Genomic DNA, 288,358 nt, shown 5'->3' with positions numbered 1-288,358 from the left:
AGAAGGTGGTCAAAAAGTACAAATTTCCAGCTATAGGATAAACAAGTCCTGGTGACGTAATGTTACAGCATGGCGACTATAGCTAATAATACCGTATTGGGGCTTCCCTGGTGGCGCAGTGGTTAAGAATACTCCTGCCAATGCAGGGGGACACGGGTTCGAGCCCTGTTCCGGGAAGATCCCACGTGCCGCAGAGCAACTAAGCCCGTGCGCCACAACTACTGAGCCTGCGCTCTAGAGGCCGCGAGCCACAACTACTGAGCCCACGCGCCACAATGACTGAAGCCTGCGCACCTACAGCCCGTGCTCCGCAACAAGAGAAGCCACTGTGATGAGAAGCCCACACACCACATCGAAGAGTAGTCCCTGCTCGCCGCAACTAGAGAAAGCCCACGTGCAGCAACGAAGACCCAATGCAGCCAAAAATAAAGAAATAAATATTTTAAAAAAATAATAATACTGTATTGCATATTTGAAAGTTGCTGAGAGAGTAAATCTTAAAAGATCTCATCACAAGAAAAGAATTTTTGAGACTATGTATGGTGATGAATGTTAACTAAACTTACTGTGATACTTTGCAATGTATACATATATCAGATCATTATGTTGTACACTTAAAACTAATACAATGTTATATGTCAATTATATCTCAATAAAATAAATCAAATCAAGTCAATTACATCATTCCTAGGCTCAAAACCTCTAAGGTTCCTTAATTCATTCAGGGCAAAAAATCAAAGTCCCACGGGCTTCCCTGGTGGCGCAGTGGTTGAGAGTCCGCCTGCCAATGCAGGGGACACGGGTTCATGCTCCGGTCTGGGAAGATCCCACATGCCGCAGAGCAGCTGGGCCCGTGAGCCATGGCCGCTGAGCCTGCACGTCCGGAGCCTGTGCTCCGCAACGGGAGAGGCCACAACAGTGAGAAGCCTGCGAACCGCAAAAAAAAAAAAAAAAAAAAAAAAAAAAAAATCAAAGTCCTTACAATGATCTCTTAAGGCCTGGTAAACAGGCCCAGTAACTGCCCCGCCCTCATGCTCCTGTTTCCCTTCTTCACCCCAGCTAGCCAGGCAGGCCCCGCCTTAGGGCCTTTGCCCAGACTGTTCCCCTGGCCAGGAACACACCCCCCATAGATTCATCTGTACGGCCAACTCCCTCACCTCCTTCAATCCTTGGTTCAAAGGTCCTCTTCTAAGGAGCCCTATACCAACCACCCTGTTTAAAATTGTAACCCACTCCCCTCCTCGCACCCCACACGCCCCCTTGCACTGCTCTGTTTGTATCCATAGTGCCTGTCACCTCCTGGCGCTCACTGTGCTTGCTGTTTGTCATCTGCTCCCTCTGCTAGAAGGCAAGCTCCACAAGGACAGGATATGCGACTTCTGTTCACTGATGTTACTTAGCGCTGTTTGCAGAACCTGCCACACCGTAGACGCCTACTACTTGTTGATGCTCAGAGAATGCTCCCCACGTTGCCCGGCATATAGTAAGTGCTCAGAGAGTGTAGCTCTATCTTGGGATGGTCAGGGGCGGGGCCACTTCCTAGGCATGTATTGCATTGGGTCAGGCCCTGCACTGGGCGCTGGGGATGGGGATAACCCTGTCCTCAAGGACTTCCCATTCTGATGGGGAACACAGGCCAATAACATAAGGGGGATACCAAGACAAATGTTTTAAGGTGTCAAGATGAGGTGGAGTTCATGTGTCAAAAATCACCCCCGACACTTCCATATGGGTTTTCTCACTAAATGCTCATAAGACCTACAGCTAGGTATGAATAGCCCTACTTTACACCCAAGTAAACTGAGGCCCTGTGTGTCAGGTAACCTGCCCAAAGTCAGGTTAGTGAGTGAGTCATTTGGACTCAGGGAGATCTTGGGGGCTTGCAGCAGAGCTGGGAGTTGAAGAGTGAGCAGGATAGTAACAGAAAGAGAAGGCTGAACTGCACATCCCAAGTGGCAAGGACAGCAAGATGTGGTGGCCTGGGGTGTGTTCAAGGGCAGCTAGAATCAGGTAGGGGCTGATCTGTCTGGCTTGCCACTCTGGTCCATGCTCAGGTGGGGAGGGGGCCCAGGGACCCACCTGGGGATAGGATGTGCCAGGCTTACTAGCAAGATGGGGTGAAGCGTGTAGTCATGGAAACAGCCTCACCCTTGGCCTCAGCCCTCGTTGGCAGGACTGGCTCCCTGACCCTGGCCCCCTTGGGTCTGCTTTACGCTTGCAGGCTCCCTGACCCTGGCCACTTGGTCAAGAGCCTGTAGCAACAACTTCCAGGCCCCTCCACTCAATCTGCTGTGAGCCTGAGGACCAGTAAGAAGCAAGCCAGACGCTTTGCCCACGCTCCGCAGCAGTGTAGGCTTAAACAGAGCAACTGGTCCCGTATATAAGGATAAAGATGGATCCTTCTATATTGAACGTTTTTTCTTTTAATTCTTGTGCTAAGATTATTATCATTTATATAAGAGCTAAGATTTATTGACCACTAACTATGCACTTTCACATTCCTTATTTAATTGGATTCTTGTAAAAACCTTACAAGACAGGAATTACCTCTCCCTTTTATTGAGGACCCTTGATTTACGCAAAGCCGCTTCTGATCAGTGACTGAGATTCGATCATTCATCCCCTCATCTTTTCATTTATTTACTCTTCAACCCTTTTTGAGCAGCTGCCCCAACCTGCTCCCACCCCATGCCAGTCTGAGAAAGTACCGGTGGCATGTGACTCAGGTCTGACTCTTTATCAGCATTCAGATTCCATCTCAAGTAACATTTATTGTGAGCCTTCACTGTTGAGTGTATTTTCCATGGCTTAACATTTAACATTAACACTCCACATTAACATTTAACATTCTCATAGCGGTGCACCAGAAGGGAATCTGCTGTCCCCTTTTACAAGAAAGAAAACAGAGGCTCAGAAAAGGGAAGTGATTTGTGTCAGACTAGCCCACTGGTGAGGGGCAGAGCCCAGAATCCAACAGGGGAGAATCTTACGTATTCAATTCCCACCTCAGGTTTCACATTCCAGCCTCATATTTGTTCTCAGGTTCTTACATCCCTCTAGCTGGGTCCTGCAGTCTAATTCCTCTCAACTGAAGCAGCCCTGAGATCTAATAGCCCAGCTCCCGGCAGGCTCTGCAGGAGGAAGCTAGCAGAGGAAAACAGTCTCTGCAGGCTCACACAGGGTTGGGGTGAGGTACCTCCAGGCTGGAAAAGGCCCAGGCAGCCCTGGCCATGGGTCACGGTCTCCACCCCCTCCCCCTCAGGAAGGCCATGCTAGGACGCTGTGAGTCCAACATGCTCCCCTGATTGTGTTGGGGCGCCTGCCTGACAGAGGGACAGCGTGGGAATTCAGACTGGCCAGGGCTTTGGGAAAAACCGAGACTATCCCTCAGCCGGGTTAAGGAGGCTAAGGCCTGTGGAAGGGAAGGGGGCCTCTAGGATGGGAAAGGGGTCCGGAGAGAGGAAACGGGAGAGAAGAACACAGAAAAAACAAGGAGAGAGGGACAGAGAGGGAAACACAGATGCAAAGAGCAAGCAGAGGGAGAAAGGCAGAGGGAGGAAAAAGACAAAGCCAGAGGCAGAGAAACCAAAAAACAGCCACACAGAGAGAAAGGAGAGAGGGACATGGCGATAGAGGCGAGAATGGCATACAGAGAGAGAGAGGAGGGAAGAAGGATTCTTCCCACCCCCGGGCTATGGAGGCAGGGAGAGACCTTGGGCAGCTCCTCAGCTAGGGCTCAGCCCGCTGGACTTCCGGAAAGAGGCAGGGACGGCCCCCATCCGGAAGCAGTCAGGGTCCCTCCAGGAGGAGGGCGTGGGGACGGAGCCAGACATGAGCCACGTCTGGAAAGAGGAAGCAGCAGAATTTTGCAAAAGCTGAGCTGGCAGTGGGCAGGGAGGTTGCACAGACCGGGTTCTCTGGTCTGGGATTTCTCAGCGGGCAGAGAGGACAGAGGTCCCGCCCCATCCGTCCCGTCCGTCTTGGGCTCTGCAGGACTGGGTGGGTGGGAATCTCAGAGGGAAGCCCACCCCTGCCTCTTTGCAGGTGGAAAACAGAGGTACCAGGTGGGAAATGTGTAACCCAAGGTCGCAGGGTTGCCAGGTCTTCTATAAAGGCAGCTCCTCTCCCTCATTCATTCATTTAGTCCCTCATTTATTCAGCAAGCATTAACCTAGCACCTGCCATGCGCTAAGAAGTACCGTGCTAGGTCCTAGGGGTACGTTGATGATTAGCAGAGGCCTCTGCTCCCCAGAGCTCACAGTCTGACAACACGGTGCGCTAAATGCTGTGGTAAAGGGAAACCCTGGGGTGTGGAAGCCGGTGGGGGCGTCCAAGGGCAGCTCCCCGAGGAGGGCTATCAGGGCAAATGGAGAGGTGAGTAGGAGCCATCCAGGAGGAGAGGGGAGGGAGAGCGCGCCCGGCAGAAGAAACTGAGAAGAAAAAAGTCCAGACGCATCAAGGTCACAAAATTCAGCTCGCTCTGCACTTTCACAAGGAAGCTATAATTATTTTGTTTGTTACTAATCTGACTTTCCTCCCTAACCACTCCTGCCTGGGTCAGCAGGAAAAACTTGCATAATGTCGTCTAACGCGGTTTCAAGCTCGGTCTGATCTGATCATTTAAACAGTCTCTTTTGGTAATATTCGGTCTGCCTTGTATGAAAACGTTCCATTCCTCAGGTAGCTTCCACCTCCACCTGCCTCTCAGCTATGAGTGTGTAAAGGGGACCTTAATGTGAGCAACCAGGCAAGTACAGGATTACCTGGAAGAGGCAGCTGCTGTCAGCACCACCTGCTTCTCCAGGACGAGGCTGGGTTCCTCAAGGGAGGTCTCTAGCCGGGGCCACGCCCCCACTGGTGTAGCTGGCTCATCTGGCTCCACCCTGGCTTGTGGTGCTCGTAGAATCGCAGCCTCTGCCTTGTTCCCCGTCTAGCCCCCTGCCCAGTTCTCTACCCTCCCGGGCCTCTTAGCTCACTGGCTCTTAATTTAGTCTCCTGGTCACTTGGAATTCAGGACAGCCCAGGGGAGCACATGCTCAGGCCTCCCTCTCTTGGACCACACTGTAAGTCCAAGTTTACAGGGTGGTGTGCCCCTGTTGCTGCATGGTGTTGCATAGAATGAATGTAGCATCTCCTATTCTTGTACACTTTCCTCCAATTTTTCACTGTTATTAACAATCCTGTAATGAATAGCTTCGTGCCGTCCTCTTTGTGCACATGTGCTGGTGTTTCTCTGGGGTACATTCCAAGAGGTGAGTCGCTGGGTCAACTACACCAAGATAGTGTATTTTATAGTCTGATAGAGTCTGTCAGTCTGTCAGTTGGGCTCCTGAAAGGCTACGCCAGCTTACATTGCCAGCAACTCTCATCAACATTGGATAGCATCAATATTTTTCAAAATTTGTCAACCTTATAGGTGAAAACTAATTTCCAGATCAATGTTCATTTTGAACTGGGGGAGATTGCCACTGCAGGTGGAGAGGGAGATCTGGGAGGAGTCAGAGAAGGGAAGGTGGACAGCATGTAGAGTGGGAAGGGCTTGGACCTGTCTCCGGACACGGTCACGGCAGGGGAGCCTTGAAAGGAGAGCCCTCAGAAGCAACTGAGAAGGCAGAGCCTAGAGAAGAGGGAAGCAGCAGCTAGGGGAGGGGAGCCAATCATTGGCATCAAGTGGGTATCTGAAGAAGGAGGGCGTGTCTAGAGCACCCAAGACACTAAGAGGGCCAGCCAGTCAAGACCAAGTGAGAGGTGTCCACTGAATCTGACAAGGAGTTTGCAAGGGACTTGGTGGAGAGCATGGTCAGTGGCGTGGTGTGTGCACTAGACTGCACCAGGACGAAGCAGGAAAAAGATAAGGGGCAGTGAAGCATGCACCAGTGCCTCTGTAAGCACGAGATTGGTCCTACTGAAGTTCACCCGCCTGGAGGCTGGGCCCCACCTCCTGCGAGAAGCAGATGCAATCCTGCTTCTCCCTCCGTCCTCCCCTCTCCCCAGCACCCTCCCAATCCCCAGGTTCAGTAGGAGCCGTCCTGCTGCTCCAACTAATAAGATCTCTCATGGCCAGCGTTGTGGAGGAGGGGTATGGATTAGAACGTGATGATTCAAGATGAAAAATCTGAAGGGCCAGGCAATTATCCCAACAATTCCACTGTTTATCTGAAGCTGAAAGGTTATTAGAGGTGTAGAAGTGGGAATAGCCTTCATGGGGAAAGAATGAGAACAAAGAATTCCCCATGTGTTGTTCCTGACATAGAGTAATTTTGGTCACTGCCCTCTCTTCCCTGGGGACATCCTCCCCTTTGCTCTCCCCAGATGTGACACCCTCATGCCAACCCTAGGGGACCTGCATCCCAACACCAGTGATGACAGTCACAGATGAGTATTGGTCAGGCCTAAATTCTTCCCTCACTCTATCTCTTTTAACCCTCACAACAACCTGATGAAGAAAGTAGAGGGTATCATTACCCCCATTTTAAAGGTGAGAAAACTGAGACTCGGGGAAGTGAAATGACCAGCCCAAGATTACCAGCCAGGAGGATGCAGACACTGACTCCAAAGCCTCTGTGTGCTTCCAACTCCCACCTAGTCAGGCTCCCCTAAACCAGGCCCTTCAAAGCTCGAAGTCATGTTGACCACCTGCTCCATCCTTGGGGAAAGCCCAGGCCTGCCCCTTTCCTCTCCACTTCCCCAGGTAGAAGTTCTGTTGTGCTTGAGGGAACAACGGGGCCAACATGATTGAGCGGAGATTTTTACTGGCTGCGTGACCTTGGGCAAGTCATTCCCCCTCTCAGGGCAATTGTTTTCTCCTCTATAAAGTGGGGATAATAATCTAACCTGCTAGCATGATGGCGAAGAGGAACTGAGTTGTACATGAAGGACCAAGTGACTTGTCTCATCCCAGAGAGTTTCGTTCATTCTTTCCTCCAGTTTCCATTACCTGAACCTCCCCTAACCGTTTCCTGCCAGAGGCCTGGTCCTCTGCATGGAACTACCCAGTGATGGTCTTTCTGTGAGGTCTGAGCAAGGGCTCATGTTTGCTTTGGGTGACCCAGAATATCTCCATGGTTCCTGACATTAGCCTCCCCCTAACCTTTCAGCCTAAGGGGCCCCTGGCCCCAAGATGCTGATGGACCCTGAAAAAAAATAGGGCTGGGTTCTCTTGGCTAACTCCAGTGTAAACACTGGGTCCTCATCTGAAACACACACCTCGACTCGGAGGCTGACGGGCCAGCGGTACTTGATGAGTCTTCTTTCAATGTTCTCTGACTTGTTCGCTTGGAGGAAGTTTCTCATGTGGGCACACATTCTCACACACAAGCCTCGCTCACACTCTTACGCTCACAGTCAAGCCCACAGTCTCACATACTCATTGCCAAGAATATATACTCCAAGGAGTCGCCTACTACCAGTTTAGCGGCTGTGGGAGGGGGCAGAGGGGGAAGGGGGAGGTTGCCGTCAGCAGCCAGTGGGCAGATTACAGAACTCTGGGTTGTGGGAGGTGTCATGCACAACTGGGGTTCTATTTCAGCCCCCACTCCAAAAAGGGCATAATGCTTTTAGCTGGAAAGGGCGTTGAGCTCCTCCCATTTCAGAGAAGAAAACCTGTGCGATACAGGCTCGGGCTGGAGAGAGGGATGGGCTACATCAGCCTTGCTCACGGGTGCAGAAATGTAGCCTTCATGGGTAACTTCTGCTGCAGGTGGACACGACTTGCGTCAGTTCTGGGTTCCCTCAGACAACTGAGGGCTTTCCCCCTCCCCTCCTACCTGGGGCGATGGAGTTCTGGAGGTGGGTAAGGGTGCATAGTGACAAGGTGATGACAAGGGCCACCTGTCCTTGGTCAATTTCGTTCCACAATGGCAGCCCCCACTGCTCTCTCATTTCCACTGGTGGGTCTGGTCACCAGCATCTCTCCCCACTGGCATCCACTGAAGGGCCCACATTCCCATCTGATCTAAGACCCATCTTGGATCTGGGCAAAAGGGGCACCTGCCTGGGGCTTGCACTCTAGAGGTTCGTGCATATCACAGAGACTTAAATGCAGATACATAGATATAGTCCGGTAAGAAATTATTTTGGAAGTCCACTAACTGATTGAGTGAACAAAAAGACCAGAAATGGAAGTAAGAAACAAATTACCCCCATCCCTGCTGGGCCAGAGGCCCCAGGGCTGAGAATACATCACTGTGTGAGCATCAGGCATTCCTGTGTCAGACAAACTGAGGTGTCAGGAGGCAGCCAGGCATTGGAGCGGTGGACCCCTCCTCACGCTCTCACATACCCGAGTGGGCTCTCAGCTTGCCCCCAGAATGCCTGGACCCCTTAGCTCAGCACTACCGGCACCATGAACTTCACAGCAAGTCTGAGCACCCCTTGGAGGGGCTTTGATGCAATAAAGTCACGGCCAACAGGAGGGATGGTAATTGAGTGCAGGGAAGTGAGGTAGCAACTTCAAGGTCCTGAAGAAAAACAGAAGCACAGAGGCATTCATGCGGGGCCTGGCCAGAGCTCTGGGGTTGGCAGGGGGAAGGCGAAAGAAGGCCCAGCTGTGGCCTCTTCCCAGACTCACCGATCCTCAGAGCTGGAGGTCCCAGCAGCCTCTGTATAGCTGAGCAGGCAGCCCAGAGGGAAGCAGGGACTCCTTCAAGAGCACACAGCTGAGCTGGAGCAGCAGCCAGGTCTTTGGTAAGTGGGCTCTGCCCACCTGTCCAAGTACCGCAAGAGCCCTAGAAGTTCTAGGGCTGCGTCTTGCTCCCATGTGGCAGCACTTGGTTTCTTCATCATAACATAGTGATGTTAATGAGACCAAGGCACTGAGCCTCCCCTCAGCCCTAAGCTGGGCCTGTCATTTCCTGACTACAGCTCCCATCCCCAAAGACAAGTATAATCTTAAGAATACTTGGTCGAACTAGTAGATTCAGCAAAGAGATTTCCTGCCGGTAAAACTACTTCCATCTCACCTGACCCATCCCCCCAAACCCCCAGACCCACACAAGGGAGCAGGCGGCCCAGGTCACATCTCAGGACGATCTATCAGCAGCTTGTGAGCAATTCAAGGGCAGGATCTGGGTCGCACTCCTCCCTGGGTCCCAGCACCCAGCAGGGAGCTTCTCACAGAGGCCTCAAGGGCACTTGGTGAATGAATGAATGAGTGAATCACATCTCTTTTGCCCGGAATAATAGCCTCATACCTGACATGGCACAGTGCCAGGAGAGACGTGTAGGATGGATGGATAGATGATGTGCAGAGTGTCCTCCCTTTGTCCCTCCAGCTCTGTTCTCCACCTTTCCACACCCTGCTCTGGGCCCCAGAGGCCGACCTGAAGGGACTGCATCACTGGCTCAAGTGTCCTATGGCCTCTGGTTGGGTCAGCTGATGGGGAGCCCAGAAGGAGGGGGAGGGAGAGGAAGGGAGGAAGCCGCTGGGGACCTTACTGCTCAGGCTTCTCTCTGTGTGGTGCCTCAGATGGGCAGGCACATCTCTTGACAAAGGGCAGAGCTCTTGTCAGGTCCTCTCTCCCCAGGTTCCATTAACATCTCCTCCCTCACCCCTCAGGGTCCAGGAACTATCCACCTGGCTGTTCCTAACGCTCAGGCACTGCGGGGTCCTGTGTGCTTTCCCTTCACACACACACCCATCTTTATAAACTGTCTCTTTATTAAGCCCACCTTGAATTAGCCTGAATGAAGTGTGAATCTCTGTTCTACTGGGACTCTGTCTGATACACATGGGTAACTGGTTAGATGATTGGATGGATGGATGGAAGGATGGAACTAGTATAATGCAGTCGTTAAGAGCCCAAGTCTTGTAGCCTGGATTTGTATCCTAGCTCTACCACTTACTAGATATCTGAACTTGGACAAGTTATATAATATCTCTAAGATTTTTGTTTTCTCGGCTGTAAAATGGGAATAAAAATAGCAACTTACAGGGCTGTTGTGAGGATCGAATGTGATAATAAAGCAAAGAGTTGAGTATCTTGCTTGGCACAGTTAGTGCTCCGTAAATGGTCACCCTTGCCACCATGGCTGGAGGGTCATCTGGTAAGACGAGGGCTCGCATGCTGTCCTTGGCTGGAGCCACCTGAAGTTCATGAACGAGGAGGTCAAGCCAGGTCTGGGTGTAAAACATCTGTGAGTTCTTTCCCTGGGGGCCACCAGATTCCCTCTCTTCCCCCAGCCTGGCTATGGACAGCGCTAGCGCCGTTCTCCCTCCTGCCCTCGGAGCTGGGTGGGCAGACAGCTCTCTCTGCTGGGCATGCCCGTGGCTTGGTCCTCTTCCTCTGGAGTTAGGGGAGGAGAGCATGGCTGAGTCCTCGGTGACATAAGTGACTATGACAGTTCAAGGGAAGCCTCTAGACACTGCAGCCCCTAGCAAGCTTCCCACTCCCACCTGTAGGAGGTCCAATTAAGGTCAAGAGCCACAGGGCTTTCTCTCAAGGGGCATCCCAGAATATGAGCCCCCTGGTGAGGCTGAGAGGGGCCCCCAGAATCTCCCCCTTTAGAGGCCTGCCTGAGGCCTCTCCCTGGTCACCAGGAGGGCAGCCTCCTACCCGAGAAGAGCAGCCCTGGACCCCCTGCCCCCTCACTTGGAGCCTGCAATGCCCACGCACGGTGCACCCACGCACGCTCCCTCCCACCCCTACAGTCAGTGGAAGTTCACTGAGGCCCCCTCTGAGCCAAGGGCCGCCCCAGGCACGGGGAACGCAGATGAGGCAGACGTGGTACCAGCCTTCTGTGCACACAGCACACAGCCAGAGGCGGTCACAGCAGGAAACAGGTGTGTTCAAGCCCCCCCCCCCACTTTATGGTTGTGAACAGTGAGTCCCAGAGAGTGGAGGGACATGCCCAAGGCCACCCAGCACTTGGGGGCAGAGCCTCTGCCAGCCCGGGATTCCCAAGCACCAGGCCAGTGTCTTTCCACCTCCTGAGTCCCTATGAGTTGCAGGGAAGGAGACAAAATGGGTTGTGGCTTGAGGTCAGGAAACTGAAGGGCTTTGGAAACTGACCTGAGTTCAAGGCCCCGCCCTACTGCTGACTTGCTGGGAGGAGTTGGCGGGTCACCTGATCTCTCTCTCGGTCTCGATTTCCTCAGCTTTGAAATGAGAATAATTCCTTCATTGCAGAGGATTCCCACGAGGCTACAGCAAGAACATCCTAAGATGTGCCTGAATAACATGTATTCGGTTGAACTGTAAGAAATTGTCATTTTTTCGAATAATAATTTCACCTAATAATTATCATACTATCAAATGACAATAAATTATCGTTTATTAATTAGCATAATCATCATCAACCACATGCCTCTCGTACATATTACTTTATCTCTCAGCCTCCTTACCCCCATCCCCACACAAAAAAACAGATAATATGCAGAGCGCTCTCTGTGAGAACTGGCACATAGTAGGTGCTCACTAAAGTTTCCTCCTGCTCCTTCCCCTCCTCATGCAGGCACTTCTTCCGTGGAAGGCTACAAGAGAAGCCGTCCTCTTTTCTGAGTATCACAGCCCCATGGAGATGAAGATGAAACTGTGATTGAGACATGGGAGAAGAGTAAATAAAGATGTAAAATCATCTTCTCAGAAAAGTTTAAAAAGTTAAAAGAAAAAGAAACACACACACACACACACACACACACACACACACACACACACACGGTCATGTTTTTAAAAACATGCACAGTGCAAAACCTGCACAGTGAAAACCTATCAAGTCACGATGGGCTCAGGGACAGGAGACCAGAACACTGTGGATGGCGCCTCTCCCCGCTCCACTCCCTCTGTCAACCCTCTCCCAGACTCCCGGAGGAGGATTTAGCAAGAAAGTCAGTTCATTGTGTTCTAGGTCACAGCTGAGCAAACAACCAAAGTGTCCTTTTGGCAGTTGGATGCCACGTGGAGCCACAGCAGAACTGAAGATTCCAGATCTGGGAGGACCCCAGCGTCTCTAAGTCCAGCCTCCTGCCTCTAGATGGGTAGCTCTCACACGCTGAGGGCAGAGGCTGGTGCTCTCCCAAGATGGCGATGCTACCCCACCTCTAATGCTGCCTGCAGGGCTTTCTCTCAGGCCAGTCAGGAAGTCCTTCCTTTTGTCCCACCACAGCCTTTCCTTCCTTTATCCATTAATCAATAGCCCCTGACAACATCTCTATGGTGGCCTCATGTGTGCTGGTAAAGGGGACCCGAGGACCAACAGAATGGCCCGTACACTCCCCATCTGTCTCACTGGATTGTCGTTGCCTGTTTAGCATCAATCTCCCCACCACCTTGATCCCAGGTGAGGCTAGACCCAGGTGAAGGCAGGACCCAGGTGTCACAGGGTGCATGGAAAGTACTCCCTAAATAGCTGTTCAATGTTAAATGAATGGGGGCTTCCCTGGTGGCACAGTGGTTGAGAGCCCGCCTGCCGATGCAGGGGACACGGGTTCGGGCCCTGATCTGGGAAGATCCCACATGCCACGGAGTGGCTGGGCCTGTGAGCCATGGCCGCTGAGCCTGCGCATCCAGAGCCTGTGCTCCGCAACGGGAGAGGCCACAACAGTGAGAGGCCCACGTACTGCAAAAATAAATAATAATAATAAATATTAAATGAATGGGTAAATGAATGAATGAATAGCCATGCTCCAGAGGAACAAGATGCTCCCTGCTTCACAGGGAGCCCACGTCTCTGGAAGGAACAGGTTGGAGGTGGTGAGCAGCTGGCCCCCTAGGTCTCCTTCTGCCACTGGGGAGGCGCTATCCATTGGAGAGGCCGTGAGCCTTCCCACACACGCCTGGGCTCCAAACCAGGTGCTGGGGGATCCCCAGGTCTGGAAATTCCCCTGTGCATGGCACTGGGCTTTCCTGTTCCACCCCACAACTCCCACGGGTCTGGACGTTCTCAGCACCATTTCTTAGAAGGAGATATTGCCTTGTGAAAACAAGTTCTGGAATTCACTACGGGAAGTGGCCGTGTAAACAAGGGGGAAAGACCCTGACTGAAGAGCCAAGATCTCCAGGTCTGATCCCACTGCAGCAATTACAGGCACGGGCTGCAGGGTCGGACAGACCTGTTTTCAACTCCAGCTCTACTGCTTAGGAGCTGTCAGACTTTTGGCAAGTCATTCACCTCACTGAGCCCCGGTTTCCTCTTTTTAAGAAGGGATTATAGTATCTGCCTCAGCAGATTCCTATGAGGATTATACGAGGAGCCAGTAGGGCTGATATTCAGCTGACCTACAAAGATTCTAACTCACTGCTTGGTAAATAGCTGCTCCTCAGACCCCCCTGAGTGCCCCTCCCACCCAGCACATCACCCACTGTCCCCATGATTCAGCAACTAAAGGGTTAACATCTGGCCCAGTAGAGGGTCTCCGGGGCCCTGGTGACCCTTCTGACTGGTTGGTGTCCATATTAAACTAATGGGTGTGAGTAAATGCTTTGTAAACTGCCAGGTGCTGGTTAATCCCCAGATGTCTTACCGGCAAGGCATGCTCTCCACTCCCAAACTGAACTGAGTTCCGTTAAATCCGTCCCAGGAATTGGCTCCCAGATGATCTGACCAGATGATCTGACCTCTGCCCAGATGATCCAGGCAGCTTCCACACCCAGTCTGTCCCCTGTCTGGCAATTCTCTAACTCCCCCAATCCATCCCTCTCACTCCTCTGCTAAGCTGGCATAAGCTCCCCACTGGCTTCTGGACTCCCGTGGTTCCCTCCATTTCATTCTCACATTGGACAGAGCCACTTCCAAAAGCAGGGGTCTCTCTTTGACCCCTTGATGAGATGTCCACCTTCACTGACATCCCTCAGTGACGGCTGTCACAGCTGGGGTTCCTGGGGAAGGAGATTTTTTTTTTTTTTGCAGTACGCGGGCCTCTTACTGTTGTGGCCTCTCCCGTCACGGAGCACAGGCTCCGGACGCGCAGGCTCAGCGGCCATGGCTCACGGGCCCAGCCGCTCCGCGGCATGTGGGATCTTCCCGGACCGGGGCACGAACCCACGTCCCCTGCATCAGCAGGCGGACTCTCAACCACTGCGCCACCAGGGAAGCCCCGGAAGGAGATTTTGAGATGCATATTTGCTAGCAGGAGGTTTATTGGGGATTGATCTCAAGATGAATACCTGTGTTGGGGGGTAAATGAAGCAGGGCTGGGCAGAGGGACAAGTTAGTCTGTTATGCAGACCCCATGCAGGTCTCAGCCCACCTCTAGGGAGCTCTGGAGCTGGAATGACCTTTCACGGTTGTGCTGAGTTGAGGCGAAGAGCCCTTTACCCTGCATACGGAGCAGTCATCGGATGCAGGCTGGGCCAGGGAAGGGGAGTGACATTAGATGAGGAGGGTCTCCTAAGGCAATGGCAGGAAGGGGAGTCTCAGCGGCCAGCTGTCAACCATCAGAGGGGTGAGTGAATGCTCCAGGCTGAGGGGGGAGGCGCCAGCGTCTGGGGAGGGCGCCGTAGCACCCTCTACAAAGGTGCTTTGGGTCAAGCAGATCCTCAGGAAGGTTTTTGTACAGGATGAAAAGAATCAGCCTCCACTGCCTTCAGGACACACTGTGAATGTCTCTCTAGCACATGAGGCGCTGCATGGTCTGCTCCTAACATCCTCTACTCTCCGCTCTCTTCTCTCACCCCTCCCCACTTGCTCCCAACTTTCTAACCATATTGTGCTGCTTGCAGTGTGCCAAGCTCAACATGCTATTTCACACCTCTCTGCTTCTGCACATGTTATTTCATCTGCCTGGAATGCCTTGAAATGGAAAAAAGAAATCCTTTTCTCTTCTTCCAGCCCCTTCCTACTCCTCCATCAAGACTCTGGCTGAATTCTGCCTCCCCTGGGAAACCTTCTACCACCGACAGGCTGGTACTTTTCTTTTCCCTCTTCCAGGCTTTGCCCTTACTGGCTGCCGTTCCCTGAGACTCTCCTACTCAGGTGCCACAAATGCATCCTGAGTGACCGAGGGCCCTCGTGGCACCTGGCCCTGTGGCTCTGAGCCTGGATGAAGATATCATGCAGATCCGCACCCAGCACCTGTACCCTGGGCATGGTGGGGGCACGAGGTTTGGGGGCAGTAGTAGAAGGCACCGAGGCGAGCCCTGAAGTCCAACCCCCTCAGCATAGAGATGGGGAGACTGAGGCCCCGAAAGGGGACAGACTTGTCCAAGGTGAGCCCATGCCAAATCGAGGACGAGGAGCAGGTAGGTCTCCAGGCTCTGCAGAAGGAGGGCAGGCACTGTTGTATCTGTCTCACAAAAGAAGAGACCAAGGTCCAAGAAGAGGCAGAAACTTGCTAGGATCACCAAGAGAGTCTGTGACAGACCATCTCTCTGGCTTGGGCTCCCCCGTGGCTGCCTGGGCCTAGAGGCTTCTCTGGAGGAGTAGCAGCCGGGACCCTGATCCCCGCCCCTAGCGACACTGGGATGAGTCACACTTCCTGAGGCCACTGGGCAGTGTCTCCTGACTGGAGAAGCTGCCACATTCTTCCTGACCCTGTTTCATCTGTCAAAACCCAAAACTTCCAGGAAGGGAGGCCTGCAAGGCACTTATTATCCACCCACTGTGAGTCTGAGGAAGAAATTGGGCTCAGAAAGGGGGAGTGGTTGCTCCACGACCCCACCACAACCCCTGCCTGGCCTGGCTGGGCGGACCTTGACCCCCAGCCCGTTCTCTCTCAGGAGAGACAGAGAGGCAGAAACAGACACCAGCTCAGAGGGGAGACCGCACTCACCTGGGAAAGTCGGGCAGTAGGGAGGAGACAGCCACAACCACCTGGCAGACAGTGGCAGCCTTACCTCTCAACAGGTCGGAAGGAAACCTTTGACAACTGGGAGAAGAAAGAGCTTGGATTTGCACACCCGCCAGCTGTGCTCCCATCCGACCCCGCTGTTCCCTCAGGCACCCCCTCCCAGACCCCAGCGTCCATCATCCCAGTTGCTGCACCCACTGGCCCTACCCTGTGGCTCAGGGCACAGCATCAGACACCTCTAACTCGACGCCATCTCTCCTGCATTTGTGCCTTTGCACCTGCTGTTGTCTGCCCGGAATGCTGTCCCCTCCTTGTCTCTCTAACTCTAACTCACCTTTTATTTCTTCAGCTGAGGCTTCTCTGAGAGGCTTCCTGGGTCCTCCCATGTGGCCCTTCCTGCTCCTTGAAGCCAATCAGATGCCACCTGCTCCAGCTTCTCCCAGCCCAGGTGCCTCCTTCCCTCCGTCATAGTGCAGGTCACACTCTGGTCACTGCCTGTGTCTGCTTCCCCCCAAAGGCCAGAAGCCTCTAGAAAACAGGGTTGGGCTCTGACTTAAGCAACATCCACAAATGCAGCAAAGAGCTGACCACAAATGATCGACTCATTCATTCATTCCACAAATAATGACCGAACACTACGTGCCAGGGACTGTTCTAGGTGCAGGAGATAGAGCAGGGAACAACACAGACAAAATTCCTGCTGCATGACTATCATTCTATGAGAATGGGGAGAGGGAAGGGGGGCAGGTGAGAGTGAAAATATAATAGTCCAAATAAGTTTGGATGGTGACGGGTGTTATGAAGAAAGTAGAAGTGTTTATTGGATGGGAACTGCAGACAGGGAGACAGGGGTTCCAGACAGGTATGGTGAGCTGGGGGAGGTAAATTCCAGACCCACCCAGCTGTAGGTCCCTCCATTACACGCCCTCTCCAGTTCCACCAGGCGCTGGGGGGAGGAGGCGTGTAGGAAGGAAGGCTTGGGCCCCCCCTGGAAGTGCCAGACGTCTCTCCCACCCACAGACACGCTTCCTGGCTCTCCAGGAATGCGATTCAGCAACAGTTACTGAGCAGTTAGTTCTGAAAAAGTCACAGTAGCTGCCATTTATGGTCGGCCTAGAGAGTCCCAGGGGCAGAGCTGGCTGCCCTCTCTCAAGGAGCCTCTCAACAGCCTGGTGAGGTGGGCACTTGTCCAGGGTCACACAGCTGGTCCCAGACCCGGCCGGGATCTGAGCCCAGGGCTGGTGACCCATGTGCTTCCCACACCCCTACAGACCCCCAGAGGCTTGGAGGGCAAGCGAGTGGTCCCAGTGGTGAAAGGAGCCAGGACATGAGTCTGGATTCGGAGGTCCTAATCCCAGCATGGGTTTTTTGAGTTGGGAGGGGCCCCTTAACTCCTCTGGGCCTCCGTTGCTCTTTGTGTCGAGAGGAGCCATTAGCCCAGCCCACCTGCAGGGGGTGCTGTGAACAGCAGGTGAAATATAGTGGGCAAGCATCTGGGGAAATACCACACGACAGACCAGCCAGTCCCTCCGCCCCGAGAACCCCCAGGCTACCCTCCCTACCCCTCCAACCCTGCCCTGGTGTTGGCTGGGGCCAAGCAGGCTGGCCACACACGGCAGGGCTGCTGCTGAACCTGGGCAGGGGCGAAGACCTCTGTGAACTCTGACCACCTCGTAGCCTGGCAGGTAGAAAGCCAGTGTCAAGGCCAGGGGTGGGGCTGAGAGCCGGATTGCTAGTCTGGGGAAAGGTGAAGGCCAAGTCAAGGGTCAGGTGTCCTGCAGGTTCACGCTGAAGCAGGATGACTCAGGGACATCCCCGCCCCCTCCCCTGAGAGAGCCAGCTGCCGTTCCCATGCATGGAGGGGAGGCAAAGCTAGCATTTGCTAAGGGCCTACTATGTGCTGGGGCTTTCTCAGGCATTACTTAATTTAATCTACTATTAAAGTGCAGAAATGTTAAGTAACTAGCTCGATGTTGCGTAATGAGCGTATTCATTTCCTGTGGCTGCTATAATCAACTACACACACTGGCTGGCTTAAACAACGGAATTTACTTTCTCATGGTTCTGCAGGCTAGAAGTCTGAGGTCAAGGTGTTGGCAGGGTTGGTTCTTCGGGGACTCCTCCTCTTGGTTTGCCGGTGACCATCTTCATGTTCACGTGGCGCTCTCCCTCTATATGTGTCTGTGTCCAAATTTCCTCTTCTAAGAAGGGCACCAGACATGTTGGAATTGAATCCACCCTAGTGATCTTATTTTAATTTAATTACCTCTCTAAAGACTGTATTTCCAAAAACAGGCATTCTGAAGTACTGGGGATTAGGACTTGAACATATGGACTTAGGGGGAACTCAGTTCAGCCTATAACAATGGATAAGTGGCAGAACCAGACTGAATTTGGATCTTCCTGGCTCAAAAACCTATCCTCTTTCTATCATACCACACATTATACTTCCTCTCCCCTGAATCCAAGGCTGATTTCTCATCAGCCTGCCACAAGGGGAGCTAGCATGTCCTGAGCATCTACTGAATACTAGGTGCTTTGCCCCCATGATTGCATTTAATACAACTTAAGAGGTGGGCACCTTGAAGAAGCTGAAGCTAAGAGAAGGGAAGTGGGGCTTCCCTGGTGGCGCAGTGGTTAAGAATCCGCCTGCCAATGCAGGGGACACGGATTCGAGCCCTGGTCTGGGAAGATCCCACATGCCGCAGAACAACTGAGTCCGTGCACCACAACTACTGACCCTGTGCTCTAGAGCCCACCAGCCATAACTACTGAGCCCATGTGCCACAACTACTGAAGTACGTGCGCCTAGAGCCTGTGCTCCGCAACAAAGAGAAGCCACCGCAATGAGAAGCCCGTGCACCGCAACGAAGAGTAGCCCCCGCTCGCCACAACTAGAGAAAGCCCGCACACGGCAACGAAGACCCAATGCAGCCAAAAATAAATAATAAATTAACTAAATAAATAAAAATTAAAAATAAATAAATAAAATAATAATAAAAAATACCATACACTTAAATAAAATAAATTTAAAAAATAAAAAAGAGAGAGAGGGGAAGTGGCCCAAGGGCACACAGGGGAGTTAGTAGCTGAGGCAGGGCATGAACTCTTGCGTCTGACCTGCTCCACTCTGCCACACTGCTGCCCCGCCTGGGGCAATAATCACACTGCTTGACCACGGCCACACAGCAGTATGGTGGCATGGCCAAATGGAGGTTGGCACTCCTGGCTAGGGCACTTGCCGTTGAATTGCTGGAGTGCCCCACGGAATAGGGAGCACTAGAGGAAATTAAGGGAAATGACCATTTACAAACCAAAACAGAAGTACATCTATCTTTTTATACTCAGTGAAGCAGTCCCGATGCATACAGTCTGAACACCAGTCCTATTCTCTACCATCAGTCATTCTTTTGGGAGTTAGGACCATCACTAAAAGTCAGAGTGGAAAACTGTCAGGAACTCCTCCTGACCTAGAAGGTGCTTGACAAGAAGGAGTTTCCTTCCTTTGAAAATAAAAGCCGCGTCTAAGGAGTTACAGCTAAGAGAAGAGGGTACAGGGCTGGAAGGGCCTGAGAAATCCCTCTGTCCAAGCCCCTCACTGTACAGATGGGAGACTGATGCCAGGGACAAGGATCTGCCTGGCTTGTGCATGGTGCTGGGCCAGAGCCAAGGCTGGCACTCCAGACTGCCTGACCACTTCTGCCCAAGTGCCCTGGCCCCACTAGAACCAGCTTTCCAGGCCCACCCATTGCCTCACCCCATGGTAACTGCATGTGAATTCAACAGCCTCTTGGTCTGCTGATTTCCCCTGGAGAGAAGAAGCCCAGAACAGGGCACAGTCGCAACCTTCCCTGACCCGGGCTGGCAGCGATCCCTGGAGGAGACGCTTCATCCACCTGCCTGTCCAGGACCAGGCCAGCTGACCATGCTGTTGACCACAGTGTCTGGATGGGCCCCTATCCATGAGTGAGAGGGCAGAGGCCTCGTGGCATAATTGGAACTCCCTCCACCCTGAGCCCCTGTGTCAATGAAGAGGTTAAGAGCACGGACTCTGAAACCAGAGGGCCTGAATTCAAGTCGTGGCTCCACCACTTACTCAGTCCATGAACCAAACAAGTTATTTAACTTTTCTGTGCCTCAGTTTCCCTTTCTGTAAAATAGGGATGATAAGGGTAATGCCTTCCTCATAGAGTTGTGAGGATTCAATGAGTTAAGGACTGTATCTTGCCCATTGTAAGTTTCGGTAAGTTGTTAACTTTAAGTTTTATTTACTGGAGCCACCGTTACAGGTGCCAACAGCGCAAAAACTAAGTTTAAGTCCCAGCTCTGCCTCTTTCTCACTGGGAGGCCCTGGACAACCTCTCTAAGCCCCAGTCTGTAAAATGAGGGCTTGAGCCACACCTCCCAGGGTCCCCGGGAGCATCAAAGGTAACCATGGCATGAACCCTGGGAAACAGTCTACAAATGTTTAATTCCCGTGACTACCACCAGAAATTAAAATGAAAGCACGTTGATAGACAAGTATCCTTTTTTCTTTTAGGTATGGGGCCTGCCCTGCAGCTCCAAACAGTAGGACTTGGAGCTGGCTGGGGTGGGAGGGAGGCCCCCAGCTCTGCCACGGACAAATCACTGACCCTGGCTGCTCATCAGGGCTGAAGCATCCCTCTCTTGCGCAGTCATTCCCCGGATATTGGCTCTGGAAGCACAGAGCCCATGGCTGATGAACGTTCTTCACCTGCCTGGGAAGGCACCTGAGTTCAGTCATGCATTTGCCCTGGGCATGCTCCCTTATATAAGAGCACACTGGGTCCTGCCCTGTTCTTTCACCCTCTCCTCTCCCTACCTCCCTCCTCCACCTCTTCTCTGCTTCCTGCCTCCCCACGCTCAGACCATCTCACTTCCCCCGCTCAGGCTCTGGTTTTGAGGACAGACCTTGACCTCACAGCTCCTAGACCTTTGACTAGAGACACTCAGGGTTTCAGTCTTTGGGGTTAAAGGGAGAGGTTACTAAGACTAGTGGAAAAGAGCAGGGGTTTGCAGGCTTTCCACACTGAAGTGTCTGGGGGCCTGTCGCCTGGTGCGGGTGACCATCGTTTGTGCATGGGGGTGGGCAGACGAGTTGTGAGAAAGGAGGCTGGATGGGCAGACGGAGCCCCCCTCATGATCCCTCAAGAACTTTAAGAAGCTAAGACAGGCAGAGGCTAGGGGGCAAAGCCCTAATGTGCTGCTCCCTGGGACCAGAGCCCCCTCAGAAGGTCCACTGTGGCCCAGCATGGGGCGTGCACAGGGCACTTCTTAGCAGGTGAGCTAGAGCTGCATCAGCGGCTCTGAGGGATGTTACGGCAGCTGTGAGCCTGGAGGGGCATGGCCAAATGCTCCACGTCTCTCAGGTCCTCAGCCCTTGGTTTAAATCTCCCTCTAGCCACTCGCAAGCCATCCAACCGCTCCCTCTTTCTGAGCCTCAGTTTCTCCAAGTCTAACATCGGACTAACAATAACAGCTACTTTGTTGGAGCGTTCACAGACGCGATGCTGGCAATCGTGACATTTAGCACAGTGCCTGGCACACAGCAGGAGCTCCATTAATATCACTCCTCTTCCTTGCCCTCTGCTCCATTATCCTCTGCTCTCGGGACAGGTGTGTGAACTGAGCACCCCAATTATTCAACAAGGCTTTACGGACCATCTCCTTCTAAAATGTTTATTTAAGAGATGATGATGATGATTATTGATCATAATAAACACTGAACAATTACTACATGTCCAGAATCATGTGAACCGCTTTGCATAAGTGAATCCATTGAATTCCCTCCACTGCCTTGCAAGGTAATAATTTCCTTATTTTACAGAAAAGGAAATGGAGTCTTTAAGGAGATCAGAGGAAGCACAGAGCCAAAATGCCATCCCCTTCTTCTGGCTGTTCCCACCGTATTTTGGGGTCGGTCGTTTTCCTGGCAGCATCCCTGCTCGGTCCACCTCCCAGGGCACGAGGCAGTGATTAGCTAAGGGACACAGCCTGAAAGAGCATGGGCCTCAGAATCAGAGAGTAGGGATGGAGTCCTGGCTCCCCCATCTGTGAGCTGAGTGACTTTGGGCAAGTTGTTTTACCTCTCCGAGCCCCAGTTTCCTCATCTAAACAACAGAGATAAGATGCTATAATGGATGTGTGCACTCAGCCCAGAGCCTGACCTAACTGCCTCTTTCCTTCTCTTCATCTCACACAGGGGTACGAGAATGCTTTGTTCACATGACCTTGCTTTGGTCATGTAAGGAAGAATTAACCAGAACTCTCCGCTCAGCTGATGGACCCAGAATGTAACGATCTGGCACCCTCTGAAGAATGAACCCTGAACATCGCCATCTTCAGAACCCCAAGCATGGTTCCTGTCGTTCTAGACCAAAGCAAATGCCTCTTGGTAGTCTAGAACTAGGGAGATTGGGAATTTACGAAGGAGACTCCCTGATGACTCAGAGCCCAAAGGAGTAGATTCTAGCTGTGGCTCTGCCCCAACATGCTGTGTGACCCTGGACAAGACCCTACCCTCTTTGAGCCTCAGTTTCCCCATCTGTAAAATCCGGGCTTCAAAGGCAGTTCAGCGCACCCTGATTATAGACAGTTGCTCCTGAAGGGTGTTTGTTCCCTCCCCCAGGGCCTAACCCTGAGTACTGATGCATGCCAGGCCAGGGCAGAGGCTCTGTCCTCTGGGCCCCCAGGAAAATAAGCCCCAAAGCCCGGATAGTTTAAGTAAAATAACCCAACCAGGTCTCCCCATGAGAACCCCAGGACAGCTGCTTGGTTGCAAAGAGACTTACTCAGGTCAGAGGGAGCAACATGTGCACGTTCACAGTCACGTTCACGGTCTCATTGCTTCCAACCCGCAGACGGGTCAGGCAGGGCCTCTTATCAACACTTTATAAAAAATCCACCCAAAAGTCAGAGAAAGGGCTTCATCAGCTTGCTTGAGGTCACAGCTGGGAAGTGGTGGAACTGAATATTCTCTCTTGTCGCACGAATCTGCATCCTGTAAATCAAATCACTATATTTTCATGATTCCAACATCCTTTGACTCTGATGGTAACAGTCTCTGTTCCAAACACCGGTTACTGTCCCTAACACCACGGTGGTTCTGTTATGCTTCCAACATTCGCTGAGTCGAAAAGCGCATCCTTCTACAAATACTCATCGAGTGCCTATGATGTGCTAGGTCCTGAGCTGGATGCCAGGACACAACAACCAGCACAGGAGAGTCCCTAGACTCACAGGGCCTACAGTCCAGAGTCAGAGAGGACAAGCACTAGCCCATCATGACACTGCGAGGTGAAGACCATGATGGAAGAGGCAGAGGATACTGCAGACCCACGTGTAGCCGGTCAGAGAAGGCCTCCCAGAGCTGCCAGCTAAGAGGCACCTGGAGGCAGAGGTGGACGTTAGGCAGAGTTCTAGTTCAAGAGAACAGCATGTGCGAAGTCTGGGACAGGGGTGGGAGCACCGTGTCCAAGGAAGTGGAGGGAGTTGCTGTGTCTGCAAAGTGGAGACACAGGACACAGGAGAGGTAGCATGGGGTCAGATTACACAGCGTTCTTTATGTCATGCTAAACGATTACAACTTTGTCTTAGAAGCAAATAGTCATGGGAAGATTTTAAAGCAGGTAGAGATAAGATCAGTATTGCATTTTAAAAGAAACCCTCTTACTGCTCTAAAGAGCTTGGTCTGGAGGTGATGATATGCAGGCGGGGAGACCTCAAGGTATTTCCATGGTCAAGACAAGAAATGCCATCACCTGGACCAGGGTCAGGTGATGCAAACAGAGAGAAGAGGTTAGATTTGAGAAGCTTGGGGATGCACCGACTGTGGAGATGAGGGAGAGAGAGGAGAGTCTTGGACGAGTCCCAGCTTCCTGGTTTATACAGCTGGGTGGGTGGTGGCACCTTTCCCTAAGATGAGGACTCAGGAGGGGCAGGTTAGAGTGAAAACTAAATCTTTGATTCAGGCAAATGGAGTGCAAGGCCTGTGGGACTCCCAAGTGGAGCCGATAAGCAGGCAGGTGGCCAGAGAGGTCTGACAAAGGCTGACGTGAGAGGTGCCAGCAAGAGGTACAGGTGCACATTCCTCAGCATCGGGGAGCAGCTGAAGGCGTGGGGCAGGGGTGGGGTGAGCAGCCCCAGGAACCGAGTGCAGAGTGAGAGGAGTAGGGGCTGCAGAGCACAGCCTGGGAAACAGTCACCTGTGGACTGGGGACCAAGGAAGAGCCAGCAAAGGGGACCAGGAGGGAAGCCAAGGAGAGAGTCAGCTGTGACAAATGTCATTCGGCGAGGGTTGGTGAGCCATTGTCAGCAGCTTAGCAGTAGCAAAAGGCAGTTTATGGTTTTCTAGAAGGGATGAATGGGAGGTGGGAAAGTGAAAACAATAGATCCAGACTATCATTTAAGAAGCTTAACTGATGCACAGGAAGGAACTCAGTAAATATTTCTAAGTGAATGTATTAGAGAAAGAGTTGTGGAAACGAAGAGCAGTGACTATGGAACAACTAAGCTGCAGGAGGTATTCTTTTGCACTTTTGGCTTGTTTTGTTTGAACATGGGAGATACGAAAACAGAGGTTCTCTAATTTCCCATTGTAACCCATTAGTGGGATGTGAAATCAGTTTACAGGGTTGTGACTACCATCATTATTCCTAATGGAACAGAATAGGAGGGAAAAGAAAATATCATAGTGTACCACCCTGGTAAGGGTAAGTACTGTTCTGTCAAACTTTGGTTTTAAATATATAGAGAGGAAGGAAGGGAGGGAGGGAAGGAGAAAGGGAGAAAGAAAGAAAAGAGAAGGAAGGAAAGGAAAAGAAAAGAAAGAAAGAGGGAGGGAGGGAAGGAAGGAAGGGAGAAAGGGAGAAAGAAAGAAAAAAGAAAGAAAGAAAGAGAGGAAGAAAGGAAGACAGAAAGAAAGAAAGAAAGAGAAAAGAAATCTGAAAATCCCTTGATAGAATTTCTTTCCTTATGGATCAGATTCTAATGTTTTGTTGGGGTTTTCTTGACTATTTGACTTTTATTTATTTTTTTATACAGCAGGTTCTTATTAGTTATCTATTTTATAAATAACAGTGTATACATGTCAATCGCAATCTCCCAATTCATCACACCACCACCACCATCACCACCCCACCTTCCCCCCTTGGTGTCCATACGTTTGTTCTTTACATCAGTGTCTCAATTTGTGCCCTGCAAACCGGTTCATCTATATGATTTTTCTAGGTTCCACATATATGCATTAATATATGATATTTGTTTTTCTCTTTCTGACTTACTTCACTCTGTATGACAGTCTCTAGCTTCATCCACGTCTCTACAAATGACCCAATTTCATTCTTTTTATGGCTGAGTAATACTCCATTGTATATACGTACCACATCTTCTTTATCCAGTCGTCTGTCGATGGGCATTTAGGTTGCTCCCCTGACCTGGTTATTGTAAATAGTGCTGCAATGAACATTGGGGTGCATGTGTCTTTTTGTATTATGGTTTTCTCTGGATATATGCCCAGTAGTGGGATTGCTGGATCATATGGTAATTCTATTTTTAGTTTTTTAAGGAACCTCCATACTGTTCTTCATAGTGGCTGTATCAATTTACATTCCCACCAACAGTGCAAGAGGGTTCCCCTTTCTCCACACCCTCTCCAGCATTTGTTGTTTGCAGATTTTCTGATGATGCCCATTCTAACTGGTGTGAGGTGATACCTCATTGTAGTTTTGATTTGTATTTCTCTAATAATTAGTGATGTTGAGCAGCTTTTCATGAGCTTCTTGGCCATCTGTATGTCTTCTTTGGAGAAATGTCTATTTAGGTCCTCTGTCCACTTTTGGATTGGGTTGTTTGTTTTTTTTAATACTGAGCTGCATGAGCTGTTTATATATTTTGGAGATTAGGCCTTTGTCCATTGATTCGTTTGCAAATATTTTCTCCCGTTCTGACGGTTGTGTTTTCATCTTCTTTGTAGTTTCCTTTGCTTTGCAAAAGCTTTTAAGTTTCATTAGGTTCCATTTGTTTATTTTTGTTTTTATTTCCATTACTCTAGGAGGTGGATCAAAAAGATCTTGCTGTGATTTCTGTCAAAGAGTGTTCTTCCTATGTTTTCCTCTAAGAGTTTTATAGTGTCTGGTCTTACATTTAGATCTCTAATCCATTTTGAGTTTATTTTTGTGTATGGTGTTAGGGAGTGTTCTAATTTCATTCTTTTACGTGTAGCTGTCCAGTTTTCCCAGCACCACTTATTGAAGAGTCTGTCTTTTCTCCATTGTATATCCTTGCCTCCTTTTTCATAGATTAGTTGACCATAGGTGTGTGGGTTTATCTCTGGGCTTTCTATCCTGTTCCATTGATCTATATTTCTGTTTTTGTGCCAGTACCATATTGTCTTAATGACTGTAGCTTTGTAGTATAGTCTGAAGTCAGGGAGTCTGATTCCTCCAGCTCCGTTTTTTCCCCTCAAGTCTGCTTTGGCTATTCAGGGTCTTTTGTGTCTCTATACAAATTTTAAGATCTCTTTGTTCTAGTTCTGTAAAAAATGCCATTGGTAATTTGATAGGGATTGCATTGAACGTGTAGATTGCTTTGGGTAGTATAGTCATTTTCGCAATATTGATTCTTCCAATCCAAGAATATGGTATATCTCTCCATCTGTTTGTATCATCTTTAATTTCTTTCATCAATGTCTTATAGTTTTCTGCATACAGGTCTTTTGTCTCCCTAGATAAGTTTATTCCTAGGTATTTTATTCTTTGTGTTGCAGTGGTAAATGGGAGTCTTTCCTTAATTTCTCTTTCAGATTTTTCATCATTAGTGTATAGGAATGTAAGAGATTTCTATGCATTAATTTTGTATCCTGCAACTTTACCAAATACATTGATTAGCTCTAGTAGTTTTCTGGTGGCATCTTTAGGATTCTCTATGTATACTATCATGTCATCTGCAAACAGTGACAGTTTTACTTCTTCTTTTCCAATTTGTATTCCTTTTATTTCTTTTTCTTCTCTGATTGCCATGGCTAGGACTTCCAAAACTATGTTGAATAATAGTGGCGAGAGTGGACATCCTTGTCTTGTTCCTGATCTTAGAAGAAATGTTTTCAGTTTTTCACCATTGGGAATGATGTTTGAGGTGGGTTTGTCATATATGGCCTTTATTATGTTGAGGTAGGTTCCCTCTATGCCCACTTTCTGGAGAGTTTTTATCATAACTAGGTGTTGGATTTTGTCAAAAGCTTTTCCTGCATCTATTGAGATGATCATATGGTTTTTCTTCTTCAATTTGTTAATATGGTGTATCACGTTGGTTGATTTGAAGAATCCTTGCATCCCTGGGATAAATCCCACTTGATCATGGTGAATGATCCTTTTAATGTGTTGTTGGATTCTGTTTGTTAGTATTTTGTTGAGGATTTTCGCATCTATATTCATCAGTGATATTGGTCTATAATTTTTTTTTCTAGTATCTTTGTCTGGTTTTGGTATCAGGGTGATGGTGGCCTCATAGAATGAGTTTGGTAGTGTTCCTTCCTCTGCAATTTTTTGGAAGAGTTTGAGAAGGATGGGTGTTAGCTCTCCTCTAAATGTTTGATAGAATTCACCTGTGAAGCCATCTGGTCCTGGACTTCTGTTTGTTGGAAGATTTTTAATCACAGTTTCAATTTCATTACTTGTGATTGGTCTGTTCATATTTTCTACTTCTTCCTGATTCAGTCTTGGAAGGTTATACCTTTCTACGAATTTGTCCATTTTACTGGCACAGAGTTGCTTGTAGTAGTCTCTTATGATGCTTTGTATTTCTGCGGTGTCCATTGTAACTCTTCCTTTTTCATTTCTAATTTTATTCATTTGAGTCCTCTCCCTCTTTTTCTTGATGAGTCTGGCTAAAGTTTTATCAATTTTGTTTATCTTCTCAAAGAACCAGCTTTAGTTTTATTGATCTTTGTTATTGTTGTCTTTGTTTCTATTTCATTTATTTCTGCTCTGATTTTATGATTTCTTTCCTTCTACTAACTTTGGGTTTTGTTAATTCTTCTTTTTCTAGGTCCTTTAGGTGTAAAGTTAGATTGTTTATTTGAGATTTTTCTTGTTTCTTGAGGTAAGCTTGTATTGCTATAAACTTCCCTCTTAGAACTGCTTTTGCTGCATCCCAAGGTTTTGGATCGTCATGTTTTTGTTGTAATTTGTCTCTAGGTATTTTTTGATTTCCTCTTTAATTTATCAGTGATCTCTTTGTTATTTAATAACATATTGTTTAGCTTCCATGTGTTTGTAGTTTTTACGTTTTTTTCCCTGTAATTGATTTCTAATTTCATAGTGTTGTGGTCAGAAAAGATGCTTGATATGATTTCAATTTTCTTAAATTTACTGAGGCTTGATATGTGACCCAAGATGTGATCTGTCCTGGAGAATATTCTGTAGTGCACAGAAAGATTCTAATGTTTTCTGAGAGTCAACTTCTGTGGGGGTAGTGTTCTGCAGTTCTGTTTGTCTTGGGACAGATGTAATAAATTGAGCACACAGCCCTTTGCACGCAATAACATTATCATGCAACCCAAGCTTGATAACAAAGTCCCCGAGTTCATTGGCCCTCAAGGACTAGACTAGCCAGGAAGACTTCTGCACCGGGGTGTAGATGAGCCCTCTTCCCCTACAGAGGGCGCTGTAGCCAGGGGTCAAGGAGACAATAGTCCCATGGACTTTATCATCAGGGAAACAGCCCCGCAAATATGTTGTTATTCATAAGCTGTTCTCACCCAGGTCAGTTGGCGACAAAGCCAGGCCTGGAATCCCATGTCCTGACCTCCAGTCAGGGGCTCTTTGCCTGCAGAGTGTGGTGGTAGGATACAATCTGTTTCTTGTCAGGAAGACAGAACAAAGAGGAAAGTGGGGAGGGTCCAGGTAATTGATAAGGACTGACAGGCTAAAATGAGAGAGAGACAAGAAAGAGGAGGGAACAGGGAAAGAGGGAATGAGTAGTGGGGGAGGGGGAGGGGCGTAAGGTCTCTGGAAGGAGACTGACAGGCCCTGCAGAGCCTTCCCTCCTCTCTGGGCACCTTCACTGGGGCTCTCTCAGATGAGCACCTGACCACGTAAGAGATCACCTGAGGTTCCCATGCATTTGGCACCACGGACTGTCACCTCAGCCAGCCCATAGGGCCCCACGCCCTGCAACTTGCTCTCCTTCTCTAGGAACTGTCCCTGGCTGGGTCCCCTCATGTCCTGTACCCCACCCGTACTGAGCCATTTATTGCTCTGTACTCTTCCCTCTGGGCTTTGCTGCTTCTGGGTGGAATGCCCTTAACTTTCTCTCTGATCCCATATTTCCGATCCCTCTATGTCCAGCAGGGCTCTTTCAGGCATCACCACCCTGATGACACTTTTCCTCATTGCTCCAGCTAGAACCTGACCCCTCTCTGTTCTGAATGCTCTGCACAGATTTCTATCAGAGCACCCAAAATTCTTTAGGACCTAAGACATGTCTTTAGGACCCACCCCAACTATGAGCTCTTGAAGCCCAGCATCAGACATGTGTCAGAGGTTTGATAGGCAAACATTTGTTGAATGGATGTTGTATCGATGAATGGATGGAGAGTAAAGACAGTAGGGGACTTCCCTGGTGGCGCAGTGGTTAAGAATCTGCCAGCCAGTGCAGGGGCCACGAGTTCAAGCCCTGGTCTAGGAAGATATCACATACCATGGAGCAACTAAGCCCGTGTGCCACAACTGCTGAGCCTGTGCTCTACAGCCCACGAGCCACAACTACTGAGCCCATGCACTGCAACTACTGAAGCCTGCGCACCTAGAGCCCGTGCTCCACAAGAGAAGCCACCACAATGAGAAGCCCGCACACAGCAAGAAAGAGTAGCCCCCTCTTGCTGCAACTAGAGAAAGCCCGCGTGCAGCAAGGAAGACCTGATGCAACCAAAAAAAAAAAAAAAGACAGTAGGACAGATGGATGGAAGAATGGCCTGGGAGAAGGGGAAACATGTACTTGTAGTGGCAACACAGAGAGGTTAAAAGAGCTCTTGACTGGGAGTCTAGAAGCTTTCCTGTTCATTAGCTCTGTGACCTGGGACAAGTCACTCCCCCTCACTGGACCTCAGTCTCCCACCTGTACAGTGAGGGACATGATAAGGTAAGATGCTTGATGTCTGATCCCCAAAGGCCCTTCAGCTGCCATGCTGGCTCCATGGCGCCAGATGCATCACATTCGGTCTGAACACCCAGGTCGGCTTAGCTCTTGGATGCAGGGATGAGGGCAGAGGTTCTGGAGTCAGAGGAAGCCTGGAAACCAAGGTAGGGAAGGGCAGAGCCTGAGGTGTGGACCTGGCCTCTTGGCAGGAGACAAGCTCTGGCAGCAGCTCAGGAAACAATTTGTTCCTGACCTGCTACCATCACCACCAAACTGAGAAACTTGGAGGCTGAGGCCTTGGCAGATTCGACCAACAGCTTTCCGCCTCTTTGCAAAAGTCTCCTTTCCCAGGGGGTCAAGCAGAGACCCATGGCTCCAGCTGAGGGAGCCTCCTTCTCTACTGTGTCCCCTCTCCCCACTCAAGGTCAAAGCTACCTTCCATTTTTTTCTCTGCAGTGGGAGAAAAAAAACCTTTGTGTCTGCTAAGCTTCCCACACCTCACACTGTGTTCTCCTAGACCATACAATCAGGCTCCTGCCTCAGTTTCCTTGTCCAGTTTTACAAATGTTTTTCCTATGCTGTAGAATGAATTAATAAATCATAATAGTAGTGGCCAACAGCCATCCAATGCTCACTACATTTAGGCACTACTCTACACATTCTGCACGAATTGATTCACTTAATCTTTGCAACAACCTTTGAGCTAGGGACTATTTTACAGATAAGAAAAGTAAGGCAGGGACTTCCCTGGAGGAGCAGTGGTTGGGAGCCTGCCTGCCAGTGCAGGGGACACGGGTTTGAGCCCTAGTCCGGGAAGATCCCACATGCCACGGAGCAACTAAGCCCGTGCACCACAACTATTGAGCCCTCATGCCACAACTACTGAAGCCCACGCGCCTAGAGCCCATGCTCCACAAGAAAAGCCACCGCAACGAGAAGCCCGCACACTGCAACGAAGAGTAGCCCCGACTTGCCGCAACTAGAGAAAGCCCACGCGCGGCAACAAAGACCCAACACAGCCAAAAATAAATAAAATAATAATTAAAAAAAAGAAAAGTAAGGCAGAGGACTAGGCAAGTTTAAGAACTTGCCTACTCTGAAGCTGGGATTCATACCTGAGCAGTTTGGCTCCAAAATCTGTGCCTTGCCAGAATGAATGAACCATCTTGTTCATGACAGAGATATCCTCACTGTACCATGGAAGCACAGAGGAGGGGCCTCCAATGGTAGAGTTAAGGATTGGGAAGATCAGGGGAGGCTTCTTGGAGGAAGTGATAACCTGAGCTGAATTTTGAATGACAAGTAAGAGATGGGGTAGGGCAAGGGGCACTTGGGGGTGCACAGCAGGAGCAAAGATGTGGAGGCAGCAAGGAACTGCCAGAATGCAGGGAACCCCAATAGCTGAAGATGTTGGAGTATTGAGTCTCAGCAGGAGGCAGGGCTGGAGAGGGGGCTGCGCCGAAGCACACACCAAGTGCTTCCAGGCTTGGGGAACTGTGGGAACTGGAAAAGTCTTTGTGGAGGAGGTATCAGGGCTTGGAAGACAGCAAGGACTGCAGCTGGTATATTGGGCTGAGAAAGTCATTCCAGGCAGGGGAAAAAGCATGGAGGTGGGAGAGTGGGAGAGAAATATTTAGGGAAGCATTTGATTTGGCAGGAGGGGAGGAATGTTCATTGTACAGTGACTGCTGAGACACCAGCAAGGCCTATGCATGGAATCTGGCCCTGCAGAGGAATGGCTGGAGTTGTCTCAAAGAGCCAGTTTTACATTCTATCTGTGTGACCCTGGATGAGTCGCCTCTGAGTCTCGGTTTCCACATTTTTAAAATGGAGGTGATAAGAGCCTACCTAAAAAGTTTGCTTAGAGGTTTAAAAATGGGAATACGTGTGAAAAGACTTTGCAAGCCCTGAGGCATTCTGCCATGTCCGCCAATCCCTGTACTGACATCAGAACCACCATAGGTGCTTTTAAAAATACAACGTATCACAGGTCAACCCAGATCTATAGAATCAGAAGGAGGTTGAACTGGCATTATTTTTCTTGTGGTCTTTTTTTCCATTATTTCCTCACATGGTCCTGATGCTCTATTAACTTTCAATCTGCCGGCTTCTGACAACTGGAAAGAAGAAAATGCAGCGAGAAGAATAGAGATCCTGCAGCTTCATGGAAATACTTTGAATTTGGAGGGTTTTCCGGTCAGGGCTTGACAGCTATGATAAGAGAGAGAAAAGAAGGACCTTTTAGCTTTCTCAAAACGTGGGAAAAGAGCAAGGTAGCCAAAGGGACTAATGATGACTTTGACCTCCAATCTGGAGAGTTCTGAGAGAAAAGAGGTCCTCAACCAACACCGCCAATTGAAGTATGGCTGGTCAAGGAAAAGTACACAACACCCTACAACTTACAACATATTGATATATGTATTAATTCATGTGATCCTCTCTATATTCCTGTGAGGTAGCGTTTCTTATTTATTCTCATTTTACAGGTAAGGAAACTGAGGCTCAGGGGGAGGGACTGACTAGCCCAAAGTCCATAGGTAGCCAGGGGCAAGAGCAATGATTTGCACCTGGGACCCTTACCAAGGCCTCTCTACTACACCACATTCTGCTTCTTGTGTTGATTGTAAGGTAGTAAAAAGAGCACTAGAGCCCTAACTATTGTTCCAGCTCTGCAGAGAACATGCTGTGTAACCCCAGACATATCTCTTGCCCTCTCTGGGCCTCACCACTATCAATCTAGGGTGGTTGTTATAGGGATTAAATGATGTGATGACCTTAAAGGTATCCAACACAGTCCCTGGCATGAGATAACAGCCAAGATGACCACAAGAAGGGTGAAGAGAATGGAAAGTGATAGTGCATATGTACAAAAGGTGTGGCAACATAATAGAAGGAGGGACCAGCTTCACCAGGCATTGGGCTTCCTGGGGGAAGGGAATTTGGACAGAGATTTCAAGAATGCAGAGGTTTTCCAGTTCCCACAGTTCCCCAAGCCTTCCCTCCCTCACCTCCCTCCTTCTGGTTTTATGTGACTAGAGGACTAGAGCTTGGGATGTATAAGAGGGGAGTGTCCAGAAATGAGGCTGAAGAGGTAGGGGTGAGGGGAGCATATCACATGGGCCTTGAATGCCAAGCTAAGGATTTGGCTTTTGCCATTGAAAGGTTTTAAGCAGGTGTCATGATACATTTTGCAGCTTTGCAGTTTAGAAAGGTCATTTTTGCTGCAGTGTGGACAGCAGACAGGAGGGGGAGACTGGAGGCCAAGGGACCCTTGTGGGGGAGGGGAAGATGGCTGATGGAGATTCCCAATCCAAAATCCCTGGAGGCCACCTCCCACTTAGGGAAGATCAAGGGAAATGATGAATGTAGAAGTACTCTGAAACTATAGCCAGCCACCAGCCAAGGTGTGAAGGGTTGTTTGTCACGCTTCTGTTACATGACAGGCCCTTTGGAGGGACCTGGGGCCTCCAGCCCTGCTGGCTAGCGCCTGCAGACAAAAGGCAGTGGGAGTTAGCATCCCTGAGTTCCCTGGGAGTTGAGTATTTACCTCCATTGCTCAGATGCTGAGCCTGACCGTCGCTCCACAACTCCACAACAAGGGAGGGGAGGACCACATTCTCCAGGCCAGGGCAAAGGAGGGGGGCAGGGTTTCCTTTGAAAGACAGCCCCCTCCCCCTCCGACATAGCCGGCAGGTGGACCAGCCCAGCAGAGGGTCAGGTGACCATTCCTCTGTCTCCTCCCCTCCCAAGCCTGCTCAGCTTTCCGGACTCTACCCCATCCCTGACCGGAGACAACTTGGTATAATAAAAATGGCAATAACAGCCCACAATGGTGCTTCCTGTGAGCCAGACTAATGCTTTACTAAGTTACTGTTTACTCCTCCCTCACAACAGCTCTTTTACAGTTGCAGAAACTCAGAGAGGTTAAGTAACCTCCCTAAGATTACCCAGAGCTGGTAAGTGGCAGGGCTGGAACCTGAACCCTGTCCAAGCTTGGGGCCCTCACCAAGCACTGATTTTCGGGTCTTTCTCCCCTCTGGGCTGGTAGGTAAGAGCAGGAAGGGCTCTAACCCCTCCCGAGGGCCCCAGGATGCACAGAGAACCACTAGGGGATGCAGAGTTGAATCTCAACGGCCCCTTTATTGAGCATGACTGTGAGGAGGTGACAGGGTGCAAAGGGGCCTATGGTGCAATTTCAAAGATGGTTGGATGAGACATCTGAGCTGGTGGCCTCCCAGTTCTAGAAGCTGAGATTCTAATTAGGGGAGGACAATGGTAGACAGAAAGGAGAGAGGGGAGCTTTCCCTGTCCTAAACTGATAAGACGGGGCTCCCAGCCTTCTTCCTGCACCTCCCTAACTGGCAGGGCTCCCAGGTTTCGGCCCAGGTGAGCAGAGTCACCACAATCACACAACCACACAGACTAGGACCTGCAAGAGCACTTTGTTCTCTGGGAGGCAGATTTGTTTTTGCTGCCCTGAGGCCTAGGGTAGTGGCCTCTACTCCTACCTCCCCTCCTCCCTACTTGCCTCTCCTTCCCCAGGCAGACGAGCAGACACATACGCACACGGCCAAGCAACTTTTTTTAATTAAAAAAAAAAGTAATAAGGAAAGAAGGAGCAAAAAGACTGGGTGTGCAAGTCTGGGCCACTGCAAGGGGAACACTGCCCAATCTCTGCACAGCACGAAAGCTCTTGGGAGGTCCAGGGTTCAAGGCCAAAACCTCCCTCAGCCCCCAGGCCACATACCTGAGAACTGTCCCCTCCCTCACCCCACACTATCTCGGTGTGTGGACAAGGAGACTCAAACTCACCACCCTCCCAAGCCCCTTCTAGGGAATGCATTCACCAGGCAATTTCTCCCCGCAACCCCCATGTAAAAAAGGTTTTTTCGATGCTTTCCTGCACTTTTTACCATAAAGAGGGGTGAGAGAGGATGGGCTGCGGGGGGAGGAATCGACTTAAAAACTGCTGCCTAGTCAGTCACACTCCCAGTTTCCCTTCTTAGAAATCCAACCAGAAGTCGATGGTTCCCTCCACACACACACAAAAAAGTCTGTTGCTTTCTCTCTCCTCTCTTGCCAGCTCTTCTGCCCAAGCCTGGCTCTCTCCTCTCTGTCGGTTCGTCTTTCAGCCAGTCTTTCCCTGCTTCAGATTCTTGGACTCCCTCTCACTAACGTCTCTGGACCTCTGTCACCCGTTTTAAAAAACGGGGGGATGAACTCGAGAAGAGGGAAGCCTCACCACCCAATCTCTTTCTCTCTCTGCCTCTCTCTCTCTCTCTCTGAACACAAACACACACACACACACACACACACACACACACACACACACACACACACACACACACACACACACACACACACACACACACACACACACTCCAGCGACCTCCAGATGTTCCCGACCGTGCGGCCATCTGCTGAGATGGCTCAGGCGCTCCGCGGAAGGGGGCAGGGACCCGGGATGCAAGAAGCTGGGAGCAAGGCCGACTGAAGTGGGCGGGAGCTGCGTGCGCACTTTTGAGACGCTCCCTATGGTGGAACCCGGGCTGGGCAAGGGCTCCGCCGGCGGGCGGGGGGCGGAGCGGGGAACGCGCCGGGAAAGGCCGGCACTTTGGCGACACTCCCTAAATCGCCCAGCGGCTGGCCAGAGCCGCCACTGGGCGCGGGGCGGGCCGGGGAGCGCCCAGCGGCGGGCGGGGGCCGGAGGGCCGGGGGGCGGGCCGCGCCGCTCTGAGAAAAGCGCCGGCCAGAGGGCCCGCGACCGGGCCGCCTGGGTGAGCGTGCCGAGGCGGCTGCGGCGCAGGCTTCCAGGTGGGTGCGGGTCCCCGGGAGGAGTGGGAGTCCGCGCAGCGAGCGAAGGACAGGAGCCCCCCCACCCCAACCTCACAGCTCCATCCCGCGAGCGGACGGCGCTGGACCCAGGGGCGGGGCCGGGGCCCCTCAACTTTTCCTGGACCCAGGGCGTCGGCAGCGGCGGCCTGACGCCCGGGACTCGGCCAGAGTGAGGAACCCGGACCTAGAAGGGGGCTTCCAGGAGACAAAGGCTGTGACCGGGGGCCGTGGGCGTGGGCCGGCGCCTCTGTGGGCTTTGTGCGGACACGTGCATCTCGCGTTTGTGGGTCTTTGTGAATTTGGTCCGGGGACATGCATCTGCCTGTGCCTTTGAATGTCCGTGATTTGAGGAGGCTGTTTTGCGCCTGTGTCCACGTTTCGTGGGCCCGCGTTTGGTTGTGAGTGCTGGTGGGCGCATCGTTGTGTCCGCGTACGTGGTCTGTGCCTGTCGACGTGTCTGGGTTGGGTGTCCGTGGAGTATGTGCGAGCCGAGAGCCAGACACCGCCCCAACTCCTCGCTCCCCTGCTGTCCACCCGGGCCCAGACTTGGCTTCAAACTTTTCTCCGGGTTCCTCGGCAACAGCGCCCGTCCTCCTCCCCCCTGCAGTCCGGGCGGGGGGCTCTGGCAGCCCTCCCCTCATTCACCTCCAGGGGTCCTTAGAGCCGCGAGGGGATGGGACAGGATTGGTGGGTGGGGCAATCGGCAGCGCCTGAGGACTGACCCGAGCCGAGGCTGGGCAGAGCGCGCCGCACACGCCAGCCGAACCTGCTGGGAGGAGAGAGGTAAGCAGCCGGTCCTGGCCCCCGATCGGGGGCTGAAGAGAGGAGAGGGGCGGGCAGCTGGTGGTGCCCGCCCCACGCTCCTCGGAGAGAGTGTATGTGACCGAGAGAGATGTGTCTGCTTGGCGGAGAGGCCAGCCACTAACCCCCGGCTCCGCTTTGAGATCCGCTCTCCGTTTGTATCCTGCCCCGGGCGGGGGGCGGGGGCGAGGGGTGTCGAGCCCTCCAATCCCGTAGGTGAGAAAGCAACGACGGCTGCCCGCGGCGCCGGCTCCCGGGACCTCCAGCTGGGCTGCTGGGAGGAGGAACCTTGCACACACTATAGTTTCGAATGGGATGTCCACTGGCCCACAATATGGCACTGGTCAAGTTGCTCAGCCTCTCTGAGCCGCAGTCACCTTGTAATGGAAGTGGGTGAGAACTCCCTCGCGGGGCAGAGCGTGCGGTGGCGATAACCAACGCAGGCAGAGACGGCCTGAGGTGCAGTGCCCGCCCACACTTGGCCTGGGTGAGGGGGTGACTCAGGAGCTTCTGATCCTCCCTGCCTGCTCTACCCTTCGGATAAGTCCAGACTTGCAGAGCTCAGGTCTGACCTGAGAAGGAGGGCTCAGGCTGCCGGGAGCCTCCTTTTGATCCTGGGTGGCAAAGATAACCCTTTAACACCTTCCCTCCCCTGCCCCTACCCCCAACCACCCCAGTCTTTAACCTAGAATTTTGCTTGATGCTGCAGACGTGAAGGATGGGCGCAAGCCACTCGCCTCACCGTGGACACTTTCCTTTCCCTCTTTGGGCCTCAGTTTCCCTTCTAGAAAGGCAGGTGCTGACAGCCTCTCTCCTCCCTTCCTGTTCCGGCTGACTGGTTGAGATCCTAGAACCTGGAAACACTTTGATATTTAACACCTCCATTCTGACTTGACCAATTCCCAGGCACTAATTTTCTCTTTTGAAGAGGGAGAGGGAAGGTGGCTTTGAAGTTAGGTAGGGATGAAGTAAGGTGGGCTGGAGCCCCTGCAGCCCAGGAAGGGAAGGCTGGAAAGCAGCAGGCTGGGGAAGCCAGGTGAATACACCTGGGAGGGAGGCAGGAGGTATCTCCCACAGAGGGAACTGCCCTGCCCAGCTCTGTATGTTCTGAAACAGCGCAGGGGTGTTCAGCATTGTGGACTGTCAGATGCAAGGTTGGAGAGGGAGGGTTGGAATTCAATTTGAGGCTGGGAAGGAAGGCAGGGGCCAAATATGAAGGCCTTGAATGCCAGACCTAGGAGCTGGGATTTAGGCAGTGGAGAGCTGCTAGAGGGTTTTTTAAGCTGGCATGACAGGGTGGGGTTGGTAATTCTAGGAAACCTTCCTCTGGCTTGTGGGTGGTGCTGGAGCCTGGGAGACCAATCTGGAGGCTAAGTGCTCCAGCCTCTTAGAGTCGGAAGGAGATTTTCACTTATTTTCACTTACTTCATTGCTTCCTAGCTCTGTGGCCTTAGGCAAGTAACTCTACCTCTCTGATTCTCAGTCTCCTCATCCTTCAAATGAGGTTAGTAATTCCGGTCTGACTGATCTGTTGTGAATGTTCAATAGGATAATGAATTACATGTGCTAATGAAATGAGAAGAGATTTGTAGTCTGTATTACATCATGCAGACATTTGTTGGATTGCCCTGACAATAGAAGGCAGAGCCAGCATCTACTATGGTTCGAAACTTGATATCGCCCCCGCCTCCCCGGGAAAGCCCTAAGTATCCTGCCAGCTTGGACCACTGGTACCCTCTCCTAAGCAGAGGGAAGCTTTTTGCCTAGGACATTTCACTCATCTGGCTTATCCCGTTCGCATGGCCAGGCCCCACATAGGAGAGGAGATGGACGGTCAGATTTGGAGATGGCCACACAGCACAGTGTGTCGTATCTTGACGGGGCCACTGGAGCCCAGGGAGAGGGTGACCTTTTACTGGATGACGGGCAGGTTAGACTGGGAAGACCTCACAGAGGAGGTGACTTTTTTTTTTTTCTTAACATCCTTATTAGAGTATAGTTGCTTTACAGTGTTGTGTTAGTTTCTGCTGTATAACAAAGTGAATCAGCTATGTGGTTGCCCACTCTCACCACTGTTATTCAACATAGTTTTGGAAGTTTTAGCCACAGCAATCAGAGAAGAAAAAGAAATAAAAGGAATCCAAATCAGAAAAGAAGTAAAACTGTCACTGTTTGAAGATGACATGATACTTATACATGGAGGTGACTTTTGAATCGAATGAGTGAGAGTTTGCATGGAAAACAAAGAAAAGTAGGGTGTCTCTGTCATCTTCATCCGAGGGAACAGCCTGTGCAGAGATGTGGGGCCCGATGAGCAAGACGGGCCTCTAGACTGGCAAGCTGTCTTTGCAGGATAGGTTTTAAACCAGGAGCAGTGATGGGGTCCCGGTCTTCTGTCGGGATTGTACTCTGGTGCCCAGCATGGCCGGCAGTTGGAAGCAGAGGACCAGGAACAAGGCTGTTGGAGCAATCCAGGCCAGGAGGTCTCCTGAACCTGACCAGTGCAAGGTGCGGGGGGTGGGGGAAGACAGTGAGCCACCCACCCAGGGGGTCTCATTCTGTCACAGGTGACACAACTCTTTCAGCCTGCTTTGGCCTCTGCGACCTTTCCAAACTCCCTTACCAACTTCCTTGGTAGAGCCTGGTCAGTGCTTGTAGCCCAAGCGGGACCCTGGGTGGTGCACTGGGAGACAATCCAAGGAAGAATCCATTTTGTAGTCTTCTCTGTCCTCTGCCCGTGCCTTGCTTTCAGGTCTGCTGGTGTCACGGCTCCTTTTTCTTTCCTGGCCCCTGAAATCACCCATTAGGGGGCAGGAACCCACATGCAGTGAGCACCAGTGTGTGCCAGGCCCAGGGCTGAGTCTTCACTTTACCTTGTGTAATCATCCCAGTGGCCTGCTGGGAGCAGTACTAGGTTTCTCACCATGTTACAGATGAAGACTCAGACTCAGAGGGGAGAGGGCCTCCTGGCAGGTGAGGTATGGTGGGGCTGGAACCTGGTGTGCCTGACCATAAAACCCATTTCCTCTGCCCCACACTGCCTGCCCATGTGTCCACACGTGCCTCAGACCGAAGGGAACTTGCGAAGCTCCAGAATGGAGAAAATAGTATTGGGAGCCTTGTCTATTTCCCTGTAGATTATCCTCCAGGGATGATGTCATGGAGGAGGCTAGGCACTTGGTGTCAGAACGCCTGGATTCTGAGTCCAGCCTCTGACCTCACTGGCTGTGTGACTCTGGGCAGATCACCGAACCTCTCTGGGTCTCTACGCAGATGTAAAATAGATACAATGCCATGTAACCTGCTGATCTTGCAGGGTGACTGAACAGATAAGAGTTGAGGAGGCACTGGGAAGGTTGAGAGCTATCCTTTGGCGAGGTGGTAGTATTCTAAATGCCGGGCATATCTTCATATAGTACCTGCTCTGTGCCAGACCCGGCAGCCAGGCCCAAGGACATAAAAGGGAACCTAACCCCATTCCTGCCCACAGGAGGACAGACAGGTAAGTGTAATTATAGTCCAGCACGATCCACACGTGCCCACTTGTAAGCTGGGGCACAGCCATACAAGGAGCATTGGATTTGGAGCTCAGACACGTAGGTTTGAGACCTGGTTCCTCTCCTCCTCAGCTGAATGTCAGTCTGCAAAACAGGGACAGTAATCCCCGTGGTCAAGGGTTGTGGTGAGGCCGAAACGAGATGGTGCTGTAGAAGTGCGTGGCGAGCTGACGTGTTTGTACAGATGTGCGGCGTTAGAGCTGCTGTTGGGGGAGCCGACCCACAAGGCTCCGGGAGTTTGGCCCTGACATTCTTTTTGCCTTGCGTTTCCAGAACTGACTAAGCCACTGGGGGCCAGGACGTTAATGGAATTTCCACCTGGGGATTTCGTTGGCGTCAGCTTGAGGGAGCTCACGATGAACATAAGTAGGGTTGGAGGCATCTCAGCATGGAGCAGCCGGTGGAGACAGAGCCCGTCTCAGGTGGGAGCTCGGCCCCCTGCCCACCTCGCCCCTTGGCCAGGGACTCCCCCTTGAAGTTGTGGTGAGGAGCTGGCAAATCTAGGGGCCAGAGATGCTGGGATGCAGCACCACGGGCAGGCAGCTGGAGCCAGGAGGACCCGAGCTGGGATCCCTAACCCCAGGGAGCCCTCCTCAGAGGAGGAGGGAGGTTGGGGCCTTGTCAGCAGACACCAGCATGGTGACCAGAGGATGTTAGCACAGGTAGTCACAGACCCGCCGGGTGCTGACACCTCTTTGGGTAGCTGGGTAGGGAGGAACAGAGCAAAGAATAACACAGTCATTGCCTTCAGGAAGCTTAATAAATCATCACCATCACTGTCTACTATGCATTCAGCACTCAAGGTGTGGCAGTCGAGCTGACTGTTTCACACGCTGTCCCCTAATGCTTTCACCAACCCTGTGTTGTCGCCCCTGTCGAGGACACGGAGCCTCATCAAGGTTGAGACGTGCCCAAGGCTAGTAGGTACAGAGCTGAATTCACAGCCGGGTCTGAGTCCCGTGGTTGACTCTAAATTCTGGGCTCTTCATTCATCCAGCGTGTTTGCCGGGCCTGCCAGGCCTGGCTGTGGCCCCAGGTAGGGGAAGGGATGAACAGATGAAGAAGGCAGGATCACTGCCCCAAGCTGCTCGCACTTCAAGTCAGGAAACGGGCGGGTAAATAACGGCAGAGGCAGAGAATTTACCGAGTGTGTGTCTGAAGGAGGTGTGTTGATAGTGTGGTGTGAGAGGCCCGGCCCAAGGAAAGGAGGGGGGCGTGGCCCAGGAGCCTGAGTGGACAGAACAGGCTTTGTTCCACTGGCAGGGCCAGGGCAGGCCTGGGGATGCGGCAGTCCTGGCAATAGTGTGAGGCATCAGAACCCAGGTCCTGGGTCCTGCTCTGCCGTTTACTTGCGATCACTGACCGTCTCTGGGCCTCAGTTACTCGTGATCTCTGAGGGACCTTCCAGTTCTCCAGCCCTGGAATTCTCTGAGTTTGGAAAAGTATGAGAAGAGGCTGAGAGTTGTCCAAAGGCCGCCACCATAGGTTCGAATCAAGAGGGGAGTTCAGCCGAAGGAGGGAGGAAGGTGGGGACAACTTGCAGATACCTCTGTGCCAGAGGGAACTTGATTTCTGTGGTAAAGTAGAAGTCAGGTGGTTTTTGAGAGGGGGGAGGATGTAGCCAAAGCTGTTTTAGAGGTTCTCATAGCACCGTCTGGAGTGTCGCAGTGGGGAGACCTGCCTGGGGCCTGTTAGGGCCACACCACTGACTCTTTTGACCTCACGGGCCATCTGTAAACTTTCCTTAGAGTCACAGTGGGCCCAACAAGGAATAGCTCATGGCCCTTGCCCAGAGGACCTTATGCTATACCCCGCTAACCAGGGGGGGGTACAGTTACTAAGCCTTTGTCCTGCTGCCCTTGTGTTCTATAACCTGGCTGATCAGCAGATGCCTTTTATCTGCAGGTCAGGGTTTGAAAAGTAAGTGATGTATCCTGGGCCAGAGATCCTCCCTGGCCTTCCATGGTGAATACCTGTCTGCCTTTCCCTTTCTCCCGAGGGTAGATCACAGGGTCCCAGAGGGAGGGAGGGAGGCAGAGTCACTACTACACAGAAAAGAAAACTGAGGCTCCAGGAAAGAAAGAAAACTGTGAAGGTCACACAGTTAGTAGCAGATCCGGAACTGGAGTCCTGATCTCCTGGGTCTATGGCAGGTGCTAGTGATCTTGATATGAATTGTTCTCCTGTCCCCGTTGCAGATTTGTAAGCCCCATGAGGACAGGGGCCCTGGGATCTCCCACCCTGACCCCAACATACACCTCACAGGGCCTAGCACACTGCCTTGCACTTAGCGATTTAGTGCTGTGGTTGATTAATTCTGTCTGCAGGGGCTGTGGGTATTATAGGTAGAATGAAAAGGTACAGTGTTTCCATTATGTGGCTTCTACCACTTGGGGCCTCATTTCTCTACTGGGGCATTGGTCTTCTCAGTCTAATCTTCACAGCCATCCTCTCTGAGCCTGATAGGACCATCATTAGCATCCCAGGTTCACAGCTGAAGGAACTGGTCCAGGTAAAGTGACTTGCCCTGTTCACACTGCAAGTGGGTGTCCAAGGCTTTCTCACTCTCTAAGAAGGCCTTCCTCTCCGTGGAGCTGAGGCTAGTGGTTTTTGTGAAGAGGAACTCACGTTACTCATCCCTTCCCAGACCCAGCAGCCGTGTTGAGAAACAATATAGTCATAGTGTGGCTTCCTAGGAAAGAACTGCTTTCCAGCAGGGCAGTGGTAAGAGCTTTGTCATGTTTGATACATATTTGCTGGAGGAAGGAGCAAGAGAGATGGGGTCAGGCCCACCCACTTATCCCCACCCCACCCGCTCCCATCTGTGAAGGGAGGCAGGGGGTCCACACTGCACCCTTCGCCTGTGCTGGGAACCCTGCCTTACTCCCACCACTATGTTTCATCCTCGTGACAGGCCTGTGAGACAGCTCTTAACATCTCTATTTTACAGATGAGGAGACTGAGGCTCAAATTGTGGCTAGCCAAGATCAGAGAAAGCAGAGATGGCCGCGAGGCGGTCCTCTTAGGAAGCTTCATCACTCAGTGTGTTTTATAGATATTTTTTACTATAAGAGAGGAAATAAGAGGAGAAAAGGAGATTAAGACATGGTTAAACCACTCAGAGTTCTACCATCTAAAGAAAGACCACGACTGGGTTGACATATTTTCTTCTAGACTTTCTAAAATTACGATTTACATTGGTTTTTTTTAATGCATAGTTATACTTTTCTTAGCATGCAATTTCTCCTTATGATCATCTCTAGAATTATGGCATCAGCCCCCTCCTCCATGAGGTTGCAGACGCTTCTGAGCATTATTTTTATTGACTCCATAAGATCCCTGGGAGATTCCACAGGCGTCTTGAGCGGGCTGGAAAGCTTGGTCCTGGAGTCAGGAGTCAGAGCCTGAGCATCGGCTGCCATCACCTCACTGAGGACCCAGGGACAAGTCACCGCATGCTCTCTGGGCCGCAGCTTCCTCAACACTAAAGTGAGGGATTGCACGCACTGCTCTGCAGCCCTCACAGCTCAAATGAGCAAAGGTCTTTTGGAAATTATCAGGGGCTGTGCCGCCGGCAGGGGATTTCCTTATCTTCCCTCAGTTTCCTCCTGGGAACGTTCTGCCCTCCCCTTGGCTCCTGGATCTTTTGCTCCAAGCAGCAATGCCAGACCCCAGTGTCTCGTGAGACACTCACATGAAGGCACCCCTCCTTATGTCACCCCAAAGGGGACATTGCCTCTAAGCAGAACAGGGGCACTGACCCTCAAAGACCACTAGCCCACACCTCTGCCTCTGCCCCCTTCTGGGTCCAAACTTGTGAGGCGTCTCAGAGATTTCTTCCTTCTCTTCTCCCAACAGCCTTGGACGGCCCTGTGAGGCCTCTGAGCTCCGCTGTGACCTCAGGAAAGCCCCAGAGCCACTGAGTACTAGAAAGCTTGGTACCTACCTGTCCCAGCGGCCGATGGCAGCTGGAGCGTGGCCCTAGGACTCCGGATGCGTAGCTCTTCTTTCCCCAGCAACACACAGAAGTACACGTTCCACCTGAACCAAGCCAGTGACGAGGTTACAAAGGCCTGAGTTCACCTCCTGGCTCTGCTACCTTCCTCTTGCCATCCTCGGTTTCCTCCACCGTAACATGGACAGAAGGCTGCTTACCTCCTGGAGTGACGGGATGGCATAAGGGAACATGTGTCCGGCACTTAGTGAGGACAGGCTCTGTCACTGTCAGCACTTCCCACTTCACGTCCAGGCCTAGCACAGAACAGGGGCCCAGGGAGAGGTGTCCACTGTGCAGGGCTGAGCAGAGACCTTGTCCACGGTGCCCTGGGAGCATCACAAGCACAGTGACCCAGGCGGGTCTCAATCTACACTCCTGCTCCCTCTATATCAGCTGTCACCACCATTGCCTCCGGGGCTCAGTGGTGACCACTCAGCACGTGTGCACAGCTCTTCACAGTTTGCATTGCACTACAGTGAGAGTTGAATCAACGTATGTGAGGAGGGCAGGAAATACTGCCTTGTGGTACAGAGGACGAAGCCGAGGCCTGAGAGGCCCCCTCTCTAGGGGGGGAGGGGGAGAGTTGGGCTGTGTTACATAAGCAGGAGCTCATAAGGGGCCATTTGGCATTTAAGAGGCACATTGTATAATCACCTTTGGGAACCAAAGGGTAATCTTAGGGCCTTTTTGTGTGTCTTCGGTGTTTGTTTAAACCCCAGGAAGGGTGGGTATGGGCAGATCAGCTTAGCAGGGAAGAGGAGGCCCTAGGTGGTAATGAACCTCTGCGGTGAGAAGCTCACCAGGGGAACAAAGGGGGTGTGAGGTAACTTAATATGTTCCTTTCAGTTCCAGACACTGGAACACTCTGTCCTGCCTCAATTGGGACCAAGCCCAGGATGCACCTGGGCCGGGTTTAATCCTCAAATTGGACTCTACAGCAGAAAGGGGCGGGAGAGGAGGGGCCCACATAGGGGGCAGGGGAGAATAGCGCCCCTTCTCCCTGCCTGTGCTCCGAGCCCAAGTGCAGATCAAGTGGCTGCCCCTTTAAAGTTTCATGTAGGGCTAGTAATGCTATCCTGTTGCTCCCTCCACAGCCACCCCCAGGCCACAAGGTGGGCAGGTCCCTGGCCCACCCCTCCCTGAAGACCAGGGGGAGGAACAGGTGGGGGGAAGATGGGGCAGGGGGGCAAGTGTGCAGAGCTGAAGAACCTGCTAGAGTGAGGCTTAGTTAGTGCCTTCTATCTCCCGGGCTGAGTGGCTGCTGTGCAGCCACAGCCTGTCCAGTTAGAAGCTTTCACTGCTCAACCCTCTCACTCATCCTCCTGCGAGCACCACTGTCCGAGGGGCTACAGACGCGCCTGGGTGTGAGGACCGGAGGTGACAGTGTACATGGAGTGCCCGGGCAGCACATCAGTGGCAGCTGCTGTTACAATTGTCCAGGGAGAGAAACTGAAGCCCGGGGAGAGGAGTGGCTTGCCTCGTAGCCTGTGTCGGTGCGAAGAGCCCCTCTTGGACCCCATCTCTCCTGCCAATCCTGCTGGAGGCAGCAGATGAAAACAGAGGAATTGGGACTGAGCGGGCCTGGGTTCTAATCCTGCCCTGCTTTTTACTGGTTTGGGGTAAAACCCTTTTCCTCTCTGAGCCTCTATCTCTTTATTTGTATAATGGGGGAACCAGCCCAGCTGCCTGCCCTAGGTTAAAGGAAGGGCCAAAGAAGTGTAAGAGCCCTAACAGCTGGGGGTGAGGGCAGGGCAAGGGGGAAGGGGCTTGGCACAGGGTCCCCAACTGGAATGAAGGATCCTGCCTCTGGAGGCCAGGCCAGGTGAGAGGGCTTAGGACTGTGGACCCAACCACTGTTACCCACAAAAGCAGTGAGGTGGAGACAGTCATTGCAGACCCCCCTTGCAGGAAGAGGCCTCTGTCTGGGAAGCCGGAGTGTGGGTCTCAGGCATGGCTCAGCCCCTGCCGAACCACGACAGTGAGCCATGCTTCCTGTGTATGCCATTGGGTTCACTCCCACTTACTTGTGACCGTGCATGACTCTCTGAACCTCTCTAAGTTTCAGTTCCCCCTTCGTGAAGTGGTGACAGCATTGCTGCCTTGCAATTTTTGTGGTTGTGAGGGTTAAGTTGGACTGTGCAGGGAGGCAGCTAGCACAGCACCCAGCACACAGCACCCAGCATGTCGCATAGGCTCAGCAGAGGTAAATGCAGTACCCGAGCCCCTAAGCTGTAGACCCGTCCTGTCCAGTGCATTTCCAGCTGGGTTCCTTAACGTCCAAGGGAGGCCCCAGGCCCTCACCTTCACTTCAACCAGAACAGGCCCACTTTCACCTGCTAATCTTATTTAAGGAAGAGTTCTCCTGCTTCCAGCCATCTGGCCTAACCGTCTTTACTATACAGATGGGGAGACTAAGGCCAGAGAGGAATAGGGACTAGAAACTATATAAGGAGGGGTATTCAGGGAAAGCGTCTGGGGGCACTGAGGGGCTGGTGGCAATTTGCAGCTGTGCCTACACACATCAGCTGGTGTCTTACGGGGTGGCTTAGAACCATCTGGTATGGGGTGCCTGGCGCCAGCCCTCACCTGTGGCTCTCTTTCTAGCCCACACCATGCTGTGGCCCCTGCTGCTGTTGCTGGCCGCCGGTGAGGCCCAGACCACCCGGCCCTGCTTCCCTGGATGCCAGTGTGAGGTGGAGACCTTTGGCCTCTTCGACAGCTTCAGCCTGACGCGAGTGGATTGCAGCGGCCTGGGCCCTCACATCGTGCCCGTGCCCATCCCCCTGGACACAGCCCACCTGGACCTGTCCTCCAACCGGCTGGAGACGGTGAACGAGTCCGTGCTGGCAGGCCCGGGCTACACCACGCTGGCCGGCCTGGATCTCAGCCACAACCTGCTCACCAGGTTCTCGCCCACGGCCTTCTCCCGCCTTCGCTACCTGGAGTCACTTGACCTCAGCCACAATGGCCTGGCCGCCCTGCCCGCCGAGAGCTTCACCAGCTCACCCCTGAGCGACGTGAACCTGAGCCACAACCGGCTCCGCGAGGTCTCCGTGTCTGCCTTCGCCACCCACAGCCAGGGCAGGGCGCTGCACGTGGACCTCTCGCACAACCTCCTCCACAGCCTCGTGCCCCACCCCGCGCGGGCCAGCCTGCCGGCGCCCACCATCCAGAGCCTGAACCTGGCCTGGAACCGGCTCCACACTGTGCCCGACCTCCGGGACTTGCCCCTGCGCTACCTGAGCTTGGACGGGAACCCACTGGCGGCCATCGGCCCAGGGGCCTTCGAGGGGCTGGCGGGCCTTACACACCTGTCGCTGGGCAGCCTGCAGCGTCTCCCCCAGTTGGTGCCCTATGGCTTCCGTGAGCTGCAGGGCCTGCAGGTCCTGGATTTGTCAAGCAACCCCAAGCTCAAGTGGGCAGGACCCGAGGTGTTCTCAGGCCTGGGCTCCCTGCAAGAGCTGGACCTGTCAGGCACGGGCCTGGTGCCCCTGCCCGAGAAGCTGCTTCTCCACCTCCCGGCGCTGCAGAGCATCAGCGTGGGCCAGGGCGTGCAGTGCCGGCGCCTGGTGCGGGAGGGCACCTACCCCAGGCAGCCTGGCTCCACCCCCAAGGTGGCCCTGCACTGCATAGACACCCAGGAATTAGCTGCTGGGGGCTCTGATACCTTGTGACGAATGGTGTGGCCTGGGGCCATGTAACAGACTTTGCCCTGGGCTCCCTTGGGTCCTGGGTAATTTATATTTTAACGTGCCAATGCCAGCAGGGACTCTGTAGGCCTGTGTGGCAGCATCATTGAAAGAGAGGCTTTGGACCTGGGACCCACACCCAGGAGCAAGGTTTTGCCCGTTTGTCTATGTTGCTCTCCAGAACATAAGCTGAGGGTCTTCGATGCCAAACCAGACAGCAGTCCCCTGCTGTCCTTCCCTACTTGTCCCCAAAGTGCCTTCCCTGAGGCCTGGACCAACCTGACCCATGACAGGAGGAGGGCGGGCGGGAGGTAGTGCTGCGGGGCAGAGGTCCAGCCACTCAGGCATGGGTTTCTTTTACGACACAGCCCTCTCTTTGCTCTGGGTATGTGAGGGCTACTTCATCCTTTTTTCTTCCCCTAGAACTCTGGATAGAACTTTATAGAAAGGACTGGAGAAAAAAACTCTAGTCCACCTCCTCATGTGCCAGATGGGGAGACTCAGGCCGAGGGAAGGAAAAATGCTATTCTGAGGTCCTACAGTGGCAGAAGCGTGAATGGACCCAATGTCCAGCCTCCCAGCAGGGCCCCTTTGCACTTTTCTCCCCTCTCCCCTTTCTGGGCTCCCCCTTGCTTCCAAGACTCACATCCTGCCATTTGTGCCCTTTCCCTGTCGTCCCCAGGAGGAGAGACCAGGGCCTCGGGGGTGGCACTCTGGGCCCGGTAACCGGCTGTGGCACAGGCTAAGTCAGTTCACCTCGGAGCCTCTAGGAGCCTCAGGGATACCAGTCCCAGCCCTGCCAGTTTCCCACTCTGGGTGGGGGGGGGGGCGGCGTCCCCCAGCATCAAAATGGAAATGCGCCCATTGACCCCTAAGGTACTGCCTCTAGATGCAGTCCTGGAGCCCCTCCAGGCCCTGAGCTCCCTCAGACCCTACTGGCCCTATGCCTGACAGCCCAGCTCATCCTACTGAGAATGCAGTGAAGGAGGTAGGGGAGACCCCACCCATGTTTATGCTCCGCCACCAGGGTGGCATCTCAGCTTCCCAGCCCTGGGCTCTCTCCTTAGCATGGGGTTAATAAAAGTTGTTGCCTTTTTAATGGACTGTCACTTTCAACCCCACCCCCCACCCCCCGCCCCATCCAGGTCCCTGCTGGCAGGGGATGGAAACATGCCATTTGTAAAAGAAGAAAGACATTGCATTTGTTCGCTTTTGTAATATTGTGTCCTGGGGATGGGTTGGGGGAGGAGGCGTTGGGTGAAAGCCAGCCATACTTGGCCATGTGGGCGTCAGGGGGCTGGTCCCACAGGGACACCCACAGGACAGTGAGAGCTCTGTCTTCCCCCACCGGCCCTACCCAACACCTGGTCCTTGGTTTAATAAACACTATAAAGAGGCCCTCTTCCCATCATTTGACCGGCATCCACTGACATTCCCTAGACTGGGCCATGGGGCCATAAGGATGAATTGAGACAAGATTGTTCTCTCTAAAAAGCCCAATAACCTCCCAGGATGAGGGGAGTGAGGTGATGTGAGGGAGGGAGTTCCTCGGGGGTGGGTGGCACCTTTCACTGCAGCTAACACTGCCTGCCTTCCTCATTTCCCCTCTCCCTGACGCCCCATCTCCATGAACTTGTCAGGCCCTGCATGCCTCTGCCTTTGCTCAGGCTGTTACTCTGGGACCTGGCCCTTGCCCCCATCCCTGCCTCTCAACTCCTTCCCAGCCTAACAGACCCAGTTCCCACCTCATCTCCTTAGAAGCTTTCCCTGAGGTCCCCGTCCACCTCCCTCTGCTGTGTTCCTTCTTGGCATCTGACTGCTGTGGTATCCTAACTCCTGTTTGCCCACTTCCAGTGACAGGGATCCCACTTCCAGCTCATCTGAATGGCTCTGCTGTCAGCAAGTTCTTCCTTCTAACTAGCCAAGAACTGCAGGAATACCCATCACCATCACTACCACCAAGATTTTCCTGCTGTCTACTCTGTGCCCTGAGACTCGTGTTCCTGGGGTGGGAGGGGGAAGGACACATGGAGGACACCTAACTATAAGAGCAGTACAGGGACCTGTGAGAGCCCTGTGGTGGGATTAGGAAGGCTCCCTGGAGGAGGCTTATCCGTGGAGTTGAGAAGGACAAGTGGACCTGGACAGATGTGGCTGGCACTTGAGAGGGGTCATGGGTGAACAATAGCACAGATCCCAGGACATTCAGGCCATGGGTAGGGTTGGGGTGCCTGCCCATCATGTGGCTTAGGCCCCCCAGGGCTTGGGCTCCCTGAGCCAGAGGCTGGCCCCCGCCTATATGGGAAGGATCTGAAGTTTGGGGGACAAGGGAGGGTCAGAGTGAGACCCCAGCCTTCACAGTCGTCAGATTGGTACTCCATCCTCCCACATGCCTTGGGACAAGAGAGGCCTCAAATGCGGGGGTGAGGGAGAGATCCCTAGGACTTTCACCCAGTGGGGCTTTAAAGCCGCACTTGAAGAAGGCGTCCTTGGGGAGGGCCATGGAACATAGGGGTCTTAAACTTTAGTGGCGCTGAAAGCAGGGGAAGGGAGGCCGGGACAACTGCTGTTCACCTCCGCCCTGAGCTGCAGCTTCCACATCTGCAAAACGCGGGGGGGGGGGGTGAAGCTCCAGCGGCAGGATGGGCAGACGCCGCCACACCGTGCGGTCTTCTCCTTCCTGGTGGGGGCATCACCTCGCACACCCCCAGCCCCTGCGTGCTGTAGAGAAAGCAGAAGCCCCGCGGGGCAGCCGGCCCGCGGCCCCTCCGGAGGCTCTCAGCCCGCAGCGCCACCTCGTGCTCACGCATGGCCAGACACCCCAGATCAGAGAGGTCGCGGAGCCCAGGGCCTCTGGAGGCCAAAGTGGACCTGCGCAGTTTGCCGAGCCAGCCCCTCTTTCCCCTCGCCGACCGCCTTCATCCGGCCACCCTCCGCCTTCCTGGAATCCCCGGACCGAGAATGAGGTCATTGGAATCTTACAGAATTACAGAGGTTAGTGCAAAGATTCCGTTTTGGAGTTCCCAGAAAAGAGTTAAAATCCTGGTCCATCACGAGCCGGTTGTGTGACTTTGGCCAAGTCACTTTACTTCTCTAAGCCTGGAAAAGGGGATGAAAATATCTCCCTGCACAGGATTGTATGTAGGAAGTAACATTTGTAAAGAATCAAGTACAGTGCCCGGCACAAAATAGACAGTCCAGAAACGCTTGTTTCCTCCCTTATGCAGCCACTGAATTATGAATTGGATTACAGAAACGTGTAGTCTTAGACTCATATCTTGATAACGGATGCAGAACTGAAAGATTTTGTAAAGCTTTAGGATGGTAGAATTGAGGAACAATAGTATCGTTTTCAGGATCTTTGCCCTGTGTACCTAACACGGAATAGACTTTCAACACACATGTCAGTTGAGTTTTAGAGATGGGGAAACATCTGAGTACAGTTTGCCATCATAGCACAGGCTGGGTCACAAACATTTCACTGCACTTCATTAATAATTCAGTTGCCGTTTACTGGGCACATGTCCTTGGACTTGGTGTACATGCTATCATTTCCTCTCCACAACTGCCCTGGATGTTATTGTCACCGTACAGCTGAGGAAAGCAGCCTGTGCCTGGTTTCATCTGTCATATGGCAAGTCTCTCATTCCTGAATGTCCTACCTCAGTGACCGGGCCAGCTGTGCAGATCACATGTGTCAGAGAGGGCAGAGGTGCTCTAAGAAACCAAAAACACTAGGACTCCATTTATTTTTCTGTTGGAAAAAAAAGGGGGGGGGTGGAGTTACGCAGCTCTAAGTATCTCCAATCAGACCATGGATTCTAGATCCTAGAGCATGAAAAGTCAAAGATAAAATCCTTCCCCTCCTGGCCCCATTTCCCAGATGGGAAGATGGAGGCCCAGAGAGGAGCAGCCCAAGGTCACATGGCAGGTGACGTGGCCACATGGCCAGGATTCTGTGCTTCAGATCTGGCTATATAATTGGTGGAACCTAGGGTAAAATGAAAATGTGAGGTCTTTTGTTCAAAATTATTAAGAATTTCAAGATGGCGAGAGCAGAGCCTTAAACCAAGCATGGGACCCTTCTAAGGTCCCACTGCCCATGAAGCCAGCCCTGCTGTGCTTTAATCGTACCATTACAGAGAAGGAAGAAGCAAACACCCTGTGTTGGTCAATATGGCAAAAGAGCATCTGTATGGATTTGTATGAAACCCAAACCCTCTGTAGCTCAGGGAGCTGATTAGACTCTTTCAAATCCAGTAATTTCCCTCCATGGGTGTTATCATACCACCCCCTGATTTCCCCAAATTGTCATGGCCAAGGGGCCAAAGGGTTGCCCTCTTGGAGAGAGAGGGCAGATGGCAATGGAGATACTAACACCTACCAACTGCCTCCAAACCAGCTCATAGGATGTTTCTCTGGACAAGACTGCCAGGCATGTGGGGGGCAGAGGCCTACCTCTACTCGTACCTAATGTCCACCAAGACAGTAGAGGTCATCGTAGGCTAACAGGGCTTGCCCACTGATGCTCAGTGTTCTGTGTGGGCTAATTTGACCAAGGAGCAAATGTCCACTGATACCTCATATTTATCAGTACCTAACGTCCATCAATGACAGCCCTCACCAATGGCTGATATCCACAAAGGGAAAATGTCCAGTGGTGGCAGCGTCCACTACTGCCCAACACACACCAGTGCCATTGCTTGCAGGCAGCTCATTGCAATGATCATTGCTCTTCGTGTCACTACCTAATGTTGGTCCAGACTTAACATCTGGCGACAGCAAATAACCATCTAGTTAAGTTACATGCCCTGTGTTTATTCTTCTCTTTTATTTATTTAACTCCCAGTGGTTGTATTTATGGGGATTATTGTGTTTGTTGAGCTGGGTGGGAAAGTCTTCCTGTGTTTACTGTTTAATTCCAAAAGCTATTTATTATTTTATTTGGCATACCCATTAGTCAAAATATTCCAAATTAGGAACACAAGCATACATTTATGTTTCTTGACATATACACATATGTACATGTAACATGTATATATAATTATTAAATACAGGAATGATACAGAAAGACAGAAAAAGAGAAACTGCTTTGAGAACAGAAGTGTCAAGACAAGAAAAATGTTTTAATTAGTTGATTCTTAGAGGAAGCAACTTTTCCAAAGTTGAGTGATTATTCGAGACGTCGGCCCTCCTGCTCTGGCAAAGGACAAAAAGCCCTACGCTGGGCTGAGAAAAGCTAGGTTCTCTAATAACATTAAGACACTGATGCAAGGGCTCCTTCGGGCAGAAGAGCCAGTGGGTAAGGCACAGGCTCCAAAGGGAGGCTGCCTGGCTCAAGGGCAGCTCTGCTACTTCCAGCTAAGCCACTCAGCCTCTCTCTCCCTCCCTTTTTTTTTTTTTTTTTTTTTGGCTGCATCGGGTCTTCGTCACAGCATGTGGGATCTTCGTTGTGGCGTGCAGGCTCTTCATTGCAGTACATGGGCCTCTCTCTAGTTGTGGCATGCAGGCTCAGTAGTTGTGGCGCACGGGCTTAATTTCCCCGTGGAATGTGGGATCTTAGTTCCCCCACCAGGGATCAAACCCGCGTTCCCTGCATTGGAAGGCGGATTCTTTACGAGTGGACCACCAAGGAAGTCCCTCAGCTTCTCTCTGAGCCTCAGTTTCCACATCTGTATAATGGATATGGTAGCCACCTCAAAGAGTTGTTGTGGGAAAGTCAATGTACATAGAACATTTAGAATTGTGCCTGGCATATAATAAGTGGCATATAATAAATAATATGAAATGCAATTGACTCTTGAACAACTCAGGAGTTAGGGAAGCCAACCCCCCAAGCAGTCGAAGATCCTAGTATAACTTTACAGCCAGCCTTCCGTATCCATGGCTCCGCATCTGTGGTTTCAACCAACCATGGATCACGTAGTACACGTTTAGTGAAAGAAATCTGCATATAAGTGGACCCATGTGGTTCAAACACGTGTTGTTCAAGGGTCAACCTTACCTTTTTTTTTTTTAAATTCTTTCTTTTGTCAAGCTTATAAGCATGCTGTGACTCAAAACATTCTCAGACAGGGTTTCTTTGGTGGCCATTGGCTCTCAGCAGGTGATCTCATAGAAGCTGTTATGCTTAGGAATTTGACTGAAACGAGGTTCTACCCTCTGCACCAGAACATTTCAAAATGGCCTCACCACACAGCTTCCTCCCAACACTCAGTGCTGAGGAAACATCCCCATGACCATCCTCCCCAGGCCTGGCAGTCAAAGATGGAACGGCTGACCTGCTGCAAGTTGAGATGCAGGGAAAACTTGCGACTCTTCTCACTCTCCCAGACAGCCTCACTCTCTGTCTGAAATTCTACCGTTACTCTTTGGCTTTAGCTGTGATTGTTATCTGATGTCCTTGCTAGATAGGGAGGGACCCGGATGTGATGTACTCTAAAAGCTGATTTTGGGACTTCTCTGGTGGCACAGTGGTTAAGAATCCGCCTGCCAACGCAGGGGACACAGGTTTGATCCCTGGTCCGGGAAGATCCCACGTGCCACGGAGCAACTAAGCCCATGCGTCACAACTACTGAGCCTGCGTGCCACAACTACTGAAGCCCGTGTGCCTAGAACCCATGCTCCACAACAAGAGAAGCCACTGCAGTGAGAAGCTCGTGCACCGCAACGAAGAGTAGCCCCCGCTTGCTGCAACTAGAGAAAGCCCGCATGCAGCAACGAAGACCCAACACAGCCAAAAATAAATAAATAAAAAATAAAATAAAAATGAAAAAAAGACTTAAAAACAGTGATTTTAAGGTGATATGTTGATAGGACAGTTGCTTAACATTATGATCCTAGAGGCAAGATTGTGAGACATAAAGAAGGTAGTTGAAGGATAAGGTGTTTTACATATGCTGCCTTCTCTACCAACCACTGTGATATCCTGTTATATTGGTGACCCCTAACGAACTACATCTGGTATTATCACCCTGTGTAGAACCATCCTCTTGAATCTGGGCTGGGCCTGTGGTTTGCTTTAATCAATCGAATGCAATAGAAGTGGCTCTGGGTCAGTTCCAGACCTAAGTCTTAAGTTCTGGCAGGTTTCCCTTTTGCAATCTTGGGAATCCAGAGCTGCCATGTACGGAGTCTGGTGAGACCATGTGGAGAAGCCCTAAGGCCAGATACAGAGAGAAAAGCTAAGCCATCCAGTATCCCAGCAGATAGCAAACCCCATCCAACCCTTTACACACATAAGTGACTGCAGCAAAAGCAGCAGAAGAACCAACCAGTCCTGACTGCAGAATAGTGAGCAAATAAAATGACTGCTGTGCCGAGCCACTATACATCGGAGTGGTTTCTTACACAGCAGTAGATAACCAAAACAACCAAGTCACAGGCTGGGTTTCCCCAGCCCTGTCACCCCTCCTCCACCCCCTCTGGCTTTCCTGGTGAAAGAACTGCTAACCTAGTCATGGGACATGAGCAGCTGAAGATGCAAAGATGCCAAATGACAAAGCCAGACAGCCAGAGCCTCCTTGAGGAGGGTCAGTCTGAAGGGACCAGGCACAGTTGAAAGGAAACACACGTGCCCGGTATTTTAAAGTTTATGAGGTGCCACCCTGCACATGAGCTCATCTCTTGTTATATTTTTGTCTCACGGCCACCCAGCAGGCTTGGCCTGTCTCCCCTCAGCCTCTCACTCTCCTCTCAGCCCAGACAAACGACTTGCAGGTCCCCAGACAGACACACCTCTCACGCCGGGACTCCCCTTGTCTCTCCACAGCCCCAGCTGGGAACCTGGAGAGTAAAGACCTAGACCCACTGTCCTGCTAGGGGCCTTCTCCTTCCCTCAGGGCCTTTCCTCCAGACCCAGGGACTTACAAGCAGCGAACTGAGACTGGTGGGAGGCCAGGCACTGGGTGGGGGCAGGTGAGAGCAGTCAGAGGAGAGCAGGGAAGAGGGAAGCCAGTCTGGAACACAGGGGACCCTGGGAAAGGTGTCGCCTTTTAGTAATTCCCGCAGACTGTGGACAAAGTCATACTTAGCTCAAGCTTTAAAAATAATCTACACACACACAGACACAAACACTGTAATTTCCCTGGCTGGCCCCATCTGACATCTCTGCAGACACATGGGGGTGGGGAACAGGATGGGTGTTTGGAGGGAGTGTGTCTTAGGTTTGGAGCAGACCCCTCGGGAGTGACTACACGGAACTTCCCTTTGTTAATATGTTCTAAAGGAAGGTGACGCTCGAAGGAGTAGGCGAGGAGTCAGTGAATGCTCGCCTGTCCTCACACCCACCAGCCTGATTACCTCCCACTTATCCTTCCTGCCTCAGTGTTCCTGCCACCTCCTCCGGGAAGCCTCCCCTGACCACCTTCCCCATCCTTCTCCAGGCAAGGTTAGATGCACCTCCTCTGTGCTCACCCAATACCTCGTCTTCCCTCCAGAGTGACACTCATCACGTTTATTTTCTGTTTATTTTTCCAGCTTCCACTTTACACTGAGGGTAAGAACTGTGCCTACATTTGCTCTTCAAAGGGTCCCTAGCACCCAGGTTGTTGCCTGGCACATAGTTGGTTATCAATACACATCCAAAAAATAAAATACATCCATTTTATTGACGGTTAAATGGAGACCCAGAGAGGTTAAGGGACTTTCCTAAGGCTGCACAGCAAGCTCAGCAAGAAACCAGCTCTTGAGACTTGCAGTTGCGCAACAGGACCCTCCCTCCCCTACCCCTCAGGAGGCAGGTGTGTGCACTAACAGGCCTGAAGGGGCCAGCGTTCCCTGGGAGGGTCCAACTCTTCCTCTCCAGCTCCTTGGCAGGGTCCCACCTCTGCTCTGACTTACACGCTGTGTCTAAGTCTGTGCCCCACTTCACCCACCCCAACAGCAGCCCCACTGGCTATAGAAGGGCAAGTCCCACCTCCCAGAGCATGCTTCCGCAGCTGAAAGATGAGTCGGAGATCGGGAGGCTCCTTCTAACTGAGGGTCTGGGAACCCCTATAAATGAGGCTGCAGGCGCATAGCTCGCAGCCAGCTCCACATGGCTTGCTCTGTGGCATGAAGCACAAACCTTCACCAAGCACCAGAAAGGCCCAGAAATCTTGTTTCTATTAAATGTACCAGAATTTTCCTTCAATATTACATAAGTTTCCAGCTTCCACTATTTTGTGTGTGTGTGTGTGTGTGTCTGTGTGTGTGTGCGCGCGCATGGGATGGTAGTTTTCAGATTTTGAAAACAAACAAATCCAGATGATTCTGCTGCATCATCAGGTCTGGGCAACACTTTAAAGTTTACACAGATCTTACATCTCACACCCATACCTCATGTACTGATCACAACCTTATCGCGAGGAAAGCAGGGCAGGGCCAATCACTAACCCATTTCACAGATGGGGAAAATGATGCCTGGAGAGTGGGTGGCAGAACCTGGGACTTGCACTCAAAAGCCCTATTCCAGACTCTGTCCTCTTCCCACTCCTCCGCAGAGTGATTCTGGTTCAGAAAAAAAAAAAGGGAGAATGAATATAATTACTTGATAGACCTGCCCAAACAGCTTGCTTACTCCTGGCAGGGAGCTAAATCATCTGGTGGGAAGCCCATTCTCTAGGAGATGGGGGTGAGAGATGACAGGAAAAATAAAACTCTGGGACAAAGGCAACTGGATGCTGAGAGAGTGGCTCAAAAGATTAGGGCAGCCCATGGGGTGAGCCCCAGGCCTCAGAGCTCAGGGTCCGCTCCCACACAATTTTAAGCCAGCGTTTGTTAGAAAAACACCACAGTCCTGGCCACAGTGCACCCAGAGGTGGAGCAAACCCAGCCCTGGCCCCCGTGGCTCCTCAGTCTTCGACTGCTGTACAAGGTGGCAAGCGGCTACATAGGCGGGGCTGGAACGTGAGTTCCCATCTAACGGATGGGCGAACCAGGGGCGCCGCGCCGCGCCGCAAGAACGGAGCTGCAGGCCAAGCTCCGGGCTGGGTGCAGGTCTCAGACAGGCCACCAGAGGGAGCTGCCTGGGACACTCCCCTTTCCTTTCTCTGCGCAGTTCTTCCCTCTCGATTCCTGGAGTTGACGCTCTAGCCCAGGCCTGGGGGGTGGGGTGGGGGTGGGGACGTCGCGTAAGGACAGAGCCCAGAGCAAACTCAGAGAAGCAGGAGCCAGAAGCAGCAGTGGTTTTCGGCAGTCACCAAGGACTCCATTGCTTTCACATCGTCCCCTCTGATGAAATAACCTCCAATCTTCGTGTTTTACAGAATTTTAAAACTAACGTATTCAGGTGGGTTTTTTTTTTCCAATTCAACAAATGGTTAATGCTTATATATTGACTTATTTCATTCTCACTATACAAAAAGATGTTTGACAGTTGAGAACACTGAGGCTCAAAGAGGTTAAATAATTTGCCCAAGGTCACACAGCAGAGAATATAGATTTTAAAAGTAAGTCTGTCTGATTCTGGAGCCTAGAAATAAACTAAGAATACTAACCTTACAGAATCAGAAACAGAGAATCCCAGAGTGCCAGCCTTCTTGGCTCTTTCCTTACAGAGGCCAAGATCAGCTTGGTGGGGACTTTAGAAGGGACTCTGGGTCCTGCAGGCCAGTGGTCCTGAAACCGTGCACCTCAGATTGGGACTCTAACCCACGAAGCCAGGACTCGAACCCGGCCAAAACCCGCGGTCTTCCAACTGAGATAAAACACCTGGTTTTAGGATTTAATGAAGCTCAGGTTCTTGATGTCTCATCACAGAAAGAATTCAGTGAGAGGGGCTTCCCTGGTGGTGCAGTGGTTAGGAATCCACCTGACGATGCAGGGGTCATGGGTTCGATCCCTGGTCCAGGAAGATCCCACATATTGTGGAACCTAGAGGAAAGCCCGTGTGCAGCAACGAAGACCCAATGCAAGCATAAATAAAGAAATTAAGTAATTTTTTTAAAAAAAGGGCTTCCCTGGTGGCGCAGTGGTTGAGAGTCCGCCTGCCGATGCAGGGGACACGGGTTCGTGCCCCGTCCGGGAAGATCCCACATGCCGCGGAGCGGCTAGGCCCGTGAGCCATGGCCGCTGAGCCTGCGCGTCCGGAGCCTGTGCTCCGCAATGGGAGAGGCCACAACAGTGAATGGCCTACGCACCACCAAAAAAAAAAAAAAAAAAGAATTCAGTGGGAAACAAAGTGATAGGTAAGAACTGGATTTATTTAAAGAGAAACACACTCCACAGACAGTGTGGGCCATCTCAGAAGGTGAGAAAGGCACCAGGGTATGGGGTTGTCAGTTTTTATAGGGGTGGGTAATTTCATAGGCTAATGAGCGGGAGGGGTATTCCAGCTATTTTGTGAAGGGGCGGGGATTTCCAGAAATTGGGCTACCACCCACTTTTTGAATCTTATGATCCTGGCCTTGGAACTGTCATGGTGCCTGTGGGTGTGTCACTTAGCTTGCTGATTTGTTACAGTGAGCATATACTGAGGCTCAAGGTCTAGTGGAAGTTGACTTGTCCGCCATCTTGGACCCATTTGGTTCTAATCAGTTTATGTCATGTCCTAGGGCTATGTCATTCTTTTAGAGGTTGTACCCTGCCCCCTTCCCTCCTGTTTCATTCCCCCTTCAGAGATTTTACTTCCATATTCTTACGGGAAACAGAAGGGCGATGGTCTGTCTTCTGTAACTGCTTCAAGGCTGAGTAGGGGCATCGACCCTGCCTGTCAGGGAGTAAAACTCTCTGGATGCCTGATCTAGGGGCCCCAGGGACAGGAAAGCTACTTGTTTTAAGTCAGTACGGGCTGGAATCCTCACATAGCCATCATCTTGGTGTGGAACTGTTGTAACTGCTTCCATAGCCTTTCTATGAATCTCCTTGATGATGAAGCAGTTTTTTTTTTTCAGATAAAATATTATAGGTTTATTTAAAACTTAGTTCTCACCTTGAATATGCAAAATACAAACTCCACAAAATGTTCATTTTTTTACTGTGTAATTTACAGATATACAAAATAGAAGTTTGCTTAAATTTACATTACATATTTATTAAGGCAAGGAACTATATAGAAAAAACAATTGTTCTGCTTAAGCCATACTTGGGAATAAACCATTGTACAAATTATTGCACATCTGAAACCACAGTGCATAACAGACTGCATAAAATGGTTAAAGTAAACCAGGTGTATTTACCTGAGTTAGGTCATAAATGTAGATTGGAAGACAAAAATAGATTTTCCTTGTCAAAGTATGCAGCAGTTTGAGAACTTTGACCTCATTTGGTACCTTTAGAACCAAGACTCACCGAGCACCGTCGTTTAGGCTATTAAAACACATTTTTTGTACCTGAATTTCTTCCCCTTCTAAAATTGTAATAATGGCTTTTAAAAGGCAAAGAGAATACAAGGTGATCTTTATACTGATATTGCATTGAAACATTCAGGGGATTTTGGTCTTCCCTCTCCCCAACTCACGGGTCTAATTTATATTCTGATATCCAAAACTTCCAGTCACCCCCTTGGCGTTTTGTAAGTCCAGGAATATATATTCAAGTTGGATTTAGAATTGGAATGATAGAAGATCCAGTCACAGACCCCATCTGTTCTTTGTCATTTGGTTTCCTCATGTCTCCTGATTATCCATTCACAAGTTGACTTGTTGGAAACTTGACCATGATTGTAGTGCTTTCCAGCTGGGTTCCTCCCCTCACCGGGAAGACAGTGTGAAAGGTAAAAAATACTGAATTCTCGTCTGGCAGTGTGGGTCATATCCACTGTTTGGGGATTTAAAAGTGCCTCTTCATGTGTAAGGCGAGGTGGTCCGACCTCAAAAAATGCCCCGTCGCACTTCTGGCACTGGAAGGGGCGGTGCCCAGTGTGTTTGCTGTAGTGCCTGATCAGTTCATCTGAGCGGGCAGATTTCCACCCTCAGCCGTCCCAGTCACAGTGGTAAGGTTTCTCACCTGTGTGGGTTCGCAGGTGTGCCTTGAGAATTGCCTGAAGAGCAATTTGGCAGTACTGACCCAATGCCCTAAAATTTGCCACAGTAATTCCACTTCTAAAACACTCTTCTGAGAAAACAATCATGGAAAAGTATAAAGTTTAGCTACGAGGATATTCATCGTCTACTGATAACAGCAAAAATATTGAAAACAATCTAAAGATTCATCAATAGGGTGGCTGTTTAAGTAACTTATGATATGTCTAAAGATAGAATATTGGCCACTCATTAAAAATTAAGCTGTACACAGGCAAAACCAAAACCAAACCAAAACAACCAACCATTAATCCAAATTTCACACTCTATACAAATTAACTCAAATTAGGATCTAATTGGATCCTAATTGGATCACAGACCTAAATGTAAAACATAAACTTATATAAGTTTCAGGAAAAAAAAACAGGAGAAAGTCTTCAAGACCAAGGGCTAGCCAAAAAGATTTTTGACTTGATATCAAAAGCACAATCCATAAAATAAAAAATTGATAATTAGACCTCATCAGAATTTTAGTTTTTGCTCCATGAAAGACCCCCTAAAGAGGATGAAAAGACAAGACGTAGATGGGGAGAAAATAGCTGGACACCACATATCTGACAAAAGACTTGTATCAAGAATATATAAAGAACTCTCAAATCTCAGCAGAACAAGAACAGACACCCCAAGTAGAAAATGGGCAAAAAAAGAAACAAAAACAGACATGCACTGAAGGAGATATACAGACGGCAAATAAATGTGGAAAGATGTTCAACTTCATTGGCCATCAGTAAAATGCAGATTAAAACCACGAGATACCACCACATACCTCTCAGAACAGCGAAAATGAAAAATAGTGATGATACCAAGTACTGACAAGTATGTAGAGAAACTAGATCACTCGTGCTTTGCTGGTGGGAATGCAAAAGGGAACAGCCGTTCCGGAGAACAGTTAGTTTGTTATAAAACTAAACAGTGTACTTACCACATGCCCCAGCAATCACACCCTTCAGCATTTATCCCAGAGAAATGAAAACTTGTGTTTCACAGAAAATCTGTACACAAATACTCATAAAGGTGATTCACAATAGTCAAGAAATGGAAATAAATGTTCATCGATAGGTGACTGGTTAAACAAACGACGGTATACCCACACCATGGAATACTACATAGCGATACAAAGGAACGAATTATTGATATATGCGACAGCGTGGGTGGATTTCAAGGGAATTATGCTGTGTTATAAAAGGCAATTCGGGACTTCCCTGGTGGTCCAGTGGTTAAGAATCCACCCTCCAGTGCTGGGGACGCGGGTTCTATCCCTGGTCGGGGAACTAAGATCCCACATGCCACAGAGCAACTGAGCCCGCCTGCCACGACGAAGAGCCCCCTCACTGCAACTAAGACCCAAGGCAGCCAAATAAATTAAGTAATTAATTAAAAAAATAAAGCCAATCCCAAAGGTTATATGCTGTATGCTTCTTTTTATATAATATTCTTGGAGGAACAAAATTATGGAGTACAGATGAGCAGTAGCCAGGGGTTCGGAGTGGGGGAGTGGATGTGGTTATAAAGGAGGAAGGAGCGTTGTGGAAATGGAACAACTAGGTATTTTTATTGTAATGGTGGTCACATGAATCTGTACCAGTGATAATGTTGCATAGAACTACACACATACACAGAAATGAGTACGTGTAAAACTGGTGAAATCTGAGTACTCAGTAGATGCTACCAATGTCCATCTCTTGGTTTTGATACTGTGCTATAGTTACACAAAAATGTGGCCACTGGAGGAGACTGGGTGAAAGATACACTGGATCTCCCTGTACATCTCTTTTGCAACTTCCTGTGAATCTATAATTATTTCAAAATAAAAATTTGGTATGAAGCTGCAACCCCAGGGGTGGGAGGTGGTGGCTGGGAGGGAGCCTGAGGGACCCCTCTGGGGGACGGGTAATTCTGTTCTGTTGATCTGGGTCCTGGTTACACAGATGAGTTTGGTTTGTGAAAATTCAGTGAGCCATACATTTACAATCCATGAGCTTTTCTCTACCTATATTATATCAATACTTCAATAAAACATTTTCTTAAAGGTTAAACCTGCAGAAGAATTTTTTTTTTTTTTTTTTTTTTTTTTTGCGGTACGCGGGCCTCTCACTGTTGTGGCCTCTCCCGTTGCAGAGCACAGGCTCCGGACACGCAGGCTCAGCGGCCGTGGCTCACGGCCCCAGCCGCTCCGCGGCATGTGGGATCTTCCCAGACCGGGGCACGAACCCGTGTCCCCTGCATCGGCAGGCGCACTCTCAACCACTGCGCCACCAGGGAAGCCCCATGCAGAAGACTATTTAAGGATGTGAGAAAATGTTCACTTAAATATCTTAAGTAGAAATAAAAGCAGAGTACAAAATAGTATATATTATTTGATACAATATTTGGTTTAAAAATTATATGAATGTGTACATGCATAGAAAAGTGACTAAAGGAAGATATGCCCAAATGTTAACACTGGCTATCTCTGGGTGGTGGAATAATGGCTGATTCTAAATTTTCTTCTTTGGTCTTATTCATATTTGCTATGATAAATACGTATTACTTTTGGAAACACACACATAAAAAGTTGTGTTATATGCTAATCTTTGATATTTGTATGGAATTTCCTAGCTTACAAGTATTATTTAGAAAGATCAGGAAGACAGAGATCATTATTACAATTTTTAAGATCAGGCAATTGTAGCCCAGGGAAGTGGAGTCACTTATCCAAAGTCTCTCCACATGTACAAATCTGAAGACCAGCGCTCAGGTCTGCCAGCTCTGACCCTGAGCTTTCACCATCACTACCCTGCTAACATGGGCAAAAGCCCATGCTGGGCACCAAGGGGACTTCCAAGGTAACTGAAATCATAGCTCTCTGAGTTAGACCTCACATGTCATTCAGTCCGAGGCTACCATCCTCTACGTTATATCCCCAAATGGCCACCTCGTCCTTTCTTGCATACCTCCAGTCATGGGGAGCTTCTTCCATTCTAGAGCTGCTCTAGTGCTCAGTAAATGGCCCAGCGTTTCCGCTGATCCCAAATCTACGCTGCATTCCTCCACCTTCCTTCATCCATCTTAATCCTGCCCCTTGGGCTACACAAACAAGTATGACCCCCTTTCCTTGTGGCAGTCCTGTAGAATTTGGGAGACAACAATCTGTCCCTGTCCCTAGTTCCTAAGGATAGGACTCCAAGCTTCTAAATTTTCTAGATCCAGAGAAGTTGAGTGACTTACCTAAGGTCACACAGCAATTTCAATATATGATTAATGAGTGTCTGCCTGGGCACAGCACTCTGTCGACTCTGCTGACATGGGTGGAGCTATCTGGACTCTGGGGGACCATCTGGGATCCCCCTTTCAGGACTAGGGAGTGGAAAGGAGACATAGGAGATATCTCTGTGCCAAACTTGTTCTGGGGTCCTCTGGGAGCCAGTATCGCCCTTCCCTCACAAACACACAGGGAGTCTGCATGCACTCCACCCACAGACTTCACTGCTCAGAACTGCTTTCAGGCCTCTAAAATCCCTCACATCTCTCCGGGACTCCCAGCTCTGCTCTTGCAGCCCTGAGGGAAATGAGTCAGGTGGGAAGAGCTGGGGAAGAGAAGGTGAGGGAGGAAGGAAACGGTTACTGGTCTCCCACAAGGGGCTCTGAATGATCTTGTGCAAGTCACTTCTCGGGAACCTCAGCTTCCTCATTTGCCAACCAGGATGCAAGTCCCCACCCTAAACCACTTCAGGGCTGCTGTGAGGATCCAGTAGGATCGGGGATAAGGGAGGGCTTAAGAAAATCCGGGACCTGGGATAACAAAGGTGGTCCAGGAGTTCTTGCTGTTTAAAGTGGTCTGAGACCCTCCTTTCTTCCCTTCTCATCCATTCATTCAGGCGTCCTCTCTTGGCCAAGTCCTTGGCCAGGCACTAGTGGTAGAGAAATGAATCAGCCTGGATACCACCCTCAGAAGTGTCCATGGTGACAGGAACGGGTAGAGAAGAGGGTCAGAATGTGGATGAGTAAACTAAGAGTTGCAAATGAAAAAGAAGCTCAGGACCCTGTGGGAGATCAACTCAATCTGTGAGGAACAAAGAAGGAGGAAGTGACCTTAGGCCAGGATTTGAAGAAGGAATGAGAGTTTGCCCTGGTGGACAAGATGGGGAAGGGCAGAGCCAACTTACAAAGCAAAGGCAAGGATGTGAGAAAGGGCCTCCCCCTCACGGTCCAAGAAGAGCTTTCTAAAGATCTGAAAGCCTGAAAAGGCTGCAAAGCCTTCCTGGGAAGGAAGGGCATGGGAAGGAGCTGGCTTTGTTTGGAACACTCTGGGGAGATAACATTAAATAGAGAACAGAGAGGCTGGAATAAAAGGCCTTTCATGTCTTTCTAAAGTCTGAGATTCCAGAGTTGACCCTGATTAGAAGGAAAACATAAGGTCATTTTCCCTCTGCACCCAAGAGGAAGTGTAACATCTCAGGACTAAAGAAGGGTCTGGAGCCCAAGTTACAGGATTACCAAACTCCCAAGTGGAATTTGCATGCCACTGCAGGCAGCCTTAAACAGGCACAGCCCCTCCTGCCCTGAGGGCCTTCATCTTCCCAGAATGGGGTTTTAGCTTCCCATTCTGAGCTTCTCCTGGGAGGGCCTGAGCCCCTGCCAGAGTGAGGACTTGTGAAAGAATGTATGCGCAGGGGAAAGGCCTGGGAAGGGCGCCGGCCAGCGGGCAAAGGCTGAGCTCCTGGTAGCAGAGGCAGCCCAGACAGTGCCCTGACTGACCCCCCAAGGCCTCCCAACAGGCACCCCGGAGATTCAGAAGAACATTCTCGTTCTGACACCCCATCACTAATTTCTCCCCTATACGCAGAAGCTGGCCTCCTCAAAACATGGGTACAGCCACCCCCATTAAACACGGTTCTCCCCCCTCTGCCAAGACTAGGAGTTTTGGCTTCGTTCCCTGCCCCCAACGACAGTAGATGAGCAAAGTGAATATCATTCTGGTCCAAGATGATTCAGAGTGGGGAGGAGGAGGCATTGAGGGGAGTCTCTGGGAGGCCAGGCCTTTGTGATGGTCCAGAGAGAACAGACAAGGTCTGAGCTAGGGCTGAGGACCTGGAGAAGAAGAGACCACTGGGTGACTGGTGACTGACTGGTTGGGGAGGTGCGAGGCAGGGAGGGGGCAGGACTGACTCCAGAGTTCTGGCTTGGCTGACAAGCTGGTGGTGGAAACACAGAAGGAAAGACCAGGGGAGAGGGCTACACAGTGAGTTAACAAGAAATACCTATCATGTCTTTTAAAAATTCACCCTGCGCACAGTAGGAAAAACACTGTAAGTAACTTAGATGTCAATAGAGAGTAAGTTAAATAAACTGTTACATCCATACTAGGCAATGTTATGAAATATGAGACATGGGGAAATAGTCGCAGTAATTTATGCTTTGGAAGGGAGTCATAAAGAGTATTGCAGAATAATCCTTTTTTTTTCTTCTTCTTCTTTTTTTCTTTTTGCGGTACGTGAGCCTCTCACTGTTGTGGCTTCTCCCGCTGCGGAGCACAGGCTCCGGACGCGCAGGCTCAGCGGCCATGGCTCAGGGGCCCAGCCGCTCCGCGGCATGTGGGATCTTCCCGGACCGGGGCACGAACCCGTGTCCCCTGCATCGGCAGGCGGACTCAACCACTGCGCCACCAGGGAAGCCCAATAATCCTATTTTTGTAAAAATAGATGGATGTGTCTATATACAATTTTTTTTAAAAAACTGAAATAGTAAACATAAAAATGTTAAAAGTGATTATCTCTTGATGATGAATCACAGGGGATGTTTTACTATCTTTATGTATTTTCCTCATTCCTTCGTTGGGAACAAAAACAAATATTACTGCTCTGCTATGTCCTCTGCTATGAAGATACGGATTCTGGACTGACAGTCCCTTAGAGCAACGCCAAAGGGTCTGAAGATACTTCTGCCCCCATGTGTGTGCCCCCCACCCTGGGTGTTCTGACCAGTGAGGAAGTAGCCCCTTGTGTCTGGGCAGCGGCTGAGTGGCTGCTTCTCTGGGTCCTGAGTGGCACAATCCCTCTTGATTCTTAGACCCTGGTCCAGGTGGGACAGAGGCCACTAATGAATTGCATCAGGATCTCTGGCTTAGGAGGATGCTGGGGACTCCTTCCAAGTGGGTGAGGAGAAGGACAAAGGAAAGATGCTGTCGAGCTGGCCCAGGAGCACATGACAGATGTGCAAGAAAAATACTGAATGAATTAATGAAGGGGCGAGATCAACTTTGTAAATCTTTTTGGATACATTGAGAATTCTTTTTTTCAAACGATGAGTGAATCAGACAGAATTATAAAGAAATTAAATCATCAAGTACGAGTCACTGTACATTAGCTGCCCCAGATTAGTAGAGCTCAGTCCTAGTAAAATCTAAAGGGTGAGAGACACCACTGACCCCTCGAGATTTCCCTGAGCTCTGGAGCAAGAAGGTCGCCTCTTCTCTCATGGTGGGACCCAGTCCGTGTTACATTCCATGTTACATTCCACTAAGTGCAGAGAAGGGGATGGAACCAGGAGTCTCACTAGCTGTGTCTTGTCACCCCCGAGCTCACTAATCTCTCACTATTCCCCCCCAAAAGTTCTGAACACACAGGATGTCGTTGGACACTTGACTGAAATTGACAGAAAGCCCCTGACTTTTTCTAGTGAGAGCATTATTCATGTCCTCTGATTAGAATGACAGCCCATTGCTTTTTTCTTCCTTTCCTGAAAACCTATTCATGGAGTAGCGTCTGGGGAGTTTCAAAGCTGGACATGACCTTGACAGCTTCTCTCCCGCCACTCTGCCTGGGGAGCCCTCAGGCATTCAGTGGTATTTCATGGGCTCCTGTGAGCCTCCCAAGAAGTTCCACAATTTCTGGACTAATTTCCATCTAATCACTCTGACGTCTTCTGAGCAGATGTGATTGCCATTTCCTGGCATTTACTCTTTATCCTGCCTCCTCTGTTGTACACGGCTGTGATTTCTGCCCTCCAGCGTTGGCAGAGGTTTAGAATCAAACACTGGGGATTTCCCTGGTGGCGCCGTGGTTAAGAATCCGCCTGCCAATGCAGGGGACACAGGTTCGAGCCCTGGTCCGGGAAGATCCCACATGCCGTGGAGCAGCTAAGCCCGTGTGCCACAACTACTGAGCCTGCGCTCTAGAGCCTGTGAGCCACAATTACTGAGCCCACATGGCACAGCTACTGAGCCCATGCGCCTAGAGCCTATGCTCCGCAACAAGAGAAGCCACCACAATGAGAAGCCCTTGCACCGCAACGAAGAGCAGCCCCCTCTTGCTGCCAACTAGAGAAAGCCTGCATGCAGCAACGAAGACCCAATGCAGCCAATAAATAAATAAATAAATTTTTAAAAATACCATCAAACACTGAGTCAAGCACTCATGAAGGTCAGAGCTGGGGTGGTCCTTGGAGGGCCTTGTGTCCAATCCCCTCACACGAGAGTTCATTTCAGTTCTTTTCATCCATCATTACCGAGCTGCTCCTCTGTGTCTGGCTCAGTGCCAGGCTCTGGGGGCTCAGAGCTGGCGTTCCTCAGTCTCCCCAGCAGCCCTTGAAGAATTTGTTCACAGTCTGAGAGTAGAAACAGATGGTAAACTTGCCAAATTCGCTCATTAAGATAAGGCTTCAACAGAGGGCTGGATACAGTCCAGGAGTGGGGTTCAGAGGAGAGAATGGCCAATTGAACATGGTGAGGTCAAAGAAAGCAGCATAAGCAGAGGTGATATTTGAAATTTAAAAGTTGACATTTTTAAGGATAATAGTTAAGTTTTTTTCAGGAAGATGAGGGAGTAACAAACATTTCCAATAGAAACAGTAGCCTAGGAATTCCCTGGGGGTCCAGTGGTTAGGACTTGGCGCTTTCACTGCTGTGGGGACCTGGGTTCAATCCCTGACCGGAAAACTAAGGTCCCACAAGCCATGTGGAACAGCCACACAAAAAAAAAAAAAGAGAAAGAGGAAGAAAGAAACAGTGGCCTGATGGTGCACAGCCTGGGCTCTGGAGTCAGACTGGCTGGGTTTGAATCCACCTCTAACCGGCAGTGTGACCCTGGTCAAGTTACTTATTCATCCTCTCTCAGCTCAACTTCTTCAGCTGTAAATTCACAGACACCTGTAAGCAAGTATGTCCCACGCAGTCATGCAGCATGTCAGGGTGCCCTTCCTAAGGTCGTGCTCTTCCCCACTGAGAGTTGTATGTTTGTTATAACAGTTTTCCAGTGGATGACAGTCAAGTGCTTGCTTTCTCATAATATCATGACACTGTGACAGATGCAAGTTAAGGGTCTTGAGGAAGTGTGCCTTTTTCTAATTTGCACAAAGACACCAAGTGGGCTCCAGGTGACCTGATACTCATGGTGTTTTTCTTTCTCCTTTCAAAAGTGAAACTCTTTCTAACAGACAGGGGTCAGAGGAGCTTTAGTCTTTTTGCCTCTCTTAAACTGTCCACCCAGGAGCACTCCTGACTGTTTGGGCCACTATCCACTGGGCTACAGGTCTCTGCCTCGGGACCTGGGCCATAGCCCCCTCAATGGGACGTGAACACCTTTCTCCACAGAAGCCCTGGAGGAGATGGGAAGGAACGGGGCCCCTTTCCCCCCTTTTCTCTGCCCCTTCAGTCCCCCTAATTACACATCCAATTGGGCAGGGGATAAACCTTTCTGCACAGAAGGATTGGGACAATCCTAAAAGGTGCTACAATGTCCAAGGGGAAGGTCAAGGCTCTCCCTCTCTTGACATTTCCCAGCATATGGAAGGGAAACCCTTAGGATTTTTCATAAAAGAGAGGTTCCCACAGGGCACACCCCAGTTTCTAACCTCCCCTCACTTGCTCTGAGATTCACACCTCTTTTCCTCCAAAAGCCTCCTCTTACCTGCCTCCATTCCAGTCCCACAGAAATCCAGTCCCCCCCACAGTCACCCCCAGATCCATCTACTCAGTCCACCCTGACCCCAGACCTGCTGAGTCAAGTTCCTGGGGGGGTGAGAACACATATCTGTGCTTTTAACATGTTTCCGGGTAGTTTTTAGATCCGTTGAGTCTTGGAAACTTCTGCCCCTTGGTTCTCTCCTTCAAATGAAGGACGGGCTCAGATTGACCATTCTAATAAGGATTTTATTAAATGCTTTCGTTCTCTTCTTGATGTATGTGAGGTTTGTGTGTGTGATGTGCATGCATGTGAGTGTTGTGGAAGTATGTGAGAGTGTGTGTTTGTGAGTGTGATATATGTGCATGTGGGGTGTGTGTGTGTGTGTGTGTGTGTGTGTGTTGAGGGCAGCAGGCAGGCAGGGGGAAGGTGGATCTTAATAGCTATTTTTCTTTTGCTTTCTCTGTATTTTTCAACTTTCAACAAGGAGAAGTTGCTTAAGTAATAATAAGAAATGTTTTTAAGGAATATTGCACTGTCATCCATCTTGAATCTCTTAGTCCCAGCAAATCCTGTAGGCACCCGCTATCCCAGCCTGATACGTCAGTGGGTGAGATCTGACGGACTGCTTTCAGAAACTAAGCTGTTCATAGGAGCCATCTGGAAATGTGGACCCCACCCTGTTCTGTCATCCAGGGCTTGCCCAGATGGCGTAGTAGGGCCTTGGCAGGGTCCTGAGCAATTGATTCCCAGGGCTCCTGGCAGCTTTGGAGCTGGATCCAGGCCAAGGTAGGGTAACCAGGTGCACGTTCCAGCTCTGAGAGAGGCCTGGTGAGAGCCAGGATGGCACAGAGCAGTCCCATCCAAGAGCTGCTCTAGCGCCTCACCTCCCAGGCATGCATTATTCTCCTTGTATTGTTTTTTGAAATCGGGATGTGTCTGAAAATTTACATGTACGTTTAGTGAAGTGATATTTCTTGGTTTCCCAAAAGGCTCTTATTAAATCTGCGAGTTATACACAGAATGGAGCACAGTGCCTGGCTCATAGTAAAATGTCTGTTAATAAATGAATACACATATGAAAAGGAAAAACTAATATCTATTTTCTTGTAAGAGTAATATGCCTCCCGCTCATCCCAAAGTTAGTGGTGTTTGTTTTGGGGTCTCTTTGGGGCTTGATTAGCTGGACACAGTCTCCCTGGGAACGTCACAGAGATACAGTGACCTGTGAGCCTGCCTGAGGAGACAGGCATTTTCCTTCATGTTTTCATACACACAATGCTCCTCGATCATCTCCCCAAGAGCACGTGAAATTTCCTGGTACAAAGTTGAAGTTCAGTGCAGGGTTCCGCCGTGTCCAGGCCGCCTCCCATCTAAGGCACGTGGAATTCCTGTCCAGAGCAGGGCTTTTCCTTCAGGAACACCTCTGATCACAAAAAGTAAGGGATGGAACTGAGCAGCCCCAGCGTAGCCAGATGTTAATTTAAAGCAACAGGCACAAAAATAATTAATTTTTTTAAAAAAGCAACAGGCACCTCCTACTCCTATTGCAGGACAAAGGAGTGGCAGTGCTTAAAGGGATACTAAAAAAGAAAAAGGGGATTTATTCCACACGTAGACTATTTCATCACTACAAGAAAATGAAGTGTCTTGAATGATTATCCCTTTGGCCTCAGCAGGGAGTGGCTGAGTCCAGTGGTCTCTAAGTGGGTGCCCTTGGTGGGCTGGGCACCTCCTCTCCCATCCTCTAGCTGCTGTTCCCTCCCACCCCACACACGCACACACACTCTAAACCCCCCTTAGGTGGAAGTGGACGGGAGGTGAGATCCTAGCAGCCAAAGTCAAACCTGACAGGTGCAGACATGACTCGGCATTGGGGCCTTCTTCAAGATAGCTGTCCGGTCATTGGCATTTGTCTTGTGGGAGGGTCCATGGGTCCCTCACAGCCCTTCCCCATCCCTGGGGATCTCCCACCTATGGCACCTTGACATGGCTTTGCCTTTCTGACAGTTCAGCTCCCATTCAACCCGTCTAGGGGTCACCTTCCCTTCTAGAAGGTCCTCTTAACCCTGCTCCTCTCCATGGAGACACATCTGGCCCTAGGAAACAGCCAGGCATTGTTGCCCAGCCAGAGTCTGGGCCCTTCCCAAAGCACGCCATCTCACGACTTGGCCCGAGCGGGTGCTCTAGCCAAGCCCCTCACCCATAGACATTTTCAGCTGTGGGTCAGGGACTAGTTCTACACCCGTTACATGTTAAGGCACACAGAACACATTCTCTGGATGGTTCCCTGGAAGCCCCCTCAGTTGGTTTAAGAAAGGAAGAAGTTCCCCTTTACCCTTCCCACATGGGGGTCGGGACTGAACACAGACGGGGCAGAGATGGACAATATTGTCCACTCTCCAATGAAATCTTCATTTCTTCTTTTTCTGTCAAAGCCTCAGCTTCCGTGTATCTTCACAGCGGTTGTTTTAGTCTCTTAGCTTGTCACGGGTGGGTTGTCTTGCCCTTGGTCATTGGTGCTTCCAAGGACACGCCCAGACAAACAGGAAGCTGTCTCAGCCCTGTCAGGCTTCATTGATTCCAGCAGCCCTTAGATGCACACGGAGTCAGTGGGATGTGGATTCAGATCCCAGCCCTTTGCTTAACAAGCCTCTGGGGCAAGTTACAGAACTCTTGGCTTCCAGTTCCTCACTTGCAAATCAGGTTTAAAAACCCTCAGTTCACAGGGCTTGGGAGAAGTTTAGGGAGATAATATTGCAAGGCATTTGGCACGGTGTCTGGCTTATGATAAATGTTCACTAAATAGGAATCGTTATTCTCACAGTCCTGCTGAGATGTGAGCTTCCTGCTCTCAGCCTGGGAGGCATTCAGGCTTTCAAGGGCTGTTCTGCAGCAGAGATAACCTCGTCCATTTTGCTGCCAGTTGCTAGTTTGGCTCCCTGAAGCGCTGGGGAAAGACCACAGGGGTTATCTTCACACAAGGCCTGGTTCCCATCCTGCCCTATCACACCTCAGCTAGATGACCTTAATATTCCCGAGCTCCAGGTTCTTCCCCTGAAAAGTGAAGACATCACTCTGTCTTGGAAGTAAACCCTCCTTGGCTTCACTGGGCCGTTGTGACGATGAAATTAGGTGGCATATGGCAGGTGTCTGGCACAAGGCTTGTAGCCTGGGGGCTCTCAGCAGTGAATAATTTCATCACCCTCCCCACTAAGGTGGTATCTGTCACCTACATGTCTTAATCCACAAAACTATTGTGAAGTTTGAAGAAAAGACTATGCAAGAGGGACTTTCCTGGTGGCATGTTGTTTAAGACTCCGCGCTCCCAATGCAGGGGGCCCGGGGTTCGATCCCTGGTCAGGGAACTAGATCCCACATGCATGCCGCAGCTCAGAGTTTGCATGCCACAACTAAGGAGCCGGGGAGCCACAACTAAGGAGCCTGCCTGCTGCAACTAAGACCCGGCACAACCAAATAAATAAATATTTAAAAAAAAAAGACTATGCAAGAGTGTACCTTATAAAGGGTCACATGCATTGTAAAGGATGAGTGGGCTCTGATGATTAGCCCGAAGAATGCAGAGGCCAGAGGGTCTCTGAAAACTTCCTGAAGAAGAAACCACTTTAAATTTCCTTCCTCAAGGAAGATTCAAAAGAGTCTGTTCTGCTGAAATGTGTATTCCTTTCATAGGAATAGCACACACATGATTGGTAAAGGGGATACAGTGTCCATATTATGTGGAAGTCATATTGATTCCTATGCAGTATATTCCAGCCTGTACACATTTTGAAGCAATTAGGAGCACACCTTCTCACCACTAAAGAGGAAGTTGTAGCATTTTATGAAGACCTTAAAAAACACGGAAAATCCTGCAGAAGTGCTTTTCTCTGGTACAAGTCATCACTGGTTTAGTGGCTTCATGAACCACAATCCCTTCCAATGTTAGGCTCTCTGGGGAAGTGGAGAGTGCAGATACTTCCTCTGGTATTTAAGAAAAAAAATGTTGTTGTTGTTTTTGAAGAAGTCTAAACCTTAGATTTTTCACTTTGGTGGACCTAGCCTCTGTTAGAGGCAAATGCCATAAAGATCTTACATCTGGGCGAAAAGAAAAAACCTCAGGTTTAAGTCTGCTAGGACAAAGTGACCATGAGTCTGGGAGCAAATGCTGCTGGTGATTTAGCCCCGCTGCTCTTTTATTGGGATTGGTGCTGGGGTTTTTTGTTTTGTTTTGTTTTGTTTTGTTTTGCGGTACCGGGCCTCTCACTGTTGTGGCCTCTCCCGTTGTGGAGCACAGGCTCCGGATGCACAGGCTCAGCGGCCATGGCTCACGGGCCCAGCCGCTCTGCGGCACGTGGGATCTTCCCGGACCGGGGCACAAACCCGTGAACCCGTGTCCCCTGCAGTGGCAGACGGACTCCCAACCACCGCGCCACCAGGGAAGCCCTCGGTGCTGTTTCTGTTAGAGCTCTGCCTACAAAGACCCATAGGTTTTAAATGATCTGCTCCAAATTTGTTTGTTAAACCCTTTCGTATTTACACCATGTGATTTTGCAAAAGGATTTTGTTTTACTTTGTTTTGTTTTGTTTTCAGGATCATATATATGGCATTGTGGCAAAAATGCCCACATCAGGATCTGATCAGCAAATCAGAATTACCTAAACCTCCAAGAAGCAAAACTAAAGTGCTTTGGGGGTAGTTCATTCCCCCTCACCTACACATTTTCCAGGCTTGATGAAAGTCATGTTACCAGGGCAAGAGAATATTCCTCACACAGAAAAAAGTGAAACTCAGATATAACCTCCTCCAGGAAGCCCACCCCCGCCCCTCATGCAGCCAAGTTGGTCTAGGTGCTCCTTCTCTGGTTCCCCCAGCTTCCTGTATTTCTCTGTCTCTGCTGCTCAGATTACATCGTGTGGTCATTGCCCATGTCCATATCTGTTCCCCCCCCCCAATGTGATGTCACTGGTCTTCCAGGGTCCAGGGCTCAGCATAAGGCCAGCCACTGGGGTGGCATCAGGAAACATTATGAACTGAACAGAATGATATAGGAGCACAGTTGAGGGCTGGTGAATATAATAGTGTGACTCTTTGCCTGTACTTCTAGTCTTTGAGAATTTATTGCAGAGTTTACCATTGTAAGCCAGTTGTAAGCCTGTTGGAACACTTTTTATAAAGCTTGCAAAGTATTTCAGTTTTGTTTACTCGCTCTGGCACAGGCTTCCTCGCAGCCTAAATATCCCCCTGGGCCTCGGAGAGCTATGTGGATGCATACAAAACCAGGGACAGGACCCAGAGCGCTGCGTGTGCACAATGAATAAAACCAGGGCAGCAGAGAATGGGAGGGGGGTGATAAAAAAGCCCGGGGCTCTAAATTAAGCCAAGCTCTAAGCCACACTCTGCCATTCACACACATTGTGTGTGAGAGTCCCTTTGCCTCCCTGGGCTGTAGTTTCCTTCTCTGTGGAATGAGGGTCTTGGAGTAGGTTCCATTATTTGTTCAACATATACAGGTCTTCAGGACCTGCGCAGTCCCACAGAGGAAAAACTGAAGACAAGGCTGCCCTTGGGAGGTCACAGCCTGGAGAGTGAGACAGGCTCGTGCCCACAAGTCCCTGGGTGGATGTAGGAGGAATTAGCATTTACTGAGCACCAGCTGTATCCTCAGCACTTTATATCTAATGTCTAATTTAATGCCCCCTCTAAGGTAGCCATTATACCCCCATTTTATAGTGGGGAAACTGAGGCTCAAGAGGTTAAGTGACCACGTGTGCTAGCAAGCAACAGAGCTGGCATTTGAACCCAGGTCTGCCTGACTCTAAAGACCAAGATGGTTCCCACCCAATTTGAACAGTCTATGACTTCATGATTTAAAAAAGAAAAATTAATTCAGGAGAATGCGTGTTCATTTCCTTCCTTAAATCCGGGCTTTTAACTATTTAAATTTTTAAAAAAAATTTTTTTTCTGATTCAGGAAGTGGATAATGTCCTGTTTTAGATTATATGTTACAAAAAGCTGAAAGATGGCTCATTTGTTCATTCATTCATTCACTCAATCATTCAACAAATACTTATTGAGCATTTACTATGTACTGACCATGCACTGCTCTAAGCACTGGATATACCATAATGCACAAAGACAGACAAGGTCTCTGTTCTCATGGAACTGACTTTGTACTGGGAAGCAGATGATAAAGATGAAAACAACTAAATAAGATGATTTCGATTTATTCTAAATTCTAGGAGAAATGTAATCTAGGAGAATTGATATGGTAAATTTGGGTTCCATCTAAGTTAAGGTAGTTAGAAATGGCCTGAGGAGATGAAATTTGAGCTGAGATCAGGTTGAGAAAGACCTAGCCAAGTGATGATCTAGGGAAAGTGCTTCCTGGGCTGAGGGAATAGTAGGTGAAAAGGCACTGAGGTAGGGCCAAGTGAGAGTCTCTGAGGAACAGAAAGGAAGCCGGTGTGTCTGGAGTAGATTAACAATAGGGAAAGTGGCAGAAAATGACGTAGGAGGGAGATGGGATCATACAGGGCCACGGCACGGAGTTTAGACAGCTAGAGAAAGTCACTGGCGAAAGGTAAGCAAGGTAATGACATTCAGCCTTAGAGATGAGAGGAACAGTAGTCATTCTGACCCAAGCATCTCACCTCACATTGGTCCAGCGGAAGAGACCTGCCCAGAGACTAACAGGGTCAGTGAGTGGGAGAGCCAGGAGTTAGTGAGAGACCCCATTGAAGCAGAGCACTCAGCCAAACCACTGACTCCCTGTAATGCAACTGCCCAGCCACTGCCCTGGCCCAGGCCACCAGTGTGTCTTTCTCCTGATCTATTGCACTAACCTTCACTGGTCTTCTGACTGTCACCCTCACCCTCCTAAGGTTAATTGTCCACACAGCGGGCAGAATGAACATGGTAAACCTTCATTTCGATAATGTCTCACCTCTGCTCAACCCCTCTGACGTCCTCCCTGTACCTCACTGTACCTGTTCATTTGTCTCCCCACCAACCCAGAGAGCAGGCCCTTGTCTTAAATATCCCTGGATCCTTGGTGTGCTGGCTAGAGGCTCTGGCACATAAAAGGCACTCAGTAAATGCTGAATGAATAAATAAACATGCAAATATAAAATCTGCAAATAAGCACACTAGGTGATTTCATTTCTGTCTACGTAGGGGAATCTATCTGGTTATTATTTATGGATAGCACATTGGCTAAGAGCATGGGCTTTGAACTGGACCTCCTGGGTTCAAATCCTCTCTCATCCAGTTACCAATGCTTTGACCTTGGATAAGTCATTAACCCCTTTGAGTCTCAGTTTCCTTGTCTATCTAGTGGGGATAATAATAGTATCCAACTCACAGTGTTGTTACAAGTATTACACTAGTTGGTATACATAATAAACCATTCTTGGTACCTCTCAACTATTAGTCATTGATATCATTGTTGATATCTCCATATGCAGTGAGGGAAACAATGCCGGAAAGGTCTGGATGGCTTCAGTGCAGACTCCTGGTATAGGAGACAAAGTGCTGTCTTTGGAAGTTTCCCCTAATTTGCTGGGGCAACCTTGGGCAAGTCACTTCATGCTTCAGAGTCTGTTTCCACATCTGAAAAATGGAGATAATCGTACTCCAGCTGTAGCTTTGAGATTAAGTATATCAAGTTTCTGGCACAGTAACTAGCACCTAATTCCAAAGGCAACAAACGTTTCCTTTTGCTCTTCTCCCCACTGGCCTGTGAGCTTGCCAAGCACAGGATCCTTGTTAACCGGGCCTGAATCTGCCCACCCGCTCATGCCTAGCACGGAGTCTGGCCCTGTGAACAGACAGTAAACAGTGAATAGAGAATTAATACTTGTGGACTCCGAAGTGGGCTCCCTTCGCCTGCTTCACACATCTGTCCCTTCAGTTTTGTTTTTTCTGCCAGAAATCTGGTCCAGAGAATCATCATCTCTCACGGTGGCTATGCCCACAACCACCTACTGAGCTCCCCATTCAGAGAAGGGCTTGTCCCTCCAGCTAACTGAACATGGTGCCAGATTTGTCTTTCTAAAGCACAGACCATGTCCCTTGCCTTGCGCAGAAGCCTTCGTGGCCCACCAGAGCCGCCCCCCACCCCCAGCTCCTTAGGCTGGTGTTTAAGGCTCACTACAGACCACCCCTGGCTGCCCCTGCCATCATGTCCTCTCTCTCTGCCCCTCTAACCTTACACACACACACACACACACACACACACACACAGAGGCACCAGACTGAATCTTAGTTCCTTGGCATCACTGTGCCTTTGCCCACATTGTGCCCCCTGTCTGGAGCGGCCTCCCAAGGCACCAAACCCCCATACCCCAAGGTCCCTCTCTAATGCCACCTCTTCACCTGGCCTCACCCACATGCACAAGCTACAAGTGTCCCTCCTGCACCTAAGTTCCCACAGTGCTTCATGGTGCAGCTCCTCGCCCACCTGCTGCCCCAGATGTTGTATTGTGTTTACCTCTGTGCCTGGGCTAAGTGGGCCCTCAGTGAACGTGATGGACGACCGCGGTTGGCCTCCCCTCTGGAAGGGTAGGGATGTGTCTCCTTCATCTCTGCACCTTTCCTCTCTCACACACACATGTTTTCCTGAACACAGCAGGAGCATGATGCATATTTAATAGATGAGCCACCTAGCCTTGCTGTTCTAGTAAGCAAAGGTGTCTTGAATTGGTCTTTGTTCCTCAGTCCTGCTGACGGCCCGAGGTCAGACCACACCGTCGTTCACTTGGACTGTTAGGCCCCTAGCAGTGTCTCCCTTCTTTCCTTTTGAGCCTGCACAGACTATCGGAGTGACCCTTCTCAAACAGAAATCTCATCATGATGCTGTAAACCTTCCATTAGCTCCAAGTGCCACAGAATGAAGCCTCAGCTGCCTTCCCCTTCAGCCTAGTCTTCTGCTCCCCCAGGTTCCCTTGACCCCCGCCCCACATACTTCCTCGCATTCCTCCAGAGTTACTGTAATCCCATGGCGACGCTGTGTTGTTTCAGGCCTCTGTGTCTTGACATATGCTGTTCCCTCTTCTTCAAATGACACCCCACCTCCACTCACCGTCCCCCAACATCTGATAAACAGCTGCCCATGCCTCAAAACCCAGTTCTGACAAAAGCTTCCTCTGTGAAGGAGGAGGTGGCTCAGCACATGAACAGCCCCCAATACTAACCATACATCCACCCCACGATACTGGGCATTCACTGTGGACCAGACATCCCCTCTAGGCAGCCGCTGCACTGGCCAGATTCCTGAGGTTGCAGTCGTCACTGTGTCGATATGAACTGTGCTTGCACCTGCCTTGTTTCCTCGCCCGGAGCCCTGAGGTCCGGGCTGCTGCCGGCTGTCATCACTGAGTGCCCCTTGTCCCCTAGTGCTCGCAAGGTGCCGGCACACGTGGAAGACCTGTAAAGGAGCTACACTGAGTGCAGGGGAGTGGAGGGGAGGAAGTCAAGCGGGGAATAGGGTGGGACAATGTCGAAGGTTTGACCCAAGGCTGCCAGGGCCTCTCGAATCTTATTTCAGAGTCCAGGATCCTCCTGGTTAACAGCAAAAGATGCTTCAGCTTCGGCTGTCCTGGGGCTCCTGCTCGGGCTTTGGGTGAGTGGTTCTCAGTGGCAAAGTCCTCAGGAAATTCCCTGCAACCCCCAAAATGCTAGGCCAATGAACAGGTCCCACAGGCTACTGACAGCTCAGTACAGCGTGAAATGCGTCAAGAAATAAGTCAGTCTGGCATTGGCTTCAACCATGCAGACCCTCAATGTGTCATTCTTCTCTTTAACAAAGCTTTGCCGATGCTTGCTTTGTGCTTGGCACCGAGCACAGAGAGAGAAATTAGATGCTTCCTGCCCTGGAGAAGCGGCTTGTCTGGGGAAGCAGGCTGTGTGATCCAAGACACTTCCTGGAACAAGTAAGTCACCACGTGGCTAAGTCCCAAATAGCAGGTTCCTGAAGGAAGAAGGAGTCTGGTGCATTCCAGGAACTGAGAAGACAAGTGGGGAGCACCTGGAGATCAGGGCCAAGATCCCAAGGTGAACCTGAAGAGACCCTGCAAGGTGGAGGGAGGGGGAGGGGCACAGCCTTGGAACTATAATAACAGCTAACATTTGTGTGGCACTCGTTATGTGCCAGGCACTCTTCTAGACATTTTACATGTGTGAACTCCTTTAATTGTCCCAATAACCTGTAAGGGTAATAATTGTGATTATTATCCTGTGAGTCAAGGGAAGCCATTGAATTGTGTCAAGAAGGGAAAAGAGATCAGATCTGTGTATGAGAAACTTCCCTCTGGCTCTGGTGTGGAGCACTGAAGGGGGTCAGAGTAGATGCCAAGAGACCCATCAGGAGGCCCACACTAGTGGTCCAGGGTGGTGCTGGGGGGTGGGTGGAGGGAAGGGAGCGTATCTGAGAGCTGTTAAGGGGGAGAGTTGACAGAACTGGTTAGCAGTTACTCATTAGCAGTACTCAGCCCAGGTCTCTGACAAACCTCCCCTCCTCCTCTAGGCAAGTTAAGGCCCCTCCCCCAGGCTGGCCCAGGCCTTGCTTCCTTCTAACAGTCCTGATCGTACCCAACACCAGACTCCAGGTCAGTTTTCCAACAAGCAAATCACAAAAAGTTAGCTGCCCAAATGAATAATTCCCCAAACCACCACTTTGCCAAATGGCTTATAAGCCAGAAACTAATTCATCAAAAGCCAAATCATTCAAAGTTAATTCCCTAAGTTTGCTTGTTTCTTTTGAAAACTCTTATGCAATTTATAGCAGTTGGTATTAGGTGGGATAGACATTTTTTTGTATTAATATTAAGTAGGCAAAAAAGAAAACTTATAAAACATGCATAAAGTATTTAAAAATGATACAACAAAACTCCTGCACCCAAAACCAGTTTTTAAAAATGAACACTACCAAAATCAATTTTTATATTAAAAAAATGAACATTACCATTACCTTGGAAACCCCCTGAGTGCCCCTCCCTCATCCCATCGCCTTCCTTCTCATCCCAGAGATAATCACTCTCCCAAATGTTCTGCCTTTCTCTCTTGCTTTTCTTTATAACAACATAATTGTATCTTTAAAGAGTATCGGTTTTTTTGTTTTTGTTTTTGTTTTTGTTTTTGTTTTGCGGTACACGGGCCTCTCACTGGTGTGGCCTCTCCCATTGCGGAGCACAGGCTCCGGACGCGCAGGCTCAGCCGCCATGGCTCACAGGCCCAGCCGCTCCGCGGCATGTGGGATCTTCCCGGACCGGGGCACGAACCCGTGTCCCCTGCACTGGCAGGCGGACTCTCAACCACTGCGCCACCAGGGAAGCCCCGATCTAGTTCATTCTTTACAACAATCATATGAGGTACATATAATTAGCCTCATTTATAGATAAAGTAACTGAGGTTCAGAAAACTTCAATGACTAAAGATAGGAGTCTAATAAGAAGTGTGAGGCTTTTATATATTGAATCTCCCCACCTCATGAAGTGGTCTCTCAGAGGAGAAACCCACCCTCTGACCCATTCCCTAAGCAAAGAGTTGCTCTCTGGACAACTTCTAATCCGTCCCCTCCCCCCACCCCCCTATCCCATTCCTCACAGCATCCTACCAGTCCCTCCCTCCAAACCTCATTTCTCCTTGTCCCCTCCCTTTCTATGCCTAAACCCCACTACTGTCCAGGTTTCAAATTGATGCTGACCACCCCCTGAGTTAAAACCAAGAGCCAAGGACCTTATCTCCCACCTACTCTTCCCACCTTTCTTATCTCTCAGCCTCTTGCCCCCAGGTAGGCATCTTCCCTCCCCTTCTGACGACACACACCTCTGCCCTACTCTGAGAATCCCGATTACTCTGCCTAGGATGCAGTGTATCCCTCTCCCAGATGGAGTTCTTTGAGCAAGGGTCTTTCATGTCTATTTCCACAGCAGTTCCAGAGGGCTTCTCTAGTGATATTTACACCTTATAGCTCATGTTATTAAGGACCTGTCTTATTCTCCTTTATCTCCCCTGGGCCTTGCACAGAGTGAGTAACAAATATTGAATGAAAGGATTGATTTTCACCCAAACCACTTCCTGTGCCATGTCTGGATTAATTTCAGTTACTGTTTACTGATCTGCTTTAAAGTACCAAATGCTGTGCAAAGCCCTCCTGCTCTGAGCAAGCCGAGTCATTCTCTCCATCTCATCTCTCCAGGCTCAAGCAAAGGGCCTACCCTGCATTTGCATCTACACTACCTTGCTGGCAACAGTCTCCTCTGAGATATCCTAAAGTTCTAGCCCCTAACAAAAAGCACTAACATTCACATAGCTCTTTCGAGTTTAAGCAGCACTGTCAGACGCATTTGATCTGTCCAACCATTCAGTGCTACCGGTGTCATGATCTCCATTTTGCAGATAAGAAAACCAAAGTCCACAAATATCAAGTGACTCACCCTGATCCACACAGAAAGACTACAGAATTGAAGCCAGGTTTTCTAATTTGAGAGCCCTTGCCTTTCCACTATATTTAGCCATCTTCGCCATGAAGCCTTTGTCAAGGCAATGGAAATTGACATGGTAGAGTGGTGTGGTGGGAAAGGATGCCAGCTTGGGGTAAGTCGGCCTTTGAGTTTGAGCTTCGTCGCTTAGTAACTGTGTGACCTTAATCAGGTCACCAACCTCCCTAATCCTGAGTGCTTCATCTGCAAATGGGGCAGTAGCACCTACCTCACAAAACTACAAGGATTCAATGAAAAAAATGTGTGTGAATTGCCTTACATGTAGTCAGGGCTCAGTAAATCTTAGTCCCTTACCTGGCCCTTCCCCCAAACTCTATGACAATAATCCAGTACTCCAAGTTCTGAGCCTTTTATGTGCATGCTGGGGACCGCTCACCCACAGAAGATGGAGACACTGAGTTCAGCACAATGGACAAATGCATAACTTCCTCACTCTTGGGTCCTGGTCTTTTGTGTTCCTCTGGTTGGTTGGTTGCCTTTTGAGACTTTTGAGAGCATATATGTTTGGGTTTGCCCACAGCTTTATGCAGCATGGTTTAGCTACAGAGCATAGTCTTAGCATTCCTTCTCCCATAATGAACCCTTCACCCTGCCCAACAGCTATCAAGCCGCAAAGGAGTTTGTGGTTCCTTGAAGCCCACATCACCTTCAGGGGATTTTTTTGTAGCTGCTTTTCATCTCAGAAATTATCCCCTGGGCTTCCCAGGTGGCGCAGTGGTTGAGAATCTGCCTGCCAGTGCAGGGGACACGGGTTTGAGCCCTGGTCTGGGAGGATCCCATATGCCGCGGAGCAACTGGGCCCGTGAGCCACAACTACTGAGCCTGCGCGTCTGGAGCTTGTGCTCTGTGACAAGAGAGGCCGCGACAGTGAGAGGCCCGCGCACCGCGGTGAAGAGTGGCCCCCGCTCGCCGCAACTAGAGAAAGCCCACGCACAGAAACGAAGACCCAACACAGCAAAAATAAAAATAAATAAATAAATAAAACTTGTACTACATGCCAGACGCAGGACAAATTTAAAGGAGAAAATTAAGAAAAAGGAAAGAAAAGAAATTATCCCCTTCCACACAGATGGTTGGTCTATCAGTCCATTTCTGGAGACTTAACTGTGTGCCAGCTCATGTACCACACATCAGAAATAATTACTATAATGACTGAGGCTGCCAGTTCCTGGGCATTTATATGTGTGCAATAGCACTATGTGCATTATACACATGATCTCATCTAATCTTAATAAAATATTGGGATGGGTGGCTACTCCATTTCAAAGATGAGAAAACTGAGGATTAGAAAGGCTTGGTAACCTGTTCAAGACTGCACTAGTTGCAGAACTATGGTTCAAAACCCTGTCCGATTCCAAAGCTCAGAGTTCTTTCCCTGCCATAGGAATCTCCCCAGTCTCTTAATGGGAGATAGAAACCCAGAAACAAACACCTCATTCGTTGCAGATAGCCCTTTGTTTCTGATTATGAAAATTGGTTCAGAATATAAAGCCCTACTCTGGGGAGGAGGGTTAAGGAACTGGGGTGAGAGGAAGACTTACTTTTTGAGTACTTTTTTGTACTTGGTGAATTTTTGAACTGTGTAGTTACTTTTCTTTTAACCTAATGACGGGAGGCGGGGAGGGAGGCGGGGAGGGTATGCCATCCCCAAACGTGCCACTTTGGCATGTGGGTTATTTTGAGCTGAAGGCAGTCAAGACCCAGCACTTAGGAAAAGCTTTTTACCTCTCCCTTAACGGCCTAAAACAATTTAGAGTGGGGGCCTGAACCAAGAAGACAGCTGTTACCAGAGACAAGTATTTCATCTGAGAGACATATCCGCGTGGCAGCGCAAACATCTGCTCTTCTCACCTTTCTGTGAATTGCTTCCCCCTCTTTGAAGACCCAGACTCCTATCCCTTTCCTTAGCTCAGGATGGTAGATAAACCTCAATTGCCCTGTTGCCTTTGAGTCTCATATATTTGCAGAAATTTGTTTTTCTTCTATTAATCTGCCTTTTAATTATGGGGGTGGGACGTCTCAGCCAAGAACCTAGAAGGGTAGAAGGAAAATTATTTTTCCTCCCCTACACCAGTTTTTTTAAACCAATTAAAACGTAGTAGCACATTTTGAAAATACAGCTAGTAATAAAAATCATTCCTAACCCCACTTCACACAGATACTCACATCTGCCTTTTTCGCTAGGCACACGCTAAAAAATGGGATTATATTTACACATGCCGTTTTTTGTAACCTGCTTTTTTTCTCATAATACTATCTTACGACATTACTTTTCATGTCTATGAATATAGATCTAATGGTACTGATGTAGTTCAGGTGGCTTCCAAGCCCCTTTATATGTGAGAATGCTGAGACGAATTTTGAACGGGAGTTTGCAGCATCCTGTCACAGCGGGAGGCAGGGACAGCGGGCTCACCGCAGGGCATGCTGGGCCCTGTGCTGCTGGCTCAGGGAACCGAGAGGCCAGGGGCGGGGCCCGGGCCGGAAGGCGGGCCCGAGGGTGGGTCCGGGCCGGGTCAGGGCTGGTGTCCGCTGGTCTCTCCACTTCAAGCTCACTGGCGTGGCTAGAGTTGAGTGGAGTAGTGATCGAGCTGCGGAGGTTCATGGCTGGGATCTGCTCCTGGAGGGTAACTTTGGTTCCCCTCTGGCACTAAACTCGGTGGCACCGGCGGGCGGGCGTCCCCGCCGGGGAGAGTTGCAGACTAGGTTACGCGAGTGCCCAGAGCTTGCTAGACTTCAGACCTGCGGGCGCCCATGGCGCAGGTCGGTCATTTTGACAATGAGGCCCCCAGGCAGCCAGGAGGCTTGCGGAGGCGACCACCGTCAGGGATGGTGGTGGAGTGGCCCAAGGGGAGATTTAGGACATTTCTGGACCCCACAGTGTCTATTTTCCGTGTTCTTAATGAAACCTTTTAAAAATTAGGAAATAAGACATACACAAAAATAGAATAATAAAACCAGTCTCTATGTACTCATTACCCAGCTTAGTCACATCTTAGTATTTTCCTATATTTGCTTCAGCTGTTTTGTTCTTTAGGCAATGAAGCGTTAAATATACAGCTGAATGTCTCTGTGTAACCTCCCTAATTGCATTTCCTTCTCTCCCTGTAGATCGTTGCCATCTTGAATTTGGGGTTTATCAATTTATCAACTCAGTGTGTGTTTTTATGCTTCTAGTACATACGTATTTATCCACAAAAATAGACGGCATATTTAGCATGTTTTAATCTTTATATAAACGGTATTCTCCTGTAACTATTCCTGAATTTCCTTTCATCCCCCTCAATATTTTTGAGATTCATTCAATATAACTGCTGTATAATATTTCATTTTGTGATTACACTCCAGTTCATTTAAACATCCCTCTGTTCAATAAATAATCACACAGTGAACATTCTTGGACCTGCCTCCAAATACACAGGTGTGATAATTTTTTAGGATATATTTCTAGGAGTGTACTTGCTGAATCATGGTGTACGCACAGCTTCACCTTTGCCAGACAGCGCTCCCCAGTGATCATAAATCATTTTACATTCCTACCAGCAATGTATAAAAGTTCGTATTGTTCTATGTGGTTGCCAAACTTGATTTACTTTAATAAAGCTTTAAAAAGTTTCTTTTTTAACCAAGTTCAAATTGCATCTCTTCTCTTTGCTCTCAATTATACCCAGTATGAATTATTTTGCCTCTCTAAGCCTGGGTTTTCTTATCTGTAAAATGGGGATAATGATACTTAACCTTGCTATGATGAGTAGGAGGATTAAAGAAAATAATGCATATAAAAATGCATACTCAAATGCCTGGCTAGAATTTGATAGGTACTCCAAAAATAGTAGTAGGAAGAGGAGTAATATTAGTAGTAATAATAATAACACTAATAATAATAAATGGTAAATTTGTATTGAGTTCTTGCTATGTGTCAGTCGTCGTCCTAAGTGCTTGAAGCTCATTGTCTCAATTACTTGCAATAGCAACCATATGAGGTTGGTATAAGTATTAGCATAGTTTTTCAGGTGAGGGAGCCAAGGTGTATATAGTTCAAGCAAATTGCTCAAAGTCACAGAGATAGTAAGAGGTACTGCTGGATTCAAATCTCAGGTTTGTCAGAGAGTTTGGACTTTGAAACTGCAGACAACGGAGAATCACTGAAGGAGAATAATTCATTCATTTGCCTGACAGCGGTTTGTGCTACCCTATAAATAGTGATCATTATTATTATGTTGACGAGGCAGTGTAGAGAGGAGGAAGGAGAAAATGTTGGAGTTAGATGACCCACTTTGTGCCTGGCTCTGTGCTAGGCATTATGGATGCACTAGGGACCAAAACACTTTCCTTGAGGTTGCCTGGAGTCTGGTTCAGTGTTTCTCAAGACCTGGTTCCTGGACCATCTGCCTGTCAATGACCCTGGCTGCCTGTTCAACATGCAGATTCCCAACTCCCCCCTCCCCAGAGATTCTGATTCTGTAGGTTTCTGGAGAAACATTATGAGCAGAGATTCTGACATTCACATAAGTTTGAGAGTCACTGATCTTGCTGGTGAGGAAGACAAGTAAACAGATGGCTACAATACAGAATGATAAGAGTTACAAAGGCAGGTCCTGGAAGAGTTTCTGGAGGAAGTCCGGTCTAAGCTGAGACCTGTCAGATAAGAAAAAGCCAAGGGGGCAGAAAGGAAAGGGTAGATTCAAGCTGAAGGGAAAATGAGAGAAGTGGCTCTTTTAGAGAAGAGAATTTTAAAGTATTTTAGTGTGACTGGAGTGCAGAATGAAGCAATGAGGCTGCAGAAGTGGGCAGAAAAGTCACAAAGGTCACAGAGCCTTGCTGGTCATGTCAGTGAGTTTGGACTACCCTAGAGGGAGTGGGAAATTTATTTTTTTTGGGAGAGGGCATCGATAGTTTTGAATTTAAGAAAGAACCCTGTGGGGACTGCCCTGGTGGTCCAGTGGTTAAGACTGCGCTCCCAATGCAGGGGGCCCAGGTTCGATCCCTGGTCAGGGAACTAGATCCCGCATGCCACAACTAAAAGCCCGCATGCTGCAACTAAAAGATCCCGAACACTGAAAGGAAGATCCCGCAGGCAGCAACGAAGATCCCGCACGCAGCAACAAAGATCCCGAGAGCCGCAACAAAGACCCAGTACAGCCAAATGAATAAATAAATATTAAAAAAAGAAAAAAAAGAAAGAACCCTGTGGTAGACACAATGTAAAGAATAGGCTGCAGGACTGGAATAGGGCAAGAATTTCCTCAGGGCAATCAGGAAGGGAACAGGCACTACTGACTAGGACTGAGACAATGGCAGGGAGAGAAGGTGGGAAGTGGACAGATACGAGAATCCCTACGGGTGATAACTGATTGGATACGGCTGGATGCGGATAGGAAGGAGTTAAGACTTTCTTTAGCAAACTGGGTCAATGGTTGTGAATTTCATCATAGTTAAAAAAAACACTGGAAGAGAAACCAGTGTGGAGGGAAAATGACAAGATCACTTTAGGACATACTGAATTTGAGATCCTTATGAAATACCCAAGTAGAGCCGTCCAGAAGATAGGTGGAAATCCTGCTAGTTACTCACTCACTATCCTCTCCCCCTTCTTCTCTCCTAACAGAAGCCAGCTTTGTTTGGGACAGTGAAGTGCCCAATTAAAACATTCACCCTCCTAGACTCTCTTGCCAGTCTTCCCAGACTCTCTGTGGTTGGTTATGAGATCCAGTTCTGACCAATAAGCTCTAAGTGGACATCCTCCAGTGGAGGTTCTGGAAAAGCTATTGTTTTCCTGATAACAACGTACAGGCCCAGGCGGCATTTGCCCTTCACCCTGTCCTTCCCGCTTCCTGCCTCAACAGGGTTGCGATGCTTGGACAAGATACAACCATTTTGTAACTTTGAGGATGAAGGCTTATGCTAAGGAAGGTAGAGGAGGGAGACAGAAGGATTTGGACATTTTGGAGCTGTTATATGGCCCTGGGCTGTTTACCATCTGAGAAAAATAAACCCTAATTTAGTTAAGCCATGGGGACTGGTTTTCTGTCACCTGCACAAAACATGATCTTAATTGATTCAAGGGCGAAAGCTCTGGAGACCGATCTGGGTTAGAGATAGCGATTTAGGTCAGCATCTAGATGGTAACTGACAGTGTTTGGGTCGATACAAGAAAACCAGGCACCCAAAACGCACAAAAGTAAGAGATTCTTACGGGTTAAAGGACAGAGAGGGCTCAGTTTGTGGGCAATGTTGAAAGGCGGAATTCCTGTTCACAGGGCAAGTGTCTTTAGGTTACTTTTTTGTTGTTGATGTTTCCATAACCTCATTCAAAACAAAACAATCCATTTAGGACTATTCAATTCATACTCAACCCACCTGAAATTTATTTTGTAACAACTTTCCAGGTGCTTAAGCAAGGGCTGATGACTCTGGTCATAAGTGTGGTGACTTACTTCTCAGGGTGTGGCATGTCTGGGGCTCGGGAGCTGACTTGGTAAACCTCAGCTGTCCTCTGTTTTTCCTGGAGCAAGTACCCCTGGAGTTCCTTCTGGGAAGGTTGGTGCGAGGGCTGCTGGCCCAGGACCTGTGTTGCAATTTAACCGGCCTGTCCTATCTTTTGTCAAGATTATTTGTCACAGCGTCCTAATTGATTAAGAAGCCAATCAGGCTAATTTTCCTGATTCCTCACTTCTCCCCACCTTGCCCCCAACAAAAAAAATCTCCAGGCCAGAAATCTATTCTCGCTAACACATGGAAACATGTTATTCCCTCTCTTGAACACTTTTGTGGTCTCTAGGATAAAGCCCAAATGCCTTATTACAGCATATTAAGCCTCAATCTTTCCATCCTCCATCCCTGATAATTGCTTCTCTGCACACATGGGCAGCCACCCTGAATGTCTCATTCTGCCCACATTCCTCTTGCCCTTTCAAGCCCTTGCAGGCTGTTTTCTTGCCCAATAATGCTTCCTCCATCTCCTGCACTGACTGCCTACCCACACATACTCATTGCAGCCAGATTCATTTGCTGGTCTTCCAGCAGCCAGGAGTAGCTGGAAATCCAGGAGCAGTCCACTTCCTACTTCTCCCTCAGTCCCTCTGCCCCCCATCCCCAGTCTCTCTCCAACTCCTGTTGATTCTATCCCCTAAACATCTGTAAATTTGTCGTCTCCTCTCTGTCACTCCTGATACTAACCAAATCACTGCAAGTCTCTTTAGGAGCCTCCATGTCTTCAGTCTTTCCCAATTCAATCAATCCATCCTCCCCTCTGCACATTTACCCAGGTCGATCTCTTCCTTAAAACCCTCTAGGTCCCTAAGGGAATCGTCCCTGCAGAACTCTCAAGCCTCATTTTCTACGTTCCAGGAGTTGAGAAAGTTCAAATCCAGTGTTGTCCACAGTCCTCTCTGTCCTGCACAGCCCCTCTTCTGAGCTCCTGCAGGACCAGCCTGGCACAGTACTTAAGAACATGGCCACTGGCACCAGAGTGCCTAGATTCCAGCCTCTGCTCAGCCACTATTAGCTGGGTGCCCTTGGGTGAAACCTCACCATGTCAGTTTCATTACTGGTAAATGAGAGCTAAAGGTAGCCCGCATTCATGGGGTTGTTAGAAAGATCGTAGAAGGTAATGTTGAAAAGTACTCAGAACAGAGTCAGGAACAGAGTAAACATTACATAAGTGTTAACTATTATAATTGTTTGTTACACCTCATTTCTATGCTTGAAATGTGTCTATTTTGTCCTCTTCTATTGTCTAGAATAGTGCCAGAGACACTGGCAGCAGATGGCTGTGGCTAGAGTATGGGAGTGGGGGACAGACTGTGAGAGGAAATAACAGGGAGACTAGGGGCCAAGGAAGTTTAGCTACCTCAAGGAATGTGAAATTGGCTTTTTGTTTTCTGTAATCCAAGTTTCATCTTAGTTTAGAAAGAAGTCTTATGGGAAAATCAGGCCCAAATGTTCCCCAGTATCTTCCCTGTGCCTAGTGGACAGTATGATTCCCTGTGCTTCACCAAGGACACTTTCTCCTCCCTTCAGAGTAATAATACCACAATACCCTGAGATGTACTGATCTCATTCCATTTCCAGGTACTGTATTTAGCAATTATTTTTTGAATTTAATCTAAACATGAAGTGGGTACTACTGCTTCGCCATTTTATAGATGGGGAAACCTTAGAGAGGTTAAATTACAGCTTATTAAGAGGTGAGTTTGGGATACAAGGTCATGTTTGCCACTTTCCAAAGCCAATACCCTTAATGCTATTCAGGTTGCTTCATAAAAGTGGATTTGTCACTTAATCTGAAAAATATCTTCAGATTTGCTCACATGCTAGACCCAGTTCTGGGCACTGGGAACATAAATTGAATATAGGAGCTCCTTTCTCTCCAGGAACTCATAGCTGCCTTGTGGGTACAAACTAGTCAGCAGGCAATGAAACCAAGTGTGGGAAATGCACAGGGACCTAGAGAGCAAGGGGAGGGAAGCATTAACTCTGCCTGAATAGTGGGGCTTGGGGTCCAGCCATAGAAGTGGCAGTTAAGTCTCAAAGTTTGGGATTGGGAGTGATGATCACACTAATGATGTTTCTGGAAACAAAAGCATCGGCAGGTGCATAAAACATTTATTCTTTAATGCTTATCATGTACTGTAAGTGACAACGGGAAGCTCCAAAATGATCTGTATTATTTTATTCTATTTTAACAAAACAATACATGTCTATGGCTTAAGGAAACATACACACATGGGCTCCCCTGGTGGCGCAGTGGTTGAGAGTCCACCTGCCGATGCAGGGGACACGGGTTCGTGCCCCGGTCCAGGAGGATCCCACATGCCGCGGAGCGGCTGGGCCCGTGAGCCATGGCCACTGAGCCTGCGTGTCCAGAGCCTGTGCTCTGCAACGGGAGAGGCCACAACAGTGAGAGGCCCGCGTACCGCAAAACAAACAAAAAAACATACACACACACAGAAAAATGTTTGACCAGTTATATACCAAAATATCAGTATTATCAGTGGTTACTACCAAGTTATGAAATTTCAAGTGATTCTTTATATATACATTTTTTTAATTGTGGATTATATTTTTATTTGTATAAATACATTTTATATTATGAAACATAATTTTATTGTAGAAATGTAAATTGGTACAACCACTTTAGAAAACTATTTGGTGTTATCTAATAAATTTGAAGATGCAAAGACACTTCCATTCACAGGTAACATGTTAAAATTTGCACACGTCTATCAGATTTGTAAAAATGAAGGTTCAGGGTAGAATTGGTTATAATAGCGAAAATGGGAAACAACTTATATCCATCTCAGGAAAATGGATAAATCCACTGTGGCTGTCATACAAGAGAAGACTTTTTTTATTTTTAATTAAAATTTTTTTTCTTTTTGGCCACACTGCTTGCGGGATCTTAATTCCCCGACCAGGGATCGAACCCTGGCCCACAGCAGTAAAAGCACAGTGTCCTAACCACTGGACCACCAGGGAATTCCCCAGAAGACTTATTATAAAAGACTAAAAATGAAGAAACTACAGATTTATGGCATAACATGGATGACTCTTAAAAGAATAATGTGGAGCTTAAAAAAGCAAATCTCGGAAGAATATTTATTATATGAGTCCACTTTTATAAAATTCAAAAACATACAAAATTTATGCTCAGGGATACATTCATGTGATAAAAGTATATAGAAAAGTAAAGGAATGATAAAAACAAAATTCAGGAAGGTGGTTGCTTCTGGAAGGAGGAAAGTGATGAGATTGGAGAAGGACACACAAGGGCTTAAGGAATCAAGTTCTATCCCTTAAGCTGGGTGGTGGCTATATCAAGATTCACTTCATTATTATTCTTGATACTTTATATATAAGTGATATATTATTTTATATATCATGTATTTCATAATAAAACTTTCCCTTATCTATATTGTTAATTTTTTCATAATGAATGTGTATTGCTTGTTATATTAAACAGAAAGTAAATAACAAATGTAGTAACACTTTAAAAATTCTTCTTCTCTTGTACCTTTTCCATCCTTGTCTTTTTATGTCATTCATTCACCACATATTCATTGAGGACTTAATCTGTATCAAACTGTATGTTGGGGATACAGTGGTGTTACATGGTGCCTGTACTCGTGGAGCTTACCTTCATGTGTGCCCTCCATATCCCTATAAAATTCTCAGAGTTAGGCTTCATTCTCAATATTTTACAAATTCATTAGCAATTTTTCTTAACATAGCTGTTAAGCACCCATGCTCTGAAGCTAGAATGCCTAAATTCAAATCCTGGCTCTGCTGCCAACTAGTCATGTATATTCAGGCAAGTTACTCAACCTCCTTGTACTTTAATGTCCCTAACTATGGAATGGGGAAAAGAACAGTATCTAAATACCTCATAGGGTTGTTGTAAGATTTAACTAAGTTAATGTAAATAAAGGACTCAGAACAGGGCCTGGCCCATGGTTAAATGTTTAATAAATGTTACCTTATTATTATTATTGTTCTATGACTATTCCCTGAGCACCAATTCTGTGTCAGGCCTAAGTGAGGGACTGGAGGGAGATACGGAGGTAGAATGCGACAGGGGCTGGAGACCAACTCCTAAACAGACTACTGTGAGGGGTGAGAAGGGCTATGGTGGAAGGAAACCCAAGGGCTGCAGGAACATAGAGAGGCCCCAACCCAGGCTGGCTGTCAGAAGACTCTTCCCAGAGAGGCTTGGGGCTCTGTCCCCAGGTTGCAGTCTATTGTATTTGGGTGATGCTCTAATATCCCCTATGAACGGGGGCTAGGAATTGTTGATAGGCTGCCATGACTGTGCCTCACTGTTAGAGAGGCCAAGAGGTAACTTGTAGATCATAAGGTCGTTTAATCTGTGGTGAGCCTACACACGCAGTCTTGGTGGATTCAAATTTTCCTTTGCAGTTATGAAGTTATGGCGCAATGTATCTCATGTGGAAAAAATGGATTACAGCTGGGATTTCTTTAGTTGTTTTGGGAACTAGTAGAAAGGGTTTCCAGTAGGAATCTGGTTCAAAGCTTTCAAATTCGGGTTCTCATTTGTTAGTTGAAAAATAAATATAGGCTTTGGAAATAACCTAAAAACCTAGAAGTAAGGGAGTAGTAACATGGATATTTAATAATTAAGTAAATGGTGGTTTATCTATAAAATTGAATATAACTATTAATACATTTACAAGGATTTTTTTAATAGCATGAGAAATATTTATGAAAAAATATGCTGTACTAAGGCATTATTAGCTCTATCATGTGAAAAAGAATCCATAGATAAAATGCTTGAAGAAAATATACCTAAAGGTTGACAATGGTTATTGCTAGTTGGTGAGATTATAGGTGATTTCCTTTATTTTTTACACTTTTTTGGATATTTTCTAATTTTTCCAACATGAGAATGTATTTTAAAGAAAGCTTTATTAAGACATAACTCACATACCACACAGTTCCACTATTTAGAACATTTAGTGTACAATTTAAAGTACACAATTCTGACTTCCCTGGTGGCACAGTGGTTAAGAATCCGCCTGCCAATGCAGGGGACATGGGTTTGAGCCCTGGTCCCGGAAGATTGCACATGCCATGGAGCAACTAAGCCCGTGAGCCGCAACTACTGAGCCCATGAGCCACAACTACTGAGCCCACGTGCCACAACTACTGAAGTTTGCACGCCTAGAGCCCATGCTCCGCAACGAGAGAAGCAACCACAATGAGAAGCCCCCGCACCAAGACCGCAACTAGAGAAAGCCCACGCACAGCAACAAAGACCCAAAACAGCCAAAAATAAAAATTAATTAATTAAAAAAAAGTATACAATTCATTTTTTTTGTTGTTGCGTATTTACAGAGTTGTGCAACCATTACCACAAACTAATCTTAGAACACTTTCATCATCCCCGAAGAAACCAGTGTGTGCCCACTAGCAGCCACTCTGCATTCCTATTCCCTCTCTCAGCCAACAACTGATTTATTTTCTATTCTATAGATTTGCCTGCTCTGGATGTTTTGTATAAACAAAATCATACAATACGTACCCTTTAGTGTTTGACTTCTTTGATGCAGCATAGTTTTCTAGGCTCATCCACATTGTAACATGTATCAGTATTTCATTTCTTTTTATTGCCAAATAATATTCCATTGTATGGATACACATTTTATTAATTCATTTATCAGTTGATGGAATTTGCTTTGTTTCCACTCTTTGGCTATTGAGAGTAATGCTGCTATGAACATCCTTGTACAATTTTTTGTGGACATATGTTTCAAGTCTTTTGAAATAGAATTTTATATATATATATGTATACCTAAAAGTAGAATTGTTAGGTCATATGGTAACTCCACTTAGCATTTTAAGGTACTGTTTTTCAAAGTGGCTGCATCATTTTACATACTATCAATGTATGAGTGTTCTAATTTCTCCATATCTTTGTTAACAATTGTTAGTTTGTCTATTTATTTATTTATTTGGCTGCACCTGGTCTTAGTTGCAGCACGCAGGATCTTCATTGCGGCATGGGGAATCTTTACTTGCGGCATGTGGGAACTTTAGTTGTGGCATGTGAACTCTTAGTTGCGGCATGTAGGATCTAGTTCCCTGACCAGGGATCAAACCGGGGGCCCCTGCATTGGGAGTGCAGAGCCTTAGCCACTGGACCACGAGGGAAGTCCCATATTGTTTGTCTTTTTGATTATAGCCATCTTAGTGTGTGTGAAGTAGCATCTGATGGTGGGTTATTTTTTTGAATTTTAATTATTTTTTATACAGCAGGTTCTTATTAGTTGTCTATTTTATACATATTAGTGTACATATGTCAATCCCAATCTCCCAATTCATCCCCCCCCCACTTTCCCCCCTTGGTGTCCATACGTTTGTTCTCTACATCTGTGTCTCTATTTCTGCCTTGTAAACCGGTCCACCTGTACCATTTTTCTAGATTTCACATATATGCGTTAATATACAATATTTGTTTTTCTCTTTCTGACTTACTTCACTCTGTATGACAGTCTCTAGGTCCATCCACGTCTCTGATTGTGGTTTCGATTTGCATTTCTATTATGGCAAATATGAACATCTTTTCATGTTATTATAGGCCACTTGTATATCTTGCTTGGGGAAATGTCTATTCAGTTGCTTTCCCCATTTTTTTGGGTTATTTTTCTTTTTTTGAGTCATAGGAGTTCTTTATATATTCAGAATATGTCTCTTATCAGATATATGATTTGCAAATGTTTTCTCCTATTTTTGGTATCATTTGTATCAAAAGTTTTAAATTTTGTTGAAGTCCAGTTCATCTACTTTTTCTTTTGTCACCTGTGTTTTTGGTATTTTATAAAAGAAACTATTGTCTAACCCTAGGTTACACAATAGATTTACTTTTATATAAACTTCTAAGAGTTTATAGTTTTAGCTCGTACATGTAAGTCTATGATCCATTTTGAGTTAAAATTTGTTTATTATGGCAGGAAGCTAATTTAATTCTTTTGCATATTGATATCCAGTTGTCACAGCACCAGTTGTTGAAAAGACTATTCGTTCCCTTGGCATCCTTGTTGAGAATCAACTCACCATAAATGTACAGTTTTTATTTCTCGAGTCTCAATTCTATTCCATTGATCTACATGTTTATCCTTATGCCAGTACTATACTGTCTTGATTAGTGTAGGTTTGTAGTAAGTGTTGAAATCGGGAAGTGTAAGTCCTCCAATTTTGTTCTTTTTCGAGATAGCTTTGGCTGTTCTGGGTTCCTTACATTTCCATGCATTGCATTTATACTGGCGGGGGGTAGTTTTTTAGAAAAGAGAGAAAGGAGGACAGACATTGCTGAAGGACCTATGAAATACATTTGTGTTTTCTGAGTGATACTACTGCAGTGCACCTTTTGCCTTTGTGAGAAAAATTAATTTTCCTCCTCTAAATTTTTCCTGGTCATGGTAGGTCCCACCTCCCTGTAACTGTTGATGTGACAAGGTATTAATTTAGCCAAGACCTCATCCCCTGCTTTGAGTCATTTGGCTGAGTTAGGGGTTCTTTCCACATAAGGGCTCCTGCAAAACCTTAATTTTTGCTTTATTCCTAGCAAGTATTATCACAGTCTACAGTTGTGGTCTCTACAGTTTTTATTGCACTCTCATCAGCAAATCACTTTTAGTATGTATTTCTGCATATTCATTATGAGTATACAAATATATGTATATTTATTCATTTATAAATTATATACACTTATGATTAATATATTAAGAATACACGAGACAGAAATTTTAGAGGACAAGATAAAAAATGACTAGAAATAGAAGTTTTCCCACACCTCAATTTTATTAATCTCTCCGGAGACTGCCATCTTGAATCTTTACTGTTGACCTCCATGTGTTCCTAGCACTCAGCCAAAGGCAGGGTACATAGCAGAAGCTCAATGTCTGCTGTTCAAAAGAAAAATTTCGATATCCCACTATTTCTATTAAAACACAGCCTCTATTCCTAGGATTTGCACCCTGCAAGTAAAGGTTCTGCTTCTGTCATCCGGTAGGGTCACTTTGTAGAGAGGCTGTGTGGGTGCCTCATCTCTCCTTGTTTTTTTTTTTACCTTCAATTACACCTTAATTGACTTATTTCTTTAGAAAATAGCAGTTGTGTCATCCTTAACTATACTCTTCATTTCAAACTGCTTGGTCAGGCGGAGTTCTGGGTGTTAGGACCACAAAGAAGGGAAATCAAACTTTCAGATCAGGATGTATCTATCACTGGAGGATGTGAACAAAGGTCAAGGGAGCTCTTGGGGGGTGAGAGTCAGGGAGGGTTTCAGGAAGTTGGATTCTAAAGGACCAGTGGAAATTAGCTAAATGGAGAAGAGAGGAAGGCAGGCAGTCCCAGCTGAACTGCAGGAGCAAAGGCAGGAAGATGGGAGTGGACCCTAAACATTCTGAGCTGGGGAAGAGTTTGGTGTAACTGAACACAAGGGGCAGGGGGCGGTTGTATTTGTGTTTTAAAAAGGTCCTTCCAGCAGCTCTGTGAAGTATTAGGGTTTTGAGGCTGGTAGTAGGGGAGGCTGTTGGTTGCCTTAAGAGTAGGACACAATTATAGATTGCTAGAAGGTAGAAACTTCCGAGCTTGGAAGCCCAAACGGAAGCAGGTAAACTCTGCTTTAGTGCTCTGGCTGCACTGCTTTTTAGGATCCCAAAGCCCCCCCCCCCCCATTCTTTTTGCTCGGTCCGGGGTTTGTTGCCCTTTCCCTTTGTTCCCAGGTGACACTTATACCTTTATCAGAAAATTATTATTTTCTGGGAGTCCCCAGTGGGGCTGGGAGTATTCGGTTTCTGAGCTCCTTTTCAGGCCTGCGGCCGAAGAAAGACACTGTGGTGCCTCTCTGCACTGGTTTCATCAAGCCAGGGCTTGATTGAAGACTTCATCCCACCCCCGCCACAGTAAAATCAACCCCGCCCCCCCCCCCCCCCCCCCCACCGCCGCACACACACTGAAGCTCAAGCATCCAGATAGAAAACAGCCTCGGGGATGTCAGGAACGCCCAACCCACAGTCAAGGGCGTGTCGAGGCGGGGCCGGTGGCCCAGCTCACACCCCTTCCCTGGGAAGGAGGGGGCAGGGCAGTCCCGGCGCCCTCCGGCTGGGCCCTGCGCCGGCCGCGGTGGGCGGGGTCTCCGGCCGGGCGGGTCTCTGACGGCACTGGGCCCCGCCCCTCGGGGAGGGAGAGCGGGTGGAGCGCGAGGTTAGCGCGCCAGCAGGGCCAGAGCCGGCCTGGGAATCCGCGGAACCAAGCGCAACGAGCGGAGCGCCTGGGCGGCGGCGGCGACGCACGCTATGGCTCCGGCCGGAGACCGCGAGGGCTACTGGGGCCCCACGACCTCCACGCTGGACTGGTGCGAGGAGAACTACACGGTGACCTGGTACATCGCCGAGTTCTGTGAGTGCGGGTGCCGGCCTGAGGCGGGAGCGAGGGAGGGAGGGCGCCGGTCTGAAGGGGAGACGCCGCGTGAGGAAGGGACAGGGTGGACCTGGCCGCCGGGGGAGGCACGGGGCCTGGCCGGGGGAGGTGGCGTGGGGAGACCGGGCCAGGGGACAGGAACGGGAATGCTGCGGAGGAAGGCAGCAGCTAGGGGAATCCAGTGTGGCGGGCGAGGAGGGCCGGTCTGGACGGGTTGAGGGGGGCCTCGAGGTTGGGGGGCGGAAGAGATGTGGAGAGCCCCTGCTGGACCTTAGGGGAAGCCTGAGGGGCAGGGTTGGGAATGGGGATTTCGCTGCCTGAGGGGCAAGTAGGGGCAGCCCGAGTAGAGCTTGGGACAGTGGGGGACTCGGCTAATTTGAATGAGGGCCCGGGACACCTGCTTCTACTGTTGCTGCCACCACCTTCATCGCAAGGGCACAGGAGAAGGGAACAGGTCCTAGCTCAGTCTTCCCCCAAATACGTGAAAACGCGGTCTTTCCCTTCCTCGTTCTCTGTTCCTGTGAGTCCTCCTTCGGTCACCTCTAGGGAACGGTTTTCCCGCTCTCAGATACCGACCCCCAACCCTTACCCCCCAGCCCAGTCCCACCCAGGGTATCTTCGGGTACCAGCTATCACCTCCTTTCTGAGTACGATCATTCAGCTGTCTCCTTGCACCAGGAGTAGAAGGCAGCATCTAGTCTGTACCTTCCGGCTCGTGCCAGGTTCCTAAGAGCACAAGGGATCAAGTCCCTACTCCACTCTGCCTCCTCTCCGACTACCTGACGAAGGTTAAGGTTCTTCTGAGGGCGCTACTTGCACTGATTACACCTTCTGAAGACTTGGGGAAGAATCCTCCTCCAGCTGCTGCCCCTGACTGGCCCCTTGGGTGCTGTGTGTGTGTGTGTATTTCCCCAGATGATTGTTCCTTCCAGGCTAGGAACAGGAAAAATCTGCCACTTCTTTTTCTGTAGTTACTGTGGTCAAGTTTTGAGAGCACAGCATTTGATCCTTCTTCAGGTACCTGCTTCTGGCAAGGTACAGAGGATATTTTTTGACTCACTATTACTGCCTTCTTTTAATTGGCTCAACTTTCTCAGGACATGAAGCAAAACTCTTTTTTAGCTAACCTTCCCATTGTTGGGTCTTTGTCCCAGGCAGGTGTTTGGCTTTGTAGGAAAGAGGCAAGAGTTTCATGCCAGCTGATCCTACTTTATTGCATTCCCAGTAATTGGCTAGGATTAAAAAAAAAAGAGAACTCTTTTGGTAGTTTTTAAGACTTTCAGTACTATTCCCTTTAAACTGCGATTTAGGCTGAGAGTTACTTTTCCTGAACTACTAGCTTAAATTAATAATTTTTATATGATAATGGATGAATATGGGCAAAGGGGTACATTCGTAGTATAATTACTCGGCAGCTCAAATGTTGGCAAAGGAAGTGCTTTATCAGTTTGCTGTTAGATCACGTTGGCAAACCCATACATGGTCCAGAGGAGGACCACGAGAGAAGGGACTTAAAATTGTGCTTTCTGAACTAGAAATTTGTAATGTGGAAGAGTGAATGAAACTCAGGGCTCTTAAAATGTTGAATGGGCTGTGATATAGAGCAGTTAAGCTTTCTGTATTTCTCTAGAATGTGGAATTAGAGCCTATGGGTGGAAACTGCCTGTAAGGGGAGAGATTTTGCTTCAACGTAGGGAAAATTTTAAAGTTATAATCGTTGAATGGGTTGATTTGAGAGGTAGAGGGCTTGCTGTCACTGAAAGTGTTCAAACAGACCTTGCTCAACTAACTCACATGGATATTTTAGGGGGAATTAATTGTTTGGTAGAGAAAAGGGGTTGGCTTTAGTTGGCCTTTAGGTCCTTTGCAGCTTTATGGGTCAATATAGGTAATAATGACTCTTAGTTTAGAATGAAGGATTAGAATCAAAAGAGAAAACTGAGATTAGAGTCAAGAGAAAACTGACAGTTAAGTCATGTGAGTTATGAGACAGCAAGATACTACTGTTCTGACAGATAGCTCTGAGAAATGGGAAATGGCTTTAGTTCTTAACGACCTCAGAAGAGGAAACTGAGCAGCCGGCAGGGAGGGTTTTGACATAGGAATCAGGGGTTGCAAGAACAGGATGAGTGAGTGTTGGCAGCCCTTTGCACTTGTACCTTGGGAGAAAATGATCTGGAGGAGGTTGAGGTCAACCTTCTCAGCCAGCAAGTGGTGTGTGTCTATCATATCTTTGAGTAAGAGACTTGATCTTTGAAAAATAGGCTGATTAATAATGTGTTTAAAACAAATTCAACTTTATCATCATTATAATATTTACAATAATGATAGAAATATTCATAATAATAATAATGGTGATAATAGCTATATCTAAGTGCTTACTATGTACCACACTTTGCTAAGCACTTCATATATCTTATCTTTTTCGATATTTACCATAATTCCAAAAAGAAGGCATTATTATCCTTATTTCACAGATTAGGAAATTGAAACTCTAACAAATAATTTATCTAAGGTTGCAAAAAGTGGGGTAGAGGTAGTATTCAAGTTGAGGTCTGACTCTAAAGCTGCTATACCATATTACTTCTATCACACATTCATTGTTTTGCCCCTGCCTGCAGGGGATGAAGACAAGCATGACTAATATACTATCACAGATGACAAATTGAATAACTATTCAGGAAGCCTATCTTTCAGCATTGGGGTGTGTGTGTTTTGGGTAATCTAAGGACAAGTTTGGGGAGTTGCATGTAAAGATGGCAACAGTTCTCAGTCACTGAAAAACCTGAAACGCTGTCTTCTTAACGTCATCCAAGATGAGCTCATATTCCTTTTTTGCTTGGGTGGATTGTAAGAATGAGGGGAAAAGGTAGCCAGTTTCTCTTCAGTTGTGAAATACTAAGTGCCTTGATGTGCCAGAAGTTACAGGTACTTTGCATGGTAGTATGGGACAATACAAATGACCATGCAAGTTAAAACCTGGCAAAGAAATCTTCATAATCAATGAGAAAAGTTATGAGTATTCCATGACCTTTACACATTTTTGTCAAACATTGTAAATCCTCTTATTGTTAGTCATAAATATATGGAGAAATGAAAAAAATGTTAAAACTAATATTTATTGAGTACACTGTAATTTAAAACATTAAAAACATTGAGAATTAAAATGTGTTATTTCTTTGTAGAAGAACTTATCTAGAGTACTTTGAGTAGTACTTGCCTTCTTGTCATATAACCTATGATATGGAATGAGTATTTTTTTCTATGCCTTGGTGGATTGTCATGCTCCTTTCTAACTTTGGATCAGGTTCCAACATTTCATTCTTTGCACTTTCAATAATGTGAAATATTTCTGAGAGTTCCTTTAATGCAGAGTTTTTGCTGGTTCACTTCTGTTCCATCTTCATCCTTTTCTCACAATCACTTTCTTCATTTGTGTCGGTAAGTTTGCCTTCACTAAGTTCCTCTGGCTGCATATCTAGTCTCTTGAGTGGCAACAGCGTCAACATTGTCATGGTCAGTTATTTCTTCTATAACTCCGTTTATGTTTGATTGGGATTTTATTTCCAACACTATTACTTTAAAAAAAATTTTATTTTATTGAAGTATAGTTGACTTACAATGTTGTATTAATTTCTACTGTAAAGCAAAGTGATTTGGTTATACATATATACATTCTTTTTCATATTCTTTTTCATCATGGTTTATCACAGGATATTGAATATAGTTCCCTGTGCTGTACCGTAGGACCTTGTTGTTTATTCATTCTCTATATAATAGTTTGCATCTACTAATCCTAAACTTCCAATCCATCCCTCCCCCACCCCCTTAACACTATTACTTTTTGTTTCTTTGCTGCACTTTCATCATTGTTGGCCTGTTCCACCTTTCAATTACCCATTTTTGTAGCATGTCACATACATTCATCACCAGGAGACAAGGAGGCAACTCAGCTACATGCTTTGCCGTCTGTACATGAACTGAATAACAGATGTGCAGTGACTAAACACCAACAGACTTTGCCCTGGTCTTTTATCTGTAGTTAGAAATTTAGGCAGAGAGATATTTTTCTGTCAGCACTTCGAAGATATTATTCCATTGTATCCTGGCTTTTACTGTTACTGATGAGGAGTCCACCAACGGCCTAATTGTTGTTCCTTTGCAATTTATTTTGCCAAATCCACCAACAAACTTTAAAAGAAGTGACTTGATTAGTCACCGATCGTGATGTGCTTCTATTATTTACATAGTCATTTGTGGATTGAAGATCTAGTAGTGAAGTTTGTACTGTATTCAGTTATTCACAGTTAATATACTATGGTAACTGAAACTTGAATTGTGTTGTCGGGGAATTGGTATTGTTTAACGAAACTGTGGTAACTGAAATTTGTGCATATTAGAGCTCTGCAAAGTGAAGACTGCTTGTGTATTTCTAATCCTAGTAACATTCCTAGTAAGTAGGTGGTGTTATCCCCATTTTATAGGGGAGAGAACTGAGTCTTAGAGAAGTTAACTTGCTCAGTGTCATATAGCTATTAAGTGGCAGAAATGGTATTCAAATATAGGTCTGACAACTCTTTCTACTAAGAAACACTGTAACAGGAAGTGGAATTTCAGGTGCTGTCGTTTTTATGGAAGAAATATTTCCTAAAGGGAAGCAGAAGGGAATTCTGTGTTTTAATTATGGCCTCAAGGGAGAATTACCCGGTTAAATTTTTTTTTCAGAATGTTTAATTTATTCAGCAAGTATTTATTGAAAACTTATTTTGTCATTGACTTAAAATACAAAACTATACAAAGACTGTCTCTCTGTTCAAGGTAGCTAATAAGCCTGTAGAGGTATGAACAGATAAGTTCAAATAGGCATTTCCTACTTTCAAGGGAAATGCATTCCTAAAAATGTATTTGAAAGAAGAATGTTTAAAATTTGATATATTATAAAGGAGGGTTTATTAATCAGAAAGCTAAAAAATATGTTTAAATCCTAATTATGGGTTTCATAGGAGCTACTTCAGTCTGAGGGGGGTAACCTGGCTAGTAAGACTTTCATGGATGGGGAGAATGGATGGTAACTTCTGGTAGGACCATCTAGCTATCTCCCTTTTGTCCTTGGGCTAGGATGATTCAAGCTAGGCAGGTGTCGTCTCTTCTCACAGGTTTGCTGCCCCTCTCCCCATCCTATTCATAGGAATTGAGCAGAAGGGAAGCAGGGCAACCCTCAGTCTTTACACCTTTATGATGGGATTTGCTTAGATGGGGTAAAGGAGTCTGTCTTTCATTGCCAGTGCAGCACAAGACTAGAGAGGCTTTAATCAGCTGCCCCTGCCGTACACATATGCCACTCAAGGCATCTAGCTGCTTGTACCTCCTTGCACTCTTTTCCTTTCGTTTTTTCAGGCCCCTTCCCACTATCTTCTCTGAATAGTAGCCTCAAGGAAGTGAGCGTGCTTCAGGCTTCTTTTGGCCATGGGGTCCTGTGGGCTGGTGGAGTGACATCCTGTCACCTTAAGATAGTCTTTTTCCTGAGGGTTATTGATGAGCAAGCATCACTGCCTCTGACTCATAGCTCAGAAACACCGTAAGTCCACTGAAGAATGAAGGCCAAATGAAGGGTCAAATTTAGTGTACCAAAGGGTTTAGATTTAATTTATACAGTCAGAGACTGCCAGTAAATTGTTCCGGGTGCTATGATGGACATATGTATATGGTGCTTTGGAATGCAAGGAAGGGGTGCTTATAAAAAACTTAAAGCATAAAGGCTTTACAGTGTTAGTGCTGGAAGAACTGCCATACCAGCTAGCTAGCTGGTTGGTTGTGTATTTATTTATTTATTAATCATTGTGGAAAGACACACATAACATAAAATTTACCATCTTAACCATTTTTCAGTGTACAGTTCTGTAGTGTTAAGTACACTGACACTGTTGTGCAACCAATCTCCAGAACTCTTTTCATCTTGTAAAACTGAAACTCCATTTCCATTTAACAACTCCGTATTCCCTCCTACCCCGCAGACCCTGGCAACCAATCTTCTGCTTTTTGTCTCTATGAATTTATACAAGTGGAATCAACAGTGGGTTTTTTTGTTTGTTTGTTTTTGGTGACTGGCTTATTTCACTTAGCATAATGTCCTTATGTAGCATTTTGTAGCATGTGTTAGAATGTCCTTCTTTCCAAAGGCTGAATAATATTTCATTGTATGTATACACTACATTTGCTTATCCATTCATCCATTGATGGACACATGGGTTGCTTCCACCTCTTGGCTGTAGTGAATAGTGAGGCTGTGACATGGGTGTACAAATATCTCTTCAACCCAAAAGTGGAATTTCTGGATCATATGGTGACATAGTGTCTATTTTAACTTTTTCATTAGGAAGAAGCATTTTATTATTTTCTGTCATGGGCTCCATGAATTTATTATTATTTTTATATAAATTGTAACTTATTATTTCTACATAAATTATAATTATTAATGTACTTTATCCCCATTTCAAATAATCAGAGGCACATGTGACTATCAATTAGAGGAGATCTAGTCACTGTTACTACACTGTATTGATCCATATGAGATATATGAGATAAGGTAATGTATTACCTTAATATATTGATATAATTCTAGTCCAAAGCAAAAGAGCATAATAATTTCATTGCAGCCTTATTTCAGATAAATATGATTTTTGAGATACTGAAAATAGCCAATAGAAATAATAAAAGCTAACATTATGGGACACTATGTGCAAAGCTCTGTGTGTATATTATCTTATACGAACCCTTATTATAATCCTTATAAGAACTCTTTTAAAGTTTAAGACGTTTAAGTAACTTGCCCTAGGTCAACACTATTAAGTGGCAGAGCCTAAGGGACCCAAGGGCCATTTGATTCTAAAGCTATGCGCTTAACTCTCATACTATCTTGCCTCCCTCCGTTACTACTTTTTCAGACCCCAGTGCATCCAGGGACCTCAGGTTGGTAACTAGTGGTCTAACCTTCTCATTTTACATGCAAGGAGAAGGACCTTGAGAGTTGACATGATTTGCTCAAGATTATATTGCCAATTAGTTGTGAAACCTAGACCAGAATCCACATTCAGTAGTTTCTCAGTATGGGAAATAGTAGAGCTGAGGAGGATGATGTCAAATATCGTTGATGTCATATTGTTAATGGGTTACCAGGTCATAGGACTTCCTCAGAACAACAAGAGCTCCTAATTAACTTTTTTTTTTTATGGTGAAGATACCTAAGGTCTGTAGAGTGCTTTATAGTAGTTCTGCTCAGATTTTAATGTGCATGTGAATTCCCTGTAGGTCTTGTTAACATTCATATTCCAGTACAGTAGGTCTGGAATGTGGCCTTAGATTCTGCATTTCTTATAAGCTATGAGATGACTCCAGTGCTGTTGGTCTGGAGATTATACTTGGAGAAGCAAGACTTTATAGTTCAAAAAACACTGTTAATTCTTTTTTTCCTATGGAGTGTAAGCGTTATCACTGTTTCTATGTAAGGAACCAGGTTCAAAAGGATAAGTGACCTGTTCAGGATCACAGGGCTGGTACTGGAACCTAGGTTTCTAACTTGAAAATCAAGTTAGGTGTTGATCACTACCCCCCTCCTCCACTCTGCTCCCAGCAGTAACAGGCCAAAAATACTGCATGTGAACTGAAGTTTGAAAATGATTGTTCTGGGTAATGAGCTAAATTGAATTTAAAATTGAACATGTTACATTTTCATTTTAGAAAGTTTTCTTTCCATTTGTTCCCAATACCTAAGCGAAGCTCAAACCAAACTATCTTTCAGACTTTGGTCTATAGTTAGTAATTAGTTGTAAGTGGATCTGCACAGTTCTAGCCTGTTTTGTTCAAGGGTCAACCGTATGTACTGTGTTTTTTCATATATATAAATACCTATGGTAAAATTTAATTTATAAATTAAGCACAATAAGAGATTAATAACAGCTAATAATAAAATAGAACAGTTATAACAATATACTGTAATAAAAGTTATGTGAATGTGGTCTCTCTCAAAATATCTTATTGTACTGTACTTACCCTTATTGTGATAATCTGAGATGATAAAATGCCTACATGATGAGAAGGTGTTGTGATCTAGTGTTAGGCTACTATTAACTTCTGATTATGCAGAGAAGGAGATTCATTTGCTTTGGGTGATCCTGGATCATTGAACCATAATGATGTGGACGGTTGGATGTCAGGAGCAGATGATGTTGATGGCTGAGGATCCTAGGTGGGACAGAGCAGGACGGTGCAAGATTCATTATGCTACTCAGAACAGTGCACAGTTAAAACCTTATGAATTGTTTATTTCTGGAATTTTCCATTTAATATTTTCAGACTGCAGTTGACTATGGGTATTTGAAAGCTTGGAGAGTGAAACCGCAGATTAGGAGAAACTACTGTACTTGAAGGCTAAGTACAGTTTGAAGTCTAATCTTGATTTAGCATTTACCTAGGTCATCCAAGATTTTAACTAGGAAAAATTGTCATTTGGTAGCACCTGTTGGAAGAAATGATTTATTTCCTTTTTTTTTTTTTTTTGGCTGCGCCGTGCAGCATATGGAGGATCTTAGTTCCCTAACCAGGGATCGAACCCATGCCCCCTGCAGTGGAAGCGCAGAGTCTTAACCACTGGACCGGCAGAGAAGTCCCTATTTACTTATTTTAGTGGAACAGTAATTGATGTATGGGTAAATAAGGAGAACAAATACCTCAAATTGTAATTTGGGCAAGTTTACTAACTGGAATACAGAGAATAGTAAACATTTAAAGTTTTGTCCAGTACACTATTATTTCAGGTTGAAATTTTAAGTTGTTTATTTGATTTTGGGGTTCTACCCTTGTTCCTTTGCCAACTGTTTCATAGTGGGCGGAAAAAAACACTCACCCGGAGAGTTTTCGGTAGTGCAACAAAGAGTGTTTTATAATAAATAAGTAAGGGCGGCTTCCCTGGTGGTGCAGTGGTTGGGAGTATGCCTGCCAATGTAGGCGACACGGGTTCGAGCCCTGGTCTGGGAGGATCCCACATGCCGCAGAGCAACTAGGCCCGTGCGCCACAACTACTGAGCTTGCGTTCTGGAGCCCGGGAGCCACAACTGCTGAAGCCCGCGCACCTAGAGCCCGTGCTCGGCAACAAGAGAAGCCACCGCAATGAGAAGCCCGCGCGCCACAGCGAAGAGTAGCCCCCGCTCACCACAACTGGAGAAAGCCCGCACGCAGCAACGAAGGCCCAATGCAGCCCCCCCCCCAAAAAAAATAAGGGCATGAAGAAACATTTTAGGACCCAGAAAAATGATTGAGCCCAAAAGAGACAGCAAAAGCAGTTTATGGTGACATGAAACCCTACATGCTTTCCTGTGGGGAAAGTACCTGACATAATGACTTGAAGTCAGAATCAGAATCCTCTCTGAACTTTGCTCCATTGAACATTGTGACTTTGGGCAAATCACTTAATCATTCTTTGTACCAGTTTATTTTCTATAAAATGAGAACAATGAATATCTGGTAGGGTTGTGAGAATTAAATGGCATGATACATGTGAAAACGCACAGGGAAGTGCCTGGCAAATACTAGGTGCTCAATAAAAGTCAAATTGGAATCTAGTCAAAATAAGTTTAAAAAATAAATACTACTTTGTTATAGTTGTGACCTTCCTATCTGTGATGGTTAGTTTTATGTGTGAACTTGGCTTGGCTATAGTATCCAGTTACTTAATCAAATACTGATCTAGGTATTGCTCTGAAGGAATCTTGTAAATGTGGTTAACACCTACAGTCAGTTGACTTTAAGTGAAGATTACCCTCAATAATGTGAGTGGGCCTCATTTAAACAGTTGAAAGGCCGTAAGAGCAAACACTGAGTTTAGGGATTGGGGTAGGGAAGTTAAACCTTTATTTGGGGAGGTCTCCTGTCTGACCCCTCACCTTGGTGGACTTCCCCTCCCTTCACCCCTCTTCCCTTTCTTCCTTCTTTGTTTCATTTATTTGAATATTTTGAATATACCAGAATTTTTAGATGTTTTCAGTGGAAAGGTCAGTTGGAGTATCTAGTGTGCCGCACAACCTTAACCCGATTGCTTTTACATCTGCTGTTCCCTTGTCATTTGTAGCTGCATTCCCAGTCAGTGGATACCTCTTTAAACCTTGACTGATTACTCCTTACAGAGTTAGGTGCTTCTTCTGTTTCCATTTGAAGACTTTCTATTGACTGAAGGATAAAGGCCAAATAGTAAATATGGCATGAAAAGCCCCTTTTTTAAATGAATATTTTCACATGTACAGCAAAGTTAGAAGAATTTTGCAGTGATTATCCATTCACCTGTTGCCTAAATCCTACCAATAACATTTTAGTATACAGTACTTTTTAAAATCATATATCTATTTATCCATTCCTCTCTCTATCAATTCATTTTATTTTTTGATACATTTTAAAGTAAATTGCAAACATCTGTATACTTTCCCTCTAAATATTTCAACATCATTAAAGTTCAATTCTCTGTTTTTTCTTTGGATGTAAAATTTGTATTCAATGTAAATGCACAAATCGTGTGTATTTGCTGAATTTTAAGAAGTGCATTTATATGCATAACCAAAACCCCTATCAAGATAGAGAACTTTACCCGTCAAACATGAAAGTTCCTCATGCCCCTTCCCTGTAATTCTCACCTTCACCTTCCCCCTTCTCTCCAGGGCAACTATCTGTTCTGATTTTTTTCTTCACCATAAATTAGATTTGTTCATTCTAGGACTGCATGTGAGTAGTATTATATAATATTTACTATTTGGTGTCAGGTTTCTTTCACTCACATAGTATTTTTGATATTCATGTTGTTGCATGTGTTGGTAGTTCCTTTTTATTGCCAATTAGTATTCCAGTGTATGAATGTAACATAGTTTATCTATTTTCCTGTTGATGCACACCTGGCTGTTTTCAGGTTTTGGTAACCATAAAGCTGTGATACACATTCTTGTACAGGTCTTCTTGTGGATATATATTTTCATTTCTCATAGGTAGATACCTAGACATTTAGGTTACTTCCATGTCTTGGCTGTTGTAAATAGTGCTGCTGTGAACATTGTGGTAGTTTTTGTCTTTTCTGGATATATGCCCAGGAGTGGGACTCTGGATTATATGGTAACCATATTTTTAGGTTTTTAAGGAACCTCCATACTGTTCTCCTCAGTGGCTGCACCAATTTATTGTACAATCCCACCAACAGTGTAGGAGGGTTCCTTTTCCTCCACACCCTCTCCAGCATTTATTATTTGTAGACTTTTTGATGATGGCCATTCTGATTGGTGTGAGGTGATGATACCTCATTGTAGTTTTTTTTTTTTTTTTTGCGATACGCGGGCCTCTCACCGTTGCGGCCTCTCCCGTTGTGCAGCACAGGCTCTGGACGCGCAGGCTCAGCGGCCATGGCTCACGGGCCCAGCTGCTCCGCGGGATGTGGGATCTTCCCGGACCGGGGCACGAACCCGCGTCCCCTGCATCGGCAGGCGGACTCTCAACCACTGCGCCACCAGGGAAGCCCCTCATTGTAGTTTTGATTTACATTTCTCTAATAATTAGTGATGTTGAGCATCTTTTCATGTGCCTATTGGCCATCTGTATGTCTTCTTTGGAGAAATACCTATTTAGGTCTTCTGCCCATTTTTTGATTGGGTTGTTTGTTTTTTTGATATTGAGTTGTATGAGCTGTTTATATATTTTGGAAATTAAGTCCTTGTCAGTTGCATTGTTTGCATTTTCTCCCATTCCATAAGTTGTCCCCATGTACACACATGTTTTTTAAAGTAGATGTGAGGGCAGTCTGGCTTTGTTGTCTGATATTATGTTGATCTGTTGATCACTGGAGTTGATTCAATTAGGCTTGCCAATCAAATGGATATTCTTTGTTCTCACTATTCTAGGAATGTCCAATTTAAAGCTTGACAATTGAAGAGAATTATGACCTTGTTAAAGGAGGACTATTCTTTGGTTAAGAGCAGCCATCATTGGGTAAACATTCAGCCCCCTATGTGCCCTTCCCTCATCCCATCTTCTTTCTTTTTCTTCAGAGATAACCACTGTCCTTAATTTTGTGTTTCATTTCCTAGTCTTTTACCACTTAAGCATTCCTAGAAAATACAGTTTAGGTTTGCTTGTTTTACATTTTATGTGAGTGGAATTTTACTATATATACGTTCTTCTGCAACTTGTCTTTTTCACTCAAATTGTGGTCCTTAGTATCATCCATGTTCCTGAGAATTATCTACGTTGATAGGTTAGGTAGTTCATTTTTTTTCTTACTGTTGTTTAGAATTTCACTGTATGAATATATTGATTTATCCATTCTTCAGTCGTTGGATGTTTTGTTGTTTCCAGGTGTTTGATATTACAAATAATGCTGTGAACATTCTTGTACATCTTCTGGTACACACAAGTGTAAGAGTGTCTGTATATATTTAGGAGTATAATTATTAGATTGTAGAGCATGCCTATATTCAACTTTTATTAGATCAGAGGTTCTCAGACTTTTTGGTCTTATGACCCCTGTACACATTTAAAATTATTGAGAACCCTGGAGAACTTTGTGAGTTAAGTCTATTGGTATTTACTATATTAGAAGTTAAAATTAGAAACAAATGTTTATTAGTCCATTTAAGATTTGTATCTGTGAGAAATGAGATTTGTCCTGCTGTTGAATCAGTAGTTTGTTCCTTTTTATTGCTGAGTAGTATTTCATTATATGAATATACTATAGTTAGTTTATCCATTTACCTATTGCTACTAGGACTGTTTCCGTTTTTGGCTATTATGAATAAAGCTGCTATGAACATTCTTATTCAAGTCTTTTTGTGAACATATATTTTTCATCTTTCTTGGGTAAATTCATAGAAGTGGAATTACCAGGTCATAGAGTTAGTTTATGTTTAGTTTTTTAAGGGACTGCAAGACTTTTTTCCAAAGTGATGTAACTTTTCATTCTCATCATGGAAGTTTTGGGTGCTCCACACACTCAAGGACATTTAGCGTTGCCATGCTTTTTAATTTTGTCTATTCTGGAGTGTGTATAGTGGCATCTCATTGTGATTTTTTTTTTTATTTTGTTGCGGTACGCGGGCCTCTCACTGCTGTGGCCTCTCCCGTTGCGGAGCACAGGCTCCGGACGCACGGGCCCAGCGGCCATGGCTCACGGGCCCAGCCTCTCCGCGGCATGTGGGATCTTCCCGGACTGGGACACAAACCCGCGTCCCCTGCATTGGCAGGCGGACTCCCAACCACTGCGCCACCAGGGAAACCCTCATTGTGATTTTAATTAGCATTTACTGATAACTAAAGATGCTGAGCACATTTTCATGTGCTTCTTGGACATTCGTATATCTTCTTTTGTATATTGTCTTTTCAGATCTTTTGCCCATTAAAAAAAGTTGGGTTGTCTTTTTATTTTTTATTTTTAAAATTAATTTTATTTTTGGCTGTGGTGAGTCTTCGTTGCAGCACGCAGACTTTCTCTAGTTGTGGCGAGCGGGGCCTACTCTTCGTTGCAGTGTGCGGGCTTCTCATTGCGGTGGCTTCTCTTGTCACGGAGCACAGGCTCTAGGTGCGTGGGCTTCAGTAGTTGTGGCACACGGGCTAAGTTGCTCCGCGACATGTGGGATCTTCCCGGACCAGGGCTTGAACCCATGTCCCCTGCATTGGCAGACAGATTCTCAACCACTGTGCCACCAGGGAAGCCCCCGGGTTGTCTTTTTATTATTGAGTTGCAAGTTTCCTTATATATTCTGGACATAAGTCCTTTTATCAGATGGATGTTTGGTGACTATTTTCTCCCTGTCTATGTTTTGTCTATTCATTTTCTAAAAAGTATCTTTTAATGAGGAGAAGTTTAAAATTTTTATGGAGTCTAATTTATCTTTTTTTTTTATAGTTATTGCTTTCCTTATCCTGTTTAGAAACTTTTGTCTACCCTCAGATTATAAAGGTATTTTCCCATATTCTCTTACAGAAGTTTTATAGTTATAGCTTGATACTTAGATCTATATCCATCTCAAATTCATTGTATATATGGTGTGAGGTAGGGATTGAAGTTTATTTTTTTCTCATATGCATGTCCAGTTGTTACAGTGTTATTTGCTGAAAAAACATCCCCCCCCCCATTGGATTGCTTTTGCTCTTTTGTCAAAAATTAGTGAGCTGTACATGTAGGTCTATTTCTGGGCTCTCTGCTCTGTTGATCTATTTGCATATCCTTATGCCATTACCACAGAGTCTTGATATATATAGCTTTATAGTGGACCTTGAAATCAACTACTATAAATCTTCCAACTTGGTTCTTTTAAAATATTGTTTTGGATATTTAGGTCTTATGCATTTTCATATAAATTTTTGAATCAGCTTGTCTATTATGGTGGTTTTAAAAGATGTGCACTTTGCTATTTCTCTGTAGAACTTAATTACCTTCCCCTTGAGTGTGGTCCAGATTTAGTACCTTGCTTCTAATAAAATAAATTAGAAGTAATGTGATGAAACTTTGGATACTAGGTTATAAAAGGCATGACTGCTTCCCTCTTGGCCTCTTTCTTGGATCACTCACTCTGGGGGAAGACAGCCCTCATGTCATGAAAGGTCTATGTGATGAGGAACTGAGGCCTCCAGCCAACAGACAGGTGAATTAGCCATCTCGAAAGTTGACCTTCCAGCTTCATTTAGGCCTTCAGATGACTTTGGAGCTGGCCAACATTTTGACTACATTCCCATGAGAGATCCTGAGTCTGAACTGTTTCCATATTTTTGACTCTCAGAAATTATGTGACATAATAAATGTCTGATGTTTTAAGCTGCTAAGTTTTGAGGTAATCTGTTATATAAAATAGATAATACATCAATTTTTATTTTAAAAGCCTACTGGGATTGTATCATATTATAAATCATCTTGGGGAAACAGACATCTTAAAAATGAGTCTTACAATCCACCATGTTATATTTCTCCATTTATGTAGGTCTCCTTTAATTTTTCTCAGTAGTTTTCATTGTAGAGGTCTTAAACATCTTGTTAAATTTATTTCTAAGTACTTTATATTTTTTGATGTTCTTATACATTATATTCTTAAAATTTCATTTTTCTCATTGTTTCTCTATTGCTAGCATAGATATTTAAATTGATTTTTGTCATCATCCTTATATCTTCTACCTTGCTAAACTTATTAATTTTTTGTCACTAAGTAAATAATCATGTAATCTATGAATAGAAAGTTTCGCTTCATCCATTTCAGTAATCTTTATGCATTATTTTTCTTCCCATACTGTACTGGCTAGGACCTTCCAGTACATTGTTGAGTAGAAGTGATATGAGCAAACAGCTTTGCCATTTTTATTTTTTAATTTAAGGAGGAAAGCATTAAATATTTTATTATTAGATATGATGGGTTTTTTATTATTAGGTAAGCTGTAGATTTTTTGTAGGACTTCTTGGTTGAGGAAATTCTTTCCTTTTCCTGACTTGCTTGAGTTTTATCCTGAGTCGGTATTGAATTTTGTCAAATATTATTCTATACCTGTTGAAGTGATTTTGTCCTTTCTGTTAATATGATGAAGTCAATTGATTGATTTTTTAATGTTGGACCAACTTTGCTTTCCTGGCCCATTTGGACATGATGTATTAGCATCTCTGTCTCTCCTTCTCTATCTCTATGTCCATGTCCATATCCATATCTATATCTATAAATCTATATCTGGGTTTGATTTGCCAGTACAGTTGCCCCATGAACAACATGGGTTTGAACTGTGCAAGTCCACTTATACGGGGATTGTTTTTCAGTGAATATGTGCTACAGTACTACATGATCCTGGTTGGCTGAACCCACTGATATGGAGCCCATGGGTGCAGAGTGCGGACTGTAAAGTTATGCTCAGATTTTCAACTGCTTGGAGGGTTGGCTTCCCTAACCCCAGTGTTGCTCAAGGGTCAACTGTATTTTTGTTAAGGATTTTGTATCTTTGTTCATGAGAGAGACTGGTCTATAATTTTGTTTTCCATTATGTTTCTTTTGTCAGTTTTTTATAGGTTGTATTTTTCAAGAAATTTATTTTATGCAAATTGCTGAATTTTCTGATGTTCTCTTATTGGCCTTTTAATGTCTGTAGACTCTAAGGTGATCTCTGCTCTTTCATTCCTCATATTGGTAATTTGTGTATTCTCTCTTTTTTTGTTGATTAATCATCTTAGTGGTTTATTAAATGTTATTAATCATGTCAGAGGTACAACTTCTTGCTATGTTAATTTTCTCTACTTTTTTCTTATTCTATTCTTTTTTCTTTTACTTATTTTTTATTCAATTTATTATTTTTTTAGTTTCATGAGATAGAAGCTTAGAACACTAATTTTAGACCTTATTTTAAAAAATTAGAATCATTTATAGTTATAAATTTCACTCTTATCACTCTATAGCTGTGTGTCAACACATTTTAATATGCTTTATTTCCATTCTTCCTGTGATTTCTTTTACATGACCCATAGGTTAAAGAAGAAATCACAGGGGAAGTAGAAATAAACTATAGGTTATATAGAAGTGTGTTGTCTAATTACCAAATATTTGGAATTTGCAAGGTATCTTTTTGTTAGTGATTTCTAGTTTAATTTCATTATGTTCAGAAAACATATTTTTTATTTTTTAAAAAAGTATTTATTTATTTAATTTTTGGCTGTGTTGGGTCTTAGTTGCGACGTGCGGGCTTCTCTCTCTGGTTGTGTCGTGTGGGCTCTTCGTTGCGGTGCACGGGCTTCTCTAGTTGCAGTGTGCGGGCTCGGTAGCTGCGGTGTGTGGGCTTAATTGCCCTGCGGCATGTGGGACCTTAGTTCCCCGACCAGGGATTGAACCCGTGTCCCCTGCATTGGAAGGTGGATTCTTAACCGCTGGACCACCACGGAAGCCCCTCAAACATATTTTTAATTTAAATTCTTTTAAACTTATTGGCTTGTTTTATGGCTTGTCACATGTTTCACTTGGTGAATGTTCCACACGGATTTGAAAAGGATATATATTCTGTTTATGCATGTAGTATTCTATAATAGTCAGATCAAATTGGTTGCTAGTGTTGTTCAAGTCTTCTGTATATTTACTGATATTTCTGTCTATTTCTGTTAATTATTAAGAAGAGTATTGGATCACCAATGCTATACTACAACTTTAGTAGTATATTTTTCTATATCTCCTTTCTATTCTTATATGTTTTGATGCTACATTCTTAGGCATATACACTTCAGGATTGTCATGTAATCTTGAGGTATTCACCCTTTATCATTGTGAAATGTCCTTTTTCTCTGGCAATATGCTATGTTCTGAAGTCTCTTTTGCCTGATATTAATGTAGCCATTCATCTTTCTTATAATTTGCATTGGCATAGTACTTCTTTTTTATCCTGTTAATTTTAACCTCTCTGTATCTTTACATTTAAAGTGCTTTTCTTGTAGTTGCTTATAGTTGGCTCTCTCTCTCTCTCCCTTTCTTTTCTTTTTTTCTTTCTGGTCTAGTCTGACAGTCTCTGATTTCTTTTTATTTTTTTAAATTTTTGAATTTTATTTTATTTATTTTTTTATACAGCAGGCCCTTATTAGTCATCAATTTTATTCACATCAGTGTATACATGTCAATCCCAATCGCCCAATTCATCACACCACCACGCCCACTCCTGCCCCTTTCCCCCCTTGGTGTCCATACGTTTGTTCTCTACATCTGTGTCTCAGTTTCTGCCCTGCAAACCTGTTCATCTGTACTGTTTTTCTAGGTTCCACATATATGCGTTAATATAAGATATTTGTTTTTTTCTTTCTGACTTACTTCACTCTGTATGACAGTCTCTAGATCATCTACGTCTCTACAAATGACCCAATTTCGTTCCTTTTTATGGTTGAGTAATACTCCATTGTATATATGTACCACATCTTCTTTATCCATTTGTCTGTCGATGGACGTTTAGGTTGCTTCCATGACCTGACTATTGTAAATAGTGCTGCAGTGAACATTGGGGTGCACATGTCTTTTAGAATTATGATTTTCTCTGGGTATATGCCCAGTAGTGGGATTGCTGGGTCATATGGTAATTCTGGTTTTGTTTTTTAAGGAACCTCCATTCTGTTCACCATAGTGACTGTATCAATTTACATTCCCAACAATAGTACAAGAGGGTTCCCCTTTCTCCACACCCTCTCCAGCATTTGTTGTTTGTAGATTTTCTGATGATGCCCATTCTAACTGGTGTAAGGTGATACCTCATTGTAGTTTTGATTTGCATTTCTCTATTAGTGTTGTTGAGCAGCTTTTCATGTGCCTCTTGGCCATCTGTATGTCTTATTCGGAGAAATGTCTATTTAGGTCTTCTGCCCATTTTTTGATTGGGTTGTGTGTCCTTTTCTTCCAGGTTGTCCATTTTATTGGCATAGAGTTGCTTGTAGCAGTCTCTTAGGATGCTTTGTACTTCTGTGGTGTCTGTTGTAACTTCTCATTTTTCATTTTATTGATTTGAGTCCTTTCCCTCTTTTTCTTGATGAGTCTGGCTAATGGTTTATCAATTTTGTTTATCTTCTCAAATAGCCAGCTTTTCGTTTTATTGATCTTTGCTATTGTTTTCTTTGTTTCTATTCCATTTATTTCTGCTCTGATCTTTATGATTTCTTTCCTTCTGCTAACTTTGGGTTTTGTTTGTTCTTCTTTTTCTAGTTCCTTTAGGTGTAAGGTTAGATTGTTTATTTGAGATTTTTCTTGTTTCTAGAGGTAGGCTTGAATAGCTATAAACTTCCCTCTTAGAACTGCTTTTGCTGCCTTCCATAGGTTTTGGATTGTCGTGTTTTTATTGTCATTTGTCTCTAGGTACTTTTTGATTTCCTCTTTGATTTCATCAGTGATCTCTTGGTTATTTAGTAACGTATTGTTTAGCCTCCATGTGTTTGTGTTTTTAACGTTTTTCTCCCTGTAATTCATTTCTAACCTCATAGCATTGTGGTCAGAAAAGATGCTTGGTATGATTTCAATTTTCTTAAATTTACTGTGGCTTGATTTGTGACCCAAGATGTGATCTATCCTGGAGAATGTTCTGTGCACACTTGAGAAGAAAGTGTAATCTGCTGTTTTTGGAAGGAATGTCCTATAAATATCAATTAAATCTATCTGGTCTATTGTGTCATTTAAAGCTTGTGTTTCCTTATTTATTTTCATTTTGGATGATCTGTCCATTGATGTAAGTGAGGTGTTAAAGTCCCCCACTGTTATTGTGTTACTGTTGATTTCCTCTTTTATAGTTGTTAGCAGTTGCCTTATGTACTGAGGTGCTCCTATGTTGGGTGTATATATATTTATAATTGTTATATCTTCTTCTGGGATTGAACCCTTGATCATTATGTAGTGTCCTTCCTTGTCTCTTGTAATATTATTTTAAAGTCTGTTTTATCTGATATGAGTATTGCTATCCAGCTTTCTTTTGATTTCCATTTGCATGGAATATCTTTTTCCATCCCCTCACTTTCAATCTCTATGTGTCCCTAGGTCTGAAGTGGGTGTCTTGTAGACAGCATATATTTATGGGTCTTGTTTTTGTATCCATTCAGCAAGCCTGTGTCTTTTGGTTGGAGCATTTAATCCATTCACGTTTAAGGTAATTATCGATATGTATGTTCCTTTGACCATTTTCTTAATTGTTTTGGGTTTGTTTTTGTAGGTCCTTTCTTCTCTTGTGTTTCCCACTTAGAGAAGTTCCTTTAGCATTTGTTGTAGAGCTGGTTTGGTGGTGCTGAATTCTCTTAGCTTTTGCTTGTCTGTAAAGCTTTTGATTTCTCCATCGAATCTGAATGAGATCCTTGCCGGGTAGAGTAATCTTGGTTGTAGGTTCTTCCCTTTCATCACTTTAAGTATATCATGCCACTCTTTTCTGGCTTGTAGAGTTTCTGCTGAGAAACCAGCTGTTAACCTTATGGGAGTTCCATTGTATGTTATTTGTCATTCTTCCCTTGCTGCTTTCAGTAATTTTTCTTTGTCTTTAATTTTTGCCAGTTTGATTACTATGTGTCTCAGCGTGTTTCTCTTTGGGTTTATCCTGTATGGGACTCTGTGCTTCCTGGGCTTGGGTGGCTATTTCCTTTCCCACGTTAGGGAAGTTTTCGACTATAATCTCTTCAAATGTTTTCTCGGGTCCTTTCTCTCTCTCTTTTCCTTCTGGGACCCCTATAATGCGAATGTTGTTGCGTTTAATGTTGTCCCAGAGGTCTCTTAGGCTGTCTTCATTTCTTTTCATTCTTTTTTCTTTATTCTGTTCTGCAGCAGTGAATTCCACCCTTCTGTCTTCCAGGTCATTTATCCGTTCTTCTGCCTCTGTTATTCTGCTATTGATTCCTTCTAGTGTAGTTTTCATTTCAGTTATTGTATTGTTCATCTCTGTTTGTTTGTTCTTTAATTCTTCTAGATCTTTGTTAAACATTTCTTGCATCTTCTCGATCTTTGCCTCCATTCTTTTCCCGAGGTCCTGGATCATCTTCACTATCATTATTCTGAATTCTTTTTCTGGAAGGTTGCCTATCTCCACCTCATTTAGTTGTTTTTCTGGGGTTTTATCTTGTTCCTTCATCTGGTACGTAGCCCTCTGCCTTTTCAACTTGTCTGTCCTTCTGTGAATGTGGTTTTTGTTCCACAGGCTGCAGGATTGTAGTTCTTCTTGCTTCTGCTGTCTGCCCTCTGGTGGTTGAGGCTATCTAAGAGGCTTGTGCAAGTTTCCTGATGGGAGGGACTGATGGTGGGTAGAGCTGGCTGTTGCTGTGGTGGGCAGAGCTCAGTAAAACTTTAATCTGCTTGACTGCTGATGGGTGGGGCTCTGTTCCCTCCCTGTTGGTTGTTTGGCCTGAGGTGACCCAACACTGGAGCCTGCAGGGTCTTTGGTGGGGCTAATGGCAACTCTGGGAGGGCTCACGCCAAGGAGTGCTTCCCAGAACTTCTGCTGCCAGTGTCCTTGTCCCCTCAGTGGGGGGACAAGGGAAGCCCATCATTCTTTTCTTTTTTTTCTTGTTTCTCTATGTGCTTCAATTTGTGTAGTTTCTATTTCCTTAGATTTAAGTTCACTGATCCTTTTATTACAATACATACAATGAATTTTTAAACTTTAAATTTTAAATTTCAGATACTGCATTTCTCAGCTTTAGAAGTTTCATTTGATTTACAAAAATAGTTTATAGGGCTTTCCTGGTGGCCCAGTGGTTGAGAGTCCGCCTGCCGATGCAGGGGACACGGGTTCGTGCCATAGTCCAGGAAGATCCCACATGCCGTGGAGCTGCTGGGCCCGTGAGCCATGGCCGCTGAGCCTGTGCTCCGCAACGGGAGAGGCCACAACAGTGAGAGAGGCCCACGTACCGCAAAAAAAAAAAAAAAAAAAGTTTATATATTTCTCTTTGTTGTATTCATGTTTTTCTTTAAATCCTCAAACATATTTTTAATAGGTATTTTAAATCCTCATCTGCTAGTTTTGCTCTTTTCTTCATTTCTAGGTCTGATTTCTTTCCCCTTGTAGTAAGTCACATTTTCCTGATTCTTTGCATGTAGAGTAAATATAGAAACATTTTTATCTATAGCTGTATCTGCTTTAGTGAAAAAAATATTTTGAAAACAATCTCCAATGTAAAGAATAGTTTCAAGTACAGGACAAGTAACTTTTTCTAAGCCATTTAAAGTAAATTGCTGATGTAATCCTCTGTTACCCTTCATATTTTATTGTATATTTCCTTCAAACAAGGATATTGTTCTACATAACCACAATACAACCATTAAAATCAGAAAATGAACATTGATATATTACTATCATCTAATCCTATCATCCCATTTAACATGTTTTAGTTGTCCCAATAATGCCCTTAATAGCAAGAGTATCCAGTCCAGAATCACATGTTACCTGTAGATTTCACGTCTATTTAGTCTCATTCTATCTGGAATAGTTCCTAAATCTTTTTTGACCATTATGACCTTGACAGTTTTAAAGATTATATACCAGTTAACCTTGTAGAATGTCTGCTAGTTTGCTTGCAGTCTGGGGACACCTCCCCTCACTAGGATTGGGTTAGTTGTAATTCTTGCAAAGGAAAAAAAACTCTTTCCTTTGATCAGATTAAGATTCTACCCTGATCAGACTCTCAAAACCAGAACCCTAGAATTTCAGGGCACAACCCAGATAGTCACTCTTTTAACTCAATACACGTACTATGCATCTTAATAATCAATAGAACCTCAAGATAACTGCAAGAGGAAAACCATGTAATTCTGTTATGCAATTGCCTTGGATACCTTCTGATAACTCTGAAGATTCTTTCAGTATAAACAGTTTGAAGTTCTGAACAAACAGAAATAGTGTAGAAACAAACTGTAGAAACAGGCAGGCTTCTCCGTGGGACCCCAGTGAAGGTCATTTTTACCTTTCTGTGCCAGCTGTTATCTGAGCCCCACCTTGAGCCATTATTCTTCAATTGCTGCTCTCATATGGGTTGGTCTAGGCACTAATTGTTGAATTAAATGAACAGCAACCCTTAAACTTTTTAAGTAGGAAATCCATTAGAGTTACAGTTTTATTTTACTTTTAAGTATGAAAGGAGAAGGAAATTCCCAAAGCTCTTGTAACAAAGAAATATTGCAAGTTTTTATCTTTTTAAAAACAAACAAAACCCTGAACAGATAACAATGTAAATATTACCAAAAGGGCAACAGACTATCAGGTTTACTGCGGTTAATATGGCCAGGTGTGGGTCTGCCATTTTATTATTATTTTTATTTTAGTTTTCTCTGTTCTTTCTTACATTAAAATTCTTTTTGGCTATTTTTCAGAATTCCATTTTAACATTCCTATTGGCTTTTCAACTGTATTATTTAGTTAGTGGTTTTTGAGGGATTACAGTATCTATCCTTAACTTTTCACAGCCCACTTCATGAAAAATGTAGAAGCGTGCAGAATAAGACAGCTGTATAGGTCCATATCTTACTTACCCTGTTCTTTATGTTATAGTTGTTATATTACATCTACATATGTTATGTTCACAACAGCTATGTGTTAAAAGTAAATAAGTTATAAATAAATTTAAGGAAAACAAAATAATTAACTTTTGCATTTAACTGGGGGTTTACCATTTTAATGCTCTTCTTTCCTGTCTGAGGATCTGGATTTCCCTCTGGTATCATTTCCCTTCAGCAAGTTGAGAGTCTTATATCTATAAATTTCTGCCTTTAAGCATATTTTGGGAAACTTTGTTCATTCTTTAAATATTCTTTTCTGCCTTAGTCTCTCTCTTCTATCATTTGTTTCCAGTTACAAGTATGTTGGACTGTTTGTTGTCATGTAACAGGCCTTTTAAGGTCAGTTCATTTTACAAAAAAATATATTTTTATCTCTCTGTGCATGTGCAGCTTGGATAATTTTGATTGATCTGTCTTCAGGTTCACTTACCTTTTTTCTTTCTGTCATTTCCATTTGTCTGTTAAGTCTATTCAGTGAATAATTTATTTCAGATACTGTATTTTTTTCAGTTTTAGAACTTGCATTTAGTGCTTTTTTATCATTTCTATTTTTCTCCACAAATTCCCTATCTTTTCATTATTGTTAGCATATTTTGTTTTAATTCATTGAGGATAGTTATAATAGCTGCTTTAAAGCCCTTGTCTACCTGGGTGATCTCAGAGTCAGTCTCAGTTGACACTCTTTTCTCTTAAGAATGTATTTCATTTTCCTGATTCTTCATATATTGAGTAATTTTAGATTTTATTCTAGATAGTAAGAATGTTAGGGCTTCCCTGGTGGTGCAGTGGTTAAGAATCCACCTGTCAGTGCAGGGGACACAGGTTCGAGCCCTGGTCTGGGAAGATCCCACATGCTGTGGAGCAACTAAGCCTGTGCGCCACCACTACTGAGCCTGTGCTCCAGAGCCCACAAGCCACAGCTCCTCAAGCCCTGGCGCCTAGAGCCTGTGCTCTGCAACAAGAGAAGCCACCGCAATGAGATGCCCATGCACCACAACGAAGAGTAGCCCCCGCTCACCGCAGCAAAGACCCAACGCAGCCAAAAATAAATAATAATATATAAGAAAAAAGAATGTTAAATTGTGGAGATTCTGTTCTTCTTTTTTTTTTTTAACATCTTTATTGAGGTATAATTGCTTTACAATGGTGTGTTAGTTTCTGCTTTATAACAAAGTGAATCAGTTGTACATATACATATGTTCCCATATCTCTTCCCTCTTGCATCTCCCTCCCTCCCACCCTCCCTATCCCACCCCTCCAGGCGGTCACAAAGCACCGAGCTGATCTCCCTGTGCCATGCGGCTGCTTCCCACTAGCTATCTATCTTACGTTTGTTAGTGTATATATGTCCATGCCTCTCTCTCGCCCTGTCACAGCTCACCCTTCCCCCTCCCCATATCCTCAAGTCCGTTCTCCAGTAGGTCTGTGTCTTTATTCCTGTCTTACCCCTAGGTTCTTCATGACAATTTTTTTTTCTTAAATTCCATATATATGTGTTAGCATACGGTATTTGTCTTTCTCTTTCTGACTTACTTCACTCTGTATGACAGACTCTAGGTCTATCCACCTCATTACAAGTAGCTCAATTTCGTTTCTTTTTATGGCTGAGTAATATTCCATTGTATATATGTGCCATATCTTCTTTATCCATTCATCTGATGATGGGCACTTAGGTTGTTTCCATCTCTGGGCTATTGTAAATAGAGCTGCAATGAACATTTTGGTACATGACTCTTTTTGAATTTTGGTTTTCTCAGGGTATATGCCCGGTAGTGGGATTGCTGGGTCATATGGTGGTTCTATTTGTAGTTTTTTAAGGAACCTCCATACTGTTCTCCATAGTGGTGGTACCAATTCACATTCCCACCAGCAGTGCAAGAGTGTTCCCTTTTCTCCACACCCTCTCCAGCATTTATTGTTTCTAGATTTTTTGACGATGGCCATTCTGACTGGTGTGAGATGATATCTCGTTGTAGTTTTGATTTGCATTTCTCTAATGATTAATGATCTTTTTTGGTTTTTTTGTTTGTTTTTTTCCTGATGAGTGTTGTTTCTTTGGTTTCAGTTGACAGTTATCTTGACTGACTTGACTTGAACTGTAAACTCTGTTTTTGGCCAGCACCTTTTTTGCCTTTAGCTGAACTCCTTTCAATCTGTCATATATACATGCATGGGCCTCTAATGGTAGAGACATGAGCAGACAGAATTTGGGGGTACCTTCTCTGTCTTGTTCCCTTTAAGGATTTCTCCATTCTCTTCAGTAGTCATGTTTCTTCTGACTTCAGTTTCTTGTTTCCCCAGGCTAGAAAGCCTGAGTATTACATTCCACTGCTCCTTGTGTGTTGTACTTTGCCCAAGGCTGAAAGCTGTGAAAATGGGAACCCAGTTTGTATAACTCCCCTTCTTCAAGTATGTGCTTTCCATTGGAGTCTGTCTGCTTCTCTTTTACTCTCCAGTGCTTTCACATAAAATTTCTTTTTGTATTATTCCAGATTTTACCTTTTTTTATGAGGGAGAATCAGACAGTAGGATCTTACTCTGTCATTACTGGAAGCAGAAATGTATTTTGTCTTTTTAAATTTATTCCATTTTTCTCTTCATTATTTTCATGTTTTTCTTTATGTTCTTGAGCATAGTTGTAATAGCTGATTTAAAATCTTTGCCAGTTTCACCATCACTGTCATTTCTGGGTTATTTCTTTTGACTGATTTTCTTGCTTTTTAAACTTATATAGCCGTTTTTGTTTGGATGTTGGAATTGTGATGTTTGTTGAGTGACTGAATTTTGTTGTCTTCTTTTAAAGGGTGTTTGACTTCTTTTTTGGCCAGTGATTAAATTTCTGGTCAGCTTATCTCTCATGGCTTGTTTTAAAACATGTATTTGGGTGGGTTTAGAGTTGTTGTCTTTACTCTCTTGCTAGTTTTGCTTCCTGACTGAAATGTGACCTTTCTGGGATCCCTATTGAATGCGCCAGGTGTTCAGTGTGATCTGTATTCTGTCTGTGTGCTGTGGTAGTTGTTCATTTTACAGCTCTCTAGTAGCTTTTCTCCCCAGTAGTTCTTTTCTCTGCCTAATTGAGTCTTATTCTGTGCATGTGCAGCTTAGTATTCAACAACAGATTCAAGAGGATCCCTTTAAAGTTTTGGACCTCTTTCTCTGCAAAGCTACCTCCTTTGGTATTCTGTCCTATAAATCTTAATGGCTCAGTCTTTCTGAAGTCTAATCTCTGTCTCCTCAATTTAGTGAGATGGCTGTGCTATGTTTGGATTCCCTTTCCTTACACCAAGATCTGGAAAGTGTGTCCTCTAGAAAACTGGGGTAATCATATCGCTTACCTCATTTGCTTTCCTTTTCTCAGGGGTCACATTTCTGTACTACCTTGTTGTTCAACGTCTGAAAGGAGGTTTTTCATATCATTTGCCCTCTTTTCTAGTTGTTGACAGCAGGGGAAAGTCCAGTCCCAGTTACTCTATCATGGCTAGATGTGAAAGGCCCTCAGATTATTGTAGTGTCCTTATGTCTATTAGTGCTAATGTTTATTAGTTCAAGCCACTTGTGGTGTTAAAATCTTCTGGAACCCTGCTGATTTGGGGCTGGGGGTGGTGTGGAGAGGAGAATGGGGAAAGTTCCTTCATATTTCAAACACTGAGATGGGTATGCTGATGGATATGATTACTTTCCCTATATTATTCTGTTAGTTTTTGCTTTAAGTGTTTTGAAGCTATGCAATTAAATTAGATATGTATGTGATTAGGGTTATGATATCTTCTTGGTGAATTGGATCCCTATTTTTGTAATACTTTTTATTTTAAGGTTGTTTTTTATCTGATGTTATGATAGCTATACCAGTTGTTTTTTTCTGTAGTAGTTATAGATTATCTTTTCATTCTTTTATTTTCGACTTTCCTGCATTCTCATATCTTATTTGAAACTCTTATGAACAGAACATATCTATTTTTTATTCATCCCTGTATCTTTAGTACTTAGCATGATGACTATCTCTTATTGGGCAAAGAATACATGTTTTACAAATGATTCAATTATTAAAGTGTATTGAAGAATGATATAAGTAAACTCAGTCATGCTAGGAACTGAAAGGAAACAAAAGGAATTTATTCTCCAGGTGATCCATTCAACAATATTTGTTGAGCATGTAGTTTATGCCAGGCACTTATTTATTTTATTTATTTTTTTATATTTTTTGTGGTATGCGGGCCTCTCACTGTTGTGGCCTCTCCCGTTGCGGAGCACAGGCTCCGGACGTGCAGGCTCAGCGTCCATGGCTCACAGGCCCAGCCGCTCTGCGGCATGTGGAATCTTCCCAGACCGGGGCACAAACCCGTGAACCCGTGTCCCCTGCATCGGCAGGCAGACTCTCAACCACTGCGCCACCAGGGAAGCCCCAGGCACTTATTTTAAAGGTACCTGGGATTTGTTTAATTAGGTATGATAAGACACACAAACATGGAAATGATTGCCATAAAGGAAGAATTTTTTATTGCTGTTCCTTAGAAGCAGGAGGCATAGCACACTGTGCAGTACCACATGGGGAAGCGCCAGGATCAGTCCATGGAGGGGAGATGTGGGTGAGAGCCTTTATTGTGGCTTCTGTGGGAAGGAGTGGGCAAGGTAGGGTAAGCAGGCCTGGGATTGGTTAGTTTGAATAATTTCAGTGGGCTCTGGGGCTTAGGGACTGTCTTTAGTTGTCTGGTACATGGCCCAGAAGTGATTAGGGCAGGGGAATAGTGGCCTAGAGTCTGATAAAGGAGGTAGCTGGGGTTATGGGCTGTGATTGTTTGGTTTGCATATAAAAGGTGTGCTTACAGCAAGTAGTATGCGAACTAGCTAGCCCTGGGAAGAACAGTCCCACCAAGGTCAGCAAGACCCCACATGTCAAAGCAGAAATTATAAAACCCAGAACACATGGCTATTACAAGTACTGTTCTAGGAGTTTGTGATACAGCAGTGAAGAAAATAAATAAGATTGCTGTTGTCAAGAGATTGCATTCTAATGAGGGAAGATGACAAATATATAAGTGAGTATATAAAGGCTTCTAATTGTGATAAATGCTATGAAGAAATAAAACAAGGTAATATGATAGAGAATGGTTAGAGGACTTCTTTAGATAGGGTAATTAAGGAAGGCTTCTCTGAGTTTGTAGTATTTGGCATAATATCTAAAGAGTCAGAAGGAATTACCCAGAGATAATCTGGGGTAATGATGTTCTATGTAGTTCTGCTTATGGCCCTGAAACTGGAACGGACTTGGTTTGTTTTTAGGAGCATTAGGAAGGCTAGTGTTGGAATGGGTGGGCAAGAAGAATAGTTAGAAGAGGAAGGCAGAGGTCGATTGTGTTGGCTTTGTAGTCCATGGTAAGGTGTTTGGTTTTTATTTTATTTGTGATCAAAAGCATTTGGAAGGTTTTAGCCAGAAGAGTAAATCTTTCTACACTCAGTTCAGAAAAAGTCAGTTTAGTACCAATGACAATGACAGTGTAACGCTTGGGAGATATATTAACATGTTAAAATTATGTGATTAAAAATGAAGATGTTATTAAATTGGGAAAGTTTTCATGAAACAACCATCTTCTAAGGAAAATATTGATCATGGAGGGAGACTAGGATTGATGAAGAACGAGGATGAAATTTGAAAGGAGAAGAATCCAACAAAGCAGGCCTGTGTGCTCAGGTACCCTCGCTTTTTAAATGTAAGAATTTGTTATCAAGAAGGACATATAGATGAAGTTTAAATTTTAAGAATGGCCAAAATAAATGATGAGAGAAAGGATCTATAATATAGCTATATAGATCAGAGAAGGCCATTGTCCTCAACTTTCTATAAAGTATTTTCAATAAGAGATTGGGGGACTAAAGCTAAGTTAGTTTTAAGAAAGGATAAAGATTATGAGTAGGTGATGAGAAAGCAAAAGAAAACTCAAGGCGAGGATCATGGGGTTGAGTTTCGTGGTTGTCACACATCTTTTTATACTTCTAAGTGAGGTAATTGTTTTTATTGTTTTATTTGTTTGTTTTTTTGCGGTACGTGGGCCTCTCACTGTTGTGGCGTCTCCCGTTGCGGAGCACAGGCTCCGGATGCGCAGGCTCAGCGGCCATGGCTCACGGGCCCAGCCGCTCTGCGGCATGTGGGATCTTCCCGGACCGGGGCACGAACCCGTGTCCCCTGCACTGGCAGGCGCACTCTCAACCACTGCGCCACCAGGGAAGCCCTATTTGTATTTTTTGAATATATAACAGCTTTCTTGTTTGTCTGGGCTAGTGGGTACTTTTCTACTTAACTTAGCTACTGACTAGGTAGTCTCTCAAGCATTTTAGCTTTATGTAGATGATCTCAGATCTAATTCCCATCCTTGCATGGTCGAATGCCTCATCTGCTATTCCTGTGTGAGCATTGAAACTCAACCTCCTATGGTACTGAGTCAGGCATTTCACTGCCCTACCTTTTTCCCTTGGTAGGAGAGTCATACCCAGATACCATATTGATTTTCAATTTACTCTCATTTTTCCCCCTCTGGGAATTACCTTTAGTCTTTCAGGAGCTCAACTGTGCATTTAAAAATAAACGTATTAAATATTATCCAGCATATCTAGGTGTTTGTAAAGAGAGGACTTCTGGGTTGTCTGCCAAATTGCCCAGTAGGTATTTACTCTTTTAACTAAGGATTTATATATTTCAAAACTGGAAATATTGTTTACTATGTATACATATAAATATGTATACTTACATATATGTAAAATAAGAACTTCAGATAATCAGTAGGCACACATGAAATATAGAGTTGAGAAGTATAGTGTATGAAGACTTTCACAATCTAGCCCTTGATGACTTTTCTGATGTAATCGCTTTCCTTTTTAAACACTTGCACATTATACTTCAGCAGTATAATTCAGCTTTTATTTCCTTGAACACAGAATGCAGCTTCATGGTTTCATGTGTTTGCATACACTGTCTTTTCTGTCTGGAATGTCCTGCTTTCTCCCTCTCATCTCTCTTATTTGGTTAATTCAGCCTTATTTTTTTCCCTCCTAAATACACTTTTTGTCTTTAGTTTGTTTTTGTTTTTGCGGTACGCGGGCCTCTCACTGCTGTGGCCTCTCCCGTTGCGGAGCACAGGCTCCGGACGCGCAGGCTCAGCGGCCGTGGCCCACGGGCCCAGCTGCTCCGCGGCATGTGGGATCTTCCTGGACCGGGGCACGAACCCACGTCCCCTGCATCGGCAGGCGGACTCTCAACCACTGCGCCGCCAGGGAAGCCCTGTCTTTAGTGTTTTTAATTATTATATTTTTTCATTTCTAAAGGTTCTGCTGTTTCTTTTTCAAATCTGCCTGATGATTTTTGATGATTTTTTTCTTCTTTGGTTCTTTTTGTTGCTTTCATTTCTTTAAACATATTAAACATACTTAATATTCTGTATCCATTAATTTAAGTATCTTTCATCTTTGCATATTTGTTTCTGTTGCTTGTTCTTTTACTGATTCATTCTTTATGGGTGCATGTTCCCTCATGTGTTTGTGATATTTGACCATGAGTTCATTTTTCTGGAGACTTGGGAAGTCTTTGAGGCCATGTTAAATTATAAAGTCTATGAGGGCAGGGATGCTAGAGTTTTGTTCATTGCTGTATCCCAGGCTTGTTACAGTGTTTGTTACATGAGGCTTTTAATAATATTTACTGAATGAATGATGTGTGTACACTTCACACAGTGTTGTAATTATTTATATATGTGTCTATATTCTCCACTATATTGATAATGCCTCAAGTTAAAAACTTTTTAACTCTAACCTTGTATCCACAGCACTTAGCATAGTGTCTAATATGGATTAAGTTCTCAGTAAATGTTTATTAAACCAGTGAGGAATTGTTTGGCATATTCTGCCCATTGTAATCTGCAGAATAAAAAAGATTTATTTTGCCTGGTTGTCATTCTGAAGCCATTTTGATAAAATGGAGAATACTAGAGAAATAATGAACTCAGATAAACAGTAGTGTGTCTTGGTCATGATCGATTAAAATAGAACCATTTTTCAAACTGAACTCCCAAACCAGAACTTTAAGACCAGTGTCCCTGAAGGATAATCAGATCATTAGCTATTCAGGTACTTACTGATTTCAAGGCATTGTGAATATACAAAGTTTTCAGCAAATATTTACTAAATACCTACTCGATGTGTATTACTTTGCAGTGCTGTATGATGGGATTTTTTTTCCCAATAGGTTATGTGCTAGCTAGTATATAAACTTAAAAATGTGAAAAGATAAATAGCACAAAAGATAAAGGATTCGTTACACCAGTGAAGGAATTGTTTTTAAGACAGTATTGTTTCTTTACTCTTATGGATTACAAACGAATAAATTCTGTAGAGGTTCAGATGAATCTAGTATAGTTGCCAGAATTATATGGTTTGCTTCCCTCTTAAGAATTATTAGAGGGACTTCCCTGGTGGCGCACTGGTTGAGAATCCACCTGCCAATGCAGGGAACATGGGTTCGAGCCCTGGTCTGGGAAGATCCCACATGCTGCGGAGCAACTAAGCCCGTGTGCCACAACTACTGAGCCTGTGCTCTAGAGCCCGCGAACCACAACTACTGAGCCTGCGCGTCACAATTACTGAGGCCCACACTCCCTGGAGCCCACATGCCGCAACTACTGAAGCCTGCACGCTCTAGGGCCTGCGTGCTGCAACTACTGAGCCTGTGCGCTGCAACTACTGAAGCCTGCACACCTAGAGCCCATGCTCCGCAACGAGAAGCCACCGCAATGAGAAGTCCGCGCACGGCAACGAAGAGTAGCCCCCACTCTCCACAACTAGAGAAAGCCCGCACACAGCAATGAGGACCCAACACAGCCGAAAAAAAAAGAGTAAGGCTATTAAAGTTAAAAAAAAAAAAGAATTATTAGAGTAGACCAATGCTCATGATTTTGTCTCTTTTGTCCTTTTTCTTCTCTTTTGCTTTTTGTTTTTGCATGATGTGGTAGGAGGACCACAGCTTGTTAAAGAGAAATGGTATGAGATTGAATGTAGATATTTCCATTTAGGAGCAATATGACACTGGGCAAGTTTCTTATTCATACTGTGTCTCAATTTCCTGATATGTAAAATAAGAATGTTAACACCAGCTCACAAGGTGATAGTTTGTATTAGGAGAGATTATGTAGGGCTTCCCTGGTGGTGCAGTGGTTGAGAATCTGCCTGCTAATGCAGGGGGCACAGGTTCGAGCCCTGGTCTGGGAGGATCTCACATGCCACGGAGCAACTAGACCCGTGAGCCACAACTACTGAGCCTGCGCATCTGGAGCCTGTGCTCCGCAACGAGAGGCCGCGATATAGTGAGAGGCCTGCGCACCGCGATGAAGAGTGGCCCCCGCTTGCCACAACTAGAGAAAGCCCTTGCACAGAAACGAAGACCCAACACAGCAAAAATAAATAAATAAATTAATAAACTCCTACCCCTAACATCTTCTTAAAAAAAAAAAAAGAGATTATGTAAATAAAGTCACCAGCATGATTCCAGGCATACAAGTTCAATAGATTTTAGTACTCTGTTTTATTCTTTTATTATCTAATTTGTGTGAATTTTTTCACTGTTTCATTCTCTTTATTGTTTAATATAAAATCAAAACCAAGTTTAAAAAAGTAAATAAATTAGTATTTAGATTAAAGGTTAATGGAAAAGACGATAGAAATATTCCAGTTATATGTGTGTATGGGTATAACAGCACTGCTGTTTTATTTGGATCACAGAGAAACCACTGTTTGCTACATGGCACACTTGTCTTGGCTGGCCTATCTCATTTTCTCTGGCTTTCTTTAAAGCAGGTTTTTTCAGACCTTTAAAAGCTGACACTTGGGCAATGAATACCCTGGAAAAAAAACTTGTTCCAGTGGAACTTGGCCCAAAGGATTCAGATAGAACTAGAACAGTTCATTTGAGAGATCTGGGAATTAAAAAAATTTTTAAACTTGTGTTTTACTGTCTTTAGTTTTTTCCTTACCGCTTAGGAATTTAGCATTAACACTGTTTAAGAATTTAAGTTAAATGAATTAAATTCATAAACTTATTTTTTACTTAATGTATTCTTTTGGAAAAAATATATTTAGTTGCTTACACTGTTCAAGAATGAGATACTGTTAAACATTAACAACTAATTATACATTTTCCAAAAATTCTACAACTCAGAAAGCTTTTCATGTTTAGAAAATACATATCTAAATTTAGTTATTTGTTTTCATTATATTGATCTGCAGGCTGACTAAAAGAAATGAATGATTTTTATTTCATTTACCAAAAAACTGTTTAAAATTACCCAGAGGTTAAAGATATGTCATTCAATACGTGTTTAAGAAACATATTTAAAGAAGATGTGGCGCATATATACAATGAAATATTACTCAGCCATAAAAAGAAACGAAATTGAGCTATTTGTAATGAGGTGGATAGACCTAGAGTCTGTCATACAGAGTGAAGTAAGTCAGAAAGAGAAAGACAAATACCGTATGCTAACACATATATATGGAATTTAAGGAAAAAAATGTCATGAAGAACCTAGGGGTAAAACAGGAATAAAGACACAGACCTACGAGAGAATGCACTTGAGGTTATGGGGAGGGGGAAGGGTAAGCTGTGACAAAGCGAGAGAGAGGTATGGACATATATACACTACCAAATGTAAGGTAGATAGCTAGTGGGAAGCAGCCGCATAGCACAGGGAGATCAGCTCGGTGCTTTGTGACCCCCTTGGAGGGGTGGGATAGGGAGGGTGGGAGGGAGGGAGATGCAAGAGGGAAGAGATATGGGAACATATGTATATGTATAACTGATTCACTTTGTTATAAAGCAGAAACACACCATTGTAAAGCAATTATACTCTAATAAAGATGTAAAAAAAAAAAAGGAAACATATTTATAGCCATCAGCTAGAAAGAGAAGTAGATCAACTATACTTCAATTAAAAAAAAGAGAGAGAGAGCAGAAAACCATCACTAGGACATTTAAATTATTTTACTTTAAATTCTGAATTACTAATAAGTATCATGATAAGCAAATGTTTTACTTAGTGATTTTCATTATATGGATTTTTAAAACAAAAAGTGAAATAGCACATTTAAATCTAAATCAACATAAGAATAATAGAAGTATAAAGTAGAAAGAAAATAAATTAATAGTACCATTGCATTTGAATCTTGACTTTGCCTTATACAAGCTATGTGATGTTGTATATATTAGGACAAATTACTTAATTTTTATTTTCACTTTCCTTAGCTGTCAAATTGGATTAAAAATGTCTCACAGGTTTGTTTTGAGGATGAAATTAGGCAAAGTAATGACCTTATACACTCTAAAGTACTGTATATAAATGTTGTTTAATGACTTTCTTAAGAATTTTGAATATCAGATTATGCACTTAAATTCGAACTTTCTTTTCATCCATGAACTGAAAAGGTATTCATTTTTCTTCTTTAAAATGTCTCACTTTTTCACTAAAACTGTAAACTCTACCTAACACAGTGCCTAAGCCCTATAATAGGTGCTCATATAATTGTGGAGTAAAGGGATTAATATGTTCAGCTTCTTGATATCAACATTGTATATTACTATTAACCTCTTTAATAGATGAATGCAGATGTCTTTATGACTTGTTTCAATAAACTTTATCAGGATACAGAGATATTACCTTAAATCCTCAAATTACAGCATAGGAGTGTACAATTGACCCTTGAGCAACGTAGGGGTTAGGCTGCCGACCCCTGCATACTTGAAAATCCCTGTATAACTTTATACCTGTGTACAGGGTTCCACATCCACAGATCCAACTAACTGTAGATCGTGTACTACTGTAGTACCTATTTATTGAAAAAAATCAGTGAGTAAGTGGACCTGCTCAGTTCAAACCCATGTTGTTCAAGGGTCAACTATGATTGCTGCAAACACTGGGGGCAGCCTAGTACAGCTGAGAGGCCTAGACCTAGGCTTGAGTCCAGTTCTGCCCCTAACTGGTTGAGCTACTGTGGACAAGTCATTTAATGTTTTGAGCCTGAGTTTTTCTAGTAAATGGTGAGACTACCCCTCTACAGGATTTCTTTGGGAATTTAGTGTTAGTGGATGTGAAAGTATTTATAAAATGTAGAAATTTTTGTTTTATTAAGATTGACACAGATATGAGCTGGGTCATGGGGCTTATTTTTACATTCATGAAAGTGTGTAAAGTGTGTAGAAAGTATTATTGCAAAATTTCACAAGTTTGGATAGTTGAAGGACTCACAAATCTCCATAGAGCGTATTCACCTAAGGCTTTTATTTAAAGGCAGAGGAGGGGGGCTTCCCTGGTGGCGCAGTGCTTGAGAGTCTGCCTGCCGATGCAGGGGACATGGGTTCGTGCCCTGGTCCGGGAAGATCCCACATGCCGTGGAGCGGCTGGGCCCATGAGCCATAGCCGCTGAGCCTGCGCGTCCAGAACCTGTGCTCCACAACGGGAGAGGCCACAACAGTGAGAGGCCCGCGTACCGCAAAAAAAAATAATAATAAAAAAATAATAAAGGCAGAGGATATGGTACAGCAAGAGAGAGGGCAGACAAGCATTGAGGATGTGGGGAATGTCAAAGGAAAACTCAGGATCCTAATTTGCACCCAGGTCCCTTTCATCTCTGGATTGAACCACCAAGATCTGTGTAATAAGTCTTGCGTTCAGGAGCGCTCAAGGCAGAAGATCCCAGTGGGGTATTTTTTTTTTTTTTTTTTTTGCGGTACGCGGGCCTCTCACTGTTGTGGCCTCTCCTGCTGTGGAGCACAGGCTCCCGACGCACAGGCTCAGTGGCCATGGCTCACGGGCCCAGCCACTCCGCGCCATGTGGGATCTTCCCGGGGGCATGAACCCGTGTCCCCTGCACTGGCAGGCGGACTCTCAACCACTGCGCCACCAGGGAAGCCCCAGTGGGGTATTTTTATGTCGCTTTGGTCATGTAGTCAAGGTAGGCTCGCTAATGAGTTCTGTCAGGTGAAAACCATCAGTAAACACTGATTCAGAGGCCACCAGGGCAGTTTTGGACTCTAAACAGCACATCATAAATCCAACTGACCTTATCTTGTCCAAAGCCAGACATCAAGGTGTCTCCAGAGATAAGGATAGAGCTTTCCTAGTCCAACTATAAATTGACTGTATCCTACACAATTATATTGGAGCACCTACTGTGCACAAGGTATATACTATGACTTTGGCATACCAAGAGGAGTAAGACAACTAGAGAGATCAGAGATTAGTGAAGGAAAAATAGAAAATCAACAAAGTGATATTGGCATTTAGAGGAATAAGCAGCTAACTCTGTTAGGGTGTCTGGTAAAGACTTATTTAAGGCTTCACAGAGGAAATAACAATTTAGATGAATTCAAATGATGAATAGAATTTTGCCAATTTCTAGCACAAGTGACTGACATTCAATTAATATTTGGTATATTATAGGTCACCTAAAGTAGGGAACAATATGTTCAAATCCATACATGATGAAAGTGCAAGCTTTTCTGGGGAACAGATAATCTAATGTGATTGTGCATAGGATGCATGGTGGTAATGGAAAAGTGATTTAGGGACAGATTATTAAAGCTTTTATATCACATCTTAATAAGTTTAATTTTATCCTATAAATAATAGTTTATCCTATAGACCAGCAGTTCGTTCGTTCGTTCTTTCGTTCTTTCTTTCTTTCTTTCTTTCTCTCCCTCTCCCTCTCCCTCTTTCCCTCTCTCCCTCTCCCTCTCTCCCTCTCCCCCTCTCTCCCTCTCTCCCTCTCTCCCTCTCTCCCTCTCTCCCTCCCTCCCTCCCTCCCTCCCTCCCTCCCTCTCTCCCTCCCTCCCTCTCTCCCTCCCTCTCTCTCTTCTTTCCTTCCTTCCTTCCTTCTGCACCGGGTCTTAGCTGTGGCATACAGGATCTTCGTTACAGCATGTTTAGTTGCGGCATGCAGGATCTTTAGTTGCGGCATGCCGGCTCTTAGTTGCAGCATTCAGACTTCTTAGTTGCGGCATGCGAGCTCTTAGTTGAGGTACGTGACCTCTTAGTTGCAGCATGCATGTGGGATCTAGTTCCCTGACCAGGGGTTGAACCCAGGCCCCCTGTCTTGGGAGCATGGAGTCTTACCCACCAGACCACCAGGGAAGTCCCAGACCGGCAGTTCTTAAACAATTTGGTTTTGGAACCCCTTATACTCTGAAAACTTAATTGAGGACCTCAAAGAGCTTTTGTTTATATAGGTTGTGTCTATCAACATTTGCCATATTTAGAAATAAACATATCAGCTCACTTCTCCAACCATAGTTGTAAGCTGCTTTGAGTTGGCTCTGTGCATGCATAGTTCAGGGGTCTACCAGAGACTTGGGTAGAGTTCATATGCAGAATCTAGGGCTCCCCCATCTGTGTTTCTCCCCTCACTCTCAGGTGGCAGTGGTTGCCCTGGGCTCTACTCCCTGGTTCCTCAGGCCAAAGTGACTGTAGGCTTTCTCTCTGGAGGTTAGCTGCACCGTTAGGACTGTGGCTTGCCCTTAGGCCAAACTGCGAAATTAGGAAATTCAGTTCATATCTGTCCCTCTGTACAGAAGGATTCTTGCTTTTAAATGTTTGAATCCTTGAAACATGTTTTACACATATACCATCCATTGTATCCTTACTGTCTTACCAAAGCCCAAGTTCTGGAGCTGCATCTGGGGTTTTCATGACATTTTATTCTTCCTTTTTATCCTTCCATACAATGGTTAAGGGGAATAAAGAAGACTAGTAGAATCCTTCCTTCAGGGTTTCTCACTACCGTCCCACTAAGTGGAAATCTTTGAGACAGAAGTGCATTATGGGAACTTGGCTAAAGGAGACCTCCCCGACCTCAACTCCCAATTCTAGCTGTTTCTGAATAGAAGATTGGCTTGGGCTAGTGCTGTTCTCTCCTGTTCTCAAACTTTTTGCTTTCAGAACCTCTTTCTACTTTAAAAAATTAAGAATCCCAAAGAGTTTTTATTTATATGTGGGTTTTATCTATTGATATTTACCATATTAGAAATTAAAGGTGAGAAAAAAATTTAAAATATGTTTTAATTTATTTAAATTAATATATCTATTACATGTTAACATAAATAACATATTTTTATGAAAAATAGCCAAAAAAACAAAATTTACTGATAGAAATGGCATTGCTTTATGTTTTTGGGGGGTCTTTTTAAAGTATGGCTTAATAGAAGTCATCTAGGGCTTCCCTGGTGGTGAAGTGGTTAAGAATATGCCTGCCAATGCAGGGGACACGGGTTCGAACCCTGGTCCACATGCGGCAGAGCAACTAAGCCCGTGTACCATCACTACTGAGCCTGCGCTCTAGAGCCCACATGCCACAACTACTGAAGCCCGCACGCCTAGAGCCTATGCTCTGCAACAAGAGAAGCCACCGCAACGAGAAGCCCGTGCACCGCAACGAAGAGTAGGCCCCACTTGCGGCAACTAGAGAAAGTCTGCACACAGCAACGAAGACCCAATGCAGCCAAAAATAAATTAAAAAAAAAAAGTCATCTGGATTCTTACTTCTGCTTTTGCATTTAATCTCTTGTAATAATGTTTTGATTCAAGTGTATAAAGAAAATCAGGCTTTAAACAGACATATGTAGCTGGAAGAGGGAGAATTATTTTAATAATCGCCTTTACAGGTAATTGTGGATATTCTTCTTTGATAGTGTATCAAAACTTGACAAGTGGCTGTCCTGGGGTTAATTGGAATGTGGAATCTGAGGCTGTATCATTGAACTTTTCTTAACTATGTTACATTAAAATTCATTGGTCTGTCTTGCACTTTGAATGGACTTTTACCCATGCATGATTTTGTAGCATCGTGCATCATTGGTCTTACGGAAAATATTGCTTCACTGTTGATGCCGATCTTCCAGATGTTGACATATCTCTTTATATAATATCAGAAGATCACATTTGTTAATATATCATCTCAGATTGCATTGGAAGGTCTTTTAAGTATTGGGAAGCTATCAGACTCACAATGGCAGATGCAAATTTTTCAAAATTCTAATTTTTGCCTGAAAGCTTGAATTTTATCACTGGCAAAAATACTGTTAGTTTTTCTTGAAGTGACAGGCTCATGTTACTCATTTTTAGGAAAACGTCTTCCAAATACCCCAAAATGAATAATCATAGTTTACCTGTCAGTTCTTTTAAAATGGTGTTCTATGGAAAAAGTAGCTAATTGAGATCACAACTCAAAACAGTCACACAGAATTTCTAGAGATGACCATCATGCTTTAAAATCTTCAGTTCTTTATGCAAATTCCCATTTCATTGCAGAGAATATTAAAAAATTGTCTGCTCAAGAGTTGAGATTTAATACAATTAGTAATTTTTATTTTATCAAAATAAAAAGCATTATTTAAAGTCTTCATCAGAATGAAAGCCTTCATCAAAGGCATTGCTGATTGAAACTGCTTTTTTTATTTTAACACTTTTTTGCCAGATTTAATGAGGTATAATTGACAAATAAAATTGTATATATTTAAAGTTCATCATGATGATTTGATACTCATATATACTCATATATATTGTGAAATGATTACCATAATCAGACATCACTTCACATGAAGCTGACTTTTAAAGAAGCTGTGAATGTTCAGTGGTAGGGAAGAATACAATGATTATAGTATAGTTTGGTTGCTACTGCCCTGATTCGCACGAAGATGCCAGCATTTGTACCCAGAATTACCTTCGTGCCATCAGTGCAAATGTCAATACGGTGAATAAAGTAAATAACTCTCGGTATTATGAAAATAGTTTTGACCTCAAGGACCCCTTGAAGAATCCACAGACCACACTTGAGAACTGTTGCTCTAACCTACTAAAAAAAGATTTATACTCTTAGACATAGTATTTAACATTTCGCTTTTTGAAGTCTAGTACTTCGTAGAAGCGTTTACATGGAGTAAACAGGAAGTAAGAAAATATAATTAATTAATCGTTTCAGATAATGGGCCCTACTCTATGCATAGACATATTTAAAATGCTCATTGGTAGCCTCCCTACCACTGCTAAATAGTTTGATGTACTTCCTGTTCTATTTAAGGACTCTTTCAGTGATTAGATCTGATGTAATTCCTTATGCCCTAGGCAGTAGGAAAGATTTAAATTCTGAGAACTCAGGCCAATATTTCAAGGAGGAATCACTATTTGTTAAATATGCAGATGTCCAGGGGAAAATGAGTTCCTTTTGTGGCCTTTTCGATAATATTAAAAACAACAGTATTAATACAGCAGCTCATATTTACTGGCACGTACTGTGTGCCAGCCACTATGCTAAGCACCTTGTTTAATTATAATGAAAAATCTGAATAGGATATATTAATGATGATGGCCCTTCATGTTTAAAGTTATTTCCTCCTTCTATGGAAAGAAAGCAGGTAACTTTCTTCACACTTCCGACATTTTATGAGGTTTTAGTAGAGTAGTAATTACATATTTGCATGTTTTTATTTGCCTTTTGCATAATCAACTAGAAACCAATTGGGAGTGCATTCTTTCATCATAGAGAACTCTCTTAGACAAATTTATGCCTACTCTTCCGTTTTCCCCATCTTACAGCTGTCTTAGTTCAAGCCCTCATCATCACTTATTTGGACTATTGCTGTAGTGTCCTCTTTGTCCCCTTCCTACCATAACCAGTCTGTCAGACTTATCTTAAAGTTACTTGTCTTTCTGTCATTCTTCTGCATCATTTGCTTTCTATTTGCTCCCTCTGGGATAGAGTTCAAATTTTTCAGTGCGATAGATAACAACCCATGTTTATATTAGTTCTAGTTTATCTTAGTAGCTTTATCTCCTTACACAACTTGTGTGCTAGACATAATATAGGTTATTTATTGTGGTTTCATGGCACACGGTGTTCTTTCTTGCTTTCGCATATCCATGTTTTATCTCTTCCCTGAATACTGTTCTCTGCACTTGTCTAATTCCTGTTCACCCTTTAAGGCATACACAAATATCTCTTCTGTAAAATTTTCATCAATATACCAAACTAAGGTTTAATTAATTGATAATATTTTTTTATCAACCTCCATTATGGTATGTTACATTTTTTTTTACAATTTTATTTTATTTTTTTTTGAATTTTATTTATTTTTTTATACAGCAGGTTCTTATTAGTCATCAGTTTTATACACATCAGTGTATACATGTCAATCCCAATCGCCCAATTCGTCACTCCACCACCCTCACCCCCTGACGCTTCACTCCTCGGTGTCCATACGTTTGTTCTCTACATCTGTGTCTCAATTTGTGCCCTGCAAACCGGTTCATCTATATGATTTTTCTAGGTTCCACATATATGCGTTAATATATGATATTTGTTTTTCTCTTTCTGACTTACTTCACTCTGTATGACACTCTCTAGATCCATCCACGTCTCTACAAATGACCCAATTTCATTCCTTTTTATGGCTGAGTAATATTCCATTGTATATATGTACCACATCTTCTTTATCCATTCGTCTGTGGATGGGCATTTAGGTTGCTTCCATGACCTGGCTGTTGTAAATAGTGCTGCAGTGAACATTGGGGTGCACATGTCTTTTAGAATTATGGTTTTCTCTGGGTATATGCCCAGTAGTGGGATTGCTGGGTCATATGGTAATTCTATTTTTAGTTTTTTAAGGAACCTCCATTCTGTTCTCCATAGTGGCTGTATCAATTTACATTCCCACCAACAGTGCAAGAGGGTTCCCCTTTCTCCACACCCTCTCCAGCATTTGTTGTTTGTAGATTTTCTGATGATGCCCATTCTAACTGGTGTGAGATGATACCTCATTGTAGTTTTGATTTGCATTTCTCTACTAATTAATGATGTTGAGCAGCTTTTCATGTGCTTCTTGGCCATCTGTATGTCTTCTTTGGAGAAATGTCTGTTTAGGTCTTCTGCCCATTTTTGGACTGGGTTGTTTCTTTTTTTAATATTGAGCTGCATGAGCTGTTTATGTATTTTGGGGATTACTCCTTTGTCCGTTGATTCGTTTGCACATATTTTCTCCCATTCTGAGGGTTGCTTTTCATCTTGTTTATGGTTTCCTTTGCCGTGCAAAAGCTATTAAGTTTCATTAGGTTCCATTTGTTTATTTTTGTTTTTATTTCCATTATTCTAGGAGGTGGATCAAAAAATATCTTGCTGTGATTTATGTCAAAGTATTCTTCCTATGTTTTCTTCTAAGAGTTTTATAGTGTCCGGTGTTACATTTAGGTCTCAAATCCATTTTGAGTTTATTTTTGTGTATGGTGTTAGGGAGTGTTCTAATGTCATTCTTTTACATGTAGCTGTCCAGTTTTCCCAGCACCACTTATTGAAGAGACTGTCTTTTCTCCATTGTATATCCTTGCCTCCTTTGTTGTAGATTAGCTGACTGTAGGTGTGTGGCTTTATCTCTGGGCTTTCTATCTTGTTCCATTGATCTATACTTCCGTTTTTATGCCAGTACCATATTGTCTTGATTACTGTAGCTTTGTAGTATAGTCTGAAGTCAGGGAGTCTGATTCCTCCAGCTCCGTTTTTTTCCCTCAAGACTGCTTTGGCTATTTGGGGTCTTTTGTGTCTCCATACAAATTTTAAGATTTTTGGTTCTAGTTCTGTAAAAAATGCCATTGGTAATTTGATAGGGATTGCATTGAATCTGTAGATTGCTTTGGGTAGTGTAGTCATTTTCACAGTATTGATTCTTCCAATCCAAGAACATGGTATATCTCTCCATCTGTTGGTATCATCTTTAATTTCTTTCATCAGTGTCTTATAGTTTTCTGCATACAGGTCTTTTGTCTCCCTAGGTAGGTTTATTCCTAGGTATTATATTCTTTGGGTTGCAGTGGTAAATGGGAGTGTTTCCTTAATTTCTCTTTCAGATTTTTCATCATTAGTGTATAGGAATGCAAGAGATTTCTGTGCATTAATTTTGTATCCTGCAACTTTACCAAATGCATTGATTAGCTCTAGTAGTTTTCTGGTGGCACTTTTAGGATTCTCTATATATAGTATCATGTCATCTGCAAACAGTGACAGTTTTACTTCTTCTTTTCCAATTTGTATTCCTTTTATTTCTTTCTCTTCTCTGATTGCCGTGGCTAGGACTTCCAAAACTATGTTGAATAATAGTGGTGAGAGTGGACATCCTTGTCTCGTTCCTGACCTTAGAGGAAATTTTTCAGCTTTCAGTTTTTCACCATTGAGAATGATGTTTGCTGTGGGTTTGTCATATGTGGCCTTTATTACATTGAGGTAGGTTCCCTCTATGCCCACTTTCTGGAGAATTTTTATCATAAATGGGTGTTGAATTTTGTCAAAATCTTTTTCTGCATCTATTGAGATGATAATATGGTTTTTCTTCTTCAATTTGTTAATATGGTGTATCACATTGATTAATTTGCATATATTGAAGAATCCTTGCATCTGTGGGATAAATCCCACTTGATCATGGTGTATGATCCTTTTAATGTGTTGTTGGATTCTGTTTGCTAGTATTTTGTTGAGGATTTTTACATCTATATTCATCAGTGATATTGCTCTGTAATTTTCTTTTTTGGTAATATCTTTGTCTGGTTTTGGTATCAGGGTGATGGTGGCCTCATAGAATGAGTTTGGGAGTGTTCCTTCCTCTGTAATTTTTTGGAAGAGTTTGAGAAGGAAGGTTGTTAGCTCTTCTCTAAATGTTTGATAGAATTCACCTGTGAAGCCATCTGGTCCTGGACTTGTGTTTGTTGGATGATTTTTAATCAGAGTTTCAGTTTCATTACTTGCGATTGGTCTGTTCATATTTTCTATTTCTTCCTCGTTTAGTCTTGGAAGCTTATACCTTTCTAAGAATTTGTTCATTTCTTCCAGGTTGTCCATTTTATTGACATAGAGTCGCTTGTAGCAGTCTCTTAGGATGCTTTGTGCTTCTGTGATGTCTGTTGTAACTTCTCGTTTTTTTTATTTGTTTTTTGTTTGTTTTTTTTTGCGGTAAGTGGGCCTCTCACTGTTGTGGCCTCTCCCGATGCGGAGCACAGGCTCCGGACGCGCAAGCCCAGCGGCCAGGGCTCACGGGCCCAGCCGCTCCGCGGCATGTGGGATCCTCCCGGACCGGGGCACGAACCCGCGCTCCTTGCATCGGCAGGCAGACTCTCAACCACTGCGCCACCAGGGAAGCCCGTAACTTCTCGTTTTTCATTTTTAATTTTACTGATTTGAGTCCTCTCCCTCTTTTTCTTGATGAGTCTGGCTAATGCTTTATCAATTTCGTTTATCTTCTCAAAGAAGCAGCTTTTCGTTTTATTGATCTTTGCTATTGTTTTCTTTGTTTCTATTTCATTTATTTCTGTTCTGGTCTTTATGATTTCTTTCCTTCTGCTAACTTTGGGTTTTGTTTGTTCTTCTTTTTCTAGTTCCTTTAGGTGTAAGATTAGATTGTTTATTTGAGATTTTTCTTGTTTCTTGAGTTAGGCTTGTATAGCTATAAACTTCCCTTTTAGAACTGCTTTTGCTGCATCCCATAGGTTTTGGATCATCGTGTTTTCATTGTCATTTGTCTCTAGGTACTTTTTGATTTCCTCTTTGATTTCTTCCGTGATCTCTTGGTTATTTAGTAACGTATTGTTTAGCCTCCATGTGTTTGTGTTTTTTACATTTTTTCCCCTGTAATTCATTTGTAATCTCATAGCGTGGTCAGAAAATAGGCTGGATATGATTTCAATTTTCTTAAATTTACTGAGGCTTGATTTGTGACCCAAGATGTGATCCATCCTGGAGAATGTTCTGTACACACTTGAGAAGAAAGTGTAATCTGCTGTTTTTGGGTGGAATGTCCTATAAATATCAATTAAATCTATATGGTTCATTGTGTCATTTTAAGCTTCTGTTTCCTTTTTTTATTTTCATTTTGGATGATCTGTCCATTGATGTAAGTGAGGTGTTAAAGGCCCCCCCCATTACTGTGTTACTGTTGATTTCCTCTTTTATAGCTGTTAGCAGTTGCCTTATGTTTTGAGGTGCTTCTATGTTGGGTGCATATATATTTATAATTGTTATATCTTCTTCTTGGATTGATCCCTTGATCATTATGTAGTGTCCTTCCTTGTCTCTTGTAACATTCTTTATTTTAAAGTCTATTTTATCTGATACGAGTATTGCTACTCCAGCTTTCTTTTGATTTCCATTTGCATGGAATATCTTTTTCCATCCCCTCACGTTCAGTCTCTATGTGTCCCTAGGTCTGAAGTGGGTCTCTTGTAGACAGCATATATATGGGTCTTGTTTTTGTATCCATTCAGCAAGCCTGTGTCTATTGATTGGAGCATTTAATCCATTCACGTTTGAGGTAATTATCAATATGTGTGTTCCCATGACCATTTTCTTAATTGTTAGGTTTTTGTAGGTCCTTTTCTTCTCTTGTGTTTCCTACTTAGAGAGACGTTCCTTTAGCATTTGTTGTAGAGCTGGTTTGGTGGTGTTGAATTCTCTTAGCTTTTGCTTGTCTGTAAAGCTTTTGATTTCTCCATCGAATCTGAATGAGATTCTTGCCAGGTAGAGTAATCTTGGTTGTAGGTTCTTCCCTTTCATCACTTTAATTATATCATGCCACTCTTTTCTGGCTTGTAGAGTTCATGCTGAGAAGCCAGCTGTTGACCTTATGGGAGTTCCCTTGTATGTTATTTGTCGTTCTTCCCTTGCTGCTTTCAGTAATTTTTCTTTGTTTTTAATTTTTGCCAGTTTGATTATTATGTGTCTTGGCATGTTTCTTCTTGGGTTTATCCTTTATCCTCTCTGCACTTCCTGGACTTGGGTGGCTATTTCCCATGTTAGCACAGTTTTCGACTATAATCTCTTCACATGTTTTCTCGGGTCCTTTCTCTCTCTCTTCTCCTTCTGGGACCCCTATAATGCGAATGTTGGTGCATTTAATGTTGTCCCAGAGGTCTCTTAGGCTGTCTTCATTTCTTTTCATTCTTTTTTCTTTATTCTGTTCCACAGCAGTGAATTCCACCATTCTGTCTTCCATGTCACTTATCCGTTCTTCTGCCTCAGTATTCTGCTATTGATTCCTTCTAGTGTAGTTTTCATTTCAGTTATTGTATTGTTCATCTATGTTTGTTTGTTCTTTAATTCTTCTAGGTCTTTGTTAAACATTTCTTGCATCTTCTCGATCTTTGCCTCCGTTCTTTTCCCGAGGTCCTGGATCATCTTCACTATCATTATTCTGAATTCTTTTTCTGGAAGGTTGCCTAGATCCACTTTATTATTTGTTTTTCTGGGGTTTTATCTTGTTCCTTCATCTGGTACGTAGCCCTCTGCCTTTTCAACTTGTCTGTCCTTCTGTGAATGTGGTTTTTGTTCCACAGGCTGCAGGATTGTAGTTCTTCTTGCTTCTGCTGTCTGCCCTCTGGTGGTTGAGGCTATCTAAGAGGCTTGTGCAAGTTTCCTGATGGGAGGGACTGATGGTGGGTAGAGCTGGCTGTTGCTCTGGTGGGCAGAGCTCAGTAAAACTTTAATCTGCTTGACTGCTGATGGGTGGGGCTGGGTTCCCTTCCTGTTGGCTGTTTGGCCTGAGGCGAGCCAACACTGGAGCCTGCAGGCCCTTTGGTGGGTCTAATGGCGGACTCTGGGAGGGCTCACGCCAAGGAGTACTTCCAAGAACTTCTGCTGCCAGTGTCCTTGTCCCCTTGGTGAGCCACAGCCACCGCCCGCCTCTGCTGGAAACCCTCCAACACTAGTGGGTAGGTCTGGTTCAGTCTCTGTGGGGTCACTGCCCCTTCCCCTGGGTCCCGATGTGCACACTACTTTGTGTGTGCCCTCCAAGAATGGAGTGTCTGTTTCCCCCAGTCCTGTCAGAGTCCTGCAAGCAAATCCCTCTAGCCTTCAAAGTCTGATTCTGTAGGAAATTCTCCTCCCGTTGCCGGACCCCCAGGTTCAGAAGCCTGACATGGGGCTCAGAACCTTCACTCCAGTGGGTGGACTTTTGTGGTATGTGTTCTCCATTTTGTGAGTCACCCACCCAGCAGATATGGGATTTGATTTTATTGTGATTGTGCCCCTACTACTGTCTCATTGTGGCCTCTCCTTTGTCTTTGGATGTGGGGTATCTTTTTTGGTGAGTACCAGTGTCTTCTGTCGATGATTGTTCAGCAGTTAATTGTGATTCTGGTGTTCTTGCAAGAAGACTGAGAGCATGTCCTTCTACTCCAATATCTCGGTTCAGGCTCCACAGTTTTCTGGTATGTTACATTTTAAAAATTGATATTGTGTCCATTGACAGATGAATGGATAAAGAAGATGTGGGACATATATACAATGGAGTATTACTCAGCCATAAAAAGAAAAGAAATTGAGTGATTTGCAGTGAGGTGAATGGACCTAGAGTCTGTCATACAGCGTGAAGTACGTCAGAAAGAGAAAAACAAATACCGTATGCTGACACATATAGATGGACTCTAAAAAAAAATGGTTTTGAAGAACCTAGGGGCAGGACAGGAATAAAGACGCAGACGTAGAGAATGGACTTGAGGACATGGGGAGGGGGAAGAGCAAGCTGGGACGACGTGAGAGAGTGGCATGGACTTATATATACTATCAAATGTAAAATATTTGGCTAGTGAGAAGCAGCCACATAGCACAGGGAGATCAGATCAGTGCTTTGTGACTACCTAGAGGGGTGGGATAGGGAGGGTGGGAGGGAGCCGCATTGGGAGGGGATATGGGGATGTATATATACATATAGCTGATTCACTTCATTATACGTTTTACAGCAGAAACTAACACAACAGTGTAAAGCAATTAAACTCCAATAAATATGTTAAAATTTTTTTAAAATAATAAAAATTGATATTATGTTCATATGGATATTCTTCGTGAAAACAACTTTTGTTTTTTTCTTATTAGAAAGTAATTATTTCCCTGTTGTAGAACATTTTTAATTAGTCAGCAAATATTAATTGCTTACTTTCAATATGCCAGGCACAATGCTAAGCCTGAGAGAAACAGTGGTAAAGTCTTTGTGGAGTTCATAGTAGACTTGGGGAAGTATTCAAACAAACAAAGACTTTAACTCTTCAAAATATTGTGAAGGAAAAATTAAAGAAGATATAAAGAAGCAGAAAAAGAAAATGAAAAGCACCAGTAATCACTCTGCCCAGCATTATGTTATAAAATGAAATTGGTAAATATGGGACTTGACCCAAGCAGGTCCATGATGCACAATTAAACTGCACAAGCAGGTGGCTTAGATTCCATGGTACCAGCTCCTACTGCTTCACCATCCCACCATCGTCCCATACCTGTGGCCTCATGGAAAATTTCTTAAGACCAGTTAATTATTTGCTATAAATTTTCCAGACTCTTCTATTTCTGTATGTATATACACATATATTTTTTAAATAAAAATATGATTATGTAATATTTTTGATGTGATTTTCTCACTTAATGAATATAATGAACACTTACATGCCTTTAAAAAGTAATTTACAAGATAAACTCCTATAGAATAAAAAGAAAAGTTTACCTTTAAATTAAAAAAAATTGAACCTACATTTCTCTATCAAAAGTGAAACAATATCTGTTGACTCCCTGCTTGTAAAATAATACTCTTAGCATGCATTGTTCTTTAAGTTTTCACTTACTTTACTTTTTATCATACAAGTCAAGGTAAGGGCCTGAAATATGGCAGTGACAGTGAAGATGGATGTAAGGGAACTCTAGTCCGGTGAGCATTCTCATCCTTTGTCCATTGACCTTCTGCCTCCTGTGATAGCTAGGACTCCTTTCCTCTTTTCCTTTCCTTCTCCCCCAACCAGAAAGATTCTTCCATATGTATGTAAAGCATAAAGCAAGACACCTGTATAAATGTACATAAATAAGGATTTCACCGAAATACTGTTTAATAGAAAAACATAGGAAACAACCTAGAATGTCCATTGGTATGAGAATAGATACATAAAATTTGTTATGTTCCTGTGATAGCATACTATACAGCAATTTAAAGGAATGATCTAGAGCATCATTTATCTAATGGATCTCTCAATTAAAATTTTTATTAGTAAAAACTGTTGGTGGGGCAGGAATATACAATGGAGAAAAGACAGTCTCTTCAATAAGTGGTGCTTGGAAAACTACACAGCTACATGTAAAATAATGAAATTAGAACAGTTTCTACATTGACACATCATAATCACCCACAGTCCATAGTTAATCTTAGGTTTCACTCTTGGTGTTGTACATTCTCCGGGCTTGGAAAAATGTATAATGACATATATCCATCATTGTGATATCATACAAAGTACTTTTACTGCCCTAAAATTACTCTGTGTTATGATGTGTCAATGTAGATTTATTTCTGGTAAGAAATGTACCATTCTAGTGAGCAGTGTGGATAATGGGGGAGGCCTTACATGTGTGGGGGCAGGGAGCACATGGGAAAACTCTCAATTTTTTTATAAAACCTAAAACTGCTCTAAAAAAAAAAACAAAAACGTTCCCTAACACCATACACAAAAATAAACTTAAAAATGGATTAAAGACCTAAATGTAAGACTGGATACTATAAAACTCTTGGAGGAAAACATAGGCAGTACACTCTCTGACATAAATCACAGCAAGATCTTTTTTGATCCACCTCCAAGAGTAATGAAAATAAAAACAAAAATAAACAAATGGGGCCTAATTAAACTTAAAAGCTTTTGCTCGGCAAAGGAAGCCATCAACAAAACGAAAAGAAAACCCACAGAATGGGAGAAAATTTTTGCAAATGAAGCGACCGACAAGGGATTAATCTCCAAAATATACAAACAGCTCATGCAGGTCAATATCAGAAAAACAAACAACCCAGTCAAAAATGGGCAGAAGAGCTAAATAGATGTTTCTCCAAAGAAGACATACTGATGGCCAAGAGGCACATGAAAAGATGTTCAACATCACTAATTATTAGAGAAATGCAAATCAAAACTACAATGAGTTATTACCTCACACTGGTTAGAATGGCCATCATCAAAAAATCTACAAATAATAAATGCTGGAGAGGGTGTGGGGAAAAGGGAACCCTCCTACACTGTTGGTGGGAATGTAAACTGGTACAGCCACTATGGAGAACAGTATGGAGATTCCTTAATAAACTAAAAATAGAGCTACCATATGATCCAACAATCCCACCCCTGGCCATATATCCGGAGAAAACCATAATTCGAAAGGATACATGCATCCCAGTGTTCATAGCTTCTCTATACACTTTAAAGAAACTCCCCCACCCCCACCCCCAGTGATGATACCCTGAGGTACAAATTCAGGAAACAAACATTCTTTAAAATACATTGGGCCAGGAACCAGTTATTATGAGAGATACCAATACTCCCTGTCTAGCAACTTTTGTGTTATTATCCAGTTATTTCTTCTACTCTTGAAAGTTTTTGTGTAAATTACAACTCACCAGACACTATTTCAAATGAATCTATTGTGAAACCTGTGCTATTTAGCTAACTTGTTATTAGTGGACTTGCTGCTGGTGTGATTATGTCTCTGTTTCTGTGGTTACTTCTTTCATATTTTTGGCAACAAGGATAACATACTTATCTGGTGACTTTCTTGAGTGCATTTATTTGTTTTCATCCTGATTTTTAACTGTTCAGATTTACAAGATTTTTTTTTTTAATTTTTAATTTAAAATTGTTTTTCACTGTGTAGCATGCAGGATCCTAGTTCCCCGACCAGGGATCAAACCTATGCCCCCTGCGTTGGAAGTGCGGAGGCTTAAACACTGGACCACCAGGGAAGTCCAAAGAAATATAATGCTACATAATTTTTCACCTCTTAAATAAGACATTATATTATTCAATTTTAGGGTTATACTGTGAGCCACTCAGCCTTACACACTGCTAATAGAACGCTTGTTCCAACCATTCTGGAAAGCAGTTTGGTTGTGTTGTGTAATGTACCCACAAGTAAAATGATTAATAAAGTGATTATCATATGTTGGAACATTATACTGCCATCCAAATTATTATTTTCAAGATTATTAAGTTACATGGATGAATACTCACGTGATAATGTTAAGTACAAAAATTGGCATTCAGTACTATTGAAGTTATAGTATGATTCTAAATTATTGTACAATTGTAAATTTATTTTAATTAGGTGGAAATACATAAAAATATTAACAGTATGGTGGAAAGCTTATGCATGATTTTGATTTTATATTTCTGTGTTTTCCAGTTTTTTTTCCAATGGACATATAGTGCCATTATATTCATAAAAACTATTTTTAGAGCTGTAAAGTTCTTTATTGTTTTTTTTTTTTGTGGTACGCGGGCCTCTCACCGCTGTGGCCTCTCCCGCTGCGGAGCACAGGCTCTGGACGCGCAGGCTCAGCGGCCCTGGCCCACGGGCCCAGCTGCTCCGCGGCATGTGGGATCCTCCCGGCCCGGGGCACGAACCCGTGTCCCCTGCATCGGCAGGCGGACTCTCAACCACTGCGCCACCAGGGAAGCCCAGTTCTTTATAGTTTTTAAGGTTACTCTCTACAGTGTCTGCTACTGTATGGTGTGTCATGTCTGCTACTCTCTGCCCATCTGCCCTTTTCCTCAGAACAACGTTCTCTGCTTCATTATACACTTTGCCTAAATATGGATGTTTTGACTTTAGCTTTATGCTACCTTTCAGTACAAGTATCCAAAAGAGTGTTGCTTTTATTTGAGTCCTAATTTTAATTTTTCAGTCAAAAAGTCTGGAATTTGTGTGAGATTTGTCTGGGGGGATGAGGGAATGGGGAAGATCTTGTAACCTCCTATTATCTACTCCAGAAGGGGCTAGGGAGCCAACACTAAAAGGAAGCTGGACACTTTCTCCAAGAGAAGATTCTACTCCTAGAAATTCATGCTGTGAACTTAATGAAATGAATAAACAATTATGTTCAAGGTTGTAGTGGCTTGAAAGGTATCTCCCCGATGTTTATGTCTACCCGGAGCCTTGGAATGTGACCTTATTTGGAAATAGGGTCCTTGTAGATATAATTACTTAAAGATCCTGAGATGAAGTCATACTGGATTTAGAGTGGGGTCTAAGTCCAGTGACTGATAGTTTTATAAGAAGAAAACACACAGAGACAGAGAGAGAAGAAAGCTGTGAAGATGAGGGTGAGATTGGAGTGATGTGTCTACAAGCCAAGTAACGCCAAGATTTGCCAGCAGCAGCCGCAAGCTAAGAGAAAAGTATGGGACAGATTTTCGCTCAGAGCCTTCAGAAGGAACCAGTCCTACTGACACCTTGATTTCTGACTTCTGGCCTCCCGAAGAATAAATTTTTGTTGTTTTAAGTCACCCAGTTTGTGGTAATTTGTTATGGTAGCCCTAGAAAACTAATACAGATGTTTACAGCATTTTTGTTCCGAAGTAAAAACCTGGAAATAACATAACTGTCCACCAATAAGGGATTGATTATATAAATTATAATATATCCATAAAATGTAATACTGTGTGATCATTTGTTAAAATGATAGGTCTCTATTTATAGATTAAAAATTGTTCATGTAATATTTTTTCTTTATTTTTATCTTCCAGTTTTATTAAGATATAATTGACATACAACGCTGTATAAGTTTAAGGTATACAGCATAATGATTTGACTTCCATACCTCTGAAATGATTACCACAATAAGTTTAGTGAATATCCATCATCACATAGAGATACAGAATTAAAGAAATAGAAAAACTTTTTTCCTTGTGATGAGAACTCTTAGAATTTATTCTCTTAACAACTTTCATATGTAATATACAGCAGTGCTAATTATATTTATCATGTTGTATGTTACATCGGTAGTACTATTATAGTACAGTTATCGTATAACTGGAAGTTTGTACCATTTTACTACCTTCATCCAATTCCGCCTCCCCCTACCCCCCACCTGTGGGTAACCAAAATCTGATCTCTTTTTCTATGAATTTGTTTTTGAAGTACAATTGACCTACAGCACTATGTTAGTTCCTGGTACATAACATAATGATTTGATTATTTCTAGACATTTCAGAATGATCACAATAAGTCTAGTTACCATCTGTCACCATACAAAGGTATTATGTAATTATTAGCTGTATTCACTACACTGTACATTTCACACCTGTGACTCATTTATTTTGTAACTGGAAATTTGTACCTCTTGATCTCCCTCAGCAATCCCTCTCCCCTCTGGCAACCACCTTTTTGTTCTCTTATCTATGAGTTTGTTACTGTTTAGTTATGTTTGTTCATTTGTTTTGTTTTTTAGATTCCACATATAAGTGAAATCGTACAGTATTTGTCTTTCTCTGACTTATTTCACTTAGCATAATACGCTCCAAGTCCGTCCATTTTGCTGCAAATGTCAAAATTTCATTCTTTTTTTATGGCTGAGTAGTATTTTAGTGTGTGTGTGTGTGTGTGTGTGTGTGTGTGTGCATGTGCACATATCTCACATCTTATTTATTTGGGCTGAGCTGCTCAGCTTGTGGGATCTCAGTTCCTCGACACAGGAATTGAACCCAGGCCACAGAAGTGAAAGCCTGGAATCCTAACCACTAGCCACCAGGGAACTCCCACATCTTCTTTGTCTATTCATTTATTGATAGACACTTAGGTTGCTTCCATATCTTTGCAATTGTAAATAATGCTGCCATGAACATTGGGGTGTGTGTATCTTTTCAAATTAATGCTTTCCTTTTTTTCAGGAGTGGAATTGCTGGGTCATATGGTGGTTCTATTTTTAGTTTTTTTGAGGAACCTCTATACTGTTTTCCACAGTGGCTGCACCAATTTACATTTCCGCCAACAGTGTATGGGGGTTCCCTTTTCTCCACATCCTCACCAACATTTGTTATTTGTGGGGTTTTTTAAAAAATAAATTTATTTACTTATTTATTTTTGGCTGTGTTGGGTCTTCATTGTTGCACATGGGCTTTCTCTAGTTGCAGTGAGCAGGGGCTACTCATTGCGGTGCTTCTCTTATTGCAAAGCATGGACTCTAGGCACACGGGCTTCAGTAGTTGTGACGTGCGGGCTCAGTAGTTGTGGCTCGTGGGCTCTAGAGCGCAGGCTCAGTAGTCGTGGCACACGGGCTTAGTTGCTTGGTGGCATGTGGGAATCTTCCCAGACTGGGGATCGAACCTGTGTCCCCTGCGTTGGTAGGCGGATTCTCAGCCACTGTGCCACCAGGGAAACCTTTTTTTTTTTTTTGATGATAGCCATTCTGACAGGTGTGTTGGGTGATATCTTACTGTGGGTTTTTTTTTTTTTAAATAAATTTATTTATTTATTTTTGGCTGCATTGGGTCTTCGTTGCTGCGTGTGGGCTTTCCCTAGTTGTAGCAAGCGGGGGCTATTCTTCGTTGCAGTGTGCAGGCTTCTCATTGTGCTGGCTTCTCTTTGTTGTGGAGCATGGGCTCTAGGTGTGTGGGCTTCACTAGTTGTGGCACACAGGTGCAGTAGTTGTGGTGCATGGGCTTAGTTGCTCTGCAGCATGTGGGATCTTCCCAGACCAGGGCTCGAACCTGTGTCCCCTGCGTTGGCAAGCAGATTCTTAACCACTACGCCACCAGGGAAGTACCTCACTCTGGTTTTAACTTACACTTCTCTGATGATTAATGATGTTAAGCATCTTTTTATGTGCCTCTTGACATCTGTATGTCTTCTTTGGAAAAATGTCTATTCAGGTCTTCTGCCATTTAAAAAAATTTTTTTTCTTTTAATGTTGAAATGTATGAGCTGTATATATATTTTGGATATTAACTCCTTGTAAGTCATATCACGTGTAAGTATCTTCTCCCATTTGGTAGGTGGCCTTTTCTTTTCGTTGATGGTTTCCTTCGCTGTGCAAAAGCTATTTAGTTGATGTAGTCCCATTTGTTTATTTTTGCTTTTGTTTCCCTTGCCTGGGGAGACATATCCAAAAAATATTGCTAAGACTGATGTCAAAGGGCATACTGCCTATCTTTTCTTCTAGAAGTTTTATGGTTTCAGGTCTTACATTTAAGTCTTTAATCCATTTTGATTTTATTTTTTTATATGGTATGAAAAAGTAATCCAGTTTGATTATTTTGCATGTAGCTGTCTGATTTTCCCAGCACCATTTATTGAAGAGGCTATCTTTTCCCCATTGTATATTCTTGCCTCCTTGGTCATAGATTAATTGCCCATATATGTGTGGGTTCATTTCTGGGCTCTCTGTTCTGTTCCATTGAGCTATGTGTCTGTTTTTGTGCCAGTACCATGCTGTTTTGATTACTGTAGCTTTGTAATATAGTTTGAAATCAGGGAGCATGATAGCTCCAGCTTTATTCTTCTTTCTCAAGATTGTTTTGGCTATTCAGGGTCTTTTGTGTTTTCATACAAATTTTAGAATTATGTGTTCTAGCTTTGTGACACATGCCATTGGTATTTTGATAGGGATTGCATTGAATTTGTAGATTGCCTTGAACAGAATGGTCATTTTAACAATATTAGTTCTTCCAATCCATGAGCACAGTATATCTTTCCATCTGTGTTGTCTTTAATTTCTTTCATCAGTGTTTTATGGTTTTCCAAGTACAGGTCTTTTCTTCCTTAGTTAGATTTATTCGCAGGTATTTTATTCTTTTTGATGTGATTGTAAATGAGATTGTTTTCTTAATATTTCTTTCTGATAGTTCATTGTTAATGTATAGAAATGCAACAAATTTCTATATATTAGTTTTGTGTGTTACAACTTTACCAAATTCATTGATGAGTTCTAGCAGTTTTTTTGGTGGTGTCTTTAGGATTTTATGTATAGTATTGATATGTCAGTTGCAAACAGTAAGTTTTACTTCTTCCTTTCCAACTTTGATTCCTTTTATTTTTCTTGTCTTGATTGCTGTGGTTAGGACTTTCAATACTATGTTGAATAAAAGTGGCAAGAGTGGTTATCCTTGTCTTTTTCCTGATTTTAGAGGAAATGCTTTCAGATTTTCACCCTTGAGTAAGATGTTAGCTGTCGGCTTATCATATATGGCCTTTATCATGTTGAGGTATGTTCCCTCAGGGCAATGATACACTGTTAAAGAAAAAGGTTATAGCACCCTGATCACTCTTTGGGGGAGGGATACCTGAATCTTGATCAGAGTAACTTGGAGGTAGTGTAACGGTCCAATTTTTCCCCCTTGTGCCTAATATATATGAAAATGAACTATTTTAAACCATTTTTTGCATGTTTTAAGGCAGTTCAGGAATTTTTTTATGCCACTGGAGAAAACTTAATGAAAATAAATCATAAAAATGTGGACAGTGTCTTTGGTGAGATTTTAATAGTAATAGTAGATTTTAGTAGTAATAGATTTTAATAGTAATAAATAGCTTGCATTTTTATTAATTTAGTCTAAAATTTTAAATGTACTTTACAGGACTTGTACATTCATGATGTTTAAGTGATGTATTTCAACTCTAAGTAAATGAAGGGTGAATGAAAAATTATATGAAATTAGTTTGGAGTGAAGGATGAATCTGTTAAATCAAATTAATTTGAGAGTAAAGAATGACTCCAGGGCTTCCCTGGTGGCACAGTGGTTGAGAGTCCGCCTGCCGATGCAGGGGACACGGGTTCGTGCCCCGGTCCGGGAAGATCCCACATGCCGCGGAGCGGCTGGGCCCGTGAGCCATGGCCGCTGAGCCTGCGCATCCGGAGCCTGTGCTCTGCAACGGGAGAGGCCACAACAGTGAGAGGCCCGCGTACCGCAAAAAAAAAAAAAAAAAAAAAAAAGAATGATTCCATTATATCATAATTGAACTGCATCTAAAATAAAGTCACTTAGGTTTTAAATATTTTTACTATTTTGTAAATTTGATACTAGTTTAATTTGCATGAGGGCAGAGTCTTCTGTTTTCCTTTGTATTCCCTTACATACAATGCTTTTCAGAGTAGATGCTCAGTATTTGCTACTGAATGACTGGATGAATGTAAGGCAACTGCTCTTAAGTTTAACTTAAAGAGATAAGGCATAAATATCTATATTCTGATTTAGTGAAAAGAGAGCTATCTGTGGAAGGCAATCTGTGCTAAGTGCCAGATGAGAGGTTAGAATAAGTGCTGTAAGAAGAGAGTGATCATTTTCAGTAGGGTGATTAGGCAAAAGTAACTTTATTTAGTTGGGCCCTGAAAAGAACATTTTAATAAAAATGGAGAGAAAGTAGAAATTATAAAAAATCTTGATTTCATCAAGTATTTCTCCAGAGAGTTTAAGACTGTCTTATTTCCCTTTTTCTGACTCTTTTCTTCACCATGTTTATCTGTTAACTGTTTATTCTCACTGTTCAGCTCTCATCTTTGAACTTTTTTCAAAGTAGTATTATATACAGGTAATACTCTTTTTGCTATGAGTCTTTCCTCTCCTCTATAACCTCCGTCTGGTTAGGCTAGAGTTTACCTGAGCCATAATTGATATGGAGCTCCCAGGTTCTTCTCTTATCTCTTTACTGCTATGTATTTGACCTTTCTTCCCAAATCTAAAATGTACTTCCTCTTGAATGTAATATGATCATTTCCATTTTTACAATATGTGGTCTTAAAATATTTTTGTTATCACTTACATGCAGTGTAAGTGCAAGTACATGCACATGAAAGTGTAACTTAGATGTTTTTTAAAAATAATGTGAAAAACCAGTTTTCATAAATTAAATAATGTTTTTGAAGCTACTTTCTGTGCTGCAGAGGAAGTAGGGTGCTTCTTGTATTGATAGTGATAAAGACTTCTTATCTTTCCCTCTTTCAAGGCATAGCTCAAGTGCCACCTGCGTAATGAAGCCTTTCTTGGGTTCCCTTCTTCCATATGCTGTTTGTGCTCTTTGGTCCTGCTTTTCTCCCTTACTTGTTGTTTACCTGTCTGTCTTTTCTACTACATTGTATATATACTTTCTCAGGACAGCAACTACAGTTGCTAACCTTTCTTCCTATCTCCTGATTCAGTGCCTTGCCCACAGAAAATTCTTAATGAATGTTTGTCAAATTGAATTGAATTTGTGTTTATCGCTTTTTAAAGTAAGACATACCTATAATAGTTTCGTGTTTTTATTCTGATATCTATCTTAATTAAAAGCTGCTAAGGAGCTCCTAGTACTATAACATGCATGTATATAATTTTGTTTTTTAAACTTAGTGAATAAGAGCACTCAACTTTCCTTGTTATTGGTCTGGATTGGAAGACAAACTTTCTCCCTTGTGACAGCTGTTGAGCTGATCCAAGTACGAAGGCAATTCCCAGGCAGCACTTAATTCTTAACATAGCAGGATTGTGGAAGTTCCTATATAATGTTCAGTGGATCTTTCTCATATCAGAAATAATCTTTACATGTGTTATTTGGTCATATTTATTTTCATCATTTTAATTATTTTAAAAGTATTTTTTCCCCTTTTATAGGTCAGGAAACTAAGGCTTAAGCATAAATAAGTTGCCCTCTTCACACAGCTAAAAAGTGGTAGTAGGTATGAACACAGTGTTGCCTTCTATAATTGAGGAGATTAAATTAGATGATCTCCCTGTCTTTTTCTAGCTCCAAAGACTCTGAAGTTCTGGGAATCTTTAACATTATTTGAGCACTTGCATAAACAGTAAAATATTTGACAAAATGAACTTGCTTTGGGGAAAGTACTCGGTTGCTTTCAGGCTCAAATCAGTTAGTTACTGCTTTCATCTAGCTCATTTGCTGACTGTGCAGGAGGGATCCTCACAGTGGCAATGAAGCAGTATAGATCACTTTTTCAGCTTCACCAGGTTTTAATGCTACTATTTTTTGGGGTGGTGGTTACACAATTGTAAATACAACTGAGCTCTAAATTGTCTACCTGGTTGCCCCAGGGCTCTGTATTTTGCCAAACTTGGGAGCACTTTTAAGACTGCTGAGCACACTAGCTCCACCTACTGTCAGGCTGAGGCAAACATCTTCCTACTGTATCTTCATTCAGAGTTGTTTCAAACTTACTCTTTTGCACATTACCTTTTTCCCCTGACCTTCTTTCTTATACTTTTGATATTTGAGTTTTCTTTTCACGTGCTAAAAGGTGGATTTACCTGTTAAGAAGTCTTGAAATTATTGAAATGTCATCAGCTTCGTCCATAATTTGTACTGAGGGGAGAATTCAGAGATATTGTGTTTGGGAGTATAAAAATATGGTTTTCAGATTTTTAAAAAAATCCCATAAGTCCATATCAAAACAAGATTCCCTGTAGAAAAAATAGACTTTTCTTACTTTAAAGTTTTAGTACACTACTGTGTGGTATATGAATGAATCTCTAGTTTTCATTTCTGGAAAAAAACCTGTTTTTTTTTTTTGTTTGTTTTTGCGGTACGCGGGCCTCTCACTGTTGTGGCCTCTCCCGTTGCGGAGCAGGCTCCGGACGCGCAGGCTCAGCGGCCATGGCTCACGGGCCCAGCCGCTCCACGGCACGCGGGATCCTCCCGGACCGGGGCACAAACCGGTGTCCCCTGCATAGGCAGGCAGACCCCCAACCACTGCGCCACCAGGGAAGCCCACAAAAAACCCTGTTTTAATTGAATCTTCTAGAAGCACCCCAAACTCAATTTAACTCTTATAGAAGAAATTTAGCCTTTATTTTCTATCATTCCCTTATATTATTAATATTTTAATTTTAAATTACAAGAACAATATAACCACATTGTAGAAAATATGAAAAAAAGAAGAGAAAAAGCCATCATTTTACCATCTTAAGACTCTCTTATTTTGGTGCTTGGGGAACCCTCATCAGGCATAGTTTGGCCCAGCAATGATAAACATATATGTTTTGGTAACAACAAGTTTTATAGTTGTTATCAGTAATAGTTATCAGTTTATTCCCTCTCTGGCCCAAATTCGTCATTTATCTCATGCTCTGTGAAAATGGACCTGGGCCCTTTAAATTTGCTTCCTTTGCCAACTAGCCGGATGTTAAGCTTTGTCAGTAGAGGGCGCTGGAGAGACGTTGCAAGAGGAAGAGTTTTCCTTCGTGGTGGTTGTGTGCTGGCTTGGTGGCTTCTTAAGTGCCTGGCTCTTGCAGTGCCAGTGGTTCATTCAGCCTCTCTCTCATACAATGCCCAGATCCTGAAGTTTGCTCAGCTTCTCCAGTGCCAGCTCATGCATTACTGCAGTCAGCAGCACCCAGTGGCCAGTAGCTCCCCACTCCAGGTGATCAGCTTTCCCCCGCATCCCAGAGGGCGGATTAAAGACAAGTTCCTAAGGGTGGATTTTCACTGAGGTCAGCAGGGACGGCATCACAGCAACTTCTCTGCTATTTGTTGAGCTGTGGTCATGCCCTCTCCCACAGGGTCTGCATCTCAGCCCTGGCTGAGGCCTCTTCTTTTAGTGTTCTGTCTCCATCTTAGGAGAAGTGGCTGTTCCTTACATCTGCTCTTCCTATATTCTGTAGAGTTCTCTTTACTTACTACTAGCCAATCTCTCATTACTCCAGTTCCCTCTTATAGTTAATGATTCCTTATAGTAAACTTTTCCTGTTCAAATTACTCTGTGGCTTATCGCTCCTGATTGGACCCAGGCTGATAGCATTTTTTAACCAAAAATTTTCAGTCCATGGTAATTTTTTATGCATTCTTTTTGTTCAGTAAAGTTAAATTAGCTAGTATGCATATATCTCCTTATTTACAAAGCAATTTTGCATCTATTTATCTTTAAATCCAATTTTTAAAAAACAACCTTTTGGGCTTCCCTGGTGGCGTAGTGATTAAGAATCCGCCTGCCAATGCAGGGGACACAGGTTCAAGCCCTGGTCCGGGAAGATCCCACATGCCGTGGAACAACAAAGCCCGTGTGCCACAATTACTGAGCCTGCACTCTAGAGCCCCCAGGCTACAACTACTGAGCCCACATGCCACAACTACTGAAGCCTGCGTGCCTAGAGCCTGTGCTCCGCAACAAGAGAAGCCACCACAGTGAGAAGCCCGTGCAACGCAATGAAGAGTAGCCCCCGCTCACCGCTACTAGAGAAAGCCCACGCACAGCAACGAAGACCCAAAGCAGCCAATAAATAAATAAAAACAACCTTTTATTCTTCTTGATTTTATTGTCTTAGCTTCTTGACATTTTTAGTCTTTTTGCTTTTGTGGTTCATCCTTTTTGTGTCCTATTGAAAAATTCTTTGCCACTCCAAGGTTGTGAAGATGTTCTCCCATGTTTTCTTCTAAAGATTATACTGTTTTACCTTTCACATTTAGATCTACAGTACATCTGGAATTTATTTTTGTATAAGAAGTGTGAGGTTGGGGTCCAGATTCCTTTTTTTCCCGTGTAAATATCCAGTTGATCCAGTGCCCTTTATTGAAAAGACTGTCCTTTTCATACTGCACTGCAGGGTCATGTTTGTCATAAATCAGGTGACTGTAAATGTTAGTTTGTTCTTGGAATCTTATCTGTTCTACTGTTTTGTTTATCTGTCCTTCCTAATAGGTCTTGATATCTAGTAGTATAAATATTCTAGTTTTGTTGCTCAAGATTGTCTTGGCTCTTCTTGGCCTTTTAAATTTTCATATAAAGTTTAGAGTCAGTTTATCAATTTGTACCCAAAAAACCTGTTGGGAGTTTTATTGATATTATGTCTTGCACATCTTTTATTAGATGTGTATCTAGGTATGTGACATGTGTTGAGGTTATTGTAAATTATATGTGTAGCATCACAGTGGCAGTTACAGGTTCAAATTGTTGGTCTGACTTGAGTAAAAAATGTATTTAATACTATATTTACTTAGCTTTATATAGAGATAGAGTGGGTATACCATCTCTATCTTATCTGGATGCCCAGTGGCTACTCAAATACACAGATTCAAGTATAAAGAAAGAATTCATTGGGAGTGCAGGCAAAAAAGCAAGTCATCTACAAGAGAAAAGTTCAGACTAGCTTCTAACTTCTTCATAGTAATAGTCAATCTGGAAGACAACAGCACAGTACTTACAAACTTTTGAAAGAAAGAGAGACCCCAAAATTTTATAGCTGAGTTATCTTTTGAGTATAAAGGTAAAAGACAATATTCTCACGCACTCAAGAAGTCAGGGAATACAGCATGTATAAATCCTTGAAAAAACTATATGAAGATGAATGATGAAATCTAAACAGGTAAAACTTGGTTTAAAACAAAAAAAGCAAAATGGAAAGAAAAGCCATGGGGAAAAAGACTGGAGTTTGGCACTATATCCATTTAAATAGATACCTGAGACTAAAAACAAAGATGAACATACAATCATGATATGACCCAGGAATTCCACTCCTACGTATATACTAAAGAGAATTGAAAACATGACCACACAAAAACTTGTATATGAATGTTCATAGCAGCATTATTTACAATAGTCACAGAGTTGGAAACAACCCAAATGTCCAACTGATGAATGTATAAACAAAATGTGGTATATCCATACAATGAACTCTTTGTCAATAAAAAAGAATGAAGTTCTGGACACATGCATGCTACAACATGGATGAACCTTGAAGATGTTATGCCAAGTGAGGAGAAACAAACACAGAAGCCTACATATTGTCTGATTTCATTTATATGAAGTGTCCAGGATAGCCAAATCCAGAGACAGAAATTAGATTAGTGGTCACCAAGGACTTCGGGGAGAAGAGATGGGGGAGTGACTGCTAATGAGTCTGGGGTTTCATTTTGGGCTGATGAAAATGTTCGAAAATTAGATAGTGATCATGGTTGCACAAATCTGTGAGTACATTATAAACCACTGAATTGTACACATGAAAAGGGTTATTTTTACGATATGTGAATTATATCTTGATAAATCTGTTATTTTTAAAAAACAAGGATGAAAAATGTGGTTTGCAGAACTAAATGTAAATCCTTGACAATGTGAAATATATAGTCCTTGAAAATGTAGATATGACTAATAAAAATCAGTACATAGTGGAAGGGAGGTGGGAGGAAGTTTAGGAGTGTGAATTGCTTTGTTTCATGGCAAGGATGCATATGCTATAAAAATTAACCATGTAAAAATCAGGACTCTAATCTTTCAGTCGTTTCATACTCAGTTTTACTTTCTTTTGTTAAAACATTATTATAAAAGAAGAGCATATCTAATAGCCTTGTAAACTTTGTCTTTTCTTTCTTAATTCCCATCCATTCATCTCTCTCTGTATGTGTAAAACTTAGCAATTCTTTTTTTTTTTTTTTGAGCTGCGTTGGGTCTTAGTTGCTGTGCACAGGCTTTCTCTAGTTGAGGCGAGCGGGGGCTTCACTTTGTTGCAATGCACGGGCTTCTCATTGTGGTGGCTTCTCTTGTTGCGGAGCATGGGCTCTAGGCACACGGGCTTCAGTAGTTGCGGTGTGCAGGCTCAGCAGTCGTGGCACGTGGGCTTAGTTGCTCCGCGGCATGTGAGCTCCTCCCGGACCAGGGATCGAACCCATGTCCCTTGCATTGGCAGGCGGATTTTTAACCACTGCGCCACCAGGGAAGTCCCTTAACAAATATTAATGATGATAATTACTGGGTGTTAGGATATTTGATGATTTAATTTTTTTTACACTTTTATGAATTGTTTAAATTTTTTGCAATAAACGTTTGTTACTTTTTAAAAAAGAGTGAAGTTATGCTAAAATAAACAAGCTACCATCTACTATAACCATTGTTAAATCAAAAAAGTAAGAAACACATAATTTTGTGAATAATACCAGGGGATAAAAGGAGAAACTGCTATCCTCAGGTTTCAGTAAGCATGCATGTATGAATTTATTCATTCTACCAGACTTTCCTGAGTGCCTGCTCTGTCCTTGGTATTGTGCCAGTCAAAAGCATACAGATATGAGTAAGACATGGTTGGTCCCTGCCCCAAAAGTTCATAGTCTTGTTACTTTTTTTTTTTTGGACAGCTCTAATTTTAGAATGTTTTGCCTTGTATTGAGTGGAAATATGCTTCTCTGTAACTTCATTGAATTTAATTTTGATGTTTTATAGCCATAGCAAGCCTCATTCACCTTTAGTTTAACATTCCTTTAAACTTTGAAGTTGATATTTGAAGACAGCAGTCATGCCATTCCTCATATGACATGTTTTATTTATTAAGTAAACGATTTCTTTGTTTTAGTATCTCTCTCAGTACTTAGGATCTCTGTTTTGTTTAAAGTAGGGTTCCACAAATACGTAAGCATTCCAAAAAGAAGCTGAATTAAAGCAGAGAGAAGTAGGATGATCACTATCCATTTTCCATTTTTACCTCTAAGTATTGCTTTGAGGTAGTATATTGAGATTTTCCCCCCAAGAATAGTGTACTGTCATCTTTCTGTCTTTGGATCTTTCTCTCAGAGTTGTCCTTATTCTGTCTGTCACAGTAGCCTGTATTTGTGGTCTGCAATTCCTCATTCTAATTTGTAAAACTTTGTGTTATCCTTAATTGAATTTAATGTAGTTTGTGGGACCGTCCCATATCCTCTACCTTTAGAAATGTATTTCTGACTTCCAGAGTATTGACATCTCAGCTAAATTTAATATTATCTGGACCATTGGTCATGTTTCATTTCCTTTATCTCAGTCATCAATAAAGATTTTCATTAGTTTGAATCCTAGGGCTCTCCTAAATGGCATAATATTCAACATCTTCCACAGGGTTACTTAAAGTTATTGATAACTGCTGTTTGGATATATATCTTTCAGTCTGCCTGGCTCCCCACCTTATATTTTCACACTTCACCTAGGCAAATTACTTTGTTATTTGTATAATCTGGAATTTACTTAAAACAATTTTAATAGAATACTCTTTGATATAATTTTTTAAATGTTAATAAGGGTCTTCTTTGTGCAAACGCTGTGCTAGTGCATTTAAGGAGAGGAACATTGGCTGTAAGGACAGATAGACCTGGAATAAAATCTTGGCTCCACCATTTGCTTATTGTGAGAATTTGGGTAAATTATATAATCCCGTAGCTTGACTTTGTTTGTTTAATTGGGCGATAATATTTCACAATATTGTTATGAAAAGCAAATGTTAGCACGTGTAAAATGTGAATTCCAGTACCTGGTCCTTAATAATAGGCTCAGTAGATTTTATTGTTCCTTTCTCTCCTTTCAGGGTCTAACTCAAATCTTATCACATCTGTGAAATTATCCCCAACTATTTTATTCCCTTTCTAAAAGTTTCTTTAATTTTTATTTTATTAAAGTAATGCATTAAAAATAGATAAAAATCCAGCCTGTGCTAAAAAGACTTGTAACAAAACCAGAAAGCAGTGCCCTTCCCTAACTCTTTCCTCTCTACCCTCCAATTCTAATCCCCAGAGGCAAAACTTTTTTTTTAAAAAAACAGCTTTATTGAGGTATAGTTGACATGCAATAGAAAGTGCCTATTTAAAGTGTACAAATTAAGTTTTGTCATATGTATACACATGTGAAACCATCACCACAATCAAGACAGTGAACAGATCCATTACCTCCAAGTTTTCTCATGTCCCTTTGTAAGTCCTTCTCCATCCTGCTCTCTCTTCTACCCCAGCCCTACCCACAACCACTGGTCTGCTTTCTGACACTATAGTATAGGTTAGTTTGTATTTTCTAGACTTATATGAAGTGTTTTAATCCTTGTCTGCCAATTCTAACATTTGTATCAGTTCTGGGTTGGTTTCAATTGAGTATTTTTTTGGGTTGTTTTTCTTCCTTTTTGTATGCCTGGTAATCTTTTTTTCGGGGGGGGGCGCTGTGCCATGTAGCTTGTGGGATCTTAGTTCCCTGACCAGGGATGGAACCCATGCCCCCTGCACTGGAAGCACAGAGTCCTAACCACTGGACCACCAGGGAATTCCCTGTCTGCTAATCTTTTTTTTTTTTTTTTTTTTTTTTTTGTGGTATGCGGGCCCCTCACTGTTGTGGCCTCTCCCATTGTGGAGCACGGGCTCCGGACATGCAGGCTCAGCGGCCATGGCTCGTGGGCCTAGCTGCTCTGCGGCATGTGGGATCTTCCCGGACCAGGGCACGAACCCGTGTCCCCTGCATCGGCAGGCGGACTCTCAACCACTGTGCCACCAGGGAAGCCCCCTGCCTGCTAATCTTTAATTGGATGTCAGATATTGTGCTTCTTACCTTGTTGGGTCCTGGATATTTTTTGTATTACCATAAATAGGCTTGAATTTTGTTCTAGGATTCAGTTAAGTTACTTGGAAATAGTTTGATCCTTTCGGATTTTGTTCTAGCTTTACTGAGGTATAATTGAAATATAACATTATATAAATTTAAGATGTACAAGCGGTTGATTTGATACACATATTCATAAAATGATTACTTCCATAGCATTAGCTAACACCTCCATCCCATCACATAATTTCCATTTCTTTTTTGTGTTAAGAACATTTAAGATCTTCTTTCTCAGCAACTTTTAAGTATATAATACAGTATTATTAGCTGTAGTCACCATGCTATTCATTAGATCCCCAAACTTGTTAGTCATGTAACTGGAAGTTTGTATCCTTTGAAAACATCTCCCCCATTTCCCCCACCCTCAGCCCCTGGTAACTGCCACTCTATTCTCTGTTTCTCTGGGTTTGGCTTTTTTAGATTCCACATATACGTGATATCATATAGTATTTGTCTTTCTCTGGCATATTTCACTGAGCATAATTCCCTCAAGTTTCATCCAAGTCGTTGCAAACAGCAAGATTTACTTCTTTCTCATGGCTGAAATGATATTCTGTTGTATATATATACCACACCTTCTTTATCCATTCATCTGTTGATGGACACTTAGGTTGTTTCCATATCTTGGCCATTGTGAATAATGCTGCAGTGAACATGGGAGTGCAGGTGTCTCTTTGAGGTTCTGTTTCATTTACTTTGGATATATACCAAGAAGTGGGATTGCTGAATCATACGGTAGTTCTATTTTTAATTTTTTGAGGAACCTCCATACTGTTTCACTTAGTGTCTATACCGTTTTACATCCCACCAACACACGTTTTACAACCCTTTTCTCCACATTCTTGCCAACACTTATCTTTTTTAAAAAAATATTTTATTGAAGTATAGTTGATTTACAGTATTATGTTAATTTCTGCTTACAGCAAAGTGACTCAGTTATGCATATATATATATATATATTCCTTTTCATGTTCTTTTCCATTATGGTTTATCACAGGATATTGAATATAGTTCCCTGTGCTATATAGGGGAACCTTGTTGTTTCTTCATTCTTTATATAATAATTTGCATCTGCTAATCCCAAACTCCCAATCCCTCCCTCCCCCACCACACCTACCCTTTGGCAACCACAAGTCTGTTTTCTGTGTCTGTGAATTTGTTTCTGTTTTGGTAGATAAGTTCATTTTTGTCATATTTTAGATTCCACATATAAGTGATATCATATGGTATTTGTCATTCTCTTTCTGACTTCTCTTAGTATGGTAATCTCTAGGTCCATTCATTTTCCTGCAAATGGCATTATTTCATTCTTTTTTCTGGCTGAGTAGTATTCCATTGTGTATGTGTACCATATCTTCTTTATCCATTCATCTGTCAATGGACATTTAGGCTGTTTCCATGTCTTGGCTATTGTGAATAGTGCTGCTATGAATATAGGGGTGCATGTATCTTTTTGAATTATAGTTTTGTCCAGATATATGCCCAGCAGTAGGATTGCTGGATCATATGGCCACTCTATTTTTAGCTTTTTTTTATTTTTTAGAAGATGTTGGGGGTAGGAGTTTATTAATTAATTTATTTATTTTTGGTGTGTTGGGTCTTCGTTTCTGTGCGAGGGCTTTCTCTAGTTGTGGCAAGCGGGGGCCACTCTCATCGCGGTGCACAGACCTCTCACTATCATGGCCTCTCGTTGCGGAGCGCAGGCTCAGTAGTTGTGGCTCACGGGCCTAGTTGCTCCGCGGCATGTGGGATACTCCCAGACCAGGGCTTGAACCCGCATCCCCTGCATTGGCAGGTGGATTCTCAACCACTGCACCACCAGGGAATCCCTATTTTTAGTTTTTTGAGGTACCTCCATAATGTTTTCCATACTGGCTGCACCAGTTTACATTCCCACCAACAGTGTTGGAGGGTTCCGTTTTCTCCACACCCTCTCCAGCATTTTTTATTTGTAGACTTTTCAATGATGGCCATTCTGAACAGTGTGAGATGGTACCTCACTGTAGTTTTGATTTGCATTTCTCTCATAATTAGCGATAAGGTGTGAGATGATATCTCACTGTGGTTTTGATTTGCATTTCCCTGGTGATTAGTGTTGTTGAGCATGTTTTTCATGTGTGCTTAAATCTTTAATCCAGTTTGAGTTCATTTTGTAAGATAGAGGTTCAGTTTCATTCTTCTGTGTGTGGTTATCTAGTTTTCCCAACACTATTTATTGAAGAGACTAACCTTTCCCCAGTGAGTGTTTCTGTGGTATTAGTTTTAATATCCTTTTTCTTTTCTCATTTTATTTATTTGAGTCCTCTTTTTTTGAGTTAGTCTAGCTAAAAGTTTGTCAATTTTATTTTTTCAAAAAATCAGCTCTTAGTTTCATTATTTCCACTCTGATCTTTATTTCTTTCCTTCTGAATTTGGGCTTAGTTTGTTCTTTTTCTGGCTCTTTGAGGTATTATGTCAGGTTGTTTATTTGCGATCCTTTTTCTTAATATAGGCATTTATTACTATAAACTTTCCTCTTAGAACTACTTTAGCTGCATCCCATAAGTTTTGGTATGTTGTGTTTCCATTTTCATTTGTTTCAAGATATTTTTTATTTACCTTTTGACTTCTTCTTTCCCGCATTTGTTGTTCAGGAGTGTGTTGTTTAACCTTGACATATTTGTGAATTTCTAGTTTTCCTCCTATTGTTGATTTTTAGTTTTATGCCATTGTAGTTGGAAAGATACTTCATATGATTTCAGTTTTCTTAAATTTTCTAACACTTGTTTTGTGACCTATTATATCATCTGTCCTGGAGAATGTTCTGTGTGTGCTTGAGGAAAATGTGTACTCTGCTGCCTCTTGGATGGAATGTTTTGTATATGTCTATTAGATCCATTTGGTTTTAAGTGTAGTTGAAATCCAACTTTTCTGTGTTGATTTTCTGTCTGGATGATCTATCCATTGTTGAAAGTGGGGTATTGAATCCCTACTATTGTTGTATCGTGGTCTGTTTCTTCCTTCAGATCTGTTGATATTTGCTTAATATATTTAGGTGCTCTGATTTGGGTGCATATATATTTACAACTGATATATCCTTTTGATGAATTAAACCTTTATTATTACATAATGATCTTCTTTGTCTTGTTACAGTTTTTGGCTTAAAGTCTATTTTGTCTGATATAACTATAGCTACCTTTGCTCTCTTTTGGTTTTTACTTCCATAGAATATCTTTTTTAATCCATTCACTTTGAGCCCGTGTATGTCTTTAAAGCTGAAGTAAATCTCTTGTAGCCAGCATGTAGTTGGGTCTTGTTTTTTTATCCTTCCAGTCACTGTATGCCTTTTAATTGGAGAATTTAACCCGTTTACATTTAGAGCAATTACTGATAGAAAAGGACTTACTAGTTTCATTTTATTAATTGTTTTCTGGCTGTTTTGTAGTTCCTGTATTCCTTTCTTGCTGTTTTCCTTTGTGAATTGATGCTTTTCTGTAGTGGTATACTTCAATTCCCTCCTTTTTGATTCCCTCCAGCAACAATCTTTTGTTGTGTCTAATGTAGGTTTTTGCTTTGTGGTTACCATGAGGCTTACATAAAACAACTTATAGATATAACTTTTTTCCACACTGATAGCAACCTTGCATACTAAAACTCTACCCTTTTATTACACCCTTTTAGGATTTTGATATCACAATTTACCTGCTTTTTATTTTGTATTTATTAACAAATTATTGTAGCTGTAGTTATTTTTAATACTTTTGTCCTTATATCATTGTACTAGACTTAAGTGATTAATACACCATCATATTACAGTATTACAATATTCTGAATTTGATTATGCTTAGCTTTACCAGTGTGTTATACATTTTCATATATTTTCATGCTACTAAGTAACATTCTTTCATTTCAGCTGGAAGATCTTAAATATAAGCACTTATAGCTGTAAATTTCCTACTCAGCACTGCTTTTACTACATCCCATTAATTTTGGTATGTTGTGTATTAATTTTAATTCATCTCTTAAGTATTTTCTAATTTGGTTGGTGATTTATTCTTTGATACATTGATTGTTTAATAATATTTTGTTTAATTTCCACAGGTTTGTGAATTTTCCAGTTTTCCTTCTGTTATTTATTTCTAATGTCATTCTTTTGTGGTTGGAGGAGATATTTTGTATGATAGTTTATATCTGTCTTTTTAAGTCTATTGAGACTTAATTTATGGCCTAACATATGCTGAATGTTCATGTGCACTTGAGAAGAATGTATGTACTGTTGTTGTAGGGTAGAGTGCTTTGTATATGTCCATTAATTGATATTTGTCCTGATATCAGCTCCTATGTTGAAAATCACAAATTTGGAATTTTGAATGTTTTGTGCCACTATATTCCCAGAATAAATGTATAAAATACTACCCAGAATCAATATACAAAATAGTTTAGCCATCTTTTTCCCCATTTTACTATTTATTTCTGCTATTATGGTTTCTATTGTTTCTTTGCTATTCATGTTTCAGCTTTGTTTTTGTAAACAGAGGATCAAAAATCAGATCAAGATCCGTTGCCTTTTGTTTTTACTAGAAACAGAAACTAGGAACTAAAAACATTGCCACAAAAATTAAAGTTTAAGAAGAGATGAAAAATGCAAGCTTTGATTTGTTGTCATTCATTTCAAGAGACAAATTAACTCAGTTCTGTATTTTATCTTGTCGTACTGTTATCCATGGACCACCCTTTCAGTAGCATTGGTGTAAGCTGCTTTTTCCAGCTCACTTTTTGCTTATCTTTGAGGTTCTTTCTGAGATACTTTTGCTCTTTACCTTGAGAATTTAGAAGTTCCTTTATTGGATGTTCTGGTTGAAAATTCTTAGTTTCATTTGTCTGAAGGTATCTGTATTTTACGTTGATTTTTGTAAGAAATTTTTGTTGAGTAGAGAACTATTTTCCTTTAGCACCTTGTAAATATCTTTTCATCATCTTTCTAAGAAGACACCTACTTAATTTTTGCTAAGGGCTAACTGTGTATATCTTTATTTAAAATAATATTGATTAATCTCATTATCTTGTGTTTTTTTTTTTTCTATAGGGAATACAGTGAGTAACCTGATTATGATTATACCTCCAATTTTTGGTGCAATTCAGAGTGTTAGAGGTGGACTGGAAAAGCGGTACATTGCTTCCTATTTAGCACTCACAGGTATGTATAACACTTCATCTAAAAAATGATGTGAAAAATATGATGTACCATATTCAGACAGACTGTTTTTCTCATTCTTTCCTAAAATTGTTTCTCAATTTTGTGTTGTTTATTATACAACTTGAGCACATTCTGAAACTTCTGAATTAAAACTCCACAAATCTTGCCAATATTTGAACTGTATTTTGAATAAATTAAAAAAAAAACAAGATATTTCAAGCATCCAGAAAAGAACAGGGATAATATAACAAATATATCCATGTATCTCACCATCCTTCTTTGTCAGATCTTAACACTTTGCCATATTTGTCTCAGTTCTTACTTTTTTAAAGAAATAAACTGCTATAGATAAAGTTGAAACTCCCTTTCTACTCCTGCTTGATTTTATTCCCATCTTCCTCCCAGCTCACCCTGCTAGAGTTAACCTCTATACTGAATTTGATTATCATTTTCTCACATGTTTTTGTATTTATACTATATATGTATGTATCCTTAAAAATATGAAAAGTATCATTCACATATTTTAAAACTTTGTGTAAAGGATATTCTACTATATCTGATCTTCTGCAACTTACTCCTGTTCCTCTACTTGTCTGTGAGACAGGGACTGCATCTTAGTTATCTTTGTATCCCTATTGCCTGGCAAGTTAGTGGTCCTCAGTAAATGTTACATGGAGGGATGAGTGAACTTTACCAGAGCCTAAGATGGGAAAATCACTCTTTCATGTCCTTGCATTATCATCATAAAGACAAAAATAGCAAAGAAAGTAGATTCTAGTTTGCTTCTTTTATGTAACTTTCTACATTAAACACAATTTCTTTTGTTTTAGTTCAAGGTAGATATTATTTACACATGGGCAGAAGGGACCTCTAATTACCACAAAACTGTAAGCTGTAGTATATCATATCAGATTTTATATAATTATATTAGTCATTGCATATGAGAGAGTTTAATTTCTGAATCTGTTTCTCATATGTGTGGTGTTGTGAGGAAGTTACTTCATTCATCTTCAAAAGGAATACTTGTCCACAAACTTAGCCCTTTGCTTTAATTTCTGGGATGTTTTAAGAATGTTTATAAAATACCAACAAATCACAATCAGTAATAACAATAAGAATAAAAATATTTGAGGGACTTCCAAGTTGCCCTAGGACAATACTGACCTCCTGAGTTAGAATTTGTCCATTCATCCTTCTAGAAAACCATACAGATTAAGAAGGAAAGTAAATAAAACCACACTTAGCCCACACTTTCAGCCTTACTAAGAGAAAAAGAATACCATGAACGTCAAATCATTTTTAAACAAGAAATAAATACCACATTCTACCATAACTGTCTTTAATATTTTAGACTTGGGGAGGTTTGAAAAACTATATGGAAAAGAGGAGAGAAGAGTTGAGGGCTTAATCTGACAAAACACCAATAGAAAGAGAAAGCTTCATGATAAATGCAAAATTTCTGAAAACGTTATGAGACCTGGTAAATCATAGTACTTGATAAAGTACACAGTACTTTAAAGTACCTAGTAAAGGGCTTGAAAGTGTACAAGACCTAAAGTGGCAGTTTGGGAAAGGTATTACTTCTGGGAAAGAAATAACTAGAAAGAGGAAGATAGCCATTGGAAATGTGTAAGTGTAGGGAAAGAAGGAAGTTAGAGTGAGGAATTAAGATCCTACTGAAACAACACAACTATAAAATACATTAGACCCTGCACCCCTGCCTTGCCACCAAAACAAATAAATGTATATGAAAAAGGACACTAACCTTTACTATTCAGAAGGGGGCAGGCTTGAACTTGAAATCTTTTAAGCCACCCCAAACCTTTACTCTTTCCACAAACTGGAACCCCCGCAAAATCAGTCTACATCCATGCAAAGCTACTGTAATAAAAAAACAGAAAATGAGAATCAATACCTTTTGGCTCATGGATGTTCTTTCCCCACAACTAATTATAAAGCAGAAAGAAACTGCAGCACGGTACTCCTAACTGAATTAGCCTCAAACCAATAAATGAATAAAAATTTAAAAACTAATAACACCTATAAAAATTAATTAAAAAAATAAAAAGTAATAACAGAAATAGCTTCCTCACCCCCCAAAAGAAATAAAATTAGAATTGATTAAACTTAGGAAAGAAATTAAGCCTGAATTACAATGTGTTGAGTATTTAATAAGGGCTATTTAAGAAAGAGAAACAAGCAAGAGAATGAAAATGAGATAAAGAAATAAAAAGGGTCAGAGAGAAAACGATTGAAATGGAAGACAAAGAAGATTCAATACAACTGTAATTGGAGTCCCTGAGGAAGGAAAATAAAACAATGAAACAAATCTTATATTTAAAATTGTAATTTTCAAATTAATTTGAAAGAAGACTTTTTGGAAATGGAAGAAGACCCATATCTAGATATTGAAAAGTCCATTTTTGTCTCATAAAACTGACTTGGAATGGTCAACTCTGAAAGAGATTAGTAAAATTACTGGATTTTAAAAGTGAAAAAAATTCTCACAGCTCCAGGGAAAAAGACCAGACTACTTATAAGGGCAAGAAAATTAGGCTGGCACTAGACCTCATCAGCAACATAAAAAGAAAGGCATCAGTGGAACTGCATTTTTAGTGCAAACCAAAGATTTTATATTCCAACCAAATTGTTTTTCAGTTATCCAGGTTATAGAAAGATAGTTTTAAACATACAAGTACTCATTGAAAACTGTACACATGACTCCTTCCTGATGAATCCATGAGTACTGCTCTCTCTGATTTAGTACCTGCTAGCCAAATGTGGTAATTTAAATTTAAATAAATGAAAATTAAAATGCAAATTTCAGTTCCTCTGTCACACTAGCCACGTTTCAAGTGCTCAGTACCCATATGTGGCTTATGGCTACTGTATTGGGCAGTGCAGATATAGAACATTGCCTTCATCACAGAAAGTTCTACTGACTGCATTGTACTAGAGAATGATGTTCATCCAACTAAGAGAAGACTGGGCAAACTTGGGCAAAATGTCTGATGATGAGCATTTAACACATTTAACTATAGATCTAAGACTAAAACAGATGTAATAAGGACTGAAGAATAGTATATGGATATTTTATGGTCTGGTAAAGTAGAGAGCATGCAGTTTTTTAAATGGGAGAAGGAAAGGACAAAGTAGAATAAGTTCATTGACTATTGCCTATGTAGTAAGTTGAGTATTGAAGAACATGATCTAAAAGTAACAAACTAGATAGTAAAAGGTTAAGGAAAAAAAGGGGAGAACTCAGGGTTCTATAAAAGGCATAAGTACAAAAGTAACCCCTAGGCCAAAAAAGCCTCTTTTCTAAATACCAAAAGAATTAAGTACAAAAAAGACATTTCACTTAGAGAAATACATTAAATATAAAGTAATATATGTAACTATTTTAATAAAACAATATGACAGAGTTGAGATTAAACATCAGTCATATGAATCAAAATGAATCAGCTTAACTTAATATCAAAAGAAAAAGATTTTTGAATTTGATCAGCAATTAGGATTGAACTTTATGCTATATACAAAAGACACATCTAAAACTAAAGCAAAGTGATTCAGAAAAGTTAGAAACAAATAATAAGAAAGCAGGGGTAGTGATCCTGATATCATATAAAGTGGAATTCCCTTCAAAAAGCATTGTGTGACAAAGAAGGATGTTTTTAATGTTGAAGCCATGATTCAAAGTGAAAATACAAGTTTTTAATAACTCTGTACCAAATAATACAACCACCACTATTATATGGCAGAAACTACAAGAGCTACAAAGAGAAATAGATAGAAACATACGAATAATAGAAGATTTTAATATGCCACACTCAGTACAGGACAGATGAAGTGAACAAAATATATCAGTAATATCTGGAAGACCTAAAGAGCATAACCAATAAAATAGATCTTATGGCTTTATGCTGAACTTTACACCCTTATATTAGAGAATATACCTTCTTTTGAAGTACACATAGAACACTGATAAAAACAAAACAGTAAGTTCTATTAAGTAGAAATATTAAAACAACATCCTCTGGTCACGGTGCATCCATGCTAGAAATTAACAACAAATTCAAACCATAAAAAAGCTCTTCCTCTTTGAAATTTTAAATCTTCTGTTAACTCTTGGTTGAAAGGGAAAATAGAAATGGAAATTATAGGAGTCCTAAAATACAGTTGTAACAAAAAGTCTGCATATCAAAATCTATGGGGATTTATATAAAGCAGCCATCAGAGCATAATACATAGGCTTAAACAATTAAATAATAATAAAAGATAAAAACTAAAGGTAAAAATTAGTTAAAATCCCAACTCAAAAGGCAAGAAAAAGACTGCAGAATAAACCAAATGAAAGTTTAAGGGAGGAAATTATAAAGATAAAAGCAGAAAGTAACAAGATAGAGAACAGAAAAACGTTCTAATTAATGAATCAAAATCTATTTTTTTTAAGAAAAAGTAGACAACTAGCTAACTTTAGAAAAAAGGAAGCAAACATAAACATTAAAATAAGAAATGACAAAGAGGAAATATCCACTGAATCAAAGGAAAGAAAAATTTTAAACCTCTATGTAAATAAATAAATTGGATAATTTCCTAGGAAAATACAATTTGTCAAAATTGACCCCAAAGATAGAAAGCTTTAAACAGACCAATTTCTGTATAGGAAATAGAGTAACTTATTAAGGAATTCCTCCACAAAAGTACTGGGTCCAGATAGTTTCACAGAGAGTTCCAATCAACCTTCAAAGACCTGATAGTCCCAATGCTACATAAATTTTTTCAAGCATAGATAATGAAAGAAAACTTCCAAATTCTTTTTATGAGGCAAACAACATTGTTATGTAAACCTAATAAAAATGCCATAAAAAAGAAAATTAAGGACTAATATTGTGAATGAATATCAGTGCAGATATACTAAGTAAATTATTAGCAAACAAAAAGGAATGATACTTTTTGTAAGTACTACTGATACATGTAACAACATGGATGAACCCTAAAAACATTATGCCAGGTGAAAGGAACCAAAAGACGCAAAGGACCACAGATTATATGACCCTATTCATATGAAATTTCTAGAAAAGGCAAAATTATAGAGATAAAAACAAATCATTAGTTACTTGGGGTTTAGAGTGGATGTTGACTGTTAATAGGCATAAGGGAACCTTGGTGGGTGATGGTCTTATCACAGAACTGGATTGTGATGATGGTAGCACAACTCTTTAAATTTACTAAAACTCCTAAAACTGTACACTTACAATGAGTGAATTTAATGGTATATCTCAGTACTTATTTAAAAAATAAAAACCAGGAAATGGAGGAATGTGCACACTATGTGAAAGAAGGGGGGATAGTTAGTCCTTACATCTCAGAGGTGGTGTTGAAGGAAGAAAGAAAACAGTAGAGCAGGAAAAAAAAAAAATGTATATATATATATATATATATATATATATACACACATATATATATATGTCAGTGCTAGCATGTATAGGTGCTATAACTCTTCCCTAGTAGAATACAACTACTTTCCTTGTCAGGTAGAATCCAGGCAGCCACTCCTGATTGTTCAAGATAGATGAATCCTATTTGTCACTCTGAGGATTTTCTGTTCTCTCTTAACAAGGATCTGGGTCTTATTAAGAGATTTCCTTTGCATGTTAAAGACCTAAAGTTATTTTCTGATCTTTATACAGATAACGATGATTTGAGAAACTATTCCACATACAGTAATCTGCCCTCTTCTAATATTCTTGTGAATATATGGAGGAACATATTTTCTAAATTATTTTTTCCTGTAACCTTCTTCCAACTGAAGAAAGTTGGGGGATATTTTTTAGACAGGTCTCTTTGTATCAGTATCTCTTCATGGAAAGTCATCCTTATAAAGTTCATTCTCTGAAGTTCAGAGAAAGCCCTTGAGCTCAATTTCTTTCTTTTAATGTTTTCCAGTTACATCACTAATATACATTAACAAGTCCTTATCCAAATCCTTGGGACCAGAAGTATTTCTGAACTCAGATTGTTTTTGAATTCTAGAAAGTTAATAGACTGTGTTGCTATAGTATACCAAGCCCACCAAAACCTGGGACAGCACCCTGTAGGTGAACATATCCATATTGCTGCTTAACGTGTGAATATTCACAGTAACTAGGCTAAATAATCACTATAAATAGCCTCATGTCCAGTTAGGTCAGGTTTTGCTATCAAATGAATTTGCGCCAAACTTAAAGGACAAAACATCTTTTGGTTTTAAAAGATTTTGGGGGAATTTTATTATTAAACAAGATATGTAAATTTATCTAACTCTCTGTTTTCTTCTTTTAAAAAGTAGTAAGCAGTAAACAGAATCTAGTTCGACATTAGGGAAATAAAACAGTTTGTGCCCAGAATGGAAGATAATTCAAATTTAGGAGATCCATTCATGCAATTTACTATATTAATTAATTTAAGAAGAAAAACCACATGATTATCTCCATAGATGCTGTGAAAGCCTTTGTCAAAATTCAGCAACCATTTCTGATTTAAAAAGAAAAACTCAAGAAAACAGAAATTCACAAATCCTGTCTTAACGTGCTAATATACACACATCAGTCCTAAAGCTAGCATTTTACTCAGTGTGGAAGCCCTAGAAGCATTCCTATGAAGGTCAAAACAAGGCAAGTGTGTCTGTCTCCACTGCTATTTAACAAAGTACTGGAGGTATTAATCAACGCATTTATACCAGAGAAAATGATTAAGGACTGGAAAAGAAGGAAAACTATCTCTCTTTACAGCTGTCATGGTATTCCTGAAAACTCTAGCCTAGAAAATCAGTTATCAAGCAAACAGTTATTATTCAAACAATAAAACTATTCAGTTTGGTATTAGGTTTAAAATGATCACAAAAAGCAATAGCCTTCATATATACAAACAATATCCCATTAGAGAAGAAAATCCCGTTTACAATAACATCCAAAAGGATAAATATCAAAAGATAAGTTTAACAAGACATGTGTAAAACCTATATTAAGAAAACTTAAAACACTTCTGAAAGACATGAAAGTAAACCCAAACAAATGAAAAGTTGTTCTTGAATAACTTAAGAAAACTGAAAGATGTCAGTTATATCTAATAAATAATGCTAATAAAAATACCAATAAGTAGGGGGCTTCCCTGGTGGTACGGTGGTTATGAGTCAGCCTGCCAATGCAGGGGACATGGGTTCGAGCCCCGGTCCAGGAAGATCCCACATGCTGCGGAGCAACTAAGCCTATGCGCCACGACTACTGAGCCTGCTCTCTAGAGCCCGCAAGCCACAACTACTGAGGCCCGCAAGCGTAGAGACCACGCTCCGCAATAAGAGAAGCCACTGCAATGAGAAGCCCGCACACCACAACGAAGACCCAATGCAGCCAAAAATAAATAATTTTAAAAATCCAATAAGTATTTTTTAATTAAACAAGTTGATACTAAAGTTCATATTAAAATATAAACATGCAAAGATATCTAGGCAGTCTTTAAAAAAGAAGAGCTAGAAGGATGTACTAATCCTCCTATATATTAAAACATACTGCAAAACCTGCCTCAGTAAAATAGTAGAGTACAGATATTTTGATAGATAATACAGTGGAATTTAAAAGAAAAAGCATAAATAGACCCAAATCCATATTAGAGTTTAGTGTATGGTGAAGATGGCATCTCTGAGCATTGGGGCAAAGATGAATATTTTAATAAATGATATTTGGAAACATAAAATAGATGTATACCTTACATTATACATGTGAATATGTTCTAAATTGATTAGAGACCTAAATGTAAAAACTGAAATCTTGTGGGACTTCCCTAATGACGTAGTGGTTAAGAATCGCCTGCCAATGCAGGGGATACGGGTTGGAGCACTAGTCTGGGAAGATCCCACGTGCCGTGGAGCAACTAATCCTGTGTGCCACAACTACTGAGTCCGCATGCCACAACTACTGAAGCCTACGCACCTAGAGCCCGTGATCTGCAACAAAAGAAGCCACCTCAATGAGAAGCCCGCTCACCGCAATGAAGAGTAGCCCCCACTCGCCGCAATTAGAGAAAGACAGCATGCAGCAACGAAGACCCAACGCAGCCAAAAATAGATATAAAATCTTGCAAGTACTAGAAGAAAACATGTGAATTATTCTATATTTAGTGTGTGGGAAAGTATTTATAACTATAATTCAAAATCCAGATGTAATGTTGGCTAATTAAATAAAACCTTTGGCATGGCAAAAAATACCATATGCAAAGTCCAAAGCAGAAGACCAAATTGTGAAAATATTTGTGACATACACTAAGGATAGAGGTTTAATATCCCTGATACAAAAATGACTTTTAAATATTGAGGATAAAAAGGACCAAACATCCAATAGAAATAAAGACAGAACATTCTCCGAAAAAGATACTACAGAATAGCCAGCATACATAAGAAAAGATATCCAGCTACACTGTTACATTATTTTTCTTTTATCAGATTGACAAAAAGTGAAACACTTGACAACACACTCTTGGCAAGGCTGTGGGAGAAATAGGTACTCTTCACACATTGCTGGTGAGAATGCAAAATTTTTGTAGGTGAATTTGTGAACATCTAACAAAACTGTATATGCATTTACCCTTTGACTCAGCAACCGCATTTAAAAAAATTTTCTGTGAAGATATATCTCCTGTAATTCAAAATTAAATGTGCGCAAGATTGTTTATCACGGAATTATTTTTAATTACAAAATAATGTAAACAACCTAAAGCCCATATGTTGGAAATTGGTTGAATAAACTGGTGAATCTACACAATGAGTATTATGAAGATGCAGAAAGGGTGAGGAACGTCTCTGAACTGATATGGAGTGATTTCCAGGATTTATTGTTAAGTAAAAGATGCAGCATGTAAAAGTACACGTGCGCGCGCGCACACACACACACACACACACACACACGGTATATAATTTTTTTTCTTGGAGAAAGAGGGGAAATAAAATATACATACATCTGCTTAGTTTTTTCAAAAAGAGACATAGAAAGCATGAACCAGAAAAATACTGGAATTAGTTTCTACAGGGGGTGGGTGGAAAGGCTAGAGGAGGGAGTGACACTTCTCTGAGTAAACCCTTTTGTATTTTTATTTTTGCAACCTTGTTATGATTTCACATATTCAAAGAACATAATTAGATCAACCAGAACAGGAATTGGGGAAATGAGGAAGAGAGACCCTAAAATTGAATACAAAGAAAAACGAATTGCAAAAGACACATCGGATAAAGGACTGTTAATCCAAAATACACACAGAAATTTTTGGACATAAAATATAAATTTAAACTCAATAATAAGGAAACAAACAACCTGATTGAAAAAATGGACCAAAGACCTTAACAGACACCTCATCAAAGAAGATACACAGATGGCAAATAATACAAAAAGTTGTTCCACATCATATGTCATCAGGGAAATGCAAATTAATACCACAATAAGATCCTACTGTACATCTATTAGAATGGCCAAAATTCAGAACACTGACAACACCAAATGCTGGCCAGGATGTGGAGCAACAGGAAGTCTTACTCATTGCTGGTGGGAATGTAAAATGGTACAGCCACTGTGGAAGACAGTTCGGCAGTTTCTTACAAAACTAAATGTGTTCTCACCACACTATCCAGCAATCACTCTCCTTGGTGTTCACCCGAAGGAGTTGAAAACTTATGTCTACACAAAAGCAGCTTTATTCGTAAAGCCCAAACTTGGAAGCAACCAAGATGTCCTTCAGTAGGTGGATGGATTAGGAAACTGTGGTACCTCTAGACAATGGAATATTATTCAGTGCCAAAAAGAAGTATGTTATCAAACTGTAAAGACAGGGAGGAACCTTAAATGCATATTACTAAGTGAGAGAAACCAGTCTGAAAAGGCTACATACTGTATGATCCCAACTATATGACATTCCGAAAAAGGCAGAACTGTGGAGACAGTTAAAAGATCAGTGGTTGCTAGGTGTTGGGGGGAGAGAGATGATAGGCAGAGGACAGAAGATTTTTAGGATCATGAAGCTATTGTGTATGATACTATAATGGTGGATATATTTTCCAAACCCATAGAATATACAAAACAAAGAGTGAACTGTAATGTAAACTATGGATTTGGGGTGCTAATAATGTGTCAGTGTAGAGTCATCTGTGGTAACAAATGTACCACTCTGGGGGAGTGGTGTTGATAATGGGGGAAGCCAAAGGGTTGGGGGTGTGAGGAGGACACGCATTATATGGGAAATATATGTACCGTCTGCCTAATTTTGCTGTGAACCTAAACTATTCTAAAAAAAAGGTCTTAATTTTTTAAATGTATTGTACTCTTTATCAAACAGAGAACATAACCACATAAGAGGAAATTATTAATCTAGTTAACTTTGAAATGGTTTTCTCATATACCCAATTTGAAAACAGAAAGAGAATTCAGTGAGATATTGAACCTTACTTTACTAACTTTATTTACTGTGTATTTATTTATTTACTTTTTATTGTCAGTAATGGTATGAATATAGCAATTCTGAAGTTATCTTTGCATTTTAGGATTAAGCAAATGAGGAAATATATTGATATTGTTGGGGGCTAGGGTTCTCATGTAGAAGAAGGGGATACAAATTTGGATGGAGGAAGGCAAGGAAGAACCCTGAAAGAACATTGAAATCTGAGGTATCAGCATGATTAAAAATAAAAAAAGATTTCACATGTTCTATCCTCTGAAAGGGTCTGGAAGCAATGAATCTTAAGTAGCAATGAACATACCTAGTGCCCACACCTTGGTTTCTAAAAATCTTTCCTCACTAAAAGGAACTAAGGCTTCTTGGAGAAATACCTCATTTCTGGAATAGGGCAGGGAAAGCGCGAGATGAGTCTGGAACATCTTATCACTCCAGAAAGTAAGAAAGGGCTGAAAAAATGAGGGAATAATGTCAAAATGACACAGAAGACAGTTTGGCCAAACTGAAAATTTGACCTTCCAAATGGAAAATGACTGTAATGGGTTATGTAACACATGGTATAAGAAAAGAATGCACACGCTCATACTGATACTAACAAACAAATGGTGTGAGAAGTAGAAAGCTTTTTTTTTAAAGAGTAGAATTGCCAACTAATAAATGTAAACAGAATGATAGGATTTTTTAAAATCATCATTTTGCAACCATCATCGTAATAATTGATTCAGGAGTCATCAGTGAATGCTAAAAATATTGGGTGAAAGTGTTTGGGAACATGATGATTACACAGCCTGAAAGTATCTCCTGATGAATTACTTGCTCATTAGTTACAGATGGAAAAATGGTAACAGCACAGAAATCTGGCAGATACCACCTTATTCAAGTAATCAATCCTAACATCATTAATAACAGTATAAACTAACAACTGATTCTTCCTGGTGTGATGCACTGAAAAGGAAACAACATCATTTATACAATATTATTCCCAGAAGTGCATAACCTGAACCAAATGATGAGAAAACAATCAGAAAAACCCAGTTTGTGAGGGTTATTTTATAAAACAACCAACCTGTTTTTTTTTTGTGTTTTTGTTTTTGAATAAATGTTAAAGTCATGAAAACAAAGGAAGGCTGAGGAACTGTTTCAGATTAAAAGAGACGGACAACTACATGCAATATCTTCATTGGATCCTGAATTGGGGCACAAGGAGAAGGTCTAAAAGGCAATATGGGGCAAATCAGCAAAGGTTGAATAAGAATGGTTTTTAAGTCTGTCCCTTCTACAAGACTAAGCTTTGCTTCCTGAAAGCAGCTGAGTTCTTACTCTTCTGGATTTCTGGCATTCAGCAATACCTGGTGCAAACCAAATACATGAGGCTGTTTGATGAATGAATGGATACTTTATTTTAAACAACAGGCATTTTTGCTAGGACTTCTTTTTCGTGTACTTGTTTGAATTTTTCACTGAGATAAGTCTCCCCACCAAAAAAAAAATTTGTATGTGTGTGTGTGTATGAGAGAGATTCACATATGCACACACACAGGGAACAAACTTTATCTGGAAACAGATTCGATTAACAAATCAAGGACATTTACTGAATACCATCTAAGATTTTTCAGTATCTTAATTTTATGACCAAAAATTTATAATAACTACTTAGTTGATATGAACTTTTTGGAGTTGAGGGAGATTTTGCAGAAGGAATTGGAAATTTTGGCATTGTGTAGAAGTATATTAGGAACAGATTGTTAGTAATTTATGAGAGTTGTGTTCTGGCTTAGAGCCTAGATTTACTAAGAATTTAGTCATTTTTTAATTCATTCAACAAATTTTTACTGAGAATCAGTTATGTGCTAGGTCTAGCTCTCAAACCATTGTTCGTTGGAGCTTAGAGTTTAGCAGGGGAAACAGAGATTAATCAAATAATTTTATAATTAAGTATGCACTAACAGTGTGGTAAGTGTTATAAAGAAAAGGTACCAAGTACAGTGAGGAAGAATTAGGGAAGTTAAGGGTTACAGACATTACTTTTAAAATATTTTTTCCCATCCCATGTCCTTGAGCAATTGCCAGTTCTTCCAATAAGCCTGATTTCAGTTTAGTCCACCTGCCCAGTTATAGCTGCTTTGGAACCACCCAGTCCCTTTGTCTAATATTTTTCTCTTCCTCTTTGTTTTTATCCCAAATATGCACATTTTATGAAAGGAAGAGATGCTCATAACATCAATAGAAGAATCAAAAATGTCTTCTCTGATTATTTTTCTAATAGGTCTCTTAGTAAAACTTGCTATTAAAAGGTGGGGGGAGCTTCCCTGGTGGTCCAGTGAGTAAGACTCCATGCTCCCAATGCAGGGGGCCAAGGTTCGATCCCTGGTTGGGGAACTAGATCCCGCACGCACGCCATGACTGAGGGTTCGCATGCCCAACTAAGAGTCCGCACGCTGCAACTAAGAGGTCCGCATGCTGCAACTAAGAAGTCTGCATGCCACAATTAAAGATTCTGCATGCTGCAATGAAGATCCCATATGCCGCTACTAAGACCTGGGGCAGCCAAAATAAAAAAAAAAGGAGGGGGGGATTAAGAACCTAATACTTGTTTTAAGTAAACATTTTTAAAATCAGCAAAATTATTTCTGCTTAAATATAGAGAAGGACGATAAAGAATTCAAATGAATTTGTTACTCCTTGTTCCATAATAAAACTAGGAGAATAAATTGAAAAGTAAAGACAAGTTATTTGACGCTAAATTCCGCCTGCCTAGTTGCTATTAGTATTTGACGTTAGGACTCTTAACATTTTCCAAGCTTCATGTGGTATTGGCTTAGTCATTACTTTTTATGAGGTCATAAAATTTGCTGCTAATGTTGGTGGAGTTTAGAGAGATAATAGTAATTGTCGTTCATAGGGCATTTATTATATACCAGGCTCTGTGGGAAGTACATTAAATTATATTATTATGTCATTTAAAATTCTCTACAATCTATGAGGATCCCTTCAACTTCATTTTATAAAGGTAATATTTGAGAAGAGCAGTAACTTGACCAAGATCACACAATGAGTAAATGGTAGAGCCATACCTTGAACCCAAATATATATGCTTTTAATCATTATGCCATAAGACAGTTATTTACAACTGTGCATTGTCTAAAATAGAACAAACCAAAAGAAGCCCTTCCATGAGATTTGTTTTTCATGAAATTTAATTTTTCTCTTTACTCCCAAAGTCACAAATTGTTGTTTATCTTACTCCTTTAAAATAAGAATAGGTTCGCTTTCCTTTACAAATAATTTTGAGTACATACTACGTGCCAGCATAAAAAGACGAAGTCTGTCCCCAGAGAGCTTATACTACATTGAGGAGAGATGAATTGCATATAAACAACAAAATCTATTTGTAGTTGTACAGATGTATTTGTTATGCAGTTATCTAAATGAGTAGGTCATTGGCAACAAGAAAAAATGAGTGGTAAAATAGTCAAAACATTAATAAAGTAGAGCAGAAAAAGTCTGTTGAAGATAGACTTCAGCACTGAGATAGAAATATCACAGTCATTTCCCCATGGAAAGGACCACTGGAAATTCTTTGCATGGAGTAGCCTTAAGTTTAGTGTGACCATACTTACAGTAGTCACTGCCATACTGAATCAAAGACATCTGAAGTGATCTTAAGAATATTATACCATTTGTCAAGGGGAAAGTGAGTGGACTGCGTACTAGACTAATAATCTTTTAGATTATAGCAATTACACTTAGCAGTGAAACAGGATAAAATCAATATGCTGTGGAAAGGAACTTCAGAAATCATTTCATAACTTGTTTACTAACTTATTTATTCCCCTTGATTTAGTCCCAGTTTTCCAGACATTGCCAGAAACATCAATGGTCTTTTTTTCTAGTTAGTGGAAAAAGTAATATAGTAACATGAAGACAAATTTGGAAGACAATGCGAAATACCCATAATCCCATCACCCAACAGAAATAGTATTTTCTTTTATTAATAGTTCCTGATCTTTGTGCATATGCATCTGTGGTTTTATATGGTTTTATTTGTGGTTTTACTACACTTTGAATAAACATGCCCAACCTAGGAGCCAAAACCCAGGGATAGGTTCAGCCAGAGAAGCAGGAACCAGTTAGCTAAGTAGCCTGTGTAGTCAGTGAACAGGAAGTGAGGAAGTGAAATGGCTGGGAAAATAGCCTGGTAGAAAGTAAAAGTAGAAAGGTAGAAAATAGCCTAAGCCAGGAAGCATGAGCTGTAACAGCTCTTCGTCTGCTTCCTGTGGCCTCAGTTGTGGTTTATGTTTCAGTGTTTTAGGCTGGAGCCAGAATAAGACAATAATTGAATACAGTTATTTTCTAAGAAAATAAGTATAAAATATCATAATGTCATCTCATTTCTCTTATTATTATGTCTCTTATTATTATTGCTCTAGCTCCATTCTCTTTAACATACCTTAGTCCAAACATTCCCCTCACTTGGCTATAGATATTCTTAAACAGAATTATTTTGGTTCTCCCTTCAATTACTATATTCTGTCTCATCCATTCTTATCGTTGTTATTTTGTGTTCTTACTTTTCCTCTACCTGTGGAACATTTGCTTGTTACTAACTTAACCTGCCTGAAGGCTTGGATAGAGTTGTTTCAGAACCAGTATGAAAAGTACTAAAGCAAATCACTTAAGGTGGGAATATTTTGACAGGCAAAGTATATTTGGAGCATTGCATGTGAATGTTTCCCCCTCCAAATTCTTTCTTTTTTTAAATTGAGGTGTATTCCGTAAACAGTAAAATGTACAAATCTTAAGTATACATACAGCTCAATGAGATTTTGCCTGTGTAATCACCACCCAGATCAAGATACAGAAATTTTCAGTCATCCCAGAAAGTTCCCTTGTGCCCCTTCTCAGTCAACATATCCCCAAAATGATAACTGATATTCTGACTTCCATGCCCATATATTAATTTGCATGTTCTTGAACTTTATATAGATGGAACCATATAGTATGTACTCTGGCATCTGGCTTCGTTCATTCGATGTAATGTTTTTGACATTCATCTATGTTGTTTCTATCAGTAGTTCATTCTTTTTTATTGATATATAATATTCCATTGTGTGAATATAATTCATTTGCCCATTTTTCTGTTAATGGGCATTTGGGTTTTCAGTTGAGACTTTTATGAATAAAGATTCCGTGGATATTCTTGTATATGTCTTTTGATGGACAGTTGTGCTCATTTCTTTAGGGCTGTATGTCTAGAAGTAGAATTGCTGGATCATAGGGTAGTCTGTGTTTAAATTTATTAGAAACTGCCAAACAATTTTCTAAAATGTTTGGACCATTTACACTCCCACCAATAATATCTGAGAGTTCCAGTTATTCCACATTGTCATCTATACTTGTCTATCTTTTTTTTTCAATCTTTTTTTTTTTAAATGTATTTATTTATTTGGCTGCATTGGGTCTTCGTTGCTGCACGCAGGCTTTTTCTAGCTGCAGCAAGCAGGGGCTAATCTTCGTTGTGGTGCACAGGCCTCTCATTGCGGTAGGTTCTCGCTGCATAGCACTGGTTCTAGGCACGTGGGCTTCAGTAGTTGTGGCACGCAGGCTCAGTAGTTGTGGCTCGCAGGCTCAGTAGTTGTGGCACACAGGCTTAGTTGCTCCGCAGCGTGTGGGATCTTCCCAGACTGGGGCTCAAACCCATGTCCCCTGCATCGGCAGGCGGATTCTTAACCACTGCGCCACCAGGGAAGTCCTATACTTGTCTATCATTTTAATTTTAGTCATTCTGGGTTGCTATGTGGTGATGTCTCACTGAGGTTTAAATTTGTATTTCCCAATGAATAATGATGCTGAGCACTTGTTATTGACACTTTGGGTATCATCTTTTGTGATGTGCCTCTACAAATCATCTGCCCATTTAAAAATTGGGCTGTCTTTTTCTATCTGATTTTTGTATCACATTTTCTATATGTGAGCCTTTTGTTAGATATTATATGTATTGTGAATATTTCCTCCTAGTCTGTAGCTTGAGTTTTTACTTTACTTCAGAATCTTCAGATGAGCCAAAGTTCTTAGGCAAGAGTTTTAAGAGGCACTTCAGGTACCAGTTTATTAACTAATAAACTAGCCATCTGTTAGTAATTGTATTGGGTTTCTACTGCTACTGTAACAAAGTACCAAAAAAGGATAAGTTTATTATCTTGCAGTTCTTTAAATTAGAATTCTGATACAAGTCTCATTAGTCCAGGTGTTGGTAAGTCTGTGTTCCTTTCTGGAGGCTCTAGGGGGAGAGTCAATTTCCATGTCCTCTCCAGTTTATGTGGCTGCCCACATAATTCCATTTTTTTCCTTCTTGACTTGGACCATTTTCCTCTGTCTTCAAACCTAGCAGTTTTACATCTCTCTAACCATTCTTCCATAGTGACATCTTCCAAAGGTTCCTGCTTTTGAGGGCTCAGATGATTAAATTGAGCACATTGTAATAATCCAAGATAATCTCCCCATCTCAAGGCCTTTAATTTAATCAAGTTTGCAGAGTCATTTTTGCCATTTTAGGTAACATATTCACAGCTTCTGGAGATAGGACATAGACATCTTTGGGAGCCATTATTCTGTGTACCACACTAGTGTAGTTAGTATGATAGCCCAAGAGTTGCTAAAGTAATGTGGTAGCTCATCTACTACTAATGTTGCAGCATCCATATTGGGTGTGGGGAGAAAGTAATCCAAAATACATTGATAAGGCTAAGTAGGATCTTCCGGCACGTGTGTGTGTGTGTGTGTGTATGTGTGTTAGTATAATAAGATTATATACTAGACAAGTGGTAGACTAGAAAAGGGAGTGAGTGATCACTTACCTTTAGGGTAGGTGGGGAGCAATTAGAAAAGTTCTTTTTCAAAACCCTAAATTGGCTTCTTATCATCTTAGAGATAAAGTCCAAACTTCTTAGGACAGCTCTCCAAAGCTCACACTTTTACTACATTCTATGACCTCTCTAATATGAGAGTGCATTTTGTTTCTAATGTGAATGCTAGCTTCTGCTGGAAAGAACAGTCATGCATTCCTATAATTGTAGCTGGCATTGTTTTGACACCACCAATAATACTAAAATGAATTCTGAGTTCATAGGTTTTAAAATAATCACACTTTACACTATTAATGCCTTTGATACTTTGGGGTAATATGCCCTTCTCCTTTTTCATTTATTCTAGGTCCCTTCTTGTGCATCATGGTAAATCTTGGTATAATTTAAAAGGAACTCATAGTATTTCTTGGGCCTTTAAATTTGTGTTGTGGCTACTTCCAAAACCTAGTGATTCCATTCTCTATGTACATGAATTTTTTTTTGTAGACTGGAAAATAAAATTTGTTGATACCTGTTGTATGCCAGGTGCATGCTAGATAATCCTCACAGCAGCCTTTCATGATATACATTGTTATTTTTATTTTACAACTGAGGCAGCTGAGTCTCAAAGAGATTTAAGCAACTTGCCAAAGTTGATAAGTAATAAGTAACAGTAATTTGGGATGCTAGTTTAGGTCTGATTCCAAAGCCCTTGTACACTCTTTCGCCAGTGTGGTCAGTCAGATGGATCAAAATAAATGTGTATCCAAACACATCTGTATTCTGTCGTAACCTTGAAAAAGTTTGGTAGCATGCCAATACCAGGCTCTTCTCAGTCTGCTGCCTACAAATCATGCCAGTCTTCTCACTGGATGCAAGTGTTCATGGTCTAAGCCAAGCTCCTTTACTTCTTTGAATGCACTACCTTGCCTCTATGTTAGATGATCCTTCTACGTAGGATGATCTCATTTAAAAAAATTCTTTTCACCTGGTTAACTCAGTTTATTTTTAAGTCCTAGCTTATGTGTTACTTCCCCTGATAGCCCTCTTCTGACTCCCTAGGCAAGGTAGTAACCGCTTTGCAAGGTAGTAACCCCTTTGCATAGCTTTGAAATGGCCCCTCTCATATTTTTAGTGGCTTGCTAAAAGTTCTTAAGACAGGAAACATATCTCTCTTGTTCACTCCTTTATCCTAGTGGAAATGCTTGGAACTTTGTTAAGAGCCCAGTAAATATCTGTTGAAGAGGGAATGAGGTTGTGGAGCAACAGGAACTCTCATTCATTGCTGGTGGGAATGAAGAATGGCACAGCCACTTTGAAAGATCAGTGGTTACTAGGGGTTAGGGGAGAGGGAGAGTTGAAATGACAGGGCACATAGGATTTTCAGGGCAATGAAACTATTCTGTATGATATTATAATGGTGGATACATGTCATTATAAATTTCTCTATACTCAAGAGTGAACTGTAATATGAAATATGGACTTTGAGTCATAATGATGTATCAATATGGGTTCATCAATTGTAATAAGAAATGTACCACTGTGGTGGGGCATGTTGATACTGGGGGAGACTATGTGTGTGTGTGGGAGTGGAGGTTATATGGAAAATCTTTGTACCTTCTGCTCAATTTTGCCATGAATCTAAAACTGCTCTAAAACATAAAATCCATTAAACACACACACACACACACAGTGAGACAAATCTGAAATGTGGAACATTTAATAAGAAAAAAAGAAGGGAATGGGGTAATCACTAGGGCAATGCCAATCAAAACCACAATACCACTTCAATCCATTAGGATGGTAATCAGAAAGACAACCAACAACTAGTATAGGGAGGATGTGGAGAAATTCATATATTGCTAATGGGAGTATAAAATAGTGCAGCCACTTTGAAAAACACTTACACGGTTCTTCAGAATGCTAAACATAGAGTTTCCATATGACCCAGAAATTCCATCCTCAGTATATACCCAAGAGAAATGAAAACATACGTCTGCACAAAAACTTATACATGAATTCTCACAGCAGCATTATTAATAATAGCCAAAATGTAGAAAAAGCCTAAATGTCTCTTAGTTAGCTCAGACTGCCATAACAAAATACCATAGACTTGAACAATAGACTTTATTTCTCACAGTTCTGGAAGTCCAAGATTAAGGTGGTGACTAATTCCGTTCCTGGTGAGAGCCCTCTTCTTGGCTTGCAGAGGGCCACCTTCTCCCTGTGTCCTCATGTGGCCTATCCTTATTTCATGTAGATGGGGAGAGAGAGTGAAATTCTGTCTCTTCTTCATATAAGGACCCTAATCCCATTATGGGGGCCCTACTCTCTTGACCTCATCTAAACCTGTTTATTTCTCAAAGGCACCATGCCCAACTACTGTCACATTGGGGGTCAGGGCTTCAACATGTGAATTTGGAGGGAACACAAAGGTGCAGTCCTTAGCAATGTCCATCAACTGGTGAATAGATAGATAAAATGTAGCATGTTCATACAATGACATGTTATTCATCCATAAAAGGAAGGTATTATTGATACATGCTGTAATATGAACGAACCTTGAAAATATGCTAAATGAAAGAAACCAGACAGGAAAGACTTCATATTGTATGATTCCACTTATATGAAAAGGCCAGAACAGACAAATCTTTAGGGACAGAAGATAGATTAATGGTTGTCTAGGGCTGAGGAGGGAGGAGGTTTCAAGAGAAATAGGGGTGACTGCTAATAGGCCTGGGGTTTGTCTTTGGGGTCATGAAAATGTTCTAATAATGATAACGGTTGCACAACTCTGTGAAAATATTAAAAACAATTGAATTGTGTACTTTAACTCTGTAGTTTGTGAATTACATCAGTAAAGCTAATAAATTTTAGCAAAAATTGGTACTTTTCTTTAAAGTGGCAAAATATAAAATACTGCATGGAGAAAGGTGATGTTCTTCTATTACATTTCTTTGCATTCTAAATGGAGTGTTGAAAGGAAATAAACTGTAGAGATTTTTTTAAAATCAGACTTTTAATGCGATATAATAAACAGTAACAAGAGGACATTTGGAAAGGTTTGGATAAAAACAGTTGTTGAGTGAGACATGATTTAGTGGCCAGTCTACCTTTCAGGATGAATAGTCATCCACCTCATTTTAATTTTTTTACTTTATAGTATATTATGTGACTTTAAATAACTCACAGGGTTTGTTTTTTTTCCCTCCTTCCATTAATTTATTCTACTTTGCACCTTCTAATTTCTCCTTTGGAGAAAAGACAGCAACCATCTACTTCCTCATTTCTTTAGTAAGATGAGTGCAATAACTCTTGACTTCTCTCATCTCATTTTGAGCAGTAAATAATGTGATAATGTCTATAATGATTTTTTTAAAAAGCAAGAGTAACAAAGAGTTTGAAATTTTTCTCAAGTGGCTTCATACAAATGATTTGGTAACATCCACATTTACCATGTTTGTTGGGCTGACTCTTACATCCTTGAGGCTAACTCCTCTGACGTCATTTTTGCTTTCTCTGACTTCTTTCATAAGTCCCCTCTTCTGTGCTCCTATAGTACTCTATACATATCTTTTTTTTTATCATATCTCCACATACTGGCATCTTCTATTTATCTGCCTGTCTCCTCCATTAGCTTATAAACTTCATTAAGGCCAATGACCGGATCTTATCTTTGTACGTCAGCATCTGTAGTAGAATTTGGCAAATAGGAAGGAGGTATTCAGTAAAGGCTTGTTGAACTAAACTTAATCATAGTAGAAACTGTGTTATCAGATGTGATAGGGAGTGATATTTAGTCCGTAAACTTTTAAAGAGTCAAAGCTGTAATTATATTGAAAAAAATGTATACCCACCTTCAAGTTTTATTTTAATTAACAAATAGTTGTATAATCTTTGACAATGATTTGATGTAGGGCGTGGCCTTTGAATATGGGACCCTAATTATAGTTCTACTTAGTCTTTCTTGCATTGAAAAGCAAACAAAAAATTTTAAACCCTAAAATGAAAACAGTTTGTTTAAAATGGAGGCACTTGGAAAGAACTTTGAGACATGAATACAGAATCTTTAGATATTTACTGTTTTTCCCAATCTATAATAGATATCTTATCCACAGCTAATTCAACAGCAATTTTTATTAGCCACTCAATTCTATTGAGTCTGTTTTAAACATTTTAAACAGTTTTTGTGGAAACAGTAGCTCTCTTTTTGCAGTCATACTTCTGATAACTAAACACAGTGGCATTAACAAGTTTAGGAACAAACAGAAGTGACTGGCTCTTATTAAGCATCCACCTCAGCTATTTGGATTAGAACTAGCTAATCCAAAGGAAGTACTGAAGAGTAGCTAACAAGCTGTGATCATTAAAGCTTACCCTGAGCATCTGTAATACATTTTATGCAAAAAAATGGAGAATATTTATTAATCTAATAAATCACTTAGTGGAGGAAATTTACGAGAACTTGTTTATTTCTGTACCAAAATTTCATCAGTTATAGATAGAGCTTAAGCAGGGTCTGCTATATCCTGCCACAAGATTTCATAAATTTGTTCTAAAACTCAGTGCTTTGAAATGTCTTACTGTCTTCTCAAGTCACTCTGGCCACCCCCAAAGAATTTCATGCTAATTGTTTTTTTTTTATTTGTTTGTTTTAATTTCAGTGGTAGGAATGGGATCCTGGTGCTTCCACATGACTCTGAAATATGAAATGCAGGTCAGTAATGACAAAATTGACTTAAATGCTTATTTCTCTTAATCCAGAGACACTTCAAATTTGAGGAAAGAGCACATTACTAGAGGATGATATTGAGGCAAGAAGAAAAAAAGATGGAATTTGTAATCCCTGGAGTTTTTTACTTCAGGCCAAAGGATCCAGGTTGAGTAAGTGAAGGGGCAAGCAAATAAGTGTCCATAGAGAAAACAAGCGAGAGCAGAATGGGTTTTTGACCACCTCTGTGCAGGCATGTATGACTTTAGAGCAGGATTAGAAAGTAGAGTCTCATGGAGACATCTTAAGAAGATAAAATCAGTTCACCAAAGTAATGTATTCTTATTCTTGGCTGCCTACATCCCCTTATGTCTCTCTTGTGGCATCCACTTGAATGGTCTGGTCCCTTTAATAGCAAGGTTTTAGAGCTATGCAAGGATTTTTATTTACTGTCTTTGCTCTAAGGGGGCCATATAGCTAGTCCTCAATCTTTTAACCTCTTTGTTCCCCATCACTAGCCCAGAAACTTCTAGAATAGCACTGTCCAGTAGAAATATAATGTGAACGACGTATATAATTAAAAATCTCCAGTAGCCACATCTTAAAAAGCCACATTAAGAAGAAATAGGTGAAATTAATTTTAATAACATATTTTATTTAACACAGTATATCCAAAGTGTTACTTCAACATGTAATCAGTATAAAAATTTATTAATGAAATGTTTCACAGCCTGAAACTGGGTGTATGTTTCACACTTGCAGCGTATCTCAGTTAGGATTAGGTTTATTTCAAGTGCTCAATAGCCACATAGAGCTAGTGCCTACTGTGTTGGATAGCGCTCTTCTGGAAGGATCTGTTTATACAGTAGTCTAGGAATTATTAATTACAGCTACATTAAAATGTAAGAATTAATTCTTAGAATTGATTTTACTATTCAACACATATTTATAATAAGGTGTCATGTTTCTTGTGCATGCCATGCTTGACATGGAGAATACACAAATGAATAAGACACTGGTCTGACTTAATCGAGCATAGAACACATTTCTTACACTCTCTGGCTGGGAAAGAAGACTTATAAACAGTGATATAATATGGAAATTATTTATTTATTTATTTATTTTTTGCGGTACGCGGGCCTCTCACTGTTGTGGTCTCTCCTGTTGCGGAGCACAGGCTCCGGATGCGCAGGTTCAGCGGCCATGGCTCACGGGCCCAGCTGCTCCGCGGCATGTGGGATCGATCTTCCCGGACCAGGGCACGAACCCGTGTTCCCTGCTTTGGCAGGCAGACTCTCAACCACTGCGCCACCAGGGAAGCCCTGGAAATTATTTTTAAAGAAGTACAAATACGCTATGGCAACACAGTGGAGCTTAGAAGAATCTATAATCGTTAAAGACATTTAAACAGAATCTGAAAGAATTTAGTTGAAACTTTTTAGGTAGTGAAAGGTGAAATGACATACTGCACTTGCATTATGACATAAACAGAAGCAGGGAGTCATTACAATGGTGGTGTATCTGACAACAGTGATAAAGCTAGAACAGTGATAAAGCTAGAATGTGTTTGAAGAAATGACAGGAATGATGTTCAAAAATTTTTGACTGTATGGCAAGAATACCAGCAATCAGAATGGTGATACCAGTGAGCAACAGCTAAATAATAACCCTGAAAATAAGGCTTTGCATTTTATCATACTAAAAAATAACTAGAATTTGTCCAGCTCTAGCAATCATTGAATGCTTCCATATATACTGTCTTAGATAGTTATTACTCATGTTTTATAAATTCTAGTACTAGAGCTGAAAGAGTCTAGTTGATTTGACCAAAATCATTCACAGTTTATAAATGATATACACACACCACACACACACACACACACACACACACATGCATGCATGCAGATTTCTCTGCACACATACACACACACACACATCCATGCTATTCTCTGACTCTGTCCATGAGAGGACTTAGGAGCCGGGAACCCCAATACCAAAGAGCATACCTATCATCCAGATCGTTCGTCATTAAAAGGAATCTGGCTGGATTCTGAGGGTTGGGGCAGAAATAAAGGACAATATGAGCCTGAACCATCTTTTTGTGCCAGAAGGAATGGAAATGATAAAAGAATGATGGGAGGGCTTCCCTGGTGGCGCGGTGGTTGAGGGTCCGCCTGCCGATGCAGGGGACACAGGTTCGTGACCCGGTCCGGGAGGATCCCACATGCTGCCGAGCGGCTGGGCCTGTGAGCCATGGCCACTGAGCCTGCGCGTCCGGAGCCTGTGCTCTGCAATGGGAGAGGCCACAGCTGTGAGAGACCCGCGTACCGCAAAAAAAAAAAAAAAAAAAAGAATGATGGGAAGATGTCAGAAGGACACTGAAGGCAACTTGAAGGGCTTCTCTCAAATTTGAGACAATTTGAGCATCAAAATAAGCAATGATAGTAACAGATTATAAGTTATTAAATCCATTGAAGACACAACCCACTGAATAAAATGGGAAATCATGAGTCCAAACTAAAATAATACATGATATAATAAATGAAACAGTAAGTGATTATGAATAAGTGGATAGATTAAAAGTTTGATGTTGAATTTACATTGTTTCAAAGTACATTATTACAAAATAATTATAAAGGGTAAAAGGGTAACGTTACAGTGGAGGAGACTAGCAGACACCACCTTAATCAAGCAATCAGAATGAGTATCTTCATAATGGGACAAATCAAAATTGTATGCCACCGGAGGATGCAGTGGCAAAAACATAGCATCACTTCTCTGGTATTCTTGCCAAAGATGCATAATCTGAATCTAGTCATACGGAAACATCAGGCAAAATCAAATTGAGTGACATTCTACAAAACAACTGGCATGTAGTCTCCAAAAGTATCCGTGGTCATAAAATTAAAAGATTGAGGAACTGTTCAAGATTGAAGGAGACTAAAAAGATACGAGAAGTAAATACACTGTGTAATTCTGGGCTGGATCCTGTGTGTGTGTGGTATGTGTGTGTATGTGTATGTGTGTATGCTTATACCTATGATATTATTGCGACACTTAGAAAAACTTAAATGGGGTCTGAGGATTACATGATAGTAATAAATCAATGTTAATTTCCTGATTTTGTTGGTAGTATTGTGAATATGTAGGTGAATATCTTCTTTTAAAGATGTAATTCACATATCATAAAATATACCCTTTTAAAGTATACAAGTTGTTTTAAGTATACTCACAGAATTATGGAACCCATCACCACTCTCTAATTCCAGAATATTTTCATCACTCCAAAGAGAAATCCCATTCCCATTAGCAGTCACTCCCCATTAATCCCTCCACCTTGACAACCACTAATCTACTCTTTCTCCATGGATTTGCCTATTCTGGACATTTCATAGCAATGGATCATACGATATGTGGCCTTTTGGTTCAATTAGGCTGAAATATTCCATTGTTTGGATACAGCACATTTTGTTTATCCATTTATTTATTACTGGATATTTGGGTTGTTTATGAGTTTTTGGCCTTTATATATAATGCTGCCATCAACATTCATACACAAGTTTTTGTGTAGATGTACGTTTTCAGTTCTCTTAGGTATATACTTAGGAGTGGAATTCATAAGTCAAAGGGTAACTCTATGTTTAACCTTTGGAGGAGCTGCTAGACTGTTTTTCTAAGCGACTACACCGTTTTACATTCCTGCTGGCAATTCTCCATATCCTTGCCAATACTTGTTATTGTCCGTCCCTTTGATTATAGCCATCCTAGTGGGTGTGATGTGGTATCTCATTGTGGTTTTGTCCTGCATTTCCCTAATAATAAGTGATCTTAAAGCATCTTTTCATGTGTATATTGACCATTTGTTTACCTTCTTAGGAGAAATGTCTATTCATATCCTTTTGCCTATTTTAAAATTGGGTTATTTGCCTTTTTGTCATTACATGGTAAGAGTTCTATATATATTCTGAATACTAGACCCTTATCAAATATATGGTTTTCTAATATTTTCTTTCATTCTGTGGGCTGTTTTTTCACTTTCTTAATAGCATCCTTTGAAGCAAAAAAAAGTTTTCAATTTTGCTGAAGTTCATTTTATCTATTTTTTCTCTGGTTGCTTTTGCTTTTGATGTTGTATCTAAGGAACCATTGCCTAATCCACGGTTATGAAGATTTATACCTGTGTTTTCTTCTAACATACTTAGAAGTTAGCTTTATAGTTTTAGCTCTTACATTTAGGTCTTTGGTCTGTTTTTAATTAATTTTTGTATGTGGTGTGAGGTACAGGTCTAGCTTTATTCTTTTGCATGTGGATATCCAGTTGTCACAAGTCAATTTGTTGAAAAAACTGTTCTTTCCTCATTGAATTGTCTTGGCACCCCTGTCGAAAATCAATCAATTATAAATGTATGAATTTATTTCTTGACGCTCAATTCAACTCTCAGTTGTATTTCATTGACCTATATGTACCTTGATTACTGTAGATTTGTAGTAAGTTTTGAAATTGGGAGCTGTGAATCCTCCAAATTTATTCTTTGTTTTAAAAATGGTTTAATCTATTCTGGGTCCCTTGAATTTCCTTATGAATTTTAGGATCAGCTTATCAATTTCTGCAAAAAGTTAGCTGGGATTTTGAAAGGGATTGCCTTGAATCCATACTTTGGAGAGTGTTGCCATCTTAATATTAAGTCCTCCAATCTATGAACACAGGATGTCTTCCCACTTATTTAAGTCTTTTTAATTCCTTTCAGTGATGTCTTACAGTTTTAACTTCTTTTGGTATTTATAAGTATTCTTTTTGATGCTATTGTAAATGAAATTGTTTTCTTAATTTCACTTTCTGATTTCTCATGCCTGTTGTATAGAAATACCAATGATTTTTGCATATTGCTCTTGTATCCTTGCTGAACTTGTTTTTTACCTCTTACAGTTTTATGTGTATGTGTATATAGATTTGTTAGGGTTTTTTGTGTGTAAAAGATCATGTCATATACAAATAGATATAGTTTTACCTCTTCCTTAGCAATTGGATGCCTTATGCTTATTTTTCTTGCCTAACTGCCCTGACTAGAACTTCTAGCACAGTGGGTTTTTTTAATTGAAATATAGTTGATTTACATTATTATTTTAGTTTCAGGTATACAGCATAATGATTCAGTATTTTTGCAGATTATACTCCATTATAAGTTATTACAAGATAATGGCTATAATTCCCTGTGCTATGCAATATATCCTTGTTGCTTATCTATTTTATATATAGTAGTTTGTTAATTCCATACCCTGATTTGTCCCAGCCCTCTTCCTCTCCTCTTTGGTAACCACAAGTTTGTTTTCTATATTTGTGAGTCTGTTTCTGTTTTGCATATACATTCATTTATATTCTGGACACTGTTGAATAGAAGTTGAGAGAGCAGACATCCTTGTTTTGTTCCTGATCTTAGGAAGAAAGCTTTCAGTTTTTCACCATTAATTATAATGTTAGCTGGAGCTTTACGTAGATGTCCTTTTTAGGCTGAGGAAGTTCCCTTCTATTCCTACCTAGTTTGTTGAGTGTTTTTATCAAGAAAATGTGTTGGAATTTTTAAATGTTTTTTCTGCATCTTGGGATGATCATGTGGGTTTTCTTCTTTATTATATTAGTAAGGTCTGGTATGTTGATTTATTTTCATACGTTGAACCAACCTTGCATTCCTGTGATAAATCCCATTTGGTCAAGGCATATAATGAGTGAATATCCTTGAAGGAAACACACACTAAAGTACTTTGGAGTAATGGAACCTCATGTCAGCAGTTTACTCATATGGTTCAGGGAGAAGAAAATTATTTGTATTGTACTTCTAACTTTTCTGTAGGTTGGAATTGTTTTAATAGTTTCTTTTAAACAGAAAAGCAATATACATATCCTTTGACCCAGTAATTGCACTCGTAGGAATACTTCCTAAGAAAGTAATCAGAGACAGAGAAAAGATTTTCACAAGGATGTTTATCACAGCATTACACGTGATAAAGACTTTTAAATGATCTAAATGTTTTAACAATAGGAAGATTGTTTGGGAATTCCCTGACGTCCATTGGTGCTGAGGCCCAGCTTCAGTCCCTGGTCAGGGAACTAAGATTCCACAGGCTGTGCAGCATGGTCAAAAAAAAAAAAAACATAAGGAGATTGTTAAATATACTATGATATATCTAAATTAAAATAATATTTTGAAGACTATTTACATGGGAAAATGTTATAGAGACATAAAACTTTATGTAATATGATATCAATTTTATAAATAATAGTGAAAAGACTGGAAGGAAGTACATTTTGCCTCACTTCTTTCCCCTTTCTACAAAGTTTGCAACCTATGGCCCCAAATTAATTATAACTCTTAGCCACCCATACAGATATCCTTAAAGCCCTTGCCCCTTGCTTTTTGAGTATTATTCAGCCCACATCCAGCTCAATTATCTGCCTATTCTGTGCCTGAACTGAGTAGCGAAGTATTGCTCATAGAAATTACATCCCTTTGTTAAATGATCTCACTTTTAAATTATTGAACAGAAATCGCAAATAAGCACTCAATGCTACAAGGCAGTGCCATTACATTTCCCGGATAATTTCACGTCCCAGAACCATTATTTCACACCTGTTCCTTTCTTTAGATTTCTTTTTACATCTCTTTTGCCTCATACCCCATTCTCCTTGCTGATATCTTCTTCAGTATTTCATGAGAATATAGACAGAATCAGCCAAGAACTCCCTCATCTTTCTATCACCTCCTTCTTCCTCCTATTATTACGGAAAAATGTATCAAATCCTGTCAAAGCCAGTGTCCCCTTCCCGGGGCTCTAAACTTACCCCCTCCCTCCTACTCAAAGACTTCACTCCTGCAGTTACATACCCCACCGCAGTCTCTTGCTCTACCACAGTCTTTAGGAAGTCACTACATTCAGTCACTGCCATCTGCATCAAACATGCTCAAACAGTTCCTATCTTTTAAAAATTATTCCGCCATTGACCTTGTGTCCAGCCCTAGCTCTTGAGTCATTGTTCAGTTCCTTATCACATCAGAACCATTTGATTATCTCCTCTCTCTCTCCACTCACCTCCCTCTCTTTCCCTCCCATCCCAGTTAGGCATCTCTTCCCTTCACTTCACAGAAACTGCTGTTGTCAAGGTCAACAGTGACCTTCATCTTGCCAGATCCAATAGACACATTTTTATATTCTTCTTATTTGACCTCTCAGTAGCATTCTACATGTTGTTTGCTTTTTTCTTCATGAAACATTTGTCTTGGCTTCCCAGTTTTCCTTGTTTATGGAAAAGGAAATTCCCCTAGCTTTCTTCCTTACCTCACTGGTTACTCTTTTGTCCTAGGCCACCTTCTCTGTATTCTCTCCAAGGTGATCTTATATAATCTCATGGCTTTGAATGTGATCTATATACTGATGATTCAAAACATCTATCTTCAGCTCTGACCTAACCTTTTAGCTCTAGATTTGTGTATCCAATTGTATGTTTGACATATCATAGAAATCTCAACCTTTAATATGGGCAATATATAATTCTTTATTTCTTTTCCCATACCTGTTCCTTCCTGGTGTTCCCCTGTGATGCCATCACCCACCCATTTGCTGAAGCCAAAAACCTAGACTCATCCCTGATTTCTTTCCTTCCCTCATCCCTCACATTTAATCTCTTCTTCTGGTTTTACTTTTAAAATATACCTGGATCTGCCTACTCTCCCTGTTTTTACTACTCCTACCTTAGTGTAAGGCATCACCATCCCATTTCCTGACTACTGCAGTAGTCAGCCATTGCCTCTGCAATCAGCCAAGATGATCTTTGAAACTTTAAATCAGATCATGTCATTCTCCTGCTTAAAACTCTCCAAGGGGGACCTCCCTGGTGGTGCAGTGGATAAGAATCCACCTGCCAATGCAGGGGACACAGGTTCGAGCCCTCCCTGGTCCAGGAAGATCCCACATGCTGCAGAGCAACTAAGCCGGTGTGCCACAGACCCTGTGCTCTAGAGCCTGCGAGCCACAACTGCTGAGCCTGCGTGCTGAAGCTACTGAAGCCCGCACGCCTAGAGCCCGTGCTCCACAACAAGAGAAGCCCCCGCAAGAAGCCCACGCACCACAACAGAGAGTAGCCCCCACTCGCCATAACTAGAGAAAGCCCTCCCGCAGCAACGAAGACCCAATGCAGCCAAAAATAGATAAAATTTAAAAAGATAAAAACCACTCTCCAAGGCATCCATTTGCATTAAAGTGAAATCCGGATTCTTTACCATGGCCTACGTGATCCATTCAGGCTCCAGTTCTGCAGCTTCAGTGTTTACAATTCCTTTGCATTGTTCACTACATTCTAGCCACACTGGCCTTGTTCTTCAGACAAGACCTCATGCCCTTTGTAATTGCTATTTCCTCTGCCTGCAATACTTTTATCGCAAATTTTTGCATGTCTGGTCCCTTCTGATTCTTCAATACAAATGACATCTATTCAGACATGCTTCCTCTGACCATTTTATGTAAAGCAGTCCCTTCCGTGAATTTCTTTTACTTTATGTTTTTCATAGCACTTATTGCTATTCGAAATTATCTTATTTGCACTTTCCCCTACTAGAATGTAAACTTGAGAGCAGGTATCTCACCTCTCTTAAATACTGCTCTATCTTAGCATATAAAATAGTGCTGACATATGCACGATAAAAGCATACATGGAAGGGAGGAAGGAAGGACATTTAATTAATCACACGAGTGAATGACTAAAGAGTTCTATTGAAATATTAAATTGTAGTTACCCCTGGTTTGTGGGGTTACAGGCAATTATATTTCTTTCTCTCTGCATTTCTATATTTAGGAAGTTTTCTACAATAAATAAGAAGTACTTTTATGATAAGGACAGTACATGTTTATGTTTGTTGTAAAGAAAGGAGACTTTAAAAGACTCCAAAGTTTATTTGGAGGAATAGTAATGCTAATAAGCCGATCAGAATACCCTCATCCTAAAGCAGGCTGCCTCCTATTATTGGGGATATTTAACTCAGTTTTGAGTTTTATTTATGTGGCAAGATTATTTTATTTTCCAAAGATGTTCACACCCATATATCCCATCCCACCTGCTTTCCTTACAAGGTGACACTGACTCTCCTCAAGAGGTGGAATCTCTTGTTTGTTGCCCTTGAATCTGGGCAGGATTGTGACTATAGTAGACCTGAAGCTATATGACATCCAAGACTGAGTCATAAAAAGCAGTACAGCTTCTGCCTAGTCTTCCTGGGACATTTACCCTCAGAACCCAGCACCATATTGTAAAGAAGCCACTTGGAAGAGTCACGTGTAGGTATTCTTGCTACACCTCACTGAAATCCCCAGACTTCAGCCAGCATCAGCTGCCAAAACTTTGAGTGGGTGAATCTGTAGATGATTCCAGTCCGCAGCCTTTGAGCTATCCCAGCTCACAGTGAGTGAAGTAGAGATGGGCCTTCCCTTCCCAACCCTGCTTTAAACACACATTAATGAGTAAAGTAAATATTGCTATTTTAAGCTGCTGAGTTTGGGGGGGGAGGTTTTCATACAGTGACAAATAACCAGAAAAATTTACAAAGCTTCTAGTCTGATCCTGTGCATGCAGTATTCTCTGACATTCCCTTAACACATGTTTTCTAAGACTTAAATTTTATTATTATTTATTTTTATTTTTATTTTGTTTTGTGGTACGCGGGCCTCTCACTGTTGTGGCCTCTCCCGTTGCGGAGCACAGGCTCCGGACGCGCAGGCTCAGCGGCCATGGCTCACGGGCCTAGCCGCTCCGCGGCATGTGGGATCTTCCCGGACCGGGGCACGAACCCGCGTCCCCTGCATCGGCAGGTGGACTCTCAACCACTGCACCACCAGGGAAGCCCTAAGACTTAAATTTTAAAATCTCAAGGATCATTCTTGCTGTCCACTAGTCCTAAAATGTTTACCCTGGAAGTTAGTGTGTGTCTCTTCCATACATGAGGAAACAGCTGGATCAATGTGCTGAGACAAGCTGTCGGGCAAGACTAGGCATCTGAGTGAGGCGGGGCGGTGGGGAGGGGCGGATAGACTCCCCTGCTGTGCACTGATCAGATCATGACAGGAATATTGCATTCAGGTCTAAGGCCTGACCTGGCTATGTATTCAAATGAGAGACCCCAGAATGGTGAAAGAATTAAAAATCTAGTCATGATACCTGACTAGGGGAAGGAACTGGGAATGTTTAGCTTGAAGAAGAGAAGACATGTTCAGTTACCCCCACTCAGCTGTACACACCAGGCTTTCTCTCCATTCTAGTTTGTCCTTTAAACTCTCAGGCAGAGTGGCAGCTCTCCTAGGAGGCCTTCCATGGCCCCAGGGTGGCATATGTACCCCTCATATGTTCTTCCATATCATGCTCCATGTATCACTATTACTTGCCCTTATCAGTGTTATTTTATGTATATTTATGTGTCTGACTTCTCTATCAGAATGTGAGTTCCCGAGGAGCAGGGACTCTCTCTGCTTGACCTTGGCGTATCCTCTACTTATCCCATGGGTCTGGCACATAACACAACATAAATGTTTTACAAATCAGTATTTAAGTGTTGACACGTCGAAGAGGACCAGGTTTATTCTTTGTGGTCCTAGTGGGGTTAAAGACTAAGAGACATCTTGCTCAACATAGGAGAAAATTTTTCTGAGCCCATAGGTAGTAAGGCCTGCCTTAGAAGATCTGGAGTCCTCTGTCCCTGGAGGTACCCAAGCATAGGCTAGACAAACACTTTCATTAGTTCAATAAAATTTTTTTGGTATCTGGGTAACAGTTATGCATAGGTAAAGATTATATAATCCTTCTTTCAAGGAATCTGTGGTCTAGGAATGAAGATAATATGCCAGTGAATACAGTGATTGGAAAGAGAAAGTGATTATTAGGGCGGGGAGGTCAGAAAAGGGGTTTCGTACAAAAGACTCAGACACATGATTGAATTGCATTGTCAAAGATGAATAGGAATTTGCCAGGCCAACTAGAACACACAGAGTTGTGAGAGTACGTTTGGCTTCTCAGAGCCCTGCAGGTAGTACATTATGGTTGTAGCCTTGGAGTGGGAGGATGTGGTGATTATGGTGACAGTTCTACCAGTAATAATAGCTAACATTTGTTACATTATTGAGCAGGCAGGCAATGAACTAAGTGGCAGGAGATGTGGTTTGGGGAACTAACCACAGGCGCATCAAAGCCTCATGGAATTTATCCCCTGTGAACCATTATTTTAACCTGTATTTTGAGCAGAGGTGGGACACACTTTGATTTGCATGTAAACTTAATAGTTGGCAAGATTGTCACCAAGGTAACATAGCATTTGGATGGACAAGATGGCCTTTGATCCTGAGATCTTTGACACTATGCTTTATCATTATTATCATACTGCTTTATCAACTTCATGGACAAATTTTACACATGCCTTATTTCATTCCCCCTTTGGTCTACACGATGGTGGTTTTATGTGCTTGCCTAACGTGGCAGAAATGACACTTGACCCATTTTCCCAATGATTGAGGAGGAGGGGGGAATCATCAGTATCGAAGGATTTCTTTAAATAGCTTCTCCATTTCTTTAATCTAAACATAACATGATCATGGATATCTCTTGCAGGTTCCCTGTCCTGTCTCCTTTCAGGATAAATTTGACTCAACAGTGTTAGGCCATCATTTGTTACGCACAATCACTGAAGCAAAGTAAGAAATGGCAGTGTTGCCACTTACCTGCCTCTGGTGGTCCGTGAACCATTTCACCAGCCTGAACTTGGCTTGTTGTAGCTGTAGGGAAATTGGAGGCCTGTTTTTTATTCCTGCCTAAACTGAGCACAAGCAGATATTAAGAGTGCTGTCTTCAGAATGATTTGGAGCTTGAATGGTATTTTCATCAGATTTATTGTTCCTGGGTGGCTGCTGCATGGGTTCCAGTTATTTATTTATTTATTTGCGTTATGCGGGCCTCTCACTGTTGTGGCCTCTCCCATTGTGGAGCACAGGCTCCAGACGCACAGGCTCAGCGGCCATGGCTCACGGGCCTAGCCACTCCGTGGCATGTGGGATCTTCCCAGACTGGGGCACGAACCCGTGTCCCCTGCATCGGCAGGCGGACTGTCAACCACTGCGCCACCAGGGAAGCCCCTCCAGTTCTTATTCTATCAGTTTACTGGCTATTTGAGCATGGACATGCCACTTAATCTTGCTGAGCCTTAGTTTTCTCATCTGTCTAATGGGTCTAATATGCCTGTAGGAGTATTATGAGGATCAGTTGGTTGGCATATGTGAAAGGACATCCTTATTTAATAGGATCTATTAAATAAGTGTTTAATAAATGTTAGTTTCCTTCCTTTTTCTTCAATCAGTCAGAATGTTTGAAACCACCATTATTGATTCATTGTTAGTGATTCATTCCTGTAAGTAGTGTTAAATTATGTGTGCCCCTGTGGAGGGTAACATTTTAAGCTATTACTAACTCCTTTTTCTTGATTAATGTGTCACATTCTTGTGGCAGCCAGCCAAGAGCAATACATTTGGGAGTGAGATTGAGGACAGCATTAGAGAAGGGGTAGAGATAACAGGAGTGAGCAGACGGCCTTCACATAAGGGGTAAAAGGTACCAAAGAACAATTTAGAATCATAGAACTTTAATGTTAAAAGAGATTTTTGAAATTTAGTCCAAATCTATAAATTTTATAAATGGAAGAACAGCCCAAGAGAGGGAAAGTGATCTGACTAGAAGTTAGGAACAAGATTAGGACCCACATTTTGGTTTGTATTCTTTTGTTGCCTTTACCTGTTTTAGGATTTTATCTTGCGTTGATGGTGGTAGGAACTTTAAGTTTTTAGGAGACTTCGCCCAGATTTTCTTTTCATCTGTTCACTCATTCAACTCATTCTTTTTTGCTTTCACTAACTGATATATACAGTTATTGATAATCACAGGGAGGGTAAAATTGAAGGTAATTTCTTAGTTTTTTCTTTCTGTTTTTCTATGTATTCTATACTGAGCATGTAATATGTTTGATGTTAGGAAAAAATGCTAGTAAAAAAAAAGAATGTATTCATGTATTTCTCACAAGTAGAAATAAATATATTTATCCTAGAAAATAAAACCCAAAAAACTGTTTTGTTCACTTATAACTTTATTTATAATACAGAAACGAAAACAGCGTAAATGTTAGGTAATGTAAGCTAAGTCAGACTTTATAATGTTAACAGCAGATGTTCTGGTTATAAATACTACCCTTCTTTCTCCTTTGCTCCCTATCTCAGTAAATGAAACCAGCTTACACCCAAAGCCCAAACCAAAAACCCATGATTCATCTCTAATTTCTTCTACTTTTTTCGCCTCTACAAACTCTTGATTCAACTTCTGTAATAACTCTTGCTTCAACTTCTGTAGTAACTCTTAAATACGTCTACCTCTAGCTGTCTCCACTGCCACTGCCTTAATCCATCATCTCCAACCCAGATTCCTGTAACTGGTTCCTAATTGGTGTCCCTGCCTCCCCTATCCTTTTGTCACGCTGGAATAGAAATACTCTTCCTGTTTTCATTCTTTTAGCAATGTTTGCTAAGCTTTGTGCGAGTGTTGGGGATGAGATGCATGAATACAGTCCTTGCTCTTCAGATGGCATGTCACTTTTTAAACCTCTTTAATACTTTCCAGAGCTCAAGCGCATGAATTTAAACCACAGGCTTTGTGATCTGGCCTCTGCCTACCTCTCCAGGCTCATCTTCAAACACATACCCGACCCCACTCTAGAACTCTGTGTTCTTTTACCAGTCATAATTTTGCTAGTTATGGTTCTGAAGTAAGACTTTTGTATTTATATTAACCAGATTTTAAAATCCATGCCATTTTAACATCTGCTTAATTCAATTTAGTTTCTTTAAACAAATAAACAGAAAAGCAGCCAACATCTGGAGTCCAGACCTTTCTTCTCAGCTACAGATCTGTATTTCTAGTTGTCTGATTGACATTTCCACTTGGCTGTCTCACAGGTACCTCAAACTCAACACGTTGAAAATTGTTCTTGTAATTGTCTGTTTTCACAATCTCAGTAAACTATGCTTACCATCAACTGAAGTGTTTAGGCAAGAAACTTGGGAGTCATCCTTGAGAGTTTGTTCTGCCTCACCTTTATGTCAAATCAATCACAAATCTCTGTTTATTTTACTTCCTAAATATTTCTCAAGTCTGTTCACCGAGGTCTATTCCCAATTCTGTTACCTTAATCCAGGTAGCAACTTTGCTTAGTCTGACTTCTGTAACCTCCTAGCTAGTCATCCCACATCCGTGTTTTTTCCCTTCAGAGCACTCTCCACACGTACCTGATCTGGTACCAAATATTTACTACTTTATTGGTCATCTCGGGCTGCCATAACAAAATACCATAGAGTAGGTGGCTTAAATGGTAGATACTTATTTTTTTCATAGTTTGGTGGCTGGAAGTCCGAGATCAGGGTAACAGCATGGTCAGGTCTGGTGAGAGCTCTCTTCCTGGCTTGCAGGCAGCTACCTTCTCACAAGTTCTCTGGTGTCTCTTCTTAGAAGGGCATTAATCCCATCGTGAGGGCCCTACCCTCATGACCTCGTCTAACCCTAATACCTCCCAAAGGACCCATCTACAAATACCATCAGATTGCGGGTTAGACCTTCAACATATGAATTTGTGTCTGACACAAGCACATTCAGTTCATAACAACTATATTATCTTATGTATTCTTTTTTTTTTACATCTTTATTGGAGTATACTTGCTTTACAATGGTGTGTTAGTTTCTGCTTTACAACAAAGTGAATCAGTTATACATATACATATGTTCCCATATCTCTTCCCTCTTGCGTCTCCCTCCTTCCCACCCTTCCTCTCCCACCCCTCTAGGTGGTCACAAAGCACCGAGCTGATCTCCTTGTGCTATGCGGCTGCTTCCCACTAGCTATCTATTTTAAGTTTGGTAGTGTACATATGTCCATGCCACTCTCTCGCTTTGTCACAGCTTACCCTTCCCCTCCCCATATCCTCAAGTCGATTCTCTAGTAGGTCTGTGTCTTTATTCCTGTTTTACCCCTTATGTATTCTTGATGTTCTAGCATCTGGGTCCTCGTTGATTAGTAAGAGACTGCCCCTCCCAGGGATAGCCAGTTCTTAGATACAGCAAACAACTCAACCTGGTCTGTGCCTTTCATATGCAAACTAACCAATCCAGAGCCCATTCTCTAAACCACATCTTACACTCCAGGAGGCAGTATTCCTCTGCTCTAATCACCCCAGAGCCAGGTACCAGATAACTAAAGATAGCTCCTATACCCCAGGGCCCCCTGAAGTTATTCAAAGTAGCCAGTTCTAAACCTGCTTACCCTCCCTTGCCTTGCCTTTCTTAAGGAAACCGCAATAAAGGGTCTTGCCCACACTTTTCCTCTTGCTCCTTCTGCCTCCTGACTGACCCTGCTGCTTTCCTATGCTGTCCTGCATTGCATGGCGTGCCCCCTCCTTTTGGGAACTGTGAATAACACACTATCTTTTTTTTTTTTTTAACGGGTAAAGTTCCCCCTTAATTTTTACCTCCTATTTTGTTTACTTCCTTGTTTATTTGTTTTGGCCATGCCACATGGCTTACGGGATCTTAGTTCCCTGACCAGGGATCGAACCTGGGCCCCCAGTAGTGGAAGCATGGAGTCCTAACCGCCAGGGAATTCCTTTTCAGTGGCAGTCATCTCCTGATCTGTTGGCTTCACCATACTTGAATAATAATAAAATTTATATTTTGAAACATACTGCCACACTTCTGTGGACTGAATTGTGTCCCCTCAAAAATCACATGTTGACTGTTTGCAGTTGACATGATATATTATACATAGAAAATCCTAAAACAACATCAGAAAACTGTTAGAGCTCATCAGTGAATTTGGTAAAGTTGAAGGATACAAAATAAATATACAGAAATCTGTTGCACATCTATACACTAACAATGAAGTATCAAAAAGAGAAATTAAGGAGGCAATCCCATTTACCATCTCATCAAAAAGAATAAAATACCTAGGAATAAACCTACCTAAGGAGGCAAAAGACCTGTACTCCAAAAACTATAAGATGCTGATGAAAGAAACTAACGATGACACAAACAGATGGAAAGATATACCATGTTCTTGGATTGGAAGAAACAATATTGTTAGAAATGACCGTACTACCCAAGGTAATCTATAGATTCAGTGCAATCCCTATCAAATTACCAGTGACGGGCTTCCCTGGTGGCGCAGTGGTTGGGAGTCCGCCTGCCGATGCGGGGGACGCGGGTTCGTGCCCCGGTCCGGGAGGATCCCACATGCCGCGGAGCGGCTGGACCCGTGAGCCATGGCCGCTGAGCCTGCGCGTCCGGAGCCTGTGATCCACAACGGGAGGGGCCACAACGGTGAGAGACCCGCGTACTGCCAAAAAAAAAAAAAAAAAGAAAAAAAAGAAAAATTACCAGGGGCATTTTTCACAGAACTGGAACAAAAAATTTTTAAATTTATGTGGCAACACAAAAGACCCAGGTGTTTAGTGTAAAGTCATTAGATCCTGGTTCAAAACTTTAAATAAAGGAATCTTCTGTATATCATAAAACTGGTGGTAGATTTACCTGCAGTAAGTCATGATATTATACCAGTTTTTTTGAACATTTGAAGGTGATTCAAATGATTGGTTTTGGAGGCAACATAATATAGAGGAGTCCGTTCAAAATCTGGCTCTGTTGCATATAAGCATGTGATCTTCAGAGGCTCAAGAGGGAGGGAATATGGGTATATATGTATACATATAGCTGATTCACTTTGTTGTACAGCAGAAATTAACACAACATTGTAAGGCAATTATACTCCAATAAAGATGTGGAAAAAAAAAGTTACTTAAACCTTGTAAGCCTCAGTGTTCTCATCTTGGAATGTAGATAATAGTTCCTACCTTAGAATTGTGAAAATTAAATGAAATAATAAATGTGACACATTTAATCATAAGACCTTGCACAAATGCTGTCATTTTCATTCCAATAATTTACTAGAATATATCACTTTGCATAAATTCTCTTCCTTCTTCCTAGAATGCCTTTCTCTGCCATCATTTCATTTCCTGCCACCACCTTTTCTGGCTTCTTTGTGCCTCCTTTTTTGGAATCTTTACTGTGTATTTAATCACATGTTTTTCATTCCCTCTACCTCACTAGACTGTGAATTCCCTGAGGGCAGTGATTATGTGTTGTTTTTATCGTATCCTCAGCCCCTAACATGTTGCCTGGCACATAGTAGATATATTATTAAAGAATTCATCAAATGCATATCTAGTGAATAAATTCTATAGGATTGGTTTAAGTATTAGAAATACCCTATCACAACATGTAGCTGGACACTTAGTGTCCAGCTTGTAGTTTAATATGTAATAGCTATAGCTGTTATTATTGCTAATAATATTATTATTTTTCAGAGACATACTTAGACATCACTTAGATTAACTGACTTCCCCAACAATTTCTATCTCTTTTTATGTATATGACTGAACATTTTATTTATCTTAGGTGCTGTAGGATGGGGGGAAAACGCAAAAGAATACCGATAGGACCTATTACCTATAGATGGTGGACATCATTCTTTCCTGGAGGCATGTTATCATGGTTTATGATACTGAATGATCCAAGCTGACCAGTGAGTCAGGCATCCTACTTAGGTGTGTAGATTAGGACAGATGGGTGGGTAAGCTTCTTTGTTCAAAAACAATAAACTAAATATACACACTGAGAATAAATTAGATGATGATAAATATATGAGAATTAGTAAAAGATATCAGATAATAAGAGGTGACCATCTTAATCATTCTGATGTTTTATTTTGGATTCGCATAATTGCAGCTCTACAATATTCAAGTCCTGTTACCTTTGTTTCTTACAGCTATTGGATGAACTCCCAATGATTTACAGCTGTTGTATATTTGTATACTGCATGTAAGTATTTATGTTTAAAATTCATACGCTTGATACATTTTTAAATTCTTGCTGGCTTCATAGGGAATTATGTAATATAACTAATCCAGTGGTATTACTGGGAGATTGTAACAGTGTAGAAGATTGTAACTTTTGTGATTTCAATGTAGAGTATAATTTCTGGGAAGTTATAATAATATTGTTTATGAACTTGTTTGATCTCAAAACCTTATAGCCAATTTAGATAGAATCTTACTTAAATTAAGTAAGATTAACTTACACAATTTGCCTTTCCTTGAGTTATGAATATATAAAAATTTAGGTAAACATTTTATATATTATGCCATAATAACATTTCTCTACTTTGTACCTGTAATTGTGCTGGGCAGCACACGAAATCATCTCTAAATTCTCACAGTTGTGCAAGATAAATAGGTATTGTCCCCATTTTATCTAAGAATATAAGCAGAGCTTATGCTTAGGTGACTTGCTTAAGGTCATGCGGTTAGTAAGTGTCACAGTTGGAAATTGAACTAGAAGTTTAATAAACTTAACTTTTAAAATATACCTTCTGTTTTCTAGTGTTAATTCTTGAGACTTCTCTGAACCTCTTATGTGATGGTTATCTGATTCTTTTCAACAGGATCATCATTGCTAGCTCAAGAATATCTTCTAAAGATACATAAAAATAAAAATAGTTTGAAAAAATATATTATTTAAAAGAACTCATCAGAAACTTCTTCTGTAAAGGGCCAGACAGTAATTATTTTAGACTCTCTGGGCCTGTGGTCTCTGTTGCAAGTCTTCAACTCTGCTGTTGTAGTGTGAAAGCAGCCATAGATAATATGTAAACCAATGGGTGTGACTGTCTTCCAGTAAATTTTATTTACAAAAACAGGCTTAGGTTGAGAAATTGGTTGTTGCACTGTAGCTTGCCACCCCGATCTAGAAAAATATTTTCAGGTGACTCTTCTTAATAAGTCATCAGCCTATCACAGTCTGCATCTGTGGACAAGCAGATTTGGGCATTTAGAAAACAAGATCAAAAACAAGGAAATCCCATGCACCATTTTCTGAAAGCTGTCCTCAAGACTGAGGCTAAGGTCTTTGCTCTCCTTGACATTGTTTACTGATCTATCTTTTCTGTCAAAACTATATTTATTAAAAGAAAAATAAAGTAACAGCGAGCACTGATATGCTAATGTCCTGATGTACCTGTACCTACATGAGACAAAGCTGAGAGCAGATACTTAAAAAGTACCCAGACAAGTACTACAAGAAAGGGAGAGCAGAAAGCAGAAGATGACTGCTTTCTTACCTCAGTTAATGTTTTGTTCCAAAAACATCCCTCTCAAATAGTCTGGTTATGTGTCTCATTAAATGAAGCAATATGGTAGAACCATCAAGCACAACATGCACACACACAAAGTCATCAAGTCACAGAATTTAAAGATAAAAAAGGTCTTAGTGCTAGTAAGACTTCTCTGAATCCTTTATGCATGGTTATCTGATTCTTTTCAATATATGATCGCCATTACTTTCCAGCCACCTTTCTTTACAGATAGGGAAATAGGAGTTGGGTCCAATTCCTGTTAATTAGTAAACTGAGAGAACTCTCCTGCTGCTTATACAAAACATAGGTTCAAAGGTTGGATACTTAGCTGATAGCCAAATATATGTTCATATTTACTTATTCACTGAATGTTTCCTGTGTCAGACTTTCCTAGTGACTAGGTATATGAAAAAAAGATTTTATCCCTGCACACAGAAAATTCACAGTCTAGTTGGGGAGACAGATAAGCAAAGAGACAATTGTAGTAGAGTGATATTTTCTGTGACAGTGTGCGTTAGTCAGGGATCATTAGTTCCAAGATGTGGAAACCTACCCAAGCCAGTTGATTTAGGAGAGATTTATTTACTATAAGGACATGAGGGAATTATATGGCATAGCAGGAAGTCCAGCTCACCAGAACTGGAAGGGCAACTTCTCTCTCCCTCCCTGTTTTATCTATTCCTTCCTCTCCACATGGCTTCAAGTCTTTGTATCTGCTTTCTTTTTCTCTTCCTGCAGATTACTTCTCTGCTCACTCATCTACTTCAAGTTAGTTGCCCAAATATAAGCATCAGACCTTGTGTCCACACAGCTTTCTATGTTGATTCTCTACACTTGATTAAGTCTCTGGCTCCCAAACTCCAAATTTTCAGAAGAGAGCCTCTCACTGGCCCAGTTTAAGTCAGGCATCTACTCCTGGTCCCCATAGCCTCTTGGAGGCTGTAGGCAGTGTGGGTTCTCTAAGATGAGTGTGTGGTTGAGAGGAAATGATAGGCATCACTAGACCCAGGGGCAAGTATACAGGTGGTAAAACAGTGTTCTATTTGTTTTCCTAGTTATATATTCTAAAACAAGTTTCTTTCTCTCTCTTTTTTCTTTTTAAGGTTTGAATGTTTCAAGACAAAGAACTCTGTAAACTACCATCTGCTTTTTACTTTAGTTCTGTTCAGTTTAATAGTAACCACAGTAAGTCATATTTTATTTCTAACAGATTAAGCAAGTAAACTAGCCATTTATGGAGTTTGGTACATTTTGCTTCTAATGTTTGCTTCATGTTGTTCATACTGAAATATTTCTACACAAAACTTACTTATAGATATTGCCCCTTTGTTTCCTGTTTAGGTGTTATTTCTCAACAAAAAGTTGAAACAACTTCTTTAAATATCTGGGTTTTTTTTTTTTTACAGAAGGGGAAAAAGTCAAAAGGCAAATATTTACTAGCAATGGAAAACAATTAACTTTTCTTCATGGATTCACATATTACCTCCTATTTGTTAAAAAAAGAAATTGGCTCTGCTCCGTAGGGCCTAGTGTGACTCTTTTAATGGTTAACCTTTTCCAAATAAGTTGAGATAGCCAATCACTTCTGATTCTACCCTAGCGCTTTTTTCCTCAAGTGAATTACATTTTGTATTAAGAGATATTAATTTCAACAAGCTTTTATCACAAATCTACCATATCAGGCAGTAGAAAATACAAAGATGACTAAGAAGCAGTCACTATGCTTGAGGACCGCATTCTAGTGGGGAACTTAAACATGTAAACAAAGAATTGGATCGAAAGATGATAATTGCAGTCATACAGGTAAAAAACAGTTATATGATGATGAGATAAATGAGGATTAATGAATTGCTTGAGTGGGTCAAAGAAAGCTGCAGAGAGGTGTACTTGAGCTGGGTTTTAATTGATTAGGAGTTCACCAGGCCCCTGGGTAAGAGTGTTATGAAGCACTTCTAAATAGACCATTATGTTGTTCACAGGCCTAGAATCTTGGAACACATAGTGAACTGTCGTTTTTAAGTGCTTAGTATGTGCCAGATACTCTACTGAGTACTTTACATTTATTTTCTCATTAAATCATCACTGCCAGTGGAATTGGGAGAGATTTAATATGACTGGATCAAAGTTAAGTGGTGAGGAGTGAACAAGTGTAGTGAATCAGACAAATATCAGATTATGAAGACTCTTATATACCATGTTTAAATTTGGATTTTTATCCTCAAGGTAACATGGAGCCATTAATTGGTTTAAAGTAGAGGGAAAACATCTATAGATACATGTTTTAGAAAGACATGATTATGGATGATGGGTTAGAGGAGTATGAGCCTAGACCTAGGGATTTTTGCATTTGCTTAGGCAAGATATGAGACTCAGACTGAAGTAAAATAACTGTCATAAGTAATCCATGGTACTTGTGACCCAGTAAGTAGAAAGGGGTAGAAATGGAGTAAAAAGAAGGAATTGTCTACAATGATTCCTCAGTTTATAGCCTGGTCCTCAGAGTACGTAGTAAGTCCTTAACCAAGACAGGCAACTTGGAACAGGAACAGATTTTGCAGGAAAGATAATGAGTAGGTTTGTGTCATGGGGTAGGGGTAGATAAGTTCACTTTGGAATGTGCTGAGGTTGAGGTGCCTGACATTAATGATATCTGAGGCTTAACAAGTAGGTTGGGCTAAAGATGTGGATTTGGTAGTTGTCAGGTTATAGGTAGTACTAGAAATGTGGGAATAGATGAACTGGCACAGAGATAGCATAGACCATTATGATGACCAAAGATACAACCCTTGCGGGGGACCTTCAAGATGGCGGAGGAGTAAGATGTGGAGATCACATTCCTCCCCACAAATACATCAAAAATACATCGACAGGGCTTCCCTGGTGGCGCAGTGGTTGAGAGTCCGCCTGCCGATACAGGGGACACGGGTTCATGCCCCAGTCCAGGAAGATCCCACATGCCACGGAGTGGCTGGGCCCGTGAGCCATGGCCGCTGAGCCTGCGTGTCCGGAGCCTGCGCTCCGCAACAGGAGAGCCCACGGCAGTGAGAGGCCCGCGTACCGCAAAAAAGAAAAAAAAAAAACAAAGAACTCCAAAGTTAGCAGAAGGAAAGAAATCATAATGATCAGAACAGAAATAAATGAAAAAAAATGAACACAATAGCAAAGATGAATAAAACTATAAAAGCTGATTCTTTGAGAAGATGAACAAAATTGATAAACCATTAGCCAGACTCATCAAGAGAAAAATGGAGAAGACTCAAATCAACAGAATTAGAAGAAAAAGAAGTAACAACTGACACTGCAGACGTACATGAGAGACTACTACAAGCGACTATATGCCAATAAAATGGACAACCTGGAAGAAACGGACAAATTCTTAGAAAAGCACAACCTTCTGAGACTGAACCAGGATGAAATAGAAAATATAAACCGACCAATCACAAGCAGTGAAATTGAAACTGTGATTAAAAATCTTCCAACAAACAAAAGCCCAGGAGCAGATGACTTCACAGAAAAGTTCTATCAAACATGTAGAGAAGAGCTAACACCTATCCTTCTCAAACTCTTCCAAAGTATAGCAGAGGGAGGAATACTCCCAAACTCATTCTACAAGGCCACCATCACCCTGAAACCAAAATGAGACAAAGATGTCACAAAAAAAACTAGAGGCCAATATCACTGATGAACATAGATGCAAAAATCCTAAACAAAATACTAGCAAACAGAATCCAACAGCACATTAAAAGGATCCTACACCATGATCAAGTGGGGTTTATCCCAGGAATGCTAGAATTCTTAAATATATGCAAATCAATCAATATGACATACCATATTAACAAATTGAAGAATAAAAACCATATGATCATCTGAATAGATGCAGAAAAAGCTTTCAACAAAATTCAGCACACATTTATGATGAAAACTCTCCAGAAAGTAGACATAGAGGGAACGTACCTCCACATAATAAAGGCCATATATGACAGACCCACAGCCAACATCATTCTCAGTGGTGAAAACTGAAACCGCTTCCTCTAAGATCAGGAACAAGACAAGGTTGCCCACTCTCACGACTGTTATTCAACATAATTTTGAAAGTGTTAGCCACAGCAATCAGAGAAAAAAAAGAAATAAAGGGAATCCAAATCGGAAAAGAAGAAGAAAAGCTGTCACTGTTTGCAGATGACGTGATACTATACATAGAGAATCCTAAAGCTGCTACCAGCAAACTACTAGAGCTAATCAATGAATTTGCTGAAGTAGCAGGATACAAAATTAATGCACAGAAATCTCTTGAATTCGTATTCACTAATGATGAAAAATTTGAAAGAGAAATTAAGGAAACACTCCCGTTTACCATTGCAACAAAAAGACTAAAATACCTAGGAATAAACCTACCTAAGGAGACAAAAGACCTGTGCAGAGAACTATAAGACTCTGATGAAAGAAATTAAAGATGATACAAACTGATGGAGAGGTATACCATGTTCTTGGATTGGAAGAATCAACATTGTGAAAATGATTATACTACCCAAAACAATCTACAGATTCAATGCAATCCCTATCAAACTACCAATGGCATTTTTCACAGAACTAGAACAAAAAATTTCACAATTTGTTTGGGAACACAAAAGACCCCAAATAGCCAAAGCAGTCATGAGAAAGAGAAAGAGAGCTGGAGGAATCAGGCTCCCTGACTTCAGACTATACTACCAAGTTACAGTAATCAAGACAGTATGGTACTGGCACAAAAACAGAAATCTGGGTCAATGGAACAGGATAGAAAGCCCAGAGATAAGCCCACACACATATGGTCACCTTATCTTTGATAAAGGAGGCAAGAATATACAGTGGAGGGGAAAAAAACCTCTTCAATAGTGGTGCTGGGAAAACTGGACAGCTACACGTAAAAGAATGAAATTAGAACACTAACCCCATACACAAAAATAAACTCAAAATGGATTAAAGATCTAAATGTAAGGCCAGACACTATAAAACTCTTAGAGGGAAACCTAGGCAGAACAGTATTTGATATAAATCATAGCAAGATCCTGTTTGACCCACCTCCTAGAGAAATGGAAATAAAAACAAAAATAAACAAATGGGACCTCATGAAACTTAAAAGCTTTTGCACAGCAAAGGAAACCATAAACAAGGCAAAAAGACAACCCTCAGAATGGAAGAAAATATTTGCAAACGAAGCAACTGTCAAAGGATTAATCTCCAAAATATACAGGCAGCTCATGCAGCTCAATATCAAAAAAACAACCCAATCCAAAAATGGGCAGAAGTTCTAAATAGACATTTCTCCGAAGAAGATACAGATCGAAAGGATGCTCAACATCACTAATCATGAGAGAAATGCAAATCAAAACCACAATGAGGTATCACCTCACATGGGTCAGAATGGCCATCATCAGGAAATCTACAAACAGTAAATGCTGGAGAGGGTGTGGAGAAAAGGGAACCCTCTTGCACTGTTGATCGGAATGTAAATTGATACAGTCACTATGGAGAACAGTATGGAGTTTCCTTTAAAAACAAAAAATAGAACTATCATATGACCCGGCAATCCCACTACTTGGCATATACCCTGAGAAAACCATAATTCAAAAAGAGTCTTGTATCACAGTGTTCATTGCAGCACTATTTACAATAGCCAGGACATGAAAGCAACCTAAGTGTCCATTGACAGATGAATGGATAAAGAAGATGTGGCACATATGTATAATGAAATATTACTCAGCCATAAAAAGAAACGAAATTGAGTTATTTGTAGTGAGGTGGATGGACCTAGAGTCTGTCATACAGAATGAAGTAAGTCAGAAAGAGAAAAACAAATACCGTATGCTAATACATACGTATGGAATCTAAAAAAAAAAAAAAATTGTTTTTATGAACCTAGGGGCAGGACAGAAATAAAGACGCAGGCGTAGAGAATGGAGTTGAGAACACGGGGAGGGGGAAGGGTAAGCTGGGACCAAGTGAGAGAGTAGCACTGACATATATACACTACCAAATGTAAAATAGATAGCTAATGGGAAGCAGCTGCATAGCACAGGGAGCTCAGCTTAGTGCTTTTTGACCACCTAGAGCGGTGGGATAGGTAGGGTGGGAGGGAGACGCAAGAGGGAGGGGCTATGGGGATATATGTATTCATACAGCTGATTCACTTTGTTATACAGCAGAAACTAACAACATTGTAAAGCAATTATACTGCAATAAAGATGTTAAAAAAGAAAAGATACAAACCCTTTGTTACACTGGGCTTTTTATTCTCAGTGAAAACAAAAGAATATGCATTTATGATATTATACCCTAAAAGTTACAATTGATTTGTCTGTTTGACATTTAAAACCTGTCAATATGCAAATTCTTTTTAAGGGGGAGGGATAGATTGGGAGTTTGGGATTGACATGTACACGCTGCTGTATTTAAGGTGGGTAACCAACAGGGACCTACTTATAAAAACATAAAATTTAAAAAGATAAAATGAGAATGTCTCATTTTATAATGTCTAAGGAATTCAATAAGAATCAACATTTTAAATAAAAATTTAAATTTATACATTTAAGGTATACCACATGATGATTTAATATACATATACATAGTGAAAATATTACTACAGTCAAGCTAATTAACATATCACATAGTTAATGTTTCCTGTCTGTGTGATGAAAGCACCTGAAATCTACTCTTTCAGTAAATTTCCAGTATTCAGTCCAGTATTATTAACTATAGTCACCATGCTGTACCTTGGAACGTTGACCACTTGAGGGTCAAGTGAAAGAGATAGAGCCAACAAAGGAGGTAATCAGTGGTGTAGGAAAACCAGGAGAGCTTGATGTCACAGAGTACAAAGAGGTTTCTAGAAAGGGTACCAGTTGCCTCTGAGAGGCTGAATAAAATGAAATTGAGGTTTGACCCATAAAAAAGACCAAGTAACCTTAATGAGGGTACTGTCCACAGCAGATTGATGAAGGCAGAAGCTAGATTTCAGTGAGTTGAGAAGGTGAAAAAGATTGAAAGAGCAAAGAGATTGTATTTCCTTATGTTTCTGCATTGCCCTGCGTAGTCCTTTGCATACATACTTGTTAATCAGGAAAGAGTCCTAGAATTTCAGAGGTGAAAGGAAGTCTTGTTACTATATAAAAGAAGAGACTAATGTCCAGAGAGTTTTAGTGACTTTCCTGACCAACCAAATGTATATGGAGAATTGGTGGTAGAGTCAAGACAACTTACCTTTGTAAGTTAAGAGCTGATGTGGCTGAAAACTTAGGCTTGGGAGTCAGTCATATCTGAGTTTTGACCATCACTGTTACTTAATAACTGTGGGACTTTGGGTAACTTACTAAAGAGAGAGGTAACTCTCTGCTTTAGTTTTCCTCATCTGTAAAATTAATAATAGCATACATTTCACATTAGTTGTAAGAATTAATACCTGGCACATAGCAAGGACTCCATAATTCTTTTGCCTTAAAAAATGCTTTTAAGAGGCATGCCCTTCTGTATTTCTTTTATTAGTAATGAGAATCTGAAATTATGTAAAGGAAAATTCGTATTTTGAAATAACAAATTTCAGAGATTAAAAGCATTCTGCCTTACTGAATTTAGAGTTATATAAATGTTCCTACACATCTTACTTAATTTGTTTTTTTTAATTTTTGCCTGTATTGGGTCTTCGTTGCTATGCACAGGCTTTGTCTATTTGTGGTTAGTTGGGGCTACTCTTCGTTGCGGTGCGCAGGCTTCTCGTTGTCGTGGCTTCTCTTGTTGCAGAGCTCGGGCTCTAGGCACAAGGGCTTCAGTAGTTGTGGCTTGCGGGCTCTAGAGCACAGGCTCAGTAGTTGTGACTCATGGGCTTAGTTGCTCCGTGGCATGTGGGATCTTCCCAGACCAGGGCTCGAACCCGTGTCCACTGCATTGGCAGGTGGATTCTTAACCACTGCGCCACTAGGGTAGCCCCTACACATCTTACTATTAAAGCTCTATGGGTGCTTCAAGGAAATAATCTCTTGCTGTGGTGAGGGAACTTCTTCCAGGAATAAGAAGTTCTGTAGACAAATGATAAAATTACATAAAATTTATGAGATCAGCACTACATTAAATGAGGCTGTAGAGATGTAAGAATCGTCCTTTCTGTCAAGAAGATTATTGCCTTGTAGGGGAGAGAAACAAACTAATAAATGCCGTAAAGTTTATATATGGACAGTCAGGTAAAGAGGATGAGTGATGGATTCTGCTTAGCAGAGAAGGAGTCAGGAAAGATTTCAAGAAAGAGGTATAGTTTGAGCTGAATCTGGAAAGATGAGTGTTTAGCAACAGGGGGTAATTTCTGAACAAAGTAAAGCACAGCATGTTTAAAGATACAGAAGCATGAAACTAGCATATTTGTTGGAGCCTAGGATGAGAAAGAGACAAGAGGAGAGGAATAAGACTAAGCAGAAAGGCCGGAGCAAGATTATGGAAGACTTTGAAATTTGGACTTTGTCTTGCATGTGATGGGAGTCATTTCAGGGTTATGATTTAAATTTTGACTCCTCTCTACCATGTCATTTTAAAGGTGTACTGGTTTTCGTTTTTTTAATTAATTAATACATTTTGGGCTGCATTGGGTCTTCGCTGCTGCGCGCGGACCCCTCACTGCAGTGCCCCTCCCGCTGCGGAGCACAGGCTCCAGGCGCAGGGGTCCCAGCAGCTGTGGCTCACGGACTGTAGAACAGGCTCAGCAGCTGTGGCACTCTGGCCCAGCTGCTCCGCGGCATGGGGGATCCTCCCAGACCCCAGCTCGAACCCATGTCTCCTGCACTGGCAGGCGGACTCCCAACCACTGCGCCACCAGGGAAGTCCCTAAAGGTGTACTCTTATAGGGCAATAAATGCATGCAGTAAAGAGGCATTGAACTTAATCACCCACATGACACTGGAGCCTAAAACTAGGGTTTGTGTAACTTTCGTGTATTTAGGTGAATAAATTAGAGGTTTTCAGAAGCAGAAGAAAGGACAAGAAATTTGTTTTAAATGTTTTCACCTATTAGCACATATTATGCGCTAAACACTTGCACATATTTTGGCTTATTATTACTCACCACTATTATTCCCATTATCCAGATAAGGAAAAATGAGTCTTTTGGTTAAGTGACTTGCTCAGGCATGTAGCAAGTAAGTGGCAGTTTAAAATTTAGCTCCTGTCTGTAAGTCCAGCATTCTTGCTGCTGTAGAATAGATCTGCTGCAGGGATTGTCAGCATAACTTCTTCAGCCCTCATGAGTTATCCACGCATCTCTGCCTCTCCTTGATGCTGATGCAGAGGCCAAGAGGCCAGAGTAATCCACAACAGCTTTGAAACATTTAGTTTACCATGATGTAATGAGCACTGGGGCACACCCACCTGTAGGTAACAGCCCTTTTGTGGCATGCCACCTAATCTGAGATTGGTTTTATATGGCTGGAGTCAGATCTAAGAAGCAAGACTAGGGAAGCAGGAGACCAGAGTAGCAGGAATAGGTTTTCTTTCCCCTTCGTAATGCACTTCATTTACATGTATTTCTTTTAATATTTTTCAGGTTTACCTTAAGGTAAAGGAGCCTGTATTCCATCAGGTAATTTTTAAAAATTATTACACATTTTATTATTTAACACTGCCTGTGTTTTCCTTTTCTAGTAAATTATATGCATATACAACTTCTGTAAATGAAATGGTAGATGTTTTAGGAAAGAACAGTGTTTAAAACAGAGATTACAAACAAGTTCCTACAGAAGCACATGTAAGCAAAATAGGAATACACCAAGAATAGTCAATGCCCAGGCCGCACTGGCTATTGGTAGATAGTCATGCAGGTGCAACATTGCTCTTATAAGCAGAAAAAAAACCAGGAAGCATTATACACATGCACATGTAAACAGTCTTTTTTATGACATTATTTTCTAGAAAAGATAAGGGGAAAATACTCAAGGAATGTTCAATCTAACATATTTTAAGTAGTTTTTTGAGGTGGACGGTTATTTATATTGAGGGAAACAAACATAGGAAACTTTGGTATGAGATTAATAACTTAAGTGCATCCTAGAATGAAGCCAGAGTAAAATGAAGTATCAGACCCTAAATAAAGAGAGCTATTATTTATTGAGTGCTATGATGTGCCTGGTCACTATGCTTATTACTACATAGACCCTAATCTCCCCAGCAGTCCTACAAAATATGAATTACTGTCTATATTTTAAGGGAAATGAGCTCAGAGATACTAGGTAATTTGTCCCAGAGTTACACAGTTATTAAGGGACAGAGCCAGGGCTGTAACTAGATTTGTTTGACCCCTGTCATCCTTCTTTTAACAAAGCGGGTAGATAGATAGATAGATAGATAGATAGATAGATAGATAGATAGATATGATAGATATGATAGGTAGATAGATAAAGGATAAATAACTAAATAAGCATACAAACAGGCACACATTTCAGGAGGATTAGAGGCCTTGTACTTTTAGAATATTTTGTGCTTATATAAAAAGGTAAATGTTCCTATAATCTTTTAAACTTAAACTAGACAATATCACCTGAAATCTGTTTCTTGAAGAAATAAATTCCAAATCCACGTTATTGTGCCTTGCTTTTTTCCATAGGCCAGCTGAAAGTAGATGTACTAACGTAGATATTATGGGGGGTGGGGCATCCTCACTTTCCTGTTTATTATAGCTTGAAGTGATGTCATTATATATTTACCCCTTTATTAGAAATATTTATTGACACTGTAAAAAATGAAGTTTATTTACGTGAAGAATACTTCAGTTTTTATAAACTTCTTATTTGCCTTTATAAGAAGAAAAATAATAACCACAAAAGAACAAAATTCGGAAATTTTGAGTTAAGTTTTCTAAGTTTATTACCATTCAGTTTTCTGTTTTGTGTTTTTGACTTATTTGACACTGTGTTTATGTAATAAAAGGAACAAACTGTTCATATAACTTTTCATGCTGCAACTTCCATGTGTTTTTCCAGTAATAAATATTTTCTTCTCTGTGTATAGGGAAGATACTTAGATATCTGTGTATGATAGGAAGGTAGGCAGGATGAAAACTTATAGCTATGGCTTATATCCTAGGCTTAGAGATTAAAAATCAGGATAGGGAAGTGAAGAAGTAAAGGAATGCTAGGGTGAAGTAGATAAGCAATCTGAAGGTAAGACATTCATTCATCAGGTGTTTACTGTGTACTTTCTCATTACCAAATTCTGAGCTGGAATTTGGAAATAAAGAGGCAGTAGAGCACAGACTTTAAAATCCAAAGTGAGGCAGACCTGGATTCAAACTAGTCTCTCTGCTTATTCACAGTATACTCTGGATAAGTTACTTAACTTCTTTGAGCTTTGGTTTCCTCGTTATTCAGCAAACACTTTTTAAGTGCCTTCAGTATGCCCAGTGCTGTACTAGGCACAGGAGATGTACAAGTGAGTGAAATAATGAGGTCTCTTGCTCTTTTAGAGCTCATAGACCGCATCTCTGAAGTCGGTATAATAATCTCCTATAGTTGTCTGAGTATTAAATGAAATAATGCATTTAAACCTTAGCACATAGTAAAACACTCAGTAAATGTTAACTAATATTAATATACTAAAGCACATAAGACATGGCTGCTGGTCTCAGAGAACTCAGTATCTGGTCAGGAAGATTGACTTGTAAAAACGTATTTGTAGTATATACGTTTTGTAATAAACATGTAAAAGTAGTACTAATGTAGGCAAGGGCACAGTCTGTCTGTTTAGATGACTCAAAATAGGATTACAAAATACACCTAGTGTGTGTAGCTAAACTATTACTTACTCTAGTACTGAAGAACAAGTTAAGGAAAATAGCCCACTAGTTTGATACAATAGTATTCCTCGCTGCTTTGTAAAGTTTTATTTAAAGAAACCTTTGCTTCAAATGTCTAATCTAATCCTATGCTGGTCTGCAAAGTAATTAGAATTGATACTTTCTTTTGATATTTATACTTAAGGCTTAAAAAAAAATCTTTCCCTAATTATTTTCTGGGTATCATTCTTAAGAAAAGAGAACTTCTTTTTCTGAGAATCTTCTAATTGTCAAAGTTTGGAGTATTACTTTCAGTTCTTTCAGGTAACTTGATATTTTTATGTGTAGAAACTTAGAAAAATTGTTTTAGAATTTGTAAGTAGAAAATTGTTTTGAAATTTGTGCCAAGATTTACAATATTTTTCAAGATCTTAAAAATAATGGAAAAGGAAGGAAAAGCAGTGTGGTCTAATCTAAAGGAGCTCTGATTAAGACTGGAATCTTGATTTCTTACCACTTTGATTTCTTGAAGTTCAGAATCTCTATTTCTTGCCATTTTGTTATCCACCAACGAATTTCTTGCTGTACCTATTCTTCAGTATCTTCATCTGTAAAATATTCAAAACAAGGAAAGGTACTATTTCACAAGGATTATATAAAAATAATTAAGGTAATGCAAAGCACAAGGCAATAAACATACTAACACTGTGTGATACTAAAAGTACTTAGTAAGATGTGCATAAATTTCTGCCTATGATGATCATGGAAAGCTTCTAAAAGGAGATATTTGAGTTGAGCTAGAGAGATAAGTAGCGATAGTACAATTAAAAGTATCTGTCACAACAAGGATGATTGTCTTACTAACCAGATTAGCTTCCCTGAGGGAGAATATACTGATAACAGTTCTACTTTACTGTATTAAATCCAAGGTGATCCAAATATCTCCCAAAGAGAACCAAATGCCATTTATTCATTTTGATGGCCTTGCAAAGGATGATACTCAGATCACATAGCTGTCACATTCAATAGAAACACCAGCATATCTCAAGAAAGAAAACAAAAAGAAAAGCATACATGAGAATAGACTAAAAGAACATTTAAGAAGTTATTGAACCCTCTTAAAGTAGCTAATTGACAAATCAGTAGTTGAATGTCTCAGATGAGATCTCATCTAATGTCTCAAAGAGTACTGTTGCTTAAAATCTTCTTGCCAAAGTAGATGTCTCTGAAAGATTGTTTCTAGACATGACATACCAGTATTTTATTAGTACCCCTTCTAATTTGACCTTCAAGGTTTGCAAGAAAGAACACTATGTAAACAATTTGAAAAACAGGAACTTAAGTAGATTTTTAAAAATTCTATTATGTTTCATTTGTGCCATTTTATTACAAATTAGAGTAGAAGGAAACTACTGTATAAGCACACTTGGAAAAGAAGATGACATTTTTTAGTATCTACTATGTGCTAAATATTATATATTCTTTCATATAGTTTATATAGATTGACTCACTCATTATCTTACCAAACTATCAACAAACCTGTTTAGGAATTATCTTCATTTTATAGGTAAGGTAACTGAGAGTCAGAAGGGGTTAAGTCATTTGCCCAGTGTTTCTCAACTAGTTAGTGGCAGAACTGGAAATGGAAACCAGATCTTTTTTTTTTCCCCCAAAGCCCATATTGCTTTTATGATATGATATGTCATTATAGCAGATTACTTTGGAATCTAATTTATTGTCAGATGTTTTTCAAAAGAATGAAAAATACTATTTAGATTTTTGTGCAATAATGAACTTGGAAAAATGTGAAGACTGAATATGTAAAACTTAGGTATAGCTGTGGTTTACTTTAAGTAAACTTCAATTCAGTTATCAATTCAAAAAACTGCCCGAAGTCAAATACAAGTGAAGTACTTTGGGAATAAAAAGAGATTAAGTAATTTTTATAGAAGGATTTCAGGAAGGCTTCACATAGGAAATGACATTTGAGCAGGATTTATTTGACCATGGAACCCTTTTTTATTGAATATTTCTTAATATCTCTCAGCACGGTGGTATTCTGGGGCACTGTTTGGGAAATCCTGTGCTAAATACGAGATCCTGCAGAACATGAGAAGAGAAGGAAGGCTGGAACCAAACTGTGAATCACTGGCTGTCATGCTAGAGTTTGAAACTTATGATTTTGCCATTGACAGAGGCATAAGATTATAATATCTGTTTCAGATAATTCTGGCAGTTGTATGTAGGATGGATTAGAAGGCTGTATAGTTTGGGCAGAATTAAGATTTTTAACCAATTCTGAATATACCTACAAAAACTATGTTTTTACCAATAGACCACATTGCCTTATGAGACTTATGAAATTGTTTTATAGTTAAAAAGTAATATCTACATTTAGCTTATTACTATTTAAACTATCCTCTACGTATGTAGGAAGCACCAACCTTTTAGCCTTATCATATGAGAATAAATTTATATATTAACTCCCAAAATAAAATGCCTCTTACATCCCTATTTTGACTATGATTATAGAAATGAAACCGTAGTCACCTAGTTCAGTCCCTTCATTTTACAAATGGGAGTCCAAGGCTAAGATAAATGAAGTGACTTATTCAAAGTCATGTACTGAGGCAGTAATGAGGTGGTAGAAAAATCTAGAATCCCCCAACTGCAGCCCTTGGCTTTTTCTGTTAGAAGTTCTCTTTACTATGTTTGGGCAATTGAATGAGTCCATTACAAACTGCAAATGCCGAAATCCCATTACCTATTACCACCATAGGTTCCCACTCACTGGGGCTTTATCCACAAATCCCTACCTGATCTCCCACCCTAATAAACTGTTCGTGACCACAGGTGAGCTGAGTGCCTTTCTCCTAGAGTGAAAGACTTGAGCTCCCTCTGCGCATTCAATGTGAAGCTAATAATTATTCTAGCGGGTCAGTATGGAATTCTTTCTTCATCTTTTAAATGTCTTTTATTTTTAAACAATATCAAACTTACAGAAAAGCTGCAAGAACGATAAAAAGAACTTTTCCACCTGAACCACTTGAAAGTATACTGTCAACCTGTTGGAGCATGACGACTTATGATAGTGTCTATTAGACTTCTCCATTGTAAAGTTATTCTCTGTCCCTTCATAATTAATAAGAACTTTGTTGTAAAGTACTCTGAGACTTACGAAAATACTCTTAATTATTAAACTTTGAATTTATTTTTTATTTCTATGGACTCTCTCTTGTATTCCTATTTTATTCAGTGAGTTATGATGTTACTAACATGGTTTATTTTGGTGTAAAAATTGTCTCAGATTTGGCAAGTGGAGCACTTTCAGGCCGGTGTCTGTGTCCTTTTGACCTGTTCCCATCGTTCTTTGAATATCTCTTACTTTTTGGCACAAGAAGATGTTCTTGGCTCATCTTGTTCTTTCCCTGATCCAGGCCTGATCTCCATGGAGGCTTGGTTTCTTTGAGTGGAGAATGGAATTTAGAAACCAGATCCACGTACTAGATATGTGATTACATGTGTCTCTCCTTTATTAGACTGAACTCTTTGAGGTCAGGAATAGAGTGTCTTTTCATCTTTGAATGATGAATGAATGTCTCGTCCAATGGCTGTCATTCAGTCGGTGTTCAATAAGTATTGGATTGGCCAAAAAGTTTGTTCGGGTTTGTCTGTGAAATCTTACGAACAAACCCGAACGAACATATTGGCCAACCCAATACTTGCTAGAAAATAAACTGGTCAGTTATTTGAAACTCCTCTCCATGTTTTGGCTTAATCCAAGGAATAGATCATAAGGAACGAGTCTATTCCTTAGTGGAGAATGTTAGCTCTGAAGAAATATTGTAAGTCAGTCTCCCTCATTATCAAAATAATTATTGTATATCTACAGTTTCCAAGGTCCCACACTACAGCCGCATCCCACTTAATTTGCCCTCTTTACCTCTCTGTTTCATCTATCTTCAGATCTTTCCACACAGGCATCTTAATGCCAAGTCACAGAACAAAAAATTGTTTTTCTACTTTGCTCAAGATACTTTTCTTTTTACTGATAAACAAAAACACAACATGCTTTTTTCCTAGGCTATAGGCTCCTTAAGGATAAATACCAGGTCTCAGTTTACACACAGCATATTTCTATGATGTTTAGCAGGGAGAAAACACTAATATTTTTATAGTCTTTGGAGTTTGAAGATCAAAAAAATTATTAAATATGGAAAGATATGAAAATTCCTTGTAAAAATATTTTTAGATGAAAATTGCAGGGAGTGTAAAAGTATGTATTCTATTATCTTTTTATTTAAAAAATGACTTATCTTAAAATATGCATAGAAAAAAGGTTATGTGGACACCTCTAGCTTCAAGAAAGCCTGGGAAATCAAGATTTTATAGCTGGACATATTGCCAGCCTAATAAAATCAGTCTTCTATAAAGACAGAGGCAAGAATAGATACTGAGTAGGCCACTAGCAGGGTCTGCTTCAGATTCCTAGGGGAGAATCAGAATGTATAGGGTCGAGGTGCTTGTGAAGAGAAGAAAATTCATTTGAAAAATCCCCATTGCACTTCCAGTGCATACATTCTTATCCAGCATTTGTTATGTTTAACATACTCCCTGAACAATCCATTTCTTTTGACTTCTCTATGCTGATGAGTCATAAATCTGTTAATTCAGCTCAGTTTTTTCTTCTAAGGTTTAGACCCAGATATCCAACTCCTGCTAGAGATCTCCACTTGGATATCTAACTGGCACCTCAAACTCGAAACATATCCAGAAATGAAGTCAACATTTTTATCCCCTGTCTTTCTTTTCATATTATTCTTTAACACAACAAACAATTTCACTATGCACCCAACTGCCTAAGTCATAAACCAGGCTATCATTGATTTTTCCCAACTTATACTAACTCACATACCAAATTAATTATCAGTCTAAGCCCTAAATATTTCCCTAATCTCTCCATTTTTCTCCTTTCCCAGTAACACTACCCTAGTTCAGGCCCCATGTCTCACCTAGGTCACTGCAATACTTTGTCAGTGGTCTGTTTTCCATCAGTCTTGCCTCCTCCTAATTCATTCTCCACCTAACATAACGGGGACATCTTTCTAATACATGAGTGATCATTTTGAGCTACTGCTGAAACTTTCATTCACTTTGCATTGTTCTTAGGATAAAGTCCAACTCCTTAACATGACTTGAAAAGCCAGACTTGACCTCTGCTTACCTTTCTGACTTCATTTTTCCCACTCTTCTCTCCAACAATATATTCTAGACAGCATTACTTTTTTCTAGTCCCCAGAATGTAAGCTATGACCATTACTGTCTTCCACCTTCTCTTAATGTTTGTTATTATTAATAATGCTTGTCCTATTAATACTTCAGTTATAAAATTAAACATTAAATCCTCCAAAAAGTCTTTTTTTCCTTCCAGTTTTGTTGAGACATAATTGACATACAGCACTGTATAAGTTTAAGGTGTACAGCATAATGATTTGACTTACATACAGCATGAAACGATTACCACAGTAAATTTAGTGAACATCCATCATCTCATATAGATACAACATTAAAGAAATAAAAAAAAATGTTTTTTCCTTGTGACAAGAACTCTTAGGATTTACTGTCTTACCAACTTTTATATATAACGTATAGCAGTGTTAATTATATTTCTCATGTTGTACATTACATCCCTAGTCCATGGAAGTCTTTCTGATCTGCATACGTTTGGATTAGGTGGCCTTCCTATGTGCTTAGAAAATACTCTGTTCAGTCCCTGTCAGAGTTAAAATACTACATTTTAACTGCCTGGTTACTTATACCTCTCTTTACTAGATTGTAATTGCAGTGAGGGCAGGGATCGTGCCTTTCTTGTTCACGATTATAGCAGCATGGCTGCAATTATTGATTCAGGTGGGCAATCAGTCTCTAATAGGCTTTCATCTAATACTGTGTTTACTTAGCTTTATTGTAGAATACTAGGTCGAGGATACAGCAAGTGTAATGTTTTCATCTCATCGGGAGATTCAGCGCTATCCTTATACACAGCCTCTTTTGCCCTCTCATCCACATAAGTTCTGTACATCTGCCAGGGATGAGAGCTAAGTGTAGTGGAAGTCACTGTAACATGCAGAAGCTACAGCCCCTTTTTATTTCTTTTTTTTTTTCCCCTACCATTCTTTATAATAGGCATCTTTTATACTGTTCTAATGCAGGCCCCAAAAAGCAGACACAACATTCCCCATTTATCTTAACTGTTGTATTCAAGGCTGGAAGACTTGAGGTCATACGCAGCCAGGCCTACATCATCCCAGGCTGGATATTAGTTAACCCTTTACTCAGACTATGATGTCCCCAGGGTCTAGTACAATGCTCAATACATATTTCTTGGATTCCATTTAATAGAGAGACCACAAATAGTAGGCAGGAGTCATAGCAGGGCCTTATAAGAGTGTCCACCTAAAACATCAGGGTATAGAAAGGTTGAAAGTGAAAGTATGAAAAAATATATATACCATGCAAACACTAAGCAAAAGAAATATGGTATAGTTATTTTAATATCATACAAAATAAACTTTAAGGGGAAAGTATGTCTATTGATAGAGAAGGATTACTTTGTAGTATTAAAAATATTCAATTCAGAAAATTGTATTAATTTAAAACTTGTATGTACCTTTAATATATATAATACCTCAACATATATAATGAAAAAAAGACTGAACTAGAAGAAAAAATAGAAAAATCTATAATCTTTGGGGATTTTAATATACAACTCTCAGTAACTCAAGAAGATATAGAAGATTTAAACTGCTTGATTAAAAAACTTGAGCTATAGGGCAAATGTAAAATACTACACCCAACAATTGCAGAAACACTTTGTTTTTCCACATTTACAAAAATTGACCATATACTTGCTCATACTGTAAGTCTTAACAAATTTCAAAGGACTGTAATCAGAATATAATTTCTGACTGTAATGCAATTACGTTAGAATTTAAGTAATATAATTTTAAATAATATAGATCAAAGAAATATAGAAATTTCCAGTCATAGAAATTGGAAAATATTTTGAATTGAATCAATGAAAATAAATACATGTTAAAACTTGGGGGACCTTCTGGTGGTCCAGTGGGTAAGACTCCATGCTTCCAATGCAGGGGGTCCGGGTTTGATCCCTGGTCAGGGAACTAGAACCCGCATGCATGCCGCAACTAAGAGTCCACATGCCGCAACTAAGAAGTCCGCATGCCACAACTAAAGATGCCGCACACCTCAACGAAGATCCCATGTGCAGCAACCAAGACCCAGAGCAGCCAAAATAAATAAATATATATATATATATATATGTATATAAAAGAATAGCCACATTAAAAAATGTAGCTATTGGATTCAGCAAAATTCATATGTGGAGGGAAATATCTAGCCTTAAAATGTGTGTACCAGGAAAAAAAGGCTAAAAAAGGAAACATATAGCATATATTTCAAGAAGTGAAAGATAAAACCAAAAAGGAATACAATAGAAAACAAATATACTATGGGGAGAATCAGCAAAGCCAAAAGTTGCTGCTTTAAACAGACAAGTAAAATTAACATACTCTTGGTGAATTTGATCAAGAGAGGAAAAGGCAAGCACAAACAATATCAGATATGAAGGGACTTCCATGGTGGTCCAGTGGTTAAGAACCCGTCTTGCAGTGATGGGGATGCCAGTTTGATCCCTGGTCGGGGAACTAAGATCCCACATGCCATGGGGCAACTAAGCCTGCGCACCACAACTACTGAGGCCTTGCATCACAGCTAGAGAGCACGCGTGCCACAACTAATCAGCCCATGTGCTCTGCAGCCCGCGCACCACAACTAGAGAGGCTGTGCACCTCAACTAATGAGCCCGCGCACTGTGAGATCTCACATGCCACAGCTAGCGAGCTCGTGCGTCACAATGAAAGATCCCACGTGCCGCAACTAAGACCTGACGCAGCCAAAAAATAAATAAATATTAAAAAAAGAAGAAATGAAAAAGTGATATCACATCAAGCCCTGGCGACATTAAAAAGTTAATTGAATATTATGAACAACTTTATGCCAATAAATTTACATTTTTCATTTTTATTTTTTTAAATGGACAAATTCCTAAAGAAAGTATAACCTGTAGAAACTTACAGAGAATACAAAACCTGAATTGTCCTATAACAATGAAAAGTGGTTCAATAAGTAGTCAGAAATTTGTGTGCAAATATGACTTTGCTAGAATGTTTACCACACATTAAAAGAAGAAATAATTCCAATCTTACACAGATTCTCATAGTGAATGGAACAAAAAGAAGAGATACTCTCCAACTCATGTATGAGGCAAGCAAAACTTTAATACCAGTAAGGAGAGTTTGAAAGAGTTAAAATAACAGGCAGAAGTCCTAGGCAAAATATTTCCAAACCAAATCAGCCAATATAAACAAAAATAGGATAAAGCATCATGACTAAATTAGATATATCCCAGGAGTATCAAGTTGGTTAGACTATTAATCAGTATTAGAAAATTATATTAAAAGATTAAAGGATAAAAATTATATGATTATCTCAAGAGATACAGAAAAAGTATTTGATAAAATATATTAATTCATGATTTTTAAAAACTCTTAGCAAACTAGAAATAAAAGAGGGCTTCTTAATCTGATAAAGATTATTTTAAAAAAAATTTTTTTCATCCTACACTCAATGTAACACTTAGTGATGAACCATTGAAAGCTTTCTCTTTGAGACTGAGCATGAGATAGCAGCACTTGTTATCACCAGTTCTATTCATATTGTACTGGAGGACCAGGCCCACTCAGTTAAGCAAGAAAAAGAAATTAAAATTATTGAATTAAAAAGGGTGAGACAAAACTGTAAATATTCACAAGTGATATACAAATGTATATAGGGAAAACCTAAAGACTCTACAAATAAATTATTAGAAGAGATTTTAAAAGGTAAAGTCACATTATATAAAAGCAGTTTGCAAAAAAATGGTTGTATTTATATATAATAGCATCAAACAAGTAGAAAATGACATTTAAAAATTACTACTTATGATAATCATCTAAAAATATTTATGAAGTACCTAGGAGTAAATCTAGCATAAATGTCTAAGACCTATATATGGAAGAAATTATAAAACACATTTACAGACATTAAAGAATATATAAATGAATAAATAGCTATACCATTATTACAAGACACAGACAACACTAATTTAATCTTAAAATTAAGAATTTACGGTCATAAAAAGACACCATAAAGAGAGTGAACATATAACACTATAGAGTGGAATAAGATATTCACAACATGTATAATCAAGCAAAGACTAGTATATGAAAAGACCTACAAACCAATAAAAAAAGTAGGAGACCCAGTAGAAAAATGGATGAGACCTTTCACAAAAGATTATATCCAAATGGCCAATAAACATACGAAGTGGTATTCAATCTATATTAGTCATCATGGAAATGAAAATTGAAAACACAATGAAATACCACTACATACTCAACAGAATGGCTAAAATAAAAAAGACTTTATAGTACCGAGGGCTGACTAGCAAGGCTATTAAGCAACGCTCATACACTGCACATGGGAGTGTTAATCGGTATAACCACCTTGGAAAAGAGTTTGTAAAAACTACTAAACTTGAGTTTATGCATACGCTATGATCCAGCAGCTTGGCTCCTAGGCATATGCCCAGTAGAAATCCCTGAACGTGTACACCAAAAATTACATACACACACACACACACATATATTTTTTAACATCTTTATTGGAGTATAATTGCTTTACAATGTTGTGTTAGTTTCTGCTATATAACAAAGTGAATCAGCTATATGTATACATATATCCCCATAGCCCCTTCCTCTTGCATCTCCCTCTCACCCTCCCTATCCCACCTCTCTAGGTGGTCACAAAGCACCGAGCTGATCTCCCTGTGCTATGTGGCTGCTTCCCACTAGCTATCTATTTTACATTTAGTAGTGTATATGTCAATGCTACTCTCTCACTTTGTCCCAGCTTACCCTTCCCCCTCCCCATGTCCTCAAGTCCGTTCTCTACGTCTGCATCTTTATTCCTGTCCTGCCCCAGGTTCATCAGAACCATTGGTTTTTTTAGATTCCATATATATGTGTTAGCATACGGTATTTGTTTTCCTCTTTCTGACTTACTTCACTGTATGACAGACTCTAGGTCCATCCATCTCACTACAAATAACTCAATTTCATTTCTTTTTATGGCTGAGTAATATTCCATTGTATATATGTGCCACATCTTCTTTATCCATTCATCTGTCGATGGACACTTAGGTTGTTTCCATGTCCTGGCTATTGTAAATAGTGCTGCAGTGAATATTGTGGTATATGACTTTTTGAATTATGGTTTTCTCAGGATATATGCCCAGTAGTGGGATTGCTGGGTCATATGGTAATTCTATTTTTAGTTTTTTAAGGAACTTCCATTCTGTCCTCCATAGTGGCTGTATCAATTTACATTCCCATCAGCAGTGCAAAAGGGTTCCCTTTTCTCCACCCCCTCTCCAGCATTTATTGTTTGTAGATTTCTTGATGATGGCCATTCTGACCCGTGTGAGGTGACACCTCATTGTGGTTTTGATTTGCGTTTCTCTAATGATGAGTAATGTTGGGCATCCTTTCAGTTGAAAGACTGGTGCCTTTCAACCTGTATATCTTCTTTGGAGAAACGTCTGTTTAGATCTTCTGCTCATTTTTGGATTAGGTTGTTCGTTTTTTTGATATTGAGCTTCATGGGCTGCTTGTATCTTTTGGGGATTAATCCTTTGTCAGTTGCTTCGTTTGCAAATATTTTCTCCCATTCTGAGGGTTGTCTTTTCATCTTGTTTATGGTTTCCTTTGCCATGCAAAAGTTTTTAAGTTTCATTAGGTCCCATTTGTTTATTTTTGTTTTTATTTCCATTACTCTAGGAGCTGGGTCAAAAAGGATCTTGCTGTGATTTATGTCAAAGAGTGTTCTTCCTATGTTATATATGTTTATAGCAGGATTATTATAAATAGCTAAAACTTAGACCCCAATGTCCATCAGCAGTAGAATGGATATATAAAATATACATATTTAAATAATGCAGTGAACACTGATATACCACAGCTCGTATAACAAGTTGAATGAGGCTCACAAGCACAATACTGAGTAAAAGAAGCTTGACACAAGTTTATAAAACAGTTCCATTTATATTGAGGTTCAAAACAGGCAAAACTGAACTCTAATGTGAGAAGTCAGCATAGTGGTAACCCTTGGGGTAGAGAAGGGTATAGAACTTGAGAGCGGTATGAAGTTGATTTATGGTATTCTGCCAAAGTTCAGTTTTTTGACCTACGAAGTCAGAAATTGCAAAGATATTTGTTTTGTGATAATCCTCAAACAGTGTTTATGTTTTGAGTACTTTGTGTGTGTGTGTTAGATTTTAATTTTAAAAGTTTTTTAAAGTTGAAACAGTAACAAATAAGTGAGAAAATGACAGACAACCGAATAAAAAAATAGGTTTGAACAATAGCAGATATCAATTGGCCAGTGAACATAACATACAGTGTTCAACCTGTAATCGGAGAAATACATATTAAAAACCACATAGACTGACAAAAATTTAGAAGTCTGACTATATCATGTTTTGAGTATGTGGCATAAAAGAAACACTCAGAATACACATTGGTTGTAGTAAAGGTTGGTATAACCACTTTGGAAAACAGTTTGACATTTTTAGTAATTTTGATAATAATATACCCTCTGACCCAGCAGTTATATTCCTAGGTACATACCCTGGAGAAACTTCTGTATGTGTGTATTAGCATATATGCGTAAAAATGTTCATAGAAGTGAAAACTGGAAATAACCTCAAAATGTCCATCAACACAAGAATTGGTAAACAAATTGTGGTATTTATTTATGTGATATCAAAAATGAATGAACTATGGCTACGTATACAACATAATTGAATTCTAAAAGAAAACAAAAACAAATGTATGTAACATTATTCTATTGTAAATTAAAATTTTAAAAACTTATTTAGGAGTGCATATTTAGGACGCCAGTTTAAGTTAGTAAACACGTAAAGAAAAGCAAGAAAATGTGTTTATTTTAAAAGTCAGGAGAGTGGTTTCCTCTAAGGAGTAGGGGAGAGGGTTGGACTGGGAAGAGATAACATGTGTCTTGACCTGAATGGTAGTTTCCCAGTTATTGGCTTTATAAATATTTAAGTTATACGTTTATATTCTATGCAGTTTTCTTGTATTTAATATTTCACACTTTTAAAAGTTAAATTTTCCCACTAGGTTCAGGTTTCCAAGTAGTAGTACCTATCCAGTGCTCAATATAGAAGAGAAAGAGGTTAGTTGTTGGAGCCAGGTCTGGGAAGATATGGGAGCATATAGAATAAAGAACACAGGGGAGTAGATTAACCTCAGTCAAGAAGAAATGGGCACTTCTTTCCTTAGAAACTAGGAATGGGAGAAAGAATGCAGGGAGAGGATGCATATGAATGCACAAACACTTGGGAGGAGAGTTTAAAAGAGTTCAGATTTATAAGATGGGAAGTAGAATCATTTGCTGAAAGTGAAGCTAACAAGAAGGAAAGGATTTCTAGGGAATATGAGGCAAAAATACAGCATTTGTTCAGGTTTTAGCATATATTTAAAATTTCATGGAACCATTCAGAATTAAAATTGACATGAGACTTCTGATATTGATTATTCACAAGCAGGCTCTTTCCACAAAGGTTAGTATAACTCTTCATTATATAATTATACATCTGTTCTTTAAAATGTAATGAAAGATAATAAATGTTTACATTTAACCGGGAGGACTATTTTTGTAGGCAAAATATACTTCCTTTGCCAAAGAATCATGATTTTACTAACTTCATTTTCCCTTTCTTCTTCAGGTCATGTATGGAATGTTGGTCTTCACATTAGTAGTCCGATCTATTTACATTGTTACATGGTAAGTAGTTTGGATCATCAAAAGAGTACACTTAGGTGGTAAATCTGTAGCCTGAACTGAAATAACACATAAAACCCAACTCCAGAAGGGATACTGGTAGAAAACTTATAACCCAACATTTATTATGGTATATTGCAAGAAATACTAATTCTTTAAATAAGTTGTTAATAGGCATCACATGAAACCAAGAGTTCTAAAATTAAAGAAATTTGAGGAAAGCTGTGTGTGATGGCCTCCTTTTGAATATTTATAATGTACACGAGTTTATTAAAGGCCTTGAAAAATCCTACAGTAGAAAAGAAAATAATTGTTTTTGTGTTTCTCAAACTACTTAATTAAGGAACCCTTTTTGCAGAACACCTCTCAAGGAAGACTGTTAGTGTCACAGAGAAACAGTATTCCAGAAAGATCATTTAGGAAATAGGCATAATATTTATAGAGTTCATGAAAAATAAAATAAGAAATATTTCATGTGAGTACCTGACATAGGGCCTGACCATATAACAGATGCTCAGTAAGTAAATAGTATGATTTATGGGTTTGTTCCTGTTTTTTTTCTTTTTTAATTAAACTTTTTGTTTTGAGATAATTGTAGAAGCACGTGCAATTGTAAGAAATAATAGATCGTCTGTACCCTTTACCAGTTTCCTCTAGTGATAATGTCTTGCAAAACTATAGTACAATATTATAACCAGGATTTGACCCTGACAGAGTCAAGATACAGAACAATTCTATCACTACAAGGATCCCTGTGTGGTCTTTCTGTAGCCACACCCAGTTCCCTCCTACCCCATTTCCTTACCCCCTATTCTTAACCCCTAGCAACTACTAATCTGCCCTTCATTCCTCCAATTTTTCAGAGTGTTATATAAATGGAATCACACAGTATATATAACCATTGGGATTGGCCTTTTGCACTCAGCATAATTCACTGGAGATTAATACAAGTTGTTGAGTGTATCAGTAGTTCACCCTTTCTATTGTGAGCAGTATTCCGTGATATGGATGTACCACAGTTTAATCATTCACCTGTTGAATAACATCTGGATTTCCAGATTTTATTTCTAGTTTTTTACTATTACGAATAAAGCTGCTATGAATATTTATTTACAGGTTTTTATGTGAATATAAGTTTTCATTTCTCTGGAATAAATGCCCAGAGTGGAATTTCTAGGTTGTATGATAATCATATGTTTAATTCTTTTTAAAACTTTCAGACTGTTTTTTTTTTTAAATTAATTTATTTTTGGCTGTGTTGGGTCTTCGTTGCTGCACGTGGGCTTTCTCTAGTTGTGGCGAGCGGGGGCTACTCTTCATTGCGGTATGCGGGCTTCTCATTGCGGTGGCATCTCTTGTGGAGCATGGGCTCTAGGGCACACAGGCTTCAGTAGTTGTGGCTTGCAGGCTCTAGAGCACAGGCTCAGTAGTTGTGGTGCACGGGCTTAGTTGCTCTGTGGCATGTGGGATCTTCCCAGACCAGGGCTCAAACCTGTGTCCCCTGCATTGGCAGGCGGATTCTCAACCACTGCACCACCAGGAAAGCCCAACTTCCAAACAGTTTTCCAGAGTGGCTCTACCATTTTACATTCCCACCAGCAGTGTATGTGTGACCCAGTTTCTCTGCATCCTTGCCAACATTTGGTGTTGTCACTATTTTTTATTTTAGTCATTCTTACAGATATGTACTGATATCTCATTGTAGTTTTAATTCTTGTTTCCCTAGTGGCTAATGATGTTGAACATATTTTCATGTGCTTATTTACCATCTGTATATCCTCTTTGGTGAAACGTCTGTTCATGTCTTTGCCCATTTTCTAATGGGATTGTTTCTCTTTTTTTAATTTGAGTTTTGACCATTCTTTACATATTCTAGATACTCTTCATCAAATATGTGGCTCACAAATATTTTCTCACAGTCTGTACCTTGTCTTTCATGCTGTTCACAGGGCCTTTCACAGAGCAAAAGTTTTTAATTTTGATGAAGTCAGTTTATCAATTTTCTTTTTACATATCGTGCTTGGGCGTCCAGGCTAAGGACTCAATGCCTAACCCTAGGTTTTCCCATTTTTTACAAAAGTTTTGTATAGTTTTACATTTAAGTTTATGATTTATTTTGAGTTAATTTTTATGTAAGGGGTAAGGAGTAGGTTGAGGTCCATTTTTTAACCTACAGAGGTCCAGCTACTCCAGGACCACTGGTTGAAAAGGCTGTTTCTTCACTGAATTGCTTTTGCACCTTTCTCAAAAATTATTTGGGTATATTTGTGTGGATGTATTTTTGAGTTTTTTTATTCTGTTGCATTCATTTAGGTGTCTATCCCTCTACTGGTCCTACTCCCTGATAATTGATTACTCTACCTATAAAATACCTCTTCAAATCATATAGATTGATTCCTCTCACTTCTTTTTCAAAACTGTTTTTGCTATTTGGGTTCCTTTGCCTTTATGTATAAATTTTAGAAGAATAATGTCTATATTTAAAATCTTATTGGCATTTTGATAGGAATTGCATTAAACCTGCCTATCAATTTGTGAAGAATTGACATCTTTACTATGTTAAGTCTTCCAGTATATGAACACAGTGTGTCTTGTGTGCCTCTCCATTTATTTAGATCATCTTTGATTTCTTCCATTAGCATTTTGGAGTTTTGATTTTCTTCTTTTTAATTTTTGAATTTTATTTTATTTTTTTATACAGCAGGTTCTTATTAGTCATCCATTTTATACACGTTAGTGTATACACGTCAATCCCAATCTCTCAATTCATCACACCACCACCACCACCCCCCCGCTGGGGGGTAGCACACAGTATTGCTTTAAAGGGTCTGCATGTGCTCACCCAACCTAACCAATCCTGTTCGTGTCCATACATTTGTTCTCTACGTCTGTGTTCCAATTTCTGCCCTGCAAACCGGTTCATCTGTACCATTTTTCTAGGTTCCACATATATGCATTAACATATGATATTTGTTTTTCTCTTTCTAACTTACTTCACTCTGTATGACAGTCTCTAGATCCATCCACATCTCTACAAATGACCCAATTTCGTTCCTTTTCATGGTTGAGTAATATTCCATTGTATATATGTACCACATCTTCTTTATCCATTTGTCTGTCAATGGGCATTTAGGTTGCTTCCATGACCTGGCTATTGAAAATAGTGCTGCAGTGAACATTGGGGTGCACGTGTCTTTTTGAATTATGGTTTTCTCTGGGTATATGCCCAGTAGCAGGACTGCTGGGTCATATGGTAATTCTATTTTTAGTTTTTTAAGGAACCTCCATACTGTCCTCCATAGTGGCTGTATCAATTTACATTCCCATCAGCAGTGCAAGAGGGTTCCCTTTTCTCCACACCCTCTCCAACATTTGTTGTTTGTAGATTTTCTGATGATGCCCATTCTAACTGGTGTGAGGTGATACCTCATTGTAGTTTTGATTTGCATTTCTCTAATAATTAGTGATGTTGAGCAGCTTCTTGGTCATCTGTATGTCTTCTTTGGAGAAATGTCTGTTTAGGTCTTCTGCACATTTTTGGATTGGGTTATTTGTTTTTTTAATATTGAGCTGCATGAGCTGTTTATATATTTTGGAGATTACTCCTTTGTCCGTTGATTCGTCTGCAAATATTTTCTCCCATTTTGAGGGTTGTCTTTTCGTCTTGTTTATGGTTTCCTTTGCTGTGCAAAAGCTTTTAAGTTTCATGAGGTCCCATTTGTTTATTTTTGTTTTTATTTCCATTACTCTAGGAGGTGGATCAAAAAGGTCTTGCTGTGATTTCTGTCAAAGAGTGTTCTTCCTGTGTTTTCCTCTAAGAGTTTTATAGTGTCCGGTCTTACATTTAGGTCTCTAATCCATTTTGAGTTTATTTTTGTGTATGGTGTTAGGGAGTGTTCTAATGTCATTCTTTTACATGTAGCTGTCCAGTTTTCCCAGCACCACTTATTGAAGGGACTGTCTTTTCTCCATTGTATACCTTCGCCTCCTTTGTCATAGATTAGTTGATGATAGGTGCGTGGGTTTATCTCTGGGCTTTCTATCTTGTTCCATTGATCTATATTTCTGTTTTTGTGCCAGTACCATATTGTCTTGATTACTGTAGCTTTGTAGTATAGTCTGAAGTCAGGGAGTCTGATTCCTCCAGCTCCGTTTTTTTCCCTTAAGACTGCTTTGGCTATCCGGGGTCTTTTGTGTCTCCATACAAATTTTAAGACTTTTTTGTTCTATTTCTGTAAAAAAATGCCATTGGTAGTTTGATAGGGATTGCATTGAATCTGTAGATTGTTTTGGGTAGTAGGGTCATTTTCACAATATTGATTCTTCCAATCCAAGAACATGGTATATCTCTCCATCTGTTGGTATCATCTTTAATTTCTTTCATCAGTGTCTTATAGTTTTCTGCCTACAGGTTTTTGTCTCCCTAGGTAGGTTTATTCCTAGATGTATTATTCTTTTTGTTGCAATGGTAAATGGGAGTATTTCCTTAATTTCTCTTTCAGATTCTTCATCATTAGTGTATAGGAGTGCTAGAGATTTCTGTGCATTAATTTTGTATCCTGCAACGTTACCAAATTCATTGATTAACTCTAATAGTTTTCTGGTGGCATCTTTAGGATTCTCTCTATATAGTATCATGTCATCTGCAAACAGTGACAGTTTTTCTTTTCCAATTTGTATTCCTTTTATTTCTTTTTTTTTTTTAACATCTTTATTGGAGTATAATTGCTTTACAATGGTATGTTAGTTTCAGCTTCACAACAAAATGAATCAGTTATATATATACATATATTCCCATATCTCTTCCCGCTTGCGTCTCCCTCCCTCCCACCCTCCCTATCCCACCCCTCCAGGCGGTCACAAAGCCCCGAGCTGATCTCCCTGTGCTATGTGGCTGCTTCCCACTAGCTATCTACCTTACGTTTGGTAGTGTATATATGTCCATGCCTCTTTATCGCTTTGTCACCGTTTACTCTTCCCCTCCCCATAGCCTCAAGTCCATTCTCTAGTAAGTCTGTGTCTTTATTCCTGTTTCACCCCTAGGTTTTTCATGACATTTTTTTTTCTTAAATTCCATATATATGTGTTAGCATACGGTATTTGTCTCTCTCTTTCTGACTTACTTCACTCTGTATGACAGACTCTAGGTCTATCCACCTCATTACAAATAGCTCAATTTCGTCTCTTTTTATGGCTGAGTAATATTCCATTGTATATATGTGCCACATTCTTTTTCTTCTCTGATTGCCGTGGTTAGGACTTCCAAAACTACATTGAATAATAGTGGCAAGAGTGGGCAACCTTGTCTTCTTCCTGATCTTAGAGGAAATGCTTTCAGGTTTTCACCATTGAGAATGAAGTTTGCTGTGGGTTTGTCATATATGGCCTTTATTGTGTTAAGGTAGGTTCCCTCTATGCCCACTTTCTGGAGAGTTTTTATCATAAATGGGTGTTGAATTTTGTCAAAAGCTTTTTCTGCATCTATTGAGATGATCATATGGTTTTTCTTCTTCAATTTGTTAATATGGTGTATCACATTGATTGATTTGCATATATTGAAGAATCCTTGCATCTGTGGGATAAATCCCACTTGATCATGGTGTATGATCCTTTTAATGTGTTGTTGGATTCTGTTTGCTAGTATTTTGTTGAGGATTTTTACATCTATATTCATCAGTGATATTGCTCTGTAATTTTCTTTTTTGGTAATATCTTTGTCTGGTTTTGGTATCAGGGTGATGGTGGCCTCATAGAATGAGTTTGGGAGTGTTCCTTCCTCTGTAATTTTTTGGAAGAGTTTGAGAAGGAAGGTTGTTAGCTCTTCTCTAAATGTTTGATAGAATTCACCTGTGAAGCCATCTGGTCCTGGACTGGTGTTTGTTGGAAGATTTTTAATCAGAGTTTCAGTTTCATTACTTGCGATTGGTCTGTTCATATTTTCTTTTTCTTCCTTGTGCAGTCTTGAAAGGTTATACGTTTCTAAGAATTTTTCCATTTCTTCCAGGTTGTCCATTTTATTGGCATAGAGTTGCTTGTAGTAGTCTCTAAGGATGCTTTGTATTTCTGCTGTGTCTGTTGTAACTTTTCCTCTTTCATTTCTAATTTTATTGATTTGAGTCCTCTCCCTCTTTTTGTTGATGAGTCTGGCTAATGGTTTATCAATTTTGTTTATCTTCTCAAAGAACCAGCTTTTAGTTTTATTGATCTTTGCTATTGTTTTATTTGTTTCTGTTTCATTTATTTCTGCTCTGATCTTTATGATTTCTTTCCTTCTGCTAACTTTGGGTTTTGTTTGTTCTTCTTTCTCTAGTTCCTTTAGGTGTAAGTTTAGATTGTTTATTTGAGATTTTTCCTTTTATTTGAGGTACGCTTGTATAGCTATAAACTTCCCTCTTAGAACTGCTTTTGCTGCATCCCATAGGTTTTGGATCATCATGTTTTAATTGTCATTTGTCTCTAGGCATTTTTTGATTTCCTCTTTGATTTCTTCAGTGATCTCTTGGTTATTTAGTAACGTATTCTTTAGCCTCCATGTGTTTCTGTTTTTTACGTTTTGTCCCCTGTAATTGATTTCTAATCTCATGGTGTTGTGGTCAGAAAAGATGCTTGATACGATTTCAGTTTTCTTAAATTTACTATGGCTTGATTTGTGACCGAAGATGTGAGGTATCCTGCAGAATGTTCTGTGCGCACTTGAGAAGAAAGTGTAATCTGCTGTTTTTGGTTGGAATGTCCCATAAATATCAATTAAATCTATCTGGTCTGTTGTGTCATTTAATGCTTCTGTTTCCTTATTAATTTTCTGTTTGGGTGATCTGTCCACTGGTCTAAGTGAGGTGTTAAAGTCCCCCACTATTATTGTGTTACTGTCAGTTTCCTCTTTTATAGCTGTTAGCAGTTACCTTATGTATTGAGGTGCTCCTGTGTTGGGTGCATATGTATTTATAATTGTTATGTCTTCTTCTTGGATTGATCCCTTGATCATTATGTAGTGTCCTTCCTTGTCTCTTGTAACATTCTTTATTTTAAAGTCTGTTTTATCTGATATGAGAATTGCTACTCCAGCTTTCTTTTGATTTCCATTTGCATGGAATATCTTTTTCCATCCCCTCACTTTCAGTCTCTATGTGTCCCTAGGTCTGAAGTGGGTCTCTCGTAGACAGCATATATATGGGTCTTGTTTTTGTATCCGTTCAGCAAGCCTGCCGTCTTTTGGTTGGAGCGTTTAATCCATTCACGTTTAAGGTAATTATTGATATGTATGTTCCTATGACCATTTTCTTAATTGTTTTGGGTGTGTTTTTGTAGGTCCTTTTCTTGTCTTGTGTCTCCCACTTAGAGAAGTTCCTTTAGCATTTGTTGGAGAGCTGGTTTGGTGGTGCTGAATTCTCTTAGCTTTTGCTTGTCTGTAAAGCTTTTGATTTCTCCATCGAATCTGAAAGAGATCCTTGCTGGGTAGAGTAATCTTGGTTGTAGGTTCTTCCCTTTCATCACTTTAAGTATATCATGCCACTCCTTTCTGGCTTGTAGAGTTTCTGCTGAGAAATCAGCTGTTAACTTTATGGGGGTTCCCTTGTATGTTAATTGTCATTTTGCCCTTGCTGCTTTCAATAATTTTTCTTTGTGTTTCCTTTTTGCCAGTTTGATTACTGTGTGTCTCGGTGTGTTTCTCCTTGGGTTTATCCTGTATGGGACTCTGTGCGCTTCCTGGACTTCGGTGGCTATTTCCTTTCCCATGTTAGGGAAGTTTTTGACAATAGTCTCTTCAAATATTTTCTCGGGTCCTTTCTTTCTCTCTTGTCCTTCTGGGACCCCTATAAACACATTGTTGTGTTTAATGTTGTCCCAGAGGTCTCTTAGGCTGTCTTCATTTCTTTTCGTTCTTTTTCCTTTATTCTGTTCTGCAGCAGTGAATTCCACCATTCTGTCTTCCAGGTCACTTATCTGTTCTTCTGCCTCAGTTATTCTGCTATTGATTCCTTCTAGTGTATTTTTCACTTCAGTTATTGTATTGTTCATCTGTGTTTGTTTGTTCTTTAATTCTTCTAGATCTTTGTTAAACATTTTTTGCATCATCTCGATCTTTACCTCCATCCTTTTTCCAAGGTCCTGGATCATCTTCACTATCACCATTCTGAATTCTTTTTCTGGAAGATTGCCTATCTCCACCTCATTTAGTTGTTTTTCTGGGGTTTTATCTTGTTCCTTCATCTGGTACATAGCCGTCTGCCTTTCCATCTTTTCTAACTTTCTGTGAACATGGTTTTTGTTCCACAGGCTGCAGGATTGTAGTTCTTGCTTCTGCTGTCTGCCCTCTGGTGGATGAGGCTATCTAAGAGGCTTATGCAAGTTTCCTGTTGGGAGGGACTGGTGGTGGGTAGAGCTGGCTGTTGCTCTGTTGGGCAGAGCTCAGTAAAACTTTAATCCGCTTGTCTGCTGATGGGTGGGGCTGGGTCCCCTCCCTGTTGGTTGTTTGGCCTGAGGTGACCCAACCCTGGAGCATACCCATACTCTTTGGTGGGGCTAATGGCGGACTCTGGGAGGGCTCTCGCCAAGGAGTACTTCCCAGAACTTCTGCTGCCAGTGTCCTTGTCCTCTCGGTGAGACAGAGCCACCCCCCACCTCTGCAGGAGACCCTCCAACACTTGCAGGTAGGTCTGGTTCAGTCTCTATGGGGTTACTGCTCCTTCCCCTGTGTCCCGATGTGCACACTACTTTGTGTGTGTCCTCCAAGAGTGGAGTCTGTGTTTCCCCCAGTCCTGTCGAAGTCCTACAATCAAATCCCACTAGGCTTCAAAGTCTGATTCTGTAGGAATTCCTCCTCCCGTTGCCGGACCCCCAGGTTCGGAAGCCTGACGTGGGGCCCAGAACCTTCACTCCAGTGGGTGGACTTCTGTGGTGTAAGTGTTCTTCAGTTTTTGAGTCACCCACCCAGCAGTTACGGGATTTGATTTTATTGTGTTTGCACCCCCTCCTACTGTCTCATTGTGGCTTCTCCTTTGTCTTTGGATGTGGGGTATCTTTTTTAGTGAGTTCCAGTGTCTTCCTGTCAATGATTGTTCAGCAGTTAGTTGTGATTCTGGTGTTCTCGCAAGAGGGAATGAGAGCATGTCCTTCTACTCTGCCATCTTGAATCAATCTCCGGAGACTTCTAGGAAAACCACTGACTTGGTACTGAGAAGGAAGCCAACTAAAGCTTTGATTTTTTTTTTTTAAGCAATTGTAAATGGTATTGCATTTTTAAATTTTGGTGTCCACACATTTATTGCTATTATATAGAAACACAGCATATTAATAATGGTACCAGAGAGATCAAGATAGCAAAATAGAAGGACATGGAGCTCACCTCCTCCCACAAATACATAAAAAATACACCTACATGTGGAACAGTTCTCACAGAATAACTGCTGAACACTGGCAAAAGATCTCATACAACAAGAGCCACAAGAAAGATCACCATGTAACTGGGCAGGATGAAAGAGAAAAAAAAAAGGAATTGGTGTTCGACCTACACCCTGGGAGGGTGCTATGAAACAGGAGAGGTTCCCTCACCTTGGGAACCCCCATTGGTGGCTGGAAGATCAGCCAGGACAGAAAGGGAGTGTCAGAGGTTCAGAGGAGAGTGCAGCAACTGGCTTGTGGCAGGCAGAACGGAGAGAAACCAGCACAGTCATGGCCACCTTGCTGCATTCCCCAGCCTGAAACATGCATCTGCTGGTGTGTACAGGGCCTGGGTGCTGAAATTCGGGCTTCAGAGGACAAACCTCGGGAGAGGACTGGGGTTGGCTCTGCGGAGACAGCCCGAAGAGACTGGAGTGTGGCCCAGGCCGCAACTTGGGGTATGGGCAGGACTGAGCCCAGGTATGCCATAGAAGCCCCATTGTTAACGCACACGCAAAGGGAGGGAAGGGGCCCCACCACAGCAGCTTCATTTTCCTCATTGCTCACAGCAGGCACAACTCCACCTCTACGAGCTCTGGGAACTTGCAAGTCCTGGCAGTTGCCCACACCCAGAGGCAGGGCTGAAATCTGGGCTTGCAGCTTTACGACTGATGGATTTACAGCACTGGTGCCTTTATTAGCTCAGTGCCTTCTGGCCATCTCAGTGGATTACTGGTGCTCCTGAGCCTGGGTTGGGTCCAGATCTAGCACCTGTTGGCTTTGCGGGCATGTGCACACAGAGGCGGGCCATGGTCTGTGCTGATTCCATAGCTCCCATGGCAAGTCCCTGTGTCTGACTTTGGCAGATCTGTGCCAGCAGCTTTGTGATCACAGCAGCTGAGGGACATTCAGGCCGATTGCCTGTATTCCCTTGACTGAGACGGGGCCGAAGGCAGTACCAAGAACAGTGTACTTTGTGAGCGTGCACAACCGGTGACAGATGACACCACAAAGCTCACTTTCTGGTGGACAGCTCCTGCGGAGGAATACTTAATGGATCCTCTTCCAGTGGAAGTGCTCCAGTTCCACCTACCCAACACCGCACTTAAGAATTGGATGTGGGGGCTTCTACTCCAACAGCTGGGGAGCAGATCCTGCCCCTGACAGGGCTGTGACAGCCACAGAGCAAAGAGGAGGCCCCACTCAAGATCCAGTACGGGCTCTGGTCTCCACAACACAAGTTACACCCCCTGTCAACGGGATAATGGCCAGCACACGCTAAGGAAAGAGACAGCAGGCATCCATACTAAAAACAGCCCTCACACCAAAAATATTAGACTCATGCAGGCTCCACAGGAATGTTTCCACATACAAACAGCCCTTAAAGACCACAGTAGATAACTGTTTCTCCTAAATTCATAGAGTCAAAGAAATATAAGTAAAAAGAACCAGAGGAAATAGTCCCAGTTAAAAGAATGGGAGAGGGCTTCTCTGCTGGTGCAGTGGTTGAGAGTTTGCCTTGCCGATGCAGGGGACACGGGTTTGTGTCCTGGTCTGGGAAGATCCCACATGCCGCAGAGCAGCTAGGCCCGTGAGCCATGGCCACTGAGCCTGCGCGTCTGGAGCCTGTGCTCCGCAACGGGAGAGGCCACAACAGTGAGAGGCCCGTGTACCACAAAAAAAAAAAAAAAAAAAGAACGGGAGAAATCCCCTGAAAGAACAATGAAACAGACCCCTCCAGTCTAGTAGATCCCAAGTTCAAAAAGGAGGTAATAAAAATAAGGAATTAAGAAAGGCTATTGACAGAAATACAGATCACTGTAACATGGAACTAGAAGCTATAAAGCGGAGCCAATTAAAACTAGAAAACTCATTTGCTGAGATGAAAGCCAAGCTGTAAGCAATAAATAGAAAACTAAATAATGCAGAAGAACGAATAAGTGATTTGAAAGATAGAATAATGGAAATCACCCAATCAGAACAGCAGACGGAAAGACAAATGAAAAAAAAATCAAAGCAATATATGAGACCTATTGGATAACATAAAGTGAGCCAATCTATGTGTAGTAGGAATCCCAGAAGGAGAAGAAAGAGAAAAGAGGATTGAAAGTATATTTGAAGAAATTATGACTGAAAACTTCCTAAACGTAAAGAAGGAAACAGATATCCAGATACAGGAAGCCCAGACAAGATGAACCTGAACAGACCTACACCAAGACATGTTATAAGTAAAATGGCAAAAGATAAAGATAAAGAGAAGATTCTAAAGGCAGCAAGAGAAAAACAAAGAGTTAGTTACAAGGGAATCACCATAAGTGTATTAGCTGATTTCTCTACAGAAACATTGCAGGCCAGAAGGGAGTGGCAATATATATTCAAAGTCCTGAAAATAAAAAGCCTGCAATCTGGGATCCTCTACACAGCAAGATTATTATCTAGAATAGAAGGATAAAGAATTTCTCAGACAAGCAAAAACTAAAAGAATATAGCAATACTAAACCTAACCTAAAAGAAATACTGAAAGGTCTTTTCTAAATAGAAAAGAAGTAGGGAATTCCTTGGCAGTCCAGTGGTTAGGACTTAGCACTTTTACTGCTGGGGCCCAGGTTCAATCCCTGGTCAGAGAACTAAGATCCTGCAAACTGCATAGTGCAGCATAATTACATACATACATACATACATACATAAATCAATAGAAAAGGAGCAAGAATCTATAGGAGGGCTTCCCTGGTGGCACAGTGGTTGAGAGTCCACCTGCCAATGCAGGGGACATGGGTTTGTGCCCTGGTCTGGGAAGATCCCACATGCCGCGGAGTGGCTGGTCCCGTGAGCCATGGCCGCTGAGCCTGCACATCCGGAGCCTGTGCTCTGCAACGGGAGAGGCCACAGCAGTGAGAGGCCCACGTACCGCAAAAAAAAAAAATCTATAAGAAAGAGAAAAATCACAATTAGAAAATAAATCCCTTAAATAAGGCAGTACGTAGATTAAAAAAAAACTTTTCTGTGTGCAAGCAATGGTAACTATGATGAACAGCCAAAGTATAAACATGAAGATGTTAGAGAGGACATCAAAATCATAAAATGTCGGGGAGGGGAGTAAGAAATTGTAGGGGTTTTTTTTAGAGTGTGTTTGAGCCTATATGACTACCAGTCTAAAGCAAGTAGTTATAGTAATGGGTTATCATACTTGAAAAACAGGGTAACCACAAATCAAAAACATATAGTTGATTCACAAAAACCAAAAAGTAGAGAACTCAAGCATAGTGCAAAAGAAAAACTTCAAACTACAAAACGAAAAACAGAAAAAGAAAGGAACAAACAAGAAATACAAAATCCACTGGGAAACAAGGTTTAAAATGGCAATAAATACATATATATCAATAATTACCTTAAATATCAATGGACTAAATGCTCCAATCAAAAGACATAGAGTGGCAGACTGGATAACAAAACAAGAGCCTACAATGTGCTGCCTACACATAGATTGAAAAGTGAGCGGATGGAAAAAGATATTTCATGCAGATGGAAATGACAAGAAAGTGAGACTTCCAGTACTCATCAGACAAAATAGACTTTAAAGCAAATGTTATAAAGAAAGATAAAGAAGGACACTATATAATGATAAAAGGATCAATACAGGAAGAGGATTTTACACTTATCACCATATATGCACCTAATATAGAAGCACCCAAATATATAAAACAAATACTAACAGACATAAAGGGAGAAATTGATGGGGATACAATAATAGTAGGAGACTTTAACACCCCACTGACATCAGTGGACAGATCTTCCAGACAGAAAATCAATAAAGCAACAGAGATCCTAAATGATACATTAGAAAAGTTAGACGTAATTGATATTTTAATTTTGATACTATGACATTACATCCAAAAAAAACAAAATACGCATTCTTTTCAAGTGCACATGGAACATTCTCTAGGATAGACCACATACTAGGACACAGAACAAGCCTCAACAAATTTAAGAGGACAGAAATAATTTCAAGCATATTTTCTGACTACAACAGCATGAAACTAGCAATGAACCATAGAAAGAGAAACAAAAAAATCATTACTAAACAACATGCTATTAAAAAACCAGTGGTCAACTTGAAATCAAAGAAGAAATTAAAAAATACCTTGAGACAAATGACAATGAAAACACAACCATACAAAATCTATGGGATGAAGCAAAAGTAATCCTAAGAGGGAGGTTCATAGCAATATAGGCTTTCCTCAAAAAATAAGAAAAATCTCAAACCACCTAACGTACCACCTAAAAGATTTAGAAAAAGAAGAACAAACGAAAGCTAAAGTTAGCAGAAGGAAGGAAATAATAAAGATCAGACAGGAAGTAAAAAAAAAAAGAGATTAAAAAAAACAATAGAGAAAAATCAGTAAAACCCAGAGCTGGTTTTTTGAAAGGATAAACACAATTGACAAACCTCTGGCCAGGCTCACCAAGAAGAGGTCCCATATAAACAAAATAAGAAATAAAAGAGGAGAAATAATATCTGATACCTCCACAGAAATACAAAAACTCATAAGAGAATACTATGAACAATTATATCCCAACAAATTGGACAACCTAGAAGAAATGGATAAGTTTCTAGAAACATACAGCCCACTAAAACTGAATCAAGAAGAAATAGATAATTTGAACAGACTTATTACTAGAAGTGAAATAGAATCTGTAAAAACAAAAACAAACAAAAACAAAAAAACACCTCCCTGCAAACAGAAGTCCAGGACCAGATGACTTCACTAGGGAACTCTACCAAACATACAAAGATGAACTTATACTAATCCTTCTTAAAGTCTTCTGAAAGATTGAAGAGGAAAGAAGACTCCCAAAGTCACTCTATGAAGCCACCATCACCCCAATACCAAAACCAGACAAAGATACTACCAAAAAAAGAAAATTACAGGCCAGTAGCACTGATGAACATAAATGCAAAACTCCTCAACAAAATATTAGCAAACCAAATCCAGCAACACGTAAAAAGGATCAGACACCATTATCAAGGTGGATTCATCCCAGGGTCACAAGGATGGTTCAACATAGGGAAATCTATCAATGTGATACACCACATCAACAAAAGAAAAGACAAAAATGACCTCAATAGATGCAGAAAAAGTATTTGATAAAATTCAACATCCATTCATGATAAAAACTCTCCCCAAAGTTGGTATAGAGGGAACATATTTCAACATAATAAAAGCTATTTATGACAAATATACAGCCAATATAATACTCAATGGTGAAAAGCTGAAAGCCTTCCCACTAAAATTTGGAACAAGACAGGGTTGCCCACTCTCACCACTCTATTCAACATAGTATTGAAAGTCCTAGCCACAGCAATCAGACAAGAAAAAGAAATAAAAGGTATCCAAATTGGAAGGGAAGAGGTAAAATTGTCATTATATGCAGATGATATGATACTATATATAGAAAACCCTAAAGATTCCACACAAAAGCCACTCGAACTGATAAACAAATTAAGCAAGGTAACAGACTACAAGATTAACATACATTTCTTTACACTAACAATGAATTATCAGAAAGGGAAAGTAAAATAACAGTCCCTTTTAAAATCACATCAAATATATATATATATATATTTACAAATAAACTTTACCAAGGAGGTCAAAGACTTTATATGCTGACAACTATAAAACGTTGATAAAGGAAACTGAAGATGATTCAAAGAAATGGAATCATATCCCATGCTCTTGGATTGGAATAATTAATATTGTTAAAATGGCCACACTACCCAAAGCAATCTACAGATTTAATATGATCCCTATCAAACTACCCATGACATTTTTCACAGAACTAGAACAAATAATCCTAAAATTTATGTGGAACCATAAAAGACCCAGAATTGCTAAAGCAATCCTGAGGAAAAAGAACAAAGCTGGAGACGTAACCCTTCCAGACTTCAGACAATACTATTGATGCAAATGTACAGTAATCAGAACAGCATTGTGTTGGCACAATAACAGACATGGATCAGTAGAACAGAATAGAGAGCCCAGAAATATAACCACATACCTATGATCAATTAATCTTTGAGAAATGAGGCAAGAATACACAATGGAGAAAAGAAAGTCCCTTCAGCATGTGACGCTGGGAAAGTTGGACAGCCACATGTAAATCAATGAAGTTAGAACCCTCCCTCACACCATACACAAAAATAAATTCAAAATGGATTAAGGACTGAATTATAAGACATGATACCATAAACTCCTAGAAAACAAGATAGGCAAAACATTCTCTGACATAAATCATACCAATGTTTTCTTAGGTCAGTCTCCCAAGGCAACAGAAATAAAAGCAAAGATAAATAAGTGGGACCTAATCAAACTTATAAGCATTTGCACAGCAAAGGAAACCATAAACAAAGCAAAAAGACAACCTACGGACTGGGAGAAGATATTTTCAAATGATGCGACCAACAAAGGCTCAATTTCCAAAATATACAAACAGCTTATACAATTCAGTAACAAAAAAACAAACTAATAACAAAAAAAACAAACAACCCAATCAAAAAATGGCCAGAAAACCTAAATAGGTATTTCTCTAAAGAAGACATCCAGATGGCCAGTAAGACACAAAAAGATGCTCAATATTGCTAATTGTTAGAGAAATGCACATCAAAACTACAATGAGGTATCACCCCACACCAGTCAGAATGGCCATCATTAAAAAGTCTACAAATAATAAATTCTGGAGAGGATTTGGAGAAAAGGAGACCCTCTTACACTGTTGGTGGGAATGTAAATTGGAGCAGCCACTGTGGAAAACAGCATGGAAGTTCCTTAAAAAACTAAAAATTGAGTTACCATAGGATCCAGCAATCCCACTCCTGGGCATATATCTAGAGAATTGATGGATGAATGGATAAAGAAGATGTGATATGTGTGTGTGTGTGTGTGTGTGTGTGTGTGTGTGTGTGTGTATAGTGGGATATTGTACAACCATAAAAAACAATGAAATAATGCCATTTGCAGCAACATGGATAGACCTAGAGATTATCATACTGAGTGAAGTAAGTCAAGCAGAGAAAGACAAATATCATATGATATCACTTATATGTGGAATCTAAAGTATGACACAAATGAACTTCTTTTTTTTAATTTAATTTTATCTTTGGCTGCGTTGGGTCTTCTCTAGTTGCAGTGAGCAGGGGCTGCTCTTCGCTGCAGTGAGCAGGGGCTACTCTTCGCTGCAGTGAGCAGGGGCTACTCTTCGCTGTAGTACATGGGCTTCTTATTGTGGTGGCTTCTCTTGTTGCAGAGCACGGGCTCTAGGCGCTTGGGCTTTAGTAGTCATGGCTCGCGGGCTCTAGAGCACAGGCTCGGTAGTTGTGGCGCACGGACTTAGTTGCTCTGCAGCATGTGGGATCTTCCCAGACCAAGGATCGAACCTGTGTTCCCTGCATTGGCAGGGGGATTCTTAACCACTGCGCCACCAGGGAAGTCTCTGAACTTTTTTTCAAAATAGAAAGAGACTCACATAGGATACAAACTTATTGTTACCAAAGGGATACCAGAGGGATAAATTAGGAGTTTGGGATTAGCAGATACAAACTAGTATATATAAAATAGATAACAACAAGGTCCTACTGTATAGCACAGGAAACTATATTCAGTATCTTATTATAAACTATAATGGAAAAGAAAATAATAAAAAGAAATCAGTGAAATTTATTTTAATCCCATTATATATAACCAGTATGTCAAGATATCATCAATTCATTGTGTAATCAATATAAAAAATATTGAAAATGTTTAAAAAAATTAATGCCTACTTTGTGGGGTTCTTATGAGGCTTAAATGTAGTAATTCATGCAGAGCATTTTAAGCTCTATGAAGAATACCCAGAGCATAGGAGGCACTCAGTAAATATTAGCTTAAATTTTAAAAAGAGAAAAAAATACGATTGATTTTCTTTTTGTTTACCTTGTATTCTGCCACCTTGCTGAACTTAATAGTTCCAGGAGACTTTTGTAGATTCCTTGAGATTTGCTGCAAGTAGAGACAGTGGTTTATATCATCCTTTATAATGTATGTGCTTTTAATTTCTTCTTTTGCCTTATTGCCCTGACTAGAGCTTCTAGGACTATGTTGAATAACAGTGGTGAGAGCAGCTATCCTTGCATTGTTCCCAGTCTTAGGGGAAAAGTATTCAGTCTTTTACCATTAAGTACGATGTTATCTGTATAGATTTTATAGATGCTTTTTATCAAGTTGAAGAACTTACTCTCTATGCCTGATTTTCTGAGAATCTTTATCCTGAATTGTGCTGAATTTTGTCAGATGCTTTTTTCATATCACTTGATTTGATCATATATTTTTCCTTTTAGTATGCTGTATTCACTGATTAATTTTCAAATACTGAACCAACTGTGTATTCTGAATGAACCCTACTCGGTCATGGTGTAAAACTCTTTATATATTGCTGAATGATACTTGTTAATATTTTGTTAAGGATTTTTACATCTATATTCAAGATAGATATTGGTTTATAGTTTTATTTTTGTACTGTCTTTGTCTGATTTTGATTTCAGAGTAATATTAGCTTCATAAAGTCAATTGGGAAATGTTCCCTTCTCCTTCTATTTTCTGGAAGAAATTGCATAGAGTTGGTGTTAATTCTTCTTTAAATGTTGGGTAAAAATTCTCCACAGAAACCGTCTGGACCTGTAGTTTTCTTGGGAGACCAGGATATGGCCTTTCTTGGCATATGTTCCATATGTGTGCTTGAAAAGAATACGTATTCAGCTGATGCTGGAGGAACTTTTCCATAAATGTCTATTAGATCATGTTGTTTGATGGTTGTGTCAGGGATCTCCAAGACCACACTCAGGTTCAAAGATTTTCCAGAAAGACTCACAAAGCTCAGAAAAAATGTTATACTCATGTTTACATTTAACCTGAGGTTAAACTGATACAGCGTGGCCCAGCACCCTAAGCAAAGAAACAAACAAAAAAACAGGCATTTACTATTAGTCACATTATTAGTGTAAACTTTATGGTGTGGCCCTAGGTGTCAGGTATAAAAAGACACTTTTATAGAACAGGATATTCGAAGGAATTAGGCGTTATCTCCCACGAACCAGTCAAGGGCCAATCCTTTCTTTGGGATGTACAGTATTTGCACAGCCCAACCCCAATGAATTAACCATTTGCTGCACAATGGTGTCTTTGAGTTTTTTTATATCCTTGTTGATTTTCTGGGTAGTTGTTCCATCAGTTGAGAGGGGGGTGTTGAAGTCTCCACATATACTTGTGGATTTATCTATTTCTCATTCATTCTATCAATTTTTGCTTCATTCGGTCATCTACCCTATTTTGCAGTTCTCTTGTTTGATGCATAGACATTTAGAATTCCTATGTCTTTTTGGTGGATTGTCCCTTTTGTCATCACGTAATGTCCTTCTCTGTCTCTGGTCATTTTCTTTGGTCTGAACTCCACTTCATCTCTCATTAATATAGCCATATCAACATAGATTTCTTTTGATTAATGTTTGCATGATACACTTTTTCATACTCTTGCTTTCAACCTGCCTGTATTGGTATATTTGAATTGAGTTTCCTTTTGGATATCATATGCTTGGGTCATGATTTTGAATCCACTTTTCCAGTCTCTTTTAATTGGTTTATTTAGATCATTTATATTAACATAATTTTTATATTAAGGATTAATTCTACTATTTTATGTTTTGTTTTCTGTTTATTCTATATTTTCTTTTTCCTGCCTCCCTGTGAGTTACTTGAACATTTTTTAGAATTCCATTGTAGTATATCTCTAGTGTTTGTGAGTCTTTCTCCTTGTATAGTTTTTTTAGTGATTGTTTTTAGTATTACATTACATATACATGATGCCAAAATTTCACCCTGTGTACACTGGTGCCAAGTCAAATATCAGAGACAGAGTTTTGGGTGAAGTAGAAAAGAATAGCTATATTGCTTTCCCAGGCAAAGGGGGACACAGCGGGCTCCTGCCCTCGAAAACTGTGTGTCCCAATCTGGGATGGTTTGATGAGGGGTCTTATAGCAATAGTTCAAGGGTGGAGTTGCTGACAAGATTAGGGTGTGTGCAGCGCTTGCACTCCCTTCATCTTGTCTCAGGTGGTCTCCTAATCTTGATGGGCTTCTCTGGTGCCTTTATTCTTGCCTTAGGTGGTTTCTTGGCTGCTCCTCCCTTGATTAGCAACTGTTCAAATCTGCAGGGAAGGTCATGGAGGCTGGAGTCTTGACTACAAGAAATGGGAGACAAAGCAGGCCTCCATGCCCAGGAACCCCACAGGGCCCTGCTCAGTTTCATACATAACATCACAGTCTAATGGTGTTAACATTTTACCAGTTCCAGTGAAGTGCAGAAATCTTACCTTCCCTTTACATACCTATATTAGTTTCCTAGGGCAGCTGTAACAAAACACCACAAGCTGGATGGCTTAAAATAACTGAAATTCATTGTTCTGGAGGCTAGAAGTCCAAAATCAAGGTGTCAGTAGGGCCATGCTTCCTCTGAAACCTGTAGGGGGATTCATCCTCACCTCTTTCTAGGTTCTGGTGGTTTGCTGGCAATCTTTGGCATTCCTTGACTCTTATCTGCATAATTCCATTCTCTGCCTTTGTCATGACATGGTGTTCTCCCTGTGTCTCTGTGTCTTCACATGGCTGTCTTCTTACAAGAATTTGAGCCATATTGGATTAGGAGCCCATTCCACTACAGCATGACCTTATCTTAACTGTTATATCTTCAATGATCCTATTTCCAAATAAGGGCACATTCTAAGATACTGGGGGTTGGGACTTCAACATATCTTTTTTGAGGGAAAACACTTCAACCTGTAACACTGCCTTTTTCCCCGCCCCATTTAAAATATAATTATCTTAAGTATTTTCTCTGCATGCATTTATAACCACATCAGATAGTATTTTGATTTTTGCCCCAATCATAAATCATACTTTGGAAACTCAAGAGAAGTAAAATGTATTATAATCTAACCAAATTTTTACTCTTTCCATTTCTCTTTCTTCCTGCCTAACATTCCAAGATTCCTTCTTTCATCATTTCCTTTCTGTTTTGAAAACTTCCTTAGCCATTCTCTTAGGGTGGATCTGGCAACATATCCTCTTAGTTTTCCTTCATCTGAGAATGTCTTGATTTCTGTTTCATTCCTGAAGAATATTTTCACTGGATATAGAACTCTAGGTTGACAGTTCTTTTCTTTTAAAACTTGAAAAATGTGCCACATCCTTCTGGCCTTCAAGTTTTCTGATGAGAAATCTGTCATTCAGATTGTTTTTTGCATATGGTGTAGGGTAAGGTATTGTTTCTCTTACTGCTTTTCAACATTTTTCCCTTGTCTTTAGTTTTCAGAAATTTGCCTGTGTTGTGTCTTGACGTGGATTTCTTTGGTTTTAACCTGTTTGACGTAGGTTTAGCTTCTTGAATCTGTGGGTTATAGTGTTGTTGTTTGTTTGTGTTTGTTATGTGTGTGTGTATGCCAGCTTTGAAAGTTTTCAGCCATTATTTCATGAAGTACTTTTTCATTCCTGCCTTCTTTTTCCTCTCCTTCTGGGACACCAATAACATGAATGCTAGATCTTCCTTATAGTCCCACAGGTCCCTGAGTGCCACCTCATTATTGCCAGGTACTGGTAGGAGTCCAGGTTCTTCCTTGCCATCTCTTGACACACAAATGGGGGGAAAGAGCTCCTCATTACTGCTGAGCTGGGGTAGCAATTTCCACTCTCTACTAGGCCTTCCTTGATACCACCCTGCCTGGGAAGGGCAAGAGTGCCTAATTATTTCTCACCATGTGGCCTCCACTGACAGCTCAGTGGTATGACCTTGTTACCTCTGGTCAGTGGTAGAAATTCTGACTCCCCAGTAGCTCTACTTTCATACCACCTCATTATTACCACATGAAGATGGAAGTTCAGGCTCCCCATGTGGTCTCCACTGACACTGCAGGAGGTGGAGAGCTTGTTACTGCTGGGTTGGGAAAGATCCAGCCCCTTCCTTCTTGACATTACTGTGGCAGGAGGTTAGGGCACCTTCTTAGGGCCTGATGAGGAATGAAGTCTAGGCTTCCCACTCAGGCTTTGAGAATGGATGGGGGTGAGGCCACAGTTTTTTTTTGTAGTGTTTGGCTGTAGAGTGGTTATTGTGTAAGTTTTCTATCTTGCTAGACTGCCTTTTTCCTGGTTCTTTCGAGAGAGAGCAGGCTTTTGTTGGGCTGTTTTTTGTCTGTGCCTAGTGGTGTTTCTGGTTTACTAGTTTCTTCAGTTCCAACTCTCAGGTGTCTGAGGCAACAAGAAAACACATGGAATTTATCACAGTAGCATTACTCGGGTCCCAAAGTCCTGAACCAGTCTGCCTCCTTCTCTCCACCTTTCAGAGTCTTCTTATGTTTTTTATATATAATGTTCAAGGTTTTAAATTGTACTTAGTGGGAAAAATAGGGAAGATTATGTTCGTTTCATCTTCCCAGAAGCAGAAGTCTCCAGTTTTTAGTCTAGGCACCTTAGGGAAATGTAAAGAAGCATATAAAACACAGTCCTTGCCTTAAATTCAAGTCTGATAGATAGGGTACCAATACTTTTAGAAATAAATGATGGACCTATGTAAAATGGAAATCCTATGAAATAAAAACGTCTTTCTTCCATCTGGTTTACCACAGCTTCTTTCTTATATCTCCATTTTGTGATCATTTTGTACTGTTCATTATTTACTTATCTCTTTGCCCAACTGGATTGTAAGTTTTCTTGAAGTCTTAGTTATCTTGATAACTCCTGGAACTCAGAATAATGCTTATCAGTAAAGATTTTTAAAATCAAACTGAAACTCTGAAACTTCTGTTTCTTTTATTATGTCTGACAAGATACGTGAAAATCTCTCCTGTAACAAAACATCTAGAAATTCCAGATAAAATACAATAGATGTTCTTTTAAATGCATAGCTGAGCTCAAAAGAATGTAAAGAAAATTCCAAAACATTAACTCCAAAGGTGGAGCTGAAGACTAGACTGACAAGTGATCATGACAAATCATGATCAACTTGAAGGCATTTGCAGATACCAGGAAATCAGAACTTTAGGTTTGAGATTGAAGGTAGATAGAAGACAAAGCTTAGGGCATGTTTAAGATGAGCAGTTGGAACTCCCTCTCCACTACCACACACACATGTACACATAAAGTCAGGACCATCAAAGAGATACTGTCAGTGGAAGCCTGGGCTAGAAAAAAATGTGCCCTTCAGTAACAGAAGATGACAAGGCAACTTGTCTTTCAGCCTCAGTTTTAGGTAGGAAATATTACTTCCCTGAGAATCTATAATCACTAGTATGCCTTCACACATGTTTGAGATTCAAATGTACATAACCTTCATTGTCTGGGAAACCTCAAGATGTAAAATTAACTCAAACTGATCCACCTTTTATAGAGTCCCAATGTATCTAAGAGAAGCAAAAGCAAATTAACTTCAAAGAAATATACCTTAATGTAGGCCCCTCAGGATTTCCACAGATTGGTGCTCAAACATATGTGCACAATCAATAATTCTAAAACCAGAGTAGGAAATAAGCTACCATAAGCAAAAGTCAGGAGAAACAGAACAGCAGAAATAACCCCCGCAAATCAGATGCTGAAATATAAAGTAACTATTCTTTAAATATTTAATGAAAAAATAGAGAAAATTAAAATATGAAAAAGGAACAGGAGATTATTAAAAATGAAATTACAGATTTGAAAAAGAATCAAAGACATTAAAAATAATCATTGAAATGAACCTATCTACAAAACAGAAACAGGCTGATAGACATAGAGAACGGACATGGTTGCCAAGGGGGAGAGGGAGAGGGAGAGGGAGAAGGATGGACTGGGAGTTTGGGGTTGGTAGATGCAAACTATCACATTTAGAATGGATAAACAACAAGGTCCTGATGTATAGCACAGGGAACTATAGTCAGTATCCTGTGATAAACCATCATGGAAAAGAATATTAAAAAAGAATGTCTGTGTGTGTATAACTGAGTCACTTTGCTGTACAGCAGAGGTTGCTACAACATTGTAAATCAACTTCAATAAAAAAAAATCATTGAAATAAAAAACTCAATGGATAAGTTAAAAGTAGATTAGACAGTTGAAGAGAGAATTAATTAAATGGAAAGACAAGTCTAAAGAAATAAGCCAGAAAGCGTCACAGAGAAATAACATGTCTAATTGCAGTTCCAAAGAGAGAGAATAGCAAAAATGGGGAAAGAAGAGATATTCAAAGAGATAATAGGTGAGAATTTTCTAGAATTGGTAAAAGACATAACTCTTTAGCTTCAAAAATAATAATTCCCAAACAGGATAAATGAAAGAAAATCTTTCTCAGGTATGGCAGATTTGAGAGATTAACTCATTCAACTTTGTTTCAGCCTCTTTCAAGTGAGCCTTCCTGTAATGTAGATGCTAAAAAGCTAAAACCTATATTTCCCATCTTACCTTTGCAGGTAAGTTTTCAGATACATTCAGGTGTTTTGCCAATCACATGTATTCACATGAGTCTTGAATTCAGAAGCAAGTTAAGTGGGAAGGAGAAGTGGTAGTATGTAGGCATCTGTTTACTTATATGGATCTAGGGTGTGCATCATAGCTGTGGAACAAACAGGTGTGATGGCAGCTTCCTGACTGTGAATTATAGCTAAGATGGTATGATGGTATGATGGTGGATGCAGCAGTTGGTCCAGAGGCTTTCCAGTTCTCCAGCTTCATAAATGTGAAAAAGAAAAATATTCCTTTGGCAAGATAATTCTGTAGTAGTGTTTGTAAGTCATTCCCAGAGAGCCTAAATCTGTTGAGCATTTCTTTCAGAATTGAAACTATTAAATTATTTTCTGCTTTAGATAGAGGTATTATCTGCAGTTGAATCCTGATTGACACCTGTTTTCAAAAAGCACACTAAAATTGCTGAAATCCAAAGACTAAGATCTTAAAAACATCCAGACATAAAAAACATGTTACCAACAAAGGCATAACAAATAGTCTACAGCAGGCTTATCAGCAGCAACAGTGGAAGCCAAAACACAGTAGACTATTACCTTCAAAGTGCTGAGAGAAATTAACCATCAAGTTAGAATTGTATACCCAAATATCTTTCAAGAACAAGGGTTAGGTGAAAACATTTTGAGACAATTTTACTAGTACACCTCACTAAAAGACCTTCTAAAAGATATTCTTTAGGAGGAAGAGTTGAGATACAAGAAAGAACAGTGAAGGAGAAAAAGTGAAAAACCTATGGGACTATCTGAACAAAATATTATGACTTTAATAATATCTAATTTGAGAGTTTTTTTTTTCTTTTAAGGAACTAAAATGATGACAAAATAACGTGAGATACAAGAGAATAATCTTAGTCACATAGTTCCTAAGGTCTTTCTTATTTGGGGATAGGGTACATTCAGTGATTAATTTTGGATTTTACATGTGCTTTTTTGGTAACCACTAAAAACAGTAATTGATTTCACAATTTCAGTTACAAAAACCTGAAGGAGTAAATGGGATTATAAAAACTGAATCCAAAAGAAATCAGGAGAAGGGGGAAAAGGGATGCAGAGAAAAGTGAGGACAAATACAAAGCAAAAAATGAAGGGGTAGAAATAATTCAAAATATATCAGTAGTCACAGTAAATATAAATGAACAGAGCTAAGCAATTAAAAGACAAAGACTCAAATGGGGAAAAATCCAGGTATCTACTGTTCATAAGAAACATGGTTAAAATATAAATACATAGTAATTTTGAAAGAAAAAGATACAAAAAGATACATGCCATACAAGTATTGACTAAAAGAAGGCTGGAGTAGCTATTTTAATAACAAAGAAATTTAAGGCATTATTCATAACAAATGTGTTCATTACATTGTTATTATAAGATTCAATTTACCACACCCCCAAAAAAGACAACTCTAAACTTGTATGGAAAACTTTAAACAAAAATTGACAGAATTACAAAGGAGAGATAGGTAACTACTCTATCATGAGGAGGTATTTTAACACAGTAACTCAGCCCAAAAAATATGAATAAGATTGATAAAATTTGAATAACGTAACAAAATGATTTACTATACTCAACAATTAAAGGATGCATGATCTTCTCAACCATGCATGGAGTAATTATTAAATCTGCCAATACTAGCTTTAAAGCAAAGTTCAACAAATTTTAAAGAATTGGTATCATGCATAGCATGTTCTCTGACAATTAGTTAAAACAGGATTAATCAAAATAGCCCATATATTGGGAAACCTAAAACTATACTTGTAAATATGAGTTAAAAAAGAAATCATAATAGAAATATTGAAATACTTTGAATGGAATCATAATGAAAATACTATAAACCAAAGTAAGATGTAGCTAAAGTGGTTCTTAGAGGGAAATGTTTACATTAAATATTTATATTAGAAATAGAGAGGCTGAAGAATAATGAACTAAGTATTCAACTTGAGTAATTAGAAAACAGATGAATAGAATAAACCCAATGAGAAATGAAGAATGATACTGATAAAAGGCAGAAATTAATAAAAAAATAAGTACAGTGTTGAAGATCAACACATATCTAATTTTGTTCCTTTCTGAAACCCTAAGACTACAACAAAGGAATTTATTTATAAAGCATAAATCCACAAGGAGAAGACTCAATAAAATTTTAGAAGCTAGAAAGTAAATGGATTACTGCTAACTGCCTTAACCCAAGAAAGCCAGATTCTAAGTCAAGAATCTCCAGTTTACATCAGAGAATTGATTCTTGAGTATCAGGCATTAGCAGCAACAGGCAGTTTGGCAAAGGAGATGGAGGAGGGGTCTAAAATAAAGAGGTTTGGTTAAAAGCTTTAAGAAACTGTTAATTGCTTAGGCAACTGCATGCCATGGAGCAACTGCAGAAGTCTGCAGGTTTATTCTCTGGAAAGGGTGAACAGTATCTCTAGGTTGGATTTTGCCAGGCACAATTGAGCATGCAAATACCATACTGAAATCAGGTAAATGGGGTGACCTTATGCTTTATGAATGCTGAATGCAAAGACATCTAGGCAGAATATTGAAAGAATCTTCTTATAGGGAATATGAGCAGCCTAAAAGACCTGATGATATTGGGGGTTCCCTAACAATTGGCCCAGAAAAATAACCCTATGGTGAAGGTTACTAGTCTAAAGCCCTCAACCATATGCTCAGAGCTTGTGATCACCTTTTTAGTTTTGTACTCTTTAAAAATGAGGAGGGGCTTCCCTGGTGGCGCAGTGGTTGAGAGTCCGCCTGCCATTGCAGGGGACATGGGTTCGTGCCCCGGTCCGGGAAGATCCCCCATGCCGCGGAGCGGCTAGGCCCATGAGCCATGGCCGCTGAGCCTGCGCGTCCGGAGCCTGTGCTCTGCAATGGGAGAGGCCACAACAGTGAGAGGCCCGCGTACCGCAAAAAAAAAAAAAGAATGAGGAGACAGTGCCAGACATATGATGAATTGCATTCAATATGAAAGAGTGGGTGGAAATAGACCCATGCCAGTTTAAGAATTATAGACAAGGACATTTACGAGTTTATAGAGTTAGAAGGCAGATATACACACAAAGGATCAGGGATCAGAATGGTTTTGGACTTACCAAAGCAAAACTGGAAGCCAGAATTACAGGATAGTAACCTAGCCAAACTGTCTATAAAATATGGTGACAAAATACATTTTCATACATTCAAGTTCTCAAAAAAACTTATATTCCATAAACTATTGCTCAGGAACCTGTTGAAGGATGTGTTTGACCAAAATGAGAGAGAAAACCAAAAAGGAGGAAGACATAGGATGCAAGACATAGGAAATCCAACACAGAGAGAGGTGAAGGCAATTCCCAAGGTGAAGGCGAAGGGAAGGGACTTTTCAGATGATAGCAGTACACTAGAGAGGCAGCCAGTCCAGAATGAAGCAGTGTGACTCCAGACACAGATATGTTGAGGGCATTCTGTATTATACTACTCTTGACCTGATAATATATAGGTAGTCTGTCCCCAGAATCTTATCTGTACTTAGCTTGCATGGACCATGTGCTGATGAAGTTCTTGCTCTCTCTCACGTGCCCTGCTACCTGGATAACCAAAGACATTCATTTCACCCCACAGAAGAATTTTGCTTTGAACTACTTCTGAGAGCTGAAGATTGGCCCTGGTAAGTAAGCTTAGAAGGAGAAAATAGAGAGTATCCCACCCCCACTGATCATATCCCTGTCACATCTCAGCACCTGGCCCACACTGCAGTTCTGCCAAATGCCTTCACTGTGCTGAGCTCTGTGCTTCCTGGGACTCATTCTTGCCTCCCTCAAATGGGGCAATGATAAACTCAGAAAAGCTGAAGGCGTACTATGACTCTCTTAAGCTCATCTCTGAGAACCTTCATCAAACAGTGGCAATAATGTCCTTTTCATGCACAGCCAGGTTTGTGCTTTCCTGATGATTTCTAAGTTAATCACCCCTTTCATTTGTTTATATGCAAATACTTATAGTTAAAATAACAGAATATAAAAACTGCATGATGATAGCAATAGATTCAGAGAAAGCATTCTGAAAAATTCAGCTGCTATTTATGATCTAAGTAAACCACATAAACAAAATAAAACCCTTTACAAACTCAATAGAATGAAACTTTCTCAACCTGTAAACTACAGCATCTAACACATTTAGTCATGAAATGTTTTTAAAAGCTACCTTTAAAATCAAGAATAAAACAAGGATATCTGTTGTCACCACTTCTGTTCAACACTACACTGGTGGAAGTCCTATCCAACGTAGTGTTTGCAAATGACATGATCGTGTACAGAAAATACCACAGAACAGGTACCAAAAAACTACTAGAAGCAATAAGTGGAAATCAGCAAGGTCACGAGATTCAAGTCAGTATTCAAAAATCGTATTTCTTTGTATTAGCACCAAACAATTGGAAAGTGAAATTTTTGGAAGTACAATTTACAGTACCATCAAAAACATCAAATGTTTAAGGATTAAATTTAACAAATATATGCAAGCTCTGTATATTGTGGTGAACAGTTTTTTGCTGAGCAAAATTAACGAAGCCCTAAATAAATAGATATATCATTTTCGTGGGTTAGAAAACTTCAGTGTTATTAAGATGTCAGTTCTCTCCAAATTGATCTATAGGTTCAAAGCAATCACAATCCAAATCTCTGCAGGTTTTTTGGTAAAAATTGAGAAACAATTTCTGAAATTTACATGGATTGCAAAGGACCTAGAAGAGCCAAAACAATTTTGAAAAAGAGCAACAAAGAGGCTTATCTACAGAACAGAAACAGACTCACAGATGTAGAGAACAGACTTGTGGTTACCAAGGGTGGGGGGTGGGGGTGGGGAATGGATTGGGAGTTTGGGATTAGTGGATGCAAACTATTATATATAGAATGGATAAAAAACAAGGTCCTACTGTATAGCACAGGGAGCTATATTCAATTTCCTGTAATAAACCATAATGGATCAATGCAATCTCTATCAAATTACCAATGGCATTTTATACAGAACTAGAACAAAAAATCTTAAAATTTGTATGGATACACAAAAGACCCCGAGTAGCCAAAGCAATCTTGAGGGAAAAAAATGGAGCTGGAGGAATCAGACTCCCTGACTTCAGACTATACTACAAAGCTACAGCTATCAAGACAGTATGTTACTGGCACAAAAATAGAAATATAGATCAATGGAACAGGATAGAAAGCCCAGAGATAAACTCATGCACCTATGGTCAACTAATCTATGACAAAGGAGGCAAGAATATACAATGGAGAAAAGACAGTCTCTTCAGTAAGTGGTGCTGGGAAAACTGGACAGCTACATGTAAAAGAATGAAATTAGAACACTCCCTAACACCATACACAAAAATAAACTCAAAATGGATTAAAGACCTAACTGTAAAACCAGACACTATTAAACTCTTAGAGGAAAACATAGAAAGAACACTCTTTGACGTAAATCACAGCAAGATATTTTTTGATCCACCTCCTAGAACAATGGAAATAAAAACAAAAACAAATGGGACCTAATGAAACTTCAAAGCTTTTGCACAGCAAAGGAAACTATAAACAAGATGAAAAGACAACCCTCAGAATGGGAGAAAATATTTGCAAACAAATCAATGGACAAAGGATTAATCGCCAAAATGTATAAACAGCTCATGCAGCTCAATATTTTTTTTAATAAATGTATTTATTTATTTATTTTTATTTTTGGCTGCATTGGGTCTTTGTTGCTGTGCACGGGTTTCTCTTGTTGCAGGGCATGGGCTCTGGGTGTGCGGCCTTCAGTAGTTGTGGCATAGTTGTGGCTCACAGGTTCTAGAGCACAGGCTCAGTAGTTGTGGTGCACGGGCTTAGTTGGTCTGCGGCATGTGGGATCTTCCTGGACCAGGGCTCGAACCCGTGTCCCCTGCATTGGCAGGTGGACTCTTAACCACTGCGCCACCAGGGAAGCCTGCAGCTCAATATTAATAAAGCAAACAACCCAATCAAAAAATGGGCAGAAGATCTAAATAGACATTTCTCCGAAGAAGACATACAGATGGCCAAGAGGCACACGAAAAACTGCTCAACATCACTAATTATTAGAGAAATGCAAATCAAAACTACAATGAGGTATCACCTCACACCAGTTAGAATGGGCATCATCAGAAAGTCTACACACAGCAAATGCTGGAGAGGGTGTGGAGAAAAGGGAACCCTCTTGCACTGTTGGTGGGAATGTAAGTTGATACAACCACTATGAAGAACAGTATGGAGGTTCCTTAAAAAACTAAAAATAGAATTACCATATGACCCAGCAATCCTGCTACTGGGCATATACCCAGAGAAAACCATAATTCAAAAAGACACGTGCACCCCAATGTTCATTGCATCACTATTTACAATAGCCAGGTCATGGAAGCAACCTAAATGCCCATCAACAGATGAATGGATAAAGAAGATGTGGTACATATATACAATGGAATATTACTCAGCCATAAAAAGGAATGAAAGTGGGTCATATGTAGAGACATGGATGGACCTAGAGGCTATCATACAGAGTGAAGTAAGTCAGAATGAGAAAAACAAATATCGTATATTAACGTATATATGTGTAATCTAGAAAAATGGTACAGATGAACCGGTTTGCAAGACGGAAATAGAGACACAGATGTAGAGAACAAATGTATGGACACCGGGGGGGGAAATGGGGGTGGTGTTGGTAGTGATGGGATGAATTGGGAGATTGGAATTGACATATATACACTAATATGTATAAAATAGATAACTAATAAGAACCTGCTGTATTAAAAAAATTCAAAAAATAACAATAAAATAAACCTACATTAACACATCAAAAAAAGCCATAATGGAAAAGAATATGAAAAAGTATATATATATATATATATATATATATATATATATATATATATATATAACTGAATCACTTTGCTGTACACCAGAAAGTAACAGAACATTGTAAATCAGCTATACTTCAATTTAAAAAAAAAACTTTTTTTTAAGAATCCAAAAGAAAAGAAAATGAAAGGCAAGTCACAGACTTGGAGAAAATGTTTGCAAAATATATGTCCAACAAAGGACTTACAATTAGAATATAAAGAACTCTTGCAACTCAATAATAAGAAGGCAAATAACAATTTTTTTAATGGGTAAAGATTCAACAAACACCGTATCAAAGACGATACAGGGTTGGCAAATAAACATATGAAAAGATACTCACTAGCAATCATTAGGGAAATAAAAATTAAAACCACAATGGGATACCTCTATACACCTACTGAGGCAACTAAAATGAAAAAACCTGATGTCATAGCAAGTGTTAGTGAGGATGTAGAACAAAAAACACTCCTACCCTGCTGGTGGGAATGTAAAATGATACAATCACTTAGTAAAACAGTTCAGCTGTCTTAAGTTTAACATTTACCTGCCAGACAATTCAGCTCTTCTCCTAGCTTTTTACCCAAGAGAAATGAAAGCATATGTCCATACAAAGAGTTATTTATTAATGTTCATAGCTGTTTTATTTGTCATAGGAAAAAATGAAACAACACAAATGTCCACCAACATTTGGACAGATAAACAAATTGTGGTATATCCATATAGTGGCGTACTACTCAGCAGTAAAGGGAAATGAGTATTGATACACATAACAACATGGATGAATTTCAGAATAATTATGCCAAATGAAAGAAGCCATATAACAAAGAGAACATACTGTATTATTCCATTTATATAACATTCTAAAAATATATATAAACTAAGCTTTTAGAGGTGATGGATAAAACTATAAAAAATACATTAGCTATACCTGTTATTTTGGATAACTCACCAAGCTTCAGTTCCCTCATCAGCGAAGCAAAAAGAATAATACCTGCCTCACAGAGTTTATTTGAAGATTGTATTCATGTGTGTGTGTTTATGTATATATATTGTGTGTATCTAACATACTGTAGTGCCTGACACAGCAAATGACTCAATTAATGTTCTTTCTATTCCGCCACCCCTCTGCCTCTTCCAAGTGACTGATAAAGTTACTGGGTACTTTCAGATTACTCTCTTGATACACTTAGCAAAGTCTTAGTGGCACATTTTTTTCTTAGTACCTTTTAATGGCTAAATGTAATAGGCAAATGTATTAGAGAATTTAATAGATAAGTTTGCTTTTAATACTTATGAAAACCTTTTCCTGTCATGACAGTGATGACTTCAAGCTCTCGTCATGACATGAATTGACAAAATTTCATTTTGCTTTTTTTTTTACCCACAGGGTTTATCCATGGCTTAGAGGACTGGGTTATACATCCTTGGGTGTATTTTTATTGGGATTTTTATTATGGAACATAGATAACATCTTTTGTGATTCACTGAGGTAAGATATATTTTCAATCTCTGAAAAATATTTTTGGAATCTATTAAGCAGACCATTTCATAGGCATATAGAATTATTAGTGCACTGAAGTGAATTTTTGGCATCATTGAAATTAAAAATATACATATAGCACAATAAAGCTAAATTCTGGGAATGCTTGTTTAAATTATGTAAAAATTTGGACCTAAGAATATTCCATAACATCTGTAGGGATTTTTTGTGTGTGCATTGCAGTACTATACAGTTAATCAAATATTGACTAGGGCTTTGAAATCTGCCTAATCTGCTTTACTGAAGAAATAAGAAATGGGAATGATTTGTAATAAGCATATGAAATACGTGTATATAATTTTGTACTTTAATATGCTTAATGTTATTTTCTAAGAAAGGCAAGTATTCCTTTTTACTACCTTTTCAGCAATTACATATTCACTGGAATTTTAATCTTGGGTCTCTGGACTCTAGTCTGTCACCTAAGACACTGTCTGTCTGGGCCTCAGTTTCCATAAAATGAACTTGTTAAGTAGGTTAAGCTAGTGGATCCTTCCAACTCAAAATTCTGACTTAATAGTTTTGCATAATCATAGACAACAGAGGAATGTATTGAATAGCACCACAAAAAGGCAATCAGCAAAATTCAAACTGTGGGAGATCTATAGAATGAATGACCTAGTCTCTTCAGCAAGTAAATTGCAGAGGGGGCAAAAAAGGAAGGAGGAACATAAGATTAAAAGAGACTTAAGAGATATTATCAACCAAACTCAATGTAATTACTTTTTTTTGGATCTTGATTCAAACCAACCAAGTGTTTAAAAAAAAAAAAAAAAGCTTATGATCAGTAATCGAATATCTAATGATGTTAAGGGATTATTGTTAATCTTTTAGGTGTGAAAATGGTATTATAGTTATGTTTTAAAGAAGTTTTAACCTTTTAGAGGTATATACTGAAATATTTAGGGTAAAATGATAACAATATTTGGGATTTGCTTCAAAATAATATGGGAGGGGAGAAGTTTAGATGATACAAGATTGGCCATAAATTATAATTGTTGAAGCTGGGTAATGGGTACATTATTATTTTGCCTACTTTTGCATATGTTTGAAATGTAGACTTTACATGCACATAAACAAATAATACATCTTGCTTAAAAAACTAAAATCTAAGTGAGTGGTTCTGAATCAGTACCATAATATCCATCAGAACCCCAACTGGGGCTTTTACAATGCAGAGGTAAGTCATCATCCTCTGGGTGAGATCCTCTGTTTCTACTAAGAAATAAAGTAGGTTCTTAAAGATGTCTGCAAAATTTGTGGGGATATCTAGAAAATAATTTGGTGTTTCACATTGAATTTCCCCCCTCTAATAAATGAGAATATTAATATGATACACACTTAATCAAAAGATCTAGAATTTGAGACTCAGCTGTACCACTAGCTGAGTGACTGGGGCAACTCAATAATCTCTCTGCATTTTAGGTTCCTCACCTTGAAAGCAAAGCTTGTAAAGCCACCTGAAAGACTCACTACGAAGTGAAATAATATTATAAATACAAAAAGACTTTATAGACTGTTTGGTGCTCTTCTGAAATGATGGTTGTACATAGGGCATAGAAAAAGCTCATGTCTAGTTTCTTGAATGAACAGCTAAGTTGACCAGTGTTTCCCAAAGTGTTTTTCCAGGAAACACTTGTTCCGTAAGGTGTTAATAAGATATTACCTGAAAGAAGTGTTCCTTCTTAATTAGCAGGTTACCTGAAAAAAATGAAGATAACCTGTTTAGTTATGGTAGGACTTTTTAAAGCCTATAATTTGTTAATATGCATTACAAGTCTCCAAGAGGGCAATAACCTATGTACTGTTGCCTACATTTGTTTTGACCAAAGAGTCATTTCTTCATGGAACTTCTGCTAGGAATACCGTTCCTCATAATACACTTTGGAAAACAGTACAGCAGGCTACAGCAGACATAAGGAAATTAAATAATTGCCGTGTTTGAGAATGACATTTCAAAATGCTCTAAGACTGTCAGCATTAGTTGTTAAATATAAAAAATAATTGACATGCATATTTCCCCCCCTCTCCACACAGGAACTTTCGAAAGAAGGTGCCACCTATCATAGCTGTTACCACACAGTTTCATGCATGGTGGCATATTTTAACTGGCCTTGGCTCTTACCTTCACATCCTTTTCAGGTAGGAAATAGACTTTTTTAGCCTAGTATTGGAGTGTTTCTTTCTTTACTCTTCAAATACAACAGTGTCACAGACGGAATCAGAAACTTATGTTCCAACTTTGCCTCTGCCACCGGGTGATCTTAAGCGAGTTGCTTACTCTCTCTGAAGCTGTTTTCTCATCTTTAAAGGGTGACAGCTCTAGTAACTGACCTCTGGCACATGATCTACATTTTAAGTAGATCATTCATCTCCTTTTTTAGTGCAAGTAGGATATAAACATTTCAATTTCTTGTTGATCATCGTATCTTTGTTTATAGAGAACAAATTTATGGGGAAAAAAGCAGCCAGGTCCCCCGAGTGGGGACTGGGAAAGCACGAGTATCTGAAGTCCCCAACTTAATTTGTCTCCTTCCCTGAAATAAATTGGTTGCCACTTTTCTTTCCTTGTTCCTCTAATAAAGAACTTGTTGGGGCTTCCCTGGTGGCGCAGTGGTTAAGAATCTGCCTACCAATGCAAGGGTCATGGGTTCAAGCCCTGGTCCAGGAAGATCCCACATGCTGCAGAGCAACTAAGCCTGTGCGCCACAACTACTGAGCCCATGCGCCACAACTACTGAAGACCACGTGCCTAGAGCCCATGGTCCGCAACAGGAGAAGCCCATGCACCGCAGTGAGGAGTGGCCCCCACTCACCTCAACTAGAGAAAAGCCCGCACACAGCAATGAAGACCCAACACAGCCAAAAAATAAATAAAATAAATAAATTCAAGTATTTGTTGGAGGTCAGCCATTTATAGCAAAAATGGAATCAGAATTCTCTCTGATCACCCTGCTCAAATAATACGTCTGTATCACTCTTTCCCCTTACCAAGCCTTAGTTTTCTTCACAGCATTTATAACCAGTCATGTGTTAACTTGTTTACCTCCCCCAACTAGACTGTAAGTTTCTTGAGAGCGAGGACTTTATCTTATTCACTGCTACTCTCCCAAGTGTTTAAATCAATGCCTGTCACATAGTAAGCACTCAGTATATATTGTTAAATGATTTAATGAATGAATGTGTACATATTGATCTCTTTACCAGGGGATCAGTCTATGTTTAATCTCAAATTCATCTCAAGAATTGAGAGAGCCGAAATATTTATAGAAAGGGGAAGAAAATTTTCCTTTGAACCAATGTGAAAATTTACTCTAGTGAAATTTTTAGAATACCTTTTAAAACATTTGCATCTCACCTGTCTAGAGATCAACTTATTTAGGCAACCTGAATTTAACTACTTGAGAATGATATAAAAAGAACTTCTGGGCAACCAAATAAAGATCACTGAATTCATACTGTGAAGATCTCAAGGTTATTAATCATGGAAGAATTCTTTAAACTCTGGCTCTAAGTATAATTATTTTATTTTTTGCTACTTCTTACTGCATTGAATATTTGGATTCTCAGCCCATAGAATATTAGAAATAACTATTTAAGAGGGAGGGTTATGGGAGGAAATGCTTGGGGAAACTGGCAAATGATAGAAAAGGAGAAACAAAAATAACTATAAAGCAAACCCGAGAATTAAAAACTTGGCACTTTAACACTCTCTACGAAGTCCCAAGGACATAACTGCAGTGTAATATAATACAGCAATGAATACTTCTTACCTGACAGATGGCTTGCCTCAGAGGGAGCATCTCTAGAGAACCAGGTGGAAGCAGTGGGGCCTTTTATAACCTAGTCTCAACTCAAATTGTATCACTCTCACAATACTCCATTGGTCAAAGTCATAGAGTCTATCTCTTGACAGGAGGAGTATTGAAGAATTTGGGGACTCCAAACTCATGTCTGAACAGGAGGCACTGTTCAGCTGGAGCTGGTATCTGAGCTCAGAGGAAAGTCCCCATGGGGCTGAGACCCAGGACTCTTAAGAAGGGTACTGCTGGGCTTCTTTGGTGGCACAGTGGTTAAGAACCCACCTGTCAATGCAGGGGACACGGGTTCAAGCCCTGGTCTGGGAAGGTCCCATATGCCATGGAGCAGCTAAGCCCGTGCGCCACAGCTACTGAGCCAGCACTCTAGAGCTCGCGAGCCACAACTGCTGAGCCTGCGTGCCCCAACTGCTGAAGCCCACGTGCCTAGAGCCCATGCTCCACAACAAGAGAAGCCACCGCAACGAGAAGCCCATGCACCACAACGAAGAGTAGCCCCCGCTTGCCACAACTAGAGAAAGCCCACATGCAGCAGCAAAGACCCAATGCAGCCAAAAATAAATAAATGTATTAAAATAATGGTACTGCTGCTACAGGAAAAAACTGTTGCTGCCACAGTGATGGAGTGTTGTTAGGATGCTCTTCACAAGAACCACAAGCCAGTGGCCCTCATAAAAATGAAACAAAAATGAAAAGTCCTTTCTTTCTCCTCCAGCTTTTCAGTCTCTCTCAAATGCCCTAATTAGCAGAGCCTCTTAGGGAGCATCTGGCAAGACAGGAATGTAGTTTGTAGTCTCATCTCCTTCATCACAAATAGGATGGAATATAGAAGAGTGGATTTGGAGCTGAGATAGATTAACTTAACAGCTGACCCATCCGGTGAGACTAAAAGAGAAAAGGGGAAAAGCATAAATAACCAGTATCAGAAATGTAGCAAGAAACATCACCACAGATGCTGCAAATATAAGGAAGATAAGGAGGTATTTTTAACAACTTTATATGATAGGTACTTTTGTTTATGTTTGAAATTTTCCACAATAAAAAGTTTGAATTTTCAGCTCATAGCCTCATCTGGGCTTGATATATATTATTCCTTTAATACTCACGATGGTCCTGTTTTACACTTGAGGAAAGACAGGCTCAGAGAAGTCAGGTGCCTCACACATGATCTTAGTGTTATTGCCTGGATTTGAGCCCAGAGTTTTCTGTCTACCCAGACCAATCAAGACCTTAGAAATCAACTAATATAACTTCTTAATTTGATGGTGAAGGAAACTGGGGCCCAGAGAGAAGTGACACTCAAGGTCACTGGCTAGTTGGAGTAGAATATATTGGATAATGATTAGACAGCACCTGAACTCAAATCCTGCTTCTAGCATTTACTAGCTGTAGCACCTTGAATGAAATATTTGACCTTTTTTGAGACTTTCTCATATGCAAAACAGGAATAATAATACCTACCTAGTACGGTAGTTTAAGAATGAAGTGTGTATAAAGCTCTGGGTCCAGTGCTTGCCCCCATGCTGTAGGTACTTAACAAATAGTTGGGAACGGTGGAGGTGACAGCAAGGGTTGGAACCCAGGGCTTCTCTGCCCCAGTCCAGGACTCTTCACTAAAGAGAAGAGAAAACATGGCAACTTTCTTTTAGAGATTAACATCTGAAAAATTGTCAGAGTAAGATTATATTCTAAGACAGTAAAGTATTCATAATATATGATGCTTCTCTTTACAGTTCCAGTTTTGGGTACATTAGAATGGCATCATAGCCACACTAAGTTACTCAAATTCAAACATACGTGCTCTTTTTCATTCTCTTATTTAAAGGAGAAAATTTTTCATGCTATAAAGTTATGTTTTGCATACGTACTTATACTGTATATTACTATTCAAATACAGTTAAATCGTGTACTATATATAAACTATGTATGCTGTTAAGTTATGGACAGTTTAATAAATTTTTCAGAGATAAATTTAACTTTATTTTTGCTGTACGGACTGATATATTAGAATCTGATCTCATCTTTATTTTTTTTAAATAAATTTATTTATTTATTTTTGGCTGCATTGGGTCTTCATTGCTGCACACGGGCTTTCTCTAGTTGCGGCGAGCGGGGGCTACTGTTCGTTGTGGTGCACAGGCTTCTCATTGCAGTGGCTTCTCTTGTTGCAGAGCACAGGCTCTAGGTGCGCAGGCTTCAGTAGTTGTGGCTTGCAGGCTCTAGAGTGCAGGCTCAGTAGTTGTGGCGCATGGGCTTAGTTGCTCCGCGGCATGTGGGTTCTTCCCGGACCAGGGCTTGACCCCGCGTCCCCTGCATTGGCAGGCAGATTCTTAACCACTGTGCCACCAGGGACGCCCAGAATCTGATCTCATCTTTAGAGGTGACTCATTTTAAAGGATTCTCTGAAGAAGTGATACCTTCCTGGTTATTTCATACCTGTATTGTAATCCTGATAGAGCTGGTATAACCGTTTCTAAAATATTCTAGGAATACACTACCTTAATTCTTACTACCATATATCTTCAGAGATGAAACTGGCAATCATGACATGAATCACATCAAGCATGAGCAGAATGCTCCCTACTAAACTACAAACATCCTGAGGTTACAATCTGAGAGTTGATCATTTCTGTCTTCCTTAGGATCTTGCCAACTGTTCTGCACAGAGTAGGTCCTCAAAAAACGGTTGCTAAATGAACAAAGTTTATTTGTCAGTGTTGCTTTTTCTTTGTATATACAGAGGCACTGTGGTTAAATTTGTCAGTAAGCCAGTTTGCGTGAATTTAAAAACTTGTCTGAACTTATTTACAAAACAGAAATAGACTCACAGACATAGAAAACAAACTTATGGTTCCCAAAGGGGAAAGGGGGTGGGGAGGGAGGGATAAATTAGGAGTTTGGGATTAACAGATACACACTACTATAAATAAAATAGATGAACAACAAGGATCTACTATATAGCACAGGGAACTATATTCAATATCTTATAATAACCTATAATGGAAAAGAATCTGAAAAAGAATATCTATATATCTATATATCTATATATATCTATCTGAATCACTTTGCTGTACACCTGAAACTAACACAGAATTGTAAATCAACTATACTTGAATTTTTAAAAAATTTGTCTGAAAAGCTTTCCCCACTCCCCTTTTCTTTCAGTTTATATACAAGAACACTTTACCTGAGATACAGGCCAAAGGTGAAGGTAAGTCCACTTCCTAGGGTGTGTGTGTGTGTGTGTGTGTGGAGGACGGAGGTAATGGGAGGATGGGATGGAGGTGGAAGAAGGGGGTGGGGTGGAGATGTAGCAGAGAGAGAGTACAGGCTATGGGACGAGATGCTCTTGGATCTTAAGTCTTCCACTTACTGCTCTATGACCTTGGGCAAGTCTCTTTTCTTTAAGCCTTAGTTTCTTCAGTAGTAAAATGGAGCTGTTAATAGCTACATTGTAGAGTTATTTTAAAGATCTGAGATGATTTAAATGCCCAGCTCTATGCTTGACAAAGTAGATGCTTAATATATTTAAATAAATTAAATAAAAATAGTTTCTGGGATCTGGTGTAGACCTACAAAGAATATGCTCTGCTCAGGTTATTAATACCAGGACAACCACTAGCAAACCACTGTAGTCATAGCCCATGGGTTCTTTTTCATCCTTTTTCAAGGATAACATGGAACAATTTTATCTTCTTTCATTTTGTCCTAACTTGTTTCCAAACAGTTTCTCTTCGGAATCTGGCCAGTGATCCTGTTTGAGCCTCTCAGGAAGCAGTGATGAATTATTTCACCAGTAAAACGAAATAGCACGTACCATAGGCCGGGTCAAATGATTAAGGAAATCTTTAGAGATCTACACGTTCAAATATATCATGACCATCGCAGCAAAGGAGTGACTTTCTGACTAATGCTGCCAGCCATACAGAGAATGAGGAATGGGGCTTGTTGGATGTTTAGCTTGTGTCTTTATCTCATTTGTCTTCCTCCTCCTCACCGTCACTCTAAGATGTTTCAAAAGAAACAGACATGATGTGTATGTATATACTCGAATGCTGGAAATATTGGGCTTTTCTTAACAGGTTAACAGTTTGTGCTGATCATAGGAAATTAACCTTTTTCTCTCTTTTGACAAGGCTTGCATGTGAATTAAACTTTTCTTAATATTTGATTAAATAATGAAAACAGTCAGCTAAGGACTGGCAAAACCCCATATCCAGATGGCCAGCTATGAGGCAGCACTTAGCTATTTCAGCCTTGATTTATATTTTTGTCATAGTAACCTCATGGATGGTTTCCCAAGGTAAAAAAAAAAGAAAGAAAAAAGAACTATCTGTGGGATTCTGGTAGTTCTTCATTGTCTGCCTCTGTGCTGGTCCGAGTGTTATAAGCAAGCTCAGACCTGCCACTGGGTTCTATACTTGTCACATTCCAGATTTGCGGTGGGCTCTGGGATGTCGTTTGTGGTCACAGCCCGGCAGGGTGGGTGGGTCATCTTGTAACCTTTATGAAGGCCACCAGGACACCTGTAGAATGTTCCACCTCCACCCAGTTAAAGGTGGTTGCTCCATTTCCTTTGATCTTTGCAGATCTTTAAGTTGTCACTTTTTATGGCTAGGCAAACATGATTGGTGGGCAAACATATTTCATCCTCCTAGAATAACTCATTTGAAGTTACCAGTAAATGTCGTTATACTCTGACTTTTAAAATTATGCAATATTTTCCAGTTTTCAGAGAGGCCATGGTTATGCCCAGGGAAATGTGTTGGGTGAACTAGAGCTAAAATGATCAGGATCTTATGTACATAAAGCTTATTAGAATACCTGCTCCTTCATTTTGTTGAAGGAAAGTAATATAAGGGTTGAAAACAGCTCTAACTTACTTGAACTTGTAACAGAACTACCAAAAATTAAAGTGCTAAGACATGGCAGTGAAATCTCATTGTAAGGCAGCTAGTTCTAATGTGGATTTGAATGTATAACAAATTGAATCACTCTTCACAAACATAACACCTGCCTGGAATAAAAACCTGATTTGACCCCTTTGCTCATATATCACCATATTTGTAGCTCTGTACCATTTAGCATTTTTACAACTTTTCCCTGCTTATACATTATTATAAAATCCAGATTGTTTTTACTACATGGTGTCATTACCCCAGACTAAATTCTGAGCTACGGCTTCCAAAGGAAAGTCACTTTTTTCTTAAGCAAAGGTATAAGACACTTCTGTTGTTTTTCTAGTATTCAGTAAGAAGCCTTGGTACAAATTTAAAACAAATACAGATTTTGTTGTTTTTCTTCACTTGCTGGCCTTAGTTTTAGTCCAGGTACTCTTTTCCTTACTTTAGCATGCCAACATGCCATTAGGCAGATACTTTCCACCTGCTTTTATGATCCTCCAGCAAGAAAAACACTTGCCAAAATATAAATCTAAAAGAACTTTGGTTGTGCCTTAGGAAAATATAAACTAAACAGTTCCAACACAAGCCTGTAAGACTGTTCTTTATTTTGCCACAAGATTCTGGAGTCTGGCTACATTCGTGTGCAACTACGTAGGCTGTCAGTCATCTAACAATTTTTAATGAGTTCATTTGTTTCACACCATTGTCGTTTTTGTACTTTTCACTAAGAAGTATTTCTGTACAAAGAATCTGTATAAAAACAAAGGTACATCCTTCCTAACAATGCTAAACGCTGTGAGGCTAAGGTTTTGCAGTATTAAGGCCGGATTAAGGGTACAGAGAGCATGCCCTGACACTGGGGCCCTTTAGAGCAGTTTGTTGAATGAGCAGTTCAGCCACTGCCACCTGTAGTTTCTTATTGAATAAAGCTGTCCAGCACCTTAGAGACTCGTAACACTGTGGCCAAGTCTTCAAAGACCTTTGTTTCTGTTGTAAAAACAAACGGCATGAAACTGCTCAGCAAAGAAGTTTTAGAAGGGTTGAGCAGAAAGCAGAGACTAAATCCAGGCTCTTTAATTTTCCAAGTTAGTTTTTGTCTCACACATGGCTCCCTTTTTAGCAACCTAAGTATTAGCACACTCAAGACTGTATCTGTGCCATGTCAAGTATTGTGGAAATGCTGGGGACCTTTAGGATATTGCTAAATTGTCTTTATTTCAATATGGCTTAATTTTTTTCCTTTCTAGGACTCTGGGTTGTATTATTACAGGGTTGGGTTATTACCGTTCCCACACACACACACTTTATTTTCTTGAGAGAGTCGCTGTTAACTAGAGTGTACAAAAGGACCTGTTTCCTTTTGAGCAGATAGTGGCTTGTGTGCATATCAACTGATGTGAAAGGTGCTCATCTCTGAGCCCTACAGCAAATTGTATTCTAGAAAACATTAGTACTTTATGAGGATGTGAAAGAAGCAGTTAGCTTGCACATTTTATTATACTACCTATGCTGCCATTTTCACTCCAGAAAATTGAAAGCAGTTTGACTCTTTTTAAGGAAAAACTAGGTGAAAGGTGGTTGTGTTCATCTGATTGGTCACTCTACCTGCCTACCCCTTCACACCTTGGTGCTTTCATGAAACATTGCCACTCCTGAAGTGATCTCTTTTATCCTTGTGATATTATATAAATTAATGATGAACAGCAGAAACATTTGTTTTTGAATAATCCACAAATAAGACCCCCAAATAGTGGTATTTGGTTTAGAATTAGCTCAAATATTTTGGTTTAACCTCAGTGCAAAATTTCCAGGACTGGGCTTTCCTTACACCAAGAGGGTTTTTCATATACAAAGGAGAGGAAGAGGTGTGAGTCAAAGAAAATCAAGAGACCAAAAACTTCAGGTACACGATGCATGAAAATCTTTAAATGCCTGAAAAAAATTAAGTTCTGTTTTAATGCCAACACCCTCAGAATTTAGCCAATGTCCCTAGAGGTGACTAATAATTTAGTTCAAGGGTTTCTTATGAGTCCTATGGGTTGCATATTACTTTGCTCTTGAAAAAAATCATCTGTTGCTAAGTTTAACAGTTTTAGCTCTCAATTCCACATTTACATGACAGAAAAAAATTATTCTAGCCCTGTGGTTTATGATGTGCTATTGGATAAGTGTTTATGTAAAACTGATGTTTCAAAGAGAACCAGTTCTAATTGGAATTTGCAACTAAGTGGCAATATGCAGATCTACCTCTGTCTTACATTGTGCATCATATCAATACCATAATATAATTAGTTTGATCACTTTGTCTTATTTTTCAATGTCTAAAATTACACTCACCATGCTGTAAACATTTGGAAGTAATGACTGAAATTTGGCTAAGTATCCGTTGTGCAGGGGACAGTAAGTGAAAAAAAGCAACCGTCAGGACCCGTCTGAATGGAAAATTTCAGTGCTGTTTTTTAAACTCCTGCACTTCCTTTAAGAATAAGGAAACTTTTATGTCTAATTGGAGTTGCTGGCTGGCGAAAAGCTGCCAGTGTTCCTGAGGTTTATGGGAGCGTGCCACTGTACTTAACGGTTTCTCCAGTTGCGGGGGAAGCCTCTCCTCTACCCTCTTAGATTCAGTTGTTGAGGCCTGTGAAATAAACTGACAAAGGACAGATTAGCAAGAGAAAGGGCAGATTTTTATTTACATATGTAAATGGAAGTTCAGAGAAAAATGTAACTTAAGGCAGAATTTACAGCTTATATACCATCTTAATAAGAGAAGGGGACAGCAAGAAAGGGCACTTAGGGGAAAACAAATGACTTTTAGGAAAGATAAATGGGCCCTTAGGAGAATAGGTAGGAGAAAAGATAGTTCTATGACAGTGTCTTTTTAGATGTGGCACTGAAACTCCCAGGAGAGGAATTGACAGTTGAGTCCTTTAGGGAGGTTCTGCTTTTAGTCAGATAAAGGGAATTCAGGAAAAAAGCCTCTTCCTGCATCTGTTGATTCTCAAATGCATTCAGCTCGAAATGTTTTTTATGCCCCAGCGGTGTATTCTGGACCCTTTTATTTCCCCTGTCTAAAACTTTCCAAGAAGTTTCACAGACCAGAAGCCAAGTTGGTGGCTGTAGAGAGAAGATTCAGGTTAGAAGTTAGGAGAGAAGAGATCTGCAAAGGGAAGGAAGGCATAGATGTATGGAGAAACAAAAGGAAAAGCAAAAATTAATAGTTGGAGCAGATTATATAGACTCAGTTTTTGAGTACAGAGGGCAGTCAATCCAAAGGATTTCTAGATGTTGGTCTTAAGGCATCTTTATTTAAGCAGTGGAGTCAGGATAGTAGTGGCAGTCTCACACACGTGGTTATTTCCCAGAGCTCAAAGGACCATGTTCTGGTGAACTTCCTGAGTGGCCCAAACTGTAGTGGTGGTAAATCCCTTAAAGTTACATCCAGCTTCAGTTTGCAGGGCTTCAGGAAAAGGGCAGTTTTAGTTCTTAGTAATGCCAAGTCAGAAGGATGGTAGAAAATTGGAAATGTTAATTAGTGACAAAATGCGCAAGATGGCAGGATCCAGCTTACAAAGAGGTGAAAATAGCTCAAGGAGAATGAACAGGACTAGAATCTGATAATCCACATGGGTATATTATACCTTTCCATTGAAACATAAAATTTGTCTTTATAATCACCCTAGTTTTGTAAAAGGTAATCAAGGTAAGACGGTTTTTGTTTGCAAAACGAGTCTAGTCTCATCAAACTTGGCCTGATTGTTTATATAAGTGCAATGAAAATAGTAATTGATGACACAGGCCTTTTGAACTTTTATTAGGAATCCCAGATGGGACTTTTAAATTCCTCGAGTCTAGGAAGCCAAGCTGAGAACTTGCCATCAGACTTCCCGTGCATGCCTTCACATTTGGATGAATCCCTCCTTCTCCAGGTCCCCAAAATATCTTAAGCTTTCTGGTCCTGCCAGGAAGTGGCCTTCCTAACTCACCCGTAAGGCTGGGACCCCTGTAACCCAGGCACTAGGCAGCTTTCCAGGAGGGCTTTGTAAGCACTGGCTCCTTAAAGTCAGCCTTATTAATTCCTTAAAACTGGTCATATCTATGCACATCATCCTCAAATATGACATTGCAGTCAAAGCCTTGGTAATATAATCAGTGTTTCCAGTTGTGTCCTGTTAACAGGGAGAACAAATTCTTATTGAACTTGTTCAAATAACTATATTGCCATGGAAATAAGTATTCAATAAGAGTTTTTCCAAATTTTGGAGGGTTCAGACAGGGAGAAAAGATAAATGCTTCATTTTTGTTTACAAAGATATGATCTACTAAATTGCTGTAAGTGCTAGATAGCTTAAGAGAAAAGGCATTCCTTAAGTCCAGAAAATAGAACATTAAAGAACCAGTAATAAGGGACTTCCCTGGTGGCACAGTGGTTAAGACTCCGCACTCCCAATGCAGGGGGGCCCGGGTTCCATCCCTGGCCAGGGAACTAGCCAGGACTAAGGAGCCTCAACTAAGGAGGCTGCCTGCTGCAACTAAGGAACCCACCTGCTGCAACTAGGACCCGGCACAACCAAATAATATATATATATATATATATATATATATATATATTTAAAAAATGAAGAACCAGCAATATTCCAAGCAAAAGTCATAGAAGGAATCGTAATCATTCTTCATCACTCTACTCAGTCCCATGTGATAAATTCAGGTCTTTCTTCATTTCGGTTAGCAATTTCATGAACCCATGAGCTTCTCCGTTAGTTCCGGAAATCCTTATTAAGTCCAGTGGTGTGATCTTAAAGTTATGTAAGCCTGTACCTCAGGGTACCTGTTACAGTCTTTTCCATGGATCTCTGAGAAGATCTTGAAAATGAAGCCTGTAGCTGATTACAAGAGTTTTCAGGAAGGCTTCAGAGTAAAACAATATCTGTGAATGACAAAAAGCTTAAAATGACTATGGTTAAAGGTCTGATGAGTTCATTAAAATGTAGTTGAAAAGGAAATTTGGTTGACTCTGTGACATTCAGCATTTCAAGATAAATGGAGTTATGACATTATACCAGGACATATCATGGACAGCTATTGACATTAACAAACTTCTAGAAATTTCATACAGTTTCTGAAATACTTATATTAATAACACATACCCATGGAACTATAATCTAGGGAAGGTTAAGCATCACTTATTTGACAATGCTTGCCATGCAATTTAACATATCAAATAAACCTAATTAGTTTAACACCTCTCTTTTTACGAAGTGAGAGAACAAATCCTTTGAGGTTTTCCAGGGGCCCTCTGGGAAATCTCAAAGTCAGAGGTCAAGAAGACTTCATTTAGAATTTGATTTGGAGAAGTTGTTAAAAGGTTTGAATGCTTAATTAAATAATATTATAGGTCACTGTGAAAAAATACTTACCTATGTAACCAAAGTGACAGTAATTGCTTTGTCTCATTAAATACAGACCAATAATCCAAGAAACTCCGTCCTTTTAACAGGGAATTTCAACCTCTAGTTTTGCATTTGTACACTATTGAGCTCTTCGTGTGTGTGTGGGGGGGGGGGGGGGGTGAAGGCAAGTACAGCATTTATTGCAGGCACCAAGCAAGGAGATCAGGCAGTTCATTGAGCTCAGTTTTTTAAAATTATAAATAAATGCATTCAGTCTTAGCCAGCTTGACCACATGAATAAGATATTCTCCCCGCCCCCATTCCCTTCTCTACCTCTCCTCCTCCCCCCACCATCTGCAGCCCCTTTACAACTTTCTATACCCATTCAGGTTTTTGTCTTTACTTTCCTCTTTCTCATTCTGGTAAACCATTTGACAACCTCTAAGCAACTACTTTAGGACAAAATTACTCTCCTTTTTTCTTTAACAAAAACACATCCTTCATTTCTTTCAGACCTTTCAAGATTGCTTTCCTTCTTTATTGTTTCTAGTATTTTTATGTATATTGATTAGAATTCTTAACCCTTAGTAACCTTAATTTCCAGTGAAAATGAGGAATTAGACAATTGTGAACTGTCACATCAGAATTCTGTAGTAGATTAACAAATTTATGAATACACCACCTCAATTTATAGAAGCATATGTTTCTTTTTTTTTCTTAATTAATTAATTTACTTAGTTTTGTCTGAGTTGGATCTTCGTTGCTGCACATGGGCTTTCTCTAGTTGCAGCGAGCGGGGGCTACTCTTCATTATGGTGCACGGGCTTCTCATTGTGGTGGCTTCTCTTGTTGCAGAGCACAGGATCTAGGCATGCAGGCTTCAGTAGTTGTGGCGCACGTGCTCAGTAGTTGTGGCTTGCAGGCTCTAGAGTGCAGGCTCAGTAGTTGTGGCACACAGGCTTAGTTGCTCCACGGCATGTGGGATCTTCCCAGACCAGGGCTCGAACCTGTGTCCCCTGCACTGGCAGGTGGATTCTTAACCACTGTGCCACCAGGGAAGCCCAGCATATGTTTCTTTATAGTACAGTTTTTGAATGTGGTAAAAGGACATGTTTATCAACAAACCCAAACATGTTTAGTCCCTCTGTAAAAATAAGTCAAAAGTAGATAAATTTATGCTTAGTAATTAATGTTTCAGTAGTTTATCTTTTTTTTCAGTATTTTATCTTATTTGGACATTACCTAGACCCAGATAAAGACACTTCTTCACTTGAAATTCACACTGAAGATAAAACTCTAGCTTTAGACCATAACCTTTCACCTTGGGTAATGAAACCTTGACATATTTGAGGGAAAGGTGGAAAACAAAGGTGGCAATCAGAGCAGCTAAGGAGAAGACAGATCACTAAGGAATTTAAGCGGTATTGCTACCTACAGAATTTCTGCTGTTGTTGATGCACATTTGGAATAAGCAGACTGACCACCGTCTTTACACACTTTAAATATCTGGTATTGTTTCACAAGACCTTCATTATCATTAAATCAGCAAATTGCTGCCTGTTTTGATTGGTAGCTAGCGTAGAAAATGATCACAAGAATATTTCCTACTAGAAAACCCTAAAACCCACTCGATTACAGGCCTGCAAGTGACCTAAAATTGTCCCACTCTGTTTAGCTCAGCAGCTGTCAATATTACAGCACCAATCACAGGTCACACTTTGCTCTCAGTTCCTTTTTAACCCTCATTACGAGACCTGCTTCATGGCTTTTAAGGAGCACAGTGTTGCAGTGTGCACCAGATTTAGTCATTGGTAATTTAAATATTTACGAAAATGTCATAAAGCTTCTGAAACTTCTCTGGCAAATGTCAGATCTGCATATCATCACTTTTAAATCGAGTGTGCAGAAGTAACTCTAAGGTTGCAGCAGAGCACATTTATTAGAGAAATCTTTAAGCACAGAAATACGGTTCCCTACAAATATTCATCCTGACATCATCTGCACCTAAAAGAAAACGATGAAAGTTCTGTGATATCCAGTGGCTCTGGACCAGGGGTTGGTGAACTACAGGCCACAGACGAAATCCAGTCTGCGGTTGTATGGCCTGCAAAGTAAGAATGATCTTTACACTTTAAAAGCATTGTTGAAACATACAATAATAAGGAGAGGAGGGGGCTTCCCTGGTGGCACAGTGGTTGAGGATCTGCCTGCCAGTGCAGGGGACACGGGTTTGAGCCCTGGTCTAGGAGGATCCCATATGCCGTGGAGCAACTGGGCCTGTAAGCCACAACTACTGAGACTGCACATCTGGAGCCTGTGCTCCGCAACAAGAGAGACCGTGACAGTGAGAGGCCTGCACACCGCAATGAGGAGTGGCCCCCGCTCGCTACAACTAGAGAAAGCCCTCGCACAGAAACGAAGACCCAACACAGCCAAAAATAAATAATTTTTAAAAAAAGAAGAAGAATATGTTACAGACGTGTGTGTCCGCAAGGCCTCAAATGTTCACTATCTCGTTCTGGGAGTTTGCCCCCCATTCTCTAGACCTTCCGCAAATATGGAAGGTCGAAAGTCCTTCCCACTGCACTTCTCCATAGGGTGATTCCAGTGTGTATTTGTCAGAATGAAATATACATTTGAGACATCGCTCACTTCTTTGTTGAATGTAATCATAGGGTTTGTGTTTAAATATTTACACTATAAAGTATTTCTTCATACCAGTTTTACTAGATTGGCAACAGCCTGCTGCAAAGTGCCTAAATCTTTGGGGGAAATTACATGATTTTGTTTTCGTTATAAAGGAAATTCCATTCCCTGCTATAAAGTCCAAAAATGCTACTTGCATTCAGCTTTTGAGTTGATTTCCAGAAAGATGAGATCATTTGACCATTTTTTTCTCATGCCATGTAAAATGTGTCATGTAGTAATGTCAAGGGACTAATAAACTATCGTAGTCGTGTACACATTTTTTTACTTTCCAAAAGGAGAAGTTCGAAATCCTTTCCACAATTAGTACTTGTTTGTTTTGGCTCTTTTAGAACTAAATTACTCAATAGCAATTAATAAATGAATCATTTTAAGAAATAGGTATAATTTTCGTTTAATGTATTATAAGGCATTGTTTACTCTCAAACATTTCCATACTTTGGATATTTCTGAGTCATTTATCAGTGTGACCATTAGGTAAACTTTCCAAGCTAGTACAGGGTTTCCTGGTTTCATTTTGGTGCAGATATTTGTTCTACTAGCAATTATTTAATAAACATAGGTGGTCGTGAATCTATACAAGGAACTAACCATTTTCAGGTGATCTCAGACTTGCTTATTCACTTTTTCTGTTTGATTTGCCAATGCCACAGTTATTTTTCTAGAAGATAGAATTGTGTAATTTTATACACAATTCTGCTGTAATCTAGGCTATATGTCAGCATTAATCACCTCACTATAGGTGAAAGTATTAAATGATACTGTTCTGAATAAGACTTCTGGTAATGTTTTATCCCTGGTTTCTATTTAATGTATCTGTACACTTATATAAAGGCAGGGCCACATGTTTAGTTATACAGTTTGTGCACTGCACAATGGTACCCAGTTGGGGGAGGGGGTTAGTACAGGCTGAAGCCTCACGGTATGTGCCTTGGAAGAGTTGCGTCTCACGACACACTTTTTTCCAATTTCTGAGTGAAGGGGGCTGTATAGGCCAGCAGCAATCCTGTTCATGGGAAGGATGTTTAGTAATTATGACTTTTTTTGTCATTAGTCTTAAGTGATACTGCAGTAAATTTCTACTCCAAGCCTGGGTGATTTACAAGGTTAAAAGCTAATAACTTTTCAATTAAACATTAATGATCCATAAGTACACAGCATTCTTAACTTTATGAGCTCTGGAGTAAATGCATGAACCTTCCAGCTTCACACAATGAAGGGGGACATATTGGAAACAGAAAAAACTTACTGCATAAGCCACATATGTCTAGCGTCCTATCTTTGGCAATGACCAAAGTGCCTTATAAGATGTAAAACAAATTAGAATTTCCGGGCTTCCCTGGTGGCGCAGTGGTTGAGAGTCCGCCTGCCGGTGCAGGGGACACAGATTCATGCCCCGGTCCGGGAGGATCCCACATGCCGTGGAGCGGCTAGGCCCGTGAGCCATGGTCACTGAGCCTGCGCGTCCGGAGCCTGTGCTCCGCAACGGGAGAGGCCACAACAGTGAGAGGCCCACTTACTGCAAAAAAAAAAAAAAAAAAAACTGCTGGACAGACCTGAGGGGTCAACCCCTCTTCCACTGGCCAGTTCAACCTGGAACAACCAACTTTCCTCCCCTTCCTGGTCATCTGGCTGACCTGTGCCCACAGAACCCCTTTGTCTTGGAGGTGGGGACGGGTTCCTCTGCCTTATCCCATCCCCCGTTTTTCTGACGAAGGTGTGGCAGGGCAAGCAATGGACCAAGACCTTTCACACTAGGTGAAAGCAATCACCCACTGTAAAGGTGAGGGCTGAAAAGGAGTTAGGATTGCTTTACTCCAGCTCTTTTGTTCCACCTCTGAACAATACACCTCTCAGATACCACCCTACCACCCATACCCAGTACATACATCTCACTCAGTTCCTCCCTGGCCATTCCAGAACCTTCCTAGAGAGGTCATCACTGCCTGTCCTAAAGTCTGGTCACTTTATTCCAATAAGCTTACCGCCATTTAACTTTCTCCCCACTTCAATTCACCCCCAAACTTCCCGAAAGACATTTCTGCTAAAGAGAAAAGATGAGTTTTTAGGGAGCTTGGAGAAAGTGAGTTAACAACATTAAGTCATTGGGCCAACCTGGATGGATGTCTGCTCTGTGTCAGGCCTTGGACTCAGCCATGAGTGGGACAGGAGTTGACCAGTCTGGGGAGGAATACAGTCAGGCCCGTCCCACCACTCTCCCCTCATACGTATCCTTACTCTTCTCTCATCCAGACATCCCCCTTGCCCCTGCCCAGCCCCTCTAAATTAGCAAGGAGAACAAGGAACCTGAGAGGTGGAACATTCTTACAGAATCCAGTAAGTTACCAAGCTCTGAGGACACCATCCCTGACCTTCTGATGACCCCTGCCCAGTTCAGGCCTGGGCCTCACCTCTCTCTCATGGATCACTGTACCCGTCTCTGGGTTCCCTTCCTCCACTATTTCCCTCTTTGGCATCTATACCACATATGGGCTGCTACAATGGACTCTTTTTTTTTTTTTTCTTTTTGCGGTACGCGGGCCTCTCACTGTTGTGGCCTCTCCCTTTGCAGAGCACAGGCTCCGGATGCGCAGGCTCAGCAGCCATGGCTCACGGGCCCAGCCGCTCCGCGGCATGTGGGATGTTCCCGGAACGGGGCATGAACCCGTGTCCCCTGCATCGGCAGGCGGACTCTCAACCACTGCGCCACCAGGGAAGCCCTGGCAAGCGGATTCTTAACCACTGCGCCACCAGGGAAGCCCTACAATGGACTCTTGAAAACACATACAGACTGGTCAAAACTTTCAAAGGATCAAGTTAAAACTCCAGGTACGGCATTCAAGGCCCTTCTCAGGAACCTCTAATTTATCTTTGCACTTTCAACTCCCAATATTTACCCTTCCAACGACACAAAACGTGGAATGTTTCCCAGACATGTCCTGTTTAGTCCCACCTCTGTACCTCTGCCCAGAGTGCCCTCTCCCTCTTTACACCACTCCTTACCTGCTGGGAAAACTCCCTACCACCTCAAATGCCATGTGGTAGGTTAAATATGGCCACAAATTTTTGGAACTCCTCCTCACCCCTTTTATCTGGGCTGGTCTTGTGACTTGACACTATTGCCATTTGGGGTAGGGCGGTTCCTGAGCATGAGAGAGCATTTAGCCGTATGCGTGTCGTCTGCCCAGTAGATGCTAGAATCACACCCCGAGTCATGACAGCCAAATATATCTCTAAACATTGCCAAATGTACTCTGGTGAGCAAAGTCACCTGTGGTGGGAACCACTGGCCTAGAGGAAGGCAGGGAAACAAGAGGGCTTCCCAGTTCACTCCAGGAAGCCGGGCTGCCCATAGACTGACCTGGAATACTCAGCTCAAACTATTGAGAAGAACAAAATAAACCTTTATGTTTTTTGAGCCTCTGGGATTTTGTCAGCACTTTGTTAGGGCAGCCTTGCCTTATCCCAGGTAACCTAATGTGTCCTCTCTGATCCCTGTTTCCCCCCAACCAGACTGGCTGCTCCCAGAGGGAGGTACCATGTTTGAATCACGTCGGGTGTTACCCCGCAGAGGGAGGCCCTGGCATCTTGCAGGCTCACTCTTGGCTCTGGGAGGTGGAAAGAGCAGG

General features: G+C 41.5%; 2 protein-coding genes and 1 long non-coding RNA gene across 5 annotated transcripts; 2 read left to right on the top strand and 1 right to left on the bottom strand.

Annotated features, from left to right (window-relative positions):
* Positions 1-11,286: 11,286 nt before the first annotated feature.
* LOC309825954 lies at positions 11,287-16,048 on the bottom strand. Its single transcript, XR_014297079.1, has 3 exons — positions 15,932-16,048; positions 15,707-15,802; positions 11,287-11,529 (listed from the first exon to the last, which is right to left on the bottom strand). It is a non-coding gene; the product is annotated as an uncharacterized lncRNA (long non-coding RNA).
* Positions 16,049-35,585: 19,537 nt separating this feature from the next.
* Positions 35,586-49,157, top strand: TSKU (tsukushi, small leucine rich proteoglycan). 3 transcript variants are annotated; one of them, XM_082661085.1, is made up of 3 exons: positions 35,586-35,695; positions 40,348-40,496; positions 46,676-49,157. In XM_082661085.1, exons 2-3 carry the CDS (start codon positions 40,463-40,465, stop codon positions 47,743-47,745), a joined length of 1,104 nt encoding a protein of 367 aa, XP_082517211.1. In that variant the 5' UTR covers positions 35,586-35,695; positions 40,348-40,462; the 3' UTR covers positions 47,746-49,157. The 3 variants fall into 3 exon arrangements, with proteins under 3 accessions (XP_082517211.1, XP_082517213.1, XP_082517212.1); XM_082661086.1 differs by lacking the exon at positions 35,586-35,695 and adding an exon at positions 36,482-36,499; XM_082661087.1 differs by lacking the exon at positions 40,348-40,496 and having other exon boundaries at positions 35,642-35,695.
* A 48,751-nt stretch (positions 49,158-97,908) lies between these two features.
* ACER3 (alkaline ceramidase 3) lies at positions 97,909-277,887 on the top strand. The gene is made up of 11 exons (XM_082660808.1): positions 97,909-98,067; positions 169,331-169,441; positions 191,427-191,479; positions 209,416-209,468; positions 211,884-211,965; positions 220,343-220,378; positions 235,494-235,552; positions 267,762-267,863; positions 269,952-270,056; positions 274,898-274,943; positions 275,460-277,887. Exons 1-11 carry the CDS (start codon positions 97,965-97,967, stop codon positions 275,511-275,513), a joined length of 804 nt encoding a protein of 267 aa, XP_082516934.1. The 5' UTR covers positions 97,909-97,964; the 3' UTR covers positions 275,514-277,887.
* Positions 277,888-288,358: the final 10,471 nt, after the last annotated feature.

This window comes from Grampus griseus (assembly GCF_964374135.1).
Source record: "Grampus griseus genome assembly, chromosome: 8".
Lineage (NCBI taxonomy): Eukaryota > Metazoa > Chordata > Mammalia > Artiodactyla > Delphinidae > Grampus > Grampus griseus.
The sequence above is the reverse complement of the archived record's forward strand: the minus strand, read 5'-3'. Positions and strand labels throughout refer to the sequence as shown.

What these genes read in the sequence shown, in the direction of transcription:
- TSKU (XM_082661085.1), top strand. Translation starts at nt 40,463, where the DNA reads ATGGAGCAGCCGGTGGAGACAGAGCCCGTCTCAG. An exon ending in GGAGACAGAGCCCGTCTCAG is followed by an intron (nt 40,497 to 46,675) that starts GTGGGAGCTCGG and finishes CTCTCTTTCTAG; the next exon opens with CCCACACCATGCTGTGGCCC.
- ACER3 (XM_082660808.1), top strand. Translation starts at nt 97,965, where the DNA reads ATGGCTCCGGCCGGAGACCGCGAGGGCTACTGGGGCCCCACGACCTCC. An exon ending in TGTATATTTGTATACTGCAT is followed by an intron (nt 209,469 to 211,883) that starts GTAAGTATTTAT and finishes TTTCTTTTTAAG; the next exon opens with GTTTGAATGTTTCAAGACAA. An exon ending in ATCTTTTGTGATTCACTGAG is followed by an intron (nt 267,864 to 269,951) that starts GTAAGATATATT and finishes CTCTCCACACAG; the next exon opens with GAACTTTCGAAAGAAGGTGC.